Raw genomic sequence first — 224,676 nt, forward strand, 5'->3', positions numbered from 1 at the left:
CCAAAGTAGTTGTTTTGCAACATTCAGAGAAAACGTGTTGATATGTGCATCAATGTCGAAAGTACGGTACGCACACACGGGCACGCGCGTATATATTAGGCGGTACGAAAAAGTCCAAGCGACGGCAAACAAGATTACCTTGGTTGTATCCAGCTACGTGGCGTTTGCATATTTTTAAATCTTGGTACATGCTAGTTGGGACACCCTGTATGTTTATATATATATATATATATATATATATATATATAATTGCAATGCAATGTTTAAACATACATACATACATACATACATACATACATACATACATACATACCTGTTCTTTTGTGTGGTTTCCTTGCTGATGGCGCTGTTTTTGTCGTCCTTCCCATTGTGTTCTTCTTCCCTGCATTCCTCAGAGACCGACCGAAACGTAGAATCGAAAAGGGAGGCAATATTTCTTCAAAATGACTACGGTACGTTGACCTTTGGCTTGTCTTTGGCGTCGTGGGAAATCGGATTTGACTCCACAGTCGTTCGACCTGCTCGATTGCCAAGTGCAAAACACATTGAACATTTGCAAAAATGTTCTGCTGCGCGTGCCTGAGAAAGGCATTTTCCAACCAATATACTTTCGACCACACAACTAGTAGAAGGATGTATTGTTCCCGTTCAACAGCTTCGGCTTTATTCTGGTCGAACGCTGCACACCCCTCTGTACTGCCAAGGTTCGGCGCTCGTTAAGTATATTGAATGGCAACAATACACACCCTCTCGTTGGCCACGGGTGAGACAACTATATGACAGCAATTGTTCCGAGGGATCCTCAGAAAGCCTTTGTGCTCGCGTCTCATCCGTGATTTTTTTACAGCGACGCGTTTAGCCTCCCGGCGGTCGTCATTTTTCGTGTCCGCGTCAGTGAACAAAAATGTGGGCCGATTCCGGCAGCAGTGCCGGGCAGAAGCAGTGGCTCGTAAGCCTTACCTCCGTAAGGCAGAGACTTCCAGCACTCAGCAAATGGAAGCGAACAGTGAATACATTCTTTGGAATCACGCATACAACGTACAGACAGCGTACGTTTCATAAAAAACAATCACAAAGACAAGCACCCGAACCACATTATTGATTATAAGTAGGGTTGTTCATTTTCGGGTTTTATATGTTTTAAAATTCGGGGGGTAAAATCGGGTACTATTTTTTCAAGCTGATAAGCGGGGGAGAAATCTGTCTTTTTGTTTATTTTGTGGAACCATCCGAAATTAGGGTTGAATTTTTAAATGCACTAAGTAATACATATATTCTTCTCTTTTAAAATCGGAGGGTATCACGAGCCCCATATGCTACGGTTACAACTACAGATCTCTTTCAAGCTGGTAATCCTGGGGACAACATGGTTTGTAGTAAATACTCTGAACTTGGCGTTTGTTTGGAAATTAATAAATAATATGACAGTAAAAAACATTAATAAACTTCTAGGAAATAACCATTTTATTCACGAAAAGCTGCTCATCGATTTTTAGACATTCTTGTTAACATACACTATCATGTGCATGCGCAGCATGTCGGTCTCCATCAGTAACCTGTCCGATTTTTGAACGTATCTCAGCTGAGAGAAAGTTCTCTAGACATCACAGCTTCCATTAGCTACGCACAACACTGTCAGTGCAGCATTTGCCAGCCTGGGGTAGCGAGCGGTAGAGTCATGCAAATACTCATCGAGTTTGACAGCTGTGTTAGTAAGCGAATGTTTATGAGTTTATACTAATTAGCGCAGCTGTGTTAGAATGCATGCAGTCACATGCACGGAAAAAGGGCAGTCGCCCGCTTCCCCTTCTATTGTGCGCAGTCGAAGGGGGATTGATGGTGCATGCATTTCACAAGCTGGGTGCAACAGGGCCGAAGCTGCGTGGCGAGCCGACGTGGTTCCACCCCAACGCCTATTGTCAACACCACCTAGACTAGCTTGTTATTGTCGCTATTCTTTAGTCGACCTCCGTAGCTGGTGAATGAACTATAGGTCAATTGGATTCACAGCAGGATATGAATTCGTTGTCCCGAGGCAGGGTAGCTGGCGCGTGTGCACTGCAAACTTATGCAAAAAAAAAAAAAAAAAAAAAAAAAAAAAAAAAAAAAAAAAAAAAAAAAAAAACGTTGGTTACGTGGTTGAGTTCGGGGAGAAATCGGGTTTAACACGATTCTCCTGAGACATACATGTTCGGGGTGTAAAAAGCAGGCAAAATTGGGCTTTACCCGAAAGCGAACAACCCTAACTATAAGGCGTGGCGCTCCCCGCATACGTTTGCCGGTAAAGATTACTGTTGCACAAGCTGCCGCCGCGACGGCTGCTTGCGACGTGGGGAGTGACGTCCCTAGCGAGCTGCCTGCCTCGTTGTTGCTGAAACACTTCTCTTGGCTTCAAATATTGCAAATTGCGTGTTCTGTGACTACTGCGTTTGCTTACACGAGCGCAAACTCCACTTCGACCTTTTCATCTTCACTTCGTGCTCACAATACACTGCGGCGAAACATGTCGAATTTAACAGCCCTCAACCGACACGGAAGTGAACTGAGCGCTGTGCTGCAGAGTACAGTGCAGACAAAAACACAAAAAGCGCGTCTTCAAGAATTTTTCTCATGTTGATTTAGCCGTACGCGTGATCATTTCATCATTTGCGAAAAACTCCATCAATGCATGTGCTAGCGATGCGCGACAGGCTGCTGCCGTTTGCAGTGTATTCACATATTTCAGTTGGCCTGGGAGAGAGCTTTCAATCGTATTAGACAGATTCGACGACCGCCCTTTGTCAGAAACGAAAATCCTCAGACATTGGGCGAAGGCGTCCAGAGCAGAGAAGGCCTTGAACGCGTTGTTGCGCTTTTTTTTTTTTTTGTAGTGAAATATTTTGAGAGCTGTGGCGCGTCACGTGGCAGTAATGTACACGTTTTTTTTTTTTTGTCTCTTTCTAGAATCTAGTTCCCTTTACCCCTTCGCCGCACAAGGTAGCCAGCTATGACTATATCTTATCGCTTCTCAGCCTACGCAATAGCATACGACTGTATAAAACTCCGCCCTTCAAACGTACTCATCCAGGCAGCGTCGCGATCATCTCAATGTCCGGCATGTAGGATGTGCAGCCGTGAAATATGAAAAACAAGTCGAAATGTCATAGCAGCATTCCTTTAGTGCACACGCATATAAAAAATTTAATCGAATGGCAAAATTGGTAAGCAAAACAGGACAAAAGAACAAAGATGTCGACAGGACGGCGCTGCACTTCTGCAGCTAATTTTTTTTTTTTTTCTAGAAAACCGCCGTTCAAGCAAGCGCTTGCCTCCTGAGTTTTACGAATGAACTTGTTTGTTATTAGGGTGGTCACAAGAAAATGGAAAAATATATATTGTAACGTCTAGCGTTATAATACGTAGATTCTTGTTGTCCTGTCATTTTTTGTTCGCTTGCTCTGACATGTAGTAATTCGTCAAAACCTCTACACTACTGCATACTATCCAAGAACATCAGAAGAATCTGTCACAGGACCTGCAGTAGGCGATATTGGGTGCTAAGCTCCCTTCCTTTCGTCCGAGTGATTGATGAATGTTGCCCCTTGACTAGGAAAGAAATGAGCGGGGCCTACAAACACGTTCGCTCCACCGACTGCCCCCCCCCCCCCCCCCCTCCCCTCCTCATTGTCGCGACAGCGACAGGGCTTTCTTTGCGCTTTACCCTTTTATTGAATTCCTCGAAGAAAAAAAGAAAGAGCGGCTCGTGGCATGGCACTATCAAGGAGAACTGCTCAACGCAGAGGGGAGCCGTTCTTGTTGCAGTCATCACAAAGCAGGCCACACCTATTGGCCCACCCAACTTCCTTTATTCCCGAGTCACGACTGACAAAGGGATTGCTAGATAAGAGAACCCTCTCTTGTGCCACCTGTCTCCCCCGCAAACTGACCAAGTTTGAGGGAGTCTATTGCAAACGCTCTACCTTCTCTCCCCTTCCGGGAAAGAGTTCCTCACTGGCCCATCGGGAGATCGCCATTCGAACCCCTGCTTCTCTCCCAGTCTACAAACTGTCTCCGACGAGAGCATACCTCCTGGCGTCCACTGTTGGAAAGTGAAACGTGTTCGGACGCAAGCTCGACTCTGTGCATCGCAAACTCCAGCCATGAGAAGCCAGCCGCTGTTTGTCGCTTTCGTCATCCTGCTTCTGCTGTTTATCGACGCTGCCTTCGGAAGTAAGTGCTTTATGCTTTACTTTTTAATTAACGTGACTGTCGCCTTTATGTCTTTTACTAGCTGCTTAACGCGTAACTGAAAAGTGTACTGAGCACGTGTTTATTTCTATAAGTGAGAGTTTTTGGAGGACAGCGGCCTGGTTCTAGTGACTTGTGTACGCGTGCGTAACGAGTCCTGCGCGTTGGTTATAGCTTCCTTTCGGAGACATATTGTCGTGTCGGATGTTGGCAATTTTCTGTGACGCTGCGCGGGCACTTAATGCAAACTGCGCTAGGTGATTAAGGTAGGTTGCGTACCTGCGGGGATGGCTAAACGAACGCGGAGGTCTGCGCGTGCATTCAAGTTTGCCTGCAGGTTAGGCAATCGAAATTATTGATTAGCCTGCCGAGTACGGTGTCTCTAATAGCCCAAGTGCTACTTAGCGAGTTGCCTAGCGTGTGTCCTTTTTTTCTCCTCCGTGCCTTTCGACGATAGCACAATGTTTACTAGTATGTTAGTATAAAGACAACCCGCGCACGGATCAATTAGTTTAGCTGTGTGCGTAACCAGTCTCCAAGTACTACCACTATTCTTGGGCCGTGCATCTTGCATAGTGACAGTACGGTTATATATGCATTTGCGTCAAGCAGAAAGTGGTCAATTTTAAGTGCTCTTTGTAAACCTTGAGAAAGGAAACCGAGGGGCCCGATTTTTATTAGTAATGATCCTAAGAAGAACAAAGATGATCATATTAGTAATGATCATCTTTGTTGGCTTCTTATGATATGACTCTGTAAACCTTGTAATTTATAAGCAAAGCACTGTCTGTGCGTTTTCTCCTGCTCCTGCCCATTTTACGTAGAATGGGTTGACGATGTCACTAGGGCGCGTATTCTCAAATACTTTACGAGTGACGGCATCAGCAGTGCCGAGGTGCACATACTTTGTGTGTGTGTGACATGAATATATTTATAAATATGTAGCTTTCCGTACTTGAAATCGGCGCGTAAGACGTCGGCATCACGAACCGAAAGACACTGGGCGAGCATTGACAGCATTCGTCCATTCGTCCCTTGTTATTTTCTTCGTGTTCCCCTCCGTTTTACGGGCTGGTTTCACGTATGCATGCATTTTCAACAAGCCCAATCTTCTGCCTTACTGCAATAGTTTTTTGTTTACCGTGTCCTCGTATTGCATGCATTGCCTGTGAGCTAGCGAGACGGCTTAGCGTTTAGAACAGCAGCAGAACTCGTTTTGTTCGATGCACCTAAATGTCTCAGGATGAGAGAAGCGGCAGGGATTCAGCAAACCGTATTTAAGAGCAGCCACGGGGAGAAAAGTGTACAAAAGGTACAGTATAAGATGGGACTGTCCGGTATGCGAAAAATGAGTAGCCGGCGCCACTTTAAAGGCGCCGAGATCGCTTAAGTATCTCGTTCAGTAAAAGTTCGTCCAGTTCAGCGATGAGTAGGTTTCGTACGTTCTCCAGAAATGAGAGGGAACACTCCGTGAAGCACTCCAGCGACGTATAGAAGAGCACAGTGGACGAATTATATGGTCTTCCATTCTTTGCAGCTGAGAGGCCCCGTAGCTTTCCATGCACGTGTGAGTTGAAGAGATCTGCCTGGAAGCTGTCAATCCTTGTAATTTTAGTTTACTTACTTTCTATATAGCGTTCTGCTACTCGGCCCGCCACGCCGCCGGGTTTTCGCATGATGGGGCATATAATGCTTTCGCACTTAAAAAAAAAAAAAAAGGTACTCCAAAGACGTCTTTATGGCGTCTGAACCCCTTTCGCCGAAACAGCTTCTTCTTTTGCGCGTGTGTCGCCAGCCACTGCCTGCGTACGTTCCTGGAACAGCTAACGCAGATGGCCGGCTGGCCTTCACTCAGCGGCTCAGATTCTCGTCGTTTTCTTTTCTTATTTTATTTACACTTCTCTCGCAGAAGCTTGGGAAAGGGCAGCGAAATTTTTTATCTTTTTATTTGTTCGTGTTTCGGCGCACTTTTCAAAAGTCGCACACAAGCTGAACTTCAGTGCTGCTGAGATGCGATTGTTTTGTTTGAATCACTTGAATATTCAACGTGACAGTCTATGTCATCACTATTCGCATTGTTCAAACAATGCTCTTATGATAAGTCTTGTTAGGCTCAGTTGGGGTACAACTGTGCCACACTAACGTAGATATGAGAGGAGATCAAGGGCGATGTACGGGCGTGCATTTATTTGCGGAGGGATCCCGGCAGGAAGCGGAGTTATTATTTTACGATACAGGGCGGCAGGCGACTGGGCGTTAACACATGTTTTAGGAATTCTGGACATTGCCCCTTCGTACAGAAAGGCGCACCCTCTCGACATTGCAAACTGAAATTTTTTAAAATTCGGCTGATCTTTTGAAATATCACTTTTTTTTAATATGTTGCCCACTGAGGTATTTGGTGCATTATCGTGATAGCCCAAGGGACAATGTCCAGAATTCGTGGATACGAAATTAACTATATGGGTGTGCGAATGGCAGTTTTTGAAACCGAATCGAATATTTTTCGAGTACTTCTCACCACTAAATAGAAAATTTCCTATCCTGGTATTCACTCCACTAGAAAGTTTGTCATTAAACTGCACATTCAACGTGCAAGTGTAATGACAAGATTTTTAGTGCTTTTAGTAAACCATGCTTTATAACGTCGTTTTAAAGCGTGGTTTATTAACTGCACGAAGAGAGCATTAGAAACAATTAACTAAGTACTTTGTTCGCAAACTCAGGGCTATTCGGAGCATTCGCGGTCATGCATCATATATAGTCTATAAACGCAGCCTTGTTAACCAATTAATATATGTGTATACCTCCGGGACTAAATAAGAAATAGCTCCGGTGTTGGCAGAGCGGACAGAAGGTGCATATAGCAATAGTGCAAAAGGTGCATCATATTATATTACAGAGCATATGACTTTTTCTTTTCGATGTGGTGGCGGCGATATTGAAGCATGCTGGTACATCGTACTGCATGATAGTTGGACATGGTTATGATCCGAGCCAGACTGAAGTAGATGGGGCGAGAAAACAACCGTTTGAAACGGGCTCGCAATTTGAAATGGTTACACGCGCATTACTCATTTATTTATTATTCACATGACGGGAGAATAAAATGAGAAGCGCTGTTTTGGAAGTGTTCAAGGGCGATGATAAGTGAACAAATGACTCGAATCTCAGGCGGCAAGCTATAGTGTTGGATGCAGCTATACTGATAATTCCGCTAATTATACTGCCAAATTATGTTTTCTAACCATGACACCTCCTTGTCTCCTCGCAGTGGAAGACGTCCTGGGTCTGCTGAACGACCGAGTCGACTCCGTCACCAACATGGCGCGCGCCTTCCTGGCCGTCTTCGTCGGCGCCTTCACCATCAACGCGTGCGCCGTCATCTTCATTGTGTTCGGTGACGGTCGCTCGCGTCGCTTCCTGTTCCCCTGGTGGTGGTCTACGCGGCCTTGTACCTGGTCTTCAGCGGGCTGGCGTACCTGTTCCTCGGACTAAGCGGCACCGTGGCCGGTCGCGTGCGCACGCTGGGTTCCATCATGGACATCGCCTCAGTGACCGACATCTCGGACTCTGCCTTCTCCTACATCAAGGTGCACGAGCCGGAGTGCCGACTTCGCCTCGTGTGCGAGCTCTCCGAAAAAGCGATCGAGCGCGACCACATGTTCGCCCTGGTGCTTCGCGTCGTCAGCGTGCTGGGCAGCGCCGGCGGACCGTACGTTGAAGCGGTGCTCGGGGGTCTCAGCGGCCGTGGCTGTCACCTGCTGTTCTCGGAGTGCGAGTACTCGCCCTTAAGAAGATCCCTGCCATTCGTCGAGTAGCCCCCGATGTATATACATAAGTGTACGCAATCGATTAGTCATATTACCTATTTATTCGAATAAACAAGCCCAGTGTCATTCTCGTCAACACACGGTTGTCTTCTCTTTTTTTTCACTCATCGCGCCTGTCGCGACAGTGCGAACGGTTCGTTCTGTATTGCACTGGCGGCATGGTCAGCGTAGTCAGACTGCGCGTGCGCAGCACCCTCCGGCAGCTTTGCGTCTTGCATGCCTCTTCTAGTGAGTTGGAATGTAGCGCGACATGCTGAAGCTCAGAAAAAATTGTTTAGCGTGAGAAAACTGACAGTCGCTCACTTCGAATCAATCAAGTCGTCGTCCGGCACTGCCCATTTTTTCCAAACAGACCGCTTGTATTTGTTTCAGATTTCTGTCATGATGCTTCGACAACAAACCAAATTTAATGCTACAGATATCTCATTTATCAGCGGCTCCTCAATATCGCTCGCCGACGCAGTTTTCTTTATTCTTCGTTTTTCCTCAGGGATCAAACACAATCGGGTCGAGTTAAAGCGATGCAGCAGCGTTGAGGCGATAGCCCATCAAGCCTCGTGTTGTACGTGGCCGCCATCTTGCCCAGCGTCCCACGGATGGAGAGAGCACCATACGCCCATAAAAAGAAAATTGTCGATCAATTGTCAAATTGTGTCGTATTAAAGAGTTTCCGCGGTTTACAGGTATTCGAGTAGGAAAATCGTAGTTGCCCCGAGTTCTCCTTCTCAGGATGGCTTTTTGTACCTTCCGGCTACCAGGAATAGGCCGCCCACCTTCGGGCATTATCAGCTTGGTCTCTGTAATGAAGTTTATTCACACTCTCTCCAGCTTTCTCAGAACTATTACTACCGGCATCCCTTGCAGAAGCGGTGCACTAGTAAACTAGTGGTAAGATCGATCTATTCGGATACAATTCATATTGTTTAGACAAACAAGAAAACTTGAACAAAATAATTGAGGCAGCGCTTGTGCAGTCACATTTCTCCCTTCTATGCAAGTTTACGTCTCGGCTTAAAGGAGTGCTCACATAACATTTCCTACTTTTTTTTCCGTTAAATTTAAGTCCGAACACTGGAAATCCCGCTTTCCCTAAAATTCTGCATTATATGTTTCTTTTTCGCATCATTCGCCGCATCGGTATTCACAGAAACGCCGATACAGATCTAATGATAAACCCGCGGGTGCGGACAGATACGTTCAAGAAAGAAAAGAACGGGATGGGCGGCCTTATCTTTATGCGTGGGTCCTTGTTAAGTGTGCCTACTCGCGTCTCCAGCACTGCTTATACCACGGTCGCAAATAAGGAAATGTGGAAGGAACTAGGGCTGGAAGTTGGCCACCGGATGCGGCAAGAAAAACGCCCGCCTGCTGACGTCGAGAGGGCAGGGGACGTAAAAGAATGCGGAGAACGAGAAATACACGAGAAGCGGGAGGCGCTACGGTAAGGATAAGTTAATTAAAGGGACCCTGAAACGATATTGACGAATTTGTACAAGCGCACTGAATCATTAGGGTAGATCCTTCTGATCATTAAGTGACGCGTAAAGCGTGTAATTGATTATACAATTTTAAAAATCTGCATGGCTACCGATCACCGCGGCGCCGCTCCCCTGTGTTTTCAGCCACCCCTCCAAATTAACGTGGTTATCCGATTGGCTATCCAGGTCGCGTCATCGATAATTTTTCCAGCCATATGGTGAATAAATGTTGTTCGTAATAGTTGGAATGTTGGTTAATTTGTTTCTATAAAAAAGTAACAGAGAATACACAGCGACCATTTATCACTACACTCAAGCACTTCCGGCACACAGCAAGTGTCGTCTGCTTGTGTTGCAACGTTCCCAGTGTTGACGCGAGCTCCGCGGTGATTGCTGGTCTCGAGCTTTCTTTTCGCGAGCATCATGGAACGTCCTTGTTACGTTGTGGGCTGCAAATCTAGCGATCGGCGACATGTCAAGCTGCGACATCGCGTCCCTCCGCAAGGCAACATGTGAGCGCAGTGGCTGCAGCGCATCGGGCTGTCGGTATCCGATCGACGCCAGTATCTACGCGTTTGCAGCCGTCACTTCACGCCGAAGGATTACTACCACAAAACAGTTTATCGTGTCCCGTATTCGGGCAAGCGCGTGAACGATGATGATGATGATGATTTAATGGCATCCCATTTGAAAGGGGTGGTGACAAATAGTCACCTATAGCCTGCATGCTTGATAACCAGGTATGCTATACATGTTTTTCATTCTAGCATTTTTGTATACATCTCCATAACCTTTTTTGCTTTTTTTCCTTTCAAAATCGCCTGGTTGGTCAAGCACAGAGCTAATATTGCTTAACCAAGTGTATCCCACTTTGTTGCTGGTGTAAATTTTCGGCAGGTGCGTAATCGTAAACATGTTGTTTTCTTAAATGTTTTACACTTGGCTACAGCAACAGTAGCTCTGTGTTTGGCTGGATAAGCTCTGCGCCACCAGTTGGCTGCACCGTGCAGACCGCTCACGTTTAGCTAAAGCCCATTCATCACAGCGGTAGTAGTACGGGGGGGACTTCAGCTCACGCCTTCGCCCATCCGTCAAAACGCTCAGCTCACCTGCGGTTACCGGAATACCGGACACACTCGGCTCTGCGACAGAATGTTCTCAACGCACACTGCTTGGATAGCTCTCGCGGGAGATAGACGGCTAGCGGAAGTAGGCGTTTTACTGTAGCTGTATCCTATATACGCGTCTACAAAATCGGTCCAAACCGTTTCAAAGACCCTTTAAAAGGCACCTCATGCACAGGATCTGGCCATTTTGAGCTGGCAAGCGCAGTGCATACAATGCGCGCTCATGGTCGTGTCTGCTAAGAAAGACATCGCTACGCGCGGCGAAAGGAGCTGAAATTTCAAACTAAACGCTATTCGCCCTTCTAGATCGTCGCGCTCCAAGAGATGACGTATATATATGACCAAGTGCGCTTACGTACATGTCTATGCTGTGACGCCGCTCATAGTGACACGTGACACTTCGAGAATTATTAAAGGCAACATCTGTTATTTGTGTAATCTGTTGCGTCAGTAGATTAATTAAAGTTTAAAGACATAACACACACAAACCAAATGTCTGCGTGTTTTTGTTTTACTTCGGACCGGAGCACGAGAGATGTTCTTCCGTTTCGTCTGAGTATTCCCACGTCGTGCTGTCTTGCGCGCTGAGAGCGAAACTATGTACTTTTCTATCATGTTCCAGAGCGCGATCATGCTCTGTGATCCGCTTGCAGCAGCAGCAAAAATAGAAAAGAAAAGAAAATAACAATAAATAAATAAAAATCCGCGTGCAGCTAAAACAGCTTCCCCGTTTCACATTTGTGCAAACGCAGAAGAGTAAATCAAGTTTAAAATTCAGTGTGGCATTTTGCCTTATTTTGCTGTTGCAAATAATATGTTGTGTTTTCGCTTGCCCGCGAATTAAAATGTGGCGCGAATTATAATTAACGCGAATTAAAATGTGGGACTTTTTCCGGGAACGCTCATACTCGGGTGCGCTTTGGCTTCGTAGCTTTTTCGTTGCCACGTAAAGATGTCCGGACTGTTGGGAGTTCGCCAGGATACCAAGACGAGTCATTTGCAACAACGAAAGAGCGCGTTTTAGGATGAACGAGGTTGGAACGAGGTGTAAATGAACGAACACGGACCTTTTGAATTAAGGATAACGGCCAAACAGTCAATTTAAATAGACGCCACCTATGGTATGCAGTTGAAAATTGGACGCCGACACCAAAATTAAAATTAAGAGAGATACCAAACATTCCGAGACAGCGGAGGAGGTAACCATTGCACTAGCATTGGTCTCCACGAATGCGCAATACATAATTAGCGATTCTCCGGCGGCCATTAGAAACTATGCTAAGGGTAGGATCTTTCCTGATGCGTGGCACATCATCAGAGTCAACGAAGCACAATTCTCCAACGCAGAGAAGAACGGCGGGCAATTGCTGTGGTTCCCAGCGCATACGTACGACTCCAGGCATTCCCGCAATCAACCCCAACGAGGTAGCACACCGCGAAGCTCGAGGTCTTACTCGCCGAGCTGAGCAAGGAATGACTTCCATTGGTCACGGGAACGCGGAGGAGGAGATCTGGAGAGAAAAAGACAGATTAACCAGATTTAGCGATATGACAAAATTCTATCAAAATCAGAGGCGAATATTACCACCACCTAGCACACACTAAACTGAACAGAGCTGAGTCCGTTGCTTGGAGACGATTACAAACAGAAACCCATACGAGTCCCATGCAATTAAAGACTTTCTACCCCGAGATATACGCGAGCGATATATGCAAGCTATGCAAGTCTGCTAGAGCCACTCTTCAACACATGTTGTGGGGATGTAAAATATATCAAGATAAAATGGCATATCAAGCCATAACCAGTACTGATTATGAGGCACGCCGTAGTGGAGGGCTCCGGGATAATTTTGACCGCCTAGGGTTCTTTAACGTGCACTACAACGCAAGCACTTTGCGTTTTTGCATTTCGCCTCCATCGAAATGCGGCCGCCGCGCAGTCTTCCCGGAAAATATACGGGCGTGGGGGGTTGGCCACATTGCTCAGCCAAGAACTCCAAGACCAACTTTGGGCCGTCCAGCGAGCCATGGTGGCCGTGCGGCAGCAACAGCTCCCAGTGGCCATTTAGGCGGCCCCAGGCCCGGGCCTCCCAATCGCCGGATTCCAAATAAAGTTATCTCATTCGACCAAGCGAGATTGAAGCTGTGCCCCTGTGGTGCACGTCTCCTTATGCTTGGCAAAATCGTTCCTATGAATCTTGATGACTGCATGGCTAAATGAATAAATCCATTTTAACGAAAATTCGCAAAAACAAATCTATCAAACACCGCACGTGCACGGTAATAGGAGTCGAATTCCCTTTGTAATGAAGGGTTCGACGAACTGGTAAATATACAGATTAATTACAATGCAAAAGGACGCGAGATCATGCAGAATATGACACAGCTAGCACAAGCGTTGCCCTATGTCTTATTCTGCTTATGTTCACGCCACTGCAGTGTTCGCTCCTGAGAAATGTTGGTGACCTAAGTATGTGCGCTGCGCCTGGCTGACATGACAAATGCGTAAACTCCCAGAAAGTGGTCCTCATGTGGCTGCAGCTTATGAGGAAATGAAGAGAGTTCGCCTGCGCGTGGTAAATCTACGCTCGGAAATCTAGAGACTAAATAACGAATAAAGGTGTGACAATTAACCAGAAGAGAAGTCCGGTTTGCTACGCTATAGGGAACGTGGCAAGGGCAATAAAGTAGGGGGAGAGAGCACATGACAGCCGACACAGCCGGCGAAGGCCATCGCGCACTATCACACCACATGATTACATACGTGCAGCCCAATTAACACCAACTTAAGCTATGTAGTGCAGGTCTGTTGTTCGTCAAAACTATACAGCAGTGCTTATCGTCACCCGCTGTTGCATGCAATATGTTTTGAGGTGGGCATTCCAAAATGGTTTGCACTTATTTTCCGTGGTCAAAGTGAGCTAGCGCAGTTGCGAGCGATCTCTCGCAAAGTTGCTATGTGCGTATATATGAGCGTGGTTTGCATGCCGCGGTTGCCCAGTGGTTACATAGAGTTGCGCATCTATAGCTTGACGTCGCGGGTTCGAGGCCGACCACGGTGGCCACAGGTCGACGGGGACGTAATGCGAAAACGTTCGTGTAGCGTGCGTTGGGTGCACGGTAAGGAACCCAGGTGAAAATTAATCTGGAGTTCCTCTACGATGTGCCTCGTAATCGGGGCGTGCTTCTGGCACGTAAACCCGCAGAACTAAATTAATATTGCATGCCGCTGGCTTGAGCTTACGCGTCTGATTGACAATCCCTGACTTCTCACAGGACTCTTCCTGTCTATTTTCGCTACAGCTATTTTTGTTTTGTAAGTTGTAAATTCGTCTGTCACATGTATACGACGACGCGCTCTGGTATGTTGGTGCATGCTGTGCAGACAATGTTCTCTCACTTTAAAGGCGCGCATTAAATTGCTTCTCTGCTATACACTCTTAAAAATAAAGTTAGTAAATAGCTAGTAAATGCACGTTTTTACTAGGTTACTGTGTATATTACTACCTTCTGACTAGTTCTGTACTAGCCAACGGCTAGTAAAGCTAGTAAGTGCTGCCTTTACTAGCCAGAAATGCATCTTAGTAGTTCTTACTAAGTAACTACTAAGCAACTACTAACTCGTCTGGCCTTGGTCTATTATGCTGTGATTATAACAGTCTTATGTGAAATTTAGATGAACTGTAGTGTTGTCCATTATGTTGAATTAACAGTTATATGCGACGTCGTACCACACATATGTACAGACAGTAGGGTATAGACATTTGTACACAAAGCTTTGATTATTTAACCAAATACATAGGCGCTCACCGGTGCGACATGTGCTTCCTCTAACTAGGCCTTTAAATACTCGAGAAGTTGCACTTACAGTAAGTGTTGCGTAGCACCTTGGTCGTTCTATATGTGTTTCCTCGCTTGTCGTTGATTGTTCTTGATATGTAGTGCATTCTTACCCGGAGTCAGCGCGCCTTCATGTCCTTGGCAAACTTACATTACGTATACAACATCAATTAATGCCTTAATATATAGCGATAGGACGCGGTTCTTTTCATGTGTATTATTTTACTTTTATTGCGATAGCAATTATATGGACACTCAAAAGCAGATTTCTGCCGTCGGCTTTGCCGTCGCCGTCGCCGTGAGGTTCCGTATGACGTCAATGGAGATGAAATCGTCGCCGCGCGCCGCCGAACGCTGTATGTGCGAGTGAAAGGGCGCGAGGGACGCGCGCTTTCACGGGGAGTGAACGCACGGTGGAGAACAAACGCGCGTTCTGCGCCGTGCTCCCTTAAGGGCTGCAGAAGTAGGCGTCTCTTTACTCCTTTACAATCACCATATATGTAGAGCAAACGCGCCTTCTTCCGACGTGCGAGAGGCCGTGGGGGAGGGGGGGGGGGAGGGGGAGGGAAGGGAGGCGACGTTTAGCTGTGGCACCAAGTGCCTATTTATATCAGAGGCTCCGGCAACAGTCACCAACGCCGCACGCATTTTGACCGAACGCGGGCAAAACGCCGACGGCGTCGACAACAGTTCTGCGTGTTGCCGGTGCTGCTGCATGTCCAAGTTTATACAGCTGATAAAGCTAATATCATTACTCCGTATAGCTCTCTACAAATTTGCTATCGCAATTGATGCTTCGCCTTTCAGGTGAAACTGCGACTTTTTTAATGCTTTTACAATACCATCAACTTCATATGGCAATGCAAGCGGCACTTATAAATCGAATAGGCCCCATTATATTGTTGCTAATTATATTCCAGTTGCGTTAGTAACTGCACTACCGAGGTAGTATTTAGTTAGTAGTAAGTTAGTGCTTTTTTCTAGCTTCAGCAGGTAGTGAAAAGTACTAACCATCATTTTACTACCTGCACTTACTAAGAAGGTAGTGCTTTTTGGGACTAGTAACGTGTTAGTATTTACTTAGTGAATATGACGACCTTTTTTTTAAGAGTGTACATCTATTCTAAACTGTACATTTCCAGGTGTAGACATTGCTTCCCCGCGTTTCGACAGCACCTTTCCGCTACGTACTTTTCCGCGTTCTTGCGACGTGGTTGCATAATATGATTTCTCAGTCTCTCCCTTTTGTCCGCCCCCTTTGTCACCGCGAATACACAATGTTTCATGCAGTGTACTTTACGGGAGTGTGACGCCGTCGTCTGTGTCACTCTTTTTGTTTTATTTTATTATTACTATGTATACGTCTTTTTTGGGTCTCTTGATGTCGCGATCGTGATGTGCATTTCCTCTGCGGAAATGAATGTCACGTTCTGCCATTTCTCTGCCAGCGCGGCTTGTTCAGACTTTTCCCGAAGTCTTAGCGCATGGCGGCTGTATTCTACGAACAGGGTCGTGTTTTAAAAATACAAAAGTGAATACAACTGCACTGCGTTGGTAAATTACCCTTCCGAAATAACAACAATAATTTAAAATAAAAAGCCACTCTTAGCTTGGTAAGTTGAAAAAAGTTGTCGCAGTTTCACCTGAAAGGCGAAGCATCAATTGCGATAGCAAACTTGTAGAGAGCTATACGGAGTAATGATATTAGCTTTATCAGCTGTATAAACTTGGACATGCAGCAGCACCGGCAACACGCAGAACTATTGTCGACGCCTTCGGCGTTTTGCCCGCGTTCGCTCAAAATGCGTGCGGCGTTGGTGACTGTTGCCGGAGCCTCTGATATAAATAGGCACTTGGTGCCGCAGCTAAACGTCGCCTCCCTTCCCTCCCCCTCCCCCCACGGCCTCTCGCTCGTCGGAAGAAGGCGCGTTTGCTCTACATACATGGTGATTGTGAAGGAGAACAGAGACACCTACTTCTGCAGCCCTTAAGCGAGCACAGCGCAGAACGCGCGTTTGTTCTCCGCTGTGCGTTCACTCCCCGTGAAAGACGCGCCCCTCGCGCCCTTTCACTCGCACATACAGCGTTCGGCGCGCGGCGACGATTTTTATTGCGATAGCAATTATATGGACACTCAAAAGCAGATTTCTGCCGTCGGCGTCGCCGTCGCCGTCGCCGTCGCCGTGAGGTTCCGTATGACGTCATTTGGAGATGAAATCGTCGCCGCGCGCCGAACGCTGTATGTGCGAGTGAAAGGGCGCGAGGGGCGCGTCTTTCACGGGGAGTGAACGCACGGCGGAGAACAAACGCGCGTTCTGCGCCGTGCTCGCTTAAGGGCTGCAGAAGTAGGCGTCTCTTTTCTCCTTTACAATCACCATATATGTAGAGCAAACGCGCCTTCTTCGGACGCGCGAGAGGCCGTGGGGGAGGGGGAGGGAAGGGAGGCGACGTTTAGCTGCGGCACCAAGTGCCTATTTATATCAGAGGCTCCAGCAACAGTCACCAACGCCGCACGCATTTTGAGCTAACGCGGGCAAAACGCCGATGGCGTCGACAACAGTTCTGCGTGTTGTTGCTACCAAAGCCGCTCACCTTACTTCGTATGACATTGCTGTGTTGCTATCGCATTCATTGCTTCGCCCTTAGGGCGAAACTGTGATATTTTTTTTCTCCAAATGACGTCATACGGAACCTCACGGCGACGGCGACGGCAGAAATCTGCTTTTGAGTGTCCATATAATTGCTATCGCAATAAAAAAACAAGCCTAAGCAAACATTGAAGGATAGCCGCGATTGTGTGGAGAGGAAGGCATTTTAAGCGATTGCACATGTCAGCGAACACTCGCCGTCAAATGATAATTGCTGCCACTGGGGATGCGCGGATGTAAAGAACACAATGAAAAAGATGCTTCAAGTATTCCCAAGCCGTCTGTCGCACTACGCAGGCCACACGAGTGGTTCAGGCATTGCCGGCCTGTCGATAGCAAGCACGCAGCTCTGTCCGTATGGGTGGCATGCTGAAAACAAAAAAAGAAAAGAAAACCTGCAGGTTGGCTTGAGGGGAGAAAAGAGAAGACGGTGGCTTTTCCGTGCTTTTCATGAGAAAAAAAAAACGAATAAGAGAAAAACACAACCAACCAAAAACTTGCTGCAGTGAAGCCGACATTTTCATTCCTGTTGGATTATCAAAAAAAAAAAAAAAAAAACTGTTGTAGTAAAATGCGGAGCCGAAGGATATTCTGCAGTTGTACGCGCGGAGCAGGAGCGGGTGGTCAGGGCAGATTCTCTGCGCGTTCATTCTCTCTCCGTTCGTCTGACGTTTTCGCCAGTCAATCACAAACGTGTCTCTTTGGAGTCGCTGGCCACTTCCGTTTGCGTGCATAGGATTGCGGTAGCAAAATGAAAATGCACACTGCAACAACCAAGCAAACGAAACTTGCGTCATACTTCAAGAAAGTCCGAACGGATGAAACAGGCGGAGGAGAAGAGCTAAGTCCGTCAAGGGACAAAACTGCCCCTTTCTCTGCACAGCTGGAATTCCAAGTGCGTCAAAACTTCTGTAGCAACTCAGGGAAACGCGCAGGTGTATGTGAATCACCCGAGAACGAATCGCAGCAGTCCCTAAAGAAGGACAACCACGCGCCACCGAGAAATAATGGCGGCCGCCGTACAACTCGAAGTGACCTTTGCTCTACAGTCCGCGCCGTGCAACTTCAAAGTGACGCCTTCGCCACGGAGCAATACCGAAGCAAGGCGGGTATTGGTGGGTGAGGGGCATAGCACCGACACATTCTGGTTGCACTTGATCCATAGACGACGGAGAGGCTGCTGCTTGATACCTGCACACCTTCGGCTAACTATGAGTATCCGGACACAGAGAAAAGAAAACTGAAGTTGCAACCTCGCTGGGTAGATCGTTATCCATGGCTTGTTTATTCAGACAACCTTCATGGAGCGTTATGCAAATATTGCGTAGTCTTCGCAAGCGAGAGCGCCGGAAAAGGGGAGCACCAGTCCTTGGGCTGCTTCGTAACCAAGGCGTTTACCAATTACAAGAAAGCCACGAAAGCCTTTAAGAGCTACGCATCCAGCAGTTACCACGTGTTCAGTTACCTCGTTTCGTTCATGAAACACAGGCTGCGTTGTCCCCGGCTTCGGTGGTGTTATAGTCCAAGCTTTTATTTCTTGCCTTAACCAGAATTTAAGTTTAACACACCAGTTTTTTTTTACTTATTTAGGTACAACTAATTAAAAGTACTCTCTAATTATTATATGCAAGCGATATGTTCTTGCTTCACACACGAAAATAAGCCAGTATAAATCTTTCAAAATGGCAGCCGTTCTACACACAACCCCCCCCCCCCCCCCCTCTTCCTCCCCTCCCACGAAAAAAATTCCTGGGTACGGCCCTGGCTGTGCCGCCATGTTTAGCAAACAAGGAACAAGAAACCGCGCTTCCCCGAGGTTGGCCTGCGAAATTGGGTCGCAGAGCAAGTATTGACCACCAACATTGTCTTCAATCTAAAGACCGCGTGGTCCCGAGACTAAATAGTCCGGAGTTCATGCAGTGTGATCTTGTTCAGTACTGCTTTTTACAAATAAGCTTTCGTTGGTTTGAACGATCACAATGGCCAGGCGTGAGGGGTCGGTTTTTTCCACAGCGCAGTCGCGTTGAGGAGCACTTCGGCGGCAGCCCATTCGCTACCAAAATTTACTGTACGTAAGTGTATTAACTCACTACTAATGTCGACATTTGCAATTTATTATGTTCGAACTTATATTTCCCCCATTTTTTTTTTTTTATATCCTTGAACCCTCCAATCACACGATTCTGTGACTCTACTCGAGGGCTGTGATTTCGTATAGTTTAACTAATTCCGGCAGACTGGAGACAGACAGGGACAAGTCGCTCGTGTAGAACGAACATTCAGAATTGAAGAAACACACATCACACAAAACCACTCTAAACAAACGATGTACACTTGTTGAAACACTCAAACGCTAATATACAGGGTGTCCCAGCTATCATGAACCAAGATTTAAAAATATGCAGATTCCACGTAGCTGGACAGAACCAAGGTAATGTTGTTTGCCGTCGCTTGGAGATACTCAGATTATTTTTAGCATTCTGCCTAGTTACATAATTAGTCTTAATTAATTTATAAACTTGTCAAATATTACAATTAGATTAAAAGTGGGAATGAGAAAATTGTAGATCAACATGAAAAAAATCCCGATACGGCTTCCTGTTGCTCAATACGTGCTACATAAAGTGTTTTTCCGAGCGTGAAAGAAGCCTGTGAATATACACACAGAATTGCCGCGCGACTGGCCGCTCGAGGCACTTTACGTGTATTCGCGGGCTTCTGGCACGCTGGGAAAAGCACTTTTATGTAGCACGTATTGAGCAACAGGAAGCCGTATCGGGATTTTTTTCATGTTGATCTACAATTTTCTCATTGACTAGGTGATAGTCAGCGCTCTGTCTTGTCTTGTCTATTCCGTTGCACCGTCTTTGTGAAGGACAGAAGCCCTCCGAAGGCAACATTACTGCACGTGGCCGAGTTTGCAGGGTCTATACTTACTTGTCGCAGATATCATTGTTCAAAGCGGGAAAATCGTCGGCTCGTTTTGCCTTTACTATATAGACCCGTTTGTTTAGAAACCGTCAGCTCGTCTATGTTCCCGCGGTTCCTAAATGGCGAAGGTGAAGCGGAACCGCTGATCCCGAGTCTCCGTCCGCACATATCCACTCCCGCGGTTGTCCGGGGCACTCCACCGCGGCTCTAAAGATCCCGCCGGAGCGCTACCTACCTGCCATGCTCTGATTGCGCATTTTATGACGCAGGTGCTCGCACTGCCGGTGCCCGCCCTCCGGGCTGACCCCTTCCTCGCGCGGGTTCAAGCGATGAACTCATCCGTTCGCTATGGCCGCTGCGATGCAGGTGGCAAACGCGAGCGGCGATTAGGAGCCGCAGAACGGGGTCGCCCGCCCGTAATGAGACAGCGAGAGAGACGGAGACGTAGCGCCCATTAATGAGACAAGCGCGCGGCCAAATTGTCCCCGCCGGAGACATTAATCAGTCACAAACCGTGAGAGTGCGCTGCGGGCGCCCGGCGGATTGATAGCGAGCGCCGGCCGCCCCCGGAAACTGGGCCGGTCGAGCGCGCCTCTCCTGGACAGCGCGGACGGGCAAGTCGTCTCCGCGGAGTGTGTGTGGATGGACACGTAGACGCTCGGTCCCACCGTAATCGGGACCAGCACGTGCGGCACTGGCACAAAGCTCGCATGACAGTCGGATCAACAAACAGCTTGTTGAACATACGAGTAGGCGAGTATCTCGTGTCGGTCACGCAAGCACGACGAGTTGGTGTTCGCCAGCTCGTGCGGTTTCTGCCGAATGTGATCGGGCCATCTATGTGTTTCACTGCAGTATTGCCGATACATGTGGCTGGGCTATCCGTCTGCACGGATGCCGTTCCCACTGACAAAAATAAATAAAGGTTCTGAAAATTGAACATCTATATTTAAATTCTGCAGACGTATTCAAGTTCGAACATTTGTTCTTAAGCTAAAAAAATATGTCACAGTTTCGCCCTAAGGGCGAAGCAATGAATGCGATAGCAACACAGCAATGTCATACGAAGTAAGGTGAGCGGCTTTGGTAGCAACAACACGCAGAACTGTTGTCGACGCCATCGGCGTTTTGCCCGCGTTAGCTCAAAATGCGTGCGGCGTTGGTGACTGTTGCTGGAGCCTCTGATATAAATAGGCACTTGGTGCCGCAGCTAAACGTCGCCTCCCTTCCCTCCCCCTCCCCCACGGCCTCTCGCGCGTCCGAAGAAGGCGCGTTTGCTCTACATATATGGTGATTGTAAAGGAGAAAAGAGACGCCTACTTCTGCAGCCCTTAAGCGAGCACGGCGCAGAACGCGCGTTTGTTCTCCGCCGTGCGTTCACTCCCCGTGAAAGACGCGCCCCTCGCGCCCTTTCACTCGCACATACAGCGTTCGGCGCGCGGCGACGATTTCATCTCCAAATGACGTCATACGGAACCTCACGGCGACGGCGACGGCGACGGCGACGCCGACGGCAGAAATCTGCTTTTGAGTGTCCATATAATTGCTATCGCAATAAAATATTTTGTGCGGTTGAACGAGCATAGTCAGAGAAAACTAAGAAGTACCAGTGAACCTTTTATGTCAAAAGGCCTTCTATTATAAGTTCTGCAGTTTGTAGGGAGCTCGTGGTACTTCAAGTGTTTATAAATTCGCACTAGTGCTTGTGGCGAGTAACATTGTTGAACATCATTGGGCAAGGCAGGGCAATCACAAAGCAGATAAATAACCTAAATGCGAAAGATTACTAAAAAGAACCTGGATGTGCTGAGAAGCTTGTACATCCGCAGTTGGCACGCATTAAGGGTATGGACTTGCAGCTAACCAATAAACACTCACATTCGGATGGTTCCGTAAAACTGATAGTACAATAATAGACGATGCATCGCACGTTCGTTTTTTGTTTCAACGTGGTCGGCAGGGACTTAGTAGAAATTGTGACTCCGATCACTGGAGTCGGTTTCAGTATTAGCAAATAAAAAAGCTCGGACTCCCTCCCACTTTCCGCTCTTACAAGCTAGCTTTGTTTGCGTGAACTCAATCTGAGCAGTTCGTGTCATGAAACAGGCTGACCCGCGGGACCGACTCAAACGCGTTTACACGCATTTCGTCAGCCGAATAGATCGTGTAAATCCACTCCTTGTATATAGTGGTGGGCTGACCCAACCCACCCTGACGATTCCTCGGTCCAACCGACCCGCAAACGCTTAAGTGAAACTAAAAAGGAAATGTCGGACCAACAAGCCGACTCGCCAAGCTTGTCCGACTTTGTCCTAGCTGTTCATGCAAAACTAGCTCGAAGAGGCGAGTTGGTCGGTTGACTTCATAGAAAACAAACAGCGCGAAAAGAACAGTGGACTGAAGAATAACAATAACAGCGCCCATATCGTCTGGTCTATTCATCCTCTGTTCCTGTCACACTGCGTTTTCTATACAATGACAAAAGAAGCGGTTGAGGCAAACGAATGTCGACTGTTCGTTATTCTATCAAAACTAAAAAAAGCGTCAAATTATATAAAGAAGTGCAGTCGGTGGAACAGGAGATTGGCGAAGGAGTGCGTACACATTAATTTTGTGAAGAGCGGGAACCACGGAAGCCCGCGAGATTTTGGAGAATGAGGGGGTAGACAGGTGTTGCTATATGTAGCTGCAGGCGGTGCCAGTGCCTTGCGAGAAAGTGCCGGTGAGTTCTTCGCCAAAGCGCCACCATTTAGATTCGTCAGTCAGATGCCACGAGGTTGAACAAGGAATGCAAGTATGTCGAAACTTGCATCCATATATCTAAAAACGGGACGCGAGTCAGAGAAGCCATATTTCTGTAGGTTTCAGTCGGTGCTTCTCCGGAACATATATAGAGCGAGAACCGCTATTCGGGACACTAAGTACGGCAATCGTTATTGCTATCTATAGGATTCTGGCCAACAAAGAGTGCATGACAGCAGTTCACCCGTCCTTCCGAACGCGGTCCCAACGACAGTTGACGGAGCGATCACAATGGCTCGCGCACTTGTAGACAATTACTGCGCCGTGAACACTCTCTGTACACGGGAACCTAGCCTGAACAAGTTAGACCAATAAAAGAGCGACCCATCAAACATACGTTACACTGCCACGATCTTGTCTGAATCGACAGTGGTCCCGAAAGGTCGCCGTCAGAGGTGACAGTGAAAAGCAGAGCAAGGACGCGCCTGGCTTTGGAAAGTCTATAAACAACGAACTGGCCGACTCTGCACGTAAGGTTCCTATGTAGGCGGGCGAGGCCCGGACTGAAGAGCGAACCACTTGCGCGAGAACAGTTCGATGCGGTGATGTCCGCCGCGTCTCACGCGGGCCGCGGTGGCAACAAAAAGTGCATTGCAGCAGTTGCTTCGGCACCGTGATGCAATCGGGGGCGTGCTTTCAAGGACTGTATAACAATGTGACGTGGTGTCTATCCCCCTCCGTACTGATGGCAGGCGTGATAGCGCACAGGCGACATTATATAGTGGCGACGCGGCCAAATCATATGGCGCGAGCCAGTCGATCGGGCTCTTGCGTCGATCGATAGGGCGCCGAAGCCAGAATGACCAGCGCAATTGTCATTTTACTCGAATGCAACTGGTAATGGTGGCGTGAGGATGATTTCGCCGTACGAGTTTGAGCACACGTCGGCGCCTGTACGCCTGCCACACCGGTATGCGACACAACAAAGCATGTGCCTTTGAATCCGGCCGCTCTTGTTGCTAACAGTCGAGGAGGATTGCAGGCTGGCGGAAAGTGCATTGTCTGTCTCACTGTAGAGGTTGGACTTCATCAACTTTCAATTATATCGCCCACTCTGCAAGCGCTCATTGTCCGGCCAGCAAAGGGCATGCAATAAATTGCTTACGCTACAATAACATTCTCAGAACGCACACCAGCGACAACTAGTTTGCCGCGACCTTCAAACGAGCAGTTGTCAACTTTTATGCAATCGCTTCTTTTGTATTGCTATTCATGCTCACATATAAATTCCAGATCTCTGTTTAATTGACCTTCTCTAGTCATCAAGGTGTCCACAGGAGATTTAAATGTTTCCGAACTGTTGGTCTCTTTGCAGTCGACAAATGCATCGAAATGTTATTTTCGCTATTGTCAAGTTAATATACAAACAAAGAAGTGGCCATAACCACCATAGTTCAGCCATAGTGTATTGCTCAGTTCCGTAATATGTATTTTTCTTATGGCACATCGTAGACTATAAGGTATTGAATATTTCTAGCCATGTTCATTGTTCATTGCCATTGATCCATTGTTCTTGCGTATGAGCATGCGTGTGTATGTGCGTGTGTGTGTGCGTGTGGTCGCGCGCAATATGGCGTCATTTGAGCCTTGTTTTCCTGCTAAAAATAGTATAACGTTACTTAATGCACTTTTTTATTATTTCGGCCTTTTGACTCACGTTCTAGTTTCAGTCCCCTGGCAGGAAACAAGAGCCAAGCTTTACCGGTTCTGGTTGTCTTTAAAACACGGTCGGCACGAGTATCGGGCGCCCGTGACAGCTAGGCAACGCGCGTCATCGGTAATGTAAGCCTGTCCAATAATAGGCCACGCTTGGAAAAGAACAGAATGCTTCCTTCAGTGCTCGCGCAGGCCAGGACCACCAAAGACAGCAGTCGTGTGTCCAGTGGGTCCATCCGCGTTGTTCCACCTTGGCGTCGGCGTGACCCTGCCTAAAAAAAGTCGAGGCATCCGTGCTATTTGCCCTTGCACCTATGTGTGCGACGCCTCGCACGAAATTACACCCGCGGCCAGCAGCAGCGACAAACAGCAGCGCCCACCTTTCGCGTCTAGTCTTCATGTAGGACAGCGAGGTATACATTTACGGTGCAAGCCGCCTGTGTACCGCATCGTGGCGAACATAAGCCCTCTTCAAAGCTAAACGCCCGTCTGCTGAATGCGTCTTATCGCCTGACAAAAGCCGCATTTCAACACTGTGAAAAGAAAGAAAGAGACCTAACCTTTGCACCTGCACCGGAAGCGAGCTTCGGTCAAAACAGAAAGAAATAACGGGGCACGCGCGTTCACAAAACATCTTACGTAAGAGTCATCCGCTATTGGTCATTACAGCGACGATCGCTTCATTACCATAGCGATCGCTGCCACGAGTGGCTGGCGCCCGAACGCCAGTCAATCGGGGCACGCTCGAACGTATAAGATAAAGTTTCGTGAGTATACGAGCCCGGTTATCTGGGAGAAAAAAAGAAATAGTCAGAAGATCGTGAGGCGCCGTTGTCCCGTGGAAATTGGGAACAACCCCCAAATCCACTTGCATATATATATGTCGATTTACCCTGATATCTTTGCGGCACCGCGCATAATTACGCAGGACCATGTACATAAGGTCGGGTTATGGCACGCGCTTGCTATCGCACCGCTATATACTAACGTATTGTGGGGGCGCTCGTGATGTGAAAGGAGGTGAGCGAAAACAAAAAGGCAGGCGAAGTCAGTTGGTGCGTCTAGTAGTATACGAGTATAAGGGTTCTTTTATTTGTATTGGCAGAAAGCTAAGTGGTTCTTTCATTTATACCGACAGAAAGTTGAAATAATTGGTAGGAATTCATGTTATAATTTATTTATGTATCAATTCACGTTGTTCTATTTATGTATCAAATGTGAAGGAAATGGAAGGAAAGGAAATTAATCCCGACTGCACTGTCTAGCTACTTCTGCACGTGAACAGAGGTCAGCAGTGGGGTTTAGTGGTGAGTGAATGGAGAGGAATATAGAATAAAGGAAGGGAACTGCAACACAATACAATAGAAGATTATTCAATGTTTGGCACAAAGCAATGGATGATGAGCCGCAATATAAACAGCAGCCCCAGGTGAAAATTTCCAACTGGGATCCAACTGGGATCAACTGGGATGAACTGGTTCCAGCTGGAAACCAACTGGTCCCAGTTACACACCAACTGGTCCCAGTTGGAAAGCAACTGGGTAGCAACTGGTTCCAGTTGGGATCCAACTGGAACAATTTCCAGTTATACTGGGAGTGACTGGACCCAGTTGGGATCCAACTGGAACTTTGACCAGTTGTACTGGAATCAACTGGTTCCAGTAGAGAGGCAACTGGAACTTTCACCATTTGTACTGGAATCAACTGGTTCCAGTTGGATTCCAACTGGAACTTTGACCAGTTGTATCAGTAGCAACTGGAACCAACTTAAACATTGGCCAGTTGTTCTGGTAGCAACTGTTTCCAGTTTGAATCCAAATGAAACGGTGACCAGAAGTTTAAATGAAAGCAAGTAACATCCAGTAACATGCAGCAGCTAGTCCTACTTATACTGAGCAATTAAGTTTGGCAGTTTTAGCAATCCTAGCCAACATTCTAATAGAAGTCTGTAATAATTAGTCTAATACGTCAGTTTTGTATTAGTTGTATAAGTTTTGTATTAGACCAATAGAAATTTCTAATTAGTCGTACTGATTTACCTATAAGACCAAGAGGCCGTGTGTATTAGACTTATTAGTCTTATACAAGCAGTGTAGTAGACACGCGCGTGTCTACTAGTTTCTCTATTAGACTAACAGGTCCTATTGGCCTTATGCAGATTGTTACTGGTCTGATACAACATGTACTGCTAGATTCCACAGCTCTTGTTTGCTGGTGAAAGTTAATTGACAAAAAATTAGAATAGCGGACCGCTTGCTTGCATGGAGGGGTGTTTCTAATTAATCACTGAATAATTAAAAATTCTGCTGTACAATTGTGCAGCAGATTGCGTTCGCACGTTTGCATTAGTTTCAGCACACCACCTCTCAGCGACGTACGCCTACATGGTCTTGCCAATTTTGCTTCACTGAGCCTCGTCGCGATGAGTCGAGGAAACAGCTAGTGTTTACAGCACAGCGAATACTCCCCCGCGAAAAAAAAGAAAAACGCGAACAACCAGCCGTCAGATCGCGGTGCCCGGTCAGCTTACGAACAACCATATTTGTTTGGCACTGAAGTTTCGTCAGTGTCGTATTTTCTGTTGAAGTGCGCATAAAGTAAATGTTAAACTTTTAATCTAAATTGCTAACTTGATATCGCATATAAAAGGCCGTAATATTTATTGACATCAAAGAGCAGTATCGCAGAGAAGGGAACGCGGCGGGTGGGAAGGATATAAAACTGCGACCATAGTCAGCGGTAGTTGCGCACAGCACGTGTGCAATGGCGGCCGCCATGTCAAGGCGAGGCTAGCCACTGTAGCGAGGCGTCACGCGAGGCGTGCGTGCGTGTTAGTGAATTAACGATGTGTTTTTAAGGAACCCGTGGTGTTAGCGCCTGCGCAGTCTCATTCGTGGAGTAGTATATTTGGATAGTTTTATCTATGGCTGCTGTTGTGACTTCCAAACAACCCAAGGCAACTGTTTTACCCCTGTCCTTCGCGGCTTTGTGGATCTATCAGCGTGCATCGATGTGCAGTGTTCTCCCCGGCGCCGATTTACCATTTCGAGGTAATTATACTTCTTGTTTATGCTTCTATAGTACAGAATGAGGTGTTTTCTTTTTTTTTTTTTATCCTGACGGTGGACGTAAGTACTTCTGAACAGTGCCGTCGGGCCGATTGCTGTGTGCGTTGCAGCAATGATCGACATGCCTGTTTCCGACAACGCTGTGCAAGATTTGTGTCTAGAGTTCTTTATATCTGCCTGCTGTTTCGATGGAACACACATCTTATGTTGATTTTGTGTTCTTTATAGTGGTCCTATCGTGTCACGTGGCGTCATTTTTTATTATGATAAACATTTTGAGCTAGCATATATCACACTGTCCTAAAATTAGTTTGGTAATTGCGGAGCCACATTACTCTAATGTGGAAGCAAATATTGCCAGCTTAAACGTTTAGTGGTAGAACTAGCACCCATGTTTCTAACTGCTTCTATATGTGTGTATTTTTGTGCCCAGGTTTTTTTAACCACTTCCTCAAAAGGACGCCCTTTGGTCGAAGTCAACGAAAAGCTCTCAATCAAGATTGCTGACCTGACGAAGATCTCGAAGGAGGAATCTGTAAAAATACATGCTGTGCTAATAAATGCTTTTAGCAATTTTACCTGTTTTTCGTTATGTATCTGGAACATTACAACATTTTCTTTCACTCCAATAGACCTATTACACTAATACACTAAGAGACCTACTAGACTGTATTAGTGTCGATAACCGAATAGGCTATTAGGGTTTGTATTAGAAATTTTGCTAGGGACTTAAGCAATAATAGCTGAACTGCCTTAGTTGTATGAAATCCATCAGCAGAATACACTTTTGATAGGCTTCTGCACGGGCCAGTTGCAATGGGGACCAACTGGGATCAGTTGTAATGGGCTCCAACTGGGACCAATTACAATGGGGACCAACTGGGACCAATTGCAATGGGGACCAACTGGGACCAGTTGCAATGGGGACCAACTGGGACCAGTTGCAACGGGGACCAACTGGGAATTGTTCCATAAACCAGTTTAACTGGAACCAGTTGCATTCCCAGTTGGAAATTTTCACCTGGGGCTTGACTGGGCTTCCACCGCCCCTTCTGAGACGCGCAGCCGCGAGTCACTCGACTCATGTCACCGTGAAAACCCCAGTTCGCTTGTAATGTCACTTCAAAAAAAAAAAAAAAAAAAAGTGTTTGTAAGCCGGCCCCGCACCACTGGGGGAAGGGGGGGGGGGGGGGCTGTTTAGTAGCTGGAGTCCACGGTAAAATCACAAAAGAGGCAGTGCATGCGTTGGTCCTCTTTTGAAGTCAGAGAAGCGCATTAGTTTTGAAAAAAGATTCAGGAACAAAGACTCGAGACTTCGGCGCATAAAACGTGCGTTAATACAGTAACACGATCGGACAGCCGAGGCCTAGCGCTTTCATTAGCGCACCGTCGTGTCATCTCCACGTGCGTCCATGCTGCTTCTATAAAAAAAGAAGAAGAAGAAGAAAGTGTACGAGAGGGAGAGAGAGCGCAGTCGGCCACGCTGGGGGGAAACTTCGAGGAAGCGGCGGGCGACCCGGAGGTCTACCCTCGTTGCTCTTTCCGTGGCGCATCAAGGAGGGGGGCCCGTTTCCTCCTGTAATGATGCCGGCCACTTCCACCACCAGCACCACTCTCGGCTGCCGCTGTATGCTACGGTGTACGCGTGCTACAAGCGGCAGCAAGCAGTGGCACGAGTAGCGGGGGCTTCTGGCGGGTGCATGCCAGACAATGCCTGCATTGTGTGCCCCCCCCCCCCCCCCCCCCCCCCCCCCCGTCCTGGCCGAAATTGAGTCTCGACTCGCCACTGGGTCCTTCCGCGAAATTTGGTTGGGGGGAGGCCGATATCTTGAAAGCCAAAAATGCACGAGAATACGACGGGGGAGTAAGCCGCGCGATGCTAGAGAGGCATTAGACAGTTTTAGTTTAGCGTTTTTACGCTCCGCTTAGCTGCTGAGCGGAGCATCGAAGCACCTTGCATCGATGCACCAGTCGTGCGAGCGCGAATAACTTGTGTAATACACCTCCAACTTGTTCTTTTAGGAAATAAAGTGAATCGCACAGCTAACAAAAACGTCGCCTGCGCATTGGCGTCACAAAGGATTGGATTGGATTCGAAATGCAACCTCGCTGGCTATCACGTGGCGTTCACCAAGTCGAAGCTTCATTTTCCACTCGATAAAATGGACCGGTAACGCATTACAAGCACCCGTCTAGATACTTCATGAACAAATAAGTTATATATATTCGTTGTACTTTGTAAAAGTGACAAAACAGTTTTTTTATTTTGTTTCACTACGCTGAATTTGGCCAGAGGGCGCTGCAACTGCGAAAGGGCCGCTCGCTACGCTACACGCATAACTAAAACGTGAAAATCGCCCGCCGCTCCGCTGTGGCTTAGCGGAGCAACTCTGAGCGAAGCGGACCGTAAAGACGCTCAACTAAAGCACTCTATTAGTTTGGGCTGTAGTCTGCGGTATTTAGAATTAATTAAATTATGGGGTTTTACGTGCCAAAACCACGATCTGATTATGAGGCACGCCGTAGTGCGGGACTCCGGAAATTTGGACCACCTGGGGTTCTTTAACGTGCACCTAAATCTAAGTACACGGGTGTTTTCGCATTTCGCCCCCATCGAAATGCGGCCGCCGTGGCCGGGATTCGATCCCGCGACCTCGTGCTCAGCAGCCCAACACCATAGCCACTGAGCAACCACGGCGGGTTATTTAGAATGGGTCAGGGTAACTAGGGCAAATTTTATGCATTAGCTAGATCTTATCCTCCTGCCATTCATAAGACAGGGTAGCATAGAAGAATCTGCGGTACCGAGAGGACCGATCATGAGTAACAATTGTAAGAAACCAACAGAGAAGGCAATGAATAATATCCTAAATCAACAGTTTTTTTTTAATTTATTTTATTCGTATGAAACTGTACCAATAATTCAAATGACGCTTAAATTTACAGCCTTCTTAAAAAAAGCAAACTGAATGTTCAAGAAAAGATAACCTCGCTCGAAATATAAATCATTGCACGCTCCATGAAAAGTTTGTGGGTTCGGCTTTCGTGCACCAGTGGCCAAGTCGTGTTTACTTTACTCTCTCTCTCTCTTTTTTTTAATGAAGACTATGAAGTTTATCGCAAATTTATCCCTCATCTGTAATTAGTTCTACGTTATAATAACGAACTGCTATTTACACTATGCCTTAATGCAACTCAATTACCCTCACCTACTTGTTGTCCAAATCCACGCCCCCAGCGACGTCTTTCTCTGGACACCTTAACCACATCTCGAAGGCTATGAATTTGCTGGATACATACGCCGGAAGCGATTCTGAAGCCGGAAACACGCCATGGGCGCCATGTTGTAGACATCACCTATTGTAGCTAATAAAAATCGAACCCCCTCAGTTTTACAGACCGTTCTCGCAAATTGGTAATTTTGACTCTACGTATACATTCCACGCTGATGCTCCGTATCGATCTCCTCCTAAAGCCTAACTCAAATGATAAATGTTGTATCTTTGCACCTTCATGATACTTCAGATACTCATGAATTTCTAATATTATCAATTACCAATTATTTCAAACAACCTGGAGTTCCTTCTCGTCATTCACATCTTTGTATTCTGCTCCCCCCCAATAAATGCAGATGCCGTGCTGGCAAGGTGTGTGACCCGCGACATCATGCTCGACCGCAGAACACCAAAGCCACCATCGAATTCGCAAACCAAGCAGAAACAGGATGTATAACCACAGAGCAATCGCGGAATCTGCGCTCGGCGTTCATTGTTACAAAAAAAAAAAAAAAAAAAAAAAAAGAAAGAAAAAACTAGCTTTTTTTTCTGTTAACGCTTTTGTTCTAATGCATACGCGAGGTTACCGCTGAGCGTGGAAATCTTGTTTGACCTCTTTCGCCTTGATGTGGCCTACACGAAGCACTTTCTTTTTTAAAATCCATCTTGCAAGCTCCGCGTCGCGTGCGTGTGGAGAGGCGGACGAGGACATAGTGTCGCTGGACTGTCCTCCATATGCCCAGCAAAGGCGACAGTTACGCTATACAGACTTAGGGGTCTGGGCAGTCGCACACTGTCACTTGGGACGGCACTTGGTCCACGGCCACTTGTGGCCTTGAAATGTCAGCTTTCGTCGCAGTGAAACACTTGTTTATTAAATACGGACGGGTGCGCGAAATACTACGATCTTGTGCAGTGGCCCGCGTTTGGTATTGATGTTTCGTCCTTTTTTTTTTTCTCTTTTTTTTTTCTCTCACTGTTGAAAGTACGTGTTATAGTGATTGCGCGTGCTATAATGTCTTTTTTTTTTACTTTTTGCTTTAATTTATTCACTTCATTCAAAAGCAAATTTACATTCTACAAACGAGTGAAGTGGAGTGGCTGGTGTCATGCTATATAGCTGTTTCCAACCTTCTGTTCTGCTAAAAAGGCAAAATCAGAAGAAAAAGAAAAGTATCGTTGGAACATGAAAAAGTGAAAATGAAAGAACAACAAAGTGCGCTACGAATAAAACTACTGCAATACATTCGTAGGGAACGGGAAGTTGATATTTTTCTTGGTTGGCCGTGCTACGTTTGTCCTTCGACAGGCAGCACCGTTGCTGGCATGTCAAGGTTGCTGCCGTATGATACCCAGAAATTGCTCGATGTCTTCAAGGCTTTCATCGGAACTGCACATCGCTTACTGCTCTTTGACCTCATACAATTAAAGTGGGTGGCGGGATTGCCCTGCTGCTGCTGCCCCTGCGCTTAAACATAGATCCCTCGCGGGCGAAATTGAGGAAATGGCAATGGCGGCTAGATTGCCGGGATGTGCAAAATTTCGGCGATCCACTAATACTCTCACTTACCTGTCGAACACAGAATGTATAAGCGTCCACTGACTCCCATGCCGTAGGTCTGCGCGCGGTTGTCTCAAATTGTGGGTGACACACATGTATTTCTCACACAATGGCACGTGTTGACGGCCTTATCCACGGAAGTCTGGAACGCAAGGTTTCTTCTGTCAGCGCGTGTATTCAACCGTCGAGGAGAGCATCAAACCTGTACTTTCGTGGGAGTGTTATATTGCCTCTCTTTGAGTGTTCAATGCGTGTGGTGCCCTTGTTCATGAGGCCACGCATTGTCTTAAAAGATCCGTGAGATGAGTCAATCGGCTTGACCTGGCTGAGCATGATGCTTGATCCGCATCTCAACCGTTAGCGCCGAACGTGCTGTGAATTGAGAGGCTGAAAACTTAGATTTAAAGCGTTACGTAAAAAGAAAAAAAACATTATTTCAAATATTCTGACGCCGGTATTCCAAGTAATTAGACAAATTTATGAAAATGAATTCAACGTCACCTTTAGCGACGGTAATTTTATATACAGTTTCACTTATTCGGGCGCGGGAAGATCTCCAACGGCAAAATAATACAAATGTATATACAAACTTATCTACACTGATGATAAATTGACGGCTACCATTCATCACTCAGGTAAATGTGCTGATTTCATTGTAATATATGAATTCTGACTTGAATAATTGCAAATTAGCACCACAGATTCATCATTTCTATTTTCCAAAGTGACAGTTGTGCTAAGTGGTCCAAGGTTTACACGGGGGAAAGTATGTGGCGCAAAACACTCTGCTCGGCATAGAAGCGACCAAGACCAATAAAGAAGTTCGTGGTGTCATTTTTATACCCAGGACCCAAGCACGCTGCACAGAATCTCACTTTATTTTTGATGAACCTGGACATAAGCCCAGCGCCTTTTTATAGACCAGACCCGCCAAATAGCTCCCCGGGCTTATACTGGTGTCCACTTAGTGACCCCTCAGGACGAAAGCTCTGTGTTCTTAAGTTTTGAGTGAGAAGAATCGGTCGAAACGAGAGACTTGATTTTTTGTTAGCAACACCCACATGAATCCAAGAGACAATGACGCCAAGGAAAGCAAAGATGAAATTAACTATTAAAGAATTAAAATGTAGAAGTAATAAGGAAAAGTAAAATGAAAGCGAGAGACAAGACAAATTTCCACTCATGGTAGCCGAACCCACAACGCCTGCATGACGCGTGCGATGTACTACCAACTGCGAATCCCACGCGTCATACGAAGGTATAGTGTGTTCGGCTCCCATCGACGGTAGGTTCTTGTCTTACACATTCATTTCCCTTTTCCTGTAGTGTTTGTCCGTTGCAATGAAAAAGAAGACATAATTAATTTTTGCTCTGATTGCAGTGAATGGTGTGAATCCAACAGACAATGATCTGTTAGACTCATATGAATGTTCCTTCTGACGCACACAAGCAAAAGACGAACCATAACGGCCATGTCGCATCTTCCTCTGTGACAAGAGCTACGCGCAAGCTCGAACCCGAGCTCGTTACGCCAGAACGCGCGATCATTTCGCACGTGCTCGCGAACCGAATCCATTCATATGCGCGCTGGTTGCATAATTTGATCACCTCGACCCCTCCCACGCAGTATCTAAGTTTTCCTTGAAGCCATGTTGGCTTCAAGGGTTACCCTCGGACTCCCGGCCAGACGGAGGAGCCTCTGAACCAATCATTACCGTGTTACTATATATACAAATATCTCAGCGGCCCAGCAAAACGCTCACTGAGATTGAGAGGAGAATGGTCGTTAACAGCTCATCCCGAAAGAAGCTTCCGTTCGTCGAGCGGTGTGCAGAAATGGATACTTTCAGTGATACGTACGCGAACGCGCGCTTCGTCTTTATATACTCGTACAAGCGTATGCACCGACGGAGGCGTACACACCGCCAGTAATGCGCTGCGGCAAATGACTCGCTTTCGCGACTAATGGTCGAAGCAGCCGTAAAACCCTGAGCTGCCGAATTTCCGCCCCGCAGCGAGAGAAGATTGTTGTGTCTCTCACTTTCGTCTTTCCCCTATTATTGCTTCTCACTTTATTTTCATTTTTTTTTTCAGAGGTATCCTTGAAGCTCTCCATAGCACGAGCTGAACAAGCCGCGTTTGTCTGTGGCCCCAGCGTGTCAGCGCGTCAGGAATCGTTGATACGCATTCCGAGATTTTTTTTTTTTCCCTCTTCAAGCATGAAGTCACGAAGCTCCCCCGTTGCGCATTCTCCCGCAATTTTCTCGATGAAGTTTCTTTCGAACAATCCGCGTCACATCGCTGACTTTCGCAAGTCGAATCCGCCGAAAGCAACACCACGTACCGCGACGCAGGTTCTATCACATGAGACCTTCACGCCTCTCTTCAACGATTGGTGTGGGAGACGTTGCATAGCCGCTATTTGTTAAGCAACTCGAGACTTCGGTCGTGCGAAGACTGGGTATGCGACTGACACGGGTCTCATTACGAACCGATTGGGTATAAACTCCGTTTCGGCCGCGAGATACGTGGTGCGAAGTCGGTCAGGGCGTAATGAGCGGCGTTTCTCGTTTTAAAGCATGCTCTCGAGCAGGAAAAAAAAAAAAAGAAAATGCATATGATATGACCCTCAACTTAGACCTCACCAAGAAAGAGATGCCACTTGAAAGAGAGAAAGAACAAGGAGAAAAGGGAAGAGAGCTAGTTCCACCAGACGAGCGTCCGCGGTTTGCTACCCTACACAGGGGGTGAGAGAAAGAGGGAGAGAGTGAACGCTGCGTGCACGCGGAAGGACTATAAACGGTCACTCAGTCCGGTGCACTTCAAGAACTGCGCCAGTACAAGGATAGCCTTTCGCGCTATAGCGACGGATGTGGGTGCACGGTCCGAAAATGACTCGATCAGAAAATGACTCGAGTCGAGTCGGCTTAAAGCTGTCCGGAGAGTGAGGCGTTGGACGTCGTGGCGAGGACAGATACGCAACAGGTGCTCAGTAGTTTCCTCGCACCTACAGGATTCGCAGGTCGGGCTATCGGCCGTTTCCATACAATAGAAGTAAGCGTTCGTAAACGCCACTCGCAGTCACAAGCGGCACAGCGGCGCTCTTTCGCAGCCGGCAAGATGGTACACGTCGTGAGGGGTCCAGCTTACGCAGTCGCCAATTGTGAACGCTCGGAGAACCTCAGAAACCTAGTGTATTTTTGCGGGCAAGTAATACGAAGTTCCTGGCAGCGTCCGCCCTTGTCAAAGGTATTGGAAGCGTCTGGGTGTCTTCGTGAGCATGCAGACAATTAACACCTCCGAGAACTATTTGAGGCAGACCGGGAAGCCTTGTCAGCGGAGTCGCTGCCTATATACGATGTCACAGTGAGCCGGAATCCACTTGAGGATGACTCTTCATTAACCCTATGCTGTTAATTTTACGCGAATGCATACTCTTTTGCGCATGTTTTGAATGAGCCTACGTACTTCAACCGAGTACGCTGTGCAAAAGTCCGAAATTGGACGCTATAGGCGTCCCGCGTCAGAAGTTCCTATCATATACGTATATTAATGCTATTAGCATTCTTTGGGAGCTGCCCCCAGTTTGCGGTATAATTTTATCTATTCGTGTGTGTATCTAGATGTATGTCCACGTCGGTCTAACCTCTTTCCCGCTCGCTTGTTTCACTGGGTAGTAAATGGTCAAACGGATAGAGCATCGGGTTGCTGTGTTGACAACACCTCCTAGTTCAAAACCGACCCTTAGACCAACTTGGGTCATTGGCTATGTAACACTAGGTGTATGCCTTCCTTCAATTACCCTCTTTCACGTCAACTTGGGTCACTAGGTGTGTGCTGCACTGGGCATACGTGCTGCAGGGAGGGAGGAAGTGTGATGAAAAAGCTTAGATTGTTGTCCGTATCTTAATTGTCCACAATTTCTGAACGAGAAACAATAGATTTTCTTGTGGTCCAAGCGGGTTCCACCGCACGCATGCACACACGCACGCAGACGTTTAAACATTTCACCAACGGAAAAAAGTTCCGTCGTCCTCTTTTAACTCATCTGTGTCTTATTCCTCTAGTAAAATAGCCTTTTCTAATGTATTTTGCAACGATTCGCATGTTCCGAACGGCTGATCCGGGAGGTAACGGCTGCGTGGTGACGTCCGAAGCAAAATGCGATGAGCGAAAAGAATGGAAACATAGAATAGATTGTGACAAAACACGGCCCCGGGCTCATCGTTACGTGAGGCAGTCATGGCTGAACTTTACACAGCCCGCCCTCACTTCCAGTGGATTGGCCCCTCCCTCCTCATTTATCGATTTTCCGCCCGAGCGGTCCACTGGCTCTCAACAGGCACTCGGCACCCGAGCCGTACGTTGAGCGAGCCGTTGACTACCCTCCGCTTTTCCGGCTCCGTGCATCTTGCAGCCGCGGGGCTGCTCAAGTTCCACAATCGTATCGTCGGCGACGAGTGCAGTGCATGCTCCTTCTTGTCCACGTCTATTCGGTCTCTCGCAGCAGGCTCGCGGGACAACTCACGCGGCCCGGGTGACACATACCTGGAAGTGTCTTTGACCTGCATGGTGGTGCCCAACACGACGCTGCAGGGTAGCTCTGTGTGTGCGTGTATGTGTGGCTCTCGCACGCACGCACGCACGCACGCACGCACGCACGCACGCACGCACGCACGCACGCACGCACGCACGCACGCACGCACGCACGCACGCACGCACGCACGCACGCACGCACACGTACGTACAGTGCTCGGCGATTGAAACGCGATCTTGGACAACATAACGACCGGAACTTTTTGGAGCCGTAGTTGGGTGCTGCTGACACTGAGATGATGCATTTTTGTGTCACATGAAAGTGAGAAGCTTTCTGATGCATCGTAACTGCATTCGGCCTCCTCAACGATCACCAGTACCACAATAAGCGGCGGCCGCCATGTTGTCCGAAATCACGTTTCAATCACTGAGCACTGTACGTTTAAACCTTTTACCAACGCAAAAAAAGCATCCAAATCGTAACTGGGGGATCTGCTGCGGGAACTTGAAGATGAAGTTTCCATCTATATATCTTGCGTTCCTGCGTCTTCTCTTGTTTACGAAGCCCGTGGTCTATTTAGAGCTACAGAATTGGTTCCAAGGGAAGGGAATGACAGTTGAGGACGGCAGATAACTATATAGCTATGGGGGGCGTGACGAAATCAGGAAATTTGCAGGCACATCCCGATGTGTCCGCCACGATTCGAAGGAAAATATATGCTCGTGTACTTAGATTTAAGGACGCATTACATAACCCAAGGTGGTCAAATTAATTTCGAAGTTCTCTACTACCTGTGTTTCTCATATAGTGTTACTTCAGTGAGTAATTATTGCTGTTGTTACGCTTTCCTTACATGACTCATCCCCAGTACGGGGGATCAGCAGAATTTCGGGGAGACAAAGCGAAATCATAATCAGCAGCAAATTTCCTAATTTCATCACGCCACCTAGAGTTCTCTGCCGTCCTCGGCTGCGCATCGCTTGTCTTGGCACCCATTCTACAACTCTAAATGTACCAATCATTATCTGCCCAAAATTATAAACGACATCAATTAAAGATATCAACGTTGTATCTCCTTTTTAATTTTCACGGCACAACGAGTAATCTACATTACGTTCCGGCGCCAACGCCTCTTTCTGCATTCACGTCACTAACAACTAAAAAAACGAAACGAAAAGAAAATACATAAAAAGACTTTTACTGAACCTGGCGATGCCTTCATCGCCCCCTTCATTCTCTTCGTAATCGACATTTCTCTTCGGCCACGTCAACGTCCTCGTTTTTTTTTTTTTTTTTTTTTGTGCTATAGGATGAGGTCAGCGTTGCGCATATCCCCTCGGTGACCCTATGCATTCGCCTCCCAGTGAGTGGCTCGTCTCGGCTACCTACGCGTTTGTTACACTTTTGCGACGCACCTTTGACGAGACCGTCGCCGCCGCTCGTCAATCGCCGCGCGCTCTTCTCCTGCGGCGTTTAATTGGTTCATGCAGTGAAAGCACCGATGAACGGAAAGCCCGGATGATAAAAAAACGAATAGACCATCATAGCAGAGCGATGAATTCGGGCTAGCTGGTAGACTTTCATATTTCTTGCACTGTGCACGGCACAAACTAACGGAACGAAAGACCAGGAAGCTTGGAAGCGCAGACGTATAGTACACAACGAAACGCAAAAGCAGATAACGTGGCGTATTTGTTACAGGTTATATATTATCGGATGGCACTTCTTTGTGTCTGCTTCTGCTTCCTTTCCTGGCGTGTCCCGTTAGTCTACACAGTGCACAGGTGCACGAACAATAAGAGCCTGTCATGGACATGTATATTGTGCATTGTGTTACCTTTCTTGATTTTACTGAGAATTCTATAACTTCCGTGTACTGAGTTGCTAGCAGGTTATAAATACAAGGAGGTGCTGCGGGGGTTTGGTAGGGTTAGGTGAACGCTTCAATTTCGAAATGCAGCTTTTGAAGAGGCTTAGCAGTGGAGAATGTCTCTCTCTCTCTCTATTTATGTCTCTCTCTTGCCCAACGGTTTGCGATCATGTTTATCATATCATGTATCACATATCATGTTTAAATAAATGACTACAGCTTTTGAGGAAGAGAAAGGAGTTTAAGGAGATGTATACAAAAATACCAGAGCAAAAAGCATATAAAGCATACCTGATTAACTCAAGCAGGCTAGGTGACTATTTGTCACCGCCCCGTTTCAAAGGGAATGCCAATAAATCATCATCACCATCATGCTGAGGCAGAGCATTTCGGCAACTTCACAAGCTGTTCAGGTGTTGGTTTCCAGGCCCAGGTTACCACAAGAAATTGTAAAGGCATAGCAACAATTCAGCATGGTTGCATGATGTAACTAAGCGCCGAAGAATCACGAAAGGAGCGACGATGGGTATGGACGAACCTGTTTATCCCCCCCCCCCCCCCCCTAGATAACTTGTCTAGGAGGCGTTGCGCCGGTACGTCAGCGATGACGTCATAAATTTCAATGTATATTTATCGTATTTAGGCCGTCGTGACGCAGTACAACTTCTCAAAACTTGGGATTTTCTTGTCTTTTTTTTTGTCTGGCAACGTTATAAATACAATGCAATCGACGTCTGTCAATAAACGATTACCTAGCTCCGAGCAGACGCCGTGAAAGTCCTTGATGTCACTGCGAACTGGTCCCGTGCCTTTCTTTCTCTTTTGAGTCTTTTCCAGCTCCCAGTGCCTCCTCTCAGAGCAAGGATGAGTTTCTTGCTATCTCTAAAGCAGAATTTACTATTACAGCTAAAATTTGTGTTTCTACGTTAAAAGGCAACTCACTGAGTATATGATAGACGTCGTCGTAGAGGAGAAGGAAACCGAAAGGGAAAGACGGGAAAATTGCAGAGGACTCGGTAATTATTCTCACCACCTGGAATTCTTTTGTCAAGTCCTTGCTCTATGGCTTTATTCAACAACGTCTTAAAAACAAAGCATACGTTTCACCACCTATGCGGGTGGCATCGTCAGTACACAAATGGTCCAATAGAGTGAATACCCCCTATGTATCTAAAAAGCAGCCGTAAACATCCGGCAGGATGCCACCGATAGAATTGCAGACGGACCAATCACGACAGATAAATCATGATTCAACAAATTTCACTCGGGCCTATTAGCTGCTCCCGTACCAACGTGTTCACATTATTAAAATCAAGCAAGCGCCTTTTTGTCGAGCAATGATCGACGAGTTAAGTATTTGCACTATGTAATGCGTTGCCTTCGTGGAGTTCTTCGTGTGCTCGTTGAGGCGTGTACCACGTCGCCTTCCAGTCTCGCCAATGTAGCTGGCGTTGCACTCCGAGCAGTCCACCTTGCAGACATTACTGCCTTGTTTTTTTTTTTAAATTCTTTAACGTGCACCCAAAGGACTTTACGCGATCGTTTTGCATTCCACTTTCATAGGAATGCAGCCGCCGTGGCTGGTTATCGAACCCTCAGACTCGAGGTCGGCAGCACGACACCAAATCCACAAAGCCACCGCAGCAGACAGAAAACAGGATTAGAAATAGGTCTTGTGAAAATAAGATGTACGTCTGACCGATCAGTCTCCCCGAAGTTCTTCGTACACTAAACCAAGCTTGCCCAGCGGTCAGGTAAACCGGGGACTTTAGTCCCAAGGAGAATTGGCGCTCCTCAAAAGTGGCTCGTTTCTGACAACCTTCACTTTCGGCCCATGAGGGGACCATAAACATAAGAGCGCCCGGGAGCCCTTCGCTCAACCCCCAAGGCATGCGCCCCGCGCAGGCAGCAAAACTCCGCAGCTTGTACAAGACGAGCGCGCGCCACCGTTGTGTCGACCGGCGCCTCTCCCCGAGAGACGCAATCTGTCGGGTCATCTCACAACAAACGTCCGAAGCTCAACAATTTGTTCCAGTCACTTTGGACGGATGCCGGGCACATCCGCGGCGAATCGTTTCTCGGCGAGCACGTGTGAGCGCTTTCTTTCGTGCTTTTACTTTTTACAAGACGGCGACGAGTGACAGGACACAACAGCAGCAGTGAGCAGTCAGCAGCGTACGGTAAGGGCTAGAGGGGACCAGAGCCCTCCTCGTGGTGTCCTGCTTCCCTGAGGAAAGCCCGGTCGTCGTCGCCGGCCGACAGAAGAAGAAGACAATGCCGGAGAAAGTGCCGGAGCTACTGCTGCGCGAATTCCGCAACGCTTTGACCAGACCCCTCCCTCCCCCCTTCCACCACCAGCACCACCGCGGCGCTCTCCTCACCCCTCTGCAAACCTCCTCTCCCGCCTCCTCGACAAAACGCAGGTAGCGCGTGCGAGTGCGCGCGCTCGTGAGTGAATAAAACAATGCCGCACGCGGTTTCCTCCTCTCAACTACGAGAGATGGCACCGGTGATGACCCGGCGAGGAGAGAGTACGAAGGGGGGGGGGGGGGGGGGGTGCCCCGCCACAGGCAACTCCTTCTCCTCATCGTATAAAACCGCCCATGGACCCCTCATGACACCGTCAGTTTTCATTGTGGCCCGTCCGGCACTCATCTTCCTTCGTCATCCTCTACTGGGTGGCGACGCTGACGGCCCCCGGACTTCGAAGCGTGGGACGTTGTTGCTTAGCTTGTGAAACTCGGCGCCGGACTCCTGCCCGGGCGTCCACGCGCACCGAAGTTACTACTGGTTCGTCGCCAGCGGTTCCAGGTGAGTCGTCGGCACCGATCGCGCACGGCCGCCCCGAGGACAGGGTCTCTCCGGAAACCCCAGGAATACGCGAAATCTCGCGACCCTAGAGAGACCGGTAGAGAGCCACGCAGCGGTTTGGATATGGATGCGACCGACCACAGCGCCCATGCATGACCCCGCAAAGTTCCGACTGTTTCTTTTTCTTTTTTTTTTTTTCACCGGCACGTGGATATGCGATGACAGTCCGCGTCGGCTCTGGCGCAGTGATTCGGTGCCGGTGAGCGGTGGATTTAGCGCTCCGTGGATATCGTGCCAAAGGAGTCATCGCTCACCTTGGAGTGGCTTTCATTTCGGCAGCCGTGTAGCTAGTACTCGTTTGTTCTGGTCGCTACTCAGACCATAGCCTTCCAAGCTTTGTCTCGTGCTTAATCACTTTGTTTGACTGACGGGAATTGTCGTTGGCAGTTTTAGGGACTACACCATGCAGCTACGGGCGACCACCTAACTGCAACATCATTGAACTCTGTAATTGCCTAAAATTACTAGCAAAACGTTTTTTTTTTTTTTGAGGGGGGGGGGGGGGGTTCTTTGCTCTCTCGTTTACCATCTTAGGAAAACTAGATCGACCCGTTGGGAGGGCACCCGTTAGAAAGCTCATTTTCAGGCTTGTGAGTTTCCCGTAATCTGGTCAATTATCTGGCACTTCAGGCAACTGTTCGTTCAGTAGAAGGGAAAACTGGGCTAGTGCAGTATAGTATCTTGAACATGGTACAATAACAGCGCAGACTATCGTGCACTCCTCATTCTCCTCAACCGTCACAATATTTTCTCTTATCAGATGCGTTTGTAAGGTGATAATGGTGCGTTAGAATGCACCAGTTACTTCTCTTCTCTTACTTGTGGAGAGAAGAAAAAGCTTCAGAACAGCAGCAAATGTCATAATCAAAAAGAATATATATATATATATATATATATATATATATATATGCAGGAAGGTCACTTCTGAAGTCCACAAATAATCGCACATCAGGAACGTTCTTGAAATTTTCACGCTATTGTACGGGCAAGGACAAAAATATAAGCACGTCATTGTGAATTCTATTTCCAGGAGAACGCTCTAAAGCTTAAGCATATCTCTGTAGGTTGCGTTTCCCGGCATTCTGTACATAATCTGTATCTGACAACTCATTTGTAGTATACTCTGGTATATCTGACACAGCTACACCTGCCGACACCTGAACGTCTTTTCCTATTCCACTTCTATACTTCTTAATTCCAGCTTGCACCACATACGTCAACTGCCCGACGTTCCGAAATAGCTGCACGGCGTACGCAAATTGTCCTACGTGTCAAGCGAAAGCTTTCGGCGCTGTTGTTGGAAAGCACTCCTCAGAAGATTCGCACCACTTTCTCAGAGCGAAGAAAAGAAAAGAGACAAGCGCGCGCGAATGCGTCCGCATCCAAAACAGCCTGGGACAACTCTGTTCCTGAAACGCGCGCGCACGCGTAGACCCCCCCAAAAATTCCTCGCGGCAGCCGAGCTGACAGCGTGAATCGCGGAAGAGCATCGCCGACCCTCCCGAGAAACCGCGCTGCCAGACACGCTTCCTCCCTTTCCAAGGGGACGGCAGCTCGTATTATACGACGTGTATAACGCGCGGCTCACATTTGCGGCAACAACAATGGCCCCCTGGCCGCTGACCCTAATTTAGCCCCCTCCTCCCACCATCCCAACCCGTGCCAAAAGCCTGCCTCGAGCGACGCCGAATCGTCGCTCACAGAGTCCCCTCCCCCCTCCTTTTACTTTGCCTTAGGTCGCGAACCACTCGGTCTATGCCGCAATTTGGCCCCTTCCACTGCTGCGGAAAAGAAAAAAATAACCGCGCCGCTTCTTCCCAAATCGCCGCGACTGGTCGTCGAGGAAACGGGAGAGTCTTCGCACTTTCTTCGCCGTCTTTCGCGGTTCACCGAGCGGTGGTGGTAGGAGAAAACCGAACCGACGAGGAGGGGGGCAATCATGCCAGGTGCGCGCGCGCGTTGTGTGCGTATTACATGTGCTGCAAACACACACGCAGTCTCTCGCGAGGGATCAAATCGTGCCGGAAGAAGGTGCAAGTGGCGGAAGTGTTAGAATAAATAGAGAGCATGTGTATCGGGCCCCGAATCTTGTTCCGGTACGGTGCCTCCGACTCAGAATATGCTCCATCGATGCGAACGAACGCGAGTTAGCGGGGGAGGATGAAACGCAGCAGCAACACGAAATGATCACTGACGTTCGGCCCTGTTTGATCGGGCATGGAAGTGAGAAGAGGGGCGCAAAGCGTGTTTGACCACTAGGGCATATTAACATGTGTGCGCCTGCCGACCGGGCTCGGGGGTGCATGCACTCCGAAAGCAACTAAGTGCAGCGGGAGCCAACTGCTTGTACCAACGCAATTATCGAAAGTTCTCGTATTTCTCAATGGAACACGGTTACTCTGCTTAGCAGGCGTATACTCAATTCGGGGTTACGAGAAAGCTTGAAAACGGAGCAAGCTTGAGACAAGCGCATAAAGGAGCTGCCGACGCACGATTTGTTCTTTAATATATCTCGGTGAAATTGAACAGTGTGCATTGTAATATAGCATTAAAAAAAGAAAGACATGGCATATATCGCGGGCTTTCATCGATCGTTTAGGTGAAATGCACTTCGGGAGTTTCGCTGTGTTGAAACTGGGCTCTCCGAAGAAACCAAACCAAGGCGTTTGCGATGGCAGTGCGTCGACACCGCAAACTTGTCGTTTGCGGCCCGAATATTCAACGAAACGGAATATCCAACGTTACTGAATATCCAATCTGTCCGAGACCAAATACCCAGCGAGATGAAATATATAACTGTGCCTGTATATCCAACGAGAACGAATATCCAACCAGCTTTTTCTTCTACACAAAACTAGAAATTCGTGGTGCTTTCGTGTGGTGCGCTTCGAGTACTATCGGTGTCTCAAGTTCTTTCATCTTAGAAAACGTATGAAATCATGAGAGAAATTCTCAGTGGCGCACGCCATACCTCGCAATGGTGCCAACGGAACAGCGGATATGGATTTCCTACCGTAAGACGCGTGCTGTCGCAGAACCGTCATCACGAGCAACTCAAGAGAAATACGCTATGAATGGCTTACTCCCCGAGCTTCGCTTCACGAAGGATTCTGTGCAGTGTCTCCTGGTGGAAAGAACGAACGAAGGACTATGGGTTATTTGGAGAATGGCAACGGATTGGACTAGTTGGCACATGTTTACTATGAAGAATGGTAGCGCGAACTAATGGAACAACAGTACAGGCAAAGATGATCGAGCACTGCTTCGGTTTGCTTCTTTCATTTTTTAATGCTTTAAAATACGGGCACTAATCAACACTGACTACATCATGGGAGCCTCCAGCGAACTTTTTTCATCCATCCTCTTGTTCGCTTTGGAATCGGGCTTGCAATATTAAGTATTGGACACCAATGCATTGCACTTTGTAGGCATTGTAACTTGAAACTTCTCTATCTAAAGTGGGTCCTCGGTTCAATTCACTTTATTGAATATATTTGTTCTGTAAACACTAGTTTCAGCCATTAACGCGCAACAGTCCGCATACCGATACATGGGAAAATCGCAGTAACCGTAGAAAGCCTGCAGAATTGGTTAAAAAGGAAACGCCTCACTCGATTTCGTGCACAACAGGCGGGACGGTATATCGAAACATGCATGTATATCCACTGATACTGAATATCTAATCATACCTGTATATCCACTGAGATCGAATGTCCAATGAGCCTGAATATATATTCAATTGTGTCTTTATATTCAACGATACGGAATGTCCAACGAGACCGAGTATCCACGGTTGGATATTCTGTCTCGTTCGTTATACAGGCACGAAATCCAAGTTTGGAGGGGGCGGGGTGAGGGCCCCTATTTCTTGGGTTTGTCTAAGATTAACTCGCTGCCTCCCGGTTAACCTCCTTGTCCCGACTTCTACTCTTTTCGAAACCGGTGCACATTCCAGCAGTAAGCATAGTAATAATTCTACATCTCGGAGTCATTTTGCTTAGTATTCTTTACAGACACATTCAGAACGCGAAGTATAAGTTTAAAAAAAATTGCGGGTTAACGGGGACGCCATCTGCAATACACATACGGGTTTACGTTCTGCACGAAAACCATGTCCAATCTCTATTTTTAACCCCCCCCCCCCCCTTTCTTTTTTGCAATGTTCATACGCAGAGAACGCTTTTCATTTGCGAACAGGTTTTAATTCGGACCCTGACTTTGGGTCCTCATGTATACAAAATTTTATATTAATAATTTGTATGCCCGGAAAATAAACTTATTTTAAAGTTATGCGCATGCTTTTTAATGGTTCGAGTAGGAAGAGAAGAAATGTACACGTAATTATCACAGAAGAGAGATTGAAACACTGATTTTCTGGGAATTACTGTCGAGTTTTCTGCCTCGAAAACTCAATCAACCTATACACTGCACGTATAAATCGCCAGAAAATTAGAAGAGAAGTGCTTCATTCGCCTGACAAGACATTATTTTGACATTCGCGTCGAAGCAATGTGAAACAAGAGCGTAGTTCTGCGCTCTTTTAGGGATACTTGGACATCGATTTCTCTCTGCAAAAGCATACCAGTGAATGAGTGACTGTTCGCACTTTCCTGGCCGCTTGATTTTGGTGAGGACAGATAAAGGCCTGGTATTAATCAAAAAGCAGGTCGTTCCAATTGTCAGGCCACATTAACCGTATCTACGTTCGTTCTTGGAGCTGCAATGAATTGTATCTTCCCATACGGTAGAAATAAAAGCAGAATCAGAGTGCCAAATCACTCAACTCGAAAACCAAGCAGCCTTATATTACGTCAGCTTTTTTCTTCGAGTGCAGGCGTTGGCCTACACAACAGTCGTTTGCTTTTGCTAAAACACTGTGAATAAGCTGATGGCATCCAATGTATTGCAAGACCGTTGCATACAAGTTCCTTGGTGATTTATTGAAACACCGCCGAGCTAGCGAGCTTATGAAATTCCTGAAATTCCCGTATTCATATTGGGATATTTGTTTCCCAGTATGCGCCTTCTCTGGCCATCCTTACAAGACGGACACTCCGAGAAAAGAAAACCATGGGGAACGTCAATGGCGTATGAAAGTTGCGATGTCTTTTTCTTTCTATATTATTATTTCTCGCCTACCAAAGGGAAGCACGGCTCGTTCACACGTGCTGTACAAACAGCCTTTATAGAAGCCCTGTATAGTCCGCGTATAGAGAGACCGAACGTGACGAGCAGATTGCATACGTCGAGAACAAGCAAATGTAACAAAATGAATCCATTGTACGCCGCGCGGATTTCCTTATGCGTAAACCTATTGTCGTATCGTTCTGCGGAGAACAAGGGAGCTCGCTTCAAAAAGAGCAAGGCGCGTCGAATTGATGCAAGCCGACAAAGCCGTATCAAACGGCCATCGCACAGCACACGAAGCTGCTGCTTCATTCTTGTTACTTGTTATCAGCGCCGAAGCATCGGCCACACACTAGAATAGCACGCGTTTAATCTACATCGATGTCGATCACGTGACCACTGACCCGTGAAAAGGCGCTTCTGACGCGATACGATCAGTACACACTCCGCAGCTGCCGGCAGAGCGCTAACAGGTTTGGAAGGTCTCGGCGTGGCGAGTTAATACACGGGCACTCACGCTTGTTGGGTGTCTATAATTACTGCTTTCCTGCGTGCGACAAAGGCTGGAACGCCGCTGTATCCAGCCGCGATGCAGAATCCGTGTAATAGGAAGTGGAGAATTAGTGTCCCTTGTTGGCGTGGCTTATCACAACCGGTGCTGCTCTCTGATTGAATTTTCCGCGTAGTCTCCGATTGTGTGCGTCTGGATGTCTTTGCCGATCAATATTATATATTTATTATTAAAGCCTTTAGCTTTCTTTGGAAACTAACCGCTGATTTCTTGCGACTGTCTAACCATTTTTGTGGGCGTATCCTGAAGATGTTGCAATCTAGACAGTGGTAAGAGAGAGAGAGAGAGACAGTGGTAAAATCCCCACTGTGGTACGGTACCAGCGTGCCCACCTAGCAAGAGTGGGCACACGAATTCTTAAAACAATGAAAATTAGACATTAAAGGGACAGTGTTTAGTGGGTGAGTTCCACGTGTTACGCGCCATCTATCAACAAAATTTGCGCATCCACGGCAGATAACGAATGAACAATCTTGTGCAGCAAGACAAGGCGTTCTGATGAGCGCAGCCGGGCCGAGGGTATACACTATGACAGTGCGATGACGGCGAGTAGTGATGATCGTACCGTCTGAAAAGAAATGTAATCACTTTCTTCTTGATGTTCACAATTTGTTCGATATCGAGCAAAGTGCTCTGCCATATACCGGAGGAGTGGTGAGGCGCAGAGCCGGGTACGCGACGAAGCTTCTGTGCGTCTGCATGTACATCGAAATCAAAACAGCCAGGCAAAGAAATGTCTCGTCTATTTCGGTGGTCCGAAGTGAGTTAATTGCATCGGCGACACTAATGTTATAATAAGTTATAACGCAATCGTAATCAACTGTAGATCTTTTTCGTATCATCCGCCAGCGCCATTCGTGTGAATATGCTTACGGCTACTGTTTTTGTTCTCGTCACAGTGTTGCCCGTGTATTATAACGCACATTCGCCGAATAGGCTCGGGCACATTTGCATCTGCTCGTTCTGTCGCTTCTGATGATTCAGTGATCATTACTATTTACATGCAAGAAAGCTAGCTTCTCCTCGCTTTGGTGCCGGGGCCGGAGAAAACAATGCAGAGCAGAACAAGGCGCCTATTTGCATCTCAATGTCGTATTCATATAAGGAATACCAACGGGCGCCGCCCGCTGTCAACACGTCCGGACTGACACACGCTGCGAAGCTTCCGTGCATGGCGCGGCTGGGGTGAGCCGCATTGGCAAGCAGCGTTGCAAGTCGGCGCCCTGCACGGTGCACGTCACACTTGTCTAGAGCAGGGGAGTGCCGTCATCGGCCGTAGGGTGCTGGATCGGTGCAGATTGCTTATGGGCGTGCGCTGGCAGATGGCCGGGGTGCGGCTCGTAGCTGTCCTCCTATAGTTGTCCAGTGCATAGCAGCGCAGTTGGCTCAGTTACCTCTTATCGATGAGTACACTCTATACCGGGGTGCGCGCTGACGTCATGGCGGGCGCCATAATGCTGTAGATACAGCGCGTGGAGAAGCTGCGGGTTTTATTCATTTTATTGCAGTAGCCGCAGGGCCCGAAAGGGGTAAGATACGGGGCGAGTACAATAGCTACAATACATGTATACGCCCAAAAAATCAATCAAGGCAGAGAAAAGTACATCATAGGTTAACAGAGGTTAACAGAGGTGCATCATGCAGAATCGCGCCTCAAGCAGTAGACGATCACTCAGATTCGAAAATAATAATTAAATTGTAGTGCTTTGTAGAGCTCTGGCGCGTACGTATACGTACGTGCAAAAACAAAGATATGATTATGAAGCATGACGTAGTTGGGGGCTCCGGCTTAATTTTGACCACGTGACGTTCCTTAAAATGAACCCAATGCACGGCACACGAACGGTTTTTTTTATTTTTTTTTATTTCACCCCATTGAAACGCGGCCGGGAATCGAAACCGCCACCTCGGCAGCTCAATGCCATAGCCACAAAGCCATCACGGCGGCTGGAACAGCTGTTATGATGGCGATGGTAGACTATTCCACTCGGACTTGGTTTTCGGTAGATAGGAATGAAAAAGCAAATTCATACGACAGTGGGTTACACAGACCTTGTGTTAATGATCGGCGCGCAGCGACTATGATACGAGGGTTGCGAGACTAATTCATGTCTGAGGAACCAGTTGGGGGAAGCTATAGGAAGTCTCGTGGAAAACACAAATGCGAGCTATTTTTCTGCGTAGCTGTAAGTCTGAAAGGCGGAAGGTATAGATGATTTGACAGTATACAAAGCACGCTGTTCGGTTTTGGCACGGATTTGATGGTGTCGGTCAGGTTACGTTATACCTCAATCCGCGTCACGATGTAGCACAGCTATAACGGAGGAAAGCTATATATGCGGGAGAAAGACGCGAAAGTTTAACCACGTTGTGTCTGCATGCCCTGCGCCACCGGAGAAAGCCGCCGAAGTTCGCGACCGCATCTTGGCGCCTCCCAACTCGAACCCGCACGACAAGATCTCCGGCGCTCTTCCGCACGAGAGCAGCGTACATGTACAGCCTCCGACATTTGTAATAATAGCGCGCTAGCGTAGACCACACGGCATGTCAGCGCCTTATTATATATAACGGCGAGAAACGGCGACAACGGTGATAGCATACGCGCATGCGTACAAAGCACCCTCCAGTGAGAGCCTCGTCTTCTACTGTGTTCGCTTCAGTAAGACATGGTTATCTGCACGGTCTTGATTACAAAATGCAGAACGCATGCACGATTGTGCGATCTGTTATCTGCGATACACTTCTAATTTTTCTTTCGTATTTCTGGATCCGCGCATGCGGTATGAAATTCGGATCTATATAAAAAAAGGGAACTTATCGGCACTTGCGAAGTATTTCGATGGGACCTCGAGGATAACAAAGACGTGGCGTGTGCTCTCCTGAAGTGAACAGCATAGCAGAGTATGCTCGCACTGGACGGTGTTTCGTGCGCTTGCGCGTAATTTGGCGATCTCGCCGCTCCCTTTCCGTGCAGTACGAAGCTCGCGCGATATGTTATTAAAACCCGGGAGGCTGTAGTACGTCGACACCAGAAGCTGAACTCTGTTGAGGAGCTCGGCGACCGGGAAGCATCTAGACTGCTGCGTCGCATCCAACAACTGCTAGGAGACGGGTGAGAACATTGGGCTGCTCCAAAGTTTAGCAGCACTGCCGATTCGTCCGAGCGAAGCTCAGCAGGACTTCACATCAGCATTCTCTGAGCGTGACGTTCAAGGGTCACGCAGTATCATCTGCTCCGCCAGGTCTGCCCCCGAATCTTCGGCTTATCGTAGCACGCAGGAACTGTCTTTAATCGTCAAACGAATGACAGCGGCAGGTAGTTACCAACCAGCTCAACTTTTTCACCTTGCCAATACAGCGTGTCTCACAAGCGGAAACGTTAAAGACCCCGGAACCACACCGCGCAGTCGTAGTCAGATTTCTTTCTTTCACGGAGACCACGAATCAGAGTCACGGAGACATCCTTCCGCAAAAAAGCACTGCACGCCCGAGCGTGACACCGCGAGGATCTTCGCAGTGGCGGCTGCCTGGCTTGGCGAAAGCATTTCCGCGCCTTTAATAGGAGCGCGGAAACAAGAACACCTCGAAAGGATAACGACGAGTTCAAGAACAAAGGCGAGCGGTGAATGCAGCTGAGGTTTCACAGCGCCGTGCGGAAGACAATTTTTAATGCCGGTGCAATGCGCACTGTTACGTCCCTACCATCTTCGCGTTAACGAGAGGCTCGAGGGGCCTTGCGGCTATTTGTGCCGACGAATTAAAAGAGAGCTAGGAAACCAGAACGCCGAGCAGGAATAAAGCAAAAACAAACAAAAAACCAAAAAAGTCAGAAACACAGAAGAAAAAAGAAAGAACAGTTGTAAACGCGGAGAGAAACGTGTCGTTGAAGAAGGCACTACCGGTACGGAAGACATTTGCAACGTCGCTGTGTAGTCGGCATTGTTGCTCGCCAACACGCAAGATTAAATGAAAACGTGTCTGCGGACGAGGAGGCTGTTAGGCGGATGGCAAGGCACTCTCGCCCGCGTACACGGCGCGTCTCGCTGTTCGCAGTTATATTGTGACACGTGACGCAAATTAATGCGCGAAAGTCGGCAGTGTCTGTCTGGAGATCTACTTTCGCTTTCTTTTGTGCGCACGCATCTCTTTAGTTCGTGAAAAACAAAATATAAAGGAAAGAAAACAAAAATGAAGGCGCCCCAGACTTCACGCACAGCCGCTCTTTACAGCGAATTCCTTTCGCTGTCACGCGCCGGACTTTTTGTTATTTCTCCACCGTTCGCCTCCTTTTTTCTTCCTTTTCCTGTTTTTCGTATTTAATTTTTTTTTTTTTTTTGGAGGAGCGCGATTCACGTTGGAGAGCGGCCGGCGTGCGTGGTGAAAAATATGAGAAACAAGAGATTAAATGGCTTCATGGCTTCATAGGGACAAGCACCGTTACTCTATAGCTGTCGTCACTCTCAGATTCTACCGGGAAGCGCAGACTGTATTTTGTTTTTGCATGCGAATGACAATGCCTGCAGCGAGCCTTGCAGCTTTCACTTCATTTCGCTTTCACGCATTCTGCAGCCGCGTTGCACGACTCTTGTATAGACGACGGAGACTGGAGTTGCCTCTCGAGAAAAATACAATAATAATAAGATGTTGCAGTGAGAGTTCTTTACGCCACAGACGCGTTTTGTTTGTCATCGTTCTGCGCCGACATCGTTTGGGCAAGCCGCCGTTTAGTCGTTGGATCTTCCCCCCACAACGAGACCTAGATGCGCGTACGCGACAATGAAACGAAAAAGATGTAACGACTGAAGAGTTTCTAGAGAGGCGAAAGGCAGTGTCACAGTGACACAAAGGAAACGCGAATGGCGGCCTTCGTGATTCTCTTCTTTTTCTCTTTAGAGAATTTTTAATTCTTTTTTCTCACCTACAAAAGCGGCCTTTTTCGACTCGATAACGACGGTCCTTTGTTGTCGGTATTCACGGTTTGGTTGCCTAAACCAGGCGTCTCATACACGGCGGTGCAGAATTCAAGCGCGCGCGATGAGGTCGTGATTTATCGTTGTCTGAGAGCGTGTTGAAACAAGTTCTAGGCTGAAAAAAAAAAAAAAAAAACAAGACTGTAAGCGCTTATAGTAATCACCTCGCAGACACGTTGTTGTTGTTGTCGCTGGTGGAGGTGGAATGACCCTGCGCGGGTACAAAGACGTGTTACAACGTGTCCATCAAATCAGTGTCACGCCAACAGAAATGTTAGCGGCCCCTCGGCCCCTCGAGGAACGGTTGTTACACAGACACGGTTGGAAATTTTTCGCATGCGGTCAAGAACACATAAAAAGCAACGAATGCTAGCAACCATTGCGGTATACTATAACTACTTGCGCCATGTGCATATTTACAGTGCGCGTATACACTGTGATGGGAATACGTTTAAAGTGCCTTTGCCATATTAGAGGGAATGAATGCGCATATAGATCGCACCTGTTACTATAACAGCATGGAGGCGCGCAGTACCGTCTGCGCCGTGTTCTGTTATAGCCACAGGCGCTTTCGGAATGCAGTATACAAATAGCGGACGCCTATTCACGTAGGACGCCTCCCTGGTTCATTATTATTATTATTATATTATTATTATTATTATTATTATTATTATTATTATTATTATTATTATTATTATTATTATTATTATTATTATTATTATTATTATTATTATTATTATTATTATTATTATTACTGCTGCTACTACTACTACTAGTACTACTTACGCTTTCTTTTTTTTGCAAGTTGTGTCGGTTGTATGTGTGCGTGTTGTTTCCTGAATAGACACTAAAGGAGAACAATAAGTTGAGTTCTGTTAGTTAATCACCCTTCTTCAATACAAAGACAGCCAATTTCACCGTGAGTGTGTGCAGAGCCCTGAGAAGCCGGAAGAGGCTCAGAAAGTTCCCGCACCATGATCGCCATGACGTCATGAATTTTGACCCCGTCGGCTCCCGCCTAGTCAATGTTTATTAGTAAATATGGATGGCATTGTAATGTAAGAGAGCCAAGGCTGAACTTAACAAGTTTCAAGGAATTTTACTGATTTATAACGGCCGAAACACGCAAAAAATAATTTGAAATTTGCAACTTCGCATTGACGTGCTGGCGCGGTGTTCCGGCGCGACATAAGAAACTTTGACCTCGTTTTCTCTTCTACCGCAAAAAAATTATGTAAAATAGAGCTTTGACCGAAAACTTTCTATGTATAAACTGACTGTTCCTCTTTAGCGTCCGAGTGTCCCTTTACCTGTGTCTTGAGAAAGCCATTTCTAATGTAGCCTAGCCTTCGGTCACGTTCATTGTGAACGACACGAGTCGTTGCTTTTCCACGCGGTGGCTTGAATCCCCGAGCAGCGGGGAGGCACACATCTTCAAGGCATATGCAGGGCCGCTGACGAATTCTCCGTTGTCACAACGTGCCAAAGTCGAGGGCCCGAATTCACAAAACCTTCTTACGCTTCAATTGTTCGTAAGAAAAAGTTTTAGCCAATTGCATATGTACGCTCTTGCATATATACGTGTCTTCAGAGGTCCGGCCTATACTGCGATCGCAGGAGTTCGTAACAAATGGACGGAGGTGTCGCTCAGACACCATTTGCGTATCCGATTATCAAAATATCTAATTTCGTGATTACCCTCGGATACGGTATATATTCGGCCGACGCGGTGTATCCGTGTTCGACTGTGTTATGCTCAGGGCTTCCCTGCTGGACATCTTTACCTTTTTGTGCGAGTGTTTCAAAAGACTTTAAAACAAAACTCACGAGTCGCGAGTCGTCTTTGCGAGTGCGTCGGAGAAACTGTAAAGTTTCTCACCCTAACAAAGCAGAGAAAGCAAGTTTCCGGATGCTTTCGAGAACGTTGCTGAGAGGATGGCCAGCGAACCAGAGCGCGTTCGGAGAGAATTCCGAACGTGCTTTGGTTTTTTTCACGAACGTGCGGAAAACGTTGGCCTCTTCTTTACGGTTCAGGTTAATTGCTGTGTTCCAGTGGCCGCTCGCTACTTTCAAAGCAAAGCACGTCGTTTGAGCCCACAGTTTATAACAAAGACGACCAGCGTACAATCCTTGCCTATACGCATGTGAACAAAGCGAGCGTCTTCTTTCTTTTCAAAGTTTTGTACTTGTCCTTGTTTACCTGACAATGCAACTTATACTTTTGCATATATTCAGCGCCTTAAAAGACGCGGAGATCGTAATTTTATTATTTATTTATGATGTCATCCCACACAGTCGGAAACAACGCACTTGCATATACACAGAGCCACACGTTACTGCGGCTTCACCTCATTGCTCTGTATGTTTTCATATGTTTATCTGTCGCTATTGTTTGGCATTCACGCCACTCTGCAGCTAAGAACTTGGTCGTGGGTTCGAGTCATCGCCATGGCTGCCGCGTTCAAACGGTGGCGCAGTGTCAAAAAGTTCTCGAGCTGAGACTCTGGCGCGACTTCAAGAACTCTCGAGGTCATGGAAATTCCTTCCATTCATTCGAATACGCTGTCCTTTCATAGACCACGCAGACGTAGCTTCGCGACGTGAGAGAAGATAAACACTACCAATAATTTCACCTTAATTTGTTTGTCTTCTAGCTTTGGCATCCGCTCATTTCGTGGACTTAATGAGCCTTGAACCCACGGTGCATTTTCTCGGACCTATGTGACTTAATCTGTACAACTGAAGAAAGTCGACTTGTTCTTGGACTGAATCCCGAGAGTTCTAACGAACCAACGTGCGTACCACGGCATAATTTGTCTTCGAGCGAAAAAAAAAAAAGTTACATGCACATATTTGAGAGAAATCACCAAAAGACTAGTCTGCAACAATAAATCAATTTTACGTCGTTGCTATAGCATGATCCTTGTTATTATAATAATCCCTCTCGCGTGAATGTTGACGCAGTTAATTGACGTCAAAGTTTAATCGGCATCATCGGAAACGCATCCGCTGCGAGATATAGAACTTCAATGTTACTTTAAGATTATTATGGTTTTTTCGTGTGCTTGATTTTTTCATTTATTACGCCGATACCTATCACAAATATTTCTAAAATGGCGTCGCACTGCAGGCAGCGCCTAAGGAGGCCTTTAAAAAGTTTTCTCTGATTTTCTTTGCCTTTGGAGACTGCTTTCTCACTTCGGCAGTAATTTGAGAAGAGACGCGTTGTCTTTGCTAGATGTATTTTCTTCAATGACAGAGGACAGCCCACACGTAAACACAGAAGAAAGCCCAACCAGACACAGAACGCGTACGATTCAGCGTCTATCTCTGGCGTAATCATCACGGACTAGACGAGCTTTTGTGAATCTATAGAACCGATGGCAGAAATTGTGGCACCGCGTCGACCTAATCTCCTCGCACCTGAGATTGCAAATGGGCAGTCAACAACCGGAACAACAAAACAGAGGCCAAAAAGAAATCACGCACCGTAATCAGTGCGCCTTCCGTGCATTGTTTATAGAAGGTCGAGGTCCTATAGCCTTCGTGGAACTCGCAGATTTTTTCCGGTACTAAGTTCACGGCTTCACGCACAATTACCTGAGACCTAGCTACTGAATCTGAATAATCTGCATAGATTTGACCTTAACGATATTTAGCAAACCTTCCTAATTAACCTGTTGCTCTTTCTTTTTTTTATTTTGCTTTCAACTTATTTCAACAATATAATCAATAAATTCTGACTCATATTAACCTATGGGGCCGAAACTTGGGGGTTTGTAGAAAAGGACTTGAACGAAAGCTAATTACGTGCAACAAGTGAAGAAACGCTAAATGATAGGCATAACGTTAACAGAAAGACAGCAGCTTAAATGAAGGATCAATGCGGTGCCTTCATTTATTTAATATTTCGTATTTATTTTATTTTTTCACTGCTATCGCGTCGTTGCATTCTCGATATTATCATTTTTTTCTGGGGGGGGGGGCATGATTCACGGTTGCACACATCGAGAAGCGAAAGTTACCAAATTTACTACAAAAATTACTAGGTGGAACTGTGGCGCTGTGGTCGTTCACCTACCATGGGACTGGCGGTTAGTATATACATAGATTTGTCTGATCATTGCTTGTAGCTTCAGACGTTCTAGTGGCGGTATTTGCTACGCTCTATCTTTTTTAAGCTTGCGAGCGATCGCAGTATTACAAAAACAGCAAGGCAATCATTCTCGGCCCACACGCATAATAATTTGCCGATTCTTTATAACGCAATATACTTCGTTTAAAATTATTAATTTTAAAAGTCAGGAGGCCGTTTGAAACCAGGAGGACGAAGTTCGGGCAAATACATCTGCTAGTACACCCATAATTCCCATGCTGCCGGAACCGCCATATTTGCATCTCCCGCAGACACTATGGCGCCAGATTTCCCTCTATAGTAATTTTTATAAGAAAGGCTAATGTGCTCTATTACATTGGCTGCGCTACAATATAGACTCCGAAATGTCTTACAAGCTTGCGCGATTAATCTCGGAGATCATTTTCACAACAGCTGTCACTGTAATAACGTGTCTCGTCTCGGCCACCGTAGAGAGCAGACGACACTGCGGCGACGCCGACGACGCGCCCGCGCGAATCGGCAGGCCACGACGCGCGGCCGCAGTCCCCGAAAGTGCCGGAATCGGGTCAAGATTATCATAGGCAGCCGCCATTGTGATGCACATGAGCAGCGCAGGCGGGGAAGGTCTCGGCGGCGTCGCCTTTTGTTTCCCAATCGCCCCCCAACACACAACAAGAGCACGCGCGCAGCGGACGGGCCGGGCGACAAAGGGACGGCGCAAAACGGCGCGACGCGTCGTCGCAGCTGGACCGGGTTTCCGGCAGTGTCCACTTCCGCCACCTAGTCGGCCAGGGGTCAAGCACAATACTGGCCGCCGCCGCCGCACACGAAGAGCACGCACGCAGTCGCTCACCCTGCGAGCACTACTCGCTCGCAGTGTGAGGCTCCCCGCCGTGGTGTGCTGGACGCGGGTCATTAGAGATGCTGCCCTCATCACGGCAAAGCGTTTTCGCGCTTTCAAGCCGGGTGGCGTCGCCGTTGCGTAACCTGCCCCGTTGTCATGCAACGAGCCAGCTGCCGAGGCAGCCTTCAACTCCGTACCAGACGGCGTCCGCGTCGTCGCCGTTGCCTCCAGCCCCATTTTCCCTCACGCTAAATCGCTAGATAACGTGAGACCGAGTGGGAAAGTGTTTGGAGAGAAGTGGGGTGACGAGAAGGACGATGAGCAGCGTGAATACCGTTTTTGTCCGTCGCATTTTTTTTTCTACATGGAATCAGATGAGACGTCTTTGTTTGTCGCAGTTTGTTTTGCTGGTGAAGGCGCGCGCGAGCGAGGTATACTTGTTTGCGCGGTTGCTTACCTCGGGTTGTGGGTCGAGGGAACACTTGTTCGCTGGTCCAAGACCTGTCTGCGCGCACACGCGCTTTAATGGAAGGAGCTTCTCTCGCCGTGGTGTATTACGCAAGCGACGAGCACGCCATCTTTTCTTTTCTTTCTTTCTTTTTTTTTCAAGCGAATCCGTTCACCCTTTTGTCGCGCGTGAGACGTTGTAAGCTGCATTGGCGGCACAAATGGTGGCGATTGTGCTTAATCGTGCTACACTTTTCACACGAATGTGAACTCATTCGCTTCATTGCGGCATTCGCACAACGCTGCAACGTGTGAGGCCCGATGTTTCTTGGCGTCGAACGTGAGAGCAAATCTTTTGAAGCTTAATGGTGCTTCTCAGTCTACGCTAACTCACTCTCCCTCTGGTTGTGTCGCTCATTCCCTGTCTTAGTCGACCAGGCGCCGCCGCTCGGAAGTCGGTTCGAACTCTGGTACCGCGAACTAAAATCTCAAAGTATACAATCCTCCTCTTTCGTGCCACGATGTGTGCAGGTTCCGCTGATACTGACAAAGAACCCTTTGTGATTCAAGTTGATCTCCATATCTCTCACTCTCCAGCATGAAACGTTATTTAACACATCATATCATTTAATTAAACAGTGTCACCTTCACGCGTGATCACACTGTCCACTCTAACGCGTGATTTCGTCCTGCCTTTACTTCCAGTGTGCACGCACTCAACATGAGACTCTGGTTGAGCGTGATTCTCTTCGGTAAGTTATCGCTCACGTTTCTCTTTTCTTGTGTCATTTGCTCAGTATTCGGGCTTGTTCCTTGCTGGCGCCCACGTCATCGTATTAAACTGATTTCACTTCCTCTCCTTTCTCCTCAGCTTCGCTGGCGGTCCACCTCTCCGCTCGGCCACCACGAAGGGTAAGATTCGTTTTCGCTACGCAGCTGCCACGCGATTGTCACGTTGTGATGTCGTCACGCGATGTCATGATTGTCGCGTTCGTGACAATCGCGACATTTGCAGCACTTGAAGGAAAACAGAACGCTTCAGGAAAGAAAAGATAACGACAGTACAATAGGAAGGACGCTGGCTGTACGTCTCCGCTACGCTAAATCTCTCTCATAAGAGGGTTAGCGTTTAAGAAAGGCATTACTGGTATGAGACATCACTGGATTTTTATACGTGGTGGTGCAGATAACTCGCACAGTTTAAATGTTGTGCACGAGGAAACTCAGGACCTAACATCAAAGTCTGACTTGTCGTTCTAGCTCTTTATTTAATCAAAAATTAATGTCTCGTGACTGTAAGATAGCGCAATTTGCATGATTTGAGAACACTGAAAGCTGGCTTTGCCGCGACCACATGAGCACTGTGGAAAAGGCCACACAAAAGCGGCTGAGAACAAGTAAAGCACAGGCGCGCAACATAAAACGTGCATTTGCTAAAGGCACTATACAGCTATAGGCCGTCTTCCTGGCTTATATCGCACGTAGATAAAGTTGTGCCAGCCCGCGGAAGAAAAATGCGGCCACGCTGCCTTTCAAAAAGCGGTCACTTAGTGTGAACATCCGCCGGTGGGTCAGCAGGCCGCAGGGTGTGAAAAGCTTTGTGTGAAGCGAAAGTACTAAGAATCTGTCTGCTTCTGTTAAATGCCGTTTCGACGTGTCAAATGGGTCAGTGGAACGCTGCATGCCTGTTAGGAAAGAGTCCCACACAGGCTAAAATCACTTTGATATTCTATAACATGTTGAGGCACAAGCAAAACATAGAAAATCGGCTATCAACAATGCTGTAAGCCATTGGCTATTCATACAGGCCCTCGACGTGCTAGTAGAAGAGTTGAGTTTCCTATGTATCAAGGTGTCGGAGACAGTAGCCTTTATGAGGGGTAATAGTCAGCTGTGCCTCAACTTTATCATAAAAAATTAAAAAATGTGCGGTGACACGGGCGTTTCTACGATCGCTCTGGTTTAATCATAAAACGTTATTCGTCAGTAACGATCTGAGCTGAAGCTACAATCGTGGCATGTTGTCGCTGATGTAAGTTCATCGAAATTACTTCGTCGTCATGATTCGGGCAGCGGAAAGGTACCACACTAAACGATTTTTTTTGGGTGCTCGCCACAAGCATCGCTTACAAAACTCGGAGCTGACTGGACAAGTCATGACGTAACGTAGCGTATCGGGAGGAAATTCATACACTCACACACAGAAGCTAGACAAATGAGAACAAGCTCAACTACTAACCAAGGGTTGATTGATAGTAACGTTCGTTGTGGCTTGTCTGTATTCCGCGTGTAGGCGTGTTTGGTTTCACTCCGGACATGCTTTCAAGTAGTATTGACAGAAAAATTTTGCGTCCCTCTTTTCCTGCCTTTTTTTTCTCTTTATTTAGGGTACGATGCCTCAATTTCTCGAGAATGCCATAAATAATTAATCGCATCGACTTATGTGTGACCGATTCAAAAACGCGTGCCAAGTGCAGCGCGGCGTCATACGTGAAGACTATTCACGTCATTGAAACCGGAGGTAATGGTCACGTGATATCGCAAACAGCTAAAGCATACACCAGTCATCCGGATCCAGTAGAGGAAGGTGCCACCGAAAGCTTCGAATTGGGGGCACACTGTCTCCACTGTTATGCATTCGTGAGATGAATGGTCTCGTCTTTGGGCACCATGGTCATGGTGTGTGTACGCGTCACTGGCGTCTGAATGGTACCACCACGAGACCGCCACATCAGGTTTCGGTGGCGTGAATAGCCTCCTGCTTCACCTCCGAAGCCACGCTGCTCTCGGCACGCGTTTTGAACTGATCGCGCTAAATGGTAACTAATTAATTATTTGTTGCGCTCTCGAGGAATTCAGGCTCCACATAGCGTAATTACTGGGTCGAGATAACCAATAAAGGCACGTAAACGAGACAAGAGATTTTGACAGTAATCCTTTCAACAGTTCGTCGAGCAGCAACGCTACTTAAAATCACGTTGCAAGAGGTTACAGCACCAAGAGCCCGGATTTGTCTCGTGGTCTCGCAGATAACCCGACAGTCGCGCGGCCGTGGCGGCGGAAGCAGCTACGCGCGGCCTGACGCTGGCGGTGCCGGCGGCGGCGGCGGCGGCGGCGATGTCGACTACGGCGGTCCAGCACCCGGGGTGAGCTGGGACGACAATGTAGGACCCGACGTAGACCTACCTGCACCAGGAGCCGGTCCAGCGCCGGGCTATGGCCCTGGTCCAGGACCTGCACCGGGACCTGCTCCGGGACCTGCTCCGGCACCAGCGCCGCGGCCCAGTATGTAGAGTACGCGTTTACTTGGTGATGTGAGCCATCGGAGATCTCCGAACTTAAATTCAAGGCTGTGAAAGGGTCCTCCGACCACTTGCTTGGATATAATCGCATCCTATACAGTTTATCCTCATCATCATTCCTCATTCGTTTTCTCATCTTCACCTAACCTCTAAGCAGAGTAACAGGCTAGAGGGCCTCAGGTCGACCTCCCTGCTTTTCCTCTAACAAATTGTCCTCTCTCTCTCTCTCTCTTTGGCGATGTGAAGCTGTGTTGCTGTTATTCGAACAAGGCGCAACATTAAAGGAAAGACGCAAACACGTACACGTTGGATGAAGCTTCCGCCAGTGTGTGCGTGTGTGTGTCTATCTTGCACTATATATAGGTTGTTGTTTGGATAACACTTTAGCGCATATCAAGATGTAATCAGAAATTCAAGAACCATTTTTGTAAGGGAAGGACCGAAGGAAGAACGTAGACATTATGATGCGCTAACTTCAAAAATGTATTCGCGGGAAATACATACTTTTATACACCATGCGCAACCGCATGAATTTCCCGAGAGTGAATTGTTGAAGTTAGCGCATCGTGGTATCTATGTCTCTTCTTTCGTCCTTGCTTGCGCGGACGCTTGCGCTAGTATGTTATCCAAGCTTGCATACCAACATGCCCAACATACAGCAGTGCTACAATTTGTTCTTGTTTTCTCATAGGAAGGGCCCGCAGGCCTATATGATAGTATTGTGCCTTGTTGTAGCAAGCGCAACTCCAGCTCATTGATCACGAGGCAAGTAACCACTACATAACCTGTCATTGGCACCTTTCTTTCTATGCCACTCCGATTCGCTCATAATAAATTGCCCGCGAGCTCTTTCTGTGTCTGTGGTCGTTACAAGATAATTTATGCCTCTGTAGTTGTATGCTCACGTTAGAGCGCCAAAAAAAAAAAAAAAAAAAAAAGGTCTCTGCCGTGATTGGTGGACTAGACAACTGCAGGCTGCAGACTAGACGTACGTGCGCACGAATGATCTCACAAGTGTTTTTTGTGCTGTGTATAAGGTGACTCGGGTTGCGCAACCTGTTGTGACAGGTTGCTTCAGATTTGTTAGCGAGTATGAGTACTTTCATTATTTCTTACCACTCGTTTCCTTCTTCATCTTACGAATCCCTCTTTCCTTCTCGTAGAACAGCGGATGTCGTCGACAACCTGCACTCGTTTACCTTCATGTATTTCCTCTTGTATGGTTCACTGTACCTCTCTGACATCTAAGCGGAGCGTCAATTGGCTTAAACAGCGCACAGCTCACAGTAGCTTTTTTGTGGGTTGACTTTATTTCGTTTCAAAGACAAAATTAGCATCGGCGAAGCGAAAACAGGACATTGCGCACTGTTCCCTTTCAGTCGGAGAGTGCACGACAAGTCATCGGCCTTACTACACTCTGCTTTGAAAGGATATCATACTCTCAAACCTACCAGGAACCGAGAAAAACCACGACCTGTCTCGAGGCTATATTTATGGAGGCAAAGCGTTCCAAAAAGCATGAGCACGTCAAGTCAGAGAATTTCTGAATCTTCTCAAAATCAGAAATTGATTTCAAGTGACCCTCGAGGCATCGTAATGCAAGGCTGACTCACTCGATATTGCCGCAGCATTCTTGCACTAACTATAAATAAGCAATAACCCCGGCCCTGCGCCAAGGTCTTCACGAGTCAACCTGCATGCTTCGTTAAAGGTGGACCTTGGCATACATCTCTTGGTCTCTTGTCCTTTTGGCACGACCCGTTGGCTTTTCCAATCGCTGATTCCTTTTCTGTTCGTTTTAAGTAAATACAAGTATCCGTCTCTTCGCTGTTGTTTTTCTTTGAAAGCGGAAAGCTCTCGCAACGTGCTTTGGCATGCGACAGTTACATGCCAGGGCACGTTGCCTGCATTCTCGCGGGTCATCTCGTTTGGCCGGCTCCCGTTCCCACCAATCCTACTTGCGTACGAGCGACTCTGTGAATGCAGGCTGCCCATATTCGCGACACTGGAAGTCGTCCCTTCCTAAATGGCTGTATCCGTCTTCAGGGATGGCGAAGTTAACCCTGTAATGCCAAAACACAGTTGCACATCAAGGAAAGTCAGAACAACTCGTTCACCTTCGTTTACAGTCATGGCGATGTTGTACGACTTAAAACTTAAATAGCATAATCATTAATAACATTTTAATTGTGTCCTGAACTATCGACAATTGAAAGCTCTTACCAGTGTATAAAAAAACGTCGCTATAGGCTGTGCGCCAAGTTTCCCGTTCTCAAATCAGAATATTGAGACATCAAACTCGGCGTAACATACAGTATGGACACGTCGTGCTTTACACCGTTAAAGTGACATTAGAAGTGAGCCAGTCCAAAGATATCAACGCTGTTGCCGTAACACGCAGGACCGACACCAGGCCCTGCTCCAAGACCGGCTCCTGCACCCGGGCCCGCGCCGAGACCGGCACCCGGCGGTGGCGGCGGCGGCTACGGCGGTGATGGCGGTGGCTACGGCGGTGACGGCGGCGGCGATGGCGGTTACGGTGGTGGCGGAGCAGGCGGAGCAGGAGGTGGAGGAGGAGGCGGAGGAGGAGGAGGAGGCGGTCACGACGACGGCCAGTACCACGGCCATGATGACCACGGCGAGTGGCGCCTGGAGGATGCCATCCCCGGTACGCCGGAGACTGACTACCCGACTTTCACCACCATCCCGCAGACCAGTTTCGACTGCAGCGCACAGGAGTTTCCGGCCGGGTACTACGCTGACGTCGAAGCGCGATGCCAGGTACGCACTTAGTTTGGTTTAATTTAGCTTATTGTTACTTGTAGAAAGCCGTGAGGCGACCTGACTCCCACGTGCTTATTGAACCGCTTTACGAAAGGAGCAGATAAACCTGCAGAGAGTCCGCTGCTAGTGTAGAGATGCCCGGATCTTCTTTTTCGTGTAACGCTGTCTCGACCGTACACAGCGAGCATGAAGACACACAATATCTTCGTCGTCGTCCTGGCGGTGACTGCTCGCGATAGTTTAGTTCAATTAGTTAGTTATAGTTATCTTTACTACCGCGGCTTGGCAAACTGTTCTATGAGTGAGTTCGATGAAGGAGGTGTTTAATGATGTTCTTGGTCAATGACTCCAGCTCTTGCTGTATATGACTACTTGGAGGTTAAGTGGTAATTTGGGGGCAGATGAGATCATATTCTGAGGTCATCATGGTGTGAATAGCACTTCACTTTGCTCAACAAGTACGATGCTAGTGGAATCCGCAATCATTTCGCGAAAGATTTGTACTGTCCGGGACATTCTGTTGAGTCATGGTGCTATTCCTGCTTCACTGACGTCGCCCACTGCTCTCACCGCGCCTGCCTAGGTGTTCCACATCTGTCAGTCGGACGGTCGCAGCGACGCCTTCCTCTGCCCCGTGGGAACCATCTTCAACCAGCGGTACTTCGTCTGCGACTGGTGGCAGAACGTGAACTGCGACGAGGCGCCCAACTATTACAACCTTAACGGCGACCTCTACAAGCCCGGGCCTTCGTGGAGTCCCCACGGTGGTGCTCCCGACGGACAGGGATACGTTGCCCCGGCTCCGGCTCCAGCTCCACCCCCAAGACCCGGTCCTGCTCCAGGTCCAGCCCCGGCCCCGTACCCTGCCCCGGCTCCCGGTCCAGCCCCGGCCCCGTACCCGGCCCCGGCTCCAGCTCCAGCTCCAGCCCCAGCCCCATACCCCGCCCCGGCTCCAGCTCCCCGTCCGGCTCCAGCTCCCCGTCCGGCTCCAGGTCCAGCGCCAGCACCGTATCCCGGCCCGGCTCCAGGCCCAGCACCCGATTACGGAAGACCCGAGACGCCTGAGCCCGCGCCTCCGTCAGACTACGACCAGGAGGACTACGATCAGCCCGCGAGAGGCTACGGAGGAGGAGGCCGAAGGCCACGTGCAAACCTCGCGCAACCCAGCGACTGGAACGCCGTCTACTACTACGACCAACCCGAGCAGGCAGAACAAGGCCGCTCAGAGGAGAGCGAACAGCGCAGCGTGGAAGGAGAGTACCAGGCGTCGGCATGAGGAATTCCGGATTGTGTGTAGACAATTCAGTTTAGGTTTGAGGGTTGCGCTGCCTTCTCCAAAGGGCTGGGTCGCAGCTCTTTAACCTCACGGGTAACGTCATGTGACCAGGCATTGAATGGCGAACCGGAGGAGAGTAAGGCAGGAAACAAGGGTGCAAAATGCAACAACAAAAATTGGTGTGAGTATAGTCGGCCTGAAATTGTAAAAAAAAAGAAAAAAAAAAGAATAAGAACTAGAGAAAAGGTTTGGGGGCATTGCATTTAGTGCACGCTTTCTTCTGACTGTATTTGTTTTAAGGTGGCGTCTCTAAAACAGCGTTCGTGAGATGCGGGACAGACCCTTCAGTGGAAGTTTGTGAATTGACCTCAAGTCAGGACGCTCGCGTATTTCGGATCATGAAGGCTGCACGTGGAGACTGAAATGGTGCGCAGAATGCGTGCTCGACGTCGTGGACGCGGAACGGCTTAATCGTGCTCCCAAGGTCCTTTCTGTAGATGGACAAGCGGCCCTACTCTTTCTAGCTATTTGTAGCTGTGCATGTGACACCAGCCGTGGTACACTGTCAGTGATGGAAAACTTTGGGACCAACAGTTCAGGCCTCGATAACGGGAACTTTGTGAGTGTCGTGAAATTTAATGAAACACTGTAACAACGCGCCCTGTAGGTCAGTGCCTTTTTTGTCATGCCGTACACGGCGTGACGACTAGGTAAACTTCAAAAATTGTGCGAGTCCTTTCATACTTACGTTGATGTTCCTTACTGTTCCGTCTACCAATTTGTTTCAATGGCCGTTGGTCCTCTGCGACATGTTCAACTCGTTCGGCAACGCCTTCTCCTATGCTAATTAGCCCTCTTGGCCGCGGTAACCTACCTAAGTAGATTAAAGTGCTCTAACGGGATATGCGCACAGCATGACCAGAAAACAGTGGTCTAATGAAAAAAGAAAAAGAGGAGATACTGTAGACGTCTTATTCAGCAAAGTCTTATCTTGTTACAGCTGTCATTGCGATATTTACGGCACAGTGCCTGTTTGTTATGTTCTGGTCGTCCACACTCTGAGGCTGTTTGTAGACGATAATGTGCGAGCCCACAAACTTACATATATCTCAGTGTGTTAGATACACGAAAGACAATTACACAGTCGTTGTGTTATAGACGTGCAATACGGGCAGCCATAACTGAGTCTTTCGAAGCATTCTCACACAGCAGAACACTCGCATGGGTCACCCTCTGGAGCGGAAGTGATGTTCTCAAGGTGTGTGCGAGAAGGTGGCCACATTTCACGTCGTCTGAGGCATCTCCACGCGACGCGCCAACACGAATTAGCCACATGTATACCGCGGTTCAGACTTGCGGGTCAGCTGAACCTATACTTGTGCAAGTTCCGTTCGCGCGGTTATATTTTGCTGTGCACTGTTTTGAATGCTCCGTTCAGGCCTGCTGGCGGTATTTTTCTTTCTTTCTCTCTATCTCTTGCGCCTGCGACCACGCAAGCCATGGCGCTGGCCAGATTTTAAGGAATGGCCGGTTATCTGCTTACCAGATTTTCAGAGTTTACGTGATGTTAACACACCTCCTTTCTTGTTTCCTGTTTGTGTTTTGTTAACCTTTACTAACCGTATTTAATTGTTGCATACACTTGTGTGCTATGGTTGTTTGCGCGAGCCCCCCGCCCTCCTACCCCCCCCCCCCCCCCCCCCTCCCGACCCCGTCCGTCCGTCCGTCCTTCTGTCGCTCGCTGTCACCAGTAACAAAGCTGTTGCCAACCGAAGCATGACAGGTTGATTTGATGGCGCATTAACTCATCGCAATATCTTGACAACCTATCACTGAGGTTCCCGTGCTTTGTACAGATCAGTTTTAGCGTGATAGACTTTGTTGAGTTTTGTTTTGTTTTGTTTGTTAGAGCATTTCTTCCCCGTGTTCTGTCGTCGGCGCTTTTCGGCTACAGCGTATACGTGTGTTTGTGCGTCTGTATCATAACATTGTGTGACAAATCACCTCGCTGCCTTCTTGAATACTGTGTAGGTCTTTTGATATTGCAATTCTTCTCGTCAGGTCGTAGTACGCGCGTCTACCGAGATCTCCGCTGTTTCTTTGTTGTGTTGCTTTTGCAAGAACTTCTGGCGACGAGTGACAGATGCAACGGCGTCGGAACAGTTGTGCTGGCAGACTCTTCTTATCCCCTGTTGATAGACTCAATAAAGAATTTTTCTGTATTCGTGTGTGACGAACAGTTTATTGCACGAAGAGAATAAGGTGCGCAACGAGGTTTCATTGCTCAAAAAAAGAAAAAAAAAAAAAAAAAAAAAACAAGTGCGAACATGGGAACCTAGTCCTTGTTTCGCGTGAAGGAGCACCACCTTCATGAAAAATTTGACCTAAGCTTCAAGCCCTAAGCTATTTTGTACATTATCAATAACAACAAGATATCTTGCATCACCTACGCCGCAGACACACACTTTTCGATATTCTTGCGTTGCCCTTACACATACTAATTAATGTTGCAGAACACACCCTGCAGCTTGCCATGTATAAAGAAAGTTGATTGTAAGCTTTGAACAAGAACCTCAAAGGCAGTGGCACGAATAATTCGGGCCGGGTCTCCCGCGTGGTTTGTTACGAAGAAAGATCGTTAATGCCAGGAATCGGTAACTCCGAACCGTGAATATAGCCAGGTACAAACAAGTTAGAAAGACGTGACACGGAGTGCAGGCTGTCATATTCTGTATTTATTGAGGCGTCACCTCTTCAAATGGTTCGACGTGATCCAGTCTCGTTATCGAGTTCCCTCATATAATATTCCTTAACACGCATACTTCAAGGCGCGCTCTGTTTCAAAAGCTGGGAACTCTAGCTATGAGAGAGGCAGAGACCGCTCACACAAAGCTGGATGAATTTATCCCCTGGTAAAATGCTTTGTGCAAGCTGCCTCGGAAGATCCTTGTCGTATCATGTCTCCCTTGTTGCGTGTCCTTGTCTTGAAGCGCAGTTATATTCATCATGTCGCGCCAACTATATATAGCCAAGCAACAACTTTCCGTTACTTTTAGCACTCCGAAAGCTTTACCTTGTAACCGATTAAAAGGCGTCGGGGTGCCGCTTGTATATATATAAGCAGGAACCACGCACCGGCGATCCCGATGCCCGTCAGCAGGCAGGTGCGTCCTCGTATTCGCGCGTGCAGAGCGAGCGATGCAGTCACGTGAGTGTTACCGTATACCGGCTGCCATGACTGCGCATGCGCGGAGTTTAGCGGGCTCCGGTATAAGTTTACCGGAACTAGAGTGTACTGGAAACTAGTACACTCTACCGGAACGCTCCGCCGTATGCCGTGTTTGTGCAACAACATGGCAGCCCAGCTAGGCTGCCCGCCTCGATCCTATACTTCGCCCGTGATACTTGTTCACCGTCGTAATAGCCAGAAATAAATGGTGAAATCGGCCATCGCTCAGTCTCAGCTCACGCTAAACACAAACAATAAGCGCTATTTTGTAGTTATCATAAAGATCGGTGCTGCCACGCATGTTGTTGCGCAAACACGGTATACGGCGGAGCGTTCCGGTAAACTTATACTTGAGCCCGCTAAACTCCGTGCATGCGCAGTCTTGGAAGCCGGTATACGGTAACGCTCGCGGTATATACAGTAACGCTCTGCTAAAATGACACCACGGGCTGCGGCGCGCAGCGACGCAAGCGGCCTTCTTACGGGATCACGTACTCGCCCCTTCGCCCTAATAAGCGGCGCCTTTGCGGGACGCGGAACGAGAGCCGGTGCGAGTTTGCCAAGTAGTACATGAACTTCCTGAACTTCCTGGTGGCATCATGTAGTATCACGGCGGGACGCCGTGTTTATACTCGTGTAAGGTACGCACGCTCCGTCGCCTCTCCACCTTTTCCCCTCTCGTTCTTCCCCATGACACACGCGCGCATCCTTTCTTTTCTTTCTTTTTTTATGTCACAGTTTTGAGCGGGCGCTATCGGGGCAGCCTGATAAAAGACCCGAAAGCGGTCTCGCAGTCTTACGCATATCAGTCGACTTCTTACGGCTGTTTTCACGCGACTATATATGAGCACCTCGCATTCGCAACCTGCAGCAATCAAGACGCTTGGGGCCCCACAATGAATCGGCGCGGCCGGCGCGCACTTCAAACACCTCTTGGTACATAGCGCTGAGCTCCTATATCCTTAGGGCTGCGATTACAGGCGTATATATACGACACATCCCTGCGGCACGGCGTCCCCCTCCAAAAATTAAAGACACGGTGAAAGGGAAAGCTCAGACGCGCGCTTCGACAACGACGGCGACAAAGGCCGGGCACGAGCGCACTTTTCGTTGTTCTACTTTCGAGTGAGCGCGCGTCTAACGAGCCTGATTAAACCCCCAGCGACTGTCGCGGGTCGCGCGAATAATTGCGCTTTTTGTTGCGGCCCGCCGACAACTGTGGCCTCCTCGCCGCTCGACCTTTTGTCACGGCGCTTGGCTGCCCGTGGCGCGAAGACGGGGGACAAAGGAACAGGAAGCACGAGGCACAGGCTGCACCGCCCCATCCCGCTTCGCCCGCGACACTTTGCGCCGCCGACATGCGCTCTGCACTAAACCTCGCCTCTCCCCCCACCATCAGCCTTGCCTCCTTTCCCAAACGACCTCTATGAAGGTATATAATGTGCATGCGACGCAGGTGGGAGAGCGGGACATTAATTACGTCGAGTTAGCGTGTGGCGCCGGCGCGTCGCCAAAGAAGGCAGTGCTATTCTTGAGACTCGATCGTCGCTGACAGCGCACTTAGGCTGTACGGAACTTTCAATCACGAAAAGGATGCCCGGAGTGCTGATGAATGAGCGGCTATTTTCCGCTGCGTCCAATCGGACCGGCACCAGAGCAAAGCTGCTTGCGCTTTGTCAGCCTCATGACCGTCCGCCGCGTCGTTAAGTCCAGGGCTCGACACTGGCTATCGCCGATCATCCAACGTCAAAGTAAAACGAAAGAGGAAGAGAGCACGGGACGCCGCCAGAAAAGGCCCAAGGCTCCTTTCGCGGGAGAAATACTCCGGTTTCAAACTCCCGTCGAACACTGTTAGTATAAAAGGAACATCGAAAAATGGCGATATATGCATGGAACTGAGTCCGTCCCCACATCTTAATACAGGTGAGTCTCCGTCAGGTTGGTCAGGTTCGGGCACACTTAAAAAAATAATAAAAAAAGAAAGCACCCTTTGAGGCTTTATATTTTCTCCAAACAATAATCGTCAGCTATAGTGCATGCCTTTCATTTTTGTAACGCTGTGTGCATATATAGTACTTACAGATCACGGACGGCCGGCGCGCATCGCGGTGACGTATAGCCTTATTGACAGAAAAGTAGCGAGTAGTGTTAAAGAAAGGAAATCATCGGACCCGAGACAGATGACGATTATTGTTTGGGGAAAAGATAAGCCTCGAAGGGTGTTAACATATTTGAGAGTATGTGCCCTGTCAGGTCAGGGGTGTATCCAGGAGAGGAGTCCCGAAACTCGAACACCTCCCGAAATGTACGATCTCCATGACGGCACCCTAAAACACCCTCTGAACCTCCAGGGGGCGGATATCCAGGGCGAAGATATAATATAACAGTTCTATTCCAGTTCACCTTTCTGGGTTTCGCCAGTGGTCCGAGCGGCGCTCCGTCTAGGGTATTGGTATTGTGACAGAAGGTAAAAGGTGACAAACTAGGTGGCATCCTCTGCCACGCTGTTTCAAAGGGTGCGCTCATAAGATCCATCCGTCATCGCCACGATGGGCCGGTGGTGACCGGTGGATGATAATAAATGGATAGAATCGAGCGAAAGGGATCCTTTCATTACACCATACCGACCCGAAATACGGATTACATAATGATTCTTTTCCACCACTTCTACTATTTTCTTATTGCCCATTGCAACAAACAGTCAATACCGGTGATAATGTAGGCGTGGCGTCCTGCCAGCCAATAACGGAGAGCAAAAATAATGGGAAATGAGAAATAATGATTAAACGATACGGCACCAGGGCCCGTATTCGCAGAACTTATCTTACACGAGTGCCGTTCGCGATTGGCCTATCATCACGGTGATCGTTTTGCTATCACGCCGATCGTTATCGTCAGTGGCAGGCGCCTGAAAACCAGCCATTGAGGAAACGCTGTTACGTAAGGAATAGGCGGAAAGACGGAGGTTAGCCAGTTCTCAGACCGGCTGGCTACCATGTGCTGGGGAAAGGGTGTAAGGGGAATAAAAGAGAATAGAAAAGGGGCTCCTGATGATGGCGGGCTTCCGGTTGAGGCACCGTAATGACCGGGAACCGGGCAATCACTTGCTAGTGCATGGATACCAGATATATGGCGGCTGTCTCCATGAAAATCTTTAACACAGACGCTTGGCAACAATGTCATTTGTGGTTGTACAAAAAGGAGAACACTGAGACCGCGTAAAATGATCTAAGAACCCTCTCGGGACATCCGATGACGGTGACATCACCCTGGTAAACTTCTAGCGGCGACAGAATTGGGGCCTAAAGACTCGAACCCGATACGACTCATGGGCCAGATTCACAAAGCTTTTCTTTCGTAAGTGCTCTTTGCCATTGGCCGGCCGCCTTATAGATAATAATGGCTTGCATCCGGATTGGCTGAAGTTATTTCTTACGAACAATTCTAGCGTAATAACTAATAAGCTTTTGTGAATTCGGGCCCAGATGTTCTGCCATATATACGGGTATCAGGCCATATATAACCGCATTGGCGCATCGCGGCACTCTTCGTCAGCTCCCCCATATATCATGAGGTAGCTCACTCTTTAGTCGTCCCTAATTTAATATAAAGCCGCGAACAATATATAGAAAGGAACACATATATGTTCAGATTCAGAAAGATCATACAGCGATTCAACACTACAGGACCCATAGTGAAGGGCTCTGGATAGCGTCACCAGGAATGCAGCTTCAGTGAATGAACGCACTGACCCCTGGCCGAAAAGAAGAACATTCAAGAGAAAGGCCCTCCCGCCCAAAGCTCAGGTCTTGTCGCCGACCGCCGACGTGTTCGATATGCAATACTGGCTGGCCCGCTCGATGATTCACCATCTACAGCGGGGGTGCGTTTATCTGCAGCAACTTCGATCCTAAATCGAATCACTAATATTTGGATCGCATACCTCCAAATGTCTCTCCCGCCACGTCACGCTGCTATCACTGTGGGCTTTCGTATGCACCACCGGAGTCGACCGCCCTAACGGGACTCTTTCTTCCTCACCTCCGCACCCAAGCCGTATTACTATAGTCGGCTTCTTGGAAACGCTTCCGATTGTTTCATATCCTATCTGTAACACGCGCATACTGTATGCTGCACGTATTCAGGAGTCGTTTCCGACGAACAAGCCAGCAAAATCGACGGTGCACCTCGTGCATGCTGTTATTCCACACTTAAGTTACACTCCAATCCCCTGCATGCCATGCACGTCTATAGTCAGTTCGCAAGTGGGCGTCGCTGCATCCGGCTTGAACTGCAAAAAGCTCTCTTGTATAGCTGCGCGGACGTATATCGACGGGGTAGAGCCAAGCTGTGAGCGCTGTGATGCGGAACAATGCGCTTCCGTAAGCGAGCAATGGATCGCGGTCGTACTTTCCACGGACACTCATCTGATGACCTATAGAGGTGGGCCGCGGCCGAAAATCGCCCAGTTCGCGCCCCACACACACGTTGATCCCGCGGCCTCTTTCCCACGACGGTACAGCCGCGAGTGCCGCAAACGGCATGACCTGCAGCGTGAAACACTTAACTCGAGCGAAATTTCACCGCCGGTACCACGCCGTCCATATACGTAACAATGAAGAAACACAGGCGAGCAAGCTATGGAGGTGAGCTATTATGGTTCGCCGCGGTGTTACGTGTATCGCGTCCTCGGCTTGGCAAGAAGGAGCGTCAGAGTTCCCTTTCCCTTCTGTACTACATAGTGTCGAGCTAAAACGGTGCAGCACTGCGGAGGCTACACAACTGGAAACAGCTCTTGCCAAAGGCCGGATTGGCGGACATGTTTGCACGTGAGAATCGTTCGAGAGTGGCGGATGACAGGCTTACCTACAAGACACCGACGTGCCTCGCAGAAGATTGGCGGGTGATTGGCGTGACTCGCTGGCGGTTTAAGGTTGATTTCCGTGCGATTTGTGTGACTTGCGAATGATTGGACTGGGGTTGGCATGAGAAATGGACGACTCTGAGATGGTTTTGGTGGGCGGATTACCGTATGATTGCTGTGACTGGCGGACGACGTCGGTCGTAGGAGTGGTGGATTAAATTCAATTAGATTCAGTTTATGTTTCCAGAAAACTTCTGATTGCGGGTAAAAATCGGAACCAACCGCTTGACGAGAATCATAATCCCCTTCTAAGTGGTGATTGATAACAGAGGAAACATTACAATTTGGGTCAATGACAATACGGAGACGTAAGCAGAAGAAAAAAAGAAATAAATAAAAAAGTAAACAAAGCAATGCAAAATCTAAGAGTTTTAAATGTTAGGAAGTGTATTTCATAAATTCATTCTATAGCACTAACGAAACTAAACTAGGCAATTACATTATGCTATGATGTACGCGCCATTGCAGAACAGAGCGAATATGGCTGAAATGAGGGCGAGAGACGCTTGCGCAGGCCGAATGGCTGGCGTGACTGGCGGCTGATTGGTGCATGCTTCTAGATTATCGACGCTATACAGACGCAGGGTTACTGTCGGCTTCCTTCAGCCTCTTAGTGGGCAAACGCCAGCGTTATAATGCTGCACCGTATTAGTGGCACGGACTGTACAAACCGCACCTATATCGCATGCAGCAACACCAAGTCTGGACACAGCTCTATAAGGTCACTCCGCGCGCACGTGCTTGCGCGGGAGACCTAAGCGAAAATGTTGAAATATAAGCGAATTGCGTAAGTCTGCGCGACAGCGAAGCGTTGAGTCTCGGCGCGGTTGCGACGTCGCTGCTGTAGCTATCGAGGTTAGGCATGTGTATAGTTATGCAACTGCTTACCAGACGAAGGGCCGAATTCACAAAGCGTTTCGTTCGTAACTGCTATGCCGGGATAATCTAACGATTCTATTCCCATGTTCACACCTTTTCGCGCTTTGTCAGTATATATACCGAATGACGTTGCTTTCGCGCTCGTTATCGCCGGCATCGGCCGCTCGTGAACAGTGGATGAGAAGAAATGGAATCGAGCGGAAGGAATCACTACAGTAGGCTCGGCGTACACCGAATCGCTACGATCGAGTCACAATAGTATACCGGCCCTGTATGCCATTCAACGGTCGCCTTCGCTAACAATGCGGCGGACATTACGACAAGCTATATATATATATATATATATATATATATATATATATATATATATATATATATATATATATATATATATATATATATATATATATATTCGCACAAGGCTCTCACCCCTGTTCGAATCCCACAATAGCATCCCCCGCAGTTGATCCGGACAGCGAACACAGACCCCGAAGAAGCCAAACCTTTGGCCAAAGCGCTCTGGAAAGCGTCCCTGCATACGAGCCCTCCTCCCGGAGGACAATGACCCTATCCCGCGTGGTTATACGAACGTTTGGCAAATATACATAAAATCGCTCAATCCGCACGGCGTTCCGGATGCACAAGGTGCCACAAAACGTCGCCGGCTGACATTGAACGTCTATAGTGTGGCTCTGTCCGGACCTCGCAGCAGCGTGGTCCACGCTGATACGAAATCTGCCGCCCCGCTCCAAACCATCCCCGTTCCAAGAATGCATGCGACTCGTTGGCGACCACCATCATAGATACACGTACTCCGTGCTTACCTTGGTTTGACGGAGCTCGTTGGCCCAACTCTAAAAGGTGTCCGGACTACTCTAGCCTCGTTAACTCCTGGTGGCAATAATAGTCAAGAGGGGAAGAGAACTTGCTACAATAAATACGTTTGAACAACACTATGAGCTAGCTCATCTGCTCTCGCGAACAGTTACAGCGTACGAACTTGTTTGTGAACGTGCATGCGCCGGGCCGCCTTGTCGTTCAGACGACAATTGAGCGGTTTCGCTACACAAAACAGAGAAAATACGCATATGTTATGCGTACACGCACCAGAGGTAATTGACAGTCTACGTTTTTCGCAAGACACTAGACAAAAACAACGTGGAAAAGATGGCCGGTGGACCACGGCAGGTATCTATCATTGGCCTACTGCCTTCACCTGGTTATCGGTATACGCAGAGCAAGAACGAATTTCTCACTGCAATGTGTATTCTGCTACTTCTATGCATGCTATCTAAAAAGTTGTAGACGAATAGCGATTGGCCGCAGAGGAGGGCTCAACTGTGACGTTAGCTATAGTTTTCACATGTGGGGCGACGCCTGCGCGTGTAACAGTAACAGTTGTAACAGTAACAGTTGTATTCAGTATAAAATACCTGAAACGCAGAGTTCTCTGGGACATTGGAAAACCTAGCTAATAACAGCAGCGCGATACTTTCGAATACTTGCTTAGTTTTTTTTTTTTAAGCTGTATTTGATCAACACGCATTTACATCGCACATAAACTTGGCGTATTGTTCCTCCATGTGTTCGCAAAGTTTGACTTCAGTTGCAGTTGTAAATATATGACAGCGCAGACGTATATCTTACTGGAAAAGGCGAATTTAAAGCCCTCATTTGGAACATTGCCTACATATTGCCCATATACCAACCCCCTAATTTTCCCCAGATATAAACAAGATGCCTTGTTTAGCTCACCGAGGACACCGTAGAAACAAACCACGCATTTCTTATGGTGCACGAAAACACATGGAAGAACGAGGGTTTATTAATATTCTGCAACACTTGCATTTAAGCAGGAAAGTGAAAGTTCCGCAACGCATTTCACTTAAAATTCTCCCTATATTTCACCTAATTTCAAGTCCGTATCTCGTGCAGTTGTTTGAGGAGTCTGGGAAACATTTCGACTAGCGGCAGTATGACACTGGAACACTTCAATGAGTAGCTTTCTAAGAAGGCTGTAGTGAATCTACACATAATAAACATATATCGCTCAGCACTCGGAACATTGCTTCGTACTTCGAATAAATATAAACACTGTGCAACGCATAGTTTACCGAGGATACCGGGGGGAAACAACTAAATGCCGTGTATAACACATAAAAATTAGGAGAAAGCGAGTATTCAGTAACTGTTTTTTGAGCACATCTGCAACCTACAAAAATCCAATTTTCGGTACACGTCACCAAAAAGTGGCCTTCATTTCTTTAAAATATGAAATGTCTGCTGTTCTTGCTCCTGTCGGGTAACGAGTAATATAGTGTAACTCTTATTAGAAACGGCCATAAAAAAAAAAAAAAAAAAAAAAAATCAGAAGTGACACATCCCTTTAGAAAAGCTTCAGTTCAGTGTTCTATTGGTATTGATAAATGACTCTCCACGTTCAACCAAGATCATTTTCACGAAAATATCTACGATAAGTCGTGATTACACAATGAAATTCAACAGTTGGACCTGTAAGTGGTTTGATTAGATTTCTGGTGGTGATAAGATACGGAGACTGCAACGCTATGTAAACTATCTCCTGGACGGGAATTCAATAGTTCCAGCATTTGATAATCCAACGATTTGTTGCCGTAAAAGGCACACCAATCGTTGTGCACGGCTGGTTATAATACTTTATCCGGACCCCTCCATCAATTCGCCCGCAGGTTAAATATAGCAAGCCGAGTGTGTTTTCAAATATGGTTAAGCGGGTTAAATATAGCAAGCCGAGTGTGTTTTCAGATATGGTTAAGCGGGTTAAATATAGCAATTGAGCCGAGTGTGTTTTCAGATATGGTTAAGCGGGTTAAATATAGCAAGCCGAGTGTGTTTTCAAATATGGTTAAGCGGGTTAAATATAGCAGGCCGAGTGTGTTTTCAGATATGGTTAAGCGGGTTAAATATAGCAAGCCGAGTGTGTTTTCAGATATGGTTAAGCGGGTTAAATATAGCAAGCCGAGTGTGTTTTCAAATATGGTTAAGCGGGTTAAATATAGCAAGCCGAGTGTGTTTTCAAATATGGTTAAGCGGTCCCAAAAAACGTGACATGATGCAAGTAGCGCAAGGGGAAATTTGTTAGAGCGGGAACTGTGCAGTGCCCAGTGTCGAGCCTTCTCCGCAATGCGAGCGTGTATGGCGAATCCCGCGCGCGGGATTCGCCATACTAACGCTCTCGCATTTATCGATGTGTCTGTACATGCAAAGAGACTCTAAATACACAAATTGTTTCAGCTGTGTTGGTATAACTTACCTTTCTGCAATGCCAAAAAAGCCACTCTTAACCGCGTGAGCTGGAAGGGCGCGCGGGGGGGGGGGGGGGGGGGGGGGGAGTATTTAGGTGTCCACCTAGTGGACATGCCCATTTCGTCTTCCACTGCAGTTCTGATTGGCTGGGCTGGGGCACCCTAGCGAGGCCCGTCTCGCCCAAATGCGTGGTTCGTATCGTGCCCGCCAGGAGCCGCAGTATAGAGTTACTGTATGTGCAGCATATAAAGTAACTCTAGTTGCCTGTAGGCTCCCTACCGCAGGACGTCGAGCAGCGTTTGGGTGCCCTAGCGGAAGACAGTCCATCACAGATGCGTGGGTGCCATGACTTCTGAAGGATACAACGAGCGTCTCCTACGTTGCAGGGCGGCCAAGGAGACCTGGTGGACATCACCGTAATTGCGCGGGAAATACGATACGATTAAGATACGAATTAAGCGAATAATAAACATGAAAAAGAAACCATATGATTAGCACTTCATTATCTGTTCATTTTAACAACCATGTACGTCGACCTTGTGTTCTTTAGCGTCGACACTTTATCGACGCTGCCCATTATATATATATATATATATATATATATATATATATATATATATATATATATATATAGGATGCGGAAAGAACTACAGTAAAAACATAATCAGCACTAAACACTGAATGAAAAAGAAAAAAGAAACTATAGTGCTCAATTTAGCATGATAATCGATTAAATTCAACGAAGTAATTTCGGAATGTCAAGCAAACATTGTTGTGGTTGAACATAATAATAGAGGCTCCGAAAGACAGGATTACAGGCACAGATAAAACTAGTACTGAAAGTTGGGCGAGTTGGTCTACCTAATCAACTTGAAACTGCAGCGCGCACACAAGAAACAGCGCCTCGTTTATTGTATGCGCGCTGCAGTTTCAAGATGAATAGATAAATCTAGGCAAGGTAGCGGAGCGGAGTTTGCAATAATGTTTTTCTCATTGCAGTAAAACGCCTACAGGACTAAAAATAAATTATCTATTGTTTGCACTTCACCACACAGTGAGCCTAATGGTGAGGGAACCAGTACATAAATGAATGATACGTCCTCATAGTAAGACATTCACCAGAAGCATGAGCTCAAATATAAATAATCAGTGGCTCTCATGGCTGATGTAATTGATGAACTTTATTTGCGTAGAGCCAGCACCACTGCCACGAATTTAGCCAGAAAGATGGGTATGAAATCCGGCAGCAGAAGAGAAAGCTTCCAGTCAAGAATAGGCCAAAATATGCGTGATCGCCTTTTCTCTGGTTCCTGGATCAGTGAACGTGACCATGTTCTAAGTCGGTGTGGTCAAGTATCGGGCGGCGGTATTATACTGTTCGTTTGGAGTTTTCGTTTTTATTTTGAGTTGTATATCGTTTCTTTTTTCACCTTCTCGTTTAGTGTGTTGCGAGCCAGTCAGACTAACCTGATGTCTCTCTCTTCTCCCGGTCAAGGGCATTCCCCTTGGCTAGCTTCTCTCCCGGCTCGAGAGTGGCCGATAGACAAATTTTTAAGCAGTGGCAACAGGATTGTCCCTGTGGCTCTAGTACCTACCAATGGGGGATCAATTCAAATGAAAAACCCGAAAGCCATTCAAGTGGAGCTTCGAAAGGCCACCACCCACTTCCAGAAGATCACCGAGGTCCGTCAATTTGGTCGCGGTGGTATTCTGTGCTGCTCATCAGACCAGGAATGTGCTCAAGAACTTCTCAACAGTTCCGAATTTTCATCAAATCCGGTGAGCCCGCTTATTCCAGCACACCTTGCTTGCTCGAAAGGCTTAGTTCGCGGTGTCGACGCGAGCCTGGACCCATCAGAGGTATTAGACTTATTTTCAGTTGCTGGTGCTGTTTCTGTATACCAATGCAGCCGAATTATCGAGAACAAGAAGTCGCCTACGGAATCGGTCATTGTTACGTTCGCGGGAACAGCCCGTCCATCTGAAATTAAGGCATGGCCCCTAATATACAAAGTAGAGCCACTAACTCCACGACCACTACAGTGCTCGAAATGTTGGCGTTACGGGCACAGCATAAAAGGCTGCAGGTCTGTCACTCGATGCCGACTATGTGGAGAAAATCACGACAACACAGACTGTAAATCTCAGGAGGAAAAATGTTGTCTGTGTCACGAAGCTCACGCGGCAGACTATTCGAACTGCACGGCGAAGGAGCAAGAATTAAGAATTCTTGAAGTGGTGGAACGCAGGCGATGCTCACGTAGAGAAGCGTTTATTGAGGTTCAAGGAAGAACCCAGGGCTATGCAGGTGTAACAGCTCGTCAACCCGCTGGCTTAGATATTTCTGTATCCAAGGCCATAGCAGAGGCAGTAGAGAAGGCTACAGAAAAGGCCATGGAACGTCTTGCGACAACTATTTTTGAGTCCTTGGCACAAATGCTGTCTAGTCAGCTGGCGCAGCTCATTAACACAACCTCTACCCAGGTTCAAGCATGCCAAGTTTCAAATATTCTAAATCTATGTCCAAACCAAACATCGTCACCCAACCCAGTAACTAACTCTCCTTGCGCAGGACCTTCTACTCGTGTAGAGACGGAAACAGCACCCCTAACAGATGATTATGAAGAATTTCAGGATGTAGACATGGAACTTAAGAGTATGAAACGCACCAGATCTCCTCCCCCCAAAATTTCCCCTAAGTCAAAACCTAAAAAATTTGTAAAAGAGAATCTTTCCAAGAAAGACTTCTTGAAAGAGAGCATTTTAGAGCAGGCGGTCTCCGCCACCGTTCTATCTTCACCATAGGCTCTCTAAAAATCTTACAGTGGAATTGCCGTTCGATTGCTTCTGCTGCTACAGATTTATCATGTATTTCTTCTGAATTTTCCCCAGACATAATTGTATTACAAGAAACCTGGCTCTCAAATGATCAAAAGTTTTTCCTAAAAAATTATCGATTATTTCGTTTGGATCGCCCTTCTAGAGGTGGTGGCATTTCTTTCTTGATTTCAACAACATTTAGTCACAAGGCCACGATATCGTATCAATGTATGTCTGCTGAATGTGAAATTTTAGCATTAGACATAACACTTCCAGACTGCTCCCCTTTTCCCCTAGTTAATTTATATTTCCCGGCAGGAGTGCAGGATACCCGATGCCTAGACATCGCATTAGCTTCGTGCAAAAAAGACATAATACTCGCTGGTGACTTCAATTCTCATCACGTGTCTTGGGGGTTTAAAACTGACTTGGGTGGAAAACGCCTGTGGGAATGGACTCTTGATAATAACCTTTCTTGTCTAAATTCAAAAGTTGTTACGTTTGTTCGCGGCCATTCTCAATCAGCTCTAGATCTCACTTTTTCCAGCTCATCTTTAACTATATCCTCGTGGAAAACTATAGACTGTGCAACCAACAGCGACCACCTTCCTATTATATTTGAGATTGATTTCCCTGTGATTCCCCTCAGCAGAAAACATATCACATTTGTAAATTATGACAAACTTCAAAAGGAGTTGAAGTCTACGATGCTCTCCCGTATGAATATGCAAAAAGATATTAGGGCTATGAGTCTCTGTGCAGTTTTAAAACGTTCCTTAAAGAGTTCAGCTTTTAATTTAAACTCCGCCACAGGTAAATCTTTTAGCCCTTGGTGGAATTCAGAATGCACGCGGGCTCACCGAAAACGGAAAGCTGCTTGGAAGAAACTTCTCTGTAATCAATGTGCGAAAAATTGGAGTGATTACCAATTCGTTGCTTCATCTTTCAAGCGTACGATAGCTAAAGCCAAACATGAGTATGACGAGAATAAATCAACTTATCTCTCTAATTCTAAAAAACAAGAAAGCCCTTTTTAGATTTTTACGCTCACGAAAGATGATTCCGGTTCCAGCAAATATTGACTCTTTCGTCCTCTCGCCACGCGAATTGTCCGAATTATTGGAAAATATTGGAAAGGGCCTAGAAGATAGGTTTTCTTCAATAGTTCCGCCATACCAATTGAAATCACTACCGCTAGAAGAATTTAAGGAAGTTACGTTTCAAGAATTGGCGGCTGTTGTTCGCTCTCTGCCTTCTTCAGCACCAGGACCAGATGGAGTTACCGCAGCTGTGATAAAAATTCTGTATGAATTGTCTCCGCACGAAATTTTGAATATGGTAAATTATTCTTTAAAAAATGCCTGGATACCCTCAGAATGGAAAATTGCTAAGGTAATTCCGATACTCAAAAAAACATGGAGGTGGATATTATTTAGATAATATTAGACCAATTTCTCTCACATACAACTTGGTTAAACTAATAGAAAGAATTTTGAATAGCCGAATGACGACATACATAGCTGAAAACTCAATACTTAGCCCCAGTCAAATTGGCTTTATATCAGGGTGCTCGATATGGTGTGCGCACATAGATCTAGAGAGTCGAGTACTCCTTGCACGTCGTAGGCGAGAATATTCAGCATTGGTGACTTTAGATCTAGCTAAAGCTTATGATTCAGTGGAGCATGGACTTCTGATAAAGCAGCTAGAGATGTACAGGTTTCCGAAATACATCACGGCGTGGATTGCAGAATTTTTAAGGGAAAGAGAATTTTATTGTTTTCAAAGCGGATGTTCATCGTCAAGGTATAGACAGAAACGCGGAGTACCACAAGGATCAGTGTTATCTCCTGTTTTATTTAATATATTTTTAAGCTCCATCCCTTCGCTCCAGGACATTCATGTATACGTTTATGCCGATGACATTGCTTTTTTCGCGTCCAATGATGATCTAAATGCACTGTATCAATCGTTACAAAATTACTTATGCATGCTTGAAACCTGGATTGCTAATATACATATGTCTCTGAACGTTAGAAAAAGTGCACTTCTTGTCTTTCCTTTAGATGTTCCCATTAATATTTCATTGGTGTATAGTCAAGAGTTCATTCCCCAAGTGAATTGCCTTAAATACCTGGGAATCACGTATGATGGGTCACTAAACTGGAGAAGCCACATTGAAAGAGTTGCGTCTAAGGCAACTCGTGCCGTGGGATGGCTACGTAAGATCAGTCATCAACGATATGGGCTGAGAAGGCATACATTAATTATGATATATAAAATGTATGTCCGACCGATCATGGAATTTGGAAGTGTCTTGTTTTCTGGTAGCCCAGCTTATAAAATTCAACCTCTGATAATATTAGAAAGGGAAGTGCCTTGGACTCCCTAAGTTTGTTGCCAACACCGTGCTGTATATGGAAGCACGAATGCCAAGCTTAAAAAGCAGATTGAGGATTCTTACAGTCCAAACGTATTTAAGAATTTACGAATCTCCTCAAAGAAGACCAATGTATATTTTTATTAACGAACCAAGTTTATTCTTTAATAGTCATTGGTCGCGATTACACACCCCTCAGATCGTATTCGGCACTGCTATCACCATTGAATGTACAAAATGCCGGCCATGTACAAATTCAACGCATTCAACCAACAAGTCAATCAAAAATAAGCCTCCAGATAGAATTTGACGATATTTTCCGCTCAAATGCTAAACTAATGCCATACCAATATTTAAATGATCAGTTACAAGAGTACCTCTCTCACCTGGAAACAAACAATATCATAGCCACTGATGCTTCACAGTCCGAAGAGAAGGCTGGCGTAGGCATTTTCTCTCCTTCTCTTAATTGGTCCTTCTCTATTCGCCTTCCAGATTACACACCTATTTTCATAGCAGAATTATTGACCATTGTCCTAGCGCTACGTAAACTTCCTGCAAATCAATCAACAGCTGTCGTAGTTACAGATTCTCTATCGGTATGTGTGTCGCTTTCCACGGAAACGAATGCAGCTCTCCTTAGCTTGTTTCACAATTTAGTCCCTAAAAGTTTACAAAAAATTAACTTGCTGTGGGTTCCTGGACACCGCGGTTTATATCTAAACGAAATGGCAGATTTATTAGCAAGAACGTCTCTAAGTGGGCCTTTGATCCCTGTTTTACCGGACACTTCTTACGTCACTGCATCGAGATACAGAAAATTTTGTTTGCAAAATGATTTAAGCAACTTACCGCTGAAACCATCTACAGACTTTCAGCATCTCGGTTTTTGCTGGAATAAACAGTGGTGCTCTTCTCGGCAGTTGGAAGTTACTTACACCAGACTACGCTGTCGCATCCCGCAATTAAATTTTTATTTACATAGAGCTGGTCTCACGATGTCCCCTCTATGTCACAACTGTAAGGAAATTGAATCAATAGAACATTACTTTTTATCATGCAGACGATATTCACACCACAGAAAGTTATTACTGGAAGCTCCACTTTACAAAATTGGATTAGGTTTAAACATAGCAGTATTGTTATCATTGGGGGCTTCAGCACTAGGCTATAGTCACAGAGACGTGTGTTGCGCAGTATTTAATTTTTTAACTGAAACAAAACGATTACCCTGCTAATTATTGTATTTGTATTCTACACATCAGATGCATTCATATCACCTAAATTGATTTCTCCAAATTGTTTTGTTAATATTACCTCCCCCTGATTGTAACAACTCTTCACTTTCACCTTTTTCAGTCAGTCTGACTGCTCGCTCGCGTGCTAATCTGGTTAGTGCGACATCTGTCTTTTTTGTCTTTTACTTGGCATTTCTTGTTTTCTTGTTTTAAAATATGAATTTTCTTTAGCATTCCCACTTCCGCCCGATTCTTGGCCTATCCCCCTTAGTGGGTGCGAGCCATAGCTACAGTGTATGTATCCACCTATGTATTCTTGTATCCACCTCTGCTATGGTACAGTGCTGTACCATAGCAGAGGTGCATCATCATTATCATTATACGTATACACCCACCGTGCCTACACCTGACTTTTCCCACTGCGAAGCACCTGTCGCTATTACAATATTTGTCGGAAGACTCTGCAGATGATCTTGTGATGCAGGGCCATACCCAGAAATTATTGGGGATTGCGGCGGTCATATTGAAATGCACTCACTTACTTTCGCGCGTGAATTAAATTAGATTATGAGGTCATAGCTTGCGGAGTATGTAAAAAATAAAAATAAAACGCATGACTAGGCAATAAAAACCGTTTGAGAACGTCGTAGCGGTGACGCAAGCTCTCAAGAACGTATGCACTGTCAAAAAACGGAACCTTGGTCTTGTTCTTGTATCCAACGCACTGGCCCATACCCACTACGGGGATTAGCCAAGAAGCAGGCGAGCCTTGTCTTGTCTTGTTTCTGCACGAAAGAGGTGCTAATTCCCTTTTTCATCATCCGTTTTATTTACAGTGTACTAAAATTCTAGTACACTGTAGTTTTATTTAACCACCCAATTAATTCACGGCCAATGAGTGTTCGTGGCGCATACCCACTATGTGTATGCACCACGAGCACTCAGGACAACAATAACAACCACCACCACCACCACCCTTTGCTTTTATTTTGCACCCCATGTCCTCTCGGAAATTATCCTCGTAACTTAAACCTTCGCTGTTTCTTTTCTTTTTTTTTCCCTCGTGTATTTCCCGCCGCCCCATTCCCGCTGCTGCAACGGGCGCGGTAAAATAAAAACCGAAAGCGAATACTCGACGAAATAGCCGCAGGCGGCCAAAGCCGCAGTGGTTTCGTATCGTCCGGGACATTAGATCATCTTAACCTCATTTGTGCGTAACAAAAATTTTCTATGTGGTTTTTAAGTGAGAAAACAGTGGAAATGAGGACATTGATTGTGTTTGCGAAACCCATTTGTAGAGGCGCCGGCTGGATCAGTTGATGGGCGGTGTTTTTGACGGCGTTACATGAGATTTATTCATTCATAACAGCACAGATAAATGTGTCTACGGCGAGGACGTTTACCTGGCCCTTGGGCGATGTGGCTTTGACGGAGGGCGCCGCTCGGCCCGGTAAGCAGAGCCTTTGCGCTGTAAAGCGATCCTCAAAACCTGCAAACATCGTTTGCATCAAAACAGCTTAAGCCTAGTTTTGACTGATCGGCAAATCGTACGCGAAATATGGGCGTTTCACGCAGGTTTCGAGGAATGTATGACTGCCGTAATGTCCGCGTACTTAACAGCTATCGGGCGTAAGGTCATCGCAGGCGTCAGTTGCCATGCACCTCTGGAACTAGCGTCTCTAGTACGATCGATTTTGCCGGCTTCGCTGATGCATCCGTGCTCACGCGTAGTCGTCACCATTTGTGTCAGTTTCTCCCGCAGATTTAGCGGTGATGGTTTGGGAGTCAGCAGCTGTTCTCATCCTGTAGTTTAGCTGCTATGTAAACATATGTGGCGCAAGTTCTGGTTATAACAACGCGGTCATCTACTGTGTTGTTCGCGAAAGGTGCGACCAGACGACGCAAACTTCAATCAATTTCGCTCAGCTCATAGCTGTCGTTCGCGCTGTGCGCCGACGTCGCTTGATTGCATCGATGTGACCCGTTTTCCTGTTTGCTTATCCTAGTGGTAAATTGCTGTGGCGTAGGAAAGAGACGGGCGCTGTACTTAGGCAACGAAACGGACTCGTGTGGTAGTGTTTATTAGCGAAACCTGAAATTACGCTGCGGTTGGAAACGTCGTCACCCTAAATATAGATATGATCCTTGTGAGCAACGTTCGAACAGAATATTTTTAAAAACGAAGTGCTTCAACGTTCCGCATCTAAGTGTGGCGAAAAAAAATAATAATAAAGAAAAGTAGGAAGCATTGAGAGGGAGAGAAGAGCGACTGCAGTGACCTTGAAGAAAACTAGTGCGTGAAACCAAAAACCTTTAGGTGTGAGACACATCAGCGTTGCCACTACTTTTTTCTTCTCTCTCGTTATGAAAATAAGCTCATGTATTTTGCGAAACATTTGGTGCGGCATGGTAGAAGCACTGTTTGTTTTTGCCGAATGTTTCAGTATTTTTTATTTCAATACAGCAACATTGTTTCAAAGTGCTGCTTTTTCACTGGTTGATCAACAGTGGTAGAACAAGGGATGTCGCTGGACAGCTTCTCGAAAAGTGGGCTTGTCTTTGTAAGGATCGAAACGTTAGCTCTGCTACCTCTCATCTTTAACCACTGTTCATCACTTCAAGGCTATAACCTTCCTGTGATAATCTGTCTTGTTTGACTTTTCACTGGTTGTACAATTCAGTGATTGAGCAGTGCTATGGCTTGGTGTGTTCGGCAGGGTGTTGTTGTAGTAGCGTGTGAACTAAGCAAGAATATTTGCAGGGTTTTGTGAATGTTTCCCGGTGCATTTAATAGTAGTAAACACATGCAGTATTGTTTCCAGGATGTGACCTTCGCCTTGTCAAGCTGACTGCATCAGCAACACAATGGCAGGCTTCGATCCCTGGGTGATTCCGCCGGAATCTCGGGCGAAATTCGACGCCCAGTTCCGTCAGATGCAGCCTGCAGGAGGATTTATAACAGGTGAGCCAAATTGAAGAAGAAATTTCATAATAACAGATTTTTCAAACTATGCACCACTGATTGCATGAAGGCTTTGGGGTACACCAACACACTTGTAGCACACTTGTAGAGACTAGCAGTTTGATGCCTCTTAGGGTGATCTATGCTTCATTTCATACTCGGCAGGAAATTCTACGGAAGCTACTGAAGTTGCGTGGTCATAAGTCTCACTCTGCACATTTTGCAGTGCAATTTGGTTTTCATCTGCGACACTTTCTTCAGAATTAGCTACCTCTTACGTGACACCTACAATTTGTGGGTGTAAGGGTACACCAAGCCGTTTTGCTTCCAGTATCAGAAACGCAATGTTTTGGTTGCAAACAACTGGTGCACTGTGACCACTATTCACAGAAACATGTTACTCTGCTCATTCAGTGCTAAATGGTTTCAAATGTGCAGTGCCTTCCATGTAATAAATGCATCACATTTTGTGGCATAAAAGCATCAGACTTAATGTTACATCAAATTACATGATGCATATCCATATCTTTCATAAGTGATGCACTAATTTTTTTGTTTGCGAGTCCGAGCAGTTACAAGTCTCTCTTCTCTGCCTTTGTATAGTAAACAAAGTATAGTAGCCATTGAAATTTGACAAAGTACAATATAAATGTTGCTAGCCCAAGTAACTTCCCATTGTGCTTACAGGTGAACAAGCCAAGAAGCTGTTCCTTCAATCTGGCTTACCACCTGCAGTGCTTGCCAAAGTATGGTAAGTAGGCTGCTGCTTAAAGATGAAGTATTGAACATAATTATAACAACAACTCAGGCATTGTTTCAGTCAATTCCTCCCTTCATTTTTGCAGCATGTTACCTTGTGACACCATCTTGGGATTGATGAATGTGTCTTGCCCGCTTCTTTTTTAATGCATCCACTGAACAGAAAATGTATTGCACTTAGTATTTACAGCCTATAGCCCTGCTTCTATAAATCGGCCACTTCTCACATGTGTGCATTTGCATGCTTTATTCCTTAGCTTTTGAAATACACGTCTTGTTTTTCAACACGCTTGCAGTGGTATAAAGTTGTTTTGTGGTGTACTAATATAGCAACCTCCTTCCCATGGCATTCTATAGCATTCATGCACAGAACTGTTGAATTGTGCTCATAACATTGGGATGTGAGTAAGTAAAGGAACAGGAACATATTGTCAAAAGCTTTAACACATAAAATGATCTTGGTAGTGTCAGTGTACTTCTTCAAATCACCCCTCCTTTTATCCTGATCTTGTGGTGCAAGAAAACAAGCCATCTTTTCCCAGTACATTTTTTAACTTTATTCTTGAACTTGCAGTTCTCTTCTGCCTATAGTCCACAGAGTTATGGTGTTTTCTTGTACAGGTCCTTAGCAGACATGGATGCAGATGGCAGGATAAACCAGCATGAGTTTGCCGTGGCCCTGCACCTAATCCAGATGAAGCTGAAAGGCATGGAGCTGCCGGCAACTTTGCCAGCTTCCCTCCGGTCGCCAACGACATTCCCTACTGCGAACTTTGCTGCCGCCTTTGGGCCCCCACTTGGTGCGCATTATTTTTGGTCCATGTTCTACGATTACTGTACATGCTACAGTGCATGGTTGAAATACTAGTTCCATGGCCCTGCACTGCAGCCACTGTCGTAGACCACATGTGGATTTGGCATGTAAAAATAAAGGCCATGAGTTTTAGTTAGTTTGTACAAGCCTTGCAGCTGAATGAACTGGACAAAAAGTGCTGGTGTACAAGAGACTAATTGTGATTGACCAATTTGGTGATAGGTCCTGGTGTCATGCTTATATACTACATGCTCTGCCCAGCAGTAGAGCCCTTCTTTCTGTTTGACCTTTCAACACATCTCAACTGTGCGTGCTTGCAGATACTGCACAGGCCTCGGTTGTCTGAGTTTGTCCTGTGCCTTCCAGGACTGTTAATCTGATGTTATTGAAAGTGTATGGTCTAATTGCTTATCATTGATGCTTCACCCTTTCTGTTGCAGAGTCCGTGGGCTCACCGGTGGCTCAACCTCTAGTCAACACTGTAGCTCCTGTTCCAGGTCCTGCCTTTCCAGTGGTGCCCTCTCCTCCCACCTTGGCTGGCACCCCCCATCCTGCGCCACTGGGCATTCTTCCAGGGTGAGTTCTGTTGTAACAGCATTGCAGTCATCTCTATGAATCATGATGGTTAGCATAGATAACCAGAGCTATTTAGTAATACAGTCCAACCTCTTTATATCCTGTATTCGCCAATTGCTATTGACATGAACATTTTAGATTTACTTCATTATCTAATAACTACTTTGTTATATTGAGGTTCAACTGTGCCATTTGTGAAACTCCTCATGGGCCTCCTGTTTTAAAATATAGTTACACTGTTGGCTAATAGTGTAATAGGTCTACGGACTATTGTGTCACCTACTGACAACAAAACTAACTCTAAAATGCCACTTTCTTGAGCACAGCAACAAAATATCTGTAAGCAAAGCTAAATAAACAGTATTTTTTATCAGCGCCTTCTTCTTCTATTTTCTTAATTTTTTTTTTTGATAGGTTACTCATTTTCAACAGTCATTAGCAGGGGACAGGTGACAACTATTTTCATTTGGTTGCTCATTGGCATGATAACCATGTTTGATAACTAGCAGAGAAGGTGAAGGTGAAACTTTAATTTGACAAATTTAAGCACTGGAGCCTCAGTGCTGGTACTTCACTGTGATGTCACAAATTTTAGTAAATGCTCTTGTATTCAGGCAAATTTCGCATTGGAGAAGTATTAAAAACTTGCTAGGTTGAGTCGTTGGTTTCTTTGGAATGTAATGGAGTTTTTCTTTGATGATAAACAGTTAGCTACACCCCTGTAGGCATTGTCAGAATTTGATGCTACAGCATTCTTGTGCAGAAATCTGGGATGGCACTTGTGTTTTGTATCTGCATCTTTTCCAGCTTATTAAGCCTTCTCTCACTGTAGGAGTGGGGCCTCTGCTGTTGAAGCGTGATCTACTACTAACACAGCTTAATGTTTATCTTTAGTGTCCCTTTTAATTTAAACATAAGTTATAGAAATGCAATGTGGCATCAAATCCTTTCTGTGTGGTTCCTTGCAGTGTTGGTGTTCCACCTAAGCCGCCGGCGCCTGCCTTCGTGCCACCCGCTGCCTCCACGCCTCCTGCACTGACTGAGTGGGCTGTGCCCCAGCCTTCAAAACTCAAGTACACCCAGCTGTTCAATACGCACGACCGAAGCCGCAGTGGATTTCTCGGCGGCGGCCAGGCCCGCACCATTCTACTCCAATCAGCCTTGCCTCAGCCTGTTCTTGCCCAGATATGGTGAGTTGTTTGTTGATGTGACGTGCGACGAAAAATGTAAGAAAGTGGAACTGCTGGGAAGGTTTTGCATCACATTGTTTAAGAGATAACGGTTCAGTTTATTTCTTGCAATTTGTGCAAGGTGTGAGGAGGAAGATTCGGGAAAAAACTGTATTGGGGCAGCTTGACTGTACCCATGATCTCAAAACAAAGCAGCACAGGTAGCAATCGACTGTGTTATGGAGCTAGAAATTTCAGTATCTTAGCAAAATTGTGTTGTAGATTGTGTAGTGGTTTTGAATATCTCAGCCAGCAAGGATTATCTGCAGTTTCATTTATGTCTGAAGCCATAGAAAAGCAGAAGTCTTACTTCCTGATCCACAGATCTGTGGCATACGTCTAGTTTAACCGTGTCTTAGGCAACATGCCCAACTTTGCACCTTGCTATGCTGTAACCACGCTACAAAAATCTGGTCCTTCATCTTTGTCCTTGCAGGAACCTGTCAGACATTGACTCTGATGGGAGACTAACCTGCGAGGAGTTTGTTCTTGCCATGCACCTGGTGGACTGTGTGAAAGCAGGGGATGTATTGCCAACCAAGCTTCCTCTGGACTTGATACCACCGTCATACCGGCGCAAGAGGTCAGACAGTGTCCAGTCCTCAGGTGTGTGTGCTTTCTTGAGCACTTGAGTCCGTTGTTGCTGTTCCCATAGTTTATGGCTTCCATAAACATTTCTGTGCACATTTTTATTTTTCATCACATGCTATTTCGTGTGCTTGTGTACCTTCTTTTCTTATGTTAATGTTCACCTTAGCGTTTTGGCACAAAATGTTGTGTGCCGTATGTGTTCTTGTTGCCCTTCAATGCTCAAACTGGATTTGCAAGTGTGTCTAGCATTATGGCATCTTTGTACATTTAGAAGAGAATTTTCTGCTGTTGTGCTGCTGTGCTTTATTTTCAGGCATTTCCTGGAAAGACAAGATCTGCATACTGTGCAAATATGTGTTGAGTACGCAACATTGCCTGGCCTTGTGTAACTGTAAAAGTGTCCTTTACTGAGCGCAGTGTTGTTTGAAAAGTGTGTCAATTCAGTTAGGTTTGGTTAGGTCAAGGGCTTCCATTGAGATCTTCTGGCGTAGCACATCTGACATGCATGCTTGTTTTGAAGCACTCGTGATTGACTTCAATTTCAGGTCCCACCTGCCGCAGCTTCTCGGTGATTATGGCATTCTGCTGCTGTACATGAGCTTACATGGTCAATTCACAGCTGCTGCAGCTGCATGTCGAATGCAAATACACTTATTTACTCAGATTTAGGTACACCTTAAAGAACCCTAGGTGGTTGAACCCTTTAACCGCCAATTGAACTTCCGAAAAACGTACCAAAATCGCCAATTTTTTTTAAGTAGTCATAATTTTTTCCATGCAATTCTGATTCTGAAAATATATGTTACATTATTGATTTCTGTTTAAAATTAGCACACCGAGCAGCCAAGTACACTACCGCATAATGGTTCGTCTCCGTGACGATTAGGTCAATGATGCCCCAGTCAAAAAATACATGAAACCAGCCGAGAATTTCATTCTCGTCAGTGGGCTGCCGCAAGATTCCGGGCACTGAAGAGAAGGGAAACCGCGGAAGCGCAGGTGGCAGGTTATCAGTGTTCACGCGCTGCCACACTAGTGCACTGTTTAGTGCATCACCGTCGTCGTCATCGCCGTCGCTTTCATCGTCATCTGAAGCAATAGCAAGGGTAAAGACGACATCGGAGTCACTGTCGGACAGAAATTCCATGTCGTCACTAATGCTGCTTTCTGTACTGCTCCAAGAAGCACCTCTTTTTCATGGAGCATCGCCGTCACTGGCATTCTTCTTGCAAAGCGCCATTATCAAATGACTGTTGCCAGGCTTAAAATATGCGCGAAAGGCACGAAATGCGGTTTTTCATAGACAACTACCACCATCTAGAATTGAAAATTGCAAGCAAAGCAATTGACGACTGTGATATGCCTTTAGCGGCAGGAAGGAGTGGAAAATCGGGCCGGATGAGTGTGACTCGTAGTTGGCGATATTCGTACAAACACGTGTAACGAGTACAGCTCGGGGTTGCCAGCTAACGGGTTAAATTAATTTGGAGAATTCCATTACGATGTCATGCATAGCTCTGTGCGTTGCTGTGGGACATTACACCCCATAATTTGATTTGATTTTGAATTGATTTCAGGTCCCATGCCTGAGTTACTGGGTGCACTGCCGGGTGAGATGCCACTCGACGACAAAAACATGGCCACCTTTGAGGACAAGCGGCGGGCCAACTTTGAGAAGGGCCAGGCAGAGCTGGAGAAGCGGCGGCAGGCCCTGCTTGAGAGCCAGCGCAAGGAGCAGCAGGAGAGGGAACGCAAGGAGCGTGAGGAGCAGGAGAAGAGGGAGCGCATACGGTACGCATGCGGTTTCAGTGGACCGAAGCAGGATGTTCTCTGCGACGATCCACTTTGGCGTTACGATCGCCTTGGCCCTATCTTGAAAGCAATCTGCGACGAGGAAAGTCCGTCGTGCGCCGTGTTTTCGCCGCTTATAGGTCGCGTTGAAGTGAGAGGCATGATAGCACAAAGGTCAATTCGCTCGCCGCGCTTCGTCACTCGAGCGTTTTGACAGTTCATTTCCGCGGTCAACGAGCGAGATGTGTTCATGTTTGCTTGGGCGCGTGTGACACCGTGCTTGTTAATTTATTTAGTAAGCGAATACGGAACCTAGAGCACGGTGACAGCAACGGCAAAAATGCGCCTGGAGTGTCTATTATCGCAATAAAATAGTTGTTTTGGTTATAGTGCGGTACCGCTTATAGTGCGGATATTCCAGACTCCGGCGACTTACGTTATAAGTGGTCTACACTGTACAGTGGAATCTCGTTGATACGATCTTCACAAGCACTGGAAAATAAAGCTTACCATACAAAAATCGTATTGTCCAACATATTATCGAACATATTATCCAACCAAATCATATTATCCGGAAAAGAAAAAGAAACTTATTATCCAGAAAAACTTAGTGTGCAGAATCGTATCAACGAGATTCCACTGTAATTAACTTTAATGTAGTACAGGTGTAGTGCAGTACACACGAATAAAGATGCAGAAGACACAGACGCAGCGGTCTTTCAGTTACTGCTGCATCTGCGTTTTCTCCTATGTGTCCTAGTTCTTGCACACTGCAAAAGAACCAGATACTAACAACTAGCCCACACATACACTATGCTGCAGCACAGGTTTGTGTTAGGAACTGTTCATCTGCAGGAATGCTGCAGTTCATGTGTTCCATTTCTACTTGGGCTCTTACAGGCAAGAGCAGGAGAGGCGTCGTCAATTGGAACTCGAAAAGCAGCTGGCCCGGCAGCGAGAGATTGAACAGGAGAAAGAGGAACAGAGAAGGAAAGCACTGGAACAAAGAGAGGTTCGTCACTTTGACGATTCTTAGGGATTGTGCTTTTTTAAGGTGAAAGCCTTAAGTGGCTCATGGGTAAAAAAATTGACCGTACAGCGTTATCGAAAAATTGAATGCCTGGCATTATGGCACCAAAATTCAATGGCACCAAAATTGATGCTGCCAATATTGATGGTCGAACCCACGACCTTTGGTGTAAATTAAGGTGAAGTTATTTAAGGCACTCAAACCCACAGCCTTTGGTGGAGAAAACAAGTAATAGGAATTAACAATGCATTGGAATGAGAACGCCAAATAATTCATTCAATGCCTCGTGAGCATGCAGGCTTTCGCCTTCATTGCCTTTAGCGTATGCTAAAGTGACTGTCAACTTTTTTTCACTGTCCAAGTCTCATAAGAATCAGCACAGAGCAGTCCTAGTCAAGCTGAAATGCTGAGGCTTCAGTTTTCTTCACTACAGCAGCTTAGCATTACAACTGTAATGTTCATAGAATGTCCTAATCTACACCGGACAAGTTTCAGAATTTCTTGGTGTTTTCTAAATAGAATGTTTGTCCCCATTCCTGAAATAACTTTCTGAGTTCAATCGTTAGATCTGCACTTATGAACTTAATGAAACTTGCTGAAAAACTTTTTTTGTTTCTTTTATGAATTTTTAAAAACGATGCTGAGTTTGCGAGAAACATGTTAAAACTAAAATTTTATCACATTCTGTCTCACTCTACGTAGGCCCTGTCTGGCCCATGTAATGTATGAGCATGAAAAGTCATTCTGATGATTTTTGAAACACGTTACCAGCACAGAATTGAACAGTACACAAAAACTATACATGAGCACAAGCAATAGGACTACAATTGACATTTGTTTGACACTGGGCTACATCAGTCAGAAACAATTTCAAACATTACATTTATGGTACTGCTCGATTTCCAGCACTCTTGCGGTGTGCTTTACATTCGGCTGGTTGAAATCCAGCGCTCGCAACACGTTTGCCAAGTTCATCTGTAGCCTTGTACTCCAGGTTGGGCCACTTGGAGGGGATGTCACCTTCGAGCTGGAGCACGATTGACATTTGTCGAAATTCTGGTCAAAAAACTCTTCCGGTTTCTGTGGGAGCAGATGAACGTTCGGTTTGGGTTTGGGCAGGCTCCACATCGCTGCAAACCGAGTTGATGCACAGTAGTAACCAGTCAAATGTACGTTTACTGTGCAGGTGTGAAAAAAAAGGAAAAATTTGTTTCTGGCCCGATGTTGTGCAGTGTTAAGTAAACGTCTGTTGTAATTAAGTGCTTGGAGTGTTTATTGTCTACTATTTGTGTCCCATCTGGTTCTGCACTAGTAACAGGTATCGCGAATTTAGTGACCACCTAGCCCCACCAGCAGCATTGGTTGCACTCTGGTGTTAACGACCCTTTTCTCCATTTGTCGTTCTCTTCTGGAACCAGGCTGCTCGGCGAGAGATGGAGAGGCAACGCCAGCTGGAGTGGGAGAAGCAGCGGATGCAGGAGCTGCTCTCCCAGAAGCAGCGGGAGCAGGAGAACGTGAGCAGGCTCAAAGGGCACAGGAAGGCCCTCGCACTACAGATTGAACAAGTGGTGGGTGCTCAACACTGTGGCCATCTTCTGGAGTGCATGCAGAAATGATCCTTGTGAAATCTTGTTAAACTGAACTGAAGAAATCAAAGGCATGTTAAAAAAAACCCACTAAATCAGTTTGTACTGATAATGTAGTATCTCAAAACTCTATTTTCCATAATTTGGCAGTAAGAGGTTGATTACTAGAAGAGACTCAAGGTCAACGTTCCATAATTAGAAGTTTTGATATTTCAGTGTGACGTCGCGAACTTAAAAAAATTCTGTATTTTTGTCATTGTGGCTAAGTGGAAGTTCTCAAAGCTTGCCAAGTTCAGTCTTTGTCTCCTTTAGAATCTTAGAATGCAATGTAGTCTGTATTTACTCATAAAAAAAAATTAACTAGATTCGAGCAGGTGCCATCAAAATATATGAAGTCACGGCAAGCTGGTCCAGAAACTTCGAAGCGGTGTTGTCACGCCTGTCTTTAGTTATTGCGTCTCATCTGGCATACCAAGCCTCCTAACGCAAAAAGAGAGACATTTTGGTGTTGTAGAAGCACATACTAATGCAGCTGAACATGTTTTTCTCTGTAGTGTCACTTTAAAAGCTGCGAAAAAAGAAATGCTGGCAGACTCCAGTGGCTCTTTGATTTTATTTACTTGATCACTGCAAACAGTAGTTATGCTAAGGCAGCGGCTGTGACTCCAACATTTGAAGCAATGGCAAGCGTCTTCCTTTTCCATAGCGGTATACTGCACTTGTAGCGAGAGCCAACGTGAAGCATAGCGAGAGCCAACGTGAAGCATAGCGAGAGCCAACGTGAAGCATTTCTTTAATGCTCTTCTCCAGCCTCGCAACCATAGTGCCGAAGCCCGCTCATTTCTACTGCACATCGTTCTATACAGCATCAGGAGTCTGCTTAGCTGGGGATGGACACATGTAGCACATTTCCTTGCTTATAACGGTTAACTACAATAGAAAGCGGGCATGTGGTTAGAGTGCTTGGCTTGATGTCGCATAAGTACTGGTTGGATTCCCCACACTGCGGTGCAACTTATTTTATGTTTTTAGTGAATCTTTTAAAATTCTTGCAAATGGATGGACATGTTCAGACCATTTTCTAGTTCACCACTGCAGTTCTCATGAGAAAGGAACAAGACAGATGATGGCACTAGCGCTCAACATCGAATGTTAGTGCTGTTTGTCTTGTTCATGTTTTCTTGAGTTCTTTTAATTTCTTTTAATAGCACAAAATTTAAAAAAAGATAGTGGTTTCCTTTCAGAAAGAAACCCGCTGCGGTGACTTGGCGGCTATGTTGTTGCGCTGCTAAACACGAGGTCGCGGGATCAAATCCCGGCTGCAGCGGCCGCATTTCGATGGGAGCAAATTGCAAAAACGCCCGTGTCCTGTGCATTGGGAGCACGTTAAAGATCCCCTGGTGGTCAGAATTAATCCGAGTTCCCCACTACGGTGTGCCTCATAATCAAACAGTGGTTTGGGCACGTAAAACCCCAAATTCATTCATTCATTCCTTTCAAAAATAATTGGGGAAAAATCATTACTGAATGCAAAGACTCATTGTAAGCACTCCTCCCAATGTTTGAAGGTTTGAGGTTTAGAGAGAAATGAGTGTATAAATTAAAGCAACTGTGTGTGATAAATTGTTTTTGCTGCAGACTGGTAAGCAGCCAAGTTTGTGTGCAGTGATTGTGCTGACTCTATCACTTTGTTACTTGCAGGAGAACAAAATTAACGAGGCCAACCAAAAACTGACAGACACTAAGAAAGGCGTTGCCGAGATGAAAGCGTTCATTGATGAGATGAGGCTAGAAAGAGACACCAAAATGAGGGAACTCAACGAAACAAGATTGGAACTGAAGGCAAGTTTGAGATTCATGTACTGTTGGCATGTTGTACCATTGCTTTTAACAATTTCATACCTGCCAACTCTTCCGAATTTTCCGTAACATGTACGAATTTGGACCCGTCTTACGATTTTATGAATGCCGGCTCAATTTTTCCGGAAAAGTGGTTATATTCGCGAAATTATTTTTTTCAAATTCCTAATAAAGTCCTAATAATAATAATAATTCCTAATAATTCCCGCCCGCCAGCAAATTCCTTTGCTGGCAGGCGGGGGCGCCACTTACATAGGGGCACATAGAGATGGGGGTGTGCGCTGTAGCCTTTATTGTCTGCAGAGTAAGGACATTTTTCACTCTGTGACGTAGCCTTCGACATCGGGTCGTTGGACGACCTGACGACGGCCGGACGTCGTTGGTTGTCGTTACTCTCAACATAGAAACCCACCGTTACGTAAGTGGCGCCCCAGAGACGACGGCGATTTCGGGTCGATGTGGCAGGCACAGTGTCTGCATTGGAGGCTGTGGCTTGTCGTCTCGCCTGTCACCTTCGTTAGGCTTTTTTCGCGAGTATGACCTGTTTTGTGGGCCTCGCATTTTTTTTTTTTGCGACGTGCTGCTGCATCGAGCGCAGTGCGACTCTGGCACTCCGGTGTTTCGTAGCCGTAGCGGCTGCGAAGTGTGATGGCGTGCTCGAAGCCTCAGTCAGTACTAGCCTCTATCAGTACTTGCAAGTGTGTTTGAAGTCATACGCCTTGGCAGAATTCCTGTGTCCCCCCCCTCGGTCGTGAGTTGACTAATTTGGAAGTCTTGAGGTTGGCAGGTATGCAATTTTGAACATTAAATTGTCCTACGCACGTGTAGGAAGTCTTCTTAAATATTATTGCAATTTGTAGAAGTTGCATATATTTCTGTACCCGTGAAAGTTATTCTGGTGTAGATGTCCATCTTTCTTTTGTGATTTACATGCACCTAATGAGATGGTGTCCTTATCATTCCCTTAGGAAATCAGCGACAAAATGCTTCTCTTGAATCAAGAGAAACTTAGCCACCAGGGCCGGTTGAAAACAGTCGGAGCCAACAGTGAGTTGATGCCTTTGAACTCTCAATAGCCTGGCCCGTTGCTGCACTTAGAACAGTGGAATGCAAAGTCTTCTTTTTTGTGCTTCCAGATAATTACTCTCTAGCAATGAACAGCTGTGGGAGTAAAGAGATCAGTTTGAACATGTTGCGTTCAACGCTGGCCAGCGTTGAAAAGGAAGCAGAGCTCAAGCAACAGGACGTCGACAATAATAATGCTCAGCTAAAGGTGAGAGGGCAGTCTTTAGCGACAACTCTCCTTGGTTCGCGCATTCTAGACATTCATATTTGTGGAAACAGGGTCTGTAATACAGTTGCCAATTGATTTTTAGTGCAAGAACAGGGCCGCAAAAATTTCAGAAAAATAAGGCATTCTGAAAAAATAGATGTCAGTAGTAAAATCAATTTTGCTGTTCACTACAATTTCAGTACTGTAGTAAATTCTTTTGCAAATCTTTACATTTTGTCGTGCTCTATTGAAATCATATCTAGTTGAAATTTCTTGATTGTCAAGGCTGTGAGAGTGTTTCACATTTGCCTGTCGCACCTCTCTATGTGCTTCATCATCAAGTGCAGACTTTGCCTGCAACCTCTACTCCGCGACACTTGTCATTTAAGGCTGTGACCGTGGATGCTAATGGTTACCATGGATGCTGAAAGAGCGCTGTATTTAATAGCCCTGACCTGAGCAGTTTGTAATGGTGTGTGCTGGGGGGAACAGGAAAAAAGGAAAAAAAGAGACACTGCACTTTAGTAATGATTTTCAGGCACGAATAAAACTGATTTGTGAATGTACTACAAGGTTGATGCAAATGGAGTAGTCCTGGACATGTTCAGCTAAGGTGGTGCTCATATGCTGATGTGCACGCTTTATGATCGGGAGTGAACGTGCTATTCATGTCATCAAGTTGGTGGAGAGTTTGGCGATGGTGACGGCAAGAAACAGTAAAAATATGCATATAAAGGAACTGTCAAAATAGTGTGTTGTTGCTTATTTGCTTCATTTGCAAGGTACAACATGGGTGTCTTAGAATATTTGAAATGTATCTAGTACTCCCTTCTTAGAAGTTTCAAAACCACTAAACATGCGACCTAGCCTGTCTGAGGCTACTCGCCATGGTAGATTAGTGGCTATGGTTCTGCGCTGCTAAGCTTGAAGTTGCGGTTTCGATCCCAGCTGTGGTGCCCACATTTTGATGGGAGAGAAATGCAAAGATGCTCCTGTACTTTGATTTAAGTGTACGTTAAGAACCCCAGGGGGGTCAAAATTAACCCGGAATCCCCCATTATGGCGTGCCTCATAATCAGATTGAGGTTTTGGTATGTAAAAACCGCATAACTTAAATTTTTGTCTTCAGGCTGCATAGAACATTTATTGCTCTAGAGGCCCAGAGAAATTGATTGTGAATTGTGAATTCAGCTGGCCAATTTTGAGGAGTCTATTTCTTCTCTCTCTTTATTTTTTCCTTTTCCTTTTATTTTGTTTCTTTGTTTTGGGGGGAGGGGGGGGGGAGAGAAAAGGCAAACTTGTTTGGATTATTCATGCAATTCCTGGTTTCTTACTGATCGATTCAAATTAGATTTCATCAAATGCACTGATAAATCATGCCATCTTGTGCCTCATCAACCAAACTCACCTGGGGCAGAAAAAAAGTTGCTCTTGATAAAACTGGAATAGTACGTGGTATAGAAGCGCAGTTGGACACATGGATTAAAATGAGACGAGCACTTAATACAATTAATGTTTATTTGAAGAATGGACAGGCAAAGCAGGCAGATCTTTGATTGCGCTTCAATACCATCAATATGTACAACATAGCCCAGCGGTCCACCCTTCTGCACCATTGGGATTCGCAAATTCACTATGAGCGAAACTGTGATGCTCACCCTCCCTTGGCTTCACATGGTATGGGAGCCTTGGCATAGAGCCCGGCATCAGATCTTGTCACTGACGGGGGACCTTTCAAAACCTTTGACAATGACAGTGCAACAAGATCAGTACTCATGCTTTTTTCCAGTGCTGTCATTTAGCAGTGTTATACTGCAATCAAACACGCCCTTTCAGTGGCCATTAAAATCAAAGATCATTGAAATCGTGGAGCACCATTGACTTCTTTCCACAAGCTTGCACAAAAGAGCCAATCAGACATGCGGATTTCAATGGCATTTGGTTTCACTGGTCATTGAAAGTGCATGTGTGACTGCAGTATAAGGGGGTGTTGCTTGTAGTTTAATATTATTACTGTGCCTTCTCTTTTCCAGGAGTTAAAAGATAGGTTAGCAGACCTCGTTCAGCAGAATGAGGCACTGATGAGAGAATTTACTCAGAAGAAGCAGCAAGTTCTAGGCACTAAAGAAGCAGAAGAACAGTTCCATAACATTAGACGCCTGGAACGACAACTCGGAGTTCGCATCTGCAGATTCATGGCCAGGTATGCCAGCAAATGCTCTGCATGACACCAGAGTCCCTTCTGCTTCACTTGCAGATGCCACAGAAAATACTTTTATTGAGCAGCCTTTTGATAAATGTATGCATGGGATGCTGAACTTGCAACAGTTAAGTTATGACTGTTTCAATATGAAGCTTTCTTTGGCTCTTAACCCCACTTTTGCGTGGAAGGCTGTCTGACCAAGTTAACTGAATTGATCTTAGAGATGTGCAATCATAGGCAGTAGCTTGGTGGGCCAATTCTGATAGTACCAGCGAAAGATGTGTGTCCTCATAAATAGTTTTATCCCCTTCTGTGCCATGGATGAGCAGGGTTCTTCATCCTTGTGTTTCTGGTAAAAACGGCCAAGGATGAGCTTAGCTTGTTGACGATACTTCTCATTTTCTTTCAATTAGTTCCCCCCCCCAACGACACATTTATAACATATAGACATGTGTAAGGGCCACACTTTTTTTTTTCATAATTTTGATAAGGGGCAGCCGTTACACGGGACCGAACCTCTTGGTCAAAGTGTTGCCTGTGCAGCCGGTGACTTGTGCACAGCCTGGCTCTCGCCATCTAGTAGTGGCGCACGGAAGTACTCATTGGGGCACTAAACTCAATTGCTTCTCTGTTGGAAAACTTTTTTCCCAAGTTTTCAGCTGCCAAGTTGGGGGTGCGGGAGGCCCTTACACGACTCTTTACTGCCCTATATTTTTTTGTTTCATTTCCTCATACAGGGCTTTTAAGGTTTACTTTTGCAATAAATGGTTGACATTTTGTATCAATAAATGTTTAAAATTTTGTCTTCATTGCTTTTCGTAAAGGATCCAGCGTGGAAAAATTTGGTCATTCTTGATCAGAATTCGGGATAATACTGTGGCACAGGAGAATTTGATGTGGTTCTTAACGTGGGCTGATCCTGGAGGCACTGCTACATCATGCCACCCAATCGCCTCATTGCATTAACCTGTGGATCTAACCACTAACTGTTCCCAGCAGCATATCTCGGCAGGTCTACCTGCAGACTATCGTCCGACTTTGACAATCATCCTTCGATGTGTCTGCTGAATGTTTTACTCGACAATTTTAAATATTGTCGTTTGCAAATCTTGTGACTGTGCCTTGTGTTTCAGGGGAAAGTACTCAGCCTGAGCCTTCCTCTGGTCTTGTAAAATACAGAGCACTATATGCATTTGAGGCACGAAATGCTGATGAGCTTTCCATAATGCCAGGAGACATTATTATGGTGAGTACGGTATAATTTTGTAGCAATATTTCTAACGTGCAGTCGAAAGTCTAAAGACTGTGATGTCGGCAAAAAAATGCAAAGATATAAATAATTGTTTCATCTTGAGGAGCAGTTTATTTTTAAAGTGCGGTGACTCATATTTAATGCAAGAATGCAGCTTGATCAACATCTTTTGCAATGCAAGCAGTACAGAAATTTCAATTAGACTTTTGCTCGGTGCAAGAATTCATTGAATGCAAGGTTCAGTCTACTTAAAATGTTGTCATGGTTGAAGTCGAAGAAACATTTCAGGCTTGCCTGTTAGGCATGCCGATGCATCTCGCATGATGTCACGATTCATTCCGTAAAGTGCAGAAGTTGCATGCAACCTTGACTTCACGATGCTGGTAGTTTAGGCTGTGTTGTGCAAGTTTAGCTTGGTGCTTTCAGCCTACGCTCGAACATAAGCTGTTCCATCTAGTAAGTGCACAGAGGAACTTAATTGACATCCTCACTTGTAACTGCTTGCTGCCCGCTACCAAGCCGGCTGGCAGGGACTTCGTCACGGCTATTCCAATCACACTGCCATGACAGTTTCTTCACCAGGTCTTAGTGACCAAAGTTACGATTCAGTGCCGAGTCTGTGCAGATCTATTCAAAGCTCTGTGTGGCTCCCGAATAGCTAAGAAACCACCTTGCCAGACTTCACACACACACACAAAAAAAGCCAAGAGTGCCGAGAAAAACGTGAATTACAGCAGCATTCTTTAGACACCATTTTTCCAACGTCGTGTGCGTAAATGCCTTTCAGACACTGTACAGTGTCTGAAATTTTGGTTTTTCTTGCACATTGGTTCAATAGAGAAGGTAGCAGTACTGCAGGTATGTTTGAACAATCGAGGAGGTTCGAAAAATTGGCTGACTATAAGCGAACTTGTTTTTGACTTGTCTTGGCTATGTGAGACGTGTCAACAGCATTGTGGCTTTCTCAATGAACCTGTTCCTGAATATATATTTGTTCATTCCTAATACTTTGAAAGCTCTTAATACTGAAATTCAAACAGAAGTGAATAGCACAATATTCACTATGTGCTATTCACTTCATTACTATGTGCACACTTCACTACAACTAGAATATCATTGAATATTGCATACTTGCACAAGCCTACATTTTATTTAATATTCAGATTGCTATGATGAAGCTGTAATGGGCACTAAAACTTGCAAATGGCCCTGGCACACGGTTAAATGTTGTGCTTTGTCATGTCTCTGGTTCCAGGTGCAGGAGAACCAGCACGGGGAACCGGGTTGGCTCGGGGGAGAGCTACAGGGCAAGACAGGCTGGTTTCCAGAGTCCTACGTCGAGAAGGTGGTCACCTCGCCCACTGGTGGCTTTCCCGTGGATACCAACCAGGTGGCCGCGGCGGCTGCCGCAGCCGAGACTGTGCACATCGTGGGAACCGAGATGAAGATGACCCTGGAGTGAGCCTTGCTTGCCACTGTTTTTCCATGTGGTCTTTGTTTTCTGAGAAAGATAGCTGGTGTGCAATAATTACCTTATCGGGAGAACCATACTTACGGTATAGACAAGCTGCAGAGCGTGTCATGAAAATGTGGTGTGCTACTCTCATTCACCACGGGCGGAAAAAATTATGCTGGCATTGATTTCTTAGAAGGCAGGATTAATACATCTGGCCAAGTATTCAAAAGTTCATTGTAAAGATTATTATTCAAAGTGGCTGACAGACCAGAGAAGAAGCAAAGTGCCAGCGTAGTCTGCTCTCTTTGCTTGCTCTGTGGCTCTTTGTTTATAGACATGCAGCTTGTGTTATGCATTGACTTGTGTAATGGGTATGCCTTCCTTATAGAGATATTGATCTGGAACCTCATGTGGTGATACTTTCACGAAAGGTAACCTCATTGTCCTTGTGTTCACACTCAAAGCATAATGGGCACGGCTTTCCTGCAATGTGCACATCGTTTCACGTTCTGTCTGCAGAGGAATTTCCGAGGCCCCGGAGAATGGTCGCGAGCCAGCACTGGACGAAGTGTCGGCGCCCGATGTTCTGCAGCCCTCGGAGAACTCCTGCTTTACCCAGCTGCCCCGGGGGGCCCCCAGTGTGGACACCACGTCTCCTGTACCTGGCGAGGTGAGCTGGCGCGCACTCCTTTGTCGAGGCCACATGCATTAAAAGGGGTCCTGTAACACCTTTCCTGCAAACCTGAGAACGCACTGAAGCGAGTGCAATGCCCTCGAATGAATATACTATACCCGAATATACTTTTGAAAAGGACCTAATAATAACAGGATATAAAGAGCGGAATAATTACTTTTCCCATTACTCTCATCTGAATGTTTCCTCTCAGCTGGGCAAATGTCCTGCCTATTTCTGCTTCCTCACTTTTTCTTTCTGTGGTGCACTTATGGTAATCCTCCAAGGTTGGTGTCTGATAAAAGTGCCTAAGAGCAACAAAGGAATGGTGACAGGATGGGCGTCATGTGTTAACAACTGACATAACCTAACCTCATTTGCTAGAAGATTGGAGGGTTGTGCACGCATGAGCAAGCTTTCTTGCAATCAGGCTGGCTAGTTTTTGGGGTATAGGACAAACTGTTGGTATTTGTAATACTATTGCAGTTTCCAATGCATGGTCCCTTGGTTGCACTACACCATTAAGCACATAGGTGCCATTGCAGCCACAAGGCTCCATGAACAGGTCTTCTCAACTCTTTTTATTATACTTATTTCCAGGGAGAAGCTGCCCCACAGGGCTTGCAGGCACAAGCTCTGTTTCCGTGGCGTGCGAAGAAGGAAAATCATCTCACTTTCAACAAGGGTGACGTCATTGCAGTCAAGGAGCAGCAGGACATGTGGTGGTACGGCGAGTTCCAAGGAAAGGCAAGTGTCTGTCTTGACCACAGAGGATGTTTCAGTGATGGCTGATTGGTTAGGTTAGTGTTTACATAGACACGTGGTAGTGGTAGCTACTACACTACAACAACAGCCTACATGGTTTGATTGGCATAAAGGGGTAGGCCCTGAAATAAATATTTAACCTATAATCTGGGCTAACTTATCCTGACTTAACCTAACCTTGCTTGTAGTCTTGCTTGTTTGCAGGCTTGTCTTGCTTACAGTTATTTGCTTAGACATAGTCAACAGAGCTGATATTTCAGCTTATTGACACAAGTTATGTGGTATATGTGATCAGTGGTTTTGATCTGGCACAGAAATTTGGCACTCACAACAAAGTGTAACAGCTAAACTCAAGAAGTTTCTTTTAGCAAGCATGAATGGTGCCATAAAGGCAGAAAGCTTAGACACGCAATGCAAAAAGGCTCCAACTTGCAACTGGCCATATATGCGCTTAGTACATTTTTATACCGGCTAGCACATACTGACAAATTTTTATGAGCGGCAACTGAACGTTCTTAATTCTGGTGCAACAGCCCTACCTAACTCATTGCTGCAATGGGTTGCACAAGTTAATTACAGCTGATGCTTAACTTTGTTTTGTTTCTACAGTTATGTTATAATTATTTGTGCATCTTTCAGCTGGGATGGTTTCCAAAGTCTTATGTCAGACTCATCTCGGGCCCCGTGAAGACGTTCAACAAGTAAGTGACTTGGAAATAAATCGAATCATGCGTTAACATTAGGAGGGAATCGATGGTAGTCAGGCTGGGTTGCTGTTGCATGACGATGACCAGATTTAACAGATGGCATAACAAGTTTCACTGCTGTCTTGTAGTATTTGGCTCAAAGTTGTATTTATTTTATTTCAGCAACCAGGTTTCGGAGCTACAAGAATATGGAGATGTGCCTCCTGAACCCCCAGCAGATTTCCCAGGTCAGTTTCTACATTTTCTTTTTTTTTTGTAATAGTGGATAGCCTACATGTACAGCTTGAAGCTATAATAATTTTGATCGGCAGCACATAAGGTGAGCTAGACTACATAATGTGTCTTTTGCTGCAACTGTGAACGGCTTTCCTACTGAAGTTTGTCCTGCTAAAGTTGGCAGTTGCAGTGACAGATAAGCACTTTTTTAAGACTGACACATATTTTGCATCTGTTTGCTGAAAATAATCCATGGTAAAATGATGTTGCACATTTCTGGCAAGGCTTGAGAAATTATTTCTACATTGCTTCCACTTTGCAACTGACATTCATGTGCCAATCTTTCTACATAGGTTTTACCTTTTGATGAGCACATTCTGCTTTGCCACAATCTTTCAGTGACCTGTTGATCTTAAAATCTTTCTCGCTGATGTCTTGTTAGGTGTGTTTTCTCACGAAACCTCCTTTCCTCTTTTGACGGGGTTGAAATTCAAATACACTCGTATGCTTAGATTTAGGCGCTCATTAAACAACCCCAGGAGGTCAGAATTAATCCAGAACCCCTTGATATGGTGTCCCTTGGTAGCCTTGTACAACTTTGGGATGTAAAACCCCATCAATTTTATTACTGCAGTGCCAGATGAAGTCTGTACATGCATCCACGATTGACTGCACACTCCTTAGGAGTGCAGACAGTTCCTGTTCATTAAGCCATTGCTTTTTTTCCTGCAGTGACAGCAGAGGAGAAGTTCGTTGCCCTGTACGCATACCAGTCTCAGGAGCCAGGTGACCTGAGCTTCAATGCTGGTGACGTGATCAGTGTCAGCAAGAAAGAAGGTGAATGGTGGACGGGGACGTTGGCTGGCCAAACGGGAATCTTTCCTAGCAACTACGTACGCCTGTACGAGCCAGAAGTCAAGGTAGGAAAATACTTTGCTCTTTTGTGGCTGGGCGCTACTGACGTGCGACATGCACTAAAGGCCAACTGCAGCGAAATTTTGGACCGCACAAAAAAGTATAGGTTCAGATAATGTAGATATGTGGAGCAGCCTCCGTGCGAAATTTTATTTGAAATTTGAATGGATGCGTCACAAAAGGCTTGCAAAAGTTGACGTTTTTTTGTACCAAGACAGGCAGACTCAACTCTAGTTGACATCTACATGAAACCAAGTGATTGGCTCATGAACCATGTTTGTGTGTTTTTTGATGTATAAATATTAATATTAAGGTGCAGCATGTTTTACAAAGAAATTATTTTATTTGGACTTAATTATAGACAGACTGGGTATTACAGTATAGACCACTTATAACGTAACCGCTTATAGTGCAGGACCGGATACAGTGCGGTCTTTTCAGACTCCCGTTAATTTTCCCGTAGCACTCCATGTATACACGTATTGCTTATAGTGCAGTTGCGGGAGACGAAATACCGGTTACAGTGCGGCTGCCTTGGAGTACGGAAGTCAGCAGAGACGGCGAACGCTCCCCTCAAATGGGCGCCCCAAGGAATGCTCGAGGGAGAAAGAGACGAAGTGGAGGAAAAGGGCACGTGGTGCGAACCAACAGCCAGTGAGGCTGAAACCAGAATCTTGAGTGCGAGTCGGGAAATATCACGGCGCGCATTGCGACCGAGGGCCACGAAACTGCTAAGGCCGGCCAACGCTCGCTTCACGATAATGGCAGTACAGTGAAAGCTCGATGATACGAATCTCACGGGGTCACGAAAAATATTCGTATTAGCCGAAATTCGTATCATCGAAACAATTAAAACTACAGTCGAATCTCGATAATTCGAACTCGAAGGGGCCCGAAAATTTGTTCGAATTAAAAGGACGTATTTTTGAAGTATTCGTGCACCATAGCACGATGCACGAACGGTGCGAGTCGTGAAATATCGCGGCGAGCAAGCGCATAGCAAGCGCGGGCCACGAAACTGCCCAGGCCGGCTAACGGTCGCTTCCCGATAACGGCAGAAAACGAAGCTTCAGGGAGCGGGCGGCGCCGGCACACGGGTGCGCGCCGCGCGGGGACCGTCGAAGGTGAGGGAGGAGGGCGGCAGGGAAGCGGATTTGGCCGCGTCAACTCCGCCGCTTCTGTGGCTCCCCTCGCCCTCCCTCCCTCTCTCCCTCTCAACTCCCTCGTAGCTTTCTCACCTTCGACTCTGTGCGCACATCTCCGTGCGCGCCCGCCGCCGTGCTGGCGCCAGCTTATTTTAGCCGCTCCCTGAAGTTTTCTTTTCTGCCGTTATCGGGAAGCGAGCGTTTGCGGGCGTGGGCAGTTTCGTTGGCCCGACTGCGCCTCCGCCGCTGCTTCCCTCTGCGCTGCTGCCGCAGCGTGCAAGATCAACATGTGACTAGAAAATAGAGGAAGCATAGAGAAGGGTTCACTGCCATTTTATCCGTGTGGCTGAGACGTCGGCACTAGTGTGTGCTAGAATACGGTTGTCTAGAACACACTAGTCGGCATGTACACGCTTGTTCCGGCGCGATGCAGAAACGGCGACCTTGCAATTTGAGAAAGGGTGAAATTTCCGCCGCGGGTTCTTTTTTTTTTTTTCTCCCGTTCCTTCGCGCGCGGCATTGAGGGGTCTCTCCTGAGCTTTTGCTCTACGGCGGTGTCGGAGCAATGCCGGTCGGAGGCGCTGCCGCTTGATTTGGCGCGCTGCTAAGAGCATTGTCGGTGCGCATAGGTATGTTCGAAATAAGCATGTTTGAATTAACGAGATTCGACTGTAGCTAAATTAAAGAGTCAGAGGTGAACTCACTCAGGCACATGTACGTAAAAAGCATTTATTTCTTGAATAAAAAGTCTATAATGTCCTTCTATCTCGGTAGACAATCCTATCTCGGTAGACATAGCTCGCTGCGACTAGGTAAAATGGCGCAAACACAAAGAACGCAGCCCGAAGCACAGCAGCCACTCCGTCCGATGGGCGGCCGCCGAAAAGGAGGAAAAGAACAAAAGCGCCACCGCTTCAAACTCTTCGCGCCCAGTCGCGGAGTCCGCGCTGTCCGGCGCCGCGTCCGCGCCTCCGCACCAAAAGAGAACGGGAGAAAGCGCGTGACTGCGCGCTGTTCTCTTTCGCGGCCGTCGGTGGGGCGGCGTTTATTCGTATCAACCGACGCAGGCCGGAAATCGATTCGTAACAACCGTTCTCTAGCACGTTGCAAAGTATTGGGGCTCGGCCGGGACCACAGAAAAATTCGTATCATCCGGAAATTCGTATTAGCCGTGATCGTATCATCGAGCTTTTACTGTAAACGAAACTTCAGGGAGCGGGCGGCGCCGGCACGGCACGGGGAAGGACGCACGCAGAGACCGTGGAATGTGAGGGAGGAGGGCGGCAGGGAAGCGGATTTTGCCTCGGCAACTCCGCCGCTTCGGTGGCTCCCTTCACCCTCCCTCGTAGCTCCCTCACTTTCGACTGTCACCGTGCGTGCCCGCCGCCGCTCCAGCCCGCCTGGCGCCAGCTCCCCGAAGTTTTGTTTTTTGCCGTTATCGGGAACGGGCGTTTGCCGGCGTGGGCAGTTACATTGGCCGGCCTGGGACAGCGCCGCTGCTTCCCTCTGCACCGTAGCCGCAGTGTGCAAGGTCAACACGTGACTAGAAAGTAGAGGAAGCATAAAGGAGAAAGAAGGGTTCACTGCCATTTTCTACACGTGGCTACGGTAGCGTGGCTGAGACGTCGGCACGTACACGCATGTTCCGGCGCAACGCAGAATCGGCGACCTTGCCATTTGAGAGAGGGTGAAATTTCCGTCGCGTTTTTTTCTTTTCTTTTTTTGTTTTGTTCGCGCGCGACATTCTCCTAAGCTTTTACTCTATGGCGGTGCCGGAGCAATGCCGGTCGGAGGCGCCGCCGCGTGATTTGGTTCGAATTAATGAGATTCGACTGTAAATTGAATGCAAACGTTCTAGCCGCATTCCTCGACTGTCGCATACGCGTGGTGGCTCGGTGCACATGTTTTGCATATGTGTGGGCCTTGAAAATTGTTGCTTTGGTTATAGTGCGGTACCGCTTATAGTGCGGATATTCGCGACTCCGGCGTCTTACGTTTTAAGCGGTCTGCACTGTAATTGTACTGGCAGTTCTTAGAACCATTTCGCATGCGGCTGTGGTGATTTGAGTGCGTAAGGGCAGTTAAAGACATGCATTCGTTTTTTCGAACTGCCTGATTTTTGGGACGTTTTTTTGGTCTCTAGAGAGTCAGAAAAATCGGACGTTGACAGTATATACCACTTCTGTATTACCAATTTAAGTGAAAGTTCATTGCAGCTGGCCTTTGTCTGTGTGGATTGGTTAGAAATTGTGCTTACGGAGTTGATAAGCTGAGCGCATCATCTTTACATAAGGAGCAGAGTTAACAGCCAGTCAGTTGTTATAAGAGCAAAATCGTGTTTGTTCTAAGACTGTTCCCATGTGGGTAAACACTCATTTCTTGCGGATGAGTGCCTTCATTCCATTGTATGAGAACAGGGACATTTGACCATTCTTGCATAATACCCACAAAATGGTGAAACTTGTACCATTGCAGCTTCTAACTTTGCCAGATACAATGGATTCATTGTACGGTTCACTTTGTTAAGAATATGAGATGTCTAATTAGAAGGGTGTTCGAAAATGGTTATACACTGGATAGAAATAGAATCTTCTTTCTTTTGTCATGGTGTGTTTTGTGAAACAAATTCACAATAACATATTCATGCTCAAGAACAGGCTTACTATGAGCATCAAGCTGTCACCTTTGACAGCTTTATTGAGACATATATGTACAACTATGCATGAACACTAGCAAGGATGACAAGACCAATTGTCAACATAGTTCTGGGTGCAGTGCAAAACATAATACAATTCAAACTAAGATAAGCTGTAATGTGGGAATTAGGCAGAATAATATGAACGAAATTGCAGTTCGTAATGCAGCCTTCTGCATAAATGTAAACTGTGCTAACAACCATGTGCACAACCATAACGTCAAAGCACAACATGAGTGACAGAGCTGGATTAACAATACAGATTAACAATGGGAGCTAGCTCCCAGAGCAACCTATTCATGGCTTTACATGACATAATTTTCTGATTTCTTAAGGTTGCTAGCTAGTTCTATGCCAAGCAGTAAATTGCTTGCAGTTTTTGTACCACTGCAATCGGTAACCCTTTCATGCTATGCATTAGAACATGTCAGGTTGCAATTTCCTGCGATTGCGTTCCCGGTGTTTTGGACCCTTAAAAAAAGAACAAATAATGAGTGGGAAGTTATTATCCATGGTGTTGCCTACAAGTGAGGAAATCTTCGCTACATATGAGAGAGATGAGTTTGCATATGGGATTTTCTAACCCGAAGTGTTTTGCAAGATGGCTTGCCTTGCCATGAGGTGTGTGTGCCTGCTGGTATGGGCCGACATTGTTGTTGTCCTTTCCGTTGAAGGAGGAGAAAGCAGCGTCTGCTGCTGAGGAAATTCCTCTGAACGCAACTTCCACATTGCCGACCAATGAAGAGTTGGGCTTCACTGGAGCGGAGGTAGATCTTTTGGTCTTTTGAGCCCCAGCTGCTTGATTCTGCTCCTCCCGCTGCCACTGCGCCGCCACCGCATTGCACGCAACTACAGCTTGCTGGAGCAGTGCTTAACCATTCTGGTTTTGATGGGAAATGCGTTGTGGAAGACGGCTGCGTTCTTCTAATGTACAGTACGGTCCACTTTTAAAGTGAACACGCAGTTAGTATTCTGCCCCAGATTATCGCTGATTTATGGAATAAAGGCTAACAGACTAAACTTCTTGATGCATAAATGCATGTCCAGTTGATTATATCAGCCACTTCGTTCTAATACAGGCGAAGAAATGTTAGTTTTATTGGCTTTGTTATAGGCTAGGTGTTCCCTTTAAAATCGGACTATATTCTGTACATGGTTGGTCTAATATGAAAGGGAATGCAGGAGAGGAATTGAAGTAGTGATTTCTCTAGATTATCTTTGCTTAATTTGCAATGGCTCTTTGCCGATTTGCAGGCATGCTGAATTAATTTAATTTTCTTTTTAATGATGAGAGCACTGATCATCATTCAAATGAAGACACGGTGTGAACCGTGCATGCTAGCTAGCACTCGGCTGTGGCATGTGCCTTCATACAGGAATCGTATCTACATCTTCTAGCACATTAAGTGCACAAACTGTGTGCATCTGTGCACATTTCAATTTATACATGTCATCATTATTTAGGCAATCTGCTGTAGAGGAAAGCTGGCTTTATTATTACAAAAAGAGCCTATTGCTAACGTCTGCTAAGCACTTCCCGTGTTGAAGCAGGTTTCTGGTAGTGTCTTTTTGGTTGTAGCACAAAAACATGAGAAATTGTAAGTGTTGAGTACAAATTCAGCATTCCCTTTCGTATTAACATATCTAATATACTAGCAAACCTTTGATAAACTTCTTTGTACTAATCTTGTGTTTTTCATTTCTGATTGTTTCTGTTTATGCACTGCAGGCTTTTTGCCCTTGTTTCTATATTCCTAAGGTTTCGGCAATAGTTTAATTCTTGTTGGATGGTGTGGCTGTTCCTTTTTCTGTATTCCTTTTGCATGCCATTAAAGTGCATACTTTGGAAACTGCTATTGCTTACAACTTTATATTGTTGCCAATTTAGTGCTTCACAAAGCTACTTGTTACTACCACCTTTGTTTTTTTGCCAATCACTGTCTTAATATAGTTTCTCTTTTTCAGTGTTACTAATGCTAATCTTCTGTGGTACTTTTGATTTTCTGCGATTCCAAGTTATACCTTATTGTGTCATACTAGCATTTATTGTGTCTAGTGTTTATTATAACTAAGGCTTCAATTTTTTATTGTCATTGTCATACAGCACTTACCTTGAGAGCTGTCAGGTAGAGATATTTTGTTAGCTGTATTGTGTGTTGTTCGTTTGTTCCTTATGCTAATAAACTGATTGCACTCTGTTTCATGGATAGTCAGCCAAGTGATGGGTGTTGTACTGTAGTTACGTGTGTTGGCTTGGTTTCTACTGTTTTTTTGCTCGTTAACATTAGCTTGCAACATTTTATTGGATTAGATATTTGCTACAAGCCTTTAGCATAGTGAATGTCAACCTTGAAAATACTGAAGTCTTTGTGTTGACGGCCAAAATAGGGAGGGATTTTTTAGAAGAAAGAACAGTAGTCGGGCAGTTTGTCTGTTGATATAGTGTTGCAACTTTATTGGCACCATTGAGCTTTGAACAATCACATTCACACAAACACTTGGTAGTTTAATAGCTGCCATAAAGCCCAAAATTAAAGTTTCCCTTAGTGACCAAATAGCGGCCAAGTACAACTTAATACAGTAGACTTTGGTTACTTTAGTTAATTTGATTGTTTGGTTAAATCGATCTTGACTGAAGGTCTCGGCTGGCGCCCATGCATTTCTATAGGTTAAAATTTTTGTTATTTCGTATTCTAAAATTGGCCTTCGCCGTATAATTTGAATTTGACCAGTCAGCATGCACGTGGCTGACCCCTATGATGACTCAATAGCGACCTCTTCACTGGCAGCATCTGTCTCGGCAGAGCTTAGGGGGCAGCAAGTGTGTTGAACTGTCATCTTCCGTTGAAAACGCCTATTTTCGGCCTGCCCTAGGAAAATTTGCAAGCAATAATGGCAGCTAACAATGTCCGATTACGATATTTACCAGATTCGAGGCACGCTTTATTTTTTTCCCCATGAAAATTAAGCCGGAAACCGCGTTTGTGGCATTTGTATGCTTTGCCGCATAACACGGCTGAATTGCGGCGAAGCTGATAGTAAGAAATTGGCCAACACTGTGCAACACATATTAGACCCTAGCCAGTTTATCTTTCTAAATAATTTAGTGCGCTTTAGATTTCTACTTTGTTTAAGTATTTCTCTATGTTATCTCTACATTAGTTTTCTACCTTGGACACACAAAAAGCAGGTGCGTTTGATTCGGGAGTATGTTAGAATCGGGCAAATACTGCCAAATGAATCGGCGATGCGTTCTGATGTTTTTTCTGCATCTTGTTTAATTCGACCCGCCAGCTGTTACCAAGCTGAACTCTACAGCTTTGACGATCTGGCAGTGTGCTTTTGAAAAGCTTCACAGTATAACCTGCTCTGCTTAGATGTTTTAGTCCCTCTTTTTTTTTTTTTTGCACCAGCCAGGATCACGCTTAAGAGTCATGGTAGGGGGCTGTATTCTCGAAGGGTCGCTTTCTGGGATGCCTTCACTTTTGCAGACCTTAGCCTCATGGAAGCAACAGGCATTCTTCCCTCTAGCTTAGCCAATTGTTTGCTGAAAGTGATTATCCCCAAAAGGTACTGATCTAGAATACATTACTTCTCCACGATAGCAGGGCAAGGAATAAAGCAGACTGTTCTATCGAGGGGATATACAATGTGGAGACACTGTCTGCAGGCTTTCACACACAGTTTTTGAAGGCAGTTAGCTTGATGCGTGCATTTTCATCTGGTCTTGTCAGGCATCTACAAGGCCAGTTAGGGTGGAATAAACGATCAGCGAGGCCTTGAAGAACACAGTTTGAGAAACACAGCTGTGATGCATGTTGCAACACCTCTGATGATCTCTAGAAGTTTTCACTTGCCATTCAGTGTCCTTCCTATGGCAGCATTTTGTGCAGAGCGTATATACAGGAAAAGTTGGCAATGTTTGCATTTTCTCACGTAATAAGTTTTGCCAGAACATTCAAAGTCTGCTAGAATGTGTACAGATTTTAGGAAATTCATGAAAGATTTGCTAAGGAAGTTTTTGTATGGAAAATAAGACATCAAACAGTTGCAATAGGGCATTTTTAAGTAGAATGAGTATCAATTGGTTGCGATACTGGAAACATTAAGGGAGATCTAAGACAAGCCAAGTAGTTATGGTGTCACATCTGCTTACGTTGGCAGCAAAGCTGGTACCAATGGAGTTCGTTGACATTTCAGTGTAATGTCAGTATTTCAGAAACACTCACTATTTTTATCTGTCCTAAACATTTGTTGAAGAAAAATTGGAGGACACCTAAGCACTTCTTATGAGTTTTGAATGCGAAAGCCTAATGTCCAGTTTAATGCCGCTGAGTGAACCTTCGAGTTATAAACTCCTTGCGGGCAAGCAAGTGCGTTTTGATTTGGCCTTACCAAGGAGCAGTTAGAATGCAGGCGAGAGCTTGTGCAAACAAGGAACATGTGGATAACACAGGCTTGCAAGAGTGAGGGTGATGTGGCGTTGCGGTGATGCCCTCTCTTCTCTCGCAACACCTGTTGCGCTACTGCGGCAGCAGGTGCTTCCTTTCGTCTGCTCTGCTCCATTGAGGCCCAAGCCAGCAAGCGCGAGCCAGCGTCACGACGCGCGCTCGTGACGTGACATTGCAGCCAATGGGAAGTTAGGTGCCATTTCGATGCTACAGACGCCTGCAAGCGTTTTCGCTCAATGGGCCATTTCACGCTTTCTCATAAAAAAAAAAACACTGAATAATTCACTGAAACCTGCTAAATGTTTTGTGAAATTATGAAAAATTCATTGAAAGGAAAACTTCACTTCAAACAAAGAAAAATTGGCTCTTCATAAACTATTACGTTTTGCTGCTAAACAAGCCTTAAATTGTTAAAGTGGCATCACTGACAGTTGGTTAGTGTGCTAGAACAGATGGAGCTGACACTGCGTCATTTTGTAGATGGTGCTTGGCCAAAGCTATTAGCACTATTGCCCATGCACCTGCTGTCCACAGAATTCACAGTGGTCTTGTATGCACTTGTCATGGGATTGCACTTTTATCTTGTATTAGGCTATATCGTACTATTGTAAACAAATGAAATATTAGAACTGTATTGTTTCATTTCCACTTTCGCTACTTCATGTGATGTTGGCGTGATTTTGCCTTGTATGCTTAGTTTATGACTTGCACTATCTTCAGGCAACTGGATACATGGCCTGTACGAAACCTCACCCTTGCCTCATTACTTGTAGAAGGTGCCCATCCAGGTTTCATTTGTCCATACTATGTGTAGCCGTAGTAGCTACACTGGGCCATTTGGTTGATGCTCCTGTGGCACTCTGGTCTTTCAAAACCATGCCCTCCAAACATTGTTAATATATGAGCCCTACTGCCTGGCTTGGAATGCTTTATTTGCTGTACTCCGTTGCTGGTTGACGCACATCTTGTTTCTCCCTTCGTGTTCATTTTCTTCACTCTCTTCTAGTACTTATCTTGAAATTTCTTCTCGTCAGGGTGGGTTGAAAATTTTTGACCAAAATGGTGCACATGCATCTCCAAAACTGATGTGAACTTCTGTAAACCCTTTCCCCACAGAACAGCTGTGTTACATATGGCCTGCTGTGGCACACTATCTACACAAGGCTAACTTTTTGCTGGTGCCTGTTTTTAGATGCACCTGTTACGTTTTGGTGTCTCGTGTGGTGTCTACCGAAAGCTCACAACTTGCTTTGTTGTTACAGCCAGCAAGACCAGAAACGCCACAAAGTGATGGGAAGGTGAAGGTAAATATCAAGTCTTTGTAGCGAGTACTGTTTTCTTTATATCACTTACCTCAGTGCTTCCCAAACTGTTGTTGTTCTATGTTTATTTGAACACTTCTCAGCTTTTTTTGAAGAATGTGTCTAACGATGAGAAGACTGCAGAAGACGGAGAGGGGTGGGGGTGCGGGGTAAGCCAGGCATTTCTAGATGCTGTCCTTTAGCTGCGCCTCATGGAAAACCACCCACAGAGATCATGTCACATTCAGTTGATCATTGTGAAGCAGCTTGTAAGAATATAAGGGCAGCAAATGAGTGGACTGTTGATAGAAGCAGAAGTATGCATGTTGCAGCATAACTCTAGAGGAAATTGGGAGTGCTGGCACCTGGATTCCGCTCCTATTCATGAGAAATTTTGTAGACAAGTTAGTCTTAGTAGCAGTCTTGGGAATATAGTTGTCTATATTCGCATGCATTCTTTTTGAAGGTTTCCATCCCATCTCACTTGCTCTTGATTGTGCTTCTGATTGCTCTCGATTGATTGATTTGTGGGGTTTAATGTCTGAAAGCATTGCTGATGGGTATTGCGGGATGTTGTAGTGCAAGGCTTTAGAAAAATTCTAACCACCTGCAGCTCTTTACACGCACTTAAATCTAAGTATGCAGTTCATGCACTACTACTCAGAAAGAAGAAAAATCGAAAGGGTGCAAGTTTGCATTGCTATATTATTTGTTTATGGTGGTTCTCTGAGTAGTGGTGTTTTGAAAGCACCAACTTACCTTATAAAACGGAGCAGCGGACTTTTGAATTGGTATTTACTGCTACATACCTTCCCTTTCATTTGCAAGGTTCATTACAGCCTTGAGAGCAAATCTTTGCCTTATGAGACCTGCTCAAATGCTGATAGTTAGATCCATGATTTTCAGTGGCTGTGATAGCTACATTGACAGGTTTTTTTTTTTTTCTTTCTGTGCTTTGTCGAATGTTTGCGCATACATGTAACCCATTAAATAGCATTATAAAAGACCCTGAATGTTGAAAAATTGCAGTTCTTAGAGCAAGGTGCTGAGTGCATCATCCTGGTTATCTAGGTAACAAATTAGCTGCTCTTTCGTACTGCTGAAAGGAATAATACTGCCATTGCTGTAGCATTCAAAGTTATCTCAAAGCTGGTTAATCCTAGCAGCTGCTCATATTATGCAGTGCTTACCTTTGGGATATCCAATGTGCGCTGCTGCTTCATAGTGCAAGATTTGGGCTCCAAGCGAGTCACCTAAATGATGAAGTAGTGAAGTGGGTGTCTGTTGAACCACATTATCTAATATTGAATTTTTGGCCTTGGTTGGAGATGAGGGCAGGTAGCCAAGTATAATGGGGCATGCTGTTCTTATCTGATAACACCCTTTATTGGTCAATGTCGTCGCTGCCTGTGCATGATAACCTGCGAGTGGCAAGTGTTCTGTACGGGATGCAGTGCGGATAAGAAAGAGCTGATGAGTCAAACTGATAGTCTGCTTCAAGTTCCCTTGCCACAGACTGAAGCGAAAGTGAGTCTCCATTTCACTTAGACGTTGGTGCTTAAGCCTTTAATTACCAAGTTCTTTCGTAAATAAGTACAACATTCCCCAATTTTTTTATTCTAGCAAATTCTTGGGCATTATATCAGGATTTGAAAGATACATTACATGTGCGGTTTACCTATTATATTCACCCAAAATAAAACAACTGCTCTGGAAAATATATTTTCCCCTCATATGTAAGGATTGAGTGAAATTATCTGAACAGATGATAGCAAAAAATCGAAAAGCATCAAAGAGTACGTTAAGTACCAAAACTGAAATGCTTGGCGAGAAATGCCACAGCTCGTCTCTGGCAGGCAAAACAGATTCCATGGCCTGGATGAGTACGGCTTGTCTTTAACGATATTGGTACAAACAGCTCGAACGAGTACAGCTTGGGCTTGATAGTTAAAGGGTTAAACTAGAAATCAGTCATACTCCAATATTCTGGCATGAGTGGCTGCTGCATTAACCTCCCCCCCCCCCCAAACCTCTTACGATGCTCTGACATGAGCTGCTGCTCTAATAAACTTTATTTTTTCTAAACCTTCAGAACTCCAAGATAATAAAGAAGCCAGAAATAGTGTCGGTCATAGCCCCTTACAAGGCGACTGGCCCGGAGCAGCTGACGTTGGAAAAAGGCCAGCTCATTCAAGTGCGGAAGAAAACGGACAGTGGCTGGTGGGAAGGAGAACTACAGGTGTGCATTTTGCTTGCGTGAAGTCTGGCTTCTTTTCCCCCACTTCCCAAATTGAGTTCTACTGGGCAGAGAAAAGTGCATGCAGGGTGATCCACGAGGAGCAGAGCATGTGCTTGGTATGGAACAGCCTTTAATTAAAAGCAAAGCTCTCTTTGTAAGGCTGGGCAGGATTTGATGCTGTAGTGGTTGGACTGTGCAGAGGAGGATAGAAGGTGAGAATTAGATGTTGTGTAGAGGAGGGGACATGCACTCATCATTCGCTGCTGCAGCAAAGTGGACACCTGTGCTTAGTTGGCGGCAGAAAGGACAAACTCCCGGTGTTGCATGTTGTGTCTGAAAGGATGAACGCAGCGTTGCATGTTTTGCGATGCTATTATACATGACAAAAGCGAGGTGCACGTTCATGCACAGCTGAGCATCTCGCTATCATGCCTGCGCTGGATAGCGCTGCCACTGTCATGCTTTCACGGTACTGACGCAGCATGCGCAGCCCTCGCTAGGAGAGTTAGGCATTTGGCTGCAAAAAACGATGAAGCCAAGTGGACGCACAGTCACATTCCGCTCAATCAAATCTGCAGTGTAGCCAGGGCAATGTGCTGCCTTCCACTGCAGGCATGAGCATTTTGTACACACACTAGCATTCCTTCCGAGCTGCTGTTTGCATACCACAGCCCGAGGCATACAGTGGTCTGAGGCAATGAAGCTACAAGCGCCAACTGTTTTCTGTCGGTCTCTCCTCATGCACCATTGAGGTGCAATGCCACCAACGTCAGTAGTGGCGCGGGAGCAGAGCTGCACTTAGGTCCGCCATCTTGCGTGCGAAACGAACCAAAGCTGCGAGGAAAAGCCACACGTTACGTTCGTAGGAGCCATGCTCGTCGCAACATCAATGATGGCAATCGACCTGTGCTACCTCTGTTAGAACCTCGTCGTCTACCCACTATAACAGTTTCTTACAAAAATTACTAGAAGGCTAGTGTCTACAGCAGCTGCAAGCATGGAGGCTTAGCCAGCATGGGAATGATGGTTAGTACATGGATTTGCCTAATCTTCGTCTTTCTAGCTTCAATTGGTTTTGTGACTTTGCAAAATGATAATTTTCAACAAAATATTGCATTATAAATGTTACAGTTCACGATGACTGTATGTGTGTGTGTGCAGTGTCTTATTGCCTTTTTCATTTAGAAAAATAGGATTACTTCAAAATTCAGGCCAATAAAGGCAGATGATACGTAGCAAACAAAGCGGCAAGAACATCTGATGGCATAATCGCAAAGATCAGAAAAATTTATGTACTATCATTCCAGTGGTAGCTGAACGATCTCAGCGCAGGAGCTCTTTCTAGTAAATTTAGTAGGAAACTCTATGCTACTAGCATTATCTTGGACTCTCAAGGACCACTTTATAAGCTGTGGTTCGATTTCTTCTATGTGAATATAAATACCTTGTTACATGTGATGTGATGTCTCCTAGTACTGCATCCTTCATTGCGCATTGCGTGTGGGCGCCATCTGTTGTAACAGATGCCAATCGGGAATCCTGAGCAAATTCAAAGTGTGAAAAAAATTATTTATCATGGAATTTTTGCAGGGAAAAATTTTTTAAACGTGACCGACTTGTTTTGGAAACAGTCGTGTCTACTTTGGTCATTAAAGAAAGCGCCAAACTGTGGTGATGTGCCACTGCCATCACCAACTTTGTTTATCTGTGCCTTTGTGGCAGCTTTCCCATGCTGCATAATTGCTTTTTGAACCACATGACAGCACTCTGGAGGAATGGTGGCACGAGTGGCAGATAGAAAACATGCGCACAACTCGGGCTACCTATGGGAGCCCTGTACAGCAACTCTACCATCTCCTTAGCGTCTACTGTGCAAGACTTCTTTCTTCCTACTCAGATTTTTTTTCATGGACAAAAGGAGCACTTGCACAAAGCACCTTGCTGTCTCCACACGAGAAACGATTCTGGGAAAAGGTGGTTCCTGCGCTCAATCTAGTGGGAAACCAAACATGCAAGACTGAATTTGGATGATGTATTGCCCCCTTCTTTTCTGTCAATTGGCTGCATGGCCATTTTCTATCACCTATGTACCAATGCACCCATTCAGCACCGCTTCTAGCTTGCAGGAAGCATCTTTGCATATACAGGACAAATTTGCAGTTTAAGAGTAGTGTTTCTTGTTCTACCGTTACTAGGTGCCATTTATTGGCAGTAGTGGCAGGATTGCAGTTTCCACGTCTAAAATGTGAGTATTGGTATTGGGTTTAAGATATGCAAAAAGAAAAAGCTTCCAGCTCAAAGATACTGTGAATCTGTTCTTTCAGTATGTCAGCGAATCTTGTTTTCTGTCACCTCCTGCTGTGATAAGCACTGATAAGCAGCTGGAATATTGCTGAAAACATTTGTCTGTTGCATCCCTTCATGTGCAGGTTAAAGGGAAGAAGCGACAAACTGGCTGGTTCCCTGCTACTTACGTGAAGGTCCTTGGCGGAAGCGGCACAAACAGCAGCCGAAACTCTCCCGTTCCTGCGGCATTTGGCTCCAGCACTCGTGGAGGTTAGCATTTTTTTTTCTATTCTGTTTAAAGCTGCAAAGAAAAACCTGTTGGTGTTAGTTGGTGCTAACTTGAAAAAGCCTACCAAAAACTTGCACTTAAGCAGTCTTTATGTCCTCTCACGGCCTAAAGACAGCTTGGGGACATAGTAGCCTTACAAACCAGTTCCTGTATCTACTAGTATGCTCCAAATATGCAAAAAAGTTTTTTAAAAAATAAATATTGTGGTTAGATGCAAAGAGCAACATCTCCTGCTGCGATAGCTTAGTGGCTATAGACGGTTTCAGTGTTTACAAACAAACCTCGCTTGCCGCTGATTGGTTGCCCCATCGGAACTTCCGGCAGGAGAGCTAGAAGCACTTCCGGCTATGTTGTTTGAAGGCATGCGCGACGTGAGGTCGGCGTGTCGATGTTTGCACTGCTTGGTGGAAGTCTGTGATGAGCTGATTCTACATCGTGAATATTGTTGAGATGACGAGCGACTACTTTAAGGCGCTTAGCACCGAAGCAAAAGATTGGTATCGCCAAAAGCTGATGTTTAGAGGCAGAGAGCTGCCCGATCCGCTGGACGATGATGTCGTGTGATTTTCGTTTTCGCCGGGCTCCAAACACCTTCCCTCAGTTACTACCCCGGAGTAACAAGCGGAGCATCTTAGTGAGGACATGCAGTGAACGCAGACTGTTGTCTTCAAGGCAGGTAATGGGACTGCCGAATACTAGAAAAAATTTAATGGCACTTTTTCTTCTTTCTGGGGTTTTACGTGCAAAAACCAGTTCTGATTATGATGCTCGCCGTAGTGGAGGGTTCCGGATTAATTTTGACCACCTGTGGTTCTTTAACGTGCCCTACAACACAAGCACACGGGCGTTTTTGCATTTTGCAATGGCACTTTTATTGCTGCAAGATGGAGGATGAAGTGGTAAGCTGTGCATGTGTACATGCACATGTTTTCTGCGTCATATGCCTTGTTTCTGCTTTTCAATATGCATTCACAAATAAATATACATTCTCAAAAGTCGTTTAGTGCAAGAAGCCTAGGTCGACTGAAATGGGACTAACTTAAATGCTCACGAATTTTCCACACTTCTAACAAAATGAAACCTGTAGTGTTGGGCATGAGATTGCAATCCATAATTGGCCTCCGTTAATTCGTAAATGCTTTTAGAATGTCGCCGAAACTTCCTACATGCATGCACGGAAATCGCTAACTTTTCTGCGATTCTGCTCTGCGATACCGATACGAATGCTCACATGCCGTCGCGATGGCTCAGCGATTACGGTGCCCGGTTGCTGACCCGAAAGACGCCGTTTGGGCCCCGGCTGTCGCATTTCGATTGAGGCGAAATGCTAGAGGTCTGCGTACTGTGCGATGTCAGCGCCCGTTAAAGAACCACAGGTGGTCGAAATTATCTGGAGCCCTCCACTGCGGCGTCCGTCATAGCCGGAGTGCGCTTTGGGACGTTAAACATGATAAACCAATGCGCACATGTACCTAGGTAGTAAAGCTGCACAAGTGCACTTGTGCCCCAGATACGAAAAACATTAAAATAATACGGCGGCAGCATGGCACCCGCTAAACAATAATTTAAACTCGTGTTCGTAGCATGGCGATCTACACCGAGGCAAGAAACTGGACGAGCGGGCAAACTCGGGCCGAGAGACGAGCTGCTCTCGCGTGAGTTACACGAGATACGGCAAGAACAATCGCGCTGTAGCACTTTTATTATTCAGCATTATAGCAGTCCGGCTACTCCACGTAGTAACGTACCTTGGATGAAGTGAGCAGAGCAAATCCGGGAGCTCTTGGTAGGCTCCCAGATTTGAAAAACACCGTTGACGAGTAAACGTAATGAAAACAGTCGATGCTCCAAGAGCTACTTGCCGTCACGGAACACAGTGAATGCCACAAGTCGCACTTATATCAATATACCCGAAAACTAACACAGAATATGCACAGGACGAGCGCGCGAGCGAACAAATACCAGCAAAAACGAGCAAAAGGAACGGCTACCGGAAGTTTTCTAAGGGCGCCGGATGCCGGCGCACAGCGTTGCCAGAGCGCGGTGGCGCTGGATGAAACCGTCTATAGCATTGCGCTGCTGAGCTTGAAGTAGTGGGTTCGATCACCCTTTCTGACGAGAAATATATTCTGCCTTCGGATGAGAGTACTGAAGAAGAAAGCAAATGCGAGGATCCTAGAGAAAACAGTTCTTGTGGTGATTAGCCACTTTGTGGTGCAGACTGGAGACTGCACGCTGTACAGGAGCCTCGAGAATGAGGAAGGTTTTCTTAAATAACTCACTTGCTACACATATGTTCACACGAGAGCTCTTCCTGTGTGGCATCCAAAACACCTTAAATTGTTCCTGACCAGAACATCGCCTAATGAGCAAGTGCTCATGTCTCCAGAGGGTTAAATTTGGTTCCACATTTTTGATGCGCAGCCGTTAAAAATAGGTAGGTATCTATGTTCTGAGAAACAAATGTATTTGCTCCCTTATGCAACAACCATAGGAAGCCTTTAGTTAAACTTCAGCTGCTATTCTATTCGTTATTATTGGCACGTGCTGTATTTACACGATTGTAACAGGTGCCCGAATGTAATGCGCACCCAATTTTTGTTGGCTTAATAAAGTAAGAAAATACAAGTGCGCCTGAATGTAAGATGCACCTGAATGCAATGTGCACCTGATTGCAACACGTGCCCAGATCATAAAATGAAAATATAGCCCGTCCCCATGTTTGCGATGGAAAAAAAATGAGTCATGCAGGATTTAACTTAACATAAGGGAAACTTAAATGAACTTTTATAATGAAAGTGGCACGTCATTGCCATTTGCGCTTCATTGGCTGGATATACCAAGCCATACAGAGATGTATTCTCGAGCGATCACATTTAGAGATACTACTATCACTATCGCGAGACTCTGCATCGGGACTTGTCGAAGTATGCGTTCGACAGCATTCCTGGCACTGCACAGATAGCGAGCTTGCCACCGTGCGAGAAAGTCTGCGGCTGATTACGTCGGCGCAATTGGTGCCAAGTCGAGCAAAATCTTGCGAAAGTGATAGTATCTTCGAGAGTTATTGCCTGAAAAAAACTGCTTAAGATCGTATTCGAGTTCAAAATAAACCCACAGCAGCCTTCACAAAATCGTGCTCTGGCGCCATTTTGTGATGACAATAACGCTGCATCTGACGGTTCCGATGGTAGGCTGTTGCAACGCCGCGAGTACTGTTTTGATTTCGTATCCGATAGTAATGTGCAGGCAATTTGCGTATCCCCCCTCCCTCTTTTTGTTTTAAAGGTGCACGTTACATTTGGCTAAATATGGTAAATGTCGTGGAGCTGCAGCAGCTTGATCTAACTCCACCACAGAAATGTGCTGTTCATGGGAGAAGGCAACCTTGGATGGCATGGTTAAAGAATTGCTAGCGTTTTCATGTGCAAGGTTAAAGCTGATTGCACCCGCATATGGTTTCAGGTGACGTACGAGAGATAAAAGGTTACTGCACTAAACGTACACATTAATCACAGAAAATTTTGCACAGTGTGCACGTAGCATTAGGTGCCATCATTGGAAAATCGGGTGGGCTCTTCTACACTGCACAAATGCATACACACCAGTGAAAAGCAGGACAGGCAAGCCGGAGGGCATCAGGATGTGCATTTTGCGATGACATCAACATGTTTAGTTGACGAGCTTTCTGTTGACTATCGACTGTTAGCACATTGAACGGACTGGAGAAGGCTAATATAATGTTTCTGCACAACCTGCTGGTCTTACACAAAGCGTGCCGTGCAGCTGGAATTAGCAAGGTCTGCGCTTAGGAAGAAGGGTACAGCACATCCGCTGATAATTTCTGAAATGCATATTTTGCATAAATATTACACCAAATTTTTGGGATGCAGGCCTTAGATGGGTGAGGTTCTTACAGAAGAATATGCCATAGATAACTGGAGTTTTAAGAATAAAATTGTATATGAGAATAAGTAATGCTGACTTTTCAGTCGGCACGTGCCCTAGCCTTCTGGCTTCATTTGTGTAAGTGCTGCTTTTCCACCGAGAAAGTTACTTGCAAAATTTCGGAAAGCCCCAATTTCATTTGGTGTTTTGTGAAGCCATCGAACATGCACAATGTCTCGTATTGTGTTATGGCCTGTACACAAACTATTTCCTGAACAGAGCTGATGGCACACAGTTTACTTGGTACAGTAAAACCTTGTTAATTCGGCCCCTTTTAATTTGGATAATTCGGTGTCCCCGCTCCCTCCCTTCAAAAATGTACGTAGCCCTATGGCAGCAAATCTTCGTTAATTCGGTGCACAAATTTCGGTGCACAATTGTGCGCGCACCGGTTAATATGGACTGAAGGCAAGCCAAGGACAGCGCTGGCCCATAATCACCATCTATAATCGCGTCGATAGCGATCTCGATTTCGTTCGCAGCGGTTGTGGTAAACGGTAGTTTCATTTTGACGCAGTACGCGCGACGGTTGCATGCCTTCATAACTGCGTAGTCGCCATCCATGATCGCGTCCATAGTGACTGCGGTTTCATCCGCAGCGGTAGTGGCAGGCAGTAGTTTCATTTTGAATTGGTGCGTGCGCCGGCCGTGTGCCTTCAGAACCACAAGGTTGTCGTCCATGATCACGTCGATACCGGCTGCGATTTTGTCAGCAGCGGTTGCGGCAAACAGTTGTTTCGTTTTGACTTGGTGCAAAGCTGTCGAGGATGAAGAGATACATTATGATGGACGGACGATTGGGGGAGGTATTCTGTAAGAGCCCACCTATTGGACACGTTCATTTCGTCTGCTGCTGAAGTGCTGATTGACTTTGGCACCTGGCTCCTGCTGACGCACACCCCAGCCCAGCCAATCAGAACTTCAACACCAGATGAAATGGACATGTCCACTAGGTGGACTATTTCAGAAGACCACCCCTGTTGGTGACCAGCTCACTGGTGATAAAGTAATTGGGATGTGTGCGCGATACTGAAAAGCGTGTCTCAGATAAAGGTGCATGCCGCCGCTGCGCTGTGAGAGCCAGTCAGTCATGAGATGATTGGAATTGCAACTTCTGCACACCTTTTGGGCAAAATACAACAAGATTTGCTCATTCATTATGCAAATAAAAGCATTTTGATGTAGTGAGTATTTGTTGTTTTTCTGTTACCCTCAATAATTCGACATTCGGATAATTCGAACATTCTTATTTTAAACTTCCTTGAGATCCAAATTAATGCAGTTTTACTGTAATATTGTTGTGCACAGTAGTACGATAGATTAGCCAACACTTGGATGGTGTTCACTCTCTCACCTTCTACAGAGCAAGTGCGCGCCCTGTTTCCCTTCATCGGGCAACAAGAAGACGAGCTGTCCTTCCAGAAGGGTGACCTCCTGGTTGTTTTGAGCAAGGAAGATGCCTCCTGGTGGAAAGGGGAGATTGCGGGCCGAGTCGGACTCTTCCCAGCCAACTACGTGGAGCCCCTCGACAGGCCAGTTGACAAATGTGAGTTCTAGCTTTGGATTCTTGCAGCTTTCGCAGTTCATTTTCAGAAGGGCCAGTGTCCAGGTGGAGTTTGGTTTGTGGCCATGATATTCTGCTCCTGATCATTCTGCACCAGAGCCAAAATTATCACAAGAATGTCTTGGCAGGCTAATAATGCATGTTTGGTAACGTAATTGTCTGCAAAAAAAAAAAAATAAACGCATGTCAACTGCCAATGTCTCCTTGCGCCCTTTTTTTCTCAGACAATAGGCCCTTCTCACAATTCGCAAATGTACTTCTCTGCACTGCACATGTGTTCAGGTATAATGGTCATTGTTCAAATGAAGACTGAGTGCTAGCTGCACATGCCGGTGCTTGTATCTTGCACATGGTTGCTGCACCAGAGCCACGTCTACATTTTTCAGTCACTATGCAAGTTAACTGTGCTTGTACACACTGTTTGCATAAATAAGTATGCTGCCCTTAGTTGGGCCAGCTGCCTTGCAGGAAAGCTAGCTTTACAATTATAAAACCAAAGTTATCATACTTCAACGGTACGACAGAGCTTAATTTGACTGTTAATATCTCTCTCGCTATCTCTCTATGTAGTGTGCAGCATAAAAGCATTAGTCACATAACAAAGGGAACCAGCTGCGATTACAAAAATATTCTTTTTGCAGTTTTCTGAATGTGATCAATAAAAACAGACTTTACGCCGTGATCAGCTATTAAAGTACATGTGAAATGCATAAAGGCTCTCATTAGACAACCGCTAAACTGATTTCAATAAAGCTTGTTGCATTTAAGAGGGAAAGCCGAATTCTATTTACTGTAGGATGTAGAATTTTTATTAAGGACCTCAGCTGTTGCAAAATTTATACAAAAGCGGTATGTAAAACAAATTCAAGTGCTACGGGCTTTATTAACGGATTGCGTTAGGCATAGTCACGTCAAGTCGAGCACAGAGTAGCCGAGCACAGAGCAGCCGAGCACAGAGCAGCCGAGCACAGAGCAGCCGAGCACAGAGCAGCCGAGCACAGAGCAGCCGAGCACAGAGCAGCCGAGCACAGAGCAGCCGAGCACAGAGCAGCCGAGCACAGAGCAGCCGAGCACAGAGCAGCCGAGCACAGAGCAGCCGAGCACAGAGCAGCCGAGCAGACCCAGAGCGCGAGCGGCAGCGCCAAGACGTCCGTCCTATTCCTCTTCAGCGGACAAGTGGCAGGAGCGATGCTCAATCTCTTCATTACACAAGCATAAAGTTTACAAATTCATAACTCTGCACCAAGAACAGATATTGCAGTTCCATAAATTGTATCTTTAGACCATTTTAAGCGAAAAATGTAATGTATGAGTTTACATTGTTCTCAATTCTCATTAAATGTGATGTAAAACAGGTACATTGTTCTCAAGGGTGTAGCAAAAGTTATACTCACAAATTAGCATAGGTCGGTAGTACAAGCGGATACGCACTGATCTCACTCACCCATGTTTTCCCAGTCTATGTGCTCACTCACACTCATGTGCACTCACCCTTGTTCGCACTTGCTAACGTTCCTACCCGTGCCCACTCACACTCACTCACATTCATAGTCACTTCCATTCACACTTACCGGCACCCACTTACACGACTGCTCCCACTCATCGGAACTCGGTCACATTTATACTCACGTCTATTCACACTTGCCGACAGTCACTCCCATTCCATGCACACGTCTACTCACACCCTGCGTCATTCACGAACAGTCTACCTCATGCCCGTGAAATGTGTGGATCAGGAGCCAGTGTACACGTGCGTGAGTATGCTGACCTATGCAAATTAGTGGTATATTTCGGAGCTTGGTATAATATACCAACTTTTTTTTTTTTTGCTGTGGATGTCTCAGTAGGTGCAGTTTACAGAATTCTGATATCATTTTTTTCTTTCCTGAGTTATGGATTTTTAACTTTATGCTTCACTTTCTTTTAATTTTAAAGCGAAGCTTTATATGGCTAGGCGAAACGAAAAGCGTCTGTCTGTCGACTGTGTACAGAAAACTAGTATCATCATCAGCATTGTCTCGAGCGTCATCGTCTTCTTCCGCAGCTGGCTGGTTGGTACCCTTCGGGTTGAGCTCGTGCTCGGCACGCGCTCGTGCCACTGCTCCCGCATTCGTCGTCTTCTTCCACAGCTGGCTCCATTGCCACTCATCATTCCAGCGTAGAATTTCACTTCTCTTCTTTCGTCGTAATGGGGATGCCGTGTTTACGGGGGTATGAGCCATTGATTAAGGGTGGGGTATGAGCCATTCATTGTCTTACGTGACGGACAGATTTAATTTTGAAGCAATTTAATTTCGAAGAATCGCAAGCGGCAATGGGCGGTCGTATGCAGCTAACCACATTGCCGAGCAAACTTGTGACATCGAATGCAAGCGACAACAGCGGACTGCAGGCGTACGTTCTGTGATGTCGTTCTCTCTGTTGCAGACGAACATGTGTGTAACGTCATTAAGAAGCACAAAGACATACTTTAATACTTTAATGAACCGTCAGGATTAACCAAGTCATAAACACTGGGGCCGCACGTTTCAGCTTCGCTGGTTAACCATTTGTATGGAGTGCTTGGGCGATTATTTTTTTCAATAATTATTGGGGAAAAAAATTGATAGCATAAATGAAAAAATTTGCTTCCTACATTTGGTAAACATTAACTTTTTTTTAAATGCAAGAATTCTTGTCAAATTCGGTGCAGTGGATGCAAAGCAAAAGTTCCTTCGTTCTCATGTATTTAGATGTATTAGACTTCCTGAGCTAAAGCTTCCCCTAAAGCACTTGAACTACGTGGGTCAATTCTAAATGTGTAATAACAGTAGGCTTCATTGGAAAATTAATTCTGCTTGCAGGAATTCTAGAAAGATGAGTAATTTGGGCACCTTTATTAGTTTACTCAGATGCATTGCACTTTGCTTAAGCTGAACATGCACTTTCATAAGTCATATAAGACAAATATTTTCATGGTCCCTCCAAGAGCATAAATGTGTGCACTACATGCAGTTGGATTTACTATGTAAGGTCGCTGACCTATTTTCTCGACACGGTCAAGGCTGCAAAAGTTTTCGAATAATTGGGCAGCTTAAAGAAACTAACTTCAAAGGTAATTTAATTTTATTGTTCTTTACAGTGCAGAAAAATTGTTTACAGAATTTTGCTTAATGCTATGATTCATTGCAATATGATTCATTTATTGCGATAGGTACTGAGGTCTGTACCCAGCATCTCCGCCAAAATTATACGGGGATTCCGCATACATAAACAGGAAGGAAGAGTCTATTTATGCTATGTGTACACTGGTATTGAGCAGCAGGGCCAAGCGGCAGCTCGTGCAGCGATTTTTCACAACCTTCTCCTCTTCACACTCCAGGTACTGCTGCACCGGTGTCGCGTTCATGCGTAAGCGTCACATAACAATATCTACTTGAAATTTCATCATGGTCGAGGCTGTGGTTGCCTTTCACATTTGCCCACTGGCAGTCTGATCTGTTGTGCATCATTGCAACAGATATTGCGTGGCGACTCTCAGTTTAGGCTGTGTTATGCAAATTGTTTGGATCTTTCTACGCACACACAAGCCCATGCCGTTCCGTTCGTCCAGCGGTGGCCGCATTTCAGTAGGGGAAAATGCAAAAATGCTTGTGTATCATGCATTGGGTGCACATTAAAGAACCCCAGGCGGCTGAAATAAATTCTTGGTCCCCCACTTACAGCGTGCCTCATGATCAGATCATGGTTCTGGCTCGTAAAACCCCAGAATTTAATCTTTTAATGTTTTTGCATTCTGTTCTCATTGGAATACAGCTGCCATGGCTGGGAATCAAACCAATGACCTCATGCTCAGCAACAGAATACCATAGCAATAGAGACACCGCAGCAGGGGCCAGCTTTTGTTTTGGTTGAACAAAACTGCAAAGGCATTAAGGGCTCCATGAATCATTTATGGGAAAGGACAGCTCTTATTGAAGCTGAAGGATGAGTCTACAGAACCAGTGTGCTTAAATTTTAAGTGTTTATTTACTGTTCCTTTCTATAGATTGAAGAGTAAAGTGAGAGAAAGGAAAAAAAAAAAAAAATGTTTTGCTTATGCACTCAGCACAGAGCTGTGACAGCAAGAGCCTGTGCAGCGTAGTTAAGCCCATTTTCAACATCGTGTGTTGTGGTACAGAAAGTGTTTTCTGTAAATGGTTGTTGTAAATTGTACTTGCTGTCAGGGGGAGGAACAAGTACGTGGATTGTTGATGCATTGGGTGCTTGAGAACATTTGTGCATTTGGCTAGCTGTTCCCTTTTTGTGGCAATAAGAGACTCATTTTTCTACCCTAGATATGACAACTGCAACAGCCTAGTTGCAAGGTGAGGCATATCTGTGTGGCATTGTAAAAGCTCTTTTTTTTTTTTTTTTCATGGAGATTTGACCTTTGCACACAGTGGGAATTATCTGTTGGCTCTTATTTGGCTTGGCTACAATAAACGTTTGGTAGACCTTCGGGCCTGATTTTCAGGGTGCAACTTTGGTGTACGTTTTTTTTTTTTTTTTTTTCATTGCAAAACTTTTCTGTCCTATTGTATGCTGAAAAATGTGCTGAAGGTTGAAATGTTTAGCTCTTACTGACTTTTGTTTTTGCTTGTTAGTGGTCATGGCATTGCTTGAGGACATATAGTTTGTGGTAATGTAAAACACGCACGGCTCGAGTTTAGGGCTTGCATTTCTTTGGTTAATGTACTCCATGCTAGGCGCAGGTAGCTGTGGACTCCGCAGTATTGTAATGATCGTGGACGATTTCCGGAAAAGAGTGCTCCCCATTCTTGAGAACTTTTTCTCGAGCAAATACGGGACCTAACCTAGCAGCTAACGGTAGCTCAAGCTTTGTGGAAACTTTTGCAGCCTTGCTTCAGGGTGCTCTTGACTGTACCGAGTATATTTTATTGGCTTAAATCTATCGGCCCTGACAGCTCGGGGGTAACACTAGTGTTTTGTGTCTCTCCGCAGGATGTCCCGTTGACGAAACTTGAGAGAAAGAGGGAGAGAGAAGGGAAGCGCATTGAGCCGGCCCTGGAACCTACTACTCCTCTTCCTACTCCTTCAAACACACACACATCGCTTGTCCCTCTGTTCCACCTTCTTCGTTCGAGACGTTACGCGCGCTCCGAATCTCTCCTCTTCGCAATTCTCTGCCAAAAAGGGAACTGCTCTTCATGCTCACCGTTCCTCCTTCTTCTTCTTTTTTTTTTATGTGCCAGTGCTGCAGAAACTCTTTTTGACTCTGAATGCCTATTGCACTGGTGCGGACACCTGTGAGTTTGTTCTTGTTGTGAGGCAGTGGCGTTCCTACTTTATTCCCCCCTTGTTGTTTTTGTAGTTGCTGTTTAGAAGTATTTTTAAGCAAGTTTGTTCCCTGAAAGCATCTCTGAAGAGTTACCGCAGACGGCTGATTCTGTTGCCTGAAGAAGCTTCACTCATGCGGGGGCTGTGCGATTGTTAGAATCTCCTGTAGCTGTTCACGCCCCACCTTTTGCTTGCTTTGCACATCTGTTGTTTTGCAGCTTATGCATGCCAAAACTGTTTAAGCTGCGGTTTTTCTTATGACTGCTCTTCAAGGCACGTTGTTTTGCATTTACTATATACATCTGCTGTTACGGGGGACATTGGTTGTTACGTGTTGTAGGTTTTTTCATGTCACGGTTTTTAAACACACACACACACACACAAAAAAAAAAAAAAAAAACGGATTTTAAACATGCATTTCTGTGTCTCATTTCATGCTTAGCTTCTGAGCAGGATCTGACTGACTGTATTGCCAGTTCTGTGCATTTTTTTTTCTATTGCTTGTTTACGTATTTTACTATATTATAGCGTCATGACTTTTTCTTTTTTTTTTACTAATGCTGTACCGGTGCCTGGTTTGTTTGTGATGCTAGTTCTGAGACAAATCCTGACTGCTTCTAAATCTATCTAACGCATTACTTCAACCTTCCTCATGGGTTGTGCTGTGACTTGACCAGTCATCACGTCACTTGCTTTTAGTTAGGCTTTTATCTCGACTCAATTTTCTTCTGCATAGATGTCACTTTCATGCGACTGATGGGTAGTAGTAGCATTTCTCAGCGCATGTGCATTTGCTTCTAGCGTTGACTAGACTATGAAACCTCTTCTCCATTTTTGCATGATTCTTGCTCTTTTCTTCAGACTAACAATTGCTTCAGTGGCAGTAGTAGATTCCAGGGGCTCTTGTTGGGGTCTCTCTGTCTTTGAGGCAGGCCCAACATGTACTATGCGTACTCTGTCGACTTCTAAGCACTCCAATACACTCCCATGAATTATACCTGACTTCCATCGCTGTTCACTCAACCCTTGTATTTATTTGTGCTATGTGCAAGCAGTTTGACTAGAGCTTAGCCGTGTGCTGTCCTCAAGCAATTGCCCTTGCCTTTGCCAGGGGCCGCATAATAATGAACTGTATCTGAAAGTGTCTGTGTAGCTTCACTCCGCGTCACTGGTTTCATATGTGCGTTGCCTTTCCTTGTGCACTAGCCGTGGAGATGTGTCTGCTAATCAAAAAATACACAAATGAAGGAAGCTTCTTTGACCAGGTGGTACTGCATAATATTAATGCAAGTAGCTTCTTTTGTATCTCTGAGCCATGGCCAGAGTGGTTGTTTATGTGCAAGGTAACTGTTGGAATATGGAGACGTCTTTTTGTAGATATGTAAGTAAGTGGGTTGGACACTTTTGTTGCGTTTTCTTTTTTTTTTTTTTTGCATTTGTCTTATTTGAGCTGCATAGAGAGGTTTAATAAATTTTTTTCTGGTGTGACTCTTTTGTCACCCCTTAAATTTCTGTGAAACGCCTGAATTTTGCTTACTCCCAAGTGTGTGTACACAGGTGTGGCACACAAGTTACTGTTATCATTTCCCAACCTGGCATTTCTGCTGCATTAGTTATCATGTAAATGGTTTCACATGGGTGCAAAAGGGCAGCTCGGCCTGTGTGCTAGGCTTTGCTAAAAGACGGGTATGCACTGAGGTATTGTAAAACCTGCATGCAGTGTTCGCAACTTCCTGCAGCTTCTGTATAAGGAAGAGGCGGAGCGTGTGATAATTTAGCTGCCATGCTTGGTCCCAAAAACCTTGGTAGGCTTGTGGCATGTGCAGCACACACATTGTGGGGTGTATCAATGATATTCATGGTTGAACCAACCATGGCTATTAACATGTTATCCATGGCAATACCATGGCCAAATTGTGAGTGTATTCTGCCAACAGTTGTTTATGGGGCCAGGAATTTAAGACTAGCAAGGAAAGCTGGGAGAACGGTAACGACAGTACAGTGAGTGATAACAAGGGATGTTGTCATGTGAACCTGATTCGACACGATTCTCTCGCAACAGAATCGCTGACAACATTCGAGAAAGTTGCGATACTTGCAGGTGCATCTTGCGCCAAGCAATAACTTCGTAACAGGGTTTAGCCAGTAAAAAAATAGTCGCTAGAAAAAAGATAAACAGTGTACACATGTCAATATGATCTGGAATCTCAGCTCTGCATCTGCCATCAGCTGTTTGGTCTGTGTACTGTGGGCTCGGAATAGTCTGCTTTCCTGTTGGCTATTCAGAAAAGGTCGTTAAAGGTTCGACATTTCACTACAGTGCCCTTCTTTATTAGCTGTGACGTCTTCAAGTTGCAGCTCGCCATTTTATGAGTATCGAAAGCCAAAAAAATGGTGCTGTCTTGCAAATGTTGGAATGTGGACAGTAGAGCCCCATGATGAGCACCTGATTTGTCAAGTTATATCAGCAGCTTGTCTTTCCTTGGTGATATTTAACAGTGTAAGCAGCTAGCAATGGCAGTGCCTGCTGACCACAAAATTACAGGTTTGATTCCCAACTGTAGCGGCTGCATCTAATACAAGCAAGAAGCAAAAATTTGTGTGCTTATGTGCGTTGAAGAATCTAAAACGGTTAGTGTTAAACCGGAGCCTCTGCTACTAAGCTTTCACTCATAGCCCCGATGGGAGATGTGAAACCCATCCATTAATAACAATGCAAGCTGTCATCTGAATATGCCTACCTTGGTATTGAGTCCTGATGCACTTGCATTTAAGCAACAACTGTGGCATAGCCACAAAAAATCCTGAAGGTAAGGTGTTAACTGCGGGACGTTTTTGTTATTTAATAATGATACAAAGGTGCGGTGGAAACATTTTGGCTGTTGCAACCATGAACAATGCTAGGAAGATGGAACTCATGTGATAGTGTCTAGCTCTTTAGTTATGTTGGCGGGTAGCCTATAAGTAGCATAACAACACTTATTTCCTTGCTTGTTGATTTATTAGCTCTCTTCTTTGACTTGCTATTCTTGAGCTATCGAGTAGCATGCAATGCGCATAACATTTGCATTGTTAAAAGCCAGATTACGTTTGTTTATACATGTGTCCGGGCTGTTCTAGCAAACCTGTTTGGTCGTTCATCAGACAGTCATCTAGATGGCTCAAGTTTAATGATTATTGACAGATAGTACAGGAGCCAGGCAAGAATGAAGGCTATAGAGCTGTCCTTGTGGTTGTGCATGTGTATATTGTAGAGTTCATGAAATGCCTTCCTTTCGACTGGTAATGCAAATTTTCTGAAAAACCTGGCTGCCTGTTGTGCAAGGTGAATGGCTACAGTCCAGAGTAGCTTCACATTATCTGAGTAGTTTGAATGCCTGGTATTGTCCACTGTGTGTTTTGTGCAGCGGTGTGAATACTCATTTTGGCAACAGTCACTTAAGCTATCTGTTCCCACATGCAGTGATGTACTGTCAACTAAAGCGAAACAGTCAAAGTGAACTAGTATGTGTCTTTGTACTTCCACTGCCACCAATGTCTCTGGCATTGGTGTAGCTTGGGCTTAGACAGCATTTTTCAGAACTATGGAAGGTTGAATGGCCAAACCACACTGTGGCACCATGTTGTGCTCTGGAGTACAAGACATAGAAGGTGGTGAGAGGTGGTTCTTGTTTCCCGTTCATATTTCAATTTATGACAATGAGACATCATGAAGGAAGGAACTTCCAGTTTACAAAACAACTGGAAATCAGTTATTATGTATTTATGGCTGTCATATTACAATGCCTTCCTGATTATTCTGGGGCTTCTTGTGCATTTAGATAATTGTCTTCATTGCACATATAACAGTTAATTGTAGCCTCGTTTCTCTTTGCACTCATATTGTGCTCAGTACATCTTCTCCTGTAACAGTGTCCTCCAAAACCTTTTCCATGTTGGCTAAAAGCTTCATGAAAAATGTGAATAAATTAAAGAAGCAAACTTGCATTGGCTGAAATATTGGAATATGATACATTTTAACCTGAGGACATGAGGTCTATATTCTGCTTGGTCATGCATATTTGCTGCGACAATGGGAAATTATTTTGTGAACATTCGGGGCATGTTTCTGCCGAATTCTCACTCAGCGATTACATTTTCGAGCAATCATCACAGTTGTCTTAACCCTGTAATGCCCAATGTATCATATGCTATGCTGAGTCTGATATTTCCAAGCACAAATTTAGGTGCAGAAAACTTAGTGGCGAGCCTATAGTAGCATTTTGGTTATGCTGGAGCAAGTTCTCAGTTGTGAAGAGTTCAGCAAACCAATTACCAATTAATAGCCGTACTAATTACGTTCCAACTCAAATAATGTTTCGTTGTTTTTCTTGTACAAATGAACTCTCCATGGCCAAAAGCAAACGTGAACAGGTTCTTCTCATTTTTCTGGATGTGGAACTGTGTTTGGGCATTACAGGGTTAAGTTCAGAGCCTCTGTTTTGTGTCATCTGGACACACCCTACGCCCAGCATCATCACAATTTCATCCTTTCACTTAAATTACTGCTGGTTATAGCTGATATTTTTCTTTTGTACTTAATGTGCTAAAGGGGCAGTAAAGGAAAATACTAAGTAGTGCGAGATTGAAAGATGAGACTTCTGTAATGAATTCGTAGCGATAACGGGAGCTTTTGCAAGCGAGAATATCATGAAAGTGGAAAGTCGGAGTGGCGCTACCTGTTGTGGACTATGGTTCCTCCCACGTGACGTCAGCACTGGCTGATTCACAGAGCGTGGCATAGAGGGAGGTCACGTGGAGATTATGCAACTAGTCCGTTTTGGTGCTGGTGGTTCAAATTGAGCAGCAGTGGGACGTTCGGCATCAATTTTCTACCCTACAATGTCATATTCTCTTTGTATTAATATATTGGCCTACAGAAAACGATGATAGACTTCTAGAGAAATAATCTATCGATCTAGCTCGACTTCGTATTTTCCTGAAGTGTCCCTTTAAGCCAGTTCAGCCAGCCGTCTCTTAATGCGTGTGAACTGACATCGCCATCTTGTGGAGAAGAAATAATTGGCATGTCAGTGCGCAAAGCTGTTACCAAAGGAAACGTAGTGCTAACAAAACTAATGAACACTTCCCAGCTGTGAGCAAGTAGTCAAGATATGTCATAATACTAATAATAATATATAAATATGGTATATGCCTCCTTTCTTGCTTAACACTCAGGCGAAAACTAGCATATATAAAATATTATATGTTCAGCACCTGCTGGCTTTCAATAAACGAGAACTTGCTTTTTAGTAGCCGCCTTTACATGAAGATAACAATGGCGCACTGCATCGCATTTCCCGCATGCCTCATACATAGCGGTGGTAACATGCTGGGGGGCGAATTAACGCAGCGCTGACGTTGCTCTGTCTTGCTAATGGTAGCTGTGACGCCGAGGGGATGTTTACATGGCAACATTACGTTCAAAGACGGGTGGCGAAATCATCTATAATTAGTATTCCGTTAACGTTGTTTCAAAAGCGTACATTGGGGGCCAATAAAACACTCCCGACATCAGACAAGAACGCAAGGCTTGACAGGTCTTGAATGGACAAAGAAATGTTCCCAATGCGCGCATATGCTAAGGTATGCCATCCAGGGCTTGTAAGTTAAGGAAAAGCATCACACCTGCGAAGCATAGTACGTTTCGTACTTCTGTCTTTTGTTTAAGAAAGTGCAGAGAACGAAATAGAAAAGGGATCGCCAAGCCCGTATCTATTTGTTGTTTTGTGTATGGTGGTTTCTTTCAACTGTAACAATACCTGCCAACGAGGATTTTTACTGATCAGTTCGTGAGATAATTTGCGAGCAGCTCTCTTTGCCATGCATGTTGCTGTGAGTGATTTTGCTTGTTTAAGTGGTATGATTGTGTCTAAAATAAGACCATTGCTTGTGTTAATCGTTTGTAGAAGCGCCCAGAAAAATTCCTGATACCCTATGACCGGCAGACAACAAAATGCACATTTTTTCCTCGTTTTTCCTGCCAAACATGGAAAAACCCCCATTTTCCCCCGGTTTTCGGCTGTATAGTTAAGACCAGATTTTTACTTTCGGAGTTCCCAAAAATTTTAAACCCGAAAATGAAGGCCCCTAAATAAACCATATGAAGCTGTGTAAGGGCAGCGCTTCTTCGCGATTTTGACAAGGTGTGTTCAGGTTTCACTTTTCAGGCTACGAGTATGAAATCCACCATAATCCTCCGTGATCGCCCACCACTACAAAAGCGAACGCTATCCTTTTCATAATTCATTCATGTATGCACGCCGTGCACTTGGCTACTCGTCTTCGCTGTCCCTACCACTGCCGTCGACCTGCAGGTTGCCAAGGAGGAGCCGGTCGTGGTCGCGGGCAGGACGTCAGGGGCAGGGGTTTATCCACAACTTCGATTTTAGGGGAGGTGGATACGAAATAATTGGTTACGGTATATCTTTCTTCAGCGAAAGGCGGGGTGGGGGGGGGGAGGGGGAGAGGTTTCAGGGGCTAGCGCAGTTTTTACCAAGTTGTTTTATTTAATTAAGGCTGAATGCTTTTTTTTCAACAAATGGTGACAGAAAAGCTGATAATTAGCAGAAGTACACTAATTAACCTTCTAAGCAAGCGTGTTAAACCTCATGTTACAAGGGAGTTTGTCCTTGTTGGTGCATGTCGAGCTGATGATGTTGCGCAAGAAATAGTATGATGAAGGTGCAGACAGGCGGGCACGAACGAACGCTGTATAGAAGGCCAAAATGTGTGCCTCGTTTTGCGGGAATATAAATATAAATACTGTTTCTAAACACCCATGGCATTCTATCACCACGTTTGAAAACTGCAAGAACATAAAGGACAGCGTTTAGAGTTTTCATTTGATTGCACAAAGTTTATTCTCTTTTTCTAAGCACAGGGGTAGTGTTCGTACTATACGTATTGTGCATACGTTGACTTGAATATGCAAAAACAGAAAGACCAAACATGCATCTCGCATCTCATTCACGCTCAAGCCTTTACGCCCAGACAATGCCACTGGAATTGATGCTAAAATTGAGTGCTTACCTTGGACACATTTGCGAAAAAACTTGTCAGTTTCAGGACCGGTCCTTGTCATGAAACTGAACAGAACACAGAACCTGAACACAGAAACTGAACAGAACACAGAACACAGGCTGGAACCGTCCTTGATCATAATGCTTTTTCGAGGCACTTAGCGGCCTCATATGTTTATGCAAGACACCAAAATCTGAACGTTTTCTTGAGCAGGCAAGGCGTAGGACCAAAACAAGACTAGTGACACCGGTATCGGCCCAAGAGACCTAGTTGTGTTGATAGCGGGTAACGGCGCATAGATGTAGCTCCAGTGTGACGGAGCGTGTACGGCCGAACATAAGTATACCCGTGACGACAGTGAAATGCCTCTAGGGCCGGTATTTTGTAGCGGTGCCTTTCCGATGCTAATGCCTTTTCGCGCTTGGTCAGTGGTCAGAGCGACGGTCCGCTCACGTTGTCAACGGGATCAGCCGACCGTGAGCGGTGGATGATAAGAGTAGTATAGAATAAGGCATAAGGCATCGCTACAAAATACCGGCCTAGATGTCCATTATCAATGGCTGTAGTACGTCGCGCAACTCTGAGCGCCGGCAGTTGCATAGACGAAAACACACGGACGTGTCTTGTGTTTAACGCGACGTCAAGGTTTCCCCGCTTCCTGCAGGTTAGCACTGTCGCCTGCGCGCTGTGGTCTGCGTGCAGAACATCAAAATTGGGCCTCGAAATTAGGACCACGTAGCGGCCACCTCCGCAAAGAGTAAAGATTACCACAGTGCATGGGATCAGCGTAATTTTCTTCCAGGATGAGTGCCTGTCTGTAAGAGGAGGAGGGAGGGGAGCTGTCGGGATCCTCCTGGGGGAGGGGGGGGGTCTCCATTTAGTAGCGCCGCTTTGATGCGCACGTCCCGGTTGGAATTAATTTTCTCTCCAAATTTTAGACTGCCAAGTTAGGGGCGTGGCCCATGGGCCAATTTATACGGTACTACTCCTTTATTGTACAACCAACTTTGCCAAAGTGAAACTTTGCTGCAGTTATCCGTTAGGTGTGCTACTGAAGACGATGCATATGTGAAGGACGCTGGCGATGCCACGGTCAAACTTCTGCACCAGCTCCCTGTGGCGTCAAGATTTCGGCAACGCCGGGTAGAGCGGGGATATATGGCTTATGAATAAAGTATGGCTTTATTGATAAAGTATTGATTAAGGAGGCTTCTGCTCTCAAACATTGCTTTCAAAAAGAAACGAGAAAAGAAACTCACTTTGCCAACTTTATAACCTTCCTCGCGCGAAAAGTTGCCCGAAGATGGGGGTCGCCATAAATTGATGGGATCGGCGCCACCATTTGGGCGCGAAATTCAAAAGTGATGTTTGACACGCATTTTTCATAACCACGTCCAACAGCCCCCATACTCTATCCAGGCCGTAAAGTCATCCCTTTTTCCAACTATAAGGTTATTAATTAATTCTCTGCAACCGTAAGCCGTCTCTTTCTGCAAAACCAGCATCCAGAAAGCAGCTTGTCATTGTATCGCGATTTGACGCTTACCATTTACTGTCCCTTTGACAACGTGGACGTATTGCAGCTAATATTGTGAGAGCATCCCGTTTTGCTGCTTGTGTACCGAGCCGGCGCTGTCCACATCTGTTCCTGAAGCGGTTGCACCCACAATATTGGGCCTGGAGTAATAAGGGCTTGGCATGATGTATGTACTGTTCGTCCAGAGTATGAGTTTCTAAAGCTTTATATGGTGCGAATTATTTTATCAGTGGATTTGCCCGCGAGATTTTTCTGGGAAAAAATTGACCTCTAAGAACTTTAAGCACTTTGCTTGCCGGCCGTCGTGGTAATCGAACCCTCCACCGTCAGGAAGTCAGGAGCTCAACAAGCTAACCACTACGTCACACTCTAAACAAGCTCATAGAACAAAAAGGCGGGTATTCGCGAATATCGTTCAGAAAGACTATTATATTTTCTTAATTATGTAGCTGATAAGTCTGCAAAATATGTCTGCAGTTGACTTTAAGTGTGCTGCCGAAGGCAACGCAAATGCGATGGATGGTGGCGACGCCACAGTCAAACTTCCGCACCAACTCCCTGTCATAGATTTCGTATATATTGGCTTTAGGCAGACGTAACAAAGCAACACCGAGTCAGGTTAGACTCGTAAAGCATTCTTTTCAAAGTCTTGTTTTCATTCATTTGGGAGAAAAAGATTTCTTCAGAGACAGTAATCGTCGCTGAAGAAAATGGAGGGTAAATTTCCTTTTTTCGAATTTGGCGCCAGAGCCTAAGGGTCGGTACGTCAATGCGACGTCACGGATTTGAAAGTAATTTCTCGTATTGGGCTGTAAAAAACTTTCAGAAGCTTCCGAGATTGCGTCATTGGTTCATTTATAATGCAATATGTATTTATTTGTGGATAAACAATTAGCTAGGCAGGAGCAGTGTTGTGAAAATCTTCACTTTTTTTTTTTTCATTAAAGATGGGCTTTATTGCTTTAAAACTGAAAAAAAGAAACCATTCCGGGGTTTTACGTGCCAGAACCATCTGATTATAATACGCGCCGTAGGGGGGGGGGGGGGGGGGGTTACAGGAGTGGCGCGAATATACTGAAATCGTATTAGAATGGCGACTCAGGAGCAGTGACTGTGCGGCTGTGGTAGAGCGACTGTCGACAGTTTTTCCGAGTCCCGTGTGATGCTGAGCCGAGTGCTTTCCCTCTCTTCCCCCATTTCTTAACGTATATTGTTTATCTTTTCAAAAACCACTAGTGTCAACAATATTTAGTCTTCAACAAGTTAAAGACTATCCTTTATCAAACGTTTATACACTTCTGTTTCAAACTTGGTCACACCTCTCAAGCATTAAATGGGGTCCTATAAAAGTAGATAAATGTGCTTGATGAAAAACCCCGCATCGAAAGCGGTTCATCGATTAAGGCTAATATGATGAATGATTAATCTTTAATCGAAAACAAATTAATCGACCATCCCTGCTCTTTGGTGTACGTCCCTGGACTGTTACACTAAATGCTGTCTCTCTCACTCTCTATTTTGCGCATGCGTGCTTAATGTACTGTTGTGGAGTAGGACAATCTTGTAGCGTGTCCCTGTGGTCGAAGAGGGTCACTTTGATATTTTCGAGTAGCGTTCCTGCGAGGGCTTGCGCTGGTCAGCGCGGCAATGCCGAAGCCGGCTTGTATGGCGCTCGCCGCATATACAAATATTTCCGGAAGTCTCCGGGAGCCGTTCGGTGCTAGAGAAAGGAGCATACGCTTTGGACATCGAGGGACTCAGCATGAGGTCGAGATGGCGAGCGAAGGGCGACAGAAGCTCGACGAAACGAAACAGACTTGGGCGACGCTCGCGCGGTCGATTTGGCACCGGTCGCGTGACCAATTAAGCGCATTCAGCTTCCCTATAGCGTATTCACGAAATGTGTATTCTACGTAAAAAATAGAGATCGAAATGTTCTTGAAGTGACCTGTGTAAAGTGAAAAGAGTTAACGAAGCGGAACGAAGTCGCGAAAGAGAGTAAGTCCCCGCCCAGTAGTACGAAAAATTCTTGAATGTACCTTTTCTGTTTTTTTTTTCTTCTAGCGCAGGTTTTTTTTTTTTTTTTTTTTTTTTTTTTTTTGCGAACCCTCCCGGACTTCGCAACCGTGTCATACCGAATAGTTTAACACAGTGCAGGGCGTATATATAGTATAACGATTCGCCTTATATATAGCATACCACTACAGATGTGCCGGTTACCGGCTGTGTTCCCTACGGAATTGCGTAGTGATACAACAAGTGGTGCCTAAATCCGTTTACCGGTACAGATGTACGCCTTCAAGCACGCAATTCCTTCAGTATAGCGAAGTTTTCTTGCCCTTCTTCCTTGTAGTATTGGGCGTCTGCTCGATTTCATTTCTTACCGAGTAAAGTGGGATGATCCTGGAAACAGCTGAATCCGCGGTCGCGCCGGTCACGTGAGGGGTGGGGGGAGGGGTGATATCCGCGTCTTGCCGTGCTGTGTGTGAGTGATTCTTCTTAGAAATAGGAGAAGAGATGCTGCGGAGCAGGCGCGTATTATGCGGCAAAACTCGATGTAGAACGGGAACTTGCGCGCTACTGCGAAACGAAATGACACAAAGCTTCTGCGATAAGACAATGAAGTGAACAGTTGCTTGCGCGTACTTAGAAATAAGGTAAACGTGCACGCATCGTGTATGTATTTGCTCAACATTTAAGTGAAACTTTTCAATCGACATTTCAAGGTTCGCTTAACGTTGATTCCAACAAGCACGTTGGACGTGCCGTAAAATAATAATAATAAAGTATCCGGCTTCTCCCGTTGGAAGGCTCCATCAACGATCAGTGCGACTTTAGAAGGGCCACATGACTTGGACCAATTAATAAGCGTGTTCGTCTTCGTTCCATTCTTATAGGATCCACGCACGGGTATGCAAAATGCGTGAGCCTTGTCACCCACGTGGCTTACCTGCTGTCGCAGCAGTGCACGACCGCGTGTTGCAGCTGGCATCCCTTTCTTGCAGCAACAATGGCACACAAGCAGAGCCGAGTGGCGCGATGGAGACTGGGGCTTCCCTTTTTTTGCCGAAGGGATCCAGCTCGGTTGGTCGCTTCGGACACGTCATACGGGAAGTACCGGAGGCTGTTCGGATAGCGGCTTTCTCTTTGTTACGAACCTTCTTGTATCCCCCCCCCCCCCCCCCTTCCCGCGTTTGTATACACGACATGACAGGACTTGGTCCTCGGCGCCACGCGCTCGCGCTAAGCTGCGTCCCCTCTCCGCCTTGTTGCCGCCGTTTGAACTCAATTCCTGTCAATTGACCGTTAGTGCGGTGCCTGGTCACAAGAAAAGGACCGCCACGTGCATCGTCTTCCGTGTCGGGGTGTGCTGCTGCAAAAGCTCCGCTTCGTGTCGCGCAGTTCACGATGATCGATGTCTCTAAAAGTGGCAACTCGGGGTCAACTGAGGATCATCACTCCCTCCAGAGTAGCTGGCTCGCCTCCAGCCAGCGCTTGTTGGCGCCGAAGAGATTATTTTGCCGGCTCGCCTTCTGTGACGCGCCGTGTATGCAGGCAATGGGGACCGACTCGTGATTGTTCGGGCACGATGTGCAGTACTGTCTTCTTCCGAGTTCCTTGGCGCCCTGTTTTCGACATGTATGCTACTGCCATATGATCGTAGGGTCTTGTATTTCACATTGGTCACATTCGCATTGGCCGGGCGCGGAGGTGGCCGACTTAACGAATGTAAAGAACAAGAGAAGCAACAGAAAGCGCAAAGTTATGCGTCTGGCACCGGCAAGAATCTCAAACACATTATAAAGACTATTCATAAAGGCTAATCGGCAAGGCAGTCAGCTCGCTTCACGTGCTGATTTTTTATTAATGAACCTTTCGGCTTTCGACAGCTCATATTAGCGCCTTCGTCGAAGAACTGCTTTGTCAATGCCGCAGGCAGTCCAGGCCGATTTTCATTTCGGAGAAACATTTGGACAAAAAAGTTTCTAGAGGAATATGAGCGTCATTGAAGGTTTTGAAAATATGTGCCTGGTAATCTTGAAACAGAGGTACGCCCGTCTGTTATTTTCACGACCTTGTCCTTGTTGATCGTAAATAGTTGAGTCATTGCTTCACCGGAAGCTCGCCTTACGTTTACGTTTTAAATCATTCTTTTGAGAAAATGTTTCTTTTTTTTTTTTCTGCGGATTTACGTCTCACTCCATCACTGTGCGGTGACATTCACTGCGCAAGAAAAAAAAAAAAGTCACATTGGATTACAAAAATATAAGCAAAATGCATCGCATTTAACATACATGTCGAACGTCAATATAGTTTGAACGTTTTCCTCCCCGTCTAAAACGATGAAATTAAGCCATCGTTTGAACCAATTTTGTTCGGTCGATGACCGCACGCAGTCTTCGCATAACAGCTCTTGAAGAAACTTTGAGCTCACTCTTCAGCTCCATTATGCATTACATCTTCAAGTTAGCTGGTTGACGAATGTTGTCAGTTAAAGTATACATTGTCCTTAATCTGGATGTGTTAATTTGCTCGTGACGTGCTTATCTTCCTGAGGAGGTTATTCTAACCGAGATTCATTGAATTTCGGATGGCGTTCGGACACAGAAGCATATCCACCTGACTACTTCTGTGCTATAAAAGGAGCCGTATAAGCAGCACGAACGACGTCCTCAATCTTGTAGGAGAAGCCTATAGCGGCAGCAGAATGCGAAAGTTCGAACGCTTGCGTGCACTGACCTTGTAATGGACTGCCGCATTTTCGCCGCTCTACGCTAATGTTCAAACTTTTTTCTTCGCCCATTTCAGGCGGCAGCCTGCAAGAGATTCTGTTCAGCACTTCGCTCAGCACTCGAGAGAAGAAACGCCAGGGTCACATCTACGAGCTCATCTCCACGGAGGAGAACTACGTCAAGGACCTGACCCTCGTCAAAGAGGTGGGTGCATTGCAGATCCACGCACGCCAGCGGCAGGCGCCCCCATGCCTTTCAACTGCCAGCGGGTCTGTTCTTCTTTCATGGACAAAGAAGAGGGTGATGGGGGAGAGGTTATTTGCTTCATATTTGTACACGCACATAGCCATATATGTACTCTAAGGAAATGCGCGAAGACATCACTCGCTGGCTGTAATCATCCCCGGTGTCCATTTGGCACCGTTTGGGGAAAACAAAAACGTGTGGTGCGTAGGCCTCCTGATGGTTGTCTCGGCGCTTAACAGGGGTCTGTCGATACGCTTCGGGGTCATCATTGTCGTCAGCGCGGCCTTGCACTTTCCCTCCCCCTCTTGTCTCGCAGGTGTTCTACCGTCCCATGAAACAGTCGTCGCTGTTGTCCGACGAGGAGGTGAAGCTCATCTTCGTGAACTGGCCCGAGCTTATCATGAGCAACACCAAGATGCTCAAGTGAGGCTCAACGACCATTTTGTTGAAACGCGATGGCCACCCACCCTCTGGAGGGAGGCGTGGATGGGGTTGTCGTTGATGTTGTACTGCCCGTGCCGTAATGACATTCGCGATGCGACGGCGCTGCGGTCAGTAACACTCGGCTCATCGCGGCCCGCGGCTGAACTTGGGGGTCACGTCGGAGCGCAAGGCTACCCCGTCGTAAAGAATCGCCGCTCTGCATGCGTGGCCCACCGGCCAGGCTACTATAGACGCGCCGTATCCTTCACGACCATTGTTGAAAAGAGAGAAATAGAAATGGTTTCTCCGCTGACATACTGTCTGCGCTGATAGCGAGAGCTTTGTATAGCCTATTGAATGCACTGCACGAGCTCATGAAATCAAAACCTTGACCCGCGCACGAAAGCGCGATTGACCTTTTTTGCAATGCGTTCGCATTGACGCGCTGTTTCACACTGGCGCGAGTGTTCGCATCGACTCACTTTTAGAAGTAGCTCTCACTCGCTTTGTGTTGCGTTCCAGATCGTTCAGAGTGCGCCAGCGAATGAGCGAAGATGGCGTCATCGAAATGATCGGGGACATTCTCTGCGAAAGCGTGAGTGCCACTGCTCGACTTTCAACGGCTTCGTGTTCTTTTGATTTTTTAACCCCCTACTGGGCAGTGGGCACTTTCCCGTTTCTTCTTTCTTCCCCTTTATTCACTTGCTTGTGTTCTTCGTGAACGCTTTCGTTTTTGTGCCCAGAGTTTATTTCATTCCCGTCCTGTGCAGTCAATTAATTTCACTGTTTAGCCTGTAGCTCCGCTCCGATGGCAAAAATGTAAGGAGTGACAGAAGGTCTTGAAGCATCTTTGCAATGCTGGTTGAGGACAACAACTCGTTTTCTCGCAAGCCGATACGTATTCTTTCCTTTGCACTTTGTGGTCATTATGCATGGGAGGTCATCGAAATAGCCTGAAATTGATTACTAATTTGCGCCGTACCTAATAGTACTTCATTCCTTCTCCCATTATTTGGCGTTAAAGCAATGCATTTTGTATTGGTGTGTGAGGCAAAGCGTGCCTGTTGTCGTTGGCGCTTCAAACAGCTCGGCGGCTTTTTGTTGTCCGCTGTCTTCGCTGTGCCAGTGACAGATATAATGGCTGCGAAGTTGGCGTTCTCAATATGTGCACGAGAGTGCAAGTTGTGAGAACATTAGGTGTGACACATTGACGCGGATCAAGCGAATACACTCTCTGTCAAAAGTAGCCATGCCACAACGCGCCCTTCTGAGACGGCCTCTAACTAATGTCTGGAATTCCTGTGACGCTGTTTTGCCGATTCAACTGACAGTAGGCTGATTACGAGAGTTGCCCACATTTATAAGAGCTTTAACGCGACAGCGTTAAGGGCCCCGTGTCGCAGAAAATCCGGCGTCGGTGTCGGCGTAAGCTCTGGCGTCGGCGGCAGAAATAATCATGCCGAACCACATCATCCCGAACCACCCCGACAGGGCGGCCCTTCGCGTGGCGCAAGGCGTTAGTGAACAAAATTTTAATTTCTCAAAGTAAAATCCGGCAGAAAAATCGTAAAGTACGACTTAACCACAACCTACAGACGTGATAGTGTCGGATTCTAATTTGAATATACGAGAAAAAAGCCTGATAAGCAGCCAGGGATCTTTGAATGCTATCGCGTTCCACTCTTAGAGGCGAAGCTTAAGCGTCCTCCAATTTTTTGGGCATTAAATATACAAAATTAAAGGAGGGTCCTGTACTCGCGGCATGCGGTCCGTTCCCGTCTCGCGCGTCTAAGTTATGGTCCGTTTACTTTTGGCGAAAAGTTCACCCTTCTCCTAACGGTATTGTCTGCCTGCGTAGCTTCCCTATCTGACTCCGTACGTGAGGTTCTGCAGCTGCCAAGTGCGATCCATGGCCTTCATTCAGCAGCGGTCGGAAAACGACCCCCGCTTCAAGGCATTCACCAGGGTGAGTTCTTATCTTTCTTTTCGTGCACTTCACGTGAGCAATATAATAGCGTGAGTTTGGTGTTCCGTGATTTGCTCGAACACTTACTTGCTTCCGTCTCTCGTGTCCAGGAGTTCTGCAAGAACCCGCGAACGCGAGGCATGCCCTTCACGAGTTTCTTGCTCAAGCCCATGCAGAGGATGACCAAATATCCTCTCATGATCAAGAAGGTACGCTGAGCTGCAAAGTTTTGAATGGTCGAATGAGAAATAAGGGGCCGTGTTACATGTATTGTCGGCAAGGGAAGCCCGCGTACGGGAAGATTTAACTGAGTGTACCGAAACAGGAACATTGTTCTTAATGTGGGGTCCATACGAATTCAGTTGATAACGGCTTCGACGTACGAGTGACGCACCGTTCTTCGGAAGGGAAGACTAATTGCATCATTGCATAAACATTGCACAAAATTCACAAACAATATCTTTGCACGTCTTATGTAGAGGTAGCTGTTATTGTGGATCCTTTCTGTCTCGAAATGATGCACTGCGTCGGCTGTGACCATTGTCAGCCGTAGAACTCCGAGAAAATAACTCACCAGCGCTGCGTGATATGCGAATACCGCGACATCGACCGCCGCGCAGAGACCCGGTAGGCTAGACGTTAAAGAAAAGAAGGCGGGGGGGGGGGGGGGGGTTACGTGCCGAAAATACGATCTGATTATGAGGCACGCCGTAGTGGGGGACTCCGGAATAATTTGGACCACCTGGGGTTCTTTAACGTGCACCTAAATCAAAGTACGCGGGTGTTTTCGCATCTCGCCCCCATCGAAATGCGGCCGCCGTGGCCTTCATTGTTCCCGTCGTTGCCGGTGGAGCTGCTGCTGCAGTCTTCAGTATAGTGTTTGGAGCTTTACTTTGAGTGGCCTCCTGCTATTTCATTTTTGTTCGCGCCGGAAGTGTCCCGTTCGCGTTTCACTTGTCGGCAATAGCATACGCGGAGACCATGGCTGTATGTAGACCGGCGTTGCGCCTTCTTTTGAGTTCACGGCGGGCGTTCGTATGCGTGACTGCGTGACTACGGCGCAGATCCGTGAGTACACAGACGCGAGCCACCCTGACCGCGGCTACCTGGACGAGGCGCTGGAGAAGGCCGAGCAGCTGTGCAGCCAGATCAACGAGGCGGTCAAGGAGCGCGAGAATGCCGACCAGCTGGAGTGGGCGCAGGCGCACATCCAGTGCAACGGGATCTCCGAGAGGCTCGTGTTCAACTCGCTCACCAACATCCTCGGTTCCAGAAAGTTCCTCCACTCGGGATCGCTCACCAAGGTGGGTGACTTCTTGGCGTAACTGTTCCTTGCAACCCCGTGAACGGCGCGGGCGTAAACGTAAAGTCGTACCTATACTCGCATATAACGAGTGTTTCTAATCGCCTGCGTTTCCATGGTTCCAGCTTGGTCTGCCAAAGCTCACACGGTCAGAACGCATGCCGCAACATACCGAGTTTACTTGTAACAAAATGATGTGTCGATGCATGGACAGAAGTCGTAGAACAAGTCATAGACTGCTATCTATCTATCTATCTATCTATCTATCTATCTATCTATCTATCTATCTATCTATCTATCTATCTATCTATCTATCTATCTATCTATCTATCTATCTATCTATCTATCTATCTATCTATCTATCTATCTATCTATCTATCTATCTAATTTAATCTAAATTTAATCTTATCTTGCCCGGGGAGCACAGCGACGTGGCTGGCGGCGTCTCGCCAAAAGCAGCCTCGTACGCAATGTCTTGGATGCCGCGCTGCGGAGCAAACAAAAGTTGCGCTGCGTGCATATGTAGAATGAACAAATTGCGCGGCGCAGGTGAAGAGTGGCAAAGAGCTGGTGGGCTTCCTTTTCAACGACTTCCTGCTGCTAGCGCAGCCGATGCGCGACGTCGGCAGGGTCACCAACGTCTTCATGTCCGACAAGGCGAATGAACGCCACTTACAAGCTGTACAAGCAGGTGCGTCCACTCGCCCGTCTTGAACGTGCCCACAATTCGCTTACATTGAGAACCATCGGCAATGGTTTCTGTGCATCTTTTTTTTTTCGTATTCTTCCACGCCCTGTGCTGAGCAGCCACTGTTCCTGAACACGGTGCTGGTGGAAGACGGCTCGGACGGAGGCAGCCCGTCGGACGACACCTTCCAGATATCGGTTCCCGACGCCCCCCGCAGCGTCTTCCGCGCGGCCAACGCCAACGAGAAGTACGCCATGTCCTCTTCTCGTCGGCTTTCCGCGCACGTTACCCGCGCTTGACCACCGTCGTTAAAGCGCGAAGGTGGTCAAGCCAATGTACCGGTTTTCGCTGTCACTCCTTGTGTAGGGGAGACCACGTCACCGGAAGGTCGAGTGCTCTTTTGCGGCGGAGCAATTCAGCGGCCGCTTTCGGACGGAGAATTCTAACCCCTCGGTGCATCTTGCCCTCTATACGAGCGAGCTTGTATAAATGTGCGCATTTTTTACATTTGTTAAGGTAACTGGCACTATTTCTCCTAAATAATGGTAACAGGCCGTAAGTTATTGTAATTTGTATTAAATTATAAGCCCGCGCGCTACTCTTGCCATTGTTGCTTATGGCAAAGAGCGCCGCTTAATTGTATAAATTTGTACACGTGTTCATGTTTACACAAGTTGCCGTGTTTAGAGCGTATACCCACGGTTGAAAAGCGTCAGGCGTGTGGTGGTGAGTTGCCGCACGGTAAGTTATCGAGAGAGTGAGGGGATAAGAAGGATAAACCTTTGCGAAAGTGTCACTCCTGCCTCACTCTACAACTTACTTTACGGCAGCTTACTAACTCAAAAGGAGGTACAATCTTGAGCTAGTTAATCACACCCTTGAACGAAAGGCATGTTGAGCGCGAATCTGGGCCACACATGCATGGTTAGAAGACACATATGACAAACAGGTGGACTTCTGCGAACTTAGTTTATTTTGCCGCAATGAGCTTTATAAACGCAGGCTTTTGCTAAAAGTCCAGCACATCCGTTTGTGCGTCCTTACTTCTGGTTTCTCCGTTGTACATGTACACTGTGAAAACAGTTGCACCCTTTGGGGCGTATTTTTGCCACAGAACAATAATCGTCATCTGACTTGCGTGGCTTTCCTTTCTTTAACGCTGTGCGCCCGGCATTTCTAGGTCACGAACGACAAGAGCGTTATCAGCGTGACACAGCGTTCTCGACAGGAAAGTAGCAAGTGCAGAGTTTTCAAGATAGGAAACGCAAGCAAGACAGATGACGATTATCGTTGTGTGGCAAAAATGCACCCCAAAGGGTGCAACTGTTTTTAGAGTGTAGACATGCAGGTCTGCGTATGTAAAGCTATAATGGAGGCAAAATAAGGTTAGCTGATAGTATATTTCACCTGTTTGGCTTGTATGTCCTCTAACCATGTTTTGCCTAAGTTTGCGCTCAACGTGTCATATCTTCGAGCCTACTTACATTTGCACGAAGCTCGACCTCTCTAAGCAAGTAAATTTACGCAGGCTAAAGGATTGCGTTGTTCAGACGGCACCGGAAGTCCCTTTCTGGGTGAGGCATTTTCGCTGTCCGCGGTAGGAAAGCCTTAACGATGTTTGAGTTAGAAGTGTATGAAGACCTTGTGCCGATTTGTAAGAGTTGATAAGAATGGAGCAGAAAGTTCGCTCGTGGAACCGGTTGAATATGTTTGTTGACACAAACCGTTTTGGTACGCTGCTCGCGCAGGCTACTGTGGGTCAAGAAGATCAAAGAAGCGGCCCACAACTACCGCAACACAGAGGCGAAGCAGATGAAGGTCTCAGGTATAAAACACGCGTTGCTTTTCCAACCCTTGCGCCGTTTACGTCTGGCGTGCTCCTTTCTTCGGGGTTGATTCTATATCCTTGTTTATCTTTCGTTTTCTTATCTGTCTGGGTTGCGTTGCGTTCAGACGTCGTGTAGCGGAAGTGTCCGATTGCGTAAGAGAGAGACGTGACGAGGCCGTTAGCTGCTGTGATCGTGCGCTCGGAGAAAGAGGAAGGCATAAAAAAAGGCAATGCTTGTTTTGCACTGGCGTGCGGCTCGACTTTGTGGGTAACTTTATGCGTATTTATGCGTAACATTTGCGTTGTGCGCGTCGATATCCGAACTGAAATGAGTGCGAACGAAGGAGAAAGCTTACTGTCGTGTCACGACTGACGAGTTGGTGCACGATGACTTCGAAAGCTACGGACATTTGAATGCTGTCGAGCTGCGCGCTAGTGACATCGGCGCGCGTCACTGGCTTATTCCTTACGCAGGCCGGGTTAACACACGCCGAGCTGACGGCCGAAGCTCTTTCATGTTGTACTAGCTAAGAGAAAGATTTGCCTCAAGGCTCCTATATAAGCACGCGGTAATTAACGGAGAAATGATTTTTCTCGACATCCAATGCACCGAATTTGATAAAGTTGGTTGTACTGGCAAAAAAGAAAAAAAAATAATAACGGAAATTTATGGACTTGTAGGGAACAGACCTTTATATAGGTCATCATTTTTTTTTTTTTTTTACAGCAAATCGACCAGAAAAACAAACTTGAAGGAGTATTAAGTTTAGAACTAAACTCGGCAGTAAGAAACGATCTCTATTTGCAGCTCTACCTGTGATATGTTTTCCTGCACAGTTACAGATTTATAAAGTTAGTGCTCCAGTGTTTCTTTTTTATTACCAACTTTCGGGAACTCTTGTAGAAATAATTAGGTCCGTAAGTAAAAAAAAAAAAAAATCATTTTTTTTTTCAGTTGGTAGAATTTAGCTTTCTCTTCTAAACGCAACAACTTTCATTCAAATGAAAGTCCCAATGAGAACATTTCTGCGTTTTGCGAGCATTTCAATGTTGGCCCCGAGCTAAAGCGCCTCCTCTTCAAGCGGCTAACGAAGGAATCACACGTCGGCCTTATTTACAGCATGCGCAGGGCCGAGTACTCACATCGTTAGAAGAGCTATAGTGTTGAAGTTGTATCGGCCTAAATGCCAATGAAACGTTGGGCCTAAGTGTGGACGGCCCTGTTAATCGTGGTGCGTGCATTATGCAGAAATAAGGACGCCGGCAGATGTATCCGCGCTTAAAAGAACTATAGCTCGGGCGCTCCTGTCTAATTATACGGGAGCGGATAAATCTATTTTCTCGGCAACCCCTGCACCGATTTTGATGAGAACCGTTCCTTTTCAAAGAAAAACAAAATCTAGTTAGTGTTGTAAGCGGATTTTTTTTTTCTTTAGGCATGCATCAATGTTTTAACAAAAGTTGGAAATAATTGCAAAATTAAAAAATAACTCACATATCAAGTTTACAACTCTAACTCAGCCATGAGAAAAATGATATCACAATTATGCAAACTCCGCCTAATAATACACCGGAGCGTTTAGAAATTGGTCAAAAATACACCGCTCTAAGAACACCAATAGTAGTTTGTGAGTATGACTTTTGCAAAATCCTCGTAAACCTTGTAGCAATTTCACGTATTCTGTAAATTAACATACATTTTGTCGGCTTTGGATGCTCTAACAGACGTAGTTCACAGAACTGCGATATCTGTTTTTTGTTGCAAGGTTTGAAATTTTTAAGCTGTGTTCTTCAATTTTTTAGCTAGCATTCGGAAATATTTTGTTTAAAAAAAGACAAAAAAAAAAAACCCCCAAGCTCTTGGTCGAAATTCTATATTTTATTGAAATCGGTCCAGCCAACGCTCATAAAAACATTTCTGCCTTTTACATGTACTTTGAATAGAGAAGTCGACGTTGCCTCAAAGCTAAAGCTTCCTTTCTCAATTTAGCGATGCTAGTTTAATGGATACTGAATGGGCACATAAGTTGAGTTGTATTAGCAGGTTACCCTTCCACAATACAAAAAAGAAAGAAAAAAAGGGCCACTCATTCCGTGATAAAAAGTAAGAAAAGGAAAAAACAAGAACAAAAAAAGAAAAGCGCGCACAAACACGGAAGACGGGTGGGGATGCCGCCTTGAAGTAGCTGCACCAGCCTGCCGGATTTTAACGGCGTCTTCTCTGCCCTAGTTAACTTTTTTTTTTTTTCGGTAAAGATGGACTATGTTTTTCTGTAAAAGAGCCGAAGGCTGAATTTAGAGAGTTTCGAGAATTTCTAATGAACCACAATGGCCCAAACACGAGAAAATACTTTTGCAATCGGTGGCGCGGCACACTGACGTCCCGGAGCTGGTGCGGCGCGAAATTTAGAAAAAAAAAAAAAAAAGTGCAACGTTGACCTTATGTTCCCTTCTATAAACTAACATCCTGCTGCGAAATATTCAAAATAGAGTTTTGAAAGAATACTTTATCAGTGTAAACTGACTTATCTGTTTCTCTTTAGTGTCCATTCAGTGTCCATTGTTTGAATGCTTTCGACAGATTTCCAATGAGTTCCTAAGAGAGAGCATCGATATGTATCTTCTCAACGAGCCGCCCGACGGATAGCGATAGCTTTAACGAACGTCCATTTCGCGCTTTTAAGTTGGAAACCACATGTGTGCGTCAATACCATCCCCGTCCCTGGGACGAGCAGTCGTACCAGCAATCGAACCCAACAAATTAAAATAAATTCTGGTGTTTCACGTGCCAAATGCGCGGTCTGATTACGAGGCACGCCGTAGTGGTGGACTCCCGATTAATTTTGAACACCTGAGGTTCTTTAATGTGCACCTAAATCTAAGTACTCGAGCGTTTTCGCATTTCACCCCCATCCAACAAATCTCCGACTGGTTCCAGCCACATGCAGGGTGTTTCGCTTAACTTGGGCCAAACTTTACAAGTGCTACGTAGCTGGACAGAACCAAGGTAATGTTGTTTGCCGTCGCTGGGAGATACTCGGATTATTTTTTGCATTCCGTCTCATTAGATTATTAGTCTTAACTAATAATTCAACTTCTCAATTATTATAGATTAAAATTGTCAATGAGAAAATTGTAGAGCAACATGAGACACTCCCGATACAGCTTTCTGTTTCTCAATACGTGCTATATAAATGTGTTTTTTCCGAGGGTGAAAGATGCCCGCAAAGTCACAGATGCCCGCATTGACACTTTTAATCTATAATAATAAAGAAGTTGAATTATTAGTTAGACTAATAATCTAATTAGACGGAATGCAAAAAATAATAATCCGAGTATCTCCCAGCTACGTAGCACTTGCATATTTTTAAGGTTTGGTCCGAGTTAAGCGAAACACCCTGTATAGGTTTTCCTACCCGCCATTCCCATGGTAGCTGAGCGTACTTTTATAGGAAACGCTACTGTTCCATCAGCTATGGAACTCCGCCGACGTATCGTCCGACGCATAAGCTTCGCCCACATGAAACCAATAATGTCGGGTCGAGGCGGCTTGTCGGGCTGAAAACCGGTCGTCGGATTCATGTAAACGCTAGCAGGTCAGGAGAGAGAGCGCCGAGGCGAATTCGGTCGACCCACCTGCAAGGCCCGCGAGGGAAGAGGTGGGTCGACTCGCCCATCCAGCCTGGCAAGGTGCACGTAAAACGCGTCGGGTCGGGATGAGTCAGATCGACTTCTGACTCGACCCGCTCGCGCCGAGTTCGCGTAATCGAAGCCATACACAGAGTTGTAAGAAACTCTCTGGTCCATCGGATTGGGATGCTTTTGACGCACACACGTGCTATCGACCTCAGTCGGGAGAGTGCTCAGAGTTGTACTTACGTGTCTCGTTCTTCGAGGCGCTGTGTAGTCGACCGCTCGTGAACTGACCATGGTGCGGCCTTTCGCGTGCTGTCTTCTCTCCCTCTCCCTCCCCCTCCCCCATCCGTCTTGCTTTCTCCCGCGCCGCCGGTGCAGCCAAAGCGCAGAAGATCAGCGGCGTCGGCCGCCTGCTAGTTGTCGTAGTCGAAGGCCGCAACCTGAGAAGCGGAGCGGCACACGGTAAGGAACGCAGCCGGTGTCCGTCTTTTCCAAGTGCGGAAAGCACGCCCGCCGCATGCGTCGTCCTGGTGTCTGGCCCCGCATTTGTCTCCTGATCATGTGCGTGTGCACTAACAGCACGTTGACGTTTTCGTGGGTATACTTGCGATCTATGAAAGCACCGATTGTTATATACCTTCTTTTTACCTCCTTTTTGCGAGAGCAACTTTTTGCCCCAAGTTTTACTCGTTTTTCGAAAGTTATCGTACTCCTTGGTGGTTACTGTGAATTACAGCGCACACCGAGCATAAAAACTGAATGTCTCCTTTCCTTGTCCCGGTGTGCGATGTGATCCACAGTAACATGGAACGCCAGCTAGCCCGGTCTGAAACTTCCTTGGTGGTGTACGTTCGCTCTGTTTGCCCAAAAGCAGAAGTGCAAACGGGATCCGTCAAGGATAAAGGGAACTCCAGAAAATGAGTTCAGTCGGGAACTTTATTTCCGAGGGTTCTGAGCATATACCGTTATGTGGCGGTACGTTCAGTGACTGGGCACGAGCCGAATCGATCGTACTCGGTCGAGAAGCATCGAGAACTCGCACAATGGAGTCAAATGAGGGACGAATAGTTGTACTAGCAAAAAGGAGTTGCCTAGCGTCTTGCTCCTTTTTTTTTTTTTTTTTTTTTTTTCCGTCTTAGGGTGTTTACGTGCACACTCCCCGACATTTACGAGCGTCAACGGACCTGCTTTCTAGCGTTATGTTAATGCTGCAGATCCCCATCAAGGTGACCGTGGCGAGGGCATCTCACTGTAGGAATTACCTTGATTTCGTAAGCTATGGCCGTCGTGATGTAAAAAACAAATAAGAGAAAACGCCTTTCAAAGCATATGCCAAGTGTTACTGCGTGTTTTCGAGAAACGATTGGTTTTCGTGTGGCTTTTCAGAAACGAAATGGAAAAGGCAGATCGCTTTTTCTTACCGCTAGTTCACTGTTAATTCTTGTGGACGCGAAACAACAAACTGAAAAAAACAAATATTTTCAGGCCTGCTATATTTTTCCTAGCCTTTTTTTTTTTATGAAGTCTTGTGATAAAAATGAACTGACGGTTATGGCACAGTATACACCGCGATCTGTCCTTCCGAGGCACTCCTAGCGCGTGCGCGGCCAGCGCTCCTTCCGGAGAGCGCATCGCAGTAACGCTCAGCACGAATTCCTTGAAGAACTTTCTTAACCTGTGAATGTGCGTATTTTTAGCCCTCGTAGAAATCAGTCGTTGGAAAAAAAAACGAAAAAAAAAAAGTCGATATACTACGAACTGCTCAGCGATTGAAACGCGATACTCGGGCGCGTGGCTGTCTTGCACTTTTTGCGCCACCGGTGGACGCTAGGGACACCGAGCTGACACATTTTCGTGTCACACATGAAAGCCAGAGGGCTTGTGATGCATTGTGACATGCAATCACCCAGCGCTCACGCTAAAAGCGCCGGCCGGCATGCGGTCCTATAGTATGCGTTTCTATCGCTGGGCTACATTGAAGCCCGCTGTCCGTTCTCGTTCGTAATGGCGGTGATTGTACACGCGAGCTGTTATCACGGTGGAGCTTTTTCTGAACCATTGGTGCTTGTGCATGGCGATGTGTGTGTGTGCGGTGACTAACGTGTCGTGTGCATGCGCGCGCGCGCTTGCATGTGATGTCCTCCGCAGTGAGCCGGCGACCAGCGGTTGGCCAGTTAAAGCTAGTCGTAGTGCAGGCATGCGATCTCAACCTGAAGGACGTCCAAGGTAGGCAGTCACCTACAGCAGTAGTGACAGATTCTGATATAGATATGATATATTGATATAGCGACATATTTTGGTTAATGGCATTGTGAAAAATGGCAAATTCCGGGTCGTTTATGGTTGGGCATCGATAAACAGAGTTGAACAAACAGCGATCGGTCGGATGTGTTGGAGCTACTTATAAGTATATTTGTTTGGAGTATAATGCCCACAATGGTGAATTACTTGCCACATGTGTCAATGATGAAGACATTGCAAAATTTCTTCGACCAATTGCGTCAGTTATTTACCAATGCCAGCTGTGAAAGTATCATTTGTTTGGTATCTCATAGGTGTCTCCAAGCAATAATACTTAAATTTCTTCGCTGAAAAAAGACTGTACTTAAATTTAAATACATGGTTGATCAAATGCTTCATACGTGTACACGACCTGTGAAACAGTTTTCCGGTTGCTGACGTGGCTCGCAAATTGTTTAGCAGTGCACGTGCCCTCTTCGCTTTTATTATATTTCCTATCACTTATGAGGCAAATGTATTGTTGGTCACCATGAGGCAGATACAAACGCGGTTTGACACACGCCTTCATTTGCATAATACAGCGCATAAGGCGGAGCGGAAACGGGCATGGCAGCTCGTTTTTGCATTAAAGCATCATTGCCCGCTACGAAACATTCTCTATGCAAAGACGTGCGGTGTTTGTTGCGTTCGTTGTTTGTTTGCGTAACTGTTGTTTGGTTATGTTTGCTTGCTGGAGATGCTGACTTGTTGCATGGCGGGTACTAACTGCACTATGCATGCGGTTGTTGACGGTTGTCACAGCGTTTTTGTCCTGCTCAGGCACGTAAAGGTGGAAGTTGCCCTGAATTGTATTTTTGATCTATACAGTGCTACTACTGTTTGTCCCATTTATTCAGTTTCGTTTTCTTTGATTAGGAATTGTACCATTCAAGTCTAGCTTTTTTTTTATCTCGTTGCATCGTATAATTGGGGAGGCGTGAACACTTACTATTAGCTTCGTACCTAGCTAGTCACGATGTTTTAAATGTGCTCTCATGGTTGACTGTATGGCTCACTTTCCATTTTTTTTTTTTTTTTTTTTGCGCTGGGCTCACGGAGATGAGGTAGAATCCTTTATGCTCACTGTATGTGTTGAAAGGAATACTAAAATAGATTTGTAAATCACACTTCTGGGACACGGAAAACTGCGGAGGTTTAGTGAGCGAGAAAGTGGCGTGAAAACTAAACTCAGCTGGTGGCGCCACCTAGGAGCTCCCACACTAGCTGCCCGTGGCTTCATGACATGCATCGCGTTTTTTTTTTTTTTTTTTTTAGAAATAACTTTCTGTATAAAAATGATCACATCACGTTTTAATGGAGCTAAAGACGCAAGATAGCGAGTTTTTAGAAATTTCTCTGCACAGAGACCGCGCAATACATGCGGTAACACTTAGTAATAAGTGGCATAACGCTGTCGTAACAGCGCTGCGGCTCGCACGTGACATTTGAGAAGGAAAATTGTGCCTTCACTTCAAATAAATGAAAATTTTATACACGTGCAAATAGCGGACGGACCTGATCCGCGAGATTAGATTCGACGACCGATGACCGTGCTTCTCGCTGTCGTTGTGATTCGAGTGTTGCTTGTCTTCCGTGACACAGGTTCGCATCAATAAAGGCTGATTCACACTATGCCGACGCGAGAGCGATTTGGTCTGCTGACTGATGACGCGAGCAGTTTACAGGACGGAAAGCGCCGTCGCCAACAGTCGGCAGACCAAAATCGGTGCCGTGTCGGCCTAGTGTGAATCAGCCTTAAGGAGTTAGATTTTTTTTTGTATTTCGATATTTAACAGTGCACAAGAACCAATACGGATAAGGAGAACGACACACCTCCAACGCTGATTCGCAAATGAAGGATTTATTGATGCATGCGCATCTATAAGCAAGGACAAATCGCAGTTTTATTGTACATTTTAAACTCACACTTTTGGCAATGCTTCGTTCCTCACCGTCACTACACCGTTACAATACTTCGCGATTTAAACTGATTTAGTGCTGCTATTTAGTGAGCCTAACTTAATATATTATCTCTGTATAGCGTCCCCTTGCGCACGCATTGATAGAGTCGACTGCTGAGTGAGTTGTTACAAACTGCACGACAGATACACGGAAAGAAAGGAATCACAACAAACTCAGAGTTTTTTGTTTATTGCCTTTCTTTCTGCGTGTCTCCGTCTGTCTGTCCCACAATTCGTTAAACCGCCCAGTAATGAGCCGAGTTTCGGGAGGCACATGCAGATCGACTCGATCGGAATACTTTATTTTTCTCCTTCGGCGTGTCGCTCTTGGTCGCATGCGACGTGCGGTGCAGGCCAGTGCGACCCGTACTGCGAGGTGAGCATGGCCTGCCAGGAGCACAAGACGCACGTCGAGACGGCCACGAGCAGCCCGCAGTGGAACAGCTCTATGCAGTTCCTCGTCAGGGACCTGCGAAGGGACGTGCTCTGCCTGACCGTCTTCAACCGGGAGCTGTTCTCGCCCAATGGTGAGCGCCTGCGCTTCTACGCACCACATCATCTGGTTTATTATTATTTTTTCTTAAAAGGGCCCTGAACCACCCCTCGGGCTTGGTGAAATAGTCCGCGGGTAGCATACGCTGCTGTGAACATCTCAGCCACGTTTTGCTGTCGTACGCGGCGCATGGAGCTCGCAAGTGGAGCGCGAAGTCACCTTTCTCTCAAACGCTCTCGTTTCAACAGCAGCCATGATCCTCACCCTTTTCTGGGTGCTTTATTTCGTAATAAAGCACATTCACATACGCGGCTGCTATTGGTCGCTGCGGTCGGCTACACCGCGGCCGCCGCGGGGTGCCGCCACGAATCCACTGGCTAAGCGCACTGCGGCTCGCTGACGACAACCGCGTTTGGCTTACGTTTAGCGCGTCGTATAGGCACCAAAATTAGAAGTCGTATAGCGTCTATACGTTAACATCCAAAATGAAATTTGAACTGCGCGCCCCGGTGAAATTTAGAAGGCGGAGTGTTGTGGCCCCGCCCCACTGCGCCTTAGCCTTCGCAGTGCAAGCCATTGAAGAAGGAACGGGAGGAAAGCGGAAGCCGTGTTTGGTTGCCAATAGCTCCGCTTCTGCTGAACGCATTGAAGTACTTTTTGCGGCAAGGTATTTCTGAAATAGCCTATTTTCACTTCAAATGCCTTTCTCCACTTCGATAAGAAGTGGTTTAAGCAAGTAATCTATCGCTACTTTTATTGACGAGGACACAGAAAGACATGTTTTTCTGTGTCCCCGATAAAAGAACGAAAGAAGGTGCGCTGGATTACTTTCTTGAAAAAATAAAAATAAAAAAAAATAATGCATCACCAACTAGCCCCGGCAACGTGTTTTGTTGAATTGAATTCTGGGGTTTTACGTGCCAAAACCACTATTTAATTATTAGGCGTGCCATAGTGGGTGTCTCCGGATTAATTTTGATTTAATTTATTGACAGATTAATTTAATTAATCTTTAACGTGCCCCCAATGCACGGGACACAGGAGTTTTTCACGTGTGTTGCATCATCTGGACCATAGGGTTTCCTACTAACTATAGAGGGAAATCGTTCAGCTGCCACAGGAACGGTGGTTAGTGCGTGGATTTGTCTGGTCTTCGTGCTTGTCGCTTCAGAAGTGCTTGTAGGTTTATTTACTGTAAGCTTTATCTGCCTTTTTCGGTCTAAATTTTAAAGCAATCCTATTTTTCGAAACGCAGAAAGCGTTTAGGAAGACATGGCGAACATGCATAATCAGTGCGAATTGTTGCACGCGTAACGCAGTGTCATGTAGGAAATGACCAGTTTGAAAAGTCACAAAAACAGTTTGAAGCCGGAAGGGCGAGGTTTAATCAAATCCATGCACTAACTATTATTATTTACATGCTGGTTGAACCGCCATGCTTTCCAGCTCCCGTAGATACTTGCACAAGAGTTCCTTCTAGTGATTTTAGAAGGAACGTCTATGATCTGGACAGCAGTCGTGGGAGATCGTGGGATTCGACCATGGTGCTGCCGTGTTGCTGCTCTAGGTAGTTTTCACGTGACGTCATGGACGCAGCTCCTGGATAGATGCTATGAGCGCCCCCTATGAAACGGGGCGGTGGGTTGCTCCACCAAGCTCTTGTTCTTATTCTGCCTAATGTCCTACTTATCTTTAAACATCGTGCTTCTATTTATTATTCTTTTTTCAGACCTACCGATTTTTGGCAATATCCGTAAAAAATGAAGGCCCTAAATCGAAATTCCGCTTCCTACAGTCACTAGAATTTACTATTTTTCTTAAATGCAACAAACTTCATTATAATCGGGCCAAGGGTTATCTCAGAAAAGCATATCTGCGTTTTACATGTATTTGAATAGGTGGTATCGGATTATGACCCTAGCTAAGCTTTCTCTTAAGGCCAAGCGACTGGTGTTGGTCTTAATGACGTCGAATGTGTGTGCGTATCTTTTTGCAAAATGCGATAATGTACCTTGTACGTGCAACTCTCTGACTAGCACTTTCATGGTTATAATGTCTCGTTTGAAGCTGCCTTGAGTCTATAATAGGGTTAAATGTCACATCTCGAGAAGGTTAAGCGGAGTTTGCTTTATGAATCTTTTTTCCGCCTTCATTGTATTTCACGTTTTCTTTTCTTTTTCCTCCTTTTCTTCTTTTTTTCTTTTAGTAGCCCTTCCCCGGTAATTCATATTTTACAAGGAACTGGAGACTCGGAAAAGCAGTAAAAAAAAAAAAAAATGCGCGAGCAAGAAAAGAAAAATATGCGTTAACCTTTACGCCGTAAATTCTGCCTTCCACCACCCAATATTTTTTTTTTCCTTATTTTCTTTTTCGTTCTTATTTTCACACCGTACAGTGAAAGACAGTTATGTCCCTGTAGCGATCAGCCTTTCCAAAAGCATTCACCGTCGCCACTCGCGTTCTGTGTACGCAATTCGCCTTGCATGCGCGAGGCACCTAATAGCGCAACCGACCCGGCACTTCGCTAGGCATTGTGCGGCTTTACGCGAACGTGTCGCGTATTCCACGCACTACCTTTCTATTACAAATTAGACAGCGCGGTGTCCCGGCGCGCGAAATCTCCCATCTACGGACGCAGTCGCGCGCGCCCGGAGGGCGCTGGAAGCGAGAGTTGACGAGAAATGGGAGCAGAAAGGACAAAGGTCGGGGTGGCATTCGTTCTTCCTCTTTCTTTTTTCGAGAAATAGCCTGTCACCGTGGTGGTTGATTCTGGTCGTGGAAAGCAGCGGTGGCTGTACGGTTCCGGCACGGCCTTTTATTTCTCCGCTGTAAAGAGCGGGCGACAGCGACGACGGCGACAAACGGCGCGCTGGCGCCTATACAAAGGAAAGGGACCGTGAGAAATGCATAGACGGGCGGTGTTAGCAGCTCGCGACGAGTGGTGGTGTTACGATGCAACGAGGACACACGTCCCCTATGAAAGGAACCAAGGGGAGTGAGGGTTGGTGGGAGGGGGTACGGCCGTGTTAGCGTGCACGCAAATTTGGGAGAGGAGGGAATGTAAGAGGTGTGCCCGTCTCTATTTCCATCGAGCTGCCGACCCGCGAGCGGCAAAGCGCGTCGCGTCGACGTTGGGTACGCCGGTGGAGTACGTTTCCCGCGCCCGCAATGCATGTGTGTCGTGCAGTGAAGCGACAAATCACTTGGGGCGTTGTCACAGCCGGGCGAGAGATGTTGCCCAACACTGCTCGCGAGCGGCGTGTTGTCGGCGGCTGCTCCGCTACGACGTAGCGGAAACAGTTGTTAGCATGCGCGACGTGTATCCCAACTTTCCCTTTTCTTCTTCCTGCTGCGGTATGACACCGACAACGCGTTGTTTTGCGGGCTGTGTTGTCAGATGGTGCTGCCCGGTGTGAAAGCGCCCTTAACAGATTGGACGTCTTTTCGTTCTATTTGTTTCCTTTTTTTTTGCGATGTAGCTTATGATGCGAAGGATGCGGCAGTGTGGGTTCATGGCACTGTTCCTGGCAGAGAGTTTGTGTCGGTCGCCCATAAGTATGGAGGCTATTAGCAATGCACACGGACTATAGGTGGCGCCCTAGGTGATCCATGATGGCGGACAGAGAGAGTATCAGAATTCTCGACTGCGCTACCGTAACTGCGCGTCCGCGTAGTAGCACGCCGGGCTTTTTCTAATCCTGCTCGTAACACACCGAGTGTATTATTTTTTAGAGTTTATTCTCATCGGCTGGGGAAATGCCGCTGCCTTTTACAAAACATCTCTAGGAGAGATTATGGGACACCTTGAACCGTAAGAAAAAACGATCCGGTGTCTAATCGAAGGCGAATAGATTTTCAATTCAACGCTGGCCGTTTAATTTGTTGCGGCGTCAAGACGTGCAGTGCTCACGCTGTTACAATTCAAGGACTGTGTGTGCAGACGTCAAATTAACGTTCGAGGGACGTCCCACGTCCAAGCTATTTGTTGTGTATTGCAGCCGCAGTGCGCGCCCCGTAAATATAAATCAGCATTGAATGTAATAATTAACGACCCGCGTAAATATAGATGACTAGCGTGCATAACCAGAAATATACGTGCGTGCTTGTTATTTTACGGTGAATGACGCCCTTGACCTTACAGATGTATGAGACGCGAAGCGAATCTAGAACGAAAGCTTAGGCTAGAGTGCAGCGTTATCGGTTTGAGCCAGAAAAAGTACGCCGATCTTGTTTTCAAATTCTGTTTTAATCCAAAAGGGTCAGTGCAAGCAAATTTGCCAGAGACCTAGCGATCAGCGCGCAGCTGCGAACGTAGTTATGCACCGATGCAACGAGCCTGGCGAGGTCGAGGACGCGCTACAGCGTGCCGCCCAAATTTATTGTTTGCTGCCGTTTTGCCTGCCACTGAGTCAAAAGCGAAGATTGGTGTGTGTTTGGGAGGGGAGAGGGGGACATGGAGAGGTTTTCAGCGCAAACTACGGCGACAAAACGTGCGCTGCAAACCTTCACTGGCGGCGCCTCAGGCTTGCCGATCCGGACTTCACCGCCCACTCCTTTTTAAGACACGCGTCCAGTGGAAAAGAATCAACCTTATCTCATCCTTCGCCGCTCGGTTGGTGCACTGAGGCACGCAACACATCCCGTTGCTTTTAATATTTTTTCCATGGCGTAAATAGAAGCTGTTAACAAAACAGAAACGCGTCCGCGCATACCGAGTCACACGGTAACACCGTGCGGATACTCTTTGAAATATTTCTCTCGCTGGCCACTACGCGGCGCGACAGTCTGTGTGCATTGCGAATTGCCTACTAAACATAACCATATTATGCGGATATTCTCTGAAGATGCTCTTAATTTCACGTTCCTCAAGGTCGCTTTTTTTCACGTGAACACTGCTATGTCTGTAGTTGCGGATAGGCTCGTTGGGCGCAACACTTGTCTGGGATATGTTACTATATTCTCAGGCATGCTAATCAAGTGCGTTAATGTACTGTTTAACGCAATTTCGCCTTAACTATTGTTATGCTCTTTATTTCCTAAAAATTAATAAAAGTCTTATACTGTGTGTCGTGCATTTAAGAACATTTTTTTGAAAATAATGTTACTTTTTGTATCTATTTGTATCTATATTTTTGTATCTATGTTACTTTTTGTATCTTTTTGTATCTATTTTTTCTGTTCTCTTCGGTTTTCTGTTGGCTTGTTTTTCTGTATTTTCACCAAAATAATATGCTTATTGTTTTGCTGTAATAGTGCAGGAAAAATGTTATTTTATTCGTTTAGGGGAGTAACTTGCTCCCCCTCATGACTACAGCTTTCATGTCGCAAGAAGGTGTCAAATGCTAGGATGCGTTTCTTAACAGTTTATGCATGCACAGATAAGCACGCTACGTAGAACATGTGACCACTGACAAGACATCTGACACCAAGACACCCGGCACTACATACGCGACACATCCAAATATCAACTCTACGAGTTTGAATAGCCATGCTCTGAGCGGCATCACTCGTCATGACTGCAGCTGCATCTTTTTCAGAAACTAGGACCAGTTGTCTCGTGCGCACGAGATCTGTCTGTCTATACTTGTGTCTGCACGGTTGAGCTGCAACTGTGAGGCTGTTAAAGAGACTTGAAATTGAGGCTATTAAAGTGACGAACAAGTCTCAGTTCGCTCACAGTACTGATCACAAATTTTTCACTTTACTCTATGGGGACCAATTCTGTTAAAATCAAGAAAAATGCCTTTTTGACCGTAAACAGAAGAACGTCATTTTCTGAATTGAAATATTCTCTCTTTCTTCCATTAACAGAAATTTTCTATAGTGAAAAAAGAAATGTGTCGGTTTCTTTGTGTTTTCACATTTGTTTTTTACAGTGTGGTTAGCAGTACGGGCTGATACATGTATAGGTAATAGCTCTTACTGAAAAATGTGCAACGTATACATTGTTTCTGTCCGCGTTTAGACTATACGAAGGACAAACGCAGTCATACGCGGCGAGTTGGCACGCCTAGACTGGCATTCGACTGACTAACAATGACATGTGGGCGTGTTTTTGTGTCTTTCTTTTTATATAACGCCTTTCGCGCATGCAGGACGAAATGGATGCATATTCGCACATTTATCCACTAATAGGTATACATTTGACAGTTCGGCGCTGGTCTGCTATCTCGTCCTTGTTGCTCTTATTCACTCAGTAATTACGCAGGCCACCAACTAATCGAGCAGTTACTCCTTCTCGACCTTTATGTGTGCTGGTTTGTCTCAACATCTCGTCATGCAATGCGCTCAGTACTGATGACAAACAAGTGACAAAACGGAAGGCTGCACACCAGACAAGAACGACGGAGTGCAAGTCTTCTTTCACTCTAGCCTCTCTGATATGCTCTCCCCCTGTCCGTTACCCACCTATAACCTATTGCCACCACTGCTGACCGCGGTTAAGGTGTCAGCAGAGTTAGCTTATGCAGTGCAGTCAGCAGTAGTTTATTCCCCCCCCCCCCCCCCCTTTCCTCCATATCATAAATAAGCAACTACTACCGCAATTCGGTTGCGGTCCGTCGTTTTTGCCTGGTGCATGTCCTTCAGTGTCGTCAGCCGTTTGCCAGTAACATACTCAGGGCATTACACGATGAGTGACCGCCAACTGTACCGATTTCTCGCTATACGTGACGTTTCCTCCTCCTCCTCTTTCTTCCCTGCTGTTAAGACTTCCTGGGCCGCACCGAGGTACGCGTGTGGGACATCGTCCAGGAGACCCGTCAGACGCGGGGTCCCATCACCAAGCAGCTGCGGCTCTACGAGGTGGACCAGGGCGAAGTGGTCATCCGGCTCGACCTGCACATCTTCGAGTCGTGACAACGTGCCTCCTGCCGCTTCCGGCATCGCCCGCCCTTCTTGCCGTCGGGCCCATTGTTTTTCATACGTGCCGCCGTGGCTTCAGCGTGCGGGCACCCTGTCGAAGGCCGGCGTGTCGCGGCCGGATAATCGCCGCCGCCAGTAATGGTGCTACGGCGCTTCTTTTTTCGCGCAATCTGGCGAGCGTCTCGCCAAGGCTCGCGCGGTCACGGCGCGTCTTCCAGCGCAAGTCGAAGCGCGAGTCTGTCTGGTGGGACGCTACAACTGAAAGTAAGTTGTCGGCCGGGGCCGTACTGTGAGAGTTCGAGTGTAGGGAAGAACCCTCAGGGTGGTCGAAGCGAAAGTGGGCAGCGATAGCGCTTCGCTTCCTGCAGTCAGGGAGGCGTCAATCCGGTGTCGCCCGGTTGCGTACTTACCAACCACATCCATCACAGCCACCTAGAATTCGCATTTACTACATATCCGTGGTAAGTTAATATCGAAAGACCTGACCTAAACGATTTTACGTGCCCTAGAAGGTAGCAGATTCGAACCGCAGACTTGCCTCTTCAAAGCAGAGCTGGGATAATATTCCAATGCTACTTATCCCATTTCGCGCTCCGCCCACGTTATGACCGGAATCGGCCGGTCGTGAACGGTGGATGATAAAGGAATGGAATTGAGTAAAAGGAATCCTTAAGTTACACCGACCTAGGTTGCTGTTCTACTGCGCTTCAGTAGCGAATGGCGACGCGGATTTGGCGATGTTGATATTCGCGATTGAAAAAAAAAAAAATATTTGGAAAATGTCGTGCCACAGAACGGCACAGCAGGCTGGCTGCGCTGGGTAGCGTTGGTAAACAAGCCGCCCGGTTGTACCTGATCAGATTGTGCTGAAGCGGTGGTTCACGGAGGAACGTTCCTTGCTGGTTGAGGCACTGGTAGACGCAAAACTTGAGTTGGGTCCCTCCAGTGGCAACCACGTGTGACCACCGCGCAATCTGCTTTCTACAGGGTGCCCGCACTTTTCTATACGGGTGTGAAATCGGTAATCTCCGCGTGACGTGGTCATGTCCGGGCATTCAATCATCTATCTTAGCTACTGCGCTAGGTAGCATAGGCTGTCGAGGCCGTATAGCGAGTCTCAAATAGCGAGCGGCCCAAGGGCGCCTGTACCTGTGTCGTGTCATTAGATTAATGTGGCGCCCGAATCCAGTGCCTAGAAATAACCAGGGCAGCAGGCGACTTGCTCACTCCACGAGAGCACAGTGATCATTTTCGGCGTAGGACGCGTAGGCTGAGGTGAATAGTTTGGCGAAACTCTTCGGCATAGTGTTATTTAACAGCGGTACGGGCCCTCAGCCAATGTACCGCTTGTTATCGCGTGTAGCCCATCGTGACCGTCACCTGAGTGTGCATTTGGCCCTTTGACATTAGTGCATTTGACAACGCTCGTATAATCTTGGAGTATAAATTCACTTATTGCATGTGCAGCATCACAGAAAGATAGTGTTGTTGTTTGCAACAAAATAAATATGAGGCTTTCTGTCCGTTCTGTATAACGGTCACGTTGGGCTACATTTTTGTTGCAGACAGTACGTGCATGTTTGTTTAAGGGAGCTGGCACAGCTTTACCGAAAGTGAACTTATTGTAAGTCTGGAACACTGAAAATACTTGGTCCGACGAGTAAGACGTTTTGCGTTTTGATTCTCTTTCGCGCCACTGTCCGATACTAGTCTTCTGGTCAGCTCGGCTGGCTGGGAAAAGTAGCCAAAATTGAAGCTCCTGTGGGTCCTGCTTAATGACCAGAGAATATTTTCTGTTCCCTTTAAGTGACGAAATATTGTTTATTATAAAGCCGTGCCAGCTTTCGCTCGTAGCCGCATGTGGTTGCGACCAAGTAAACGTCACTCTAGAAAATCGCCTTATATGCACAACGTATAGGCGTCACTCGTGGGCACTACGCGGATGCGATCGCGATAACTCAGCCAACTATTGTCTAATGGAATTATCAGCGCAGCGAGACGCTATATATAGAACGACGCGTTTCTGTAGTTGACGAGACCATAGAAGAGTGAACGTAGAAAAACTCAGCTTAGAAAGTGTGCGTTATATCACTACAGTTGGTGAAATGTGTTAAGTGTCACGGTTTTCAAGGCACGTCACTTCAAGCAGGAAGAAGCAGGGGGAAAAAACAAAACAGTGACGATATACGGAATGGAAGTAAAAACCCACTTAACCGACATTGTGCGTTTCAAAACTCCCGCACGTTACACGCAGTGTCCGCAAGTTCGCTCTGACTTACGAACCCCCCCCCCCGATTCTATGTCCGCTTTCTCAGTGTACTTCGTACAAAAGAGTTTTGTGTTAGAACGGACACCGGTCAAAAGACGAGGGCGAACGGGATATCAGTGAGTACGCGTGGCCAGTGACGAACACTTCCCTATGTGCGAAAAGCTTTTCCGAGTTCGGCCACTGGTCTCGCGAGTTTACCGTACTCGAAACTCGAGTGCGCGCATACGTCGAGCCCCGCGGGACCACGCTTTCGCGAGTGGGCTACAGGGTTACCAAAATTTCTATGTTGTACCTGTTACGAAGCCGTCATCTTGCCTGTGCTATGTGTGAATAGGAAATCACTGTTAAACTCTTTTTACGGGAGCAAGATGTTACACGACACGATGACGTTACGTCATTGTTTTGCCTGCCTTTCTGTCTTTTTTTTTTTTTTTCCTTTTTCTGTCGTTTGCAGTGACAGCGGCGATCATTCTCTGACCGTGTAAGTTGCCCATTGTATTCCGATGGGGGGCACAAATTCCGTCAGTGCCGCTCGCCGACGACACAAATGCTAGTCTCAAGAGGCATTCCCATACTGCTGCAGAGAGTTTCGCGACTTTATCATAGCTTTCTCGAGTGTTATAGTTTCGTTGAATCCTTATGTAAGTTTAAGAACTTGGAGCTTGAAAGTGAAGCAGGATATGGTTGCATGTATAGCGAACTGTCGGTACAGTTATCTGTCCTCAGTTCGATCTTTGCCGCGAGATTCGTTGAGAGGTGGCTGAGAGGAAACAGTTTTTTGTCGTGCGCATGGTGCGACTCTCGGTACATTATCAATTTCCTGTGTGCTCTCTGTACCAACAATCAGCTCGTCTGTGCTATTTTCTTGTGTAATGATCAAGCAGCTTTTTCGTAATTTCCCACAATATAACGGTTCTCAAGGCTATGAAGCAGTAGACAACGGACATATACCGTTGTACGGGTGAAACGCGTTCTGGAACAGCAGCGCCTATGGCGACGTCCAGTGATGCTGTGATACCACTAGCTGGAGAAGTTCTTTTGTCTCGCGTCTAATCGCACTGCAAAAATCAAAAACGCAAAAAAAAAAATACCTTCATGATTCTGTCCTTGCTGACGAGTTTACGACAGCAAATAAATTGAATACAATTGCTCATAGTGGTAAGATTTGTGCGCGCGCTTTGGTTGAAGACAGCGTCACAAGACGTTGCCGTTAGCGTTTACAGTGTATGCTAATGCGACTCCGCTATGCTCTATCTCAATCTAAACTCCGTGAACGTAGTTGAAAAAGTGCATCCTGCGCTGAAAGGCCCTTAAGAACACCGCGATTTTGTGTGTTTCGTTCAACCTTTTCATCGGATCTCTGTAGCTTGTCCTTGTTTACAGTGTTTTGAAGCCGGTTTTGTCCATTTCTGGAACGGGATGGGCGAGATGTTTTCAGTGCGCTGCGTTGAATATTTGCTGAGGCCTATATCCGGAGCAGCGAAGTATGCGTATGGAGGCCCTGAGGTGTCGAAGAAGCCTGTTAGTAAAGGTTTAAACAAACCACCAGATTATTCTACCCGAGAGTCAATTCTGTTATCTAATAATCAAGACATCGTTGAGTCCTCTCAATGTGTGCGCTGTTCGAGTAACTGTTCGAATAAGGCGCGGCTATGGACTTCCGCTATACATTTGCGGGCGAATGTGTGCTGCAGAAACTTTATACCAAACATTTGGTAGTGTGCAAAAGCCGACTGATGCGGTCTGTCTTGTGCCATGATTTTAATGCGGTAGAGGGTTTTATGTAAGTGGAACGAAGGAAGATGATGCGAAAGGCAGTGTCAATAAATTCGGGATATGTAGCTGGCGTGAATTCGGCTCATTAAGTACCATCACCAGGAGCAAAACTACGAAATTCATTCGACGCAAAACACGGAAGGGAACGAGCATTGCGCAGCGTGCGTATAGCCGCGTCCCCCGGATCGCGGTTCCATGCAGCCACTGCGATTACAACGCTGCCCGTAGAAACCGTAATACGTAACCTTTGTCAAAAGAAATGTAGCAGCTAAGAGCAGATGTGTAGTCATGGCTGTGCCGTGTTGCATTTGTGGACTATCCTAGTGCAACCCGAGGTTGAGGACGAAAGTGAGCCACTATCTCCAAGACGACCTTTTGTGCAATGCGGATGCCACAGAATGTTCTGCTGCCGAGCACGAAGTCACTGGTTCGTTCGCCTGCCGCATTCCGATTGGGGTCGAAACTCGTAACCGCCCATGTTCACGGACTTAGGTGCTCGTAAATTAAAGAACCAAGTGGCAGCCCAATCAGTCGATCACCCTCCACTACGACCTCCCTCTAAACGCAGATGTAGCGTTTACACGTATAAATTCTTAATTATTATGTGCAAGAGGCGGATGTTAAAATTCAAGACCAATTCTTAACTAGGAATTGCTGGTTCGCTAAATCACGAACCGTTTAGCTTATGTAATTTAGGATAGCCATAACATTTATTATGGATACGTTGTCTCCCTCAGTTTAGCTTATTGAAGAAACCAGGAAACCGTTCAGAGCCCCATCTATCGTAAGACGCGAAAGTGCGACGTGTCACCATCGTTCCCACGCCCGTTGAACAGCTACATTAGTGACTGCCGCAGGTAAAGTGTGGTAATATAGTGCAACAGACAATTAATGCAAATTATCTCGTCGTTTGTTTACGTGGTGACTGGCCAACACCTCTTACATAGCAGAAGAACTGCGCAGGTTGAGCTGTGGCGTCGTGCGTACAGGCTGATAGCACACATATCACGAAGGGGACTCTTAGCGTCATGGAAGCGTTACTGTCTCTCTCTTCGCTTAGTGATACCATCTCTTTTTCTGGAGGGTTGTTTACGTGGGATAGTACACCTTTCTGCAGGTGACGTCACAGTCAAAGCTCGCAGGCCTTCCGTTATCTCACAGCTGTTGGACTGTGAGACCCTATGGCGCTATAACGTAAAATGATTCCAAACTGTTTTGATTCAATTTCTGCAATAAGCCTCCACGATTGGTCAAAACATTTTCGGGTCACTCCCAGCTTCGCCTGTCTGTCACGCGACGTCACGAAAACCGCGATAGCTCCCCGTCTGATATAACGTGTACACACTGATTATGCATGATTAAACCGCACAAAAGAAAAATAATCATTCCTGATTCGACGCCTTTTCACCATTAGCCCTCTGCTATTGGTCCAACGTTTTCTGGCTGCGCCCACTTCGCCTGTCTGTCACGCGACCTCACAAAACCGCGAAAACTCACCACGTCAAAGGGGCGTGTACGCGAAAAAAAAATGCAATAATATTCCGAACAAAACTGAAAAGTTTTCTGAATAGCCATAGACTGCCCCGTTCCGAAAGGAATAGAAGATGACTGCCCGCCGTTCGCTCATGCAGGCCCTCGTTACTCGCACCTGCCGGTGAGCATGTATTTATTTGCGCATGATAAACCTTTTTGCGTGGCAGTAAAACGTTATCGAGCCCTTTCGGCGTGCATACCGACATCGCTTTGCCAACTCTTCCATGCTGAGGATCCGTTTTAGCGGCATTCTTATCCTTCCGTTGCACGCCGCCGCGATTTTCGGCCAGCCACCGCAACCTAAGTAAGGCGAAGCGGACCAATCGGAGAAGCCGGCGCCACCCTCTTCATGCGGTTATCTATTTTCGCTGTGCTGGCTCGGCCCCATCGAAACCCTCTCTACTAGAGCGTGCTCCTCGCCTGTTGTCAGCCAGTTATATAAGACAAACCGCTGAGTGTAGACATTCTTATTGGTTTTGAAAGCGAACAAAGGTGACCTCCTATAAACGAGGAGAGTGTTTGATTGCGTTGTTCAGACAACGCGGCGGGTCACCGCCCGATGCTTGCGTCGGTGGTTACGTAAATTTGACGTTAGGAGTTTGGAATCAAAACAGTTTGCAGTCATTTTACGTTATAGCGCCCCCAGAGATCAGAGCGCGACACGGGCGTTCAACGGCGTTGTGACTCAGCACCGCTAAATGCGGCACGGATCGAATTTGGCTCAAAGTAAATGTTACCTTCGATTACATTTTACACGTTCTTTGGTTTGCACGTTTATGCCGAGAACCTCTAGCTTTTTTCTTTCGTCATTGACGCAGTTTGTTGCCAAATACGTTGTTGATGATTTACTAAACCTCTGACATAGCTGGACGGCAGCTCCACACATATGTGCGTCGCGGTAGCACTGGCCGCTGCGTGGCGAATGCGCTTGAAATTCGCCCCTGTGCGCAGCCCGAACTGTAAGGTATCGGTAGCGCTGTAGTCGCAGCAGTACGCAGCTAGTGGCACGCTAATATGGTCTGCCTCCCTCCTCGCAAGCACACACTCACGTCCGCCATGTTCCGCGGTTGTCAGGTTACTATTGAGAAGCAAAAATAAAAGTAAAAAGCTGCTAAGATCGTGAAGTTAGGCTCAGACTAGGTGTTTCATGCGATATTGTGCCATCCTGAGCTTTTTTGGGAAAGATGGCGATGTCTCCAATTACCTGAATGTGTGGTCGCGTACTGTATTTTATCTTGAATCTTTTTTCGCGAACGTGCTGCTCAAACGGGTGTGTTCGAGGCCTTTAACGCTGTGAGCGATTGGCGCTATATTGTGCTGTTCGTTTTCAGTTCATTCTGTATAAAGCAGTTACACGGGCATACGCGGTTTGTGCGTTCTTTCAATGTTTTTCGTTGTTGCTCATTTTACTTTTGCTGTCGTGCGAAGCCATGTCATGACATTTCACTGAACATCATAAGATGTCTTTTGTGTTTGCTGCCTCATCACAGAGTACACAAACATTTCTATTTTCCGTTCGTTTTGTCCCATACGCGTCTTGTTTATTTGTGTTACTTGATTGTCCAGTACCACTCGCGTACAGTGAAACTATGCAAGATGATTTCCAAAGTGACCTTGAATAAAGCGTTTGAAGAAACAGCTGACGATAGGTTTCCGTCACGTGAAATATCACGTGACATGTGGACCAAAGCTTTCCTGTAAATGAGAAATAAAATGCGGCTTTTGTGGCGTACCACATGTCGTTTTTGTTATTTTCGTGTACAAACGCTGCTATCGCTACCTGACTTTCTTTTTTTCTTTTTCTTTTTACCGCATCCTTCTTTCGAGTGTGATCTGGCTCCGTTTCCCCCGCTATATATATATATATATATATATATATATATATATATATATATATATATATATATATATATCATTAAGCGCCTCATTTCTCTTTCTCTCTGTCCCAATGTTCTTGCCATTCATCAGAAGCAACGGTAACATGTAGAAAATGAAGAAAGCGACTCTGATCTCAGTATAACATCAAACTCCTGCTGATTAATCAAATATTCACGTACGGTATGCAACGACGCTACGCCACTCGTGACCACCCCCATTTTTGTTTTGACGTCTGCGAGGCGAGGCAGACTGCAGAACCATACCACAGTCTCATCACGCCTATAGTTTGTAGTTCGGCATGGGTCGTTACTGGTCGCGCTGTTAGCAATAACGTTTTGACCGCACGCGCGCACCCGTCTCTGTCGGCGCATCAGACGCCCCAAATTCAATCGCGCCGCCGCCGACGTAACGCCGGAAATGCCGCTGTACGCAGCCGGCGACCGCCGCCATCCGGTTGACGCGCGACCTGGCGCGTCAGGTCAACGCTGCCAACAGGGTTGTATTGTATTATCCCGAGCGGTGTCAGACCAGGAGCCGGGTTGCTTTCGGCTTGACTCCGGAGCAGGCCGCACCGGACTGGTACATTGCGTCGACGTCCTCTTTATCACGCCACGGCCGCGTCGGGAGGAAACGGGCCTTGATTCGCCTTTGTTTCTGCCCCAGCGTATAGCGCCGTTCTCTGGCTGTGCCGTACAGCTAAAGCGCCGCTGCTTCAAGCCGCTTGGCGTATACGCCGGTTTCCTGCAAGGCCGACGCCCTCAACGGCGTGAACGAGCGGTTACTCCGTATGGTTAGTACTGCGCAGCATTGTGGACGCCGTGGGAATATGGCATGTCTACCGTTGCGGAAAGCGAACACATCTACACTATCTACACCGAAATGTACGCGCGTGACATACTGACACACCATCCTTGAGGTGCACATTTTGTCTTGCTGCAGCACTCGTAAGCCTGTGACATTCCGATGTAGCGTGCACAGTTGGCACATAGTAACCACAACGTTAATTTGATATTTTTTTGTAACTTATACTTAGAAGCTGCACAAGAGTGTAAAACTGTGCACCTGTATCAGTTTGTATAGGTGTTCTGTGCTTGTATGACGGCTACCGTAACAATTGGGTGCAAGCAAACCGTTCCGCCGTGTCGTGATGCTAAGCTGAGCGTGTTGGCACTTGACGGACGGCAATACCCACTCAACTACGCGAAATATACTGAACGCACGTCTAATGCGTTCGCTCATCTGCGTCTGTTTGCTGTTGGTTTGTGATATGTGAAACGTTTGCCGCTCTCCGTGGCGCGCAGTGCCGACCTAGAAACTCTTAAGAGCAACACACGAACGTGTCGTTGACGGTTATGAGCATTGTACGTCGCCGCGTTACTTCTACTGGCTAAGACGAGTCGATGATTATGGATAAAAAGAAGCAAAACGCAAAAGGACGCCAGACTTTTAACAATCCGCCATCGCGTTATTAACATTTGCGTGTCTTGAGCATCCATGCCTTCGCCGTCTGCATTTGAGAGCATCAATGTATGACGCTGAAAACAAATGACATAACGGTAGCCCTGCACAGTTGTGGGCGCTTTTACCAATGGCACTATGGACGATGACTATACATGTTCCCCACTATATTACACTCCTTGTTACATTGACAGCGCTTCGCTCCTGTGCATGTATAGGTCCATTCCTCATTTTAGGCCAGTGAGACCGATGTTAATAAACACTGAATCACTCATGTGATCAGTCAATCAAATCGATACTATTCTATAAGCGACTGTGACGGCCACAGATGCGCTCAATCTGGAGGGTATTGTGTAAGTGTCCTCCTAAGTGGACATGTCCATTTCGTCTGCTGCTGAAGTGCTGATTGGCTGGGCTGTCTCCTTCTGACGCATACCCCAGCCCAACCAATCAGAATTTTAGCAGCAGACGAAATGGACGTGTCTACTAGGTGGACGCTTACACAATACCACCGCTGGTTTCCGCAGTACTGCATGGTATTGGCGAGACCATGTTGCTCTTGCTGAGGGGAAAAAAAAGAAAAAGAGGAAGAATCGAGGTTTCAGCCTAGTTCACCCCCACACGCTTTCCGGCGGCGCTATTGTTTTCCAACACACCAGTGTGCGTGCGCATTATTAGCGTGCATCTTTCATTGTCTCCCCCTTCCTATTTTCCTACAACCTTTGCGTGTTTTACTGCTGCTTTTTTTGTTTTGCAGCAAAGCTTGTTACGTGCCACTGGCGAAACGTTCACGAGCCGGGCGCGCTATCGGCAGCCATGTAGGACGACGCGTATACATTGCCATCATATGCACGCGCCTTCTACCTGTGATGGCTAGAGTTATTGTAACTCTAGTGATGGCCAGGTCGTGTCAAGCATTCAGTGGTCCGCGCCGCACTGAACGCGCATGACAAGCCTGATACACGTATCAGTTCTAAACGGCGAATAGATTATCTCTCTAGATCGTTCACCAACCAATTCACGCTGTTGTTTCGAGTTCCCATCGCGCTTGTTACAATGAGCCCAGGCGTACCTCACTTTACGCGCCGTTGCATTCGGCGCGCACCGCGGAAGAGCGCGTTGGGGTGAAATGCACGCACAAAGTCATTCCGGGCTCGATGAAAACATCGCAAAAAGCGACGGAAGTGGAATGAAGTGAGAAGAGAGACGCGCACGACCTTCCATGGGCCAAACTGCCGCCCGTCATCGAGCAAGTTGTTCAGTTCATCGCGATCGCCGATTGTGATTTATGACTCGGAGCATGCGCTCGTTTCTTTGCGCGTACGTGTACAGGTCGTGCCGACGCTGTCACTCAAAACCTGCGATGGGTGGCCGCGGTCGTGAGCCGTCTCCCCCCCACATCGTGGGCCTCGAACGTGCGGAAGTCGTCGGCCTGTCTTCAGGGAGGCATAGTGCGGTTGCTCGCCATGTGAGCGAGTGGCGAAGTTTCCGTCAGCATCCGCTGATCGTCAATTGAACGACCTCAGAAAGAGAGAGAGAGAAACAAAAAAGATTGCACAGCCCGCCCCGGTTATGTACAACAGGCAGATGCGACGAAGGGATTCTTCTTTTTATTATTCCCAAATAATGTCTTAAGTAATGGCACTTACACTCTGCGGGATTGATTGGTCCAGAGCAGGCGGGTCAGTTTAAGGCAAAGTGGTTCCAACAGGAATGACATGCAGTGCTTTACAAAGACTATCTGACACGGAAAAGAACAAAACCCAGAACCACAGGATAAATTAGAGTACTACCAACCCTAATCACATAATTTATGTGGGCCTAGTGCTGTAGATTATTGGTTCTCTCTGAAATTCTGAAAAAGTCCACGTGTTGCCGCATGCCGAAACTATAGGCTTCGGAGCTGCATCTTTGGAGATTGCCACATTATAGGCGACATTGACAGCTTCCCGTGGTTCATGGGCCTGCGAAGAAAAATTCGGCAGAGAGACTTAAGACTGCTTACGTGTGAGAATGCGTAGACCTCGGAGCGTCATGAACGCGCTCATTTTATACACTCATGACGTGGCGCCACCTCCTCCCCATTGGCTGCGCCGTCACCACCCCAGTGACGCACGCAATAGGCCACACCTTTAGTCAGTAGACGAAACTTGCTGTAGACGAAATCGTAGACGAAATTTGCTGTATATCGATGTAGTGGCTTAAGCATTACCAACTAAAATAGCAATCATAGGTCCACTTAGAGACGTTCTGGCAAATAAATTGCTCATTTCGTTTAAGTATAAGCCGCGGTGACCTCGTACCCATAGTAAGTTCACTTTTGGTATGTTTGTAGGGATTAAATTTTGTAACACACTTAAGAACGCTGTGTTCGTTGCTGTGGAGCGCGAAGAACATACCGACAGAGAGTCTGTAACGGCGACAGCTGACGATTCATTCGTGGGAAGTTTGCGTAGCGCTAGAACAATCGCTAATAGTTCTGCAAAGAAAGATAGGTGTGTAATCCGAAATGCAAATAGAAAAGGGTCAACAAAAAGGACGCGAGAAAGATGCCTACGCCAGCCTTCTCTTCCGACAGTGAAGCATTAGTGGCTATTATGCTGATTTTTCCAGGTGAGAAAAGTAATCTTGTAATTGGGCTTTTAAATATTAGAATGACATTAGTTTAGCATTTGAGAGGAAAATGTAATCAAATTCAATCTGAAGGCTTACGCTGTATTGACTTGTTAAGTGGCTATGTTGAATTTGCACATTCAGCGGTGTTACCTGTTGCTGTACAAATACGATCTGAGGGGCGTTTAGTCACGACCGCTGCTTATTAATATATATATATATATATATATATATATATATATATACCTTGTTCAATAATTCATACATACACTGATCTTAAAGGATAATCGCATATCTTTAGGAACGTTTAAACAGTAAGAATCCGGAATCTTTTTAAACGTGGTATTCGCGCTTCCATATACAAAACGTTGCTTGCAACAAACTTGGGGAGTTCAAGGCACAAGTGCAGAGCTCCCCTTTCCAATAGTAACAGAGGCTAACTTTTATAAGCTGGGCTGCCAGAAAACAAGACGCACCCAAATTCCATGATCGGACGCCCACACATGTTTTATATATCAGAATTAATGTAAGTCTGCGCAACCCGATCGGTTACTCATCTTGCGTAATCATTCTACGGCACGTGCTGCCTTAGACGCGACTTGATCAACGTAGCTTCTCCAATTTCATGCAGCGTCTCATCATGCGTGATTCCCAGGTACTTAAGAGAGTTCACCTGGGGAATGAACTCTTGGTGGTACATTAGTGAAATGTAAGCGGGAACATCTAAAAGAAAGAAGTGCACTTTTACTGACATTAACATCCCTGCTTTATCTTTGACTTTCTCCCTCCCCCCCTCCCTTATCTCTCTCTCTCTCTCTGTGCACGTGTGTGGGTGCACAACATGTACGAAAAGTAGAATGCAGTTTCCTTTGCTGTTTGATTTTTTTTTCTTTTGTCATTTTCGTTTCCTATGAAGATCCACTGCGGTATAGTCTGGAAAGACAGACCGCCGTCGGGTACCTTCTTCACAGCCGACACGGTTCGACGACGTCGTTCCCGTCCGCGTCGTTTTCAGAAACAAGCTTCTTTTTTGCTTTCTTTAAAATAATATTAAAAAGAAACATGACGCTGCGCCTGGGCACAAGCGTGTCCCGTACGTAGCGAAGCAAAGAGCGTGAGCCCGAAGCGTACTCGAAAAGGTTTGTTCCTGGGATCCCATCGGCTGCTTCCTGCCCGTATTTTAACGGCGCCGTGCATATACTCGGCGAGTTTTTTTACGCGTTAGCGCTCGCGCTAGCGCGCTATGCTCTTTTGTCCTCAAAGCGTGAGAACGCGCTCTTCTGGGTCGCTTAAAGAAAGCCTCCTTGTTGTACGCACGACCAAGCGACCGAACGGCGCCGACGAGGTCCGCGCACGCAAAGTTTCGCTCGTCTGTGCCTCGTCCATCTATCGATCGACGTTGGCGCGAAGCAAAGAACGGCGCGACTTTGTGCGCATAGACTCGCCACACAACCTGTCGTGCGCGAAACGCGCGACGCGTAGGGTTCGTCGTCGTTCCTGCTTGCGCATGTATAGCCGTCGCCCGAGCGTCTCGACCCGCGCTGTGGGAACTGCGCTGCGCACGCGCGGGTTTTCCTCGCCAACCATAATGTCGGGAACTGGAAGATGGACAAAGTACTTCCATTGGAGGGGGGAGGGGAGTAGTTTGTCCAGGAAGACACTGAGGGACTGCTGTATTGTAGGGGAGGCTGAAGCGTTTCGAGTTTTACTTCGTGCGCGTTTGCAGCAGCTAACGAGCGGCTTGCGCGGGATTGCCACTCTTGCGAAAAACTGCGTCCCATTTCACGCGCCCATGCGATAGCCTTCTTGGAAAAACAAAGAGGAAGAAAATGGGCGCAGCGGCGGGGGTAGAGGTTGTTAATGTGTGAACGAACTAACAGCCGCATTTCTCCTAGGTGCTTCAACAGCCGTTGCGGAGCAGGAGGACGTGGGTTCGATTCCCACCAGCGGCGGCTGCATTCCTACAGGGATCGAATGCCAAAGAAAAAGAAGAAGAAAAATGTAGAGGGTTTTCGAAGGTAAGAACCAAGTGATATACCGAAACAGTGGGGATTGTCCCGAAGACGACGACGTCTGGCGATAAACATTGGGCATGGGAGCTTCTGTAGAAAAGGCGTTGGAAAAAAGCAGTGGAGCGCATTATGGTCAATCTCACCGACTCCCTTGTCCAGGCTATGTCCTCACAAATACCTCAGTGCTTTCGAATTAACAACAAAGCCAACACTGAGGATCAGGTGCATATTCTACCGCGGAGTCTAGTGAAGTGTCGACAACGCAGCCATCGACTGACAACGATTTATCAAGGCCATCAACTTCTGCGAAAGTTGATCACATCTGCCTCTCCGACACAGATGGGATGGACGCCCGATCACTTAAACGGACAAGGTCACCGTTAGACAAAAAGTCTAGCTCTATCACCAACTTCAACGCAGATAAGTACGTGAGAGATACTCCTATACTAAGAAGGACTTCTTGAAAGAGAGCGCTTTATACCATGCGGTCTCTGCTGCTCGGAGTTCTTCACCATAGGAAATGTAACAGTAGTTCAGTGGAACTTTCGTTCCATACTTTCCGCTGCAACATATTTATTATTTCTTGCTTGTAAATATTCTCCACATATTATTTTACAGGAAACTTGACTTGCTGCTGGTCAAACATTTTAGCTAAAGAAAATTCCGATGTTTTCGACTAGATCGACTTTCCCGATGTGGTGGTTTAATTCGCTTTCTTTATGTTAGCAACGATATACGATAGCACATCGGGTACTGCCACCAAAATGTGAAATTTTAGTATTGGATATAACACTTCCTGGCTGCACGCCATTTTCTATATTTAACACTTACTTCCCCCATGGAGTGCAAGACACCCGTTATCTCGATACCTCTATAACTTGCAGTCAGAAGAACGTCATACTTGTATCAGATTTTAATTCTCATCATGTATCATGGGGTTTTCGAACGGATACTTGTGGCAGACGCTTGTGGGATTGGGTTTTATCAAATCATATCTCCTGTTTAAATTCGAGAGTACATACTTTCGTTCGGGGTCAATCATGCTCTCACGTTTGCTCACGTTTGCTAGCTCAAGCATTTCTGTTACCTCCTGGAACACTGTTGACCCCGGTATCAACAGTGATCATCTCCCGCTAATTTTTGAACTGATTACCCCGTTAACGTTTTTAGATAGTCATGTGCGCACTTTTAATAATTATTCAAAATTTTAAAATGCGTTAAAATCGGCTTTGAACGCTCAGGAAAGCATAGTCAGGGATATTAAGACAATGAGCCTTTGTTAAATTTAAAACAATAATCGAAAAAGTCTCCATTTGTCGTACCATCTCCTAAGGGTATATCAAATTGTCCCCGGTGGAATTCTGTCTTCGAGCGAGATTTCAGACGTCGAAAAGCTGCATGGGAAAAAACTTTTATATAACCAATGCCCTGTTAATTGGGCTGGTGATAGATATGTAGCTGCTACACTTAAGCGAATAGCTTTAAAATCTAAAGGCGATTATGATTCAATGCACTACACACATTTTTGAAGTCTCGTAATAAAAAAAAAAGCGCTGTTTAAATTTATTTGATCCCGTAAAGCTATCCCGTAAACAAAAGAATTATCAAAGTCACTTAAGGAAATTGCTCAAGGTCTAGCGCGTTGTTTCACGCATAAATTTCCGACAGGACTATCGAAAGCTCCCTCGGGAGATGGCTTTGTAGAAGTAACATCGACAGAGCTGGCGGCCGGCCTCAGCCCCAAGTCCAGATGGAATTACAACGGGAATGCTAAAAGCTTTGTTTGATTATGCGTGTCAGGATCTACTAAATATAGCAAATTTTTCTCTAAAAAATCCCAGGTTCCAAGAGAGTGGAGGGTAGCTAAATTCATTCCACTGTTGAAGAAAAAAGCAGCTGGACTTGACTTATATAGACAACATAAGACCAATTTCTCTTACTTCCAATGTCGTAAAATTAATAAAACGGGTTGTTCATGGTCGCATAACAAATTTTATGCAGTATGATACACTTCTCAGTGCTTGACAGATTGGATTTCGTCCCGGGCACTCCATATGGTGTGCCCATGCAGATCTAGAGAGCCGCATTAAACTTGCTCGCCGCAAACGAGGGTACGCAGCTTTGGTGACGCTAGCTGTAGCAAAAGCATGCGACAGTGTAGAATATCTTATTCTATTTAATAAACTTCATTCTACGAATTTTCCGAAGTATATAACCGCTTCAATATGTGAATGAGAGATAAATAGTTTTATTGTTATCAACGCGATCTTTCGACTTCTAAATACACGCAGACAAGATGTGTACCAGAGGATGCCGTTCTTTCTCCTATTTTATTTAACATTTTGCTAAGTACAATTCCCTAGTATCGGGAAGTATGTGTTTATGTTTACGCGGACGATATCGCATTTTTTTTTACTTCCTCAACTAATATACACTCACTACATCAGTCGTTTCAGAGCTACTTAAGAAGGCTCTAGATGAGTTTACACTCGTTAATTGCACAAGTGCATATATCTCTCCAATACCGCCAGGAAATCATTCCTCAAGTTGACTAAGTCAAGTACCTTGGTGTTAATTGTATACGATGGCAAGCTCGCTTGGCGCAGTCACATTGAACATATTACAACAAAGGCAGAACGTGCCGTAGCCATGTTCCGCCGGCTCAGTCACCGTCGCTCGGGACTACGCAGGGATGCTTTACTGATGATATACAAGATGTATGTGCGGCCCGTATTAGAATTAGGCTGCGTATTATTTTCCGGTGGTCCCCGCCTATAAAATTAATCTCATACTTTTAGAAAGAGAAGCTTTACACTTATCCCTCGAGGCACCTGGATTCGTTGCCAATACTGTTTTATATCAGGAAGCTATATACGTACCCACCGTAGATTGCATATTCCACATGCTTACCGTTCAGATATAAAAAAAAATTATGACTTTTGAAAGAGACGTACACAATATATATTTATCACTGAACCGTCTTGTTTTTTTTTTTTTTTTTTTTTTTTTTTTTTTTTTGACGTATCGTGGTCGCGATTACACAACCCACAGATAATTTTTATGTAAGCACAGTTACAACAATTGAATGTGTCCATACATCAAGTTTGCCATTCAAATGATGCCTTACCAGACATCAAAATTGAGTCGAGGAGATATTTCCAAATCATGCTAAATTATTGCCTAGCAGACATTTGATTGAAAACCCGCAGATCCCACGCCCTGTCGGAATCGATGTTATGCGAAGCAGTGTGCGGGTAGCCTACCAAGTTAACGAAACGACCATGAGAGCACCAAGACGTAGGCGGTTGTTTCATGACCTACATGACACGCATGTCGTGAGCCCTAAGGAGTCCCTTTAGCTATGCCTAAGAGACCTTAGGCATAGTTGGAATCAGCTAGCGCAAGACAGGGGAACTTGGAGATTGCAGGGAGAGGCCTTCGTCCTGCAGTGGACTCTGCAGGACGAAGGCAGAGTTTCATGGCCATTTGCTTGGCCCTATACCAAATTCCCAACAATGTGTCACGCATAATATTTATCGCAGGCTACCTGTCAGTTCTTATGCCGCTAGTAAGCAGAAATAATTCACTACTGCACCGGTCGCTACACTTTTTCATTCCACCTCATGTGAAAGAAATTCGGTTGTTGTGGATACCTGGGCATTGTGGCGGCGCTTGGTGGGCCAGTAGGTTTCTTCATACCCAAGCTTCCTGCTGGCGGTGACAAGGTTTTGAAGACAACAAGTCCTGGGTCGAAAAAATTAGTCCCTCCTTGTTGCAACGGATTACGTACATTTAACGTTCCCCTGGAATGTCCCGTCGTGTCCCTCTCGACATTGCGAAGTTTCGATTACCCTATCACGATTACCCTATCACGCCTACTCATGTGCATGTACATGAGTAGGTGTGATAGCGCGGATAGCGATGATAGCGATGATGATAGCGATGGCGCGGATTCGCACCATCCGAAACATTGTTCGTCATGTGAGAATATAGAATGACTGGATCATTTCCTCCTGTATTGCCGAAAATGTAATTCCGAAAGATATACTCGCGTACCTACTTAGTGCAGCCCCTGTCGTGTATGGACTTTCCTCTCGGTGATTAATATTTGATGACTCATGCAGAGCAGGCATTTTGCAGCTGTTGGCTGGCTGCCATAAGTAAAACTGTCGTCTGCAAACGCCAGTGCGGCCATAAACTTAATAACAATGTGATGTTTCGGAAACAACGCCTCAACTGCGGCGTCTGTGCGGGATTAAAAGGAAGTGATACTGACAATGTTCCGTTTTACGATGACGGACGAAACTAGCCGTCCCAGAACCCGAGCCACGAAAGTAACGCCATTAAAACAACCCCGATCACATTTCGTGATATTGTGTCATATGTCCGTTAAGACTTCTTCGCGCTCGACTGTGCCGTCAGGACATAAAAGTACCATTTGAAACGTTTTGGCAGACTCGACTGTGTACAGTTGACGTCTACGTAATGCGAAGCATTCATGATTTGCAGAGAACGGTTGCTTGATTAATCTGAATTTTGTGTAGGGAACGGCTATGCAGAGATTATATGCTGTAGCTGTTCGTACTTATAACGAGTAAGACCCAATGTTTGCAATGGCAAAAGATAAGATTGAAAGCAAACTAAAACCCAGTGGCCCGAGGGGCACATACCCTGTTGCCCCTTGTGGCACATAATACGAGACTGCCTTATATCACCGGGATCGACCTACGAAAGCGGCGAGATAGACTGCACAATGATCGAGATCGGTCCACTTGAACGGTGGCTGCACTCGGGGAAGAACGCTTCGCATTATGATCACATTAAGGCGGGATATTAAGTTTCATTGGTAATTTTAAAGATTTTTGTATATTGACTTGTTGCTGCTATTTGCTGGGTGTTCTGAAATTTCGTTCCAACTCGACATTTTCATGCCATGTAGCATTGTAGCCTAAAGCGCCTCTGCTGCCTTCTGACAAGTACAGTCTGACACTGGGACTTAGACTGCCCCGCGGTCTTATTTGCAGCAGATGGAGGCAAAAGTAAAGGGTGAGTGACAGAAAGGCAGAGAGGTCGGCCTGAGCTATAGCCTGCCCTGGCCTGCTACTCTTCATTGGGGAAAAGGGACGGGGAGCAAAAGGTCTGAAGAATGATGATGTTGATGATGATGGTGCGCATATGCAAGTCGACAAACGCTGCGGCCTCTATAAAGCCGTGCGTCTAGCTCAGTGACTTGTAGAAAGGCTATAGCTGCACTTGTAATAATCGGCGGAAGTTAATTTTAAAAAGCGTTGACCTTTCGCGCTACCGGTGACGGACGTAACAGAAGACTCCGAAACACCACCTTCGACCAGGACGTCACAACAAATGCAAGCAACGTTCCGTGTTACGGTGACCAGGCAAAATGTCCCAAAACCACGGCCAACGTTGTGACGTCATGCGGAAATGAAAATTCCGAGGAATAACTTTATCAAGAATGTAAGACAAGGTATGAGCAACTTTAGTGATATAATGGTGTGGCAATATAACCCGCTTATACCGCATGTCATACAGCAAGGCGTACCATATAATGATATACATATACCTAAATATATGCTGAAATCTTCGCTAATGGAAAGACCGCCGACGCCGACATCGGATTTTCTGCGACACGGGGTTAACTAAAGCCGTGATGACATTCCGGGGTATTGTGTCATAAGCTCGGGTAACCGACGCAGCAGTGGGAGGCCACACTGCTCAGCTCCGACCCGAACGAGCAGGTCTGGGTCGCGGGGCGGGCAAAGGCAGCTGCCAACTAACCAGGCCAACTAACCGTCGTCACTTTCCGCAAGTGTAGAAACCAGCAGCGATTGGTTTCAAATAATCCATCCATCCTACCCCGCCCGCGACTGCAACGAGAGCAAGATAGAAAGCAGACGTGACGAAGTTTTCGTGTTACTAGTGATCGACGGAATACAGACTACAAAACGCCGCCTTCGACTGTGACGTCACATAAAAACAAGTAAACGTGGCAAAGGTTTATGCTTATGGTGATTGAAGCAACAAACGGTCCGAAAACCTTCAAATGCAGTGAACGTGACACGCTTGCTTGTCGTCGTGCCCGGGGCTACTGCAAGCCCGCCTGCGGCACCCGATAGCAACCGGTCGTCGTCCGGGCTGCCCTCCCGACTTGGATGCATGCGAGCCGTTTCACCGGCCCTTGCTAGACTATCCACGAAACCAACTTGTTCGTATGCATGTGACGCCTGTTTATATTTGCGTTGCAATTTGAAATATAGTGTACTTGGTTGGCAGTGTTGGATATAAGTAGTTGCGATTTTATTTCTTCAGTCTATTAGTCATCACCCTATATATTGAAGTTTGTGTATACTTGCCTGCTCGACACTTGTGTAAACCCCCAATGTAGATGGCTGGTGAGTCGAAAAATCTGTTGTACGGCGTTATGGCACCTTATTTCTGGTGTTTTACGTGCCAAAACCAGTTCCGATTATGAGGCACGCCGTAGTGGAGGGCTCCGGATTAATTTTGACTACCTGGCGCTCTTTAACGTGCACTACAACGCAAGCACACGGGCACCAATATTGCTGGTGGTACCATGTGGCATGGTGTCACCAACGAAGTTCGTGGGTTCGAGTGCCTTAATTAACTGTACTTTAATTAAGATAGAGTTAGGGCGCTCTAACCCACGACATTTGGTGTTACTTAAGGCAAAGTTAATTAAGACGGTTAATTAAGATAGAGTTAATTGAGGCACTCTAACCCACGATCTTTGGTGGGAGTCGAATCCTCGGCCTTTGACGGGAGTCGAACCACCTTTGGAGGGAGAAAACAAGTAATAGGAAGTAATAAAGCATTCAAATGAGAATGTCAAGTAATTTAATGAATGTCTCGTGAGCGCGCAGGCTTTAGCCTTCATCCTCTTTGGCGTATGCTAAGCGACGGTCAACTTTTTGCTTCTCCGCGGATACTACTACAATTGCGTCACACTTTGAGCATGTGTAACGTTCAACATTTTATTAGTATTTCCGTGAATTCCAAATCGCGATACATCAACAAAAATTTCTCGCCGTTGCCTTTTAGGGTAGCGTGGCTTGGTCACGCATCAATGCCATACCTCAGTCGGGCATCAATTCCTCTAGCCCTGTGTCCCATGTTATACATCGCCTTAATGAAAAATAAAGAATTGTATTCTAACTCGGAGCACGAAGCAATTTAATTACCTCGGACCAATCATTCAAATAAGATAAATAACTACAACGTCATTGCCTACACATTAAAATACCCGCCGTGGTTGCTCAGTGGCTATGGTGTTGGGCTACTGAGCACGAGGTCGCGGGATCGAATCCCGGCCACGGCGACCGCATTTCGATGGGGGCGAAATGCTAAAACACCCGTGTACTTAGATTTAGGTGCACGTTAAAGAACCCCAGGTGGTCCAAATTTCCGGAGTCCCCCACTACGGCGTGCCTCGTAATCATATCGTGGTTTTGGCACGTAAAACCCCATAAAAAACAATACACATTAAAATATGTACAAAAATGTATTACGCTTCGAGGAAATCCTTTCGAATACAAAAAAAAAAAAATACTGCACCGTCATTGCGGACGTTAAAGGAAATGAACGTGACAATGTTTCGTGTTACGGCGACGAATAAAACAAGCGCTCCCAGGGACTCGGGGTCCGCTTCGAGTCCGGGACGAAGGAGCGCAGGTGGTGGCGCAGAAGGCCGTTCACCTCCAATATGATGTTCGGGTATCGCTCGGAGGGGCAGCGCAGCCAGGCGCCGTCGTCCAGCTCGATGTTGTAGAGCGCCAGGCAGGGAGTGCGGTCGCTCAGCAGCGTCGCGTTGAGCAGCGGAGACAGCTTCGCCACAACCGCGCGCACGCTCTCGAAGCTGAAGAAGCGTTTCCCGTCTTGGCCGTACGCCACTTGCGTGTTCACGTCCACGCGCACGCTGGGGTGCTCGCAGACCTGCGAAAGTCGAGGCCGTGACGCGCTATACAGGCGAGGTTCACAAGTACAGTCAACCGACAGTTAACGGACCACCGGGAAATCAGGAAACGTTCAATTTCCGGGCAGCCTGTAACAGTAGTCATTAAAACCGTACATCACAGTACTGTTTGGATATACTAGCCTGAGGCTGGAAGTGCGAATACCAAGCTGCCTTGTGGGGTGCAGCAGTAGTGTTCAGCGTTTTTTCCACTTCTTTTTGTCGCGATAGCAATCATATGGATATCCCAGGCTCATTTCTGCCGTCGGCGTCGCCGTGATGTTCCGCGTAAAGTCCAAAGGTGATGACACCGTCGCAGCGCGCCGTACGCCGAATTGAGCATACATATTTAAAAGTGAATGAACACAGCCTATATAGATGCATATATAGTCTATGATGCGTTGTAGAGCTCCACGGACTCAAAAACCTGAGGGGTCACGTGACGTGTAGATAGACTGGCCTTACAACTGCCGTTTTTCATTCTCCAAGTTGGGTAATATTAGTCATGTGCACCTTTATAAAGTGTGCAGCTTTATAAAATGTGCAGCTTTATAAATGTTACCGCGTCTAGACGGGCACTCTTGCGCAATCGTTTTCGTCGAGTTCGACTGCTTGGTATACCTTGCTAACTTGGTCGGCGGACCAGGACGTGCATACCGCGCCGAGCTTCGCTTCCTGGCCGCTCGTGTTGAAGACAAGCGCGCCGAGGAACAGCGAGAAGCAGCCGGTCAGCCCGGGTGTGCCTGCCACGTACCGCAGGTCCGGGTGCTGGCCGAGGATCCTAATGGCGCCCCCGAAGTGAGAGACGACTCGGCACCTGGCTTTCGGAATCACCGACGTAGGGATCCGCTATCGACGAGAAGGTCGCGCGGCAGCGACCTCCGCTGTCCAGCGGGGGCACGTGCGTCTCCAGCACCAGAAGGGACAGCGGCGCCACGGCTTTGTCCAGGAGGCCAGGCGGGAACGTGCTCAGCGCGTTCGCGTCGTTCACGCCTTCGAAGCTGACGCCGAGGGCGAGGAACATGCCGGGGTTGTACTCCGCCAGCAGCTGCATGGCGGCCGCTACGACCGAAAGCTGCGCCGGCCGCACGCGGACCTGGAAGAGCGCCAGGCCGTGCAGGCGGTGTCGGACGAGGCTGGCGTTGATACGCCGCGCCAAATCCGGCACGACTGCGCGCACGAACGTCTCCCAGTCGCCGTGCGATGGGAGCAGGCGCGTCAGGGTGGAACCGGACGCCTGCCGCTTGAAGATTCGCCAGCTCGCCGCCGCCTGCGACGTCGACGATGCCCCGAGTGCTCGGAAGGAGCCGCCGTGCCGCTGGTCGTACGCGACGTGAGTGAACACGGTGTAGTGGCAGACGCCGTCGGGAGGGTACGCCTCCCTCGGGGCGACGACGCCGGCGCCCACGGTGCAAACGAGCGTGGTGTGGCTCTGCGTTTGCGCAGCCATTCTGGCGGCGACCGCTTCGAGTCGGTACAGAGGTCGCCAGCCCTGCAGGGCTCGTTCGGCGATCCGCGGCGCGCACATCACGGCCAGGAGGAGCGAGGTCAGGGCGACCGCGGCCACGACGACGAAGGCGGCGGTGAAAGCGATCAGCCACAGCGTCAGGAGACAGGGTGGATGGTCCTCCCGCTGCTGCCGAGTGATGGTCACCGCCGCGGAGGCTGCTGCTCGTAGCAGGTTTCGGAGGGCGGCTCTGAAAGTTCGAACGTAATCCATACCCGCATGTTCGTATCCAGCTACTGCTTCTTCCGAGCCATCGGAACATGCGCACGCTCGCAGAACCATCGCGGCGCGTGTATCCTTGCTTGTTGCCTATCACGCATGTGGCACCTACCCACGGTAGGGGATTGGCCAAGAAATGGGAGGATTATTCCAAATTAATATGGAGGATAAATTTCCGAATATATGTGGAATTAGTATGGAATAGCTTGCATTGCTTGCTTGCACTACGGGGGATAGGCCAAGAAGCCGGCGGTTAAACGGGTGGGGGGGGGGGGGAGGGAGGGGTTGAAACTTGAGGAAAAAAGTATTGTGAGGGAAAAGTTGAAATTATCCAATGAAACAAACTGGTTTTGGATCCTGCCGTGCCTGTAGCACACTGAAATCTCGTGTCAAAAGCGAAGACGACGACTGCATGGGGCGCGCACAGTACAGAATGTAAGGAAGGGAAAGAAGACGTCAAGCTAAAACTGAAAAAAAGGAGTAGAAGTATATGGCTCACAAACTGACGTCGAATGCAGATCTAAAAAAAAAAAAAAATGTTAGCTGCAGGAAAAAAGTAATTAAATCGTTGTTGCGCCCAGAGTCGATGCACATAAACCTAGCGGGATTTCCAGGCTAATTTCATCAACTGGTGAAAGGAACTAGTGAAGGAAACTTCCAGGGCACAGTTGCCGAACTTTTGCCGCCATAGTATCATCATATAGAAAGAAGCGCGAGAGAGCACACGCACCGACGCACCATGCGTTCCGGAAGGCACGAGCATTTTCGCGGCGACACCGCTAGATGGTGCAGCGTGTTCATAGAAAAGCACGACAGAGCAGTCCCGCTGCAGTACACGCCTCATACTGTCATGCATAATGTATTACAGCGGTGGCAATACGTTGCGTCGCTGTGTTACTTCAGTGATAAACGCAACACCCTATACAGTCATCGTGAAATAGGTGCTGCCATTTTTTTCCCTTTTCATAAGTATGTGCTTATGATGATGAGTTATATAATGATAGATAATGATATAATAATGATAAGATAATGATAATGAGTCTGTCCATTATTTCTCATCTTTAAAATGATGCATTAAACATTCGCAGCGGGTGCCCATTTGGTGCAGAATTGTTCAGGTGTTCACCTTGAGCAAGAAAGTTACGATGCCTTCGGCGAGAGGCGACCGCTCCTTCCGCCCTAAGACAAGCACTGGTCTAGAAGCTGTTCCTTTGTCGTAACGAAGTATTCCATGCGAGTTTGGCCTCGGACCATGATGCCTACTTGTTTCGTTACAATCCCTCATCGATAGAAGGCGAAGCTCAATTTCTTCACGCAGACTCCGCTGTGAAAACGTGGTAGACGAGATTCCCTGGTCGATGCGAAGAAGCGCTAGCGCGTTTTGTATACATTCCAGTGCTGCATTGAAAACAACTTGCGAGTCCATATTTACTATATCTTATTTTGCATACTGCAGTCCTTTATCAGGGCAGAAGTGGATATATTGTACAAAGAAACAGTGTCAACTTACATAAACATGTAAGAAAACAATCTACAAGGTACAAATAAAGGAGAACATTCTAAGGACATTCAAAAATTCTTCAATGGGTTATGACCGGATGTTGCCAGGTATTCCATTCCATAGTTCTATGGTGCAGGGAAAAATTTGTACTTTGAATAGTCAGTCCGAGACCGCAAGGCAACGTTTAGTTCGTGATTACTGTTTCTGGATGGTAATGAAAAATAAGCACGGCCAGGCGTATCGGCATAAGTTGACCGAGAGAAATTTCATGGACGCAATATTGCGTTGTTTAGAAAAAAAAAAAAAAAAAAAGACGCGAACACGAAGGAAAGAAAGAGACACCACAACGCTGAACTAGCAAAAAACTGACATATATTTGAAAAAAAAAAAAAGACCTTTCGAACACCAAACAACCAACGCATGCTCTTAGCAAGGTGCAAGAATCTTAAAGATTACCCGCCGTGGTTGCTCAGTGGCTATGGTGTTGGGCTGCTGATGCACGAGGTCGCGGGATCGAATCCCGGCCACGGCGGCCGCATTTCGATGGGGGCGAAATGCGAAAACACCCGTGTACTTAGATTTAGGTGCACGTTAGAGAACCCCAGGTGGTCCAAATTTCCGGAGTCCCCCATTACGGCGTGCCTCATAATCAGAACTGGTCTTGGCACGTAAAACCCTATAATTTAATTTAATCTTTAAAGAGATAAACAGACATTTGTCCTATCTCTCTCTACTTCCTTATGTTTAAAGCTCAGCCTCTGAGCAAGGCTATCTCTTTATCCCTCAGAGAGACAGAAGGAACACTGATGCACTTTCCTTCCTCTCATTCATTTGTTTTTCGCTGGTTTCTCAAGTATCAGTATGAACCAGCTGGCCCATCAAACTGCCCTTCCACACGTTTAGGAAGAGCAGCAATGTCGATGGGTTGAGAAGATGGCGAAAAGTTCCTGTCGTTGCGTCGGTAGATGAATCGAGTGGCCTTTTTCTGGATCGATTCTATTCTGTTCATATAGGCTATTTTTGCACTGATTGCAGACACCAGGTTTTGTATGTTAGTAATTTCGTTTCCTTTGGAGTTACTTTTAATGAGCGACTTAGATATTCGAGTTTTTTCATAGTCGAGGGCGCTAACATGGCCCCTTGACTCGCGCTGAGCCCCATGGCAGGGTAGCAACGAGTTGAGCGAACACTTTTGCATCCCTTCGTCCTTGGGCGCAGGTGGGCAGCGCCTTTGTAGTCGCGAGAGCATTTCCTAGGGTTTTTTTTTTTTTTTTTTTTTTTCCTTGTATGTTTAGCGGAAGGCATCAACGGGTCAGTCTAACCGGTGCTTTTCACGTGTCGTCCAGACCTCGCGTCACGATTCCGTGGCCCGGACCCTCCCCGTTCCTTGCACGCATCTGGCTGGAAGGCATACGTGTGCTTTCCCCTTTTCTGTTGGCCGGCGTGCGTGCCTTCCTGTAGTATAAATGTTTACAGATCTGACGGGCTGGCGAGTATTACGTTATGGCGAAGTATGCTTTCCAGCTCCTGGCATAACACGTCCGCATCGTACTGGTGACTGAACATGACGTCATCTCGCTGGGCCAACGCTATCACCGCAAAGCGTTTTCAAGGGACGAAAGAGAAAAAAAAAAGTCAGAAAAAAAGAAGAAAAAATGAGCTCGAGAAACGTAGCCCCCGCCTCCCTGTCGGAATACACGCGTGGCGTCATACGAGGTGTGGTAATGTAATAGTATTCACCCAAGGAGCACGACGCAGACGTCATCGCTCAGCTCAAGCGCTGCTCCTTTCTTGTTCGGGGTTGACTTACAGCGCCTGTTTTGGATAAGTTGCCGTAGTGAAATTGAATTTTCGCTTGAGGCTAAAGTATCATTTCTTTCTTGTTAGGTTTAGCGAGCTGCAGCGCGTGCATCCGCATAAGTGTGACTCCGTACGCGTTAGTGGTTTTCAGACGCCACTGTCTCGGAACGCTCTCGGCGCTTGCTCTGCGAAGATACGGAAGCCTCGACGCCATTTTGCCCGATTGCGCTCTGCGCGGGCCCACTCACGATCTCCTGCACCTCTAAGCATGTGATTTCATATCAGCTGTTCCAGTAGAAAGATAGAGAGACGTCTACAGGTGTAATCGTGCTGCTCAAGTCGACCGCGTATAGATCTCGTTTAATGAACAGGACCGGGAGCCGCTACTCCGTGTACTGCATTGGATGACGCTAGAGTTGACAACTGCGCATTAATCATAGATTAACACCAAAAGATGCTTCCATGGATTATCAGAGATCATTCCTGTAACTCAGTCATTTCAGGTAGCGGTGGATCGCTGATATCAGAGTAGTCCTCGAGTAATGCTAACCACCTGCACCTCCTCAGTGCTCTCCTAAAGAACGTACGTCGCTCTTTTTTTTTTTTTTTTTTTCTTTTTTAGTGTCCCATTAATTCGTCGAATCGATTCTTTTTCGAGGCTTCCGAAAACTCGGGCATTTGCCAGGTTGACCTTTGCCGTTGAACGAGTTCCTGAAGGTGTGGCCTTGAACTTCGTCGACACGTTCTTACAGTTCTGTGCTTTCATGGGCTTCTTGGTGGTAGCTGGCGTGGAGGAAGGAAAAAAAGATAGGAGGGAGCACCGCGCAACGCGATTGAAGCCAAGAATGTCGTCCCAACATGTGGCGAAAACACCTGAGCATGGAGGATATACGTCAGAGCGCGCAGTAGGTTTTAGTACTTCCGGTTGATTTTTCTCGATGCCCATTCGCATTTACCTTCCTCCATGCCCATTCGAAACCAAACGACGCGGCAAATCTCGATTTTTGCTTCGTGACCTCGACGCAAGAGGTCACGTGCTGTGCCGACACAGAGCAAAGGGACTGGCGTCACCGAGCGATCGCTTGCCAAGGCTGGCTACATTACCTAGTGCTCTCTCCTAACTTTTTCCTTCCGTCCATGTATAGCTGGGATGCCGCGAGTAACTTTCTGCGTGCGTGGTGGAGTCAAGTCATATACTATATGCTCCTTCGCTAATATTAGTCTGTCCAGGTCCGTTGCTCTGTCTAAAATTGTTTCCGCTCTGCGCACAGCTCCATCATCTTTGCCGCTCGGTCGTGGAGACGGTCGCACACCGGTGCTTTACGTTACTCTCAGTATTGGGCTCATTGAGGTAAGCGATGACAAGGTGCTCTTTGCGGACCCATTCGTAAAAGCGCATGCGTAGCGAGCAAAATAGGTCCCCCCCCCCCCCCCCCCCTTTGCACTCCCATATATCTCGCCCCCTGAATTGCTTTGCAACGAGAGATGCTTGAGATGCTGACCTTGGGACAATAGAGGCTGCAGCGAGACGCCGCGCGCAGCACCGAAAGAAGGCCTCGCCGGCCGCAGAGTCATCACAATCGACTCATTGCGACTTCTTTGAAGGACAGCCGGCCAGCCGCGGCTAGTATAGCGCGCGGGCCAAAGAGAGAGAGGCAGCCGTCAGCGCCCCTTGTTCGCGAAACGAACGGCCTTCCGTCTTGCTCTGCGTGTAGCAGCAGTCAATGCATGCCGCCTAGAGACGTTGTAAGTATGCGTCTATACTGATCGCCCGACGCCCCCTTGGCGGGACGACGGTTGATGACGTGCGCTGCATTGTCTCCAACGTAATGTGTACCGCTGCCGTACACGCCTGCGTCAGACTCCGTGAGAACGGTGAGCCAGCCGAGTGGCCGTTGTTGGTGGAGGTGTGTGCGACGGCGTAACCTGACCGTTTGAGACCCCGCGGTGACTCCCGGTGGCATATAGCGTGTTGCCAGCGAGTCATGAGTGAAGCGAAGAAAGGGGCCGCACGTGCTGATGTAGTATATGCACTCCTTTGCCGAATGTTTCGTAACCAATACGCGGCGCGAGCGGGTATGTCAGAGAGCGTCCTTGATCTCTCTGCAACTTTTGTTACACCCGAAGCATCACACATTCAGGCAGCGCTACGCACCTTCGGACTGCTTCGGAGCGCCTGGAGGGGTGCAGGTGCTCCGCGAAAGGGCATGGTCACTGGTCTTGTCACTATTTGAACAGCTCCGAAACCATTGACAAAGAATACTGCTGTCTGTTGCAAAAGTTTCCGGGTCAAAGAAAGCGCTCGCGGCCGTACCGAACGTAAAGCTACGACTCTGAGGTTGGGAGCGCTGTATGTTTCTATCTGCGCGATGTTGTGTCGGTATTCCTTGTCCCGTTTCTTTCTTCTTTTATTTTTGCGCTGTTTTCGTCATAAATACAATGTATCAACTCGGCCGACAGCAAACTTTCTTGAATCGCATGATTTCAAGGCTTCTTACACCTTTGAGCATTGATTTAAGATTAGCGTCAGCACAACGCTATCACGCGACTTTAAATCCAGTCCAGCCTTGAACGCTTTGGCTTGGAAGAGAGAGAGAATAACTTTTATTGACTTTCCAGGATTGGGTCAGGGGTGGGGAAGGAGGGGAGTCCCTTCCCTCCCCTCTCAGCCATCGGCCAGGAGCCCCTGCTCCTCGGCGGCGGCCTCGGCCATCCGGACAGCCTGGGACTGAGTCTCGGCGTCCGAGCTGAGCAGCACCGTCTCCCACTGCTCCGTTGCAGTTATCGTTTTTCTGGCTTTGTCTGTGGTGATGACCGCAGGGCAGGCACACAGTATGTGTTTGGAAGTTTTTGCGACGAGCACAGTTCGTAATCATCAGAATTTCTTTCAAGCTTTCTTCTCTCTGCTATAAATATCCATACGAGGGGCAGAAAGACGCAAAGCACGCAATACCACTGTAAGAACTTACCTACGAGCGCTCGAATGTGAGCTTAAACCACTTGTACCACATTCCCTAATTCCTATATAAATTCCCTAGAAAGGACCACACATCTACTTGAACGAACCTTCAGCAATGAAGCTGGCAGGCATACTTTTACAACGATTCATGCACAAGTTTTGTGCAGTGCGTGGGCTGTGCTCTATCACATTTTTATTACACGTCCAGCTTTCTTACAGCCATTCTGTCTTCTGCCCCGGCTAAAATCGGTGTACGTGGAGTTTACTTTTATAAGATAACTGCCGAAGGCTGAAAAGCTCCCGCTTTTGGAAATTAAGAGACGCATGGCACGACATGGAAATACGTAGTAAAAACATTTGCATTCAACAAGTTATGTCTTCACCCGCCGTGGTGGCGTATATATAGTGGCTTTGGCGTTGCGCTATCTAAGCCCGAGGTGGAGCGATCAAATCCCAGCCGCGGTGGCCGCATTTATATTAGACAAACTGCAAATAAGAAAAGACAAAAGAAAACACACGCACGCACACGTGTATCGTGCATTGGGTGCTCGTTAAAGAACCGCAGGTGGTCAAAATTAATCCGGAGTCCCCCCCCCCTACGGCGTGCCTCATAATCATATTGTGGTTTTGGCATGTACGTAACACCCCAGAATTTGACAACAAAAATAACTTGATGTCATAATTTATCATCATCATATTTCAGGTTCTCTATAAGACAAAATGCCTCTCCCAGAGATCTCTAAGTACCCCTATCATACTTGCAGTATTTGAAAATCCGGATACTGACTATAATCAAGGAGCTATACTTTGCATGCCCAGTCACTGCATAAGTTCACGATCACGTATGCGCTGGTTAAGATGATGTGGCCACGCATGTCGTTCGCTCATTCCATGAAGCGTTTCTGTCTTGTTCTGAAACAACTACGAGCGCAACCAACGCGGTCCACAGGAACCCGCTTCAGTTATAGCAGTATACATGTCCAATGTTCGGAACAATGCAGTGTCGAATTCGGTACCTGCAGCGTATATTACGCTACTACGATATAGGGCATGCTTCACTCTATCCGACTTCGTAATAACCGTATTTCCCAGCGCACTAACGCGAAGAACTTGCTCTATACTGTTCAGAGTGTGGTGTCTTTATCTTAGCAATCTATCTGCAGAGCTCCCACTGTCCTCCTGCTTCGCAATGGCTAGCTCCTGCGCTGCGTAAGGGCACGACGCGTTGCGTGGTGAAGCATTAAAGATCTTTTTATCAGGCGCGCAGAGGGTCAGCGCGTGAAAAACCCCTTTTCAAGGTCCCGCCAACGAGGCACGGCGTGCTCGAGCTTTACCGCCCGCTGCCAGCAGGCCACAAATCATATTCGTCCGTGCATTGTACACCTCCAGATGAGCACCTTTCACGCGCACGGAGTGTTGGCGAATAGGTGGCTTCGTCGTTATCAGCGGCGGCGAGAACCACAATGTGATGCAACAAGAGGCGATCCCGTGCTTATAAGCGCCGTCCAAGCCGGCCCCGATAGGGGAGCCGCGACCTTTATAGTCGCAGCATTGTCTTATACGGTGGCGAGAAGAATACAGACAAGAAAAAAAAAAAAGAATGCAACACGTGAACTAAGCAGATCAGAGAATAGGAGCCAGGCGCGCATCGGATGCCAACATCGTCGGAGCAGGCGGCTCGGGTTGATCCCGCGTGCAACATCCGCCAGCGTTCGTCCGCCGTGCTGGGGACAACTTCCTGGATGTTCTTTATACCGGGCCAGGCTGGAAGCACAGAGAGAAAAGAGGAGGGGGGGGGGGGGGGGGTAGTTGGCTGGAACGGGGTGCGCTCTTTGATATATGAAGGTCATCGGAGTGTGCCACCAAGTGCCTGGTTGTCTGCATGTTGGCGTATACATGGATGCGGACGGCGTGGGCCACACCGTATAAGTGCCTTCCTGTTTGGTCCCCCTTTCGTTTTAGTGGACAGGCCGTGTTCTCTGGGTCAGGGCCAATTACGGGTGCGCCGCCGGTTCTCGAAAGGGGGGAGGGGGGGGGGGGGCGCTGCTGGTCAAGTGACCCGTTATTACGCGCCGCATCACATGGTATACCGCGCTGCTGTTGCGTCGTGCAAGCTCCATGGGGCACCTTGCTAGGGTCACCGTGTTTCTTCTTTAATGGCGAATAACTCGTCCCTCCTCCTCTCCTTGTGCGCTCCCCTCCCCCGTTACTTCCGTCCCGCTCCCAATTAAGGCCGCGACGGAACAGAAAGAACGCTTTGTTTCGCCGGTTTGTACACAGCGAGGGTCTTCTGCCGAAGCTGAGTATAGAGGCATAAGCTCGTCGACGGTTTATAAGCCGATGCCTTCCGGAGACGCGACGAATGAATTCGCTTGTTGTTGCTGATATCATCATCATTCGATTTAAGCCGACTACAGCACGAATACTTCTATCTGCGGTTCCCCCACGACGAATGTTGACATCATCATCATTATCATCATCAACACCACCACCACCACCACCACCACTATAACCCGATTTAAGCTGACTAAAGAAAGAGAGACCTGCAGTTCCACCGGTCTTGTGTCAGTCGAACCCACCTTATCTATGCCTGCAAATATCGTAACATCACTGCCTAATCCTTCACCTCCCTCAACTGCGTTTTCCTTCCCTTGGCATATTTTCTGCTGTTCTGTCAGACGAACGGTTATCATTTGCACGCAATACATAAGCTAAACACTTCTTCCTAAATTCAACTAGAACATGTACATCAGCTGCCTACTTTTGCTCCGCAATCTATACAGCTGCATTTATTTATCTTAATTCTGTTCCTATCGTTTTCCGCTTCCGTCGATGGTGTCTCATGGTTGATACATCTTCCTTTCAAGTTTCTTTATTAGCCTCTAAGTGACGGTCCACTATGGTACGTCACCTTAAAGGTATCTAACGGCGTACTATATAAGGGGAAAAGGGAGAAGATAAGTCTCGTCATAAAGCGTAAAGAGTAGCCATGTCATTTGCTGTACATTAGAAAGAATAGAACAGTATGTATTAATGCAAGGTGAAACATCGCAACCAAAAGAAGTAGAATGCGTACAACAATGTATTATAACATACAAGTACAAGTAAGCAACCAAAAGAAGTGGAATGTGTGCAACAGCGTATTATAACATACAATACAAGTAATTGAAACCGCACTATCTGTCAATACTGAAATGGTTTATACTCATATAAAGTGAGTACATTGTATTGGTTGCATATCTGTATAGAGTTGAAAAACACTCCTTAATAACGCCTCTGCAAAGCGCTATCCGCGCTCTCCGTCATCTTAAATGACAGAAGATGGTTCAAAGGTGGCGTTCAGATGCCTGTGACCACCGACGCAGGGACTCTGCTAGCCAACTGCCGGCAGTGTCAACTGCACACTTGCAAGAGAGATAGACACACCTTAAGATCAACTCTATTTACAAGCGTCCACAACCTCGAAAGGTCTGTATTTACAAGCGTCTACAACCTAGAAAGCTCTGAGCAGTCACTGCATGATATTCTGCTGCAAACAGGTCTACCAGTTTTGACAAGCCTCGGCATAACCGCATGCGAACGGCTTCACGCGAGTTTTCTTTGAATACTGCATTACGGGCACTCGTATTGAATAACGTCAGGACTGAAAGGAAGCAGAAACATCTGTAATATTATAGTTCGGCGCGAACCTTTTTCAACAGTAATGAAGCACAATAGGGAATTTAACTACTTCGAGACGAATCCTAAGTACAAGATGTTGGGAAAAGGTCTTGCTGTTTTGAGCATTCAGCCAGCTAACTGCACGTGTCAAGCTCGGTAAACACGCCCGAAGCACAGCCGATACCAGCTACAGTATGCACTCGGGACGCCTGCTCCGTGTGATTAAAACTTCGGCGGCGCTATAGAATATTCTTTGAACACTCCATTCGAACACGCTGTAACGACCATCGCTGCGCGAGCGATCCATTGCGCAACGGAACCTCTCGTCGAAGCATTCGTGACTCCGAGGGATCGCCGCATCGGGCGCACAATCGGCTTTAGTACGCCTCGTAAATATACACAAGCAGGTTCCATCAAGTTTCGAATCCCTGGCAGCGCAGTTATCGTTTTTCCCCCTGTCTACTATTTGGAGAGTTGTCAGCGAGCTATTTTAATCTTCTCGACGAGGTTCAAGAGCGCCGGGAAAGGATTTCGAGATGGAGAGAAAGAAGGTGTATTTCGAAAGAGAAGAGACGGTATAGCGAAGCCGGTATAATGCTCGGGGTCTTCGTTCTCGGCTGCTGCTGCTGCTGATGCGATGGAAGTATATAGCAGGCAGGCAGTAGCAGTCAAAGCAGCGCGGCGTGCATTGCCGGGGCCGCTTCCCTTTCTTCCGTGTTCGCACGGCATTCCCCGCGAAAAAAGGCGTGCAGCGGAGCTTAGCCGGCGAGCACGCATCGCGACTAGGAAGCGGCTCGTCGGCGGCGGATGCGATGCTCCTACCGCTTGCTACCGTGGCTGCAGACAGCCGAACGAACGGACGGGAGAACGGCCGGCCCCGTGCGGCAGTGCTCCACGCATGTACGCGTACGTGCGGAGATTGGGCGGCGGCATCCCTGCTATTCAAAGGACTCCACTTCTCAGTCGGCGGGGGCCGCAATGGAAGAGCGGCAATTTTTCCGGACGAAGCCTGTTTTTTCACCGAAAACAGCAGCAGCAGCAGCAGACAGGCCTTGTCTGTCTAGACCGCTTCGCGCACACCCATCTGCGGGCCCCCATCACCGTCATTGAAAGCATTTTGTACGGAGGAGTGGTTTGAATGGAAAGCCCCTCATCACTTTCACCATCCTCCGGCGCAATTGTCCCGCGGAAGTCCGGAATGAACGACGCCTTGCTTTCCGCACCGCGCAGGTGGTACAGCGTTCGTGGAAAGTTTTGAAGCCACTTGGCGAGTGTCTAGATCGTTCGCCGGCCCCTACTGCAGAGCAGGTTATAGCACGCTTGGCGCACCGAACTTCAAAAGGGCGAGGGATATGTACTTATCACTCTATATATGCCTTTGGAGCAGCGAGTATTACAGGGAACCCACATATATACAGATACGGTAGCTGGCGCAGTGGCTTCACAAGTTTTTGACAACTCGTGTGCAGTACCATCCGTTCCTAAAGGGAACACCTAAGTGGTAATGAAGTGAACATGAAAGCTACAGAGTTTCAACTTGTCGCAAAAATTGGTCTCCTATGAAGCATCAGGAAGACATGTGTGTAGCCACTATAATATGGAGGCCTTCGCGTATTATCGAGGCTGTAATCGGCGGCGAAGTACGAACTAGGGTGTTTTCTTTTTCTGTTTTTTTTTTTAATGTGGAGTTTGGTATAATAACTATCCTATAAACATCTTCCAACAGTTATGAGTAGAGAAGTCGTATTTTTTATATTAAAGCTCTTCCTATAAAGCATACTCAAATAGAAGGCCTGCGCTTATTAACGTTGTAGTTATAATAATTTACCTCGATACTAAAGAAATGCTTTAAAAGATCGATAATGGTCAAAGCGGTGCGAAAGGTCACGTACCATATATCACTCTTAAAAAAAAGGTCGTCATATTCACTAAGTAAATACTAACACCTTACTAGTCCCAAAAAGCACTACCTGCTGAAGCTAGAAAAAAGCACTAACTTAGTACTAACTAAATACTACCTCGGTAGTGCAGTTACTAACGCAACTGAAATATAATTACCACCAATACAATGGGGCCTCTTCGATTTATAAGTGCCGCTTGCATTGTCATATGAAATCGATGGTATTGTAAAAGCATAAGTAAAATAATAAATATACATGAAAAAAGAAAGAACCGCGTCCTATCGCTATATATTAGGGCATTAATTGATGGTACATACATATACGTAATGTTTACAAGGACACGAAGGCGCACTGACTCCGGGTAAGAATGTACTACATATCTCTAACGAGCAACGACAAGCAAGAACACACATACAAAACGACCAAGGTGCTGCGCCAACTTTTTTTTTTTTTTTTTTTTACAACACTTACTGAAAAGTCAACTTCACGAGTATTTATAGGTCTAGACTGAGTGACCACATGTGACACCGGTGAGCACCTATGTATTTGGTTAAATAATCAAACCTTTGTGCACAAATGTCTAAAGCTTACAGTCTGTACATATGTGTGATACGACGTCGCATATAACTGTTAATCCAACATAATGAACAATACTACAGTTTATCTCAATTTCGCATAAGACTGTTACAATCACAGCATAATACGCCAAGGCCAGACGAGTTAGTAGTTGCTTAGTAGTTACTTAGTAAAAACTACTAAGAAGCATTTCTGGCTAGTAAAGGCAGCACTTACTAGCTTTACTAGCCGCTGGCTAGTACAGAACTAGTCAGAAGGTAGTAAAATACACAGTAACCTAGTAAAAACGTGCATTTACTAGCTATTTACTAAGTTTATTTTTAAGAGTAGCTTCCAGGCAGAACTGCAAAGCGGCACTCGGGTAGAATAGAAGTGCACCTAGTTGAAGATATCATTACTTCAGTTCATTTCACTGTCTGCGTGTAAGTAAAGCTTTAGAATTACTGTACGTTGGGTAAGTCGGAATTATTTCTGGTATTTAATGTGCGATCTTCGTCGTTATTTCTCTGCTTATGTCCTCGTCCCCTTTACGCATTAGTTACAATGTCAGTAAAGCTTGCGAACCGCCGTTTTTTTTTCTTTTTTTTTCCTCGTGGCGCGCACCTTTCTGGCCATGTACTTATACAAGGTGTTTCACGTAACTTGATCCAAACATTAAAAATATGCAAATGCCGCGTAGCTGTAATGTTGTTTGCCATCGCTTGGCGATATTCAGATTATTTCTTCCATTTCGCCTAACTACATAATTAGTCTTAAATGATTAATCAACTTCTCAAATATTGTAATTAGATGAAAAGTGTCAATGACAAAATTGTAGAGCAACTTGAAAAAACCCCGATACAGTTTTCTGCTGCTCAATACGTGCTACATAAAATTGTCTTTCCCAGCGTGAAAGAAGCCCGCGAATGTGTGTGTGCCGGTACATTTGCGCACATCACTCAAAGTTTGCATCTTTATCTTCATTATACTTGGTTGCGTCTTAACACTACTGATTAAGATGAACCAACTAACTAGCCCAGCAACAAGGCCTAATATATATATTCGCTTTTTGTATTTAAACAACTTATTTTGCACCCCTTCGATTGGGTTGTTCTATGTCCGCCTAGTGCAGGATAGTCCTAAGCGTCTCGTAACACTGGTTGCGAGGCTCTTCAGTGAATTTGGTGCTGTTCATCAATGCGTTTGCCCTTTGCAGAGAATGGGGCCGCGAACTGGTGCGCGGACGGACGCCCACAGAGGGATATATGTTTTCGTCGCTGATGCGCTCGCGATCAGAGAATGTGCGCGCCAAATTTGTGATTATAAAAGAAGTGGCCATCCCCCGTATAAGGCGGTAGACTCGCTTTATCAGAGCCAATGGAGCTGCTTGTCCGTTATAACAGTGACGTATATAAGGCTTCTTGCATAACAAGGCACATGGATGAACTTTTGACGCTCGCGCGACCTTCTGATGTGATGATGAGGAGGTCTTTGTTGTAAATGTAGATATTTTTTGTGCTCCGCAAAGAAAGGAAATATCTATTTACCAAAAGCATATAAACTGGTTTGAGGGTACTAGCTCCAGCCTGCTACCCCGTGGCTTAGTAAAGAATGAGAAAGAAGATAAGGTTAGGGAGGTCGATCCTTAAAGTTCGCAGTGAAACGGCGTTCATCATCGTGACTGAGGAGTCCAATGTATACATGCGTATTCTCAATCAGTGTTGTAATCTGGAGTGACTGCATTTCATTGGCAATTCTCGCTTCTGCGGGCAGCCACTCTCGGTTCCGTTATTTCGTTCGAGCTCGCTGCTGTCGAAACAGTCGCTGTGACGCTGTCACGCACTTGCCACGAATATCGAAAAAGTGGTGTTAATTACTGTATCTAATTTTTTTTAGATTTCGTTTTTTGATTCGGACATTTCAGGAAATGCCTTCATTGACTTTATTGCCTTCACATTCCGGGCCCTAAACCGAATCTCTCAGAAGCAATGAAATCATTTCACTCGCGAATTTAATTTATGGACCAGAACTTCATAAACAAAGGAATGCATTGTACTAGCTGGTTTACAGTAAAAAATGCGCTTGTTAAAACCGAGACGACCTCACGGCATGCTCACTTGAAGAGCTCCTATATTACACGTCTTGTTTTCGTGATTAGAGCGCGAACATTCCATGGCTAACGAACTCGATCACTAACGGTGTTCGCTCAAGCACTGAAAATAACTTCAATGTGAGACTTGACACCGAGGCTGTGTCAGTGGCTGTGCACAATTAATGAATGAATGGCCTTTATTAATAACCCCTTCAATCACAGTTGTACAGCTTGTACACTGGCTATCTGTAATTGTGGAAGTAGTACGGCGCGGTTATACACTGTTTCCTTGCGCGGAAGCAACGCCACTTGTCAATTAACCTCTCTCTCCCCCCCCCCCCCCCTCCCAGCGCACGCACGTACGCAAGCACACGCACAGCAAATATACAGACACAGCAGCACCCACACACATACAATATACCGCTACCCAAGCTGAACGTACACGCCAGCGCATAAACACTAGCATACAACGCCGGTTACACACGCACAAACACCAATATATACATGCGTACGTAACACACGCAAACACACAACACATACGAACACCTCGCAACACAACACACAGCCGTCGCCGTGCCCGGGCCAGCGGCCGGCCACTAAGCCATGCATACCCGCTGGATGCACGCGGGGTGCGCCGGAGCGAGGCCGTCCGTCTGGCGCATCCCCTTCCCCCTTTGCTCGCGGCGGCGGAAAAAATAAGCGCGGCAGGCAAACACGCTGGAGCGGCCGGCGTCCGACCGGCTTCCTCCTCTCCCGGCCATCGCAGCGGCGTGTACTCGTTCCTTTCGGTTACGCGCTCGTGCTCCCAGTGCCAGTCAGCCGGGCAGCAGGTCTGCGGCAGGTCTCGCTCGCGCAGCGCTCGACGAGCCAGCACCGAGTCGAGTTGGGTCACGCCGATAGCATAGCATCGCTGTCACTTGTGGTGACGACGTTGTGGGAGGAGACCGTGTCCACTCTCCGCACCCTCGCCGCGGAGTTGGTGATCGACTGAAATTCGCGAGGTTGTGACGTCGGCTTGTGACATCGGACGCCTGTACCTGCGGTGCGACAGGCCGTCCCGGGATTTCGTCGTATGATTCGTCGTGGACCGGCGACCGATACAAAGCGTTCTGAGCGTGAGTGCTTGTTCCTAAGTGGAATCGCCGTGGGTTTTCCACTGTTTGCGAGAACGTCCCTTCGACGATAGGGACCTCTGCCACATCCCTGAAGACGAGTGAGTGATTGTCGCGAAATTTTAGGAAGGGACTGTACTGTGCTTGTGGTGTTTTCTGGCGGGGGCATTCTTTGGCTCTACTGCTACCTCGAGTGTGCGAGTGCCTTTGAGTGTGGGGGAAATTGCACTGACTCTACGTCGGCACGATTTTTGATCAAATCGTCTTTCGCCGAACCTTCCAGTCGGTGCAGCCGCGACGTCTCTGGACACTACCGGCGTTAATAGTGGTCAACTCAACCGAAGCCCTCCCGAAACAACCCGTATCGAAAGGCACCCTTCCTTCGGGTGCTCCATTTTCCAAATTAACGTAGCCAAAGTTCTCAACGCGTAAAGAAGTTCGAACGAGAGACTTCTAAATTAGAGCGTACCGCTACTTGCTCTTTAACCGTGCGTGGTTCAGCGGAACGCGCCTTGTATAGCGTCGGAACTATCGCTGGCAAGAACAGGCGCTAATACAGGAAGCCGGTCGTCGTCCATCGCCCTGAAAAGAAACTTTGCCACAAGGACACGCGGAATCAGCCAACACAACAGTGCCCTGCCGCTATAGCCCACTTCCGGACATCCATCCACCTGTTCCGGCGCCCACTGCGTCTCGCGCATTCTAGCAACGAACGCAGCCTACAGCGAACTCGCCGAGATAACGGCGCCACTCGCAACAAACTGCACTGCCGAGACACCGTCGGACGTCAAGCCCAGCAGCGATGCCCGCTTAGCCCGGCGACTGATACTGCTCCAGTATAGGAAGAACAGCATTGTCCGTGGCGTCTTCTCTAAGCCGGTCCCGTTACAAGGCACGCGCACGTCTGCCAGCCACTACCGGCATTGAAGCTTCTAGAGCAAAGAAGGCGGCAGCATCTCTCAGACATCGGCCCGTTGTGCTTCCTGACGAGTCTTCCCTCCAGGCGCACGTCGGCCTTGCACCGACGTCGGCGACGCGCTCCTTTGACGAGCGGGGAAGGAGGTGATCTCGCCGGATTACAAGCTGCGCCTCGGCGCCGACGACCAAACCTGGCTCCCGCTCTCCGCTGGCTTCTTGGCCGGGAAGACGACAGGTAGGGTATACACACCAGGCGAGCGTACGCTGCGGCATGCTTCGCCAGGCTCACCGCAGTCTCGGGCGAAGCGCGCGATCAGCCTTTCTTCCTGATTGCACGGCCGCTCATGAGCCGCCCTCTGCACGCCTCCTACGCGGCCACTGCCTCGTGGCTTCGTGTGTTTCTCTCTTCTTTTTGTTCTTTCTGTATTTACTTTTTCTTCATTTCTTATTCCTCTTGCCGTCTGTCTTCTTCTTGCACTCCTCCTAATATCGCTCTTTCATCGCCGCATGGGCTCTCGTGTTCCTCTCTCGAAAGCGCTTTGTTCGTGAGCTTATTCTCCGGTATATATATGTATATGGGGTTCCCGGAGCTTGTTATAAAGCGCCGTAAAAGGGCAGCAATTGTTTTCCGCGCTTCTTGTTTCGTGTGCTACTTTTTTTTTTTTTTCTTGCCTCGGCGGAACGACTCTTGCAGATTAGGAAAGTGAGCCTATATACCTCTTGCGCGCGGGGGAAGCGGAGGCTGAAATTTTCAGCTGTTCGCACCCGTGGGGATGCACGAGTCTCTCTGTCCGCTCCAGTAAATATCGCGGAAAGTGTGCGCGGAGCCAAGCTGCCCCAAAACCGAGAACGGACAGAAACAAGGCCGGCAGAACCTTGGAAGTTCCTTTGCTCATGAGCGTGCGTCCCTGCACCGGGCCAGGTGCGTTATTAGCGCCGTTTCGCCCGCTGAGCCATGCAGTAAAGCCTGGTCGACTCTCGCGGAAGCCGGCTTGTCAGAGAAGACATAAAGTGTTCTCTAACAAGGGCTTACAAAATATTCTCTGTACAGCCATCGAGTGCCTGTTGATGTTTTACTATAACGTCTATATAATGTCTATGAACAGATAGATAATGAACTTGTCGATTTGGGCATTTTGTCGACTGCTGTGTACGCTTTCTAAACAAATGGGTGTTGAGAGTCGATGGGTTTAGAGAGTTATGCCCTTTAATGAAAACTGGAGAGGTTTACCCAGCGGCACGCATATCATGCTATATACTCCATGATCCATGTTCAATGCCGACGTTAGGACGGCGCTATGTTCTTTCGTTCCAGAGCAAGACACCACATAGAGATATGATTGACACCGTATATATAGGGCAGGGATCCTGGCTAATTTTCGCCGTTAATTTGGGGTCTTTAAACGTGCATCCAAAGCGTTGTATAAACAGGAGCGCTCTTGAATTCCGCCCCCCATCGAAATTCGGCGCCGCCGGAGCCGGGTGTCGAAACCGAGAGCTCGTTCGTGCCCGAACGACTTACAGCAGATGTCTGCACATTCATGCTGCTAAATTAAAAAAAAAAGAAGAAGAAGTGCATGGGTTTCGACGAACAGAATGAACGGACGAAGCGTTGTCCGTTCAGCGCTTCGCGCGTTGATTCCATTTTCCCTACATGTAACTGTATTATCATGCGCTGCTACCATGCGTAGTAATAATACATTCGCGGTTACTCTATTTAACTATAGCATGTACAAATCAGCCTAAACATCCGCTCTTTCGCTGCACATTGATGCTCCTCTCATACAGCGCCGTCAAGTTTCCAAAAATTTTCTTTCTAGTGAGAACCACCTCGTGTTGCTACAAATGCCACTTCACGCACCCGAATGAAAATATCGAAAGTGTACCCAAGTAGATGCGACTTACACAGCCAACATTTGGCTAATCATGTTGCACAGTCTCTGTACCAAGTTCTAAGTCCAAGCACGGGCACATTCACCCTCTCCATGCCTCTGTTGGGACTAGCCGGTGGCGTTCAGTTACCGGAAAAATTCAGGTGCTGCGGGCCAAACGGGACCGTGCACACGAACGAGTTCTCATCTAGCGTGCACTATAGAGTATCGCTCCTCGTTCATGAAGTGTTGCAACGCGACTTACCCATGCCTCCCGCGGCTTACGGTGAGAACAAGTCCCCCTACTGTGCGCGGTGTAGGAATATCAAAGTCAACGCCTTGGCTAAGTATTCTTTTTTTTTTTTTCAGTGGGAAAAACTTTGTCATCATGCTACCCGCAGAGCGGCGAGTTGCTGAGCGTTTGTACAGACGCGTGCGAAAACATATGAGACGACCCTCCCGGATTTATCTTGCGACTACGACATGCTTTGATTGCGGAATTCACGGCGTTTTTCTGTTCTTAGGAAACGTTCATTGGCCGGTAACCGTAGCTAAAAGTACGTTATCAATCAGGATTGACAGGCCTCCGTTCTCATACTAGCCGCTCCATTGTATCGATTGCTTTTTGAGTACGGATGCTGAATTGTAGCGTAAGACGAATTGAACGACACGTTAATTTAAAAGGAGTCTAAAAAGCATCCCTGCAAAACTCGTTTATGTGTCCGAAAAAATGTTGATTATTAATTGTTTAAAGTGAAGCCGCACTTCTCTCTCTCTCTCTCTCTCTCTCTCTTTCTTGCATTTCATCACAAAGCGCGGTGTAAATGAGATCATTGTGACGTCACAGATTTGACTGCGTTCCCTCGTATTTTACCCGTTTATATGCAGCAGAAATTCCGAAAAGTGTTACAGTATAATTAAGCCCGCGCTTGCTTTCAAACGTAATGCATCTTTAATCATAACCATTAAATTACTAACAAGCTGTATGTTTTCACGACGTCACGGGGACCTATAGTGCGGATATTTCACGTTGGTGTCGCCACCCGTATTCCCCATTTCGGCGCGTACTACATCTATAGCTTACCAAGCTACCGCTGATGGTAATACTCAAATGTTTGGAGCTCCATAAGTGTAATCTGTCACAGCTTAATTAGCTTAACCTTTCTCTTTAGTGTCATAAGGCGTTAGGGTCATAAGCAGAGTGTCATAAGGCGTATGGGCAATTGACTGAACGAAAACGCACATTTCTGCAGTATGCAAACTGCCCAGACGACTAGACTTATAGTTTTTTTATTCTCTGTAAAAGCTTTCGTCTTTCCAGCCTGTAGGCGCATTTTTTTCACCGCGCCCTTTAAGGGCAGTCCGAGAATACGCCCATGGTGTATGCACACGCGCACATGCACAGATAGCGCCAGCAACAACGTTTATGTTTCAGGTCATCAACACATGCACCTCCTACCACTCGGATCAAATTATGGATAAACACAGCCCACGCGATCCCTCCAGTCGTCGGCTTGCCGTAAAGAGCAGGCTGTAAGGAGACAATTGTACAGTGCACTCATCACTTGACGCAGCCGCACGTGGGTATTTTATTGCTATAGACGACTGCGGCGTTTGTTGACCTGCTTTTCATAAGTGCGGGGCGCTTTCGGAACGTAAGAATCAGAAGAGGCCGCACAAATGAGCGAGAGCTACAGTCCGAGTTCTTGGGGCGCTCTATGTTTACTGACCTGCCGTACAAAGAACCAGCTTTGATCCGCCACGTGCATGCTCCACAATACGACTAAGACCATAGAGCGTTTCTTTCTTTCTTTTTTTTTTCTTGATTTCGTTTCAGGGGTATGGCTGGCTACAATCACTGTTGTAGCCGTGCCTGATCGCGTGTATCCGGGAATGAGTGTGGGTGTGTTTCAGCTGGTCCACGGTTTCACTGTTATCCTCACACTGGGTGCAAACGAACCAAAGCTGAGATAAAAATTAAGTCTCCTAATCATTTAGTGTTTAAAAGATAAACAGCACATTCAGAAAAGAAAAAAAAAAGCAAGGTCATGTGGTTGCCTGCGCAATAGTGTATAGTGCTAATAAACATAATTGATTTAAGCGTTTCGGGAACGTATCAATAGTCGTTATAAACGCTGCAGTCGCGTTCGTTAGAATCTCATTCCGCAAGGTTCTTCCAGGTTGAAGCGCTCACGAACTAGTAGTAATCGAAACAGAATTGGATGTTCTGTGTGCGAAACGTCAGGCGGCAGCCTGGTCGCTTCCGCACGGTGCACCACATAAAAGGTATGCTATAGGCCAGGAGGCCTAAGCCACTAAATGCTTCGTTTTAGTTCCACTAATATTAGTGTGATAGTTTATTTTTCTCCTCCACAACCACATCTTAATCCTCCTTCTCCTCCTAGTCATCATCATCGTCATCATCCTCGGGCAGGCAGTACCGCACAACGCACCTTTTCTTCCAACGGCCAGTGCCGGCCCTACGCGTTTGCAAATCGAGTGCTACCGATTTGGCCGTACTTCCTGCCTCGTAGACTTGGGGATTTACATTCTGATGCAGCCGCGCCTTGCCAACCACTGCCACCACCCTGTACTATATTTACGCTGCGTCAAATGTGCGCTGGTAATTCTTGGCTAAAGCAGCTCTACACTATGAAGCGAGACAGCTGATTACCGCGTGCGAAACTGTCTGTCATGAATCGGTTCGAGCAAAAGGAAGCGGTACACGAGGAAGCGTGTAGTGTAAACGCACGCATTTATGTAATGAAGACGATGGTTTACCGGCAACCGTACAGGTTTACGCGTACGCATACTGTCTGTGGACGAATGATGTCTATATATAGGGAACCTTGGGGAGCGGTCTCACATCCGAACAGCTATCGATGTACCCCATGCACGTACATGTGGCGCTCTGCGGTGCGCACTGCGCACGCGAGCGTCGGTCTCGTCTTTAGTATATTCACGCCGTATAACGGATGAGCGCGTGCGAGGAGGAATGAACGATTAGTAGCCACTTTGCCGGCGCGAACGGAATCGCACCTGCGAATCGGGGCTATTATGCCGAGAGGAAACGCAAGCGTCGAGGTCACGGCGGCGCGGACGACGGCGATTCGTTTTAGACGCTGCGTTCGCGGCGCTGCGAATGTCTACAACTGCAGTGCTTGCGTCCGGAAGGCGAGGGTTCCGCAAAGGAAACGAAGACGGGTGTTGGTTTTCTTGAAAGTTTGCGTTGTATATGCTTGTCTCACTAACATAATGCCAAAAGAAAAAGAAGGGAAAGGCAGGGAGGTTAACCAAGGACGTACCCGGTTGGCTACCCTGCACTTGGGGAGGGTGAAAAGCGTCGTCATCAAATACATCATCATCAGACTGTTTAAGTTACACAGCAGGGTATCCAGTTAATGTCCAGTAAGCTCTCTCCTGCATCAGCTTGACACATCCCATGCCTGCAGATTTGCTAATCTCACTTTACCGTCTAATCCTTGGTAACCCTCACCCGTGTCCCCCCCCCCCCTTTTTTTTTTTTTTAGCACCCATCGCTGCTACCTTAATCGAACACCAGTTAACCTTTTATACCCATCACATTACCTGCCCGATTGCCCCCTATACACTGCACCAAACTAGTGAAGCAGAAGTAGCTCTGACTGCTTCGGACTATAGGGTAAGAGTATACGTGGAAGGCACCTCAGCAGTGCAGCATCCTGGAAAGGAGGGCGGAGGAGGGAACGGGCACAGGGTATTTACACTTTGTGCGAACCCGGACGGCAGTGCAGGCGAGGCAATGCTCGCAGGTTCGTTGCTGACAGAAAGAAAGAGTTCAGAGCAAGAGCGGGTTAGAGACGCCGCATCGCGCGCTTAGGCGTCGGAACGTGCGGTGAGGAAGTAACGCCGGAAGAAATTGGGGCCGCGTCTCGCGAGGCAGATCCCAATGCGGCGTGCAACACGCGCCGCATGAGACCCAGAGTCGCGTCCTGTACGCGAGGACTGGCAAACAGCTTGTGCGTGTTTATTCGTATACAGGGCCCCGGGTCGGTGTGCACCTCGAGACTCGGCCTGTCTGCGTAATAAACACGCAGAGGTGCAGCGCGCGCGCAGTTTGTGCCCACTTCGGTCCCGACTTCCGCGCCCCTGCACTGTTGCTGTGAAGCTCCAAACCGGCCGTTGGCGGCGGTGGGGCTACAAAGCGAGCGGGGAAGAACGGATGGACACGTAGCGCCTGGGCTATATCACCAGAGCGCGTGCCCAGACCATCTGCTGTGCGCGTGATTAATTGTGAGTGCGTATATGTAGGTATAAACCAGAAGAGCCTTCAGGAGAATTCGCAAGAGGAGGGGAGGGGGGCGAGGATACATCTCAGCGCGCTCAATGCTGTCAGCATGTCTTGAGGAAGGGGTGGGGCAGTGGGTGTGGGAGGCGGGAGAATCTTTTGGGTCCGTTAGTGGTATAGGCTGCGAACACATGGCTGTGGCTTGCCTCTTTCCTGTCTAGTTTGTGTAAACGGCGTTGCTTATTAGTCACCAGAGAGGGCTGGCGCGTATATTAGCTGCCGTATTGCGCCATCGGCCAACATGCACTGAACATGCCGGTTTCCGTGATGTATGAATGAAGCTAGCTCCAGCGTGGGCTCGAAAAGCGCGTGGCAGTTCAGGCCTTGAAATCTGCGGCGTGAAATATGTCCCCTCACTCCCCTTCCACATAACAGATATACAGTTAGTTACTAATCTGGAATGGTGGTCTTCTCGAATTTGTTGCATGAGACTTCAGTTGCCACGTTCTGGCAAATGCTGATTGCAAATGCGGTCGTATATGCGTGGGGCGATTTACAGGAGGAAATGTATCTTGTCGGAATTCTCTTTAGTACTTTTCTGATGGGGTGCTCCTTCCACGGAAATTCCGAACAAGTATGCTAGAAGATTGTGTCAGTGCTCAACACAGCGAGCAAGAAGACATTTCTGTTTTATGGGCTAATTTCGCCGAATTTGTTCATGACTGAGGCGAACAGTCTTCACCTTGAATACATTCACGAAGGCAGAAGCAGCAGATGCCTATACACCGTCTTTCTTACCTCTTGAACATTGAGATAAATAATTAGGCAGTACCGTTTCAATTCGATTTACGTTATGTCGGGGGTTACAAAAGTCGAAACAATGAAGGTCACTGACAAAGTCGGAAATTACTGTTTGACATTTCGGAAATGTTCGCAATGCTCGCAATGCAGCGGGCACTGTGCCCTATAGTCGGTTTATACGCCTAGTGCGTGACGCAGTGAGGGAAGGTTAACTTGGGACGCGTAACAAGCTTCCTGACCGTAACAAGCTATGAACTTTCCGTCTCCGAAAGGAAATACAGGAGCCCCGGTAGTCCACGTGGAACCATTTTCGTTCTACCGCTCTATTGGTCTTCGCGTACATAGGCACGTAAAACATGCCCGTCTACGGCTTACCGAAATAAAGAATAAGAAAGAAAGCAATAGAAAAATGCAATCCAATAGAAAAAGGAGAAAGGGCGGGCGAGGCGTTTTATTTTTCTCGGCTCGCTCGGGAATATAATCACCATTTCCGCTTACAAGGAGAGAGGCATGCGCCTTTAACGAACCTTCGTTCCACCCGCGCTATACGCCACTTATTCCGCGGACCGCCGTTGCCCGCGGGGAGGAAATTGAACACCCGCGATAATACGACGCCCCTCATAATACGCACGTCCATTTATAGGCCGCGACACCCCTTACCCGCGCTGAGAGCCGTGTCTGCAGCCTGGACAACGAATTTTCGCCGGTCCATTTGTGGCGCGTCACAGTGTAGTCGTTAGAGCGAAGTGTGTCAACTAAACGCGGCGAGCTATATAGGAAACTGGCTTGTTCGTTGGTTAGTGACATAGAAAAATTGGGACAAAATCGACGGCGTATACGTATGTATAGTCGCTGTCAGGCGTCTCATTATGTTGCTTCGGGGCGTTGAGAAGCTTGCGCTCGTGAGAGCGTTAAGTTAGGTTTGTTTGTCCTTAATGGAATCAAATTGTGGAGCTTAACGTCCCGCAGCAGCACCGTGGATTACGATGGAACGCCGTATAGTCGGGGAGCCCCGGGTTAATTTTTTTTCATCTGGGATTCTTTATCGTGCACCTAAATCCAATGAATTCACGCTGAGTTTCTGGCGTTCTGCCCCCATCAAAATCTGGTCGCCGCAGCCGGTAGTCGAACCCCCGAATTCGTGTTCAGCAGCAGAACGCCGTAGACACCGCGCCGAATTTTATCCACAATAACTTTGTACGTGGACTTGTGCTTTACTGTATAAACCTTGGGCAATTATGCTTACAAATATAGCCTAGAGCACACCGATTTAGTTAGCGCAGACAGAGATTGCTATATTTTATTTATATCTCTAGGCCTATTCGGGGAAGTGGATAAGAAGGAATGTAGGGCTAAGCATAGTCTACCATAGGGGCTTCACATACGAAGGTCCATTATTAATAAGTTAAAGTATATTTCTGGCTTAATTTGAAAGGTGCTTGTACGGACGGAACGTTGGAGAACCAGCGTAATGGTATGTGCTGTATTTTTTTTTTCGTTTTTGTGCTGTCAGAAAATAGAGATGAGAGAGAGAGAAGTAATCATGTCTTTCAGATCAGCACAAACATTCCGGCATCACTGACGCCATTAACTAACTGCACGATTGAATGTGTTGCTGTAGGCGAATAGAACACGAACTGCTGTTCAACATTTCGGGACAGCATGATCGAAAGGTTGTGCTTGAGATTCGGGGCGTATCAGTAATATTAATTAAAACTTCGACGTGCGATGCGCTGTTGTTTCTCGGTAGAATTAATTGCGCCCTTAAATGAAATTTATATATAAAAATGTCTGTTTCGCGTTTTAACTGTCTGTGCTTGAGATCAAAGCATACGCAGGCTTTTGAAATGACTGCGAAGGGGCGTAAATGAACTTTGCTTCTCGTATACTCGCTGTCGGTTCATCGCACATTGCTACCAGGTCCACCAAGTAATCGCAGTCTCATTACAACTTGTGAAAACGTAGACTCCTGGACTCGGACGTCGTCGCCCTCAAGAATGACAACGAGAGCAGTTTGCTGGAACAGAAGGGCAAGGTTTAATTCTATTTCGGCGAAGCCAGGCGCAAGAACAGCTCTAGCCAGCATGCAGGGTGCTCTCTGCGCAGGCATCACAGTTCGGACAACCGTCATGAGCACGGGCAGTTGCTCCTACAGTTGCCGCGAGAGACGCCATGGCAGGCTGTAATTTATAGTTACTGTATATACGTTCCCCTATGCTTAAGTACATGCAATAACACTTCTCTAATTTAAGGTGCACCTTCTAGAAGCGCTTGGTTTCCAAGCTGATGGGAGCGTTATCTGGTCAACCGACAAAATAAGCAAGATAGGTTTGATGTATTGGTCTAAAAAAAGGAAAAGAAAAAAAAAGAAAGAAAGAAAAGAAAGTTAGGGAAGAGGTGAGAACAAAATCGACACCGGCATAGGTAATGTTACGAGATAAAGCAGATAGACAAAGTTCGAGATTGCGATCGGGCGGGACATAAGTATTTTCCAAAAGCTTGGAGATTATTTGTCGCCCCTATGATTTAAAGGGAGTCATTAACAACAACAACAACAACAACAACAACAACAACAACAACAACAACAACAACAACAACAACAACAACAACAATAATAATAATAATAATAATAATAATAATAATAATAATAATCGTGGACCATGCAGACGACTAAAAAGGTACAGTGTTGTGCAGCAGTTGATCGGACATACTAAACTTGGCAAACGCAAAAGAAAAAAAAAAAATACGAACCGCTGTTTCATTGGTTGGAGGACGAAAACGAAGCTTGCGCAGCTACACAAACGGGACCGCAAAGCACACAGCTGCTTCCAGCAGTCGTCCTAACAGATACGAGACACGAGCGATACCGAGAAGCGGGATTCGTTTTGCGTTACCTTTTGGCAGGAAACCAAGGCTAGCACGCCGGTGAGAGCCCTCGCTAAAACTGCTGCTCTACAACGGGCGCGGAGTGTTTGTTAACAATGGCAGTGAGTTTGAAAAAGATTCGGGAGGATCACTGAGTAACCATGGCATCATCAGCTGAACGTGTCCTTCTTCTTTACCACATGAAGCCAAGGAAACCGTAGAAGAATTTATTTGTATTTTTAGGGGTGGGCGAACATGAAGCCAACAGATAATGAAGCCAAGGAAAGCCTAAGATAATTTATATTTATTTTTTAGGGATGGGTGAACGTTCGAATTTTCGAATATGAAACGAATATTACACGCGAACTATTCGTATTCGTATTCGAAAAGGAACTATTCGGTACTTTAGGATATTCAAAACAAACTGAATACTGAGCAACAACCGGCTGTTAGTCTTGTTATTCTTCTCCGACTGCGAAACAAAGTAACACAAATTGTCAGAAGTGAAGCAACGAAACGTAAATGTTTTCGAAGGAACCTAGAAAGAAAATGAATAATGTAAGTTTTACTTTCGGCTTTGCGGCGGAAGGTGTCGTCACAACCTGTCAGTGTTGCTTTTAGTCTGTCATTTAGTGTTTTTGGCAATCTATAGTCATGTAACAGTTTTATCTTTTACGCTACGACCAGTGATGTTTTCCTTGCAACGAGTACTTTTATATGTGCTTACGACACGCAAGTTCTTCAGCAGCTTTCTAGGCTTTTCCCACAATTTCTGATCGTTTTTCAGGCGACCCTTTATTTAGCGTTTCTGTAAAGATCCATTCCATGCAGCAGCCATTCATTCTAGGAAAGCTTGTTTGCAACGAGGCTTTAAAGATGTTGAGATGCTATTCGTACACATTTTATTGCGAATTAGTGATCTTGTATTTAAAACTTATTATTTGTCCTTGATAGTTAGCTGTCATTCTTGGACTAGTCATGCGGCGTGGTACTTAATTATATAGATATAAATATCCCTGCTGTCTGCGTCGGACGTTTGACTGTTTGGTATTCGATTCGATATTCGATACTTACTATTCGTATTCGATTCGTATTAGATAAATTTGATATTCACCCACCTCTAGTATATTTTAACTGAAATGTAGAAAGTAGCAAAGAGAAGGGGCATGAAAGTGGACGAAAAGGTAACTTGCCACCGGTGGGAGCCGAACTCACAACCTTCGCATTACGCGTGCGTTGCACTACCAATTGTGCTATGGTGGCGGCTGTCCCACGTCCACATCCTTGGGTATTAAAGCATGTGTACAGGATTTAACCGTGGGAGTGCTAGCCAGCTGGTTGAGATCAACACAAGTCGCTTTACCCTCTTCTACTTCTTTAGTGTGTTTCGAGCTTACCCAACTGAGCTATCCCACGAGTCTGGTATTTTTGCGCCGTAACGAATGCTGACCACGTGCCGTGAATGTTATTTGCATTTCTACGATGCATCTGTGGTATAACGCCCATTACGGACTCCGATTCCTCTAATACAGAAAATAAAAATGATGAAGTTGTATAAATCAATTTACTGGTTACAATCAGTAAATTGAAATATCTGCCATAAAGTAAATAGTTAAAAAGTTAATTAGTGTAATTACGTTAACTATTTAGTTAAGCATATTGATTTCTCGTAGAACGATTAGAATCGTGCTATCTGCCGCAGGCAATTTTTATGAAACGTGGTGCAGCTAGAACAAAAACACCTGGTATATACTATCGTTCACGTTTCCGTAAGAATTGTGATTCAGGCTGCTTAAGAAAACAATAATTGCAAGGAGTTTACTGACGGGACAAGCCTTCGCAGCAGCACTATTTTTCGTACCCCAGCTTTTTATCCGTCCTTCGGGATGAGCACTTTCGCTAAGCAGGTACCGGTTGGAATACCGCCACTTCGTTTACTGAGTCTATAGTTGACTAATCTGAAAGCCAATCTGTATGAGTAACTCCTTAAAGAAGCGTTTGGTTTCTTTCCGTCGTATATACGACCAGCTTGGCAGGTTTTTTTATGACCTGGACTAAACGCACGCACTGGAACGAGCCGAGATATAACTCGCCTCTTCGTTCGCGCCGTCTGTATACAAGCCACCCTTACGAGTGAAATTAAGATGCCTCTCCTGCCTGGTAACTTTCCACCGGGCACCTCAGTCAAGGCACTGCACCAATCGAGAAAAGTATGTCGAACTTCTGGTTATTACGATTTTGTGAGCTTATCTTTGCGAGTGTATCGTAGGCTCGGCGCCTGCGAAATTAAGGAATGCGTTTCATCGAACAGAGAAAACTCGAGTAGTCGCCAGCTGCGCTGACGTTTTATTGACGTTATCTCCCACGTCTTCGCATATAAGGACGGCCGAAGGAGGAACGACTCGCTGCTTTATGATACGCCTGCTCTGGCAAATTGTCGAGGGATATATATATATATATATATATATATATATATATATATATATATATATATATATATATATATATATATATATGTGTGTGTGTGTGTGTGTGTGTGTGTGTGTGTGTGTGTGTGTGTGTGTGTGTGTGTGTGTGTGTGTGTGTGTGTGTGTGTGTGGTTGAAACTGAAATGTAGAAAGTAACAAAGAAAAGGGACATGCAAGTAGACCAAAAAAGATAACTTGCCGTCGGTGGGAGCTGCACCCACAACCTTCGCATTACGCGTGCGTTGCACTACCAATCGTGCTACCGTGACAGCAATCAATCCGTCCACTAACTTGGGTATTTATGTTTACTAGATATAGTCCCAGGAGTGTTAGCCAGTGCCACTCAAAGCCATGGTGGGCGGATGTGAAACATCCTTTCTTTGGCTGATGGCGTCACGTGGTACGTGAACTTAGGAAAGCAGGCACGTGGCTAATAGACCCTCGCAAGTATGCTACCTAATGACACCACACTGCTAGATTCGATACCCTCGATATGAATGATGAACAAGAGAGAAGGGAACCTATGTGCATTGCAGAATGCACAAAGTCCCCGTAAAGTGGAAGTGTTCTTCGCACGCTGGAACTTTCTCTGAATGGATTTCATTGAAAACTTTGTGCTAGAAGAAAAGCAAGAATCCGCCCGGATGTAACCAAGAAGGTTCAAAGGGGGCTCCTATGGCTTACTGTTTAATTGATCTAAAACTGCCTTGCATTTTTGTGCAGCTTCGAATTCTGCGAAATTTGTTGTTTTTAGAAGAAAAAAAGTCTAGCCCCGCATTCACAAAAAACGTTCTTACTCTATAACTGTGCGCAAGAGCAGATTTTAGCCAATCGCTACGTTGGTTGGAAGTATTATCGAATGCAGCCGGGAAATAGCAAACACTTACGATACGAAAAACTTGTGTAAATTTGGCCCAGATACTTGCGACTGATGATTCAGGCTAATGAATGCGATGGCTGATGTCTGTAACTTGGGTAGGCTAGACTGTGCCAGTGATGATTGATATCTGGTACTTATGAGTTACGCTATTCAACGAAAAGCAATAAAATTTGCAAAATATAAATACAAAGGTCAATTAAATTCTTGAGTCTTACACGCCAAAACCACGATCCCATTATTAGGTACGCTGCAGTGGGTGGCACCGCATTAATTTTGACCACCTGGGGGGGAAGGGGGGGGGGGGGGGTTGAACGATCAAAACAGATCTCGCAATCCTGCGAACTGCGCCCCACAGAGCGCTTAAAACGAACAAATTCGAGGTATGATTCACGCAATACTTTCACCTAAACAACGCACCTTAATACAGTCCACAGTTAAAAGGAATTCGCCAGTGTGCTGCTCTCACTTTTGCTGCGGCTCTAGCTACAAGTGCTGGCCGAAGCTACTGAACATTCACAAAGCTTTTCGTTCGCAAGTGCTGTTTACCATTGGCTGGCCGCCTTCACAAGTAGTATGTCAAGCATCATGATTGGCTGGAATTTGCTCTTAGGAACAGTTCTATGGCGTAAGACATCTTTGTGACCAGGTGTGTACAGAGAGGTGCCAGCGCCACCAACTGCAAGTAGTCTGCTGCAAAGCCGGGGAATTGTACACTTGCCAGAGGGAGCGATTCGCCAGTGCTTTGCACTCGCGCGCTCCATTTAACAGTGGACCGCACTGTACCTTCCTCAAAAGTATTGCCATCCAAGTAAGAAATGCATTTGACTTTAGGCAGTAAGTTGAACCGTTTCTATTCCTCTCTCTCTCTCTTTTCGCTTTAAATGTTCTGTTGGGTAAAACTCACGATTTTTTATATCTGTTTTGCTCTTGAGTTATTAATGCTTAAACTTGTCGTTTCGATTTCATTTAGAGCTTGCGAATCAGGTTACACTTTCGTGAAAACATAATTTCGCAAAACTTTAACATTTCTCTAATCGAATAAATTTCACTCAAATCGATTCCTCTGCTGCCTAGTGAGGAGACTTCTGCGTTTTCCAAATGCTCTGATACCAGAAGAGACCCTGATACTTAAGAAAATAAGAAGAGACCAAATTAAAGTTTCCTCTCTGGTCTCTGGGAAGGTTTTATTTCCGTTTTTCTCGTTTTTAACGAGCAGGCGCCAGATATTCACCGGCGCCGGTTGCTCCTTTTCACGCAAGATTCATACAAAATAATAATAATAATAATAATAATAATAATAATAATAATAATAATAATAATAATAATAATAATATAATAATAATAATAAAAGATTCGTGAACATGCATAGCCCAGTCACTTGAGTAAGAAGAATAGATACAGTTCTGACGGCTGCAGCCTGACGCTGTTTCTTTCCTTTTAAAAATAAACTAGGGTAGTTAAATGCTGCAAAAGCGAACGCCAAACCACGTCATCGTCCGAGATGTTCTGGTATCATGTTTCTGTAAAGCTTTGCTTTTACGCACGTCTGCAGTGTGCGCCTTTGCCTGCGTCTCCACAATTAAAAACAGCTCGAGAGGCGCATCCTGTAGGGCAATTTAACCGAGGAAGCGTTCGCGACTCAGTGATTTCGACTTCTCACTCTACTTCTCGTCTTAAGTGGAGCAGAACGTATTATAGCTCATGAAAGCAGAAGTGAAAGTATTGCCTGAGATAGATAGTATTTAAAATTTCTGCGCGCTGCGTTTCCCTTTCCACTCTCTCTTACTTTTTTTTTTTTAATTGCGTGCTTCCCACCTTCGGCTGCGCGTCTACGATAACGCCAAACTCGAAGAAAAGGGCTGGAACTGATATTGCCTCGTTCCACGTTTCCTTTCAGCCGGTCTAGACGGCGCATTCGGGCCGACAGGCGAAAGCGCTAATCAACGCCGGCATAGGCATGTCGGCTTTAAAGAAAAAAAAAATGTTTTATCTTCAGGTGGCTGCTGTTCCAAACGCAGCGAAAATGAAGCAGAAGCGTGTTTTCACCCATCCAAGGACATCTTTGTCGAACGGACTGGACAGCCTAATAATATTTAGAGCGCTGATAACGCCAGAGGCGCGCGCGTTATCTGCAAGTATTCTCGTCTGGCGTTCAACTTTTTATTAGCTTTAAACCGGTCGTGAGAGCTCATTCGCCGCGGCACGGATTGGATGTTCGAGGGGCGAAGGTGTAGGTCTTCAAAAAAAAAAAAAAAAAAAAGGTGGGTGGGGGGGACTGGACTCTCCGATTTGGTAGAGTAAGTTTTCTTCGGGAACAACTACGGCGTCAGGCGTTCGATTGAACTCAGTGAGTAAGCGAAGCAAGAACGCAAGTGGAAACCTTAGAGGTCAGTTCTACTGCCTGTTTGCCTTGCTCGTTTTATTAGTCCTGTGAACTTCAATGAAATGGCTACCATATATATATATATATATATATATATATATATATATATATATATATATATATATATATATATATATATATATTCTTGAAAGCATAGGGGAATGTATTGGTAGTTTTTAACATGAGTGTAGGAATGATAAGCTAACGTGAAATAAAAGGGGACGAAAAAACAAATTGGCTCCCACCGGCGGCAAGTTGTTTTTTGGTCCAATTTTATTTCACTTTAGTTTATTGTTTGTACACTTCAATTAAAAACTGCAAATAAGTTCCCCTATGCTTTCCGTGGAGTGATAATCTGTTGGCTTCATATGGGCATGTACTACATGGAATGATATCAACGGAAACAATAATATGTAGTGGTTATAAATTTGAGAGACACTTTTCTGAAGATTAATGGTACATTCGATCGGTCGATTTTGAGCGCTCTAGAGCGCTCTCGAGGTGCGTGTTTACATTCGGCTGGTCGAAATTGAGTGCTCGGAGCACATTCGCCTGGTTTGTTTAGATCGCCGCGCTCCAGCTCAGAGCGCTCGGAGGCGCTCTCACCTTCGAGCTGGGAGCGCAATCCAGATACGACGGAATGTCGATCACGTGGTTATACTCCGATTTATCTGGGAATGCTGAACGTTCGGCTGCGGTCGTTCCTAATGAAGGCGAGGTAGCGGGCGCAGCTCGATTTGTCGCTTGTCGCTTTCCGGTTTGCTACTGAGCGCGTGTAGTGTTAGCGGAGCAGCGTATGCCAGCAGAAGTGCAGCTCCGAGTACTCTCTTCCCTCCCAACTCTGTCATTTTACCGTCACTTCTCCTTCCCCGAAATTCTGACCGATGTTCGGGTGTCACCCGCCCGCTAGACTGTTACGGTGTGGTCAGCAGGCTTTCCTCCTCTCAATCAATCAATCAATCAATCAATCAATCTGTGATGTTGTTGCCTACTACCTGATAATAAGATATAAACTTACGCACAGACTGAACTGACAACTAACTTGTTTTCTCTGGTCTAATATATGTACTACGTGATGCGCCAATCTTTTCTGTTGTACCGTCGGGTGAGAACTGTTGCATGGGGCCCGCCGTCCGAGTGGCTTCTCCGGGCTTCACCCCCCTTCTCGATCTCTGTGCCAGGTCAAATTGCGTTGGCACGCGAGGTGCGCGGCCAGTGTTATCGCACGTCTTCGTGCGTTCCTCCGTTTCACCGTTTAATATGTCACATCGATAGTCGTGTTTCATAACATACTGAATATGAGAAAAAGTAGAAAACACAAGGAAAATGAAATAACGTGTCAGGTCGAAAGAAGAAAACATAATACACTACTATTTTTCGTCCCTTTCGGCATTATTCATTAGCCCCCGGTATTCGCAAGGAGAACAACACACTTCACTTCGCATACATCTATGCCACGCGCTCCTCAAACGCCAGGAGCTTAGCGCTCCCGTAGTTGGCCGCTTAAAAAAGTAAGGAGAGGGCGGTAACGGTTACAGTAAGGATTTCTACGTCACACCACTTTCCGTTCATTCTAACTCCTCAGAGACGTCAGCAAGAGAAGTGTTCTATGGGCGGCACGCCGAGTCTCCTATACGTGTATGCGCTCTCGGGACTTGACGAGTCTCGGCTGGCGATGCGTAACGGTGTCAGCGCGTATATATAAATATGGCCACTCGCACAGCACAACTCACCTGGCGCCTCATTACGTATACGCTGTGCTTGACGAACAAAGACCCGAGCGGGACACATGCCGATCGCTGTACCTTTTGTACAGTTCCCGTCGTATCGTCATAACTATAAGCAGCGCTGAACTCGGTCGGCGTTTGCGAGGGGCACCGCCAGTGTACCTTGAGTGCTGACTGCTGCTGGCTTTCTGTTCTGGAATAGTGCAGGTGTTATGCTATAAATGGGTTCCTGCGGCGAGATTGAGGTAGAAAATCCCTCGGCTACTCCATTTCTGTATACTGTTCGACAGCAAAGAAAAATATAAGTGAGAAATAGTGATAATAAATGTAATCATAGAAAAGATGGGCCTGCCACGATGAAGCCTTCAAGTGACGTCTGTGAAACCGTTACGATCCATGCAGCAATGCATGGTCTCATCCTTCTCACCCCCCCCCCCCTCTTTTTTTTCTTTCTCTCTTCTTTTTCGCGAGCATTATGGTGGCAGTGCGTGTATGCGGCAAGTCGCGCGTTGTGGTCCTGAATGCCAGGTCGAGAAACGTCTCCGGTGCAAAAGACGGCAGAGAAGCGAGCGAAGTAACTTTCTGGCAACTCAAAGCAGGACATCGAAAAGGGGAGAAAGAGAGAAAGAAAGAAGCCGAGCGACTATACGGAGAATAAGTAGAAGAAAAAAGAAAGAACAAAAAGGAGGGCTCCGGTTTTCTCTTCCGCTATGCTATAGTGCGCAGTGCCTTGCGGAGTTTAATTGCCGTAAGAAGGATTACGTCGCGGGTCACCCACCTCTGTGTGCATAACGACCGAGCGCACGCGTTCCGCGCGTCTGCTTTCCGCCGC

At 46.5% G+C, this 224,676-nt stretch overlaps 4 protein-coding genes and 2 long non-coding RNA genes across 8 annotated transcripts in view; 4 read left to right on the forward strand and 2 right to left on the reverse strand.

Annotated features, from left to right (window-relative positions):
- Positions 1-7,637, forward strand: part of LOC119460692 (uncharacterized) — a 34,600-nt gene extending 26,963 nt beyond the window's left edge. Inside the window, exons 1-2 of one of the 2 annotated variants that reach the window (XR_007468360.1) lie at positions 3,733-4,209; positions 7,502-7,637. The gene's annotated coding sequence lies outside the window, so the exon portion shown is untranslated. Of the gene's footprint in view, positions 1-3,732; positions 4,210-7,501 lie in introns of those variants that run through there. The other variant, XR_007468361.1, reaches the window with a different exon arrangement.
- A 19,031-nt stretch (positions 7,638-26,668) lies between these two features.
- LOC125947429 (uncharacterized) lies at positions 26,669-28,188 on the forward strand. The gene is made up of 2 exons (XR_007468291.1): positions 26,669-27,592; positions 28,044-28,188. It is a non-coding gene; the product is annotated as an uncharacterized LOC125947429 (long non-coding RNA).
- Positions 28,189-58,505: 30,317 nt separating this feature from the next.
- Positions 58,506-66,849, forward strand: LOC119461962 (skin secretory protein xP2). Its single transcript, XM_037723322.2, has 5 exons — positions 58,506-58,552; positions 58,672-58,712; positions 60,830-61,085; positions 63,504-63,883; positions 64,470-66,849. Exons 1-5 carry the CDS (start codon positions 58,522-58,524, stop codon positions 65,160-65,162), a joined length of 1,401 nt encoding a protein of 466 aa, XP_037579250.1. The 5' UTR covers positions 58,506-58,521; the 3' UTR covers positions 65,163-66,849.
- Positions 66,850-85,135: 18,286 nt separating this feature from the next.
- LOC119460683 (intersectin-1-like) lies at positions 85,136-174,133 on the forward strand. Its single transcript, XM_049672526.1, is given in 40 exon segments — positions 85,136-85,367; positions 86,740-86,879; positions 87,567-87,630; positions 88,260-88,438; positions 88,893-89,028; positions 89,997-90,218; positions 90,694-90,863; positions 92,426-92,639; positions 93,540-93,651; positions 95,088-95,237; positions 96,957-97,097; positions 98,084-98,162; positions 98,252-98,388; positions 100,422-100,505; positions 100,507-100,591; positions 101,725-101,837; positions 103,099-103,301; positions 103,819-103,969; positions 104,573-104,719; positions 105,377-105,438; positions 105,607-105,671; positions 106,393-106,580; positions 111,090-111,182; positions 116,129-116,170; positions 118,260-118,406; positions 120,836-120,962; positions 126,293-126,475; positions 145,221-145,348; positions 145,707-145,813; positions 146,336-146,408; positions 147,672-147,779; positions 147,890-147,988; positions 148,844-149,083; positions 149,632-149,742; positions 149,744-149,773; positions 149,890-150,017; positions 151,519-151,595; positions 157,383-157,460; positions 159,829-160,002; positions 166,678-174,133. Coding segments are annotated over 39 exon segments (4,893 nt in total). The 5' UTR covers positions 85,136-85,367; positions 86,740-86,782; the 3' UTR covers positions 166,827-174,133.
- LOC125947551 (uncharacterized) lies at positions 118,413-155,604 on the reverse strand. Of its 2 annotated transcripts, none has more exons than XR_007468379.1 (4): positions 155,478-155,604; positions 126,284-126,581; positions 119,851-119,945; positions 118,413-119,240 (listed from the first exon to the last, which is right to left on the reverse strand). It is a non-coding gene; the product is annotated as an uncharacterized LOC125947551 (long non-coding RNA). The 2 variants fall into 2 exon arrangements; XR_007468380.1 differs by lacking the exon at positions 155,478-155,604 and adding an exon at positions 145,336-145,427.
- A 13,808-nt stretch (positions 174,134-187,941) lies between the features above and the next one.
- LOC119462039 (uncharacterized) lies at positions 187,942-190,078 on the reverse strand. The gene is made up of 2 exons (XM_049672357.1): positions 189,113-190,078; positions 187,942-188,339 (listed from the first exon to the last, which is right to left on the reverse strand). The coding sequence occupies exon 1, from the start codon at positions 190,076-190,078 to the stop codon at positions 189,140-189,142; it is 939 nt and encodes a 312-aa protein (XP_049528314.1). The 3' UTR covers positions 187,942-188,339; positions 189,113-189,139.
- Between the last annotated feature and the right edge of the window lie 34,598 nt (positions 190,079-224,676).

The sequence above is a fragment of the Dermacentor silvarum genome, chromosome 8 (assembly GCF_013339745.2).
Source record: "Dermacentor silvarum isolate Dsil-2018 chromosome 8, BIME_Dsil_1.4, whole genome shotgun sequence".
NCBI classification, from domain to species: Eukaryota; Metazoa; Arthropoda; class Arachnida; order Ixodida; family Ixodidae; genus Dermacentor; species Dermacentor silvarum.

What these genes read in the sequence shown, in the direction of transcription:
- LOC119461962 (XM_037723322.2), top strand. Translation starts at nt 58,522, where the DNA reads ATGAGACTCTGGTTGAGCGTGATTCTCTTCG. An exon ending in GTTGAGCGTGATTCTCTTCG is followed by an intron (nt 58,553 to 58,671) that starts GTAAGTTATCGC and finishes CTTTCTCCTCAG; the next exon opens with CTTCGCTGGCGGTCCACCTC. An exon ending in ACGTCGAAGCGCGATGCCAG is followed by an intron (nt 63,884 to 64,469) that starts GTACGCACTTAG and finishes GCGCCTGCCTAG; the next exon opens with GTGTTCCACATCTGTCAGTC.
- LOC119462039 (XM_049672357.1), bottom strand. Translation starts at nt 190,078, where the DNA reads ATGGATTACGTTCGAACTTTCAGAGCCGCCCTCCGAAACCTGCTACGA.